Here is a 274512-nt window from a genome sequence, read left to right on the forward strand (position 1 = left end):
GGCTGCTTCTCCTATCTGCCCAGTGGCTCATTTTTCCTCACTATGTTTCTTGTATCTTGGTATCAGCATTTACTGCTGTGCTGCACAACATATCCACATCAACACTGCATCAAGAAATGTTTTCCTCAGCGTAATCCTCTTGTGTCTTTCTTGGCATGAATTTATTTTTTTTTTATTCCACCCTGTTTGGAGTTGACATCACACTCACTTGATTGCAAGCAGCAGATGAGGAAAGGTCTGATAATTCTGAGTGTTGTTACAGATCAGGCGCTCTTTATTTAGACTTTATTTAGGAGAATAAAGTCAGATTCAGGTCAGTCAACAGTTCAGACAGGCTTCTGGTTGTTAAACCCTTCAACATACAAACAGAACACACCCTGACTGTGTTCAAGTAATAAAACTGGGTTCCAGTCAGACTAAGACTTGTTTCTTTGAAAATGATTCACAGAGAATGACATGTTTGAAGAAAAGATTAAGATTTAAGGAAATACACTTTCTTGCCAAATTAGATGAGAAGATCAATACAACTTTTATTGATTGAACTTGTATTGATCCTCTCATCTAAGATGAACAAATGTATTTCCCAAAATATCCAACTATTTCTTAAAAGACAATCGTTGAACAGGTATCTGCTGGGTTCTCGCTCAATTAAGAAGAGTTAACTTCTCTACATGATGTTGAGTGTTGAGAGGTAATAATGGATTAGTGGTTGTATTCAAAGCTTTTCTGTTACTGCCTACTAGTGTGGTGCAACTTGTTCCTCTTTTCCTCCAAAAAATATGTGGACCTGAATACAATAAGGGGAAATCATTTAGTTCAGAGGTTTTACTGTATGTGAAATATGACACATGCGATGCACCTCAGGACTTATTCTTAACTATCAGTGTAAACCAGCGTTTCTGTTTCTGATCAATCAACCCAGAAATCCATTTCTATATCGTCCATCTGCTTTGAGGATTTTGAGAAGTTTGCCTCATTTTCTGTACTTGCTTGACCCCTTTTGCAAACTGTCTCCCATTATATCCCAATGTCTTGTCAGTATGGTTAACTACATGAAAATCTCCTCGCAGATGTTTTGTTATGTCACCCCTTTATTGTATCTGAGGGAGCTCAATGCACAGAAAACACAAGCTCTCCTATAATGCTCTTATCAGACTGGCTATATGAATGTTTTTATTATGTCAAGATGGTGGAGATTCATCCAGGAGGTGGTTTGAAGCAGGATCCACTGGCTGCCTCAGATCCCAGTGTTAGGTTGTTTACACAAGTTAGTGTGAGTGAAGGTAAGTTTGAGGGTGGAGATTCATTCTTGACCTCAGGAACACATACCTATGATTAAATATCCTTAACTCAAGGTTCACTTGCTTGAAGACAGCCATGGGATATGGTTGAAAGCTCCAGTAGGTGAACCTTGAGATTTTAGGTCCATCACAGGTTATGTTTTGGTGAAAATGTTTGCACAGTTTGCAGCAACCCAGTGTCATAAACACCCCGACTTTACATTGAATTAATGTTTGGCACCACAAAATATTGCTTTTCTTGTTGATGAACTTACATCAGTTTTATTTTCCAGCGCTGTGGTTTGTGATGGTTTGGTTTACTCTGACATTTTTTAGCACATGAAAAATTCAAGATACTACTGAAGAATTTGCCTCTTTTTTGCACATTATACTGAGCAGAGCAGAGATTTAATTAATATTTCTCCTCTTTTTGAGAAGTGATGAACTGAAAAAAAAGAGAAACGCTGTATTTACATCCCAACCCAACATCTATTGAATTTTTGAAAACCTGAGTGTACTGATTGGGTTGTACTATGTAAACATATTGATTGTTAAAGACTGACTGCCACAAAGCTGTAGCCGGATCCACCATCCCATGAGAACCACCAATGTGTGTTTCAAGGTGTGGCACTCTGAGTGAGCCCACATTTGATTCTGTAGTTTTATCTTTATAATATAAAATAAACGTCAAGAAAAATGTAGTGAACCCTGAAATCAAGTAAATGAAAGTAAAAACATTTAAAAAACAAGGCAGGCTGTGAGTTTATATGATATAATGTGACAAAATAATATCTCATCGGTAGTTGCTCCTCTTTGTCCTCTGAACTTTATACAGTAATCAGGTTCAGTTGTTTTGGTGGAAAATAACATAAGAAGCCAGGACTTTTCTGTAGCTTATACGGTTTAGTGAATGGACTCCCCTGCAGCAGGAAGAAACCAGCAATTCAAGATGAGGTGGCTTTGTTTACACTGTCACTACACACCTGTTTTTCCATCAACAAGTTGCGCTGCATCGGTTGCTTTACATTCCACATGCAAAACATACAAAAAAAAAATCAGCAGCAGCTGAACAGTTGCTTCAGATCTGCTGATGTGGTTTGTGTTGAGGAAGTGGGTTGTTTGGGTGGAGGGAGACAGTGTTGTTGCTGCCTTTGTTTTGTGAATGCAGCGACTCATTGTTTCCCCCACAGGTTTCCCCAAGTTTCATCTTACTCATTTAAAATGTCTGAGAAAAAAAAAAGAGCAGATGTCGATTATAAAAAGTTATTTATTTATTTATTTAGCATGAATTCAAAAAGTCAGATTAAATCACTCGCAGAAAGAAAGACAAAGGGAGGAAGTAGATGAAGAAGAATCCAAATCCACCCAAAACCACATTAATGACAGCTTCAGTCAAAATGTGAGAGAATCTTTTATCTCAATCAATCAGTGTTACAATCTGTGACATTGTGATAAAGATTCTACAGAATATTTTTTTTGTCGTTTTCCCCCCCAATTTTTCTTCACTACATGTTATTATTTCATGAAGGTTTTCCTGCTTAAAATTGAGATATTGGTATGTTTGCACTCATCAGTTACTGTTACCGAGGCAACATATTGAGTTTTCTGAATTTTTAAAATTTTAAACCAGTTGTTGAAGAGAGACTTTGCTCCTTCAGATTAGAAGAACATAGATTTTCTCCAACAGCACTTATTATTTAAAACAGCATTTTATCCTGGCTAGGTTAAGCTGTGTTATTCAAAGACTGCACTCCAAAGGAAAATCACAACATCAGTCGTTTCAGAAAAACCCCAAAAACGACGTTTTTTTGTTGAAATGACAAATCCCTCTAACGGCTGTAGTGACTATTATAGAACCACAAAGTCCACAGAGGGAGGCGGTCAGGGTGGATAGATGAGTCAACAAACCATCAGATTTTAAAATGTGAGACAGTTATTTATCCTGAATCATCTTCTGGGCTTGGAGATCATGGACGTATAAAGAAAAACTAGACAACTAGAAAACTAGATATTGAACTCCCTCCAAAGAGTTCTGCTTTTTGGGGCCCATATATCACGCTAGCTGGTTGAGAGGATGAACCGGCTGACTTCCTGTTGGCTTCCTGTTAGCACACTGCCTGTCTAGACTTTTCAAATTTCATTGGACCGAATGAATAAAATACAGAGAATAATTGTGAGATGCCAAAATCTCCTCAGTGCCCAATGCTGTTTCTGAGAAAACCTGTGATACAAACTGCAGGTGTGGAGATGTGAGTATTTACTAAGCAGGGAGGGTTTAATGAAAGTCACTTCAAAGCTGAATTATGGGAAATGTAGGGTTCAGGGTTTTTGGAGCTTAACCCAAGTCAGGATATATCAGACGCTGCTGCTTCAATTTTGATCATTCTTTTTCAAATATGCCTCTTGCAATTCCAACATTATGAAAGTGCTCTATACTAAATACTAAATACTAAATAGCTGGAATAATCCTTCAACACTGCACATGACTGAGTCACTCTGCAGGGAACACAAAGGTTTATGAGCGCAGTCACAGCTGGGAGCAGCACTGTACTAACAAATTAAGACAATACTTAATCTGCCTCTTACACCTAAAACGTGGGAGCAGGATTCATCCCATTACTTTACTTATGATGTCACGTGAATGACCTACATGATGGTTTCTGATACAAGAAATTTTTGCCGTTGAAGCATCACAACAAACAGCTAAGATGATAAACGCTCAGACACAAAGTCAGTCTAGTCTGTTGCTCATGTACACAAAAGCTGTAACTGTCCAGAAATGTGCTAGAAAACAGCCTGTACTCTGCTGACAGTCAGTGATACGTGTGATTGTGTGTTCATCTGAACCTTTCTACACTTGTACTGCTGCTCACAGTCAATTCTTTGTCACTGGTGGTTAATGATTAATGACGCTCAGGTTTAGGGTGCTTTGTCCAACCTCGTCATGTCCTAATCAGAGCGCTGTAGGAGAAATGACATGTACAGTAGATATGGATGATATAGGAGCTTGTGTGCATAGCGTTTGAAATGATGAGCCAGTTCAGAACATGGGGGTGAGATGTAAGCACCTTGTTTTTCTCCGTATCCCTGTTCTCTCCATCCTCCCAGGTTGGCCGCAGGCACCTGGTTGCTATGATGGGATTCCCACTGATGCAATATCAGCCAAGCTGAGATCAACTCTCTGGGTACGTGAACGTGGTCTAATTTTGGCCTGATGTGTTTTTGCTCACGATATACCAGCAAGTCTCTTTGTGTGTTTTCCAGCTACGGTATGATCGTTTTTATGTTGTTTTTTAATGCACATAACACATTTCTGTTCCGCTTAAACTGCTCCAATGTGAGAATAAACCGCCCTCTTTTAACTCCCTGCAGTGCGACCCCACCTTTAGTTCCTGCTTAACACTTCAATAGCCTGCCCATGCCACAACTTGCACCCCACCCAACTCCCCCCCCCCTCTCCATCCTGCCCTCATTGTAGTCAACCTGCTGTTGCCTCGGCCCAGAGTGCCTCTTTTACTGCGGATTTGTTAAGAAGGTAGTCATTACATTTCCTATAGGAGAATACAGCCATATGTAGAGGGACTCACTACAGCAGATGGGTAAACTAGATGGGAAGCAGGTTAATTAAAGCTTGATGATCCCGATGACATGTGTTGCCCTTTCTCCTGAGATTTCTAAACTTAAACTGAAATATACTGTGAGGATTAAATGTCCAGTGTGTTGAAATGGTTTGAGAACCATAAATAATACAGTCACATACATTTAAAGACATCCTGATGCTATAACATTTTAAAGATATTTCCCAAACCTTAAAAAAGTTTTTATTGGTCAGGTCAGGGTCACTGCTGGTTGTTGCTTTCCTTGTACAAACTGTAGTGGACAAAAGGTATTGTTAAGCTACGTCTGCTGCTAAAGCCAGTTTTGCATCTTGGTTTCATTTGAACAAAAGAGGTCAGGAAGAGGCCTGCGAATGACAGAGCAGCCTTGTCTCCTACAGCCGGTACTGCATCCGCTCTGTGAATGCAAAGTTATTTGCATAGGAAAATACAAGTGAAGTCTTTGGGAGAAGGGGAGTAGGAGGAGTGTGACCCATCGCTGGAGGATTCAGTTTCCAAAACTGAATTCCAGCAACAAATGATGCACATGATGTACTCTTCCTGTACTGAGCTGAATAGAAGAAAAGAGTGTGTACATATTGTACAACAATTGAAACACATTTCTATGATTTTAGCCACACTCATGGTTAAAAATTACACTTTTATCAGTTTGATCAATAGAAGCACTGCTATACAAGTGAATGACAAAAATAAGAGTTTCTGTTAGTGCTGAATTACTTTGCAAAACCTTAAAAAAAGGTTCAGAAACATCTGTATTGCTTCCACTGTTGAGCATATGGCTGCTACAGCTCAGCCGCTGAACACAATCTCTCCCACTCATAGAGGCAGACTGATTTGCCTCTGATGCAAATATCAACTGAAGACATGGAGAAAAAAAAAAAACCTGCTCCAGGCAACGGAGAGAGAGATTTGACTTTCAGTATCAGACTGGGATTTTCTCTGCACCTGATTAGACCTTCTACTGAATGTCTGGTCCATGTTCACTATTTATTATCTAAATCATCTCAAAATCATATCAGGGGTATGCTTATTGATTTGCTACCATTTAAATAGTGATGACTGAAATAATACTTTGTTCGTGACCAAATGGTACATTTTTAGTTCTTTCATTGTGTTTTTTCTGACATCACTGGTGCTACTGTATGCAGTCAATGCTTTTACTTCCTTGAGATCATGTGTCAGTCAGACAGTATGGACAGTTTTTGTTTGCTTATCTGCTGTCAAAGAGTGAATGTTATTTAATCTCTCATGACCTCATGCCACACACACACACACAAAAAGAAAGAAAGATATTAATTGTTGGTCCAAAAACACACTGGTCTTATATTGTGGATATTTTGCTATACTTGCTATACTATTAGTAATTTTCTACAACAGCTGGATACTGTAGCTTTTAGCAAATATAACTCAAATAGGAGTAAGTAATGTATTTGTTGGGGACTATTTTCCGCCACAGCTCAATAAACATTGTGCATTAGTGAATATTTACAGCAGACTCAAAATCAGCTACAATGTCCATGTTCATAGTAATGAAGGAACATGTCAACCAGTGCAACAGCATGAATCATCTATGTGCTTTGATAGTGTTGGACAACAGTGGAGGTTTACAGCACAGAGGAATAAGATAAACTTAGCACAAAAAGTAAGGAAATTTGTGTCTGGTAGATTATTTCTTTGTTGTAACAATGCTTCTTGGCAATAAATCGTATACCGTTGGAAAGCCTGTTTATTTCCCTTTTAAATGGTGCCACATTTGTACCAGGCTGTTGTGGCTGTGTGTAGTTCTTCCACACGCTACTGAGGCTCCTATTTGTTTAATGAATACATTGTTAAATCGCCAATATGTCTTGTTTCTTCAAACTGCAATCATCCAATCCACCAAACACCAAACAAGAGTCAACAGCAGAATGAGCTGTTTGGCATTGGCAGAGAAGATTTGGCATATTTTTCATGGGCGCAACCCACATACTCAGCTCTGCTGCTCATCCCACAAATGCATGTTCCTTACAAATGTGGCACCATTTAAAAGAGAAATAAACAGGCTTTCCAACAGTGTAAGATTTATTGCCAAGAAACGTTGTTACAACAAAGAAATAATCTACCAGACACAAATTTCCTTACTTTTTGTGCTGTGTTTATATCTGGTAATTCATGGTTACATGAGATAAAAGTCCTTGTTGATTTTTGGTCTTTTCATGGGACTTACACAGTAAATCACCTGCCTTATACTTTTATACACATAAAAAGCAGGGAAAAGCACTATCCTAAGAGAAATTATTCATCTTCTAACAACTCTTAAATGTACTTTCTTATAGGCTCTATGTCTTACACATGTAGAAATAAAAATGCAAAAATGAAAGTGTAGTTTTAGAAGCAAAAGAATCCCATCATCTGAGTGAGGTCACTGACAACAAAACCGTCGGCGAGCTAATGAAGTGGAAGTTCATCACAGACTTCAAGATTCAAGATTCAAGATTCAAGAAGTTTGTTATCATGTGCACAGTAAACACGGGCCGTTACACCATATCTTGAAATTCTTACTTTGCTAGTCCACCCTTCACAAACTCCCCCACCCCCCCCACCCAAAAAACCCACCTATCCACTTGATGATATTAATCTACTCAACCTGATCAATTCAAGGTTCAAAGTCAGGAGCTTCACCTGCAGTCACAGTCAGGACTCCCGACACCAGCTGTGGATTTAAGATCTGTCCACGGGTGCTGGACGGGTGACTAAATGGTTATTTGTCAAAAAATACCACAATTACAACTGCTACAGCCTCGACAACCTTAATCTCTATTTTTTGCACATTTGATGATAAATGAACAAGAGACTGCATGAAATTAAGACAGTCGTAGTGCTAAGCTAAGCTAACATGCTCTCTGTACTGGACACACAAAGATGAAAGTAATATCAATCTTCTTACAAAGAAAAAAGGGTATTTCCCTAAATGTCAAACTGTTCCTTTAAAGTGCGGGGCCTGTCTGACTGCCGGAAGTATCCTACGACAGCTCTCAGTCCAGAGACTGTCATGAACTGTGGATGTTACATACCTTCCCTGTGAGTAACACATGGAGGACAATACGGTCATGTGGATGTGAGATATGCATTTCTGATCACTTTGTGAATAAAATGATGCTCTATGATTATAATAATAGTGTTAATCTTTGGGGAGAAGCACTGAATTACATACACACACACACTCACACACACACCTTCCTTTGAAGTGTGTGTGTATGTTGGCGTGGTCTCTGTCTGCGGTCCCCCCACATGAATAGAACCGAGGCTTGTGCAGTCGACAGCTGTCTCCTTTGAGCGCCCAAAGACAAAAAGCCTTAAATCCAGCGACCTCCCTCTTTCATGTGTTCATTTGATACCGCTCTTCCTCACCTTACTGTCACTCCATTCAGCTCTGTGGCCCGAGGCTATGGCTTGTTAGCACGCTGAGTTCAACCTCTGGAGTCCATGGATCCTTTCCCTCCCTCAGAATGTTTCCAAGAGAGAAAAAAGCTCTCAGACAGAACAAAGTGCAGCTGCGTTTGAAATGAGCTCTGGTACTATCAGAGAGCTTCTTAGCTGCTGATGTCAGTGAGGGTTTGGTGCTCTGTAGACTAAAGTGGTTTTCAGGTGAAAAGAGACAAACTTTATCCAAACTTTATCTTCCAAATAGATTCACTCCAAATAAAATAAATATTTTTTACAGGCAACTAAGGAAAGAGATTGTGTGGGTTATGTTTGAAGCTTTTCCTGTGATAGTGAAGTTTGGAGACGACGTCCTCACATGTTAAAAATCCCCTAAAAATTCCCACCGGTATTTTCTAAGGAAACTGTTGTTTAAGATTTGGGTTTGTGATAAATACCTGGACCTCAATTTCCAGTATTTGATACTGGTCTGGTGGCCAGTGAGCAAGGCTGGATTACCAGCTGGGACCTCCAGAGGCTTATTTACTGTGTGTGAACAGGTTTTAGGTAAAGTGAGAATTTGCAGATTTGTTAAGATCCTTGCATCCTTGATTATATTCTTGTGGAGTTGTATTATAGACGGTTCTGCATCAAAACCTTAGACTGGCAATATTTTAGTTTTATTATGTTTTCTTTTTTTAAATTTCATGCTCATATGGTCCTTTTTTTAATTCTTTTTTTTAAGAAAGTTGTGTTTAATCAATTTACCAAAAACTAATTGACACATAAGAAACCAGGGGCCAGGTAGTATTATTCCAGCATAAGAACGGGGGCCCAGTAATACATTTTTACCCTGAGGCCCCTAACCTGTTTATCAGATCCAACATGCAGCAGGAAGAACTTAAAATATCTTAATAGTCAACATGTGTCCAGTTTAAAGGACCAAATGATTGCAGAAGTGTGTAGCCGCACATATAATACAAAATACAACCTGAAAAGTCTAAATGCAAAGTTTGCTGTTTTCTCAGCATTTAACCGACAAAAGAGACAAATGCTGGAGTGAAAAAGTATCAAATGTTTTCTGGGTAACCACATCATCATCATATTTTCCTCTAACTGGCTTTATCTAACAGATGTTTTTAAAAAAAGCTACATATTTTGATGTTTTTTCTTCCATTAGAGTGTGTTTACTCCAAAATGTCAAATGTCTGTTTATTTAGTTGAGGCTCCAGACTCTCTGAGACGTCAGAAAAGTTTTCCTGTGAAGGAGAGGCAACTGCCAGTAAATACTCTAAAGAAAAGCCTTGATTTTGGCAAAGTTGCACGTAAAAAGTCCTCTCCTCACCATGCCTCCCTTATACCTCATGCCCTCTAAGGAAAAAAAAGCCATAAATGAAAGCTAAAAATAGTAAATACGGAAGAAAAACGGGGAGTGTTGGTGGTGTGTGCGATAACCCAGGCAGTTGGCCCTCTTTGTGTCCAAGTGCCTCCCATTCACTGAGGGTAATTAGAAAATCTTCAGGGCAGGATCTGCTCGACTCTGCGTGTGCGTGTGTGTGTGTGTATGTGTCTGTACCGTCGTGCTGTTGAGTGTGTGTTTAGCCTGTGCATAAGGAGGCTCGAGGCCCAACACTGTACCAGGCAAAGGTTTCCACCAAACTGCTCTTGCATAACTCAGTGAGTGATAACACCGGTGCATTCCTCTCACTACACATCACAGCTGCCAACATCTTCGCCTTGGTTTTTCCCACGTTTAAACCCAGTCTGTATCACCGCCCTGGATGAGCTGGAGAGTATAAGTTTCCCATTCTGAGCCGTTAAACAGGAGATAGGTGTTAAGGCGACATGTTTGAAGATATGCCTTCCCTGTCTGCCTGCTTTGTCTTGAAGAGGTGGAGACATTGGGTGATCTTCCAGGGCAGGAGGTCACATTCGTCAAGAGGTAGGTCAGCTGGGGTTAAGGCTGGAGGTGTTCCCACATCTATTCACTGTCTGTACCCAACCTGATGGGGAAACACTGTGGAAATAGAGCAGGGAGGTTCGGCTCATGGGAAATGCACAGACAGGGGTTCTGTTTGGTAAAGTCATATTTTATCCTTTATATGCTGGTATGAAGTGTAGCTGGAGGTTTAGTGAAAAGTAGATCATGTGAGTGCATTTGCTGAATTCAAGCTGTTTTTATATGTCGTGGGATGTGTTTTGTGCTTTTTCATCTGCTGCACGGCTAACATGCAGGATGTTGATTCAGAGCCTCTTAAACGCCAGCCTCTTCCTGGACGATCAAAGATTAGACTAAATAAACACACCGCTGTGTGCAGTACAGTGGCCATAAAACACCAGCATCAGTCCAGGCCATTGTATACACTCTGCTTGCCAAAATGCCACCTTCACCTGCACGCTCAACACTTCCTTAACCATCGACCGAGTAACAGCTGGTCTCCATGGCTCCTGCTCTCCCATAGGTTCTCATGGGACTGTGTTGCATCTAGTTGCTTCTTTATGATTGGCTGAAAGGATGAGGTGGACCTACTAGATTTGCGTCTGGAGACTGCAGTGTTGACAGAGCACCCAAATCCAAAGGGTGTGTTTGGATGGTTGTAAAACCTTGGTTGAGCTTTGAGAAAGCGAGTGTGTTAATGTGTAGCTCTCGCACAGTGACAGAGAGGCTCAGATAATGTTTAGGCCTGTGGACTTTGATACCCATTTCTTCCTGATTCATACAAATGAATGAAATCTGCTGATCATTTACTTGCACAAATTCAGTCTTAGGGCAGGTTTCTGTGTCAGCACTGATGTGGGTTTTTTCCAGATTGGGGTGCCTGAGTATTCAGCTTCAACCACACTTTCATTACTACTACTAAGTACAATAATTTATCTGTAGGTCATAATAACCTTTACATTACATTGCACTGTTGATTATTATCTGAAGTTACTGCAGAGGAATAACTCATTTCTGTGTTCTATATATTTATGTTACACACTGAACCTGTCGCTCAGGCCTGCTGTTCACTATTAGTGACATGCAGTAATTGCACAATAGATTGTTATCAGTGTGGAGGGAAATTGGTTTCCTCTAAAATGTCTTCTCTACAGCACAGTTACAGTTGAGGAAGCTGTGCATTTCCTGCATGAAGAACAAAAACTACAGATGAAACCAAGTCATTAGCTTTAACTGCATAGTCAAGATCACATGCAGCATGTTCACTTAAATCATTCACCGAGTAAAACTGTCCTTTTAGGATAACTTTGTTCTTTTTTTTTAATTATTTAATTTTATTTCATCTTTAATCTTTATTTAATTAGGCAGTCTCATTGAGATTAAGATCTTGTTTCCAAGAGAGACCTGAAAACAGGAACAGAAACATTCATAAGACATGACAACAATCAGCAAACAGAAACACACAAAAACACAATCGACAAAGAATTCATAAAATAATTTGCAAGAGTCATGAAAACATCAGATAATAAAGCTTTAAATCTCCAAGAGGAATGAAAGACTCAAGTTTGAGGGCAGTTTGCAGTTCATTCCAAATTAAAAGATGCATAATACCTGAAACCAATTCTGCCAACATTAGTGTGAACATGAGGGGTATCTGAGGTTACGTAGTTACTGGATCATGTGCTGTAGTTATTTGATTTAAATGAGAGAGGACATGTGAGGTAGTTTGGAAGCTTTATAGATGAATATCATGAGCTGGTTATTGTGAACATGATACAAACCTTTACTCACAAGTATCATTTGTTGCTTTTTTCTTGATATTCTTCTCCCTTGAAATTATTTTGTCCTTTGAGTGGGCAGGTTGAATATCTTGGTACCTCCCTGACCACCTCACTGCTTAGGTCAGATGTATATTTTGGCCGTGGTCATCAGCATTACTAAGAACATTACATTTTTGTGAGCTATAAATCTTACTTAATTGCAACTTTTTTACATTGCTCAGCAGTAAATTACTGCCAACAGACAGTGATGGGAAACAAATGCTTTTATAATGGTTTTACATGCTGAAGTCCTGCAGAGACATTAACAGTAACAGTGAAAACTAAAAGCAGATTGTTAAAAGTATCTTTGGATGAAGCTGATTTATGTTCATTATGTAAAGAAACAAACACGGTCTAGTTTGCTGCTGTCAGAGTAGAGTTAGATTCATCTTTAATGATTAAGCTTAATGAATTATTACAGCTGCTAATAATCAAAGGATACAACAAAGAAAACTTGAACCAAATGATTCCAGCAAATCAAATATTATTAAAGTCTGTGCCGTAAATATAGAAACAACAAGCAAACACTGATGTGCAGGATGTGTGTTTGAATGAGAAGCGTTCAGCCTGCTGCTGCTGCTGCATCTCCACAGACTGACGATTTTTCAGAACAGAAACATTGAGTTACATCTGATGATTTTGTGGATATTTTGGTTGTTTTTTTAGGGTTCGATGCTGAACAGATTTTTTCTTAAAAAGTGAATTAATGAGAGATGCTCCTTGTGGCAAATTTATCAGAAAAGTAGACACCTCTCAAACTGGCTCTATTTGTGAAAGGACTATTTCAGGCATATAAAATGTCTCCCTTTTGTTATTTGAACATCAATAGTTTTTTAATGCATTAATTAGAAAATAGCACAGTAATTATCATAATCAAACAGACAAGTTTGACAGCTTCTACGTGCATCTTGCAACGTGTGCAGTCGGGCCGGAGGTGACTTTACAACAAAAACAGAAGCATAGTCACTGGAAAATCTGTTCTGACATGGTGGTTTTTTTTTCCAGTTAAGCTAATGATGCAGAGACTTCTGAGAAATGATGCTGTGTGGTAATTACACCAAGGTGTTGCTGTTTATTTAACAATTACATATTGATTTTTAAAAACCACTTCCACTTACATGGAACCAGATTAAATTCAATGATTGACTCCAACTTTTCTCTTCAAGGTGTCTGATTTAATCTACAGTACAGTTTTGTTTTTTTTTTTAATCATAGCCTTCTGTCACACACAGAGGAAGTGGAGAGGTACAGTGCAGGTAAGGATGCTAGGTGGAGGAGGGCTGTCTCTACCTTGGTAACTGGCCCCAGCGGGTCGTCTCCTGGCTGCATCTTCACCTGAACCCTGCCTCTCCAGAGAGCCTCCACATCACAAACACATCTTGCATCATTAGCAGGACCTGCTGTTACCCTGCAGCCAGACCCCATGATACACTCTGTGGGAGAGATCAGTCGTTACCCAACACACAGTAAATGTACTGTACATGTCAGGGCTTTATATCAAAAAGTAAGACAGAAAGATGAACCTAGAAAGTTGCTACATAGTAAAATAGCATTGGTAGTGAGACACTGCATGAGACTGAGGACAAACTTTCATTTATTGCCATTATTTAACTCACTGTGTAATAGCCCCTTCTGCCTAAAAATGACCTTTCTGACCGACAGTATAGTATCTGTAGATCAAACAACCATGAAATCAGTGTCCACATGGCCAAATAAATCATCAATAGTATGGAGATACTCAGGCTGAGGTGGTTAGATGACACCTGCTACAGTTTGTTCCAAAATCTGATTATTACATTATTACAGCAGATGTAAAGAGGCCTCATTTATGTGACCAGAGTGAAGCTGTGTTCTGATTAATCTTTGGTTCCCTCTTATATAGTGTCACATAGCGCTTTCCCACCACAGGAACTATTCCAGGAACTCAGGAACTTTTCCAGGAACTCAGTGACTTTTTTTAGGAACTCAGGGATTTTACCTGCATCTCAACTAGAGGAACCAGGATCTAGTTCCTCTGATAGTTCTTGCCCCCCCCACCCCCCAAAAGTCCCTTCTGCAAAGGTAGTACTTCCTGATGGCCGAGGAACTATTTGGGTAGAATTTGCCGCATGATCGGTCAAACACAGGCCTCAAAGCTGCTACAACAACAGAGCAGTATTCATTCAGACAGTGAGTGAGCGGACAGTGGATGACATTTAGTATCAATATTAGGACTAGGGGAGTATATTTCTTGCTTACTGACGTTAAAAAACAAACTGATGTTGGTGATTTCCCATCAGTCACGCAACGATAAACTACAAGAATGATATATCTGTGTTGATGTTTCATCATGAGGGAAAATTCTCTGTTATTTCATCCGTTATTGGTCTATTTGTCAAATCTTCACGGTTGTTCAGATGTGGTGGAACGGCAAACAGGATTGTGCAAAAAGGACATTTAGTTCCTGATTTAGCTCCATGGACGTCTTAGTTTGTGGCACCATTTTGTTGGAAAGGTCCAGTTGTTACCAAAACTAACTGAATATTCCCATTTCTTGTCAGTTGAAGAGTGGGTAACTTCTAATGCAGCGGAAAAAATATGCTAATACTAACAGGCATTTATTGATTCTGGCAAATGACTGCATGTATAAATAATACTATATGAGTTTGACAGAGAGAGAAAAGCAGTAACATGTTTCCAAGTCATTAGCAACTGCATAATTCCTTTCTGTGAATTTACACACAGCAACTGACTATTGACCCAAATGATTATCAGCTGCTGGATGATGTTTCCCTCTTAGAATAATTTCTGCCCTGAGGACGCTAAAAGCCTCATGTAATGGGCACTCACAACACACCTTTGGTTAAAACCATTCAACATTTTTCAAGCTTGGATGAATTCAACACACACATGAACTAAAGCATACTCCTCTAAAAATCATCGTCATTCCCCCTCATGCTAATGCCTTAGTAAACACATTACACAGCAAGCTAATTACATGAGACCAAATAGAAAGTCTTTTGGAAGAAACTGGCAGGTGTGTTTGGAGATGGTATGCTATCATAGTTCCTCATAATGCCCTCAACTGAACACACACAAATCCTTTAAAGCTTGACAATACCAAATTTGGCCGTGAGGCAGGCGAGGTTGACGTGCTATTATAAGTAGGGCACAATGAATGATGACCTTGAGGTCAGCATTTACGCTCATTTCCTAAACAAACTGCAACGTCTCGACCGTGAATGACTGAAACTTGACCCGGGCCAGCAGCTCTGCAGGTGTGTTTGACAGGTAGTCAAACTTAAGAGAGAGAGAGTATGTGTGTGTGTGACTGCACATGTAAGTTAAAGAAAGTGAGGAATCCATTCAGAGATATTGATCTTAACCAAATAAAACTTTTAAAGGATTTCCCTCTGACACATGCAGAACATACATCTATAATAATGCAACATAAGAAGTCATGAAGTGTCAGATGCTCTCATACATGATGGGAACAGTGACTCATTACATACTGTAGATTTAACTGTGAAGTAAACAGGAAACAAACAATTTCACACGCATGAGTCTTTATTCCTACAGTATAGGCATGTTCTTAGTTGTGGTACTTAGTAAGTGAGCCATGAAAATTTAAAAGTCTTTGGTGCATTTCTAAAATTCTTGCAAAATCAAAATGTGAATCAGTGCTACCTGCATGCAAATACATTAAAGAGGAGACAAGACAAGATTACTTAAATAACTGTGTATAAGTCTCTCTGATACACCATGACTTATCATTACTGCTTCCCACCTAAGATGGTATTTGTATTTTATATGTATACCCTGCAATTAGCCTATATAGTGATAGAGTGAGGATTGATATGCAACAAGCACCCTGTCTGCACTGTTCTTATTCTTTTGTCTATAGTAGATAAGACGGATTTGAAAAATCTCTTTCCATGAACCTTAATCACATATTCTCGTTTTTGATATGCCAACTGTCCCACCTCCTGCACATGTAAAACCTGTTTTGTGAAATTTTGGCTATTTGTTTTCAAATTTCCGGCATTTGCACTCAGGTTTCTCAATTTAACACAGGTGGATGGAAACTTCACTTTCAGAAAATGGTGGCATGAATGAAGGATAAATGTTTATAATGTCCACAATGAATGTCATTCAATAGCAATTGCCATGTGCCATGCAGAAAGCAGAATAACATTTATACAGTACAGTGCTGTGTAGAGACGGGTGTTTGCCTTCAACACCAACGTCTTCAATCAGGTTCTATTTAAGACAAGTTCTTATTTAACTGTGATCAACCTCTTTGCTTGACATTAACCAAATGCTTTTAGCTCCTAACATGCACATTACTTTAGGTATAATACATTAACACTGAAGGAATAGCTTCTAACTTTTTTGTACATCTGTACAATATGAACATTGTGTCAGATAAGATCCTAGCGGCAACATCTCTCCCTGAACATGTATTTTGTTTATGATAAATAGATGCACAGGTGGGGTTATAGATTATGTATGGGTATTACTCCATTTATCTCTTTGCTTGTCACTGATGTCAGACTGATCACAGCGGCAGTTTGGCCTTAAACCAGCAGATGAGCCAAACAGGTGTGTTGTGGAATAAGATGCAGCAATAATTGGTATGCCTCACTCCGCTTCTCTATGGCAACTGCCCCATTGGAGATTATGGGATACGACCGCGCCATCCACACACACCATCCCGCCCTAAATCCTCCGGGGCCAATTACCCGCTGCTGGTGGCAGGCGGCAAGTCAGAGCACGGCTGTGGCTGCTAGACCGCTTGTGTGCACTCTGCTCCCTTGGTGATTCTCTGGCTTTGTGAAAAGAAATGATGCCTGTATCTCCTCACAACCAGGCAAAGACAAAAGTTCAATAGTCAGTTTTAAATATTTTAATGCAGAAAACGCATAAAAAGTGATGTATCTCATATTTTCCTTATCTACTGTATGCTAACATAGTGAGTGGGCTTTGCTGCCCCGGTAGCGAGGCAGACAGGGAGCTAATTGGTGAGAGACTTGGTAGAAATCAGTGGTTGAGGGCTGATCAGTGTAATGAGGGGCCTTTAAACATCACACCTGGGCTAAGTCCTCCAATTTTCTCTAAGACAATGTAAATCTCTGTAATTATCCCATAGTCACCTGAGCAGAAGGGCAGGACAAGGAGACAGGTGGATAAAACAACAGAAAGGACTCAACAGACAGATGCTGCATATTGAGTGATAAGGCCTCTAATTCGGGAAAACCCACGAGAACAGCGGCTATTATTGGCTTTACATTGTGTCTATGACCTTTCAGAGACCATGGAAAGACTGTTATACATTATTCATCACTGATGAATATGTTATAACACACAGGATATTTTTCAAGATCAGTTTCATGGGCTGTCTGGTATACAAGGTGTCTATTTACTACACAACACGAAAAGTGTCAGCATACAGCCTCGTCAGAGTGCCTGTAATCACAGTGAAAAACATACTCAGTGGTGTTTTACTGGTTTATTAATTGTTGTCCGATAGTCCTTTCATAGTTTGTATTTCCAGTGATCAAAATACCAAGTGAGGAGTGTTGACATAAACTCTTATTGAGTCCGTCTGCATGCACACACTATTCTGACTAATGGCTGTCATGCTGGTTGAAGTTTTATAGAGGACAGTCTCTGAATATGCAATATGTAATGTCCTTATTGTGTGTGTGAAAGGGCAGGTTCACATTTTTTCAAGACTGCCCTAAAACAATAGTCAAGTGCCCAAATAAACAATGACACATGCTTTTCTTGCTGTAATCATTCCTCCTGTTCATACTGACCGTCAGAAGATCCCTTCATAATGCACTAACAATGTAAGTGATGGGGGATAAAATCCACAATCTATGAAAAAATAAATCTAATATGTATATATATATATATATATAGAGAGAGAGAGACAAAAAAAGGAATCATAAAAGTAAAACAAATACAGTACAGCCTGAACCATATCATATCATTCCTTTAACGCCACCCACACCAACCCTTCCCTCAGACTCCTCCAGGCAAAACAATACAAACTACTGCTAACAAATAGTAAGAATTCATGTCACATTAACAATTCACACTGATAGTTCACAACAGAAAGTGATCAAATAACAGAAACACAACATTAGAAAAAAACAAAAACAAAGGACAAGAAGACAATAAATGAACAAAAAGAAAAAGTTTTAAAATGTTTACTTGAAGCTAATTTGAGGTTTCAGTTGTCTAAACGAGTCAAATCAAGTCGATATCTTTCAAAGTTACAGTCCTTTCAGTGCTAAATTCTCTCTTTTTGTTATGAACCTTCCACTGCAGTTGAACAGGAAAACACTGTCCATGAAGACAGTTACTTTCTTTTTACTAAAAACACTGTAACTGTGAAAGATATTCACTTTATTTGACCACGTCAGACGGCTGAAGCCTCATATAAGCTTCAGATAAACTTTTAAATCCATTTTTGCATAAAATGAGGACTGTGGATTTTGTCTCACATCACTTACATACTTAAAGATTTGGAGGGAATATTCTAATATCCAGTATGAAAAGGAGGAATGATAACAGTGAACAAGACCTGTTTCAGTGTTCATGTGGGTACCTGACTGTTATCTACCCTTTACAACCCAAAATTTTCCTGATACTATATCAAAGAGGCAGAGGTTGAATGATACAAGTTAAACATGCCCAGTAGCTGGGCTGTAGGACTCCAGTCACTCTTGGTCTTGAGACTTTCTAATGTTTCTGACTTGTCCTGCTCTTGTCGGTGTTGTGACTTTGCTCTTTGCTCTTGACTGAGACCTTTTTTTTCCTGCCCAGTGTCTCTCACTGTTCTCATAGCAGCCGCTCTGTTGTCAGTCAACTGTCAGTTTCCCACAGAGACATAATATTTTTAATATCACCTGCACTGCTCTACACTGTCATTTACATAAAAGTCTTTGCCATGTAACAAACAAGCATCCTCATTTTATTCGTGTACTTTGATGCACAAAGGTGCAGAAAGATATCATAGTTTAATAGTTGGCTTGTAACGTTGTGCAAGTGTTTCCCTTTGAATATAATTGTATTTGTTTTTCTCAGAGTTTAAATGATAGTTTAAGCAAATCATGTAGGCAAAATTATATTTTTTCTTGTTTCCATCACACTTCAAAATGTTCTCAATCAAAGTATTACTGAGTGATTGAAGTTATATCACAGGTGACTGAATATGAACAACTGTAAGACAACATTATGAAGAATATTGAATGTGCCTTGTTTGGTCTTTTGGATTTGGACTCTAGTTAAGTGGTCTAGACTTACAGCCCATACATATCATTAAAATATGAGACATTTCAATAGTGCAATATTAAAATGCATGAGTATTGAACCTGTTTAAATATAATTTCAGTATTTTAGGTGTATAACTGAACAATTTGGTTGAATGTGAGATTATCTCAAGAACATATATTACAGTATCTTGACCCATTTAGCTCAATTAAAGTAATGAATACCTCACATTACTGCCAACCAATATTCCAACTGATACCACAGTGTTTTACATATTTAAGTCTGTTTCCTTCTCTCCCTGATTACCTAGTTTCAGTTTATTTCAGTACTGTATAATGTAATACACTATGATGTAATAAACTATACTGATAGATGCACAAGATAAAAACAAATAAACAAAACAAGGAAGCACAAGTTTGGTGTGGTTCCTTATAATTAGGTAATACTTTTGAGAGACTGATTGGAAAGTCTGACTACATTACAGCACAAGAACAATGTAACTTTGACAAAATCAGGTGAAAAAAGGTCATGGGTGATGATGTTACATAATGATCGAGTCATGCCTTCACTTCCTGATGGTCACATCGTGTAGTATGATACAGTGTGGTGCCAGAGATCAAGTATGTCCGAGTTTAATGATTAATTCATAGTTATGTTTAAGATTAAACTCACAATCGCTAATGTTTTTAGGAGACTAAGCGTGCCCTCAAGGTCACCTTGTGTGTGTATTGTGATTCTCACTTGGCTATGCACCATAAAAGCTCCATCATGACTACAGTTGAAGGCCTGAGGGGAGATACATGTCCAGTTTTACTAGTCACCTTGGATACTGATTGCAGATTAGTGAAGGGCTACATGGAAATGTTCTGCAACCGCAAACAAGGAAAGATGAAACAAACATGAGTCATTGTTTTCCTTTTCTCAGTTGACAAGCTGTGACATGGCTCCAGACTGTGAACCACACGTCTGCTGTCAGATCACTGTAAAGACAAATGCATGCAAACCGCTGCTGTTCAATAGCTTATTAACGCAGTTAAAGATAATAATTTTCATTCAGTTTTTTTATATAGGTCTCATCTCATCTTTCAATCTGCAGGACATCTGGTCCTGTAAGTACATCCAGTACACAGACCAAATCAGGGTTACAGTGTATCAGTGAAGACATAAAACAGTAACTAAAGGGAAATATCATAAATCACAAGCCATATTGCAAAGTAGAAAAAAAAAAATCCTTTATACAAGGAAAAATGCACGAAACACATCATTTTAGGGTGTTGTTTCTTGATATATCTGAGCATGTGTCTGAAAGTAGATGTGTTAGCTTCTGTGTGTTTGTGGCTGTTGGGTCAGTGCTGCTGATGGATGTCCTTACATCCTGCCTTGCGTGACCAACCAGCCAGATAGCCATCAGTACCCAAATAAGTTCAGGTCAGGCCCCTGTGCTTCACTCCAAACCTCATTTGGTATGCAAATGAAAAGCCTGAACAAAGCAAACCTTTCAGAGAAGAGCAATTTACTAACTGCTCCCTTTGAAGAGAATGAGCTTCACTCAGGGTTGACTTGGTGAAAGACAGAAAAAGCTAATATGTTACTTAAACATATTAACAAGTGTAAATGTGGTAGTCAGAAAAGATCAGCAAACTATGTTTAGTAACATTCAATCAGCTAAAGAATTGTGACTTTGGAAGAAGCATTTTATCTGAAGTTGCTGCTTTCTTTTCATTTTCAGATTTTTTTTGGGAGTCTGCAGTCTGGATACATGTTTTCTGGGGAGAAAAGATAACCAGTCAGCATGAATCAGCTCATTATCCTCAGTACAATTTGTCCTGGGGCTTAGCACGGAATGACGTATAACTTTACTGCCATAACTATCTTAGATATTTAAGGTAAAACTGATTGATTGGTGGATAATGTGTGATTTTACTGTACTTTGGGTCAATATTTCACAGACTACTGTTTGTTTAGGGTTTACAGATTCAAACAATCGCCTTCTTCCATCTTTGCCAACGTAGTTCTGCAGCAACCTGTGCCACGCCCCTGCTGAAACAGGATACGACTCTGGCATTGTGCTCATTGTTGAGAGACTAATCCCGACAATTACACCTCGAGACCGAAAGTGGCTGCCTTGCCCAGCATCCAGCCAAGCCCTGGCCAGCCTTTGGATTAGGCTCCTGTTTGCCCTTAGGGGCCAGGAGCCCCAGCAGCCTCTTGCCGATGCTCCCCCACCTCCCACAAACTGACCTCAAACTACTGGTGTGTCTTTCTCAAGTTTTACTCACCTGCACTTTGTTCACCTGTCATTCCCGCTGTAACTCAGCCAGGTTATTGTTGGGACAAAAAAGGTGTGTGGACACAAAGGGAGGTAGAGGGAAGGCCTGGGAGCAAAGGGCAGGTATTTCAGGTTATGGCAGATGTATACAGCTGAGAAGTAGGCAAAGGTTTAACTGATAAAACCTCACAGATGCATGTTTTTGAAAACTTGCCCCCACAGTATGTCGGGCCTCATGATTTATCTTTCTCTGCTCCGACAGGATGGGTGTGTTCGGCAGTTGGGGATGATGGTTTAGCTGTTGTCTGTGTTGTAATAGGAACACAGGAGGTCGTTCCCACAGAAGCTTGAGCTGACATCATAAAAAACACACAACAAGGTACCTGGGGGATGATGGGGAGGGTAGAGGTGAGCGAACCGGTGAGGTGGGAGTCGGAGGGTGGGAGAGTGGTGGGGTGGGGGGGGAGGTTTCGTCTCAACCACCATTGGCCAAAGACAGCATGGGGGACACACCTGTGAGCGCCAGAGGCTAAGGAGATTGGCTGCGACCTGAAAATTACACCTGTGGGGGAAAAGGGGAGGAGGGGGGTCAGGCTACATGTAAACCAAGCCCTTTACAAATTCTGTCTCTGTCTTCTTGAGGAGCTTAACCGCCTAACACCGCCGATGAGAGCTCCTGGAAAAAAACAAGTTCTGCTCGGGCAGCAGGAAGAGAGCTGACGCGCTTCAAACTGGTTGGTTTTGTTCCGGGGTTTGGCTCTTCCTCCGACTCTACGGCTGCATCTACCTGAAAGGGACAGCTTTTTTTTCTTTTCCTAACCGCCGCTCCAGAGGTCGACTGTCCTTCAGCAAGAGCAGGAAAGAGGAAGACTAGCCAACGAGGCGTCAAGAGCCCTCATACAATGATGCCTCTTGTCTTGGGTTTCTGGCTCGGTGACCACACCTGGGAAGGACTGGGTAAATTCACGAATGTGATCCCTTCTTTGTCTTCATTCTCCATCTTTTAAGACTTGAGCTGTCGTCATAACCTGTTGCTCAGAGACGGCATAGTTAAAACTTTGCGGACATTTGTTCATCGGCTAAGATCAGGAAATGTGCGGCAAACAAATTAGGTCATCGTACGAAGCCCTCGGCGATTGTGTGCTGATATAGGAGGGTCTAGGTAGTTTCGATGGGAAGCGAAAATAATGCGTATCAAATTCCAGCTCCATTTAACCAGAAAGAAAGAAGAGGAAACAATAGAAGCCAACGCTCATTCCTAAACTGGATAGACCAGTTGGGGCAGGTAAAGGCAAACTGCCAGACTTGTCAAAGGATATGAAGACAGAGGCTGACTCCGTCTTTTAGAGCGTAAAATGTTCTTTACAAGGAGACATCCACCAAACAACGGTATGAAACAGCTTTACAAATTGATAACCTAATAGCAATAGCTGATTAGTTTGAACATTTTATTGTTAAGAGATAATTCAGAACTCATTTGGCAACTTTTCTCTACAACCTGTTGAACTGTAAATCCCTGGTTAACTTTTGAGATTGAGAGTTTTCGCCGCCTCTTTGGTTTTTCTTTTTTAAGCTAGAGATTTGATTGAACAATGCCTGTTTCATGTGCTTTTGAAAAGAAAAGAAAAAAAAAAAAGGTTGTTATGAAGTGGATGGGTGTCGGACGTAAAATGTCTGCTCATCCGTTTTCCTTGCCTCAGAGGTTTGTCTGCAAGTTGGGACAGACAGCGGCGTTGGACTTATTAGAGCAGAGTATTTCCACTGGAGAGAGGGTTTACATTATTACGTTTTCTAGGCTGCTCCTAAGACATTTTTAAGCAGATGAGTACCGTGGAAGTCGGAGAAGGAGAAGAGAAAATGGAGGGAAAATGTCGACCGTATACTGTACAGCGGTGGCTGCAGAGCGAGGTGGAGGATTGTGATTGGGCGAAAGAGAAACATTTGTTCATTTCTTTCATATGCCTGAATAGCTGCAAGTCACATGAGTGCTAGTTGCTCTGCCAGTGTGTGGCAACAGGGCGGGAAGCGCAGGGTAGAATTTCAACAGAAAGTGAGATTTAATAACTGGGAGGTCAGATGAAATGGTGGACTGATTTTTACATTGTTTGTTCTAGTTTGAGTCACTGTATTGAACTGTAGGGGAACTATAGGTCTTATCACCTCATGGGGTGAGAGGTTAAGTTAAGGCTGCGGTTTGATTCAGCTGACAGGGTGAGTGACACTGCATTATGGGCCGGGGCCATTTTAAAAAGTTAATGCTATGCTAATGTTTGAAGAATGCGGATTACCTTTTTTCATCCAGAAGCCACGATGAAGGATTAGCTAATATGATTTAAGATATTTTCCCCTTTAACAGATGCAATTTTACATTTTGTACCTTCCTTAACATAGCAATAATAATTTTAACTTTTAAATTTTTTACAAATTTTACCGGTTTATATAATATACTAATATTCAGAACATAAAACAAAAGTAACCTGTCAGTAAGGAAGAGGGGTGGACAGATAGCTAAATTAAAATATGTAAAAAAGATTAAGTAGAAAAGGAAAAGTCCCTTTTGATAATCAAATTTGTTGAATATTTTAGTCCTTATTTGAAAGATTCAAAACAGAAAGGTGAAAGGATGCTGAGTGAGGGGGGAGGAGCAACCAGCTCTAAAATGACATATGTAAATCTAGTCCAACATTAACTTTGCATTTAAAAACACAACCAAGTAGCTTTAGTTGCATGGAGTATCACGGCCTAAATACTGCTGTTACCTGGCTGCTCCTCAGTAGTCTGAAGGCCCAGTTAGGTGACGCTGAGATAAGGTCCGGACTTAAATAAGGTTTTGGGTTTCCCTGCCATTGTTTTCTCACAAAGACAGCAACTATTGATTAAGGGCCAGGCCAGTTTACCTATCGGGCTGTTCGCTTCACAGCGGAGTCACATTCCAGCACAGAGGGCAGAGTTACCTGATCACGCCTCACTTCCAACAGGCAAAAAGCGTGGGCAGCCGTAAGCGGTTAAGACTCCCACTGCACAGAGCACCAGGTACAACAATGGGAAAAACTGCAGTATATAGCCATGGCTAGGAGCAGCAGAGGAAGTATTTGGACATATGGAGGACAAACTGAGAGGAGGTTTGTTGGACGTAGGAGTTGGCTAGATATTTCAAAAGGTAACATAGGACATGATCTACTTTGATCAGGTCCTGTTATTCTCTTGGTCTTGTTTCTACGAGCTTGAATTTTCCGGGCTAATCTTTTTTCACTCTTTCTCTCTCTCCCTCTTTTCTTCCTCAGAGGGCCTGCAGCACTGGTTTATAATGCTGATGATTAACTAAATAGAGTCTGGGAGAGCAGGTCTGCTTGGCTTTCTCATTTCATGGGGCCTGACTGACTGGGAGGAAGACGGCGCGTTCTCAGGCAGCGGGCTGGAAATTCAAGATCTTTTTTCTCTTTCTTTTTCAGCCCCCTCCCTCCAAACGTGCTCACTTACTTTGGTTTTGTTACATTCTTTCCTTGGGGTACCTTTCATGACGGTAAGGTTACAGGTGCATTCTCCATTTTCCTTCTCCACCTTCTTTCCCTGAACTTTTCCCTCCCTTATACTCGCTTTTCTTTCTCTCTCTCTCTCTCTCTCCCTCCCCCTCTCTCCCTTGTGCTCTACTTTTGCACTGCTTGCAGATGACTGGAAACCTTTTCTTTCTTAATGAACATGATAATGTCTCACCTTTTTGTTTGGGTTTCTGTGCTGAGAGAAATTTCTTGTTCTTTCTAAAGGATTAAAAAAATTGCTTAATATATTAGGACAAGAGCAAAAACCTATACTCAACAGTCAAATCTTTGTTGAGAGAAAAGGCGAACTCTCCTTTGCTAACCACTGATATACTGTATATCTATTGACTGTAGGTTCAAAGTATCATGACTAGATAATGGATAAAATACTTCTTTAGTGTTTAATGGTTAAGTGGGAGGATAATTACATATTCCTAAAATGGCAGCATGGGGTGTGAGGATTTCATGCGGTGTACCTGTGAATGATCCACCTTATTCAGTAAACGAGGGCTGTTTCAGTGACCTTCTGCATACACGGCGTCGGCTCAGGTCGAGCCGAGCAGCATTCCATCAGCCTTTCATCACTCAGCAAACACAAAGACAACAGCTTGAGAGGTCCACCAACGGAAAACAGAAAAAAAAGGGCCTTCTCCTTTCCTCTATTTCATAAAACATCTGTTGAAATGGACTTGACAACACTGCTCTATTAGAGCCAGATCAGTATGTTGCAACATAAAAACACTATTCCCGTCTGCCGGGTTGTGACGTGGAACAGAATCAACTCCCCGAGGCTGATGTGCTTTTCACTCGATGGTATTTTTGAGCGTATATGCAGCGTGCGGTATTTGAAATTAGTAACTGCCATGTATTGTGTGAAAAGCAGCCCTCCCATCCTTGCCGTGCCGTAGATTTAGACTAGTCGGAACAGGTTTGGGCAATCATTAACAACTACTGTGGCCCAGTCTTCTGTGACAGCGAGTTTGAGCTGAAAACCCTGACCACAACAAGGGCTCAGCAATAATACTATAGAGAGGTGGTCTCCAAATACGGACTTCCCCACTCCTATTTACAATGCTATTTCTGGGCCATACATGGTTCACTTTTTAAATATGATAAATATGTTGATGTTTGGGCTGTGTTTTGTGACACTTATTTAACGCTTATGTACACATTTCCCTCCATCATAAAGGTTGAGTTCCCCTTTTTTTCTCTCTGACAACCGTATGAAAGATTAGGTTGTGTATTGTTCGCACACACATCTGCTTTAACAGATGTCACATTCATTCACTCATTGGCTTTTAATAACCTTGCAAAGACATTGCATAATGTTCTATCCAAACCTTTATATCACTGAGTGCTGTACGCTATAGGAGTTTAGTTATGAGTTCTGTGTTTGGGTGATTATCTCCATCTTACGAGGCAGCATTGGATATCATCACTTTCTCTAATACTGCCTGGTAATGATGATGATAGTCATCTGCTGACTGCAATCAGACAAACCATTTTAGCAATGTTAGCAGCAACGTGCACCTGGCTTGGCTCAAAGACGTGAGCAGCAACAGAAATGGCTCTCAGGATCCATCTTACCTGACAGTGCTGGATTGTACAACTGTTGTTCTAACACTGTCTGGTAACGATGTTTTCTGGGTGACTGAAAACCTGCGGTGACTTAAAAACCAAAGATGTTAATGACTGCTGAAACCTTCTTTGATGCTGTCATTGATGGATAAACCTTAAAGGCACAGTTGGCTCAGTATTTTGAGGTAGTATAACTGGAACGTGTGTCACTTCCTCCCCAGAAGTTAATTTAAATAGTTGTGCGTCTTTTACTATATATTTGTCTGTATAGATGCCCCTGGCTATGTGGATAGTCAAAAATAAAAAGGAAGAGCGGCACAGATGACGTACAGTGCTGACAGATGGGGAATCCGTTTGTATAAAAGCACATAAACATTTATGTCTGAGCGTTTCATTTTCAAAACTGCTAGAGACGACTGGTGTTGAAGGATTCCTGTTGGGAACGACAAAGAGTAGATCTTTTATGCAGTAATGGTCCTAAAGGTCAGCTATTGTGTTTTTTACTTCTTAACTTACTTCCCTGTAAAAAGAAAAAGGAAAAAAAAAAAAAAAAAACTTTTATGGCAACCCCACCCCACCCAAGTTAAAGAATAGCAGTCAGTTGATGGTTCCACCGGTCCTGCAGGGCCTTATTTCCTTGTTCCCTCCCCTAAACAGCGTTGGTCTTTGTGTTGTATGGCAGTGATTGGTTGGACTTGCCTTACCTGCGTGGCACATCCTGAAACTGACACATGAGCTCACCTGAGAGGGCTTTACTGGTAAAAAACTGAGCTACACATGCTGTGGCCTCCTCCCAGCTCCTGAAGGCTTTTTATCCCTAAAAAGACAATCAAATGATACCTTAGAGCCGACGCAAATTAAACTGTATTGTGTTAGTTAGGCTAAAATGTAAAACGTGTGCTGTCGACTTTAAAGCAGAGCTGAGCTGTCTGAAGAAGTTTTCATCAATGTCTGGACAGAAATGTGAATTTAATGGGTGAAGCCTTCAAACAGACATCAGAAACAAAGGGAAATAATAGTCATAGAGCGAGCACAAACTAGTGTTTGTTTAAGGAGGGAGAATTACCCCGCAAATATTGAGCCGCACCTTTATTTGCCCACCCAGCTCCATTATCCAAACCACAGAAACATGAAATAGCCTTTTTTTCCCCCCCTTCAGTCACCCCTCTTCTTTGTGTTGCCGTCACATATTTGTGTATTGATGTAATAAGGTAGAAAGATTGGAGCAGAAAGAGTTTACCAAGCTTACTTTGCTTCTCTCCTTTGTCTGTTTACTCGTGGCTTTTATCCTCTCTCAGCATGCTTGGCCAATTTAAATATATTAACGAATGAAAACTACAGTGTAGGGTGTTACAGAATCTGTAATTGCAACCAAAAGAGGAACTGCTCATTTCAACCTGTTTCTGCTACACTGCTCTGTTTCCTCCGGCTCTCTTCTTCCTCTTTGCACAGGTGAAAGCTCAGAGGTCATCCTTCCAGCCTGTTGATAGGCGTCTTACCAGACATGGTTAGATGTAATTATTGGTGTCTAATACTGTCTGGTAATGCCGTCCATTAAATGGCATTACCTTCCGCTCTCTTACTTCTCCTCTCTCGCTCTCGTGCATCTGACATGCAGTGTATTGACAAAGGGCAGTCCAGGAAAGCATGTTAACATATTTATAGTTGTGGCAGATGGTGATGAATGATGATGACTATGGAACTATGATCCTCGCACTGGAAGATTGATTGATTTCTTGGGGTTTCTTCCATGTGACTTGAGTCAGAGTTTCTCCATTGAGCAGCTGTCCAGGATGCAAAGTGTTGTACTTATAGTAGGAGCTTCTTTTTTTTTGATGAATGCTGTGCTGTAAATCTGCTTTTAGCAGGAATGTTAATGTGAATGCCATGAAAAAAAAAAAAAAAAAAAAAACGTATTATAAAAAAATGCTTTTATCTGTTGAAAGATCTGTTTTCTTCCTCTTAATGTAATAACTGTAATAACTGCATTCCTTCTGGGAACTTGGCTTTTCTCCAGGTACAGTAGAACAATGTGCACAGTTTCTGAAACTTCATTATCTATGTACTAACTTTGTACATAACTATGTTTATCATGATGTGATGTTATGTAATGTAAAAGAAAAAAATAAATAAAATGGGATCAAATTTGAAATGTCTCTGAAGTTTTTCTAAATTCACAAGCACATTTTCAGAATCTTTTTTTTTTTTTTAATACAATTTATTCAGATGTCTTATGTGCTGGCCCTTTGTAGCAGTTTCTCTGGTCATTGTGAACTCGTCCCTCAGCCAGACCGGAATGCCAAGCCCCAGTCAGGTGTGGATCAGGTTACCACTGAACAGAGCTTCTTTTTAAATGCCTCAATTTACCCATGAAGTCCCCCCATCAGCTAAGGCCTCATTGTGTCCCGCTCTATGGCAGTACACAGTAGGCCAGCTTGATAAACTGAGAAGCACAAGGTGTGTTTTCACTGCCAGGACTCAGGCGACTAAACTTACAGTAGACTACTTTTGCCCACATTTGGTTACATTTGCAGACTTAAAGGGGAGAGTGTTTTTTTTTGTTTTTTTTGTTGTCGTCTCCACTGCTCTCCTTCTATCTATCTCTCACAGCAACACACACACACACACAAAGCCAACAGCATGGCTGCGGTGTTTAATTAGGCCTGTTAGCTCAGGGTTTCAGTTGGCTGGTTAAACTCAGCTCTGATTTTATCAGTTGGAACACAAACACAAAAACCATTTAGCCGTTTAGCATAACAGGCCTCAGGCTTCATTGATCTCCCAAGCTGGGGAGGCTCACACTCAAGCATTTTCACATTCAGTTTCAAGAAATGACCAGAGAGAACAAACTTTTCAGTCAGACAAACATTATATCTCTTACAGTAATATCCCTGACATAATGTTAATATTAATGTACAGTCAAATCAAGCAATCTGCCCTTTAGCCATATGAAAATGAGCTTATTAGCATTCTTAGTCTGTTTCATGTCAGCCAGCCATTAGCCAGCTGTCGTTTTTTCTCCTTTCTAATATAATATTGTTCTTAATTATTCACAAACTGTGTGATTCATGGGTGATTAAAATGGTGTCATATAACAGCTTACACAAATACAGAATCAAAGCCTGAGAAGAAGGTGACAAAAGCCAATTTAATCATTAATCTCTGTGCACCGTTCACAGCAGAGTCACCTTTCACAGGACTGTGATCAAAAGACACAAAATGGCATCTGCTTACCAGAAACTACAATGCTGAAAATTAATTTGGCCGAGTCTGTGTGTATAGGCCTCTATAAAACACTACAAAACACTATTATGAGACTGTGTTTACATAATAAATGTTCATAAAACTATGTTTGTAGTATGTTGTCTGTAGTTTAAGTCAGCAATATTGTTTTCTGATTGCTGATGTAGACAAGTATATCCATGCTAAACAGGAGCACATTTAGCTATATCACACTACTAATACAACACTTTAAATAATGAAATTAACTATTACTATTATCATTATTATTCCCTTTAAATATATATCTATGTATCTATCTATCTATATGGAAACATTTTTTTTCTGAGTTTGTTTAATGACCAGTTGGGGCAGGTCAGAGTGGAATTTGAGGTTCGTTTCAGTTTTATGACGAAGAACATGACCTGTCATCATGAGAATATTTACACTGTACAATGTCTACAAAAAGATTTTTGAAAATGGAATATACCAAAAAAGAAGTAAACTCGGTGCCATAAAAATCAAAAATAAGAAAAAGTGATCTTTTTTTGTGTAATGCAAAACAGATGAGAATATTGTTTTACATTTTTATGCGAGGTTCTAATACGTTAGTTAAAGTGATGACATGTATGTCTTTATATGATCTGTGATTAAAAAAAAAAAAAAAAAGTTTTACTCCACATTTTTCTCTAGTTTTCCTGTTATGTCTTGATTCTTTACAACAACTAGAAGGCAAACACAGACCAGTAGATGTAGCCCACTGGATGACTTATTTTACTTTTTACTGGAATTTTACAGGATTTTTAAAACTGTTGACCCAATGTGCAAACCCCTCAAATATTGACTATTACTAAAAAAAACAAACAGGATGGCATATATTGTTTGATAATAAAGACGTCTGATCAAAAATATGTTAAGAAATTGCTTCACTAGAAAACATATTAGTCTACTTCCATAAATTATCCTGTAAGTAATCTTTCAACCCCTGTGGGTCTCGGCTTGTTCTCAGGTTATTGTTTACTTTGTGATGACATAACTTACAATGCAGCGAAGAAAGACGATGAAGTTAAACAGTACAGTAACAGCAGTAATTGTAATTAGTTACTTCCCACCTTGGTGACCTCACTCCACTGAATCACATTCCTGACTGGCAGGAAGCCTGTAGAGGATTCCTGCGCTGGTCTGTGCATGCTTGGTGCTGTCAGACCAGATTCCTGCACCGCTGCTGGCTGTAGATGAAGAAGCAAGAATCACTTCGCTAAGTTTCAGCTAGGTTTGCCACTGAGGCAGAACAGCGGCACAACAGAGGCTAAACAGTTGTGACATACCTATAAGTGTGCTGATGATTTAACTGAGGAGCTGTCACGCACTCAGAGAGGAGTAAGGTCAAAGAGGTCGTCAAAGAGTAGTGGAATAGATTAATGCTTAGTAGCATTGTCAGACTTAAATATTTTATCATGTGGGAAAATTTGTCCTCCACATTTGTCCCATCCTAATTATTTAGGAGCAGCCACAACCCAGTGCCTAAGTACTAACTTCAAGACCAAGGCCAGTGCCTCGGTTAAGGACACAGGAAGAAGCATCTTCAAGCACCACTGCAGTCTGTGTCCTGTATTAAACTTAGATGATGTACGTCCAACACTTCACTTACACGTGTGTGTATATGCCAGATAAAGAAAAATGGCATATGATTATCAAATTCCCTGTATACACTTATGTGGAGCTGGCATGCCGGTCTATTGCAGATAACCAAAATACTATTTTACTTCTTTAAGTATGTAGGAAATGTCAGTTCAGTCCGCCCATTCATTCATCTCCTATCTCTAGTACATATTGTAAATGATGTTTTCAGATATTTGACCATCCATGATGCTTCCTTGCCAAAAGTTGCTCCCTTAACATTGAAACTGGACATGTTTACTGACATACATCTCAAATAAAAAAAGGTGGACTGCTAACATATTTAACACTGCTGGGGACTGTTACTACAGGACTGCCAGGTAGCATTTTAACATTTGGAAAGACAGTATTAGCAAAAACAATTTAACTTACTATTCTTGGGAAGGCTCAAAACATTGCAGAGACAGCACAGTAGTGTTCACATACAAACAAAGTTGGGTAAAGCAGCAACTACCAACTGTTAGCAGTAACAGCTTGTTTGAGCAACCGTGGCCACAACAAATAATGCAGTGTGTTACAGAAACTACTCACTCAGTAGTCACCTGCTGTCCTGTTAGCACTGGTTGTTTCTTTTTTCTTATTAAAACTCACACACCTGCACTGCCTCTGTCCTGGTTTTTGGAGAGGAGTAAAAAAAACAAGCACCCACACTGATGATAAAACATAAAATAAATAAGTAAAGTGGCCTACCTGAAATGAGGGACAACCAATATCATAAAAATGACAGCTGCAGCACTAGCATTTTCAGACTTCAGGCTCCACTTTGACACCATCCATCAGCAAGACAAGCCGCAGCAGTTTATATATATCAAGGAAAGTCAAATCTTTGGCAGTTTTGCCTCCTGCAGGTAATGCTACATGTGAATGGGTGAGTTTGTAAGTGAACTGCTCCACATCTTAAATCAATGTTCATGGTTAAACTCTTATTCTGTATGCTAGCTTAGATCTAGCTGTCTGTATGTTTCATTTCCTGTGCGATAGGCTGTGGCTCCCCCAAACATACTGATACTTATAAACCACACAAAGAGAAATGATTGTTAGGTTGTATGTTTCATGGTAGATTTTTACACGCTAAGTATTTTGGTTCAAAGTTACCACAGTCTCTCTGCTACATGTAGCTACTTTAGCTAATAACTGCTTTACTTAAGCCGTTAGCTAACAGCAAAGAAGGAAAACAAAACAACTATTTGATTAAAATGTAATTTTGAGAAAGAAGCAAGTCATTCTTCACATTTGAGAATAGTGTTTCATTTCCATTATCAAAGAATCTGCTGATTCTTTTCTCAATTTATTGTTTTAACCATAAAATGTCAAAAAATAGTGTAAAATGCCAGTTATAATCTCCACATTATTACAGTTGTTTCTTTTATTTGACCAACAGTCCAAAACTCAGATATGTGTTAAGAAAACAGCAAATTCTCACATTTGAGAAGCTGGTACCAGCAAAGGTTTGGCATTTTTGCTTGGAAAATGACTAAAAGGATTAATCGATAATCAGTTTTCAAATAATTTTTGACCCATTGATTATTTAGCTAATAGTTGCAGCTTTTGTGAGAAGCTGGAACCAGGAATTGTTTGTATTTTTCATTGTTAACTGACCTAAATGTTGAATAAAGTTAAAAGAAAAAAAAAAGAAGTAATTTTGACGTTAGCTTGCTGGCACACTTTTTGGCAGCTATTTGGTGTGAGTAGACATGTTAGCTTTGTGTTGTTTTAAGACATGAAGACTGGCAAGCTGAAATACTATAACGTTAGCTTAGCTAATGTACACAAACAATCCCACGATTAGCGCATTAGCACGCTTGACAGATATATTTCTAATATGCTCCTCCTGTCACTGTGGACAGGTCTTTCTGCAGAGTGCAACTGCGTCACTGATGCTCACTGTGCACAAAGTGTGAAGGAGAAAGAATCAATGTTGTCCATTTTTTATGGATACATGTATGGTCATTTGTAGAGCTAAGTATATGATTTACATTTTTACACATAAGATTAATTTCCCTCTTTTTCTATTTCTTTTAAAACATGCCTTTTTGAGGCATGTCACAGCAGGAAAAGGTGTTGATACTCAAATCAATGATGTTTTAGGGTCCTGGAGGTTTGCATGCAGCCTCACTGTGATACTTGTCAAATACAGTTTTCTGTTATCAGAGATAACGGCTTCTTTCCCAGAGACTTTACTGATATATTACAGATTTCACCTCAGCCACCTGTGAAGAGGCCTCAGCATTCACTGGATCAAACTCTTCCTCTTTAGTTACAGCATATTAATTCTCTGTGATGGAGCATCTCTTCCTTCGCTACAGTTGCACCAACTCTCCCTGTTCACTCATGTTCTTGCCAAATTATGTTGCAGTATTATCGGTGAGTCATTTTCCATCTCAAAATTCAGTGGTATTCCTCCTGCGTCTTTTCATAGCTTTAGAGGGTGTAGCCAACATACTGAATGACGCAAATCCAGGAGGTTGCCATCTGAACGCATCACGTCCAGAAAATGCACACATGATGCATGATTCTCTGCATTTAGAGTGACTGCAGAGACTGAGGCAGCTTTTCTCCACCATACATCATCTTATATAAAAGTATGAAATACTAAAGCTGCACAGAGTACATGAAGTCTGTATTTAAAAGCCATATCAGTCATTTTTACATGATGGATATCACTTAGACCACATTAAACCCAAGTTTTCCCATGCTACTAAGCAATTTTGTGATGACTCATCACAACCGTAAGGGTGGATCTGAAAAAGTCACTACCATAAACCAAATTCTCGACAACACAATTTGCTTCAGTAGAGTTAAAGGCCGAGGGAAGCCTGTGGAGGTATTGCTTCAGCAAGAATAGCAATCAGACACTTTATTAATGGAGTTTTTAGCATAATGGCCGGCTTAAAGAACTAGGTTGTATGACATGTCGTCCGAACAGAAGGCCAAAGTATTTATATCTGTTCCAAAAGTCATCCATCTCTCTTACACACACAGCAGAGAGCGTTCACCAGCAGTGTGTGAAAGCAGCAAGCAGCATCACAGTTTAGGTGCTCAGTCACCTGACGTTACTGTCTTAATAACAGCATTTTATTTGGTATGATAATGATTATTTAGTGTGAAAATACTCTACTACTCGTGTTGTATTTAATTAAAATAATCTCATAATATATATCGGCTCACACACTTTCACATCTTGGTGAAATTTGATATCTTTGTGTCTCCATCTTGCATTTGTCACCAGTGGGAATGAGAGGATACAGACCCTGGGAACACGATGTTGCCCCCCCACCACAGCAGCCCCCTTCTGCTTTACTGGTGTAATTCTGTAAGGAAATCATGAATAGCGGGAGTGAGAGAAACCCTATTGAGTCAGGCCTTTCTATACATCGTAACTTAACTCCATTCCTTCCGCTAACACCTTGACAAGGAGAATCCCTCCAAATAATGGGTTGTGTAGGGACACCATTGCTGCAGGCTGCATCCCTGTAATTGCTGAGCACTTCCTGGTGCAGGAGGCAGTTGAGATGACATGGGAATGGGCGAGTCTCCAAAGACACACACGCCTTATGTTGTCACCGCCCCGAGACAGACAGGCAAACACACACACATACTTTTTATATAATGATATATATTTATTGTCATGTGTTTCATTTTCATGTAGCTGAATATATATTTTGTTTCTCTGATAGAACACATTAACCCATTTATGTAAACTCTTAAACTTTTTCATCCACTTCTTTAGAGGATTTTTTCCCACCAAGTGATGTAGTGACGAAGTCTGTTTACCAGTGTCGTTTCACATTTCTTCATTAACATAAACAAGAGAAAAGAAAAGGTGAAGAGAAAGACAAAGAAAGTGTCTCAAATCGGCCCAAACTGATAGACAGATGAAATCAATATGTTTTAATTAACATTTTAATTGTGAAATACACCACTCAAAATACACAAGCATATATATTTACACGTTTATACATGTATTCTTTCTATGTAAATACACGTACACACATATGCACATAGCCTCTTGGCAGATGGTGAACCATGAGGTCGACAGGGCTGTAAAACAAGCCTGTTCTCTTTGTCCACCTACGCAGCACAGTGTGTCTATCAGATGGCGGCTCTTTATCAAGGTGTGGCTGAAACTGGCTCCACACAAATCTCTGTTTAACAGGAATATGGGAGGCCCTCTTTTAATAACTTGGGTGCAGCAGCTGGATTCATTGACATCATTGAAGCCTCTCTCTCTTGACGATACTCACACTCCTAAATGGATATTTATGGTCACGTGTGTGTAAATGACTTACAGTAACCGACTGACTATCTGACCTGTGACTATTGCTTCCTTCTTGTAAATTTACTCGTGTTAGATGCACATAGGGTGCGATGACTCAGTTTGTATTTCTTTGATCTGAACCATGGAGGACTTTGTTGCATTTTTATTTGAACGTGTCATCCCATGTGATCTCATCAGGTTAGAGTCTTTGGTGATGGCGAAAGTGAAACCGGACTCCAGAATACATTTTATTCAGCTGTCAACTTCCGTCGCTTCTTATCATAAACGCTTGTATTTTCCAGGGTTGATCCCTGTAGCTGGTTAAAGTCTCGCCCCTAAAAAAATATGCCGCAGTCTTCACAGTCCTTTCTTTCACTCTAAATATGCTATAAATGAAGAGCGCTTGAATTATATTCCTGTTACTTGTGTTCATGGTTACCCTACTGTATGTCTAATTATATGGTTGCATAGATGCTGGGCCTAAGAGGCACCCATCCCTGTCAATTATCAGGCTGTTGGGAGGAAGGGAGGAGATTATGCATAATTGCCATCCATGGTCGGGCCTGGGTGTTTCCTCTTGAGTCAAATCACTGAGACAGAAGGTTATTAGTGGATTTGCCATGAGAGCAGACAAATGCTATGTTGCTCAACTTCATACCTGCCACTGGATTTGGCACTAGACAATATGATTTATGATAATCTCTTCCATAAAAAATAATGAGTCGAAGAATAATTGAAGCAGAATGAATGCTGACATAAACTGATGTTCATAATAAAAAAATGTCCGGAGGCTTTAGGTGTAATCAAGTGCTCACTCGAACTTACAGCTCAATTGATTTGTATCTAAAAGTTCTGATGTTTTGCACTCATAATGAATTATTTTACTTTTTTAAATTAGAGAATCAAAAACGTCTGGAACCTCAGTTTATTTGCGTAGATAAATATTTGTTCAGGTTTTGGATGTTTATTGTGTAAAATGGAGCTATAGATGTGGGGCAGCATTAGAAACAGTTAAACAGTATAAAATTAATGGTGGATACTAAGATATCTGTATTTAAACATGTCACCTGGACAGATTTTTCACATTCTTATAATGACACTATTGTCATTGAGCTTGTAGAAAGTATTATTTTACTTTTTGTGTCAGGATATAATACCCTGGAAAACTGGCAAATCCACTTTGATTGACACTCTGCTCTCATGTTACCATAAGGTTCACACAACAGAGGCTTAGTGGAAATTAATATTGAATGAAGCTAAAGTTAGAAGTGAGGTGGGTGCAGGATACATAATCTTAAGTAGTTTGTTTGTCTTCAGCTGCTGTTGTTGTAAGATTCAATCTACAAGAGGCAACCGTTGCTAAGGGTCCCATTACCAGAGTAACCGGTGATTGTTTACATTGGTCTAGTGGGTTTGCTGAATTGCAGTGTGACAGACTATGGCTGATTTCAGTGGGCTAAACTGCAGACAGACCATGTGATTTCACCTCAAGTCTGTCCTTCAGTCTGTTGGTTTACTGATTTTCCGAGCCCTGCCGTTGGACTGCAAGGTTGAATGCACATGGAAGAAGAATAGGCTGAGTAGATTTTCATGGAGTCTGGCTGCACATGTGTGTGACGCTGGAGTTGCAGGTAAACCCTTTTTGCTTCTAAATGTAGCTACAATAAGCTCCACCATATTTATTTTGGGATAGCACATTTACTTCACTTGACTTCTCCAGTTTAAATGCATGTTTTAATGCTATTTTACTATTTGAAATATACAGACAAAAACTAAGGCTAAACATCTAAAACCTTTTACAGGTGCTAACAACCCCTAGAGGCTGAAATTGTCATTAAACTTCAACAAAACTTTTTCATGAGGTTGTTACAGTTACACTGGGATGAATGGCAATGCAAATTTCATTGCAATCTGCTTGTTAGATTGTGAAATATCTAGCATACAAGGTCGACAGTTTACTCTGATGGTGTTGCAAGAGGAAATGGAATACCATCCTTGAAACTCCAAATATATGCAGCAAAGTGTATAAGAATGTGGCCATTCGTTTTCGTTTTGTTGGTCAAATGGTGGTGCAAGACAAAAGGTCAAGAGGCTACCAGAGGCGTTGGCTGGACTGTTAACCATCAGGGACTGATCCCAGATTCTTGAAAAATTCATCAGATCCATCAAAAAACTTTTAAAAACGTACTTGTAAACACTGTTTCCATATGCCTCCATATGTCTCCATATTCCATGGAGAAGGAAAGGGTTTGGATTTGATTGACCATATAATCTGCACATGACTATTCCAGACACTCGAATGTCTCAAACCAAAATGAGCATCATATCAGATACCTACTACCATTATTACTAGGCCTAGATGATGGAAAATCCTCAAAACCCATAATACAATGGCAGTTTCATGAATGAGAGTCGAAAACTGCTAATTACTCAAAGTGCCTGTGTAAACTTTCATAATTTGGTTGCAAAATCATGCTGATGGACCTACTTGATATGAACCATATGAACCATGAACTATAGGATTGCACAATATACTGTATATTACACCTGACACTGACCCACAGTGATGTGTGTGACACATCTAAATCATTTAGATTCAGTGTTTATTTCCGAGTGTAATCTGACATCTCTGTGAGTGAGTCAATTTGTTAAACTGACTAACGTTAGCACCTCAGCTAATGTTAGTAGCCTGAATTTTTGTTCTATGGAAGCTATGTTTACTTAGCTGTCAATGTACGACATGATCAGAAAAAAGAGTTGGATTGGTCATAAATCTTGGTGTTATCTCAGGTGTTACCACTGTTTGACTACCAGACTGATAAAATATAGAACTTTTTGGCTATCTAAAATGAGACTAGGCTAGTTTGGTGTTGCTAGACAAGGGGAGGCACAACTATGCTATTATTGCTAACGGTTTAGCTGGCTACAGTGCAATGCAAAATATGTTAGCTGTATATAACTTATGCACTGCTCATATCATGTTCATGTAACTTGCAACTTATACAAACATTTACACACCTTGTTTTCCTGGCTCAGCATAAGAAGATGTTTGTGCCACTGCTTCAGTTTCAACCCCTTTACTGGTAAAAAAAATCTCCATATATACATTTTTTCCTCATACTGACTACGTGAGCTAGCATTCGGCATAGTAACCCCATCAATTTAAGAATTGACAGAGACTGTTCACTGAAGATGCAAAATTACAACACTGCCGTCTTCTTTAGTGATAAACCACGCAAAGTGGAAAATTATTCGGGGCTAAAGAAAAAATCTTTGGGGCTACAGCCCCGAATGCCCATCATCATTAGAAACACCATGACCATGGATATCCATGCCAATTTAACAACAGTCTGGCCAATAGTTAACATTAAAAATTACATTTTTTGCTTTGACTGACAGACAGATGTGCATTACTTGTCATTAGAGGGGCAGAAACAATGTGTCCAGATGCTTAGAACCTCAATAATCAATTACACATACTGAGCATGAACAGTACTATTAATGAAGGGTAAAATGGTGCTCTTCATCTTCTCCTCACAATAAAAAAGAGACCTTATTCCTGCCCTCCATTATTTGAGTGCAGGGTTACCGCACACCAAAAGAGGTCCACCTCTCTTCCCATTTAGGAACATTTCTAACCGTTCCCAGCAGTCAGCTCCAGCAGGAGGTCGTGTCATCTAAGTGCTGGGTGGAGCCCTGCAGTGAAGGCCAGGCAGAGGAGAAGCAACAAGGGGAGGAAGTGGTGAAGGAGGAAGTGGACGTTCCCTGCAGGGACAACCTGCCTGCAGGAAGCCCAAGGCAGGAGGAGCCAGGAGGAGAGCGACCTTTGTCACCTGACCATAGTGGCATGCAGGAAGTGACACCAGAAGGTGGACTGGAGCAGGTCCAAAGGGAGGAGATGCAGACTCAGGAAGAGAGGAAGAGGTTTACCAACATGACTGTCAACCAGCAGAACCGAGACAGAGGGGCAGGTGTGTGTGGAGGGGAAAGAGGCACATCAGATAAGATTGTTGCACAAAATACATAAATAGATCAAATCTGCTCGCTGTAAAATAAAAGACAATTCCTATTCAGAATCGTTGAGAGACTACGTTTCCTTCATGGTGACTGAGGATGATGAAGTACCTCCCACAAATGTTTTAATCTACTGATATTTTGAACCACAGACTGTACCTACATGTTTATGAATGTGTGAGTGACTTTGTGCATCCTTGACTGCTGTGTGTTTGTGTAAAAGTATCAGGTGCGTGCTTGGTGGAGCGATATCCCCAGAGGTCCGTCCCCAGGGGCTTGTTGAGGGAGCAGCAGGCAGAGGAGCCCCGGGGGCCCGGGCCTTTCTACTATTTTGGAGGAGCTAATGGGGCTGAAATGTAAGTAATGCGAATATGATATAAAACTGTTGCTCGCATCCTACGTGAAATTTTCCTTATTCAAAATAAAGATCTTTAGAAAGGTGATATCCTCTAAGTAGAGATTTGCTCATTGAACCCTAGTCTTACATGTGACCTCTGTTTTGTTGTGTGATTAAAGCAGAACTGTGATTGATTTACTCTGGGATTTTTCCTTTAGAGTGAGCCGTTACTGTGAGAGGAGAGGATGGAAGAGGATTTACAACAAGCACAGGGAGGATTTCAAACTTAAGTGGTGTGAGATCAAATCTCTGGCCAACTACTGCAACTTCAGAGAGGGTAGTGGGAGTGCACAACCTTCAAAAATTACTATATTAATCACAGCACATAATCTGAATGTTGTATCTTACCGTGTTTACTTCTCCACACAGTAAAAATTAACCACACTGTTACCTAACTTGAAGAAATGTCAAAGAACCTGACATCTGCATCTGAAAAAGACAAGCCATGTTTAATTTCTTGTTTCATTTTTGTTCTCATTTTGCTTTTAGAAAAGAAGTTTAGTGCCTTCCATTCACATAATGAAATCATGAAATCCTCGTGTTGCTCCCAGGTGAACAGCTGGTGTACCAGATTCCCAACAACAAGGTGCTCACCACGAAGATTGGCCTCCTCAGCAGTCTGCGGGAGTACGAGCGCGTCAGCGGCAAAGTCCACCACGGTCCAGGATTGAGGTGAAGTGTTTAGTGGACGACTGTTTTCTGCTGCATTTGTCTGCATTTCATCTCTTATCCAGACTATATGTGATGTAACAGTCTATTTCCTTTAGAGACTTTACATTTGTGCAACAGATCTCTTAGCAACCACTCTGGTACCATCAATAGAAATTCAATAGAGGCTCGGCTCTGCAAATACTGATTGGAAGACATATCAGACGGTGATATTATATATTAAACACGGCCAAATTGCATCATCGGAAATCAGGTTTATAATAACAAAGGCTTGGTGTTGAGCATTTTGTGTCAGTGATAGTTCTGTGGTTAATCATTAACAGTTAATGAGTGCAGTTTTAAAACTGGATTCATTTTACTGACACATTAAATGTCTGGTGGAGAAATACAGTCATTCGTTTTAGAGAACAAGATGATCAAAGCTGTGAACTTTAGTTTCAGTGATGTAACCCGTCTCTCGAACTGATATCCACTAATTTACTGCACACAGGTCACTCAGTACAGTACAATAAGAGTTGGCTTCAGTTAAATTCTGCAACTGATTGTGAAATAAAGGATTATATAAATTTGCACACCAGAAACAGTGAATTAAACCAGATAAGTCTGAATTTGAAAGTTACAGTTAAGTTTGAAAATGTCAAAAATATATTTTGACATTTTCCATTTACCATAAATCCTGTGTACTTGTACATACTCATTACTTTTTTTTTTTTTAATGAATTGTTCGTAACTTCTGGGAGACCACTGTCTTTCATCCTTTTGGAAATTTAATTTTCAGAGATGTAAAACTTGCTTGAGTCAATTCATCACATTGAACATTATTGGATTTAAATTCAATCTGCAGCACCAAAATACACATATTTTACCTTTGAATACAACTGTTCAAACAGTAAAAGCAAACGGGATGATCACTGTAAAGGAATATCAGACTCAAACAAGTTCTGATATTGTAGTTGAATACAATAATTGGAAACGATGTCTGTCTGAAAGGAAGGTACACAGTTGTACATTTACAACTCTACAGCATGCTTTAAAGAACTAAACGAAAAACTGCCATGGTCCTTTAAGCACTTCATTATTTTGTGGTTTAAACATTAATTGAAACTTTCATTAATCTAAAACAACTTTCTCCAGTAGTTTCGATTTTGAATAAATGAAGCACATTTCTAATCCCGCCCTAAAGGCGGTTTCAAACATTTGGACTTCCTCCTTGTGTTGTACTTTACAGGAGGCTGAAAATGGAAGAGTTCATTCCTACCACCTTCCGCATGGATGTGAAGGGAGAGCGGGAGGCTTTCTTTGCTCAGCAGGAGGGTAAAATACATCCAAACATTTCACCTCCATTAACCCCCAACATACAAGTATCCTGATGCAACAACAACACAAGACTGGTTCAACTGGATTTGTGTTTAATTAGCGGATCAAACTTCTAATGCTTCCGATAATGAAGAGAAACTGAATAGTTTGTGCTCGGCAGTGTTAAGACAACAGTTGCCTTAGTGATTGTTTAATCAAGAGGTTGAGGACGTTGGAAAATAATGCACTTCACCTCCCATAAGGCCCTGATAAAATCACCAGGGGAACATGCTGTTGCCATAGAGATGAGTCAGCAGAGGGCAGGGCTGAGACACAAACACAAGGAGAAACGGTCAACAGGGTTTGGATGTAGTGCTGCTGCAGCTCTGGACAGAACAAATGAAATACATTTAAGATTAAAACACTTTCCGTTAACATTAAGGAGATGAAATGATGATCCACCGGTTTCTGGATTGCGTGCAGACACACTGCATTATGATGGCGTTCAGGTTATGACAAACACGGTTATCACTAAGTAAACAGATGAAAGACACAGACAGCTGTTTTAGATCTCTGAATGACAAATGAATCTGTGGGAGAGAAGAGAAAAAAACAAGAGAACAGAACCAATATAATATAAGAGCATAAAAACAGTCAACAGTGTGTCATTCACTCATCTCTGTTCTTTACATAACAAACACTAGTTTATCTTCATTATTTGACACCATCGCTGACAGCTGTAGTGTCACATAATGTCAATGATGGAAGAAGTCTTGAAATATTCTACTTAAAGCCCCCAAAACTTGTCTTTAAATCTTAAGTATTTCTTTATAACATTAAATATCTATGACTAAATAAGCAACAATAAAAAAACAGAAATCTCTTACATGAAATAACCAAAACTGTCTCATCTTTGACAGAAAACTTTTCCCATTACTCAAAGTATGAAGCTGATTGAGGAAATAAGTTTTCAGGGCCTTCAAGTAAAAGTAGCAGTACCTCAATGTATAGGTTTAGTGCATTACAAGTAATAGTGCTGCATTAGTAATTTAATTTTAAAAGTACAAGTATTAGCAGCAAAAGTGCTCATTATATAGTAGAATAGCCCTCATCTGAGTGTTACATTATAGGATTACAGTTAATTTTAACTACTTTCCATACTGTTAGGTAGTTTAATTGATGACTTTGTTACACTCAACTTCAATTAACTAGTAACTACAGCTATCATGTAAATGGAGTAAAAAAGTACATTTCTCCATAATGTAGTTGACTACAAGTATAAAGCAACCAGGATGCAAAATTAACTTTTTTGTCCACCGGCCAAATGGCTTGGGAATAGTCAAATTTTACCAGCCACTCAATAGATTATCATTGTTGTTTTGGCTGGTGAATGAAGCAATTCTAACAGCCACTTGCATATCTTACCAGCATTTTGGCAGGTGGCTGGTGCTAATTTTGTGCCCTGAAAGCAGCAGAGGATGGATACGCTTGAGTGAAGGGCAAGTTCCTCAAAATGAAGTGCAGTAGTTGAGGAAATGTTACCTTCCACTACAGCATAATGTGTATTTACACATTTGGCACAAGGTGAAGAATTGTGTCGTGCCATTTTTAGGGAGCACAATGTTTACACTTTTTAAGTTTGAACAGAAGCAGAAAGTAAACACAGTGAACTAAGAAGCAAATAGGAAGTGATTTCACACGCAGCACTCATTCATAGATCAAAGAATGGACAATGAAATAGTAAACAGACAGACAGAGTAGAACTTATATACTATACCTGTACATGTCATATGTTTATATTAGCAGGACAGGAGTTTGTTAATGTAACCATACAACTGTTACCAGGTGTGAGCAACAACGAGAGTCACATGTGGATCTGTAAGCCCACGGGTCTGAACCAGGGTAGAGGGATCTTTCTGCTGAAGAGCCAGGAGGACGTAGCCGCCTTCAGACTGAAGCTGCAGGACAGGGAGGACAGCCAGGCCAACAGGAAGGCGCATCACCGCCAGCCTCAGGCTCGCATTGTCCAACAGTGTGTGAACATACATAACTATTGGGTCCTTAAATATTGTATCATGTCACATTTTTCAATCTCCAAAAAGGCAACTTTCAAGGAAGTGGGAAAATATCCTGCATGTATTTAAAATTTCAGTAGGTTGTGAGAAGCACCAAAAGATTTATAAAGACCTCAACATGATATATTAAATCAGGCCACATTAAATAATAAGAGTAACATACCTCATATGAGAAGGTGATAAAGTACTATAAAAACAATATCGGCACACTAAAAGTTAGTAAACTCTTGGTTATGCCACTTTTTGAGAAGAGACTGATTAACTGAAACTACTTTCAAAAAGTCTGTATGCAGATGTTCATAGACTTTTAGAAAGTAGTGTGTTGTGTTTGTATCTTGTTGACAAATGTCATTTTTGACAGAAATGTAGATATAACTGTTGAAGTTGTCGGTTTGTCTTAAAGGTAAACTGACATTTTTTCCTCAGTTACATCCAGAGTCCGCTGCTCCTGAAGGGGAAAAAGTTTGACGTGCGCTCTTACCTTCTGATTGCCTGCACTTCACCCTACATGATCTTCTTTCGCCACGGATATGTGCGACTGACCTGTGACCTCTACGACCCCGGCTCCAACAACCTCTCTGCCCACCTGACCAATCAGGTAGACCCTAATCCTGTACGGGTAAACATTCAAACCAAGAATCCCCACACGGGTTTAGATCATCTGCGATGATGTCAGATGAGTCACTGTTTGGAAATCAGGCAGTTAGTAGAAAAAATTATGATGCATCCTATTAAAATAGATTTAAGGAATGAATCGTGCCAATGGTGCTTCTAAACGACGTTCAACATGTGACCTTGATTTCTTGGCCCTGATACAACACAATCAATCCACTGACATACAGTATACAGTAATAAATCAGTCAATACTACTTTAACTGAATGGCCTTTTTATCACTGTCGTAATACCAAAGAGACATACAAACTTCTTTGAAGTTGCTAGATAGTAATTATCTGAACAGAAAAGATAAAAAAAAATGCCTGTACACTGCTCGAAAATGAAAAAGAAGAAAAAGGAACAAACCAGCTGTGTGCAGGTATTTTTTTTTTGTTTTTGGTTACTGTACATTTTTAGGGAAACACCGCTAAATGTCATGTTACTGAACAGTCACTACAAAGCCACATAACAAGATCAGATCATGTAGAGGTCTTTAGATGATGAACTGGTGAATTTTAGACCAGAGGATTTACAGACACTCTGTCATTCATTCACCAGTTTGATAATAAATAGCAGATTAGTTTTGATTCTCTGGGTTCTACTTTCATATGCATGTTAACTGTTTAAGGGCAAAAGTTTAAAAAAAGTGTCAACCCTTAATGTAAACTTAAAAATACTCAAACATTAATCATATAATATGATATATGGATAATAGTAGTTTGCTATTAAAAGTATTACTCATGAGATATCTGCATCCCACCCTTCTTTACAGCCCTGCCTAACATTAGTTGTGTAAATGAAGACATTAGCTGTGGCACCAACTGTCTCTCTGCTTCATGTCTCTCTGGTCCCCCTGCTGTCCATCTGCAGTACATGCAGAAGAAGAACCCTCTGTACAGCCAGCTGAAGGAGGATACTGTGTGGTCCATGGAGAGGTTCAACGCCTACGTCAACGACAGGTTTCAGGTTGCCAAGGGTCTGCCCAGGGACTGGGTGCTGGGCGCCTTTGCAGTGAGTGCTGCTGTGTGTTGTAGCTCTTGGGGACCAATTACTATTATAATGATGGTTGTTGGCACTTGCAGCTAAATGAGCTTGTGGTTAAGTTTGGATGATCTCACTCCTGTCTGAGGATGCATCATCTTTTTACTTCAATAAAATATCACATGTGCTGTGTGGGGGTTGTTTTTATCCATAGTACAACAAACAGAACAGTCAGTTAACATCAATTGAACTCGTAAGAACCCCTGAACCCTGATAGTGACACACATTGAAGCAAATACAACCAATCACAATGTGGCGTTAAGTTTATCAGAAACCTGCTTTTGTATCACAAATAAAAGTCTACATACAAGTTGCATTTTCATTTTTCCATCTTAAAGATGGAAACAACACTGATTGTTTTCTCTCTTTCTGTGAATCAGAAGCGCATGCAGCAGATCATGACGCAATGTTTCTTGGCAGTCAAATCCAAGTTAGACTGCCGACTGGGATTCTTCGACTTGATTGGCTGTGACTTCATGGTTGACGAGGACTTCAAGGTATGTGAGACGTTGCTGAATATATTGACGTTCAGTGGTATGTTCACGTGGGTGTGTTTGGACTAAATATCTTCATGCGCTCCTGAAAGGTGTGGCTGCTGGAGATGAACTGTAATCCAGCTCTTCACACAAACTGTGAGGTGCTGAAGGAGGTGATCCCCAGCGTTGTTGTGGAGACACTGGGTGAGCTCACCAGCTGATCACTTCATTAAAATAAAAACTTGGGTTCAGTAGATGTTTATAATGTAACTTTAAGGCCATACTCAAACAGAAAAGGTCTCACTTGATCTCACAGTTTGCATGGTAGACTCATTTCCTATCAAATGTGTAAATTAAGTTTAAGTGACAGGCTGATGTGTGACAACACCCAACATGCAACTTCTTTTATGTTCCTGTTTAGATTTAACCCTGGAAATCTTCAACAAGTGTCGTCTCAGGCAAAGAATCCTTCCTCTGGCCAATCAGAGGGAGTTTGTGCTGCTGTACAACGGAGTTTCTCCTCCTGATTCTGCGTTGGCCTACAGCAAAAGCAACACACACAGTGAATTGAACAAGAAACTCACCAAAAAGACTCAACCCAGGAGGTCTAAGTCAGTGATGGAGGGCACAACTGTGCCCTTAAGGTTCCCTGATAATTCTTTCAATGTCTCAGCGAGCGGTGAAGGAAGTGGTAGTTCAAAGTCTGGCCACTGTCTCACCGCCTCCGCCTCCACCTCCACCTCCACCTCCACCTTACCTCTCCATCAAAGCTCTCTGTCAGCTCCAGGACCTTCAGGTATACACAGCAACAACAGCATGCAGACTGTTCGGAATAAGAACCCTTGTCCTCGGGTTGTACTCAAGCTGAGCAAATGTTCTTTGCATCATCACTTGAAGGCCGCGGATGACTTGAAACACTCAAAGGCTCAGCTCAGAAGATCGTCATGTCGTTGTCATCACTGGCACTGACTGAAGGGACATCTCCTGTGTGTGTGGATGAAAACAAAAGAGGAGAGGAACCTGGTGAAGACACAAAGAGCTTAGCCTACGAGACAAAAGAGGAACAATGATCGAAAAAGCTTTGTCTAAAAAGAGATCAACACTTTTGACATCTGGTGCTGTTTTATAATGTTAAGAAATGCTTAATGTGACAATAAAGACTATTTATCACTTGAGTAGCTGGTTTAATTTTACCGTTGGTTGTTAGGGAATATGTAATAAAGAGCAGCTTTTTTTCCAGTAATGGTAAACTTACTGCAATGGAAGCACACATCCTCCATCCTCAAATCAAAAACAAGTGGAAAATGGAAAATACATCCATCAGTCATCTTAGACCAAGTTGTGTCACATCTCCTGCCCTGTGGAAACACCACAACATGCAGACATGATTGTGTACAAAGTCTCCCACCATCTCACTGTAATTGTAACCAGATCAACACAAGGCTCCATTCTACAGTTGTTGTGGCTTGTTGTTTTGACTGCAGCTCTTTACCTCTCAGTTTCCTAACTCATAATTATCTCACTTGACTTATTCCAGCCCTGTGCATGTAAACACAGGCACAGCATGGTCCGATCTTTCCCAACACAATGCTTAGAAACAGTTTTTATTTGTCATGCTCAAGCATCAGCAGGTTCCCAGCGTGTGTTCAGAGTGTAAAAAAAAAAAACAAACTGAGGAAGCTGCTCTGTAAAAAGCCAACTGACAGGAAGGAAGGAACCACTACACTGCGACGCGACACAAACTTTTTGTCTTCGATTCCTCTTCAAAAGCAACACCTTTCGTTCTCAGGGCTCTATGGAAATATTCACTACATGCTGGCAAAAAGGGGGAACTAGAGCTTAGCAGCACCCCCCTCCTCTTCTGCAGTGCACAATATCCTCTTTTGGACCCAACCAGCCCCTGTTTTTATGTCATCTCTTTGGCTTTAGTGTGGCACGCACACAGTGAGGATGATTGCCCCGGCAGATGGGGCTCAGTGTGAGGACTAGAGGCTGAAGCTAAGACAAGGCGGAGAGGGACAGACTCGTCCATCATGGGATGCTGCAGTGTGACCCAGAGGCATACTGGAGTGGACGAGGTGGGCCCTGATGAGATCGAGCTCCTTGAACTCTCTGGGGACAATTTAGGGTAAGACACAAATACCAGATCACAGTTAAAAGCGAGGAACTGTTCAAATATAGAAATGTACTGGTGGGAAATTCATACACGTATGACTGTGCTTGGATACTGGAACAAAATATAACAGTGGAAATAAGAACTTCAGGAATACCAACGTGAGCTCATCAAAAATGTGAATTTTAGTCCGCTTTGTAGTGCTTATCATCATAGCTTCAGACAGACTTGTTCTAGGTTTTTTTTATTGTGGTTTGGTTTAATGTGTGTTGTGGAGGAGGAAACAATGTTAATTCTGTGAAGTGAAAAGGTCTCACCATCCTGTTTCAGCTTCTCTTTCTGTGGTTTTCTTTGGCATTCAATGTGTCATGTTTTACAGCTGTCAATGCAAAACATAAGAAGATGCAGGACCTTTTTACAACTACAGTGTATTCAATGATACAATTTCTAGGCTGTATATGCATGTGTATGCTTGTTTTCACAGAGTAACAGCATGTGCTGTCAGACAGACAACTTCAGGCAGGTTAATGAAGAAAAGGTTCAGCTGTAAAACCTTTAACTATCATGAAAACAGCTGCAGAACAACATATTATATCCACAGGATTTCCACCCACCAGCACCCAGCAGAACAACAAGGCAGAACTAATTGGCTCTTTTTTGCTCAACATGAACTTGGGAACTCAGTGATGCTGCACTGATGTGATTAGGAGATTACTATAAAGACAATAGCTGAAGCATGGAGGGGGCTAATACAGAGTATGGGCGGGACAAATCCCCGCTCATTCTAAAAGTGGGAGATTAGCATAGGCTAATCACAACAGTAGCCGGCAGCCCTTATGTGTGGCTGTTCAGCGGTTGCTACAGAACTCATGGTCGCATGTCATCCTTGTGTTTTACAACATAGACAAAGACATGCAACATAAAGCTGCACTCACACACACACACACACACACACACACACACACACACACAAACATGATCAGGTTTGTGTGCTGAGACGCAACAGACAAATCCACAGCCGTGTCCAAATTTAACACATAGTAATTGTTTAATGTACTATTTACAAATTGCCTTGACATACAGATTTTGACTGTGTTAGTATACAGCAAAGAGAAAATAATGGAGTGGTACTCACAGGAAATGATACTATATGTGTGCTGATTCATAATGTGTCACTTCCAATTAAACTGAGTAAAGATAAAGCAAAAACCACCACAGTCCATAATTTTTTTTTGTTTTGTTTTGTTTTGCAACTATGAGTAGCTGCTCTACCTCTTTTGCGCATACCATTGTGTATATCAGCATCATATTGAAACTCACGAATAAGTGACTGTACTCAGTATGCTTAATTTAGTCACTTTCTTTAGTCACTAGAGGCTCAGGATTAGTATGTAGTACTGAATTGTAACATAGCTCATATTTGTAATGGAAAAGGCAAAAAAAAAAAAAAAATGGTGGTGACAGAACAGGTGGGTCTGTCTCTGCTCTGACTGCTGTAATCTGATTATGTCTGTCTGCTGCTGGGCTGCGAGGGGCTCAAGACAGGTCATTCAAACTGTGGTATCTCTGATTGCTCTTCATCCTTTATTTATTTTAGTACAGGCTCACTTAGGACTGTTAGCAGTGTAAATATGCGCTGGGTGGAAAGAGAGACATGGACACGGACTTACAATCTTTAGTTTTTGACAGGTTAGAGTATAATGTGTGGCTGGACAGAACCAATGAGAAAGTGTAGTTTAATGTGCAAACCACAAAGAAGAGACTGAACCCACAGTTGCTGCAGTGAAGCCGTAGCACTGTGAGGCCAACCACTGAACCACTTGCCCTCATTGGCTGCAGCTATGTGAAAGTGTTATTAGATGTGCTAAAAAAGTGTGCTTTTTCAGGGTGTGGACTCTGGGAGAAACCAGACTACAGCTGTCAGTGAGAAACAGCAGAGATGAGCAGGAGCCACAACCACCGCCGCCACCGCCACCACCACGCTACCCCTCAGTACGACACGTTGAACAAGAGGTCACTAACACAGTATGTGCTCTGGGTGTGTGCGTGTGTGTGTGTGTCTGTGTGTGCAGGAGTGAAAGACATAAGCAGAAACTTCAGTTGTGCACAGCGTGTGCTCACTTTGGGCAAACACTTTAACACATTTGAGTGTGACAAGACGTGACTGTCAACTGTTTCCACTCTGCGCTGTTATTTGTGTTGAGACCAGACACACTTTGTATACACGCTGTAGAAATTTCCATGACAAAAGTGAGCGATCCTACATTCCCTGTTTAGTGTGATTCAAACTTTACAGGAAATACAGGAGGGAGGAAACACTAGTTCAGCTGAGGTTTCACACTTTTTCCACTTGAATGAGAAATTGTTTTAAAGTATACAAACTCTGACTGAATAACATAACACAGTCCTCGTGCATTTATCCCTAAAAGGCTGGACAATGATCTTAATTTGGATATCAAATTCCCCTGGTTGTGCAACATTTTGCTTAAACAGCAACAACTGGGGGCTTGTAATAGTGAAACAAACTCCAGTCTGCTGTGTAATGCTTGACTCATCGCTGCGTGAAACATGCTGATACTGTACATATATCCTGATGAAGGCAGTGATATGAGGAGGCACATTTTTAAAAGTCAGAACAGCAACATACCAGGCATTACAACATAGGGAAAATAATAAATAACAGAGAGTTAACTCAGCAGCCTCAAGTGTCATTATCTTCTAAAGATGGTCAAATCAGCAGATGTGGTCTGATACAGTTTTTGTGTCTGTAGGTGGTGCTGTGGGGCAGGAACAGAGAGGAGCTGCAGCACAGGATTTACTCCCAGCAGCCAATCAGGGGCTGGCAGGGCAAACATGCCCACACGTATGGAGAGATCATCCACTCCTCCCTAGTGTCTCTGTACAACAGCTACACTAAGGTAACATGAAATCACACTCCTGGGAGTCAGCTGGGGGGTGTGAGGTGTGGCTCCACCATACATCATCATAAACGACAGCAGCAGAGCCATGAATTGACTTTAGGATTAATTTTTAACAGTTTGTCAGTTGCGATAGTGCTCTAGTTGCATCCTAATCAGAGCTTTGAGTTTTTATCTTTGTGCCTGTATGAACATACATATAGCTGACAGAGCCTCTGATCAAACTGTTTGAGAAATGAACTTAATGAGCTTACGAATCCATCAGGAGCCAGCAGTCAATACTGAATGATGTTTTGGCTTTGTTGCTTGTTTGGTATTAAACCTTTGTCACACATTCATTCGTCCCCACAGGAAACCAGTGAATACTTCCTGGTGTTATTCTCGTTCCACCTGCTGCTTCTCTCGCTGGACCACTCTCAACAAGACTTAAATTATGAGGTATTCTTTTTACTTTAAGAGGACTTTTGCTTAGAAATGTCAAATAGTGGTGATTAGAAGATACATTTCAGAAAAAATCCACAATACTACAGAGTTTGTACGTTGTTGTCACAGTGCAGCACAAAGCCTCAACTACATTTTACAGCTGCACCAATCAATATTTTAACAAATGGCTAATTGTAGTGTGAGAGGAGATGCTTGTGGTGGCAAAGCCACAGAGTAACCACTCAAGTTTCTGTTGCTCTGTGTCTGCTGGATGTGTAAAAAGGCCACTTTTGCTAACTTGTTAGCCATGACAACTTTATAAGGTGATGAAATATAAATATTGTGTTTACTGCTTGTCTTGCTGCCTTCAAGTGGCCAAAAAAGTCAAAAGTAAAAGGTGAAATATATGTTATGGGTAGCATTTTGAACCCGGTCCCTAATTCCTTTTAAAAACTTGAATAAAGATTCAACTGTCAGTATATGAATCCTTCTTTTAAAGGGGTAAATCCTGTGATTTAGTATTGCACTTCCATAAAGTTGGGGAGAACAGATTAATAAAAGTATGGTTAAAGTTTGTGCAGCAGAACCGCTGATCAAGTTCTGGATCAAGCACTGGATCCTACACTTCCCATAATGCAACTCAACAGCACCTTTCTTAAGACCCTTCCTGCCTGGTAAATGTCCACATCTTTATAACTTCAAACCATAGTGTACAGCGCAGGCTTTCTGTTATACATTTTTAGTCTTCAAGCCCACACTGAGATAAACTTTGTGATATCATCAGGGTTTTTTTCCCCCAACCATTAGTCCAGAAGACATGACACTTTTATGTATTTTCAAAGGCTGAGTAATGCTCTTCATGACAAGTAAACTAATCTTGATGTGAAAAATTGGCAGACTGCCCCTTTTCTTTATTTTTTTTTCCAAACTGAGGCAAACAGAGGCTGCAGAGTTATAACACCACCATTAAGCAGCTGCAATGAATCTGACTAAAATGTCTGCATTAGCAGGAACACAGGTGTGTAGACCTGAAGAAGGTCTATGTAAACATAACATGGCAACTGTAACTGGGCAGAGACTGATACTGCACAATGGTGAATACCAATATTGGTGTTGGTTTCTGTTTTCTTAACCTCTGTCTGCTATTATCTCGCAGGGCATCCTTCCCCTTTCTGGACTTTCCTTCCAACCCGTCTCTCTGGCCCCCGACATGTCACATTCACCACACATGTTTGAGATCAGCAGTGAGTCACTGGAAATTACCAAGTTCAACACAAGACCTGACCACACAGTGTAAAGTGCTGACAATAGTGTATGCTGTTCTTTCTTTTATCCAGGCCAGATGACGGACTCCAGGATCTTCATATGTCCCAGTGCTGCGGAGTTACAGAAATGGATGCAGTACCTAGACGACAGAACATACAAGTCAAAGACACAACCCATGAGTCCCACCCACTGCCCTCTCTCCTATCTAGTAATGACAAACTGCTGTATATCTGGGTACAACTACACATGAAAAAGCAGTCAGGTTAAGTTGTAGTTAATAAATTGTTCACATATTTGTTCTGTAGTTACCCTGTGATGAACACTGGAAAAGAGACGAACTGAAAAAGTACGTGATGCAAGCTCCATTGTGGCAGTGGCAGGGCTCACCCATACAGCACATGGGCCAGCCAGAATACATATCTGTCGTCTATATCATCGACACTCAGAGAAAGGTAATAAATAACTCTCTGACACTGTATTAATAATATGCAGGTTATCTACATTTTAATATGAACTTTTTCATAGTTTGACATGTTTTATTAAAACATGTCAGTCTTTACCAGGTGATCACCTACATGTACGGAAGACCAGAGATGACAAAAAAATTAGTCTGTGGCCATGAGAAAATATTTCTATGTCGACACAGCAATTATTTGGTGATGACAATTTTGAACAGCTTGTATCATGTAGATCAAGATCATGGAATTTAGATGAAAGAACAGGATAAAGGTGAAAATACAAAATGAACGACGGTGCCTGGTCACTTGTGTGGACAAATTAGTCATTCATGCTCTCAAATTACTGAATTTATGGACACAAAGATTTTAACATGCATATTGTTGTGTATTTCAAGACTAAGATAACAAAATGTTGTTTAAGAGCTATATCCATATATCTCCATCCAAAATCAAAACAAAAGCTGCATTAAATCCAACACGTTAATTACTGTATTTACCGACATGAGGATACACAAATTTAACTAAAGGCTTAGTTAGGTAGTTTTGGCCATCTTGATAACAACTTTGTCACACTGAAGTCTGATGGAGCAAGAAACACTTTAGACAGGTTGTAAACTAGCTATCAATTTATCCAGATTATTTAAACCACTTTATCAGGAGGTAAAATGAAAGTGAGCGCACCCAAAATATCGATAATAATCTCTCACTGCACAGAAAAACTGTTACTGATTGCCTGTGTTTTTACTTCTAAATAATTTTGGGAGTATCATGTTTCTTGCCCCGTCTGACACGTTAACAGATCTTAGCAATTAATTAGGAAAGTACAATGTTATCATTACCGATAGGAATGATGGACAAAATGAAAAATAAGACAATCGTTTAAAATATGACTTGTGGTACAAGTCATAACCTTGTCAGTGGTTTTAACTGTATTTGACAGCTAAAACAACAACAATTGTCGGCTTTTTCTTACAGGAACTCCAAGAAAGACTGATGGTTCTCTTCCCTCAAGACGTCCTGCTGCTGTCGGTTGACAACAAGCGACTGAGTATAAGTTATGAGGTAGTGTAAAATGACTCTATGGGAAAATCCCTAATAACGCCTTCTCAACCACTGTGGCATTACTACATGTCCCAGTAATCATTATACAGCGCTTGTTCTTTTGACACATGACATATAACAAGGGTGGAACGTTTGGTAACTCAAACCTGCAGCCTGCAACATCACTGAATGCATTTCAATCAGCAGCTAAAATCCTGTACAATCATGGTATGATTATATGGAAGTAATCATTCCTGCACCTGCTTCTTCTTCTTCTTCTGTTTCATCTCTTAACAGGGCAGACTGGCCCGACAAAGCATCAGAGCTGTGGAGAGGTCAACATTTCCTGGATGCCTTGAGTTTGAGCTGATAGGTATACAAATCAATACTTTTTTAACATTGAATTGGATGATAACAAAACAACGGGCAGTGAAAAATACAGTCATTTCACATAATAACTATTGTGTTTTAGGTGAGCTGGTGGAGCCCCTGCAGGTCTCTTGTACCAGCCTGGAGGATTATCAGACCTGGATCTTTCAATTACAACAGGTTAGACTGATATGTTGTCTGACATCTTTAGAGGAACATAAAATGGTTTCAATTGACTTAGAGTATCTCTGGTATGGTCCTTAAAACTGAACATACACACACAAGAGATACATGATTGAATTAATAATTGTTTAAAGCTGCATTAAGTTATTTTTGGCCACTTGGGGGCAGCAGAACAACCTGAAAACACATGTGACATATCATGTACTACACTTTATAAACATGTTAGCAAAAATGACCTATTCAGCAAACATGGAGCATCATGAGCATTCATTTGGAGTTGTGTTTCTGCTGCTGCTGGACAACAGGTGGATGAGAGCAGAGTTTTTGGGCCGTAAAACCAAAATAAGGAGCTAAAAGAGGCAAAAAATCTCCATTACAGATGAGAGGAACTGCCTCTGATCCATTGTAATTATAAAAATATTGATTTTTTTATTGAATATTCTTAATTTCAGTCAGTATGAAACCTATCTAAAGATCTGTTTACATTTTTAAAAATGAGAGTCACTTTAGTGGGCTGATGGACACCAATAGGTCAACCAAGGTTTTGATTTCTCAGATTTTGTGATTTTGCCTTCTCAGATTGAAATTTAAGATCATTTAGAAACAAAACAGGAATATGATCTTGTCCCCCTCTCCTTTCTAATTAAGCACGTTCATGACTCCACCAACTTATGTTTCAACCTCTTGGGAAGCTTATGACCGCCAGACTGAAAACCACTGTTTAAGCCCATTTACCGCAGATCTTACCGTGCTGTAGTCACTGCAGCGTGTGAACTGCACTGTGTAGTGTTTTACAGTCCTTCGTGTCATTTTGCTCTCTCCCAGGCAGCCACTGGTTTTAATTTGGTATGAAAATCAACTTGTACAAACTTGTTTGAGATCAAAAGCATTTTATTTCGAATATCTTCAGGATTTTCCCCACCACAGAAGTTGTGTTGGTGCAACATAGATCAATAGATTCATCTGTACAGCAGATACAGCATGTTATGGTCATTTGAACATGGGACCAACTATTGTAATTGAAAGTCAGTCATGATTTTCTTGATTCAGGAAAGGAGACTTTTTGAAGTTATAAAGTTTGTGTTTGCAAGAAATATTAAAACCTTTACTTACTTTAACCGTGAAGCAGCTGTGCATCAACGGGAATTTCTCTTTCATCTGCAGCCAGACAGAAGCGGCAACGTTGCTGTGAGTCACGCTGCACCTCCAATCATGCCGAAGCTGCAGAGGAACCGGAAGGAGTCCCGGGAACCGATGATAGCAGTTGACCAGTATCACATCAATGGACACAGCTGACTCATCAATGTGGAAAAGTTGGAAATTTCTCCACAATTACAAATCTAAAACAAAGTGTGTAGATAGTACAGCATGTACATACTTATATGTGTGCCACAAAATGGAGATACAGCAGTGAGGAGGTTCTGAGAACCTCTCACCCTAATTTTGATATATTTGGGTGATTTCGTCATGGAGGGATTGAAGAGATACTTATAGTTCTTGTTCATGTGGGGACAAACCGAAACAGGGCCATGACCCAGTATCAGACCACAGCTGAATAAATGTTAGACGCAATGACTGTAGAGCTGTAAACTAGAAATGAAGAATCTGTACATATTTAGCTTTGATGTCTTTACCATAAAATACATAATAGTTTACTTTTTGACAATAAACTATTTAAAAAGTTGAAAGACTCATTTATTCAACGCAACATAAAATGGAAGTATCTGTATTTATTCAGTGGTTAAACATTTACAGTAGTGTGCAGAGATCCAGTAAACATCCAGTCTATTACAGTATTTGTATTTATTCTGGTATTAGAAATTAATCTGACTGCAAAGTTCATAGTTATGGAATGTCATCATATATGTCAACTCTTATTAATATAAATTACAGTCATAAAAGTAAATGAACCATTTTCTACTCTTTATACATGTAGCCATCTACAGTAAAGTACATTTACATCAGAATCTCCTTAGAGAACAACCAGCTAGAGGAGTATAAATACACATGCTGCAACAGCAACCACTTAAATTACAACTAACAAAGTAGATATAGAAAAAAAAAGTAGAGTTATAAACATTTCATGTGCCACTGGAAGAGTTTACATTTGAATGTTGATTATAGTGGTTCATTAACAGCAGGTGTCAGCTCAGTCACACTGTGCTATTGGTCATTTGTGGATTTTTACTGACTGACTTACTGAGGGGAATGATGGCGATGATGGAGGCCTAAATGTAATTCAGTGCTTAGTGTATAACAGTATCATTTTATCCTGTGTTATTAGTGTAACACAATAATGTCTAGCTTTTATTCTACTGGTGCTAAACTGGGGCCAGTCAAAGTTTTTAAATTAGTAAAAGTAACTCTTAATGTATGTGTGAAGCTGCACATTTACCACACAGGTGGTCAAAAATCCACTTGTGTCCCAAAGTCTATTTTACCTTTTTTTTTTTGCCATTCCATGAAAAGACAAAAACCAAAAATGTGTTTGTCTGTCTCTTAACTTTCCATTCTCCCTACCTTGACTGACTGACAGCCACAAGCCCAACTTAAATTTTTAAAAACAGGTCACAAATGTATAGTTTCTTTTTTTTTTTTTTGAAGCTTGGTAATTTACTAAAGCAGCTGGGCACTGTAGTTTTTAGCTAAGGTTACTCAAACAGAAGTAAATAGTGCATTTGTTGGGGACTACTTTCAGCTGCGGATTTATACACATTTGGTGCTCTAATGAGTATTTACAGCAGTGGGATGGTGTATATGGGACTGTGTCGATATAAACTACATGTGTGTGCTTATGGTAAGGAAGGAACATGTCTCCCAGTACAACGGTGTGGCTCACTGATGTGTTTTTAATATGACACAGAGGAACACAGTAGCTAGAAAATACATGTTAGTGTGATAAGGTCATTGTTGGTTTGGGTCTTTTCATGGGATTTGCTGACAATAAAAAACATATAGAATATTGCCAGCTTAATCCTTTAATCAGATTAGTGGGTTGAAAGAAATGAAGTATTTGTGTAGTGAGGCCTTGCAGATATGATATTCTGCCTTTCATTTGAATCCTGAAAATCATCTTAAAAATATTTAATCCACCATTCTGCAGTTGCCTTGTCTGACCAATCATCCGAGTTCATATATTGTTACTACAGACCATGCTCATACAAAGAGGGTTGACAATTTACCAATCCACATCTTTTAAATCACAGCTGTAATCAACTGCTTGTTGTATTTCCAGCTATGGGATGGACTTAAACACAAAACACTTATCAGTCATTCATTTCTTGTAACAACTGTAACTCTGCAACAGAGCAACACTTCTTATCTGCCTTTCAAAAGTAAAGCAGAACTCAGTGTGAACAAAGAAAAAAAAGATAAAAGGCCTCTGATATGTCCTCATGCAGCTCAGCAGCAGGATATGCCTCGGGCGATTTTCTGATGTTGCAATGTTACATGAATGAATCTCTTGCACCTCACAAAGCTCAGTTTACTGCATAAGACAGTCCAAAGAGGGATTCTGGCCACATGAGACATGATAGAAGAGAAATGTAGTACAGAAGTTAGCTGGGTGCTACTGTTATCCCCTCACATGAACCGAGAAATGTAAACACTTATCTTTGGATGTGTTTACATTTACTACCTGTGCTGGTAAATGTGCATGCATGTATACCAGATTTATCACAGAAATGTTAGAAAGTCTCACATTTCATGAATTGCATTTACAGAAAGCATGCATAAAGTAATTGCTCCTACAAAGTTTAGCAACTGCAGAGTGGCATAACTGTTAAAAAAAATGTCATAATATGAACTTCTGACAACAGATTCTCATTGTATAAAAGCCTTTTAAACATAAAATGTAATGGAGCATGAAAAGCATTGCACTAGCATGTATTCACAGCTAGCATGCTAAAGGAAAATGTTGCTACCAAGTGCAGAAGCCATGCAAACAACGCTCAGAAATGTTATCCTGTTTTAGCATCTGCATACTATACGAAGGTCCCACATCCATCTAAAATTAAAATAATGATCCAGAAGCTTAAAAATGCAGCTTATAAATTGAAATGCACCTTTGACACACAAGACGTTGCATTAAAATTGGTCAGTCTTCCCCTTCCAGTTTCTGTGTGACACATTTGATGCGGATATTCTCTCGGAGGTTGCGGACGCGTGCACTGTGACTTGTGATTTCCTCCACGTAGGTTTTGGGGAACCAGCCCCGTTCCCCGTCAGACAGTCTGATGCCTTCCACCCAGCCTGGTCAAGTAAAACATTCTTTAGAAATCATCAAAGCACTACACCACTGCTTGTTTAAAACCCAGACAGCCAGTCAGACTTTTTCCAGATTCTTACCATCACTTGTAATGGTCTTATAATGAAGAATGTCTGCCTTTTCCAGGGTTAACTCGTCGTGCTCTTGGGCCTGATAGCTTTTGATGCACTGAACCTGGAATTTATCTGAGAGGAAAAGACAAGAAAATAAATACATGAGAGGATTAAAAGGTTTACGCTGATTTATAGTGAACCTCCTGCTCTGTACTGACCAGCATTCTCAGTGGCTTGCTCAATGTCTTTGAGTGGATCAGAAGGAAACATTGCTGTGATCCACCTCTGCTTCCCACTCCTTGATAGAAACAAAACCAGAGCAATTAGAGCACCATGTGCTAAAGCAGTGGTTCCCAACCTGGGGGTTGCAACCCCCACAAGGGGTTGCTGGATTAATCTAAGGGGTCGTGAGATGATTTGGCAGGATAGGACAACAGAGAAAAACATATTTCTGACAATTGAAATGTTTTTTTTTCAAGCTTTCCACAAATTTTTGCTTAATTTATTGTGGATTTTATCTCCTCAAGCCTCTAAAAGTTAAAAGTCCTCTTTCATTTAACTGGTGGACAATGCAACATGTGAGGAGGGATCCCTGATAGACGAAAAGTTGGGAACCACTGTACTAAAGCATCAAGTTTTGACTTAAGGCAGATTTATTGTTGACAGTGCTTTGACACAGTGTTGTTACTCACTCAGTGTGTGATTTGAGCAGAATCTGGTGTTTAAGCTGCTGGCCTTCACACAGTTGCAGGTGGAAGATGAAGCCTGAGATTCCCTGCAGCTTCTGACTGAGATCCTTCACTTTCAGCTCTCCTATCTTGGCATGGACGAATACCATAAACTTCCATGTGCTGCAAAAAAAGGTGTTAAGATTAACAGCAGACAGTGCATGTCTAAATATTTCACATGTAGATAGATAGTGAATCTTTAAAGGGGACCTATTAAGCTTTTCCTTATTTTCAGTCACATATATAATGTTACAATGTCAGATTTTCATATTAAACAATGAGGTAATGAGGTAAATGAGGTAAACATATGTAGAGGTAATTCCTGTGAGCAAAAAACACCAGCTTCAGACTGCTCTGAGCGCTCAGTTTCCAATGTTTTTTCACTACTTTCAGCCTGAGCCGATGTCAGCTTATCTCCATATCTTGTTGTGTTGACTGGTTGTTGGTGCTGCTAATGATGCTCTGCTAATTCAGTGAGGAACATGTTTAATTTCCTGTTAATTCTTTGCAATAAAAGTCTCCTGTTATTTAGTTATTTAAAAGTTTCTAATTTGATGCAGTAAAGCAGGAAATGTCAAGTTTGCATTGGCGATAACTTAACACAACTCTCATATGGCTGCCCCTCAGCAGCTTCCTGAGAGCTGGCCAATCAGAACAGAGTGGGCTCATCAGGAGGGGGGGCTTTAAGAGACAGGAGCTAAGACTGCCTATTAAGAGACAGAGGCTGAACTGAGGGGCTGCATAGGGGCCAGTTTAAGGTAAATAAGGAGTTTTTTGAACCGTGAATCATGCAAAGCTACTCTAGTAGAGTCCCAGAATAAAAATGTAGATCTAGAAATGAATATAATAGGTCCCCTTTAAAGAGCCCCTTTAGACATGTTTGAAGACATATAAAAATGCTCTGATATAGTCTGATATGGTTTTTCCAAAAAAAAAGCTGAGAGTTGGAGATGTTTCAGGTCCACACAGTGTTGATTTGAAAGATTGGGTTGATTTTTTTTCAAGTGTCTCTTCGAGGAATGGTTTAACATTTTGGAAAATATGTTTATTCATGTTCTTGCTGAAAGTTAGATGACAATAAATACAGTAAATATTAAGCTACAGCCAGCTGGTGGTTTGCTTAGCCTTGCTTACCGGGCTGGGCCAAGAAACAACACAGCTTGTTTATAGTCTTTATGCTAGGCTAAGCTAATGGTTCCTTCAAAAGAGAGCCTAGCTCTCAACTCTCTTGACTAAATAAAGGTAAAAAAAAAAAGTACAGGTAGTGAGAATTGTATTTCAAAAGACTTAGAAGTAGAACCAATTCTTTCCAAACATACTTTCTAAATTGTCCTTTTTTCACCTGATGAGTCATGACTTTAAAGATGTTTTGTCTTTTTGTATCTATTGCATATCACTCACTCTTTCCTCCTGGACAGCAGCAGACAGTCATTGAACAGGTGGAGGTACACAGGCTTGGTGGGTAACTTGAGCTTAGATCCAGAATAACTCATCGTCTGGGTGTCCACTTCCAGGAGTTCACCGTGTTTCACCAGCCAGCGCGACTGAGAAATCAGAGGAAAGATCTAGAAAGAAAGGAAATAACTTGCAGGATAAGAGCCACAGAAATATGAACAGTGATAGCAGAACAAAAGTATTCACATAGCAGTCCTCCTGTGCCAACATTTCTAAATACAATACGAACAATTCACATAGACTTAATTCACCTTGCCCTCAAAATGAATTTTCTTATTGAGGTGGATGAGTTCTTCCATCCTCTTCATTGACTGCACACTGGAGTTACATTCTTTGATGATCTAAGAAGACACATACCAACATGGTTATTACTGTTGAGCCTCACCAGTGATAATGCTGGTACTCATCCAACTGGCTATTAGGGATGATAATCACTACCTTTTTTAGCTCATTGAAAGCTTTCGTGGCAGTGTCCTCATCCCGAGATCCTGGTGTTGTCCTCTTTAAGATATTCTGAAAAATACAGAACTTTTGAAGACATGCCAGAGCATAAACAATAGTCTTGTTATGCACTGTTGAGGGAGAACTTGCTGCGGCAAATTGCTTGGCTGGTCCCAATATTACTCCATTTACACATCCACGTAATTGGGTTTCAAGTGTGAACATGAACTCTGCAGTGAATGTTTAACTGTGTACCTCCACCAGCATTTTAAGCCGTGTGATCCTCTGGAACGGGAGGATTAGAAAAGAGGTCAGGGGAAGTCTTTGGCAGATGGGGTCCTCCTCCAAACGGGCCAGGATGGCAGGGAAACGAGGGTTCTCGTGCCTGAGAGAACAAGACGTGGACATTTAGAGAAACATTTTAATGTCTCTCAGTGAAACTGAATGAAAATTCCAGGGTGCTTTTTACGCTGAGAAAAATGTTCAGCTTACTCAAGATGAACCATCTGCAAGTTAAGTCATGCAGGTGTAAAATAACACCTGAACACCCTTAGAGGAAATTATGTACAACAAGCACAAAACAATTGGATTTAAAGCATTACAGCTATGAATATGCACAGAGAGATAGCGTATACTGTACATATATGTTCAGATCTCCAACAGCTGATGTGTTACATACATACAGTGAAAGCAGTTACTCACAGCAGACGCTGGTATGTCTGCTCTTGGTACGCCTGGTTGGTTACATAAGGTAAATAAACCCTTCGCAGTGCTGGGCAGTGATCCAGGACAATGTCACACACATCAAACCGCAGAATGTCTTCCTCCAGCCGGTGCTCCAGGTCCTGAAGAAACCTAAAGGTAATGAATGAGCAGAAAACACACTCAGAGAAGGAGACAGAATGACTGAGGCGTTAAAACAAAAACTTGAGGGCAAAAGAGGAACATTAGTGGAGCATCACTTCACCTCTCACTGACATCTTTGACTTCAGGCAGTTTGGAGAAGAGCCACTGCTTATTCTGAGCTCCGAGACACTCAGAGAGCTCCTGTGACAACATGAAGTGGTCCACCGCGATTGTCAAACTACGAATGTATGATGCCTCAGAAGTCACCAGTTCAAACTTTGCCTGAATGGAGGAGGACACAGATTGTCAGCTCCAGACAGCAACAGTACATGAACTAACAGCAGTGGCAGTCCAGCAGAGAAACAAAGACACAAATGCAAAAGCAATTACAAGATCTGTTGTGTCTTATTCACCTCCTGTAATTTCCTTTCCTCATTGCTGAAGTTATCGAGCTGACCGCTGGTGCGAACATCAGGGATGTCCTGCCACAGTGCAAAAGCCGAGCCTCGTGAGGAACGAAAGGAGCTGGATGGAGACAGATTGGACGGAGATGGGGTCCCGTCTGACCCCTCGTCCCTGAGCCCATCCTCCTCTGTGCCTGGCTCCTTCCCCTGCTGCCTCTGGATCTCTCTGTTGATGGCGACGTCACTGTATTCCTGGTACAGTATCGCTGCAGGAAAAAGCATTCAGGTCTCAGTTTAAATACTGTAGATGCAATAAAAGAAAAATTTTGGAAAAAAATAATATTTCAGGGAAACTTACAACTAGGCAAAAATCGTGATAAGCGATTTGAAGAAGCAACAGTTGTAAGTGTGCACAAGTCCTCCTCTACAGATTTCTTTCGCATTCTGTGAAGAAAATGTTAAAAGACATTAAAACATGTAATTTAATCTTTACAGTTTTTGTGATGAAATATTTTCAGTCCCTTTTTACCCGAGTTTTGTGCTCCACCGATGCAAAGGCATTCCGTTGTCACTGCTGGGCAGTGGAGGTTCAGGTCCTACAGGACTGTGGGGGGCGCTATCACTAGAGCCTCCTGAGCTGCGGTGCCTGGGGTTGGACTTGTCTAAAGAGGATGAAAAGCAGGTAGTGCAGAAGTGAGATCCAGGGAAGACACAAGAGATCAAAGATTCATGAAATGATACCCTCAGTTTGAACCTCTCTGGATGTTTTGACATCTTCAGCTGTTTAAGAGCTGTTTGTTCCTTCTTAAGCAATCTACAAAACATGTCAAATATTTTCAGACATTTTAGCCTTTATTAGATATTACACAGTAGAGGTTGACATGCAACCAGGGTCCCCTGCCAGACGACATTGCAATTACATGGGCAGCGTCTTGAATCCCAGGGCCACCAGAGAGCCCAACAATTATTTTCACAATTGATTTATCTGTTTCAAAGAGCCTGAGGTAACATCTGCTAATTGCTTGTTTTGTTTTACCAAGAGTCCAAAACCTGAAGATATTCAATTTACAATGTTGTAAAACAGACAAAAGCAGCAAACGTTTGGTGCTTTTGATTGATAAATGACTTCAATGTTTGATCGATTCTCAAAAGTGTTGTTGAGTAACTTTGTCAGTGGACTCATTGATGAAATCATTATGGTAAGTTTGGTCCACCTGCTCCACCACAAGCTGATGGCGAGTTTTCTTTCATACAACAGAGCAAATGGGTCCAATATGACGTTAGGTGATGTTTCAGAGACAGATTTTAACAATGTTTGACAGCTTATCTAAAATATACACAAATAAAGGTGATTTTATGTTGTTTTTTTCCTTCAATTTAACATCCATCTGTGTTGTACATACAGTACCAAGATGTTGGTTCTGATGCCTACTCACAGTCAGGGTTGGGGCTGAGACTGTGGGAACTCTGTCTGTCCTTGGAGGCTACCCGAGCAGACAGCGACTTCCCCAGCTTCAAGGTGAAGGAGTTCTTCCTTTGGGACAGCTGAAGTCTGGATATCAGTTCTGAAGCTGAGAAGCGCCGCCGCTCTTGGTCCCCGTGACGGCTGCGTGACAAAAAGCTGCCCCCTGTGGCGTGTGACGTCTCTACACTCCCGCTGTCCTCCCCCACCCCTGGTATTGGGTCCTCTATTATCTGCAGTGGTTCTGCAGGTAGATGTAAAATGTCATTGTGACTGAGGTTTGGGAGATCTGTAGCACCGTCTGTGGATGAAGGACTTGTGATGGTCTCTAGTGAAGATAATCCACTGAGGTCCTCCTCCAGGAAAGATGCAAAAGGTCCTGGGAAGATGTAGTCTGCATCCAGGATTGGGCTGCTGAGAGATTCATCACTGGGGCTGTCTGGGGAATAAACCTGCATTTTACGCCCTGGAAATGAGAGAATGACTTTAATAGGATAACAGAAGAAGAAGTGCTCTAAAGCTTAATTTATTATGTCAACTTTTGTCAAGAGTCAAAACAGCACAACACTCACGGATAGACTTCTCTTTCACTGACCCCTGTGATGTTCTCCTCTGTGGCTGGTAGGAGTCGGGACTCTGAAACTCAAGACCTTCAGATGAGGATGAGGAGCAGGGTAAATGAGAATCCCAGGATTCTCTGTTTGTGTATATAGAGGACAGAGGGAATGACAGAGGGAGGCTAAGAGTTGCGTGGAGAGGACGACATACTGTTGTGACAGTTTGTGGTTTTTCAGTCTGCTCCTGCAAAGAAGTCCTGCTGCCATTTTGGCATTCAGGCACTCCGTCACCCGCAGGTGTACGAGAGTTCAAATCCATCCTTGTTTCATGCACATTGTCTGTCCTGGGGCAGCCGTGCTGCATATCATTCAGTTCGTTCAGTGTGTGCCTGAAACCGTTCAGGGGTGGGGAATGTGTTGTGCATTGTGCGTCTGGAATAACAGTCGGCCTTGGAGAGCCATGGCCGTTTAGTTTAGGAGTCACTGATGGTTGTAGCTCAATAAAAGCTAAGGTTTCCTGCTGGCATACAGCAACGTGCTTGTGGTGGCACGGGTGGAGGAGAGACCTGTCCTCCTGGGCCTCACTCAGAGCTGGGGACTCTCCTGAGCCAGGAATCCACATGCTGGGACTCTCTCCTCGGCAGCGAAAAGCGTGAAGGTGGGGTTGGAAATCAGGAAAAGGTGAGAATCCATAACCAGGGAGCATGGCTGAACGAACACATGGGAGCTGCAGATGGAGAGAGAGAATAGAAAACTTATATAAAGCTCTATTTAATAGCAGTTGTTCCTGCAGCTGGAACACCAACAGCCAAAAACTAAACAAGAAACTTACACATTGCTCAACACAGAGTGACAATGCTGGTTGTGTTGCCACAGAACATAATTTACTACATAATCACCTTACACAGTGATTTAATTTAGCATTTAGGAATGTAACAGAAACAGCAACCATGAACAAGTATCAATACATTTGTGAAGTGAAGAAATTTCATGGACGAACAGCTGGCCAGTGTAATTGGAATATAAGAAACTAAAATTTAAAAACCTTGTTAAAATATATTTGGTGATTTCATTTTGAAATTCAACATTTAAAGACAGAATAAGAAAATGTCATTTTTAATTGTATAATTTTATTATCTGCTCATTATTGTGTTTGACTTATCATTTAAAAGCAAATGTAATGATTAAATTTAGAACAGCTACAATTTACCAATGTATTATTAATTGTTTACAACATATTATAATTAAATGTTGTATAACACAGTTCCACAGTAAAGACATTATAATCTGCTGAAATAAAAAAGTGATCAAATCCAGGTGTATCTTCTGTATCTACCTGTGCAGGTAATCAGAGATGAATGATGAAGTATTTTGTACATGCATTTAAATGAACTAAACTCACATGCATCGACCCGACCGGAGAATCCATTAAACAGGTGGGTGCTGGGTGACATGTTTACTGTCACTTTTATTCCAATATTACTAGAAGAAGTATCTGTGACTAATGGATGATAGACAGAGATATTCATGCATTTTAATGCGTGTGTGAGTCCTGCTACTGTAAATAATATGTAGATACTGAAATAGAACATGTTTTTATTTAAAAATAATAAGGGGAGTTATGAATTATACAGATCCAATTTCTGGTCTGTGACTTTAACGATAGGGAAATTTGGATTATAGTCAGTAACACCACAAATAAATATTATAACCGGTTAAAATCTTGGTTTTCTTGTCATGTGTGATCACTTGTTGTATCGGTCACATGGACCAAATGTTGGTTCGGATGATTAAACTGTCTAAAATCATTTGTGGTTTTCTGCATAAACATTTGAATCCAACAGAAGAGCAAAGGGGAGAAAACAGGAAAGTTTCCTCAAGAAATAACTGGTATGATAAACAATACAGCAACAAACCACTTATCCAGCAATCAAATATGGCTGACTGGACACAACTTACTGTTACCAAGTTGGCTTAGTGTCGCCACCGGATTCCACAGACTCGATCAAGTGTTACACAGTATATTCACTTGTAATGAACAGTAAGCTGCGTTGTGTAGGTTTCATAAAATATTCAGGCAGTCTGCGGATGTTTAGTTGATGTCATTTCTTTGGGATTTATGCAAATTCATTTAGGATGTTCACCACACACACACACACACACACACACACACACACACACACACACACACACACACACACACACACACACACTGAGCAGACAGTCCTGGAGTTAGCGAGATGGGCCCTGAAACTATTGACACGTGCAGGATGTATCCCAGTCAAACCAGTCTTCACACAGACACACAACCGTTGACACACATGCACACACACTTAAGTCTGGTGTAGTGCGTCTCCTGAGCCGTGTCTTCCTGCTCTAATTAAAGACCTCTCTACACACAGTATTCATCCCCTGTACTTAACATCTCTAGACACACATACACACACACACACACCTCTCCAGACAGAATACCACAACAGACGGACAGACAGAGGAAGAGAGCACATCCTCAGCACTCTCACCTTTCACCTGAGATCTATACTCATCTATCACTCCGGTTGTTGGTCTACCTTCCTGTCAGCCCGACTGAACATTTACAGTGAGTGTCTGTCAGAGAGTTAGCTCTCCTGACAGCTTCTTTAAACACACACTAGTGGAGCTGGGTCTGCTTCCTGAACAGGTAATCCTCAACTTCTGACTTAAACACCAGGTAAAATGAATGGAAACATACAGCTCACACAGTCTCATATGCATGGAGGGGTGCAGAGGTAAACTAGTAATATATTTTGTATTTAGTCACATTCCTCCACAGTCACAGACCCACTGTATTTTGTTATTTTCTAATCAAACTAATGGAGATAGATGTGCCTTGTAACCAAAAGAAGTTATTTTTAAAAATATATATATTTCAGGTCAATTAATAAAAATATTAAGTATTTTTTTCTCCCAAGTCATATAATCGTAAACCTTTGAGTTTTTGTGAAGCAGATAGCTATGTAGCATTTAGCCTGGCTAGCATAGCCACAATAACCTTCTATTACATTTTTCACACATTTCCTGTGTGAATGTGGTTGTTTGTTGAGGTTGCAGAAACAACACACTCACACACAAAGTCATGTAATGGACTGTAAATCAACTGTCTCACATTTAGTCATCACACTGCTGCTTTAAGTATGCTCCACTTTGTTCCTTTTTCCTTTTGTACAAACTTTAAAGATCCCCTCCAGTCATGTTTAAAGATATATGTATAAAATGCTCTGCTTGAAATAATAAATTGTGTCTGATATGTTTTTTTCCTGTCATATAAATCCAATTACCTTGTTAAAAATCCTTAAAATAAAAATTGGGAAATCCAAAATCTAAGAAATAAATATCACTTTTATAAGTTGTATACTGGACCATGATTGGCTCTGAAAATAGTAGTGATGTCACAATTCATGATTGTAGGTACAGGTTGAGGAGAGCACAGAGAAACTTTCACTCTTCAGCAGCTGAATGTGAAAACAGTCTGGTGTCAAATTTGCACGTGTGCATCACTCTGCACAAGTGAAAGTCAAACATCCGTGTGAAGGAACAAGAAAAAAAACACATTTTTACCAGGAGGGACTTTAAACTATTTGTTCTCTAGGGTCATATGTCTTAGCATGAGGCTTTATTTTAGTGAACAAAGTAGGCAGAGTAGTAATTATCTAGCAACAAGGTGTGTTAGCATAGCCACATTAGCTGACAACTAACACTGTATTAATGTATTTGTTTTCTAAGCTGTTGCCAAAGGTCTTTTCTTCTTCTTCTGTGAGCAGCTCCTCCATTTTCTTTGTGTGATGCATTGTGGGATAGTATTATCTACCAAAACTTCACTTAAAAATCAAGCGATCTTGTCTGCAGGCTGGCATTTTTAAGCACACTTTAGCTTGTCATTTTCCATTGTAAACTGCTACAAACTCTCAAAACATAGAATTAGCATACTGTGTACTGTGTAATTTGGGGCACAGATAAGGTCGCACTGTTTGAGTGTTGATTGTTAACTTTTTTTTAACATATTTATTCACAATCATAAACACACACACAGCAGACCCTTTTTCATGGACAATTATGAAAAATTATACCCTTCAACCATGTATTTTTTTTATTTGTAATTCAGAGTTTAATTATCTACTCGCTGTAAATCTTTATTTGATATATATATTTTACATTATAGCAAGTAAATTAAACTGTACACCTGTAATTATCATGAACATATGAGTGTTCCGTAAGAGGATAAAAGCATAAATTAATCCTTTTCCTGGAAGTATAACTTTGTTTATGATGGTGTTTGTTTGCCTAGAGAATCACAGACTGGAAATCATAGTTTACTCTCCTCTTTATTGAGCACACATGTGCAGTATGCTGTGAATATGAGGCTGTTGAAAAGCCACACCTGTTCTTGTGGCAACAGTAAGCAGCCTAGCCAATCCTATCTCTCTCTGTTTCACACACACACACACACACACACACACACACACACACACACACACACACACACACACACACACGTGTTTGCATGCATGTCTGCACACAAACACAAGTGCACACAAGCACATACGCTAGTGCAGGCACAAATGGTTACCTGTTCCCTGCTGTAGACAAAGGCAGCCTTTATCTGTGTGCCTGGGCCAGGCTGCCCTGAGCACAGGACACCTGAGAGGGTGTGGGAACTGCTTATACTGATCCACTCATATAGTGCAGCCACTGAGCCATATAAACAAATCCAGACCACTGTTGCTTAATGACACAAGCTTATTGACGTCTAGCTGGTAAAACTGTAATCCTGCTGTAAACTTTATTTACTCTTATCTACAGTCTGACATGTGAGATTAAATTATTTCCTAGTTTATGATGTATTCTCTATAAAAACTGTGTTTTAGTTTCCATGATCAACTCATCTTTTAGTACTACCTAATGCATGAATGTTAACATAATCCTCCACCAACAGCCAAGTCGTCATAAATCAACATACAATAAATCAACTCTGTGTAGAAAATTAGTTATCAGCTCATTTGATCAAGAAACCTCAAAGATCCCCAAAACTGATTATAAACCTCCCCACCACATTCATCCCAACATGAAAGCATCCGATTACACGTACTGCGCATTCCTCGCGCTGATACAATTATATCACGCTATTAAAATTTCGATCCCAAAGACGTGTAATTTCCTTTGTCATAGCAGGGTGTTATTTGTGACTGTTATGGACTTTGCTGCCAGTGTTTCCCCCTGTAATTTCACTAGGCTGCTCTAAGACGGCGTGTCTGCATACAGCAGTTAATGAATAGCACTCTGGCATGCGTCTAATGCCAGCAGCCATACGAGGAGCATTTTTAATCTGAAACATTTTACATCTTGAAGATCTCAGAATAATCCTTTAATGGAGTGTATCATATAAATATAAGTATGAATCCATTGCGGATTCAGCTTCATGACAGAGCCAAACGTGGTGTAATGGCATAATTAAAGTTTGTTTGATGTTAGCCGGGGGGTGTGGGGGTGAGAGTGTTAAAACAAATGGGGTTTACAGTTGGAATTGTTTGTGGTTCATAAAGGTGAAGACATACATTTCTACACTGTTTACTTTTCTAATGTCAGGGAATGTGATGGTAACACTGATTTAAAGGAAGTTTTAACACTTGAGGTTTAATAGAGCAAAATCACAACATACTGTCTCTGCATGCTTGATAAGAGTTGGCAACTACTACTCTGCGTGAGGATGTGGGTTTTACTGTCAATAGATAGCTCAACAAATTCTTCTGATGAGATTTCTCAGCCAGGCAACAGAAGTCTACTTTGTTTTGTGTGGTCCTGCAAGGCTGGTTAGGTATTCGCTTGGGTCGGACATCATTTCAAGTTGGTCAGATATCATCTTCATCATCATCATGAACTCTTCCTAGATACGCTACAGATCCACTTCATGGTTTTGCTCCTCAGTACGTTTCTGACCAGCTGACTATAATCCAAGCACACTTTTCAGGTCATCAGACCTGTAACGCTGGTTGTGTCTGGAGTGAAAGGTCATACTGGGGAATAATTTGTAGTTGTTTGCAGTGTTGAGATGTGGGTGATGAAAAATCCAGATATAAAATGCTGACAGTGCTTTTTTTTGTTAACAAAAAGGACACTTCCTTTGGAAAATCGGCGTGTGTCCCTTCCCCCGCACAGGGCATAAGTCTGGTGTGTTTGGTCAGACAGACTGGAGTGTCCTAACAGTGTGGTGTGACCAGCTCATGTGTGTGTGTGAGATCACAGTTTAACTCGGTCACATCGGACCACTAATTGCCAAGCAGTAGACTAAAGAGCCCAGCATTGTCTGCCGAGACAAGACATGACATCATTTGCCGTCACTTCTGGGAAAACTCCCGTCCCGGGCTCTCTATGTTTTGTAAAACCAGTTTTTGTAATATTTTCTATCAACTCTGTGATGGTGAATAAACTGTTTAATTTTTTTTCAACTTTGGAAATAGAATTACAAAGTTAATATAGTTATGGTGAGTTGTTGCAGGGTTTTGTGGAACTAGAACGCCTTAAAATGCAAACCTCAAATTTTCAACAAATATTATGCAGGCTTGTGTGCTGGTTTTCCATCCAATTATTTTAATGCAAATTAGATGTGTTGACATAGAAACAATTAAAGGCAACTGGGAACTTGTTAATAAAATTATGCGATACGCCCTTATGCTTGTTTTTGTTGTCAATAAATGATAAACCAAGTGGTTTTGGATGTTCTGATGGTAAAATTTCTATCCCACGTGTCTTCCTTTACGGTTAGATGATTGTTAGTTGAACCGTTTGATAATAAAGTTACACATTTCACATATCAATTCTTAAAATGCTTTCCATTTCTTCTTGTGGATGTGTGATTGATTGATTAAACCAATCTGCTGGCAATGCTGCACATGACTTTTGCACAATACTTCAAATGTACACTCTGAATACCTGAATGCAAAGCCAGGCAGTTATCTTCTTGGTATTTTCATGAGTTTCATCTAAATTGCTCATTCAGAAGAAACTCGTCAGTGAAACTTGAATTCCAATCAGGGGAAGTACACCAGATGTCAAGGTGACACACTAATCTGCATTTTTTGTAAGATCAGACGTCTGAATGCTGCGATAATGGCTGAGTGAATTCAGGTCAGGGAGTTTCTTGGTATTCGTTCCTCACTGAGACAGGTGAGCACCCCAGAGGCTACGGAGGAGGCGGGCGAGGTGGGGGGTGGGGGTTACCCAAATGTTTACACATGGTGTGGGTCCTCCTAATCCTCTACTACAGCCTCAGGCAACATACCCACGACCTTCCAAGACACTATAAAGATGCATACTGACAGCCTGGCTTACAATCACACAAGGCACACACAGATACACACACAAGGCACAACTGAATGTGAATGTGTGTGTGTGTGAGAGACGCTATCTGCCTTTGATTGAAAGCGACAAGACGTAGCGAGGTCTTCCCTGACCTTGTCCCACCCAGTGGGATTCCCACTAGCAGAAACGGACAAACAGCAATCTCTCATTTAATAGCCTGAAAAAATGGCGACCATCTCACATGTAAACGCCAAGACTTTTGGACCTTTAACCTCCCCCTCCCCACTGCTTCACTCTTCCACCATAACAACTGCAGTCACATATGAAGCTGACACAGACACAGAGACACACAGCCAGACACAAAGGAGCTATTGACAAACTTATGGAAATAACCTGATCTAATTATGGTGCTTTGTCATAAGTCGCAAAAGCTAGCAAGTCGATGGAGGGCCAAGGATCCAACACGCAGTAAATCCAGAAAATCTCATAATCATTACCTTCTGACAGATGATGGTTATCTGTATGCAATGAGATTCTATGAAAAGGAGTGCTGATTTAGGATGTTTTGGCAGGTTACGTTTACATATGAAAAGTTAAATCCAACACATTAGGAAATCTTTTCAGAAAATGTAGCATTGTCAGCTTGTGCTCCTTAGTCAGTATCTTTAAAGAAACACACCTGACTCCATCATCAAAAACGTAATTTTACCAATAACTCAGCACGAGTCCATTTTATGTTTGCAAGCAGCCAGAAACAAGATTATTTTCCAGTAACAGATACGAGATGCTTTCATTGCTGCAACTAACAGTTGTTTTCATTATTGATTCTTCTGATGTTTTCTTTTTTTTTCTTTCTTCAAAGAAGTCAGAAAATAATTAAAAATGCTCATCACAGTTTCCCAGAGTCCAGGGTGAAGTCATCAAATTTTAGTCCAACCAATAGTCAAATAATTTATTTAATAATATGAAACTAATATAAAGCAGCAAATCCTCACATTTAAGAAGCTGGAATGAGAAAATGTTTTGGAAATTGTGCTTGATAAACAACATTTAAGTATTTAAAGGATTAGGCTGTCAATTTTCTATATTCTTCTTATTGTCAATCAATCCCATAAAAAGACCAAAACCTTCGATGAATTGATCCTACTAACAAGTATTGTCTGTGTATCCTGTGTATCGTATTCCTCTGCACCACAGAGCTCCATTGATGTCCAAAGACGATTAAAATCACATCAATGAGCCACATTGTTGTGCTGGGAGACATGTTCCTTCATGACATGAACATGGCCAATGTCATGTTGAATCAATCCAACATTCACCATCTTGCTGCTGTAAATACTCCCCAGAGCAGCAAGGATATTAATCCACAGCTGAAAATAGTCCCCAACAAGTATATAGCCCCCCCCCCTGTTTTTGTTAACTACAGTGACCAGCTGTTTTAGGAAATTCTTTTTCAAAATAAAATTTTATGTTTGTGACCTATTTTTTAAAGATTTACATCTTCAGCGGGAACAATGAGCTTGGGGCTGCAACAGACAGAGCAGGAAAGTCACAAAGTATTAAAACCAGCCTCATCAATTCTCAAAGTAACAGAACTGCTAAAAATTGTCTATTGATCAACTAATCATATCAGCACTAGAAAATTTGCAGTAACATTAAAAGAGCCATTGATGTATGTGCTTTAGTCTGATTTCTGGTTGTTTTTATATTTTGGCTTAAATTCACTGGAAAAGGAGGAGGCTGGGTTTTCTGGACTCAAACTGTCAATCAGAGCACTTTGATTCCAATCTGATCCTTTGCCACTGAGCTCTCAAAAGCCTGACCTACTTCACAACAAATTGCTGATGCATCTCTTGCATCCATCTGCTCCTGTGCTCACTTGCACTCTCTGCCTCGATGTTTTCTAGTTCTCTGCTCTACTTTTTCCCCCAACTGCGCACCAGCAGTTTCTCCTCACAACACCCTCCACCCACACACACACACACACACATAAACACACACACGTCTTGCTTTTATTATCTGGACAGGTATGGACAAGCCGTCCATCGGGCTGCTTGTTTTGAAACATGATCGTGTAAAAATGGAACACACCCAACGAGCTGACCATCAAGAAACGATTCCACTTCAGTCCAGAGCTGAAGCTATTAAGTATTCAAAACCAAAACTCCTGAATACCAGCAGCGTCATCAGGATTAAAGCGACGAATTGAAAGAAAGCCAACCGCCCTAAAGAGCTGCTGCTGCTGCTGAACGTGACAACAACACCTGGTTTGAGTTTTTTTTTTTTCCTGAAGTGCAAAGAGGCTAAAAAAACAAATATTTTTAGTGAGAAAGCAAAGCCTCCTGAGTCAGAAACATATTATCTCACATGAGTACGAACGTGAAACACACACCGCGTCGTATTGGCCGTGTCACTATGTGAAATAACCTGAGGGCTACAGTGTCAGACAGGTGTGCAGCAACGCAGTCAGGGCAGCGCTCGGCACACATTGCCTCGAGGCTGGAGCTTTTCACGTCTGCTTCACGTATTAGCCAAATATTATTAACTAATAAATGACAGAGCCTGTTCACCGCTGCCTGAAAAGTGAATGATTTGTGCTCTCAGGGTGCAGGAGCTCTCAGACTGTCTAAGAAAATATTTTTTTCTTCTTACAAATCAAAGCCAAACACATTACTATATCATTATTAACTGAGTGCACAGTAACTCAGTAGGTGGTCTGTTTTATAGTCAAGTTCATGTCCAACTTCGGAGGTGCCCAACCACCATATGGGACCTTCTGACACAGAAGAGACACTTTTCCACATTCCCTGGATGACTCGGCACGCTCATTCCTCTGAAATTGACCGTTAAGCCGAAGCAGGAGACAAACAAAGAAACTCAACTGTACACGTGCAGGAGCAAGGGCTGCTATTATGGGCTATTAAGGCCCGCTGCTATTTAGGCCACAAGCCAGAAAGCTAGGAAAGTGACCCAGCCTCCTAAAAAATGTCGGTGTCACTGATGTTTAAAGAGCAGGTTGCTTACAGTCAATGATTTTAGCCTAGTTTTAAGAAAACAGGTCAATGCAAAATACAAAACACGTGCATGTAAACACAACAGGGAGCACAGGTCGCATTTGCATGCATGGTTAGCTGGGGGGAGGTGAGGGAGGTGTGTGTGTGTGGTGGGAGAAGGGTGAGGTGTGGCATCCTGGATTGCTTCCCCACAGCACACATTCACCCACCCACCCACACACACACACACACACACACACACACACACACACACACACAGCCGCAATCTGACTGGCAGGTGATGGGGCAGGTGCTCTCCAGACATGGGGGGAGGGAGGAAGTGGGAGGAAGGACGGGCCCTGTGATGAGTTAAATAAATCTGTGTGTGATATGAGCAGGTATGCGGAGTGAAATCGAATCTAGTGCACTGACATGCTGAACAATCAGAAGTTCAGTCACAGCTAAAGGGAACCAGGCTTACTAGATCTGTTTTTCTCTCCGATTTGATGATAACAATAATAAGAAAATATTGTTATCAGATGTCCACCCTGTAATAAAGTGCAGTAAGACAGTTCAAGGTCCTGATTTATGCTTTGCGCTGGTACACGTCTACCCAACGTGCAGGTGGTTTCGTTCGAGTCAGACATACCGTAGTAAATCAGATAATCCAGAAAACACCCACAGCTATCTATTTGGGTTATAGTCAAAATATGTACCTCCAGACTACGCATACAAGCAGACACACAGCAGCAGCCGTGAGCTGACATGACAACACACTTAGTCATCTGTGAAGCAGACAGAAAGTCAGCAATCACCTCAGATCACCCTCTCGCTGAAGGAGTTTGAAACATATCGAGAATAAGCCTCAATTGCCACAATAAAAGGGAGGGATCAGCTTTCCTTGTATTAAAAATGATAGCCTGGCTGTTCAATGTCATAAATGTGTTGTTGTTTATCCCTATTGAAGCAGTGCCAACAAATCTGGCTCCACATGAGTGAACAAACAAGCTGTGAGGCAGGATGAAAGAAAAACCAAACCACTCTGCACTGCATCTGGGAAACACACATATGAATCTGAATGCATGAACCGATACAAGCATTCACATGTATTAAAGCGCACACTGTCTGTCACCGGCTCTGTCTTTGCCTGAAGCTAAAGGGAGAAAATGTGTTTGAGTCTTATTCTAAAATGTCCCACAGAGGAGAAGACAGCAGAGTGTGTGTGAGCTGCGGCGCCAAGTTTCAGCCATGTACAGTTTTTAACAACCCCTCATCCGACATACTCCAGACATGCACTTACCTGCCCCACTCTGCAACAACTCATTGCTGCACTGTAACCATCACATTCAAGGCTCAACTCACTCTGCACTAACCTAGAGAGCTGCAGGAAACATTACTGATGCATACAGCGACTTCTTCCAAGAGAATGTATTAATAGTGAAGCTGTTGAACCCCCTGCAAGAATCTATTTTATCTGCATATTTGGATATGTGCAGCTTTGAAGAGTGAAAACAATGGTAAAACTGTCAAATTTTAAATTGAAATAAGTGTCATTTTTATTTCCAATCATGTATTCCACTGCAATGCACATGCATTATATCCAAAGACTTTATCTAAACGGCTGGTTTTGTTAGTAGACAAAACAATATCCAGGCGAACAGTGAATGTTGTGTTTACCACCCGGTAGTGATAACCCATCTTACAGTTCCATATACAAACACTATCTACCTTTGCTTACACAGCGTATATGCTGTCAAATAAAAACAATACACCTGACAAGCTGCACAGCACTACTTTCTCCAAGTGCACCACACAAAGCAGAGTGTGCAATCTCAGGCAAATCACACAGCTCAACTTTCACTCCCAGCAGCAAATATTCTCCAACTTGAAACAAAAATTGTAGTAAGTATTGACATGAAGATGAAATGTTGTTGAGTGTAGATTTCTCTGCTTTGCCAATTTTTGTGTGTGAGTTACTGTTCCAGCTTTTCAGTACTGTACCTCATTGGCGTTAGCAGCCTAGTGTGTGTGCTGGATGTTGGCCAGCAGCAGTGTGTGAATCCAGGCCATCCCAGGGTCAGGCTGAGCCACTCTGCTATCCATTGCTGCCTTGTGTTCCTCCCGGCTTCTCTCCTCCCTTCTGCTCTTCTTCAGCTTTTTTTTTTTTTTTTTTTTTTTTTAAAACACAGCGCAGACTTTTTAAATGCTGTGCACCAGCTCTTTTTGCCTGGTTCTTTTACTTCTTTTTCTTGTTCGCCTCCTCGGAAAAACAAAAACAGGTTGAAAAAACAGCCACCACTTGCTGCTCTCAGAGCTACTTACAATGCAGATCCCCTCTCTAAGCTCCTCTGCTCTCCCTTCCCTCTCGCTCCTTTCCCCTCCCTCCCTCTCTCTCTCTCTCTCTCTCTCTCTCTCTCTCTGCTACTGTTGGGAAGTGCTCTCTCATTTTCTCTTATTCTCCTCCCCCTCTCACGCTCTTCCTCTAACTAATAGTTATTTAGTGTCTCATTTCAGCACCTGCTTTGAGACGGGGAGAAGAGGGAACAGAGATTTGGAGAGAAAAATGTTGCTCCTCTGTAGAAGTGTGCAGGAGTAAAAATGTGCGTGTGTGTGTCCATATTATGGCGATGGAGTCTACTTTACCAGCTAAAATGTATTATGTATGTATTGTGTGTCATCATATACTGTTTATTATTTGAATGTATGAGGTTTGCATTTACAACCACAAATTCGAAACAAAGACAGATCCGTGCACACAAAAATGTACATTTGCATGTTAGTCTTTGTGCATGCGTCACTGTGTACGCAGGTTGTTGTGTTTTGTATGTGAGCGCCTGCATGCAGCTTTCACTACATGTCAAACTGTGAGTTGGTGACAGAGAGAAGCTGGCAAGGCATGCTTGAACTCTCATCTCTTTCAGTGCTCCCCGCTTGCTGCTGTATCAACTATGTTCACTAATCAAACATGAAAAGAATGGGGGTGGGGGGATAGGTTACCTCGGGACAGCAGTTTACTCAGCAGTGGTGGAAGTCTAATTGTCCCCCTTTTTTTGTTGGAAGAAAACAGGTCGCTAGGTATGGAAGCCTATAGGAGACAATATTAAAATGATAATGTTAACTTGAATATGAAAATGTAATTCCACAATAGCCAAATACCGTTTTCATTTTAATTTTCAAATTCTTAGAAAACTGTACTTTAAAGAAAAGAAGAAATGGAAAATTAGTCTCCATTGTTTATATTGGATTTTAATTTTCAAATTTGATTTAACATTAAAATATTGTCCATTGTACAGCTGGTTAAGTCTTTGAAAATGAAGTCATTGTTGTCAAATGCCATTTTCATTTTTAGATTGTTGGAAAATTGCATTTTAATTTTAATTGTGACTTAAAGCTGCAGTGTGTAGAATTTAATGCCCTCTAGCAGAACGGACTTGGTGATAATGGAATATATTATTCATAAGTATGTTTTAATTGGTGTATAATCACCTGAAAAATAAGAAACGTTGTGTTTTTACCTTAGAATGAGTCTTTTATATCTACATAGGGAGCTTCCATGGAGCCCGGCGGTCACCGTAGATTCTCCCACACTATTATAGTTGGTTGCCACTAAATCTTACACACTGGTCCTTTAAATATTACTTGCATAAATGGAAAATCAGGTTATATTGTTTATATTGCATTTTAATTTTTGAATTTATATTAATGTTTGAACATTGTCCACTGTACAGCGGATATGACTTTGGGAATTAAATTAAATTAACAGTTTTCCATTTTCATTTTAATATGGTTAGAGAACGTCTATACGAGTATTTGAAAATACAAATTGGATTACTGCATTTTAATTTTAACTCCAATAACACATACATATGTGGAAAATTATAATGCTATTGTTGAATTACATTTTCATTTTCAGGTTTACAATATAAATTTAATATAGTCCCCTATAGACTTCCATAGTTAAAGGCTTGAGAGTAGTCTGTGATTTTCACTAAGAAAATATATTTTGAAGTGGCAATATTAGGGGTAAAACTTAACTATTGACAAATTAAAATAGTTTTTGTAGGACATGATTTCAAATAAGTCATAAAAATAACCTGTGTCAGGTTTGATTGACACAGCTGTTAAACCCATAACATATTGTTTCCCCTTAAACGGCTTTGAAGCTGCACTAATCATTATTGTTATAAACACAATGGCTCACATGACTACATGAGGAGTGAAAAGTGTCATTCTTAGTGACAAACTCACAGTAAATTATCATCCAACACTGCAGTTACTCTCAGCTCTGAGCTTTTAAGCATCATGATTTGGTTTTTCCAGGCTGCAGCTCTGCTACCACCCAGCATTAAATGGCAGCTAGCCAAAGTTATCAACTAGCAAGTGAACATTTAGCATTTAGCAGTGAAAGAGCTAGGTATTTCTCTCAGGAGTATTCAGACTATATAATGGCGTTCAATTAGTCTCAAAGCCCGTGCTCATAAAAACCAGGGTCAGGCATGTGATACGAGCACACAGAACAGTGTCCGTGAGAGGAAAAAAATCCTCGAGAAGGGGCATTTCTGCTCCACATGCATAAATGTAGTCCCATGAGCATGGGGCTGTGAGCTCGACCTATGTGCTTGCAACTGCTCAACACTCACTTGCTCATCAAGTTGACTTTTGAGACCATAACCTTTGATTGGCTGTTTGGTTTGATCACTGACACAGTCGAAGACAGGTATTTTCCTGAGAGAACAAAGACAAAAAACAGAGAATCAGTTTCCCTTTGTTCTCTCAGGCAACTGCCTGTCTTTGACTGTCAGTGATCAAACCAAACAGCCAATCAAAGGTCACTGTCAGTATTGAAAGTGACCAATCAAAGGAGCGGACTGTCTACTCTATCCCTGCCTCCAAAGTCTCAAAAGTCATTTTGATGAGCGAATGAGTGTTGAGCAATTGCAAGCACATAGGGCGAGGGTCGAGCTCACACTTGTCACAGCCCCATGCTCGCAGGTCTGCATTTATGGATGTAGAGCAGAAATGCTCCTTCTCGAGGATGCTTTTTCGCTCGTGGATACTGTTCTGTGTGCTCATATCATGTGCACGTGCCTGGTTTTTATGAACGCAGGTTTTGAGTCTAATGAAATGCCATACTATATGAGCTAAAAGGAGAGTGTATTGTAGTGAAATGCTTGTAGTGTGTAAAGGAGTGAATACTGGACTTATATATGTTGGAAACAAGCACGACTCCAAATGAATGAAAATGTTGCTCTGCTTCTGCTGGATGTGTAAATAAACAACCGTTTGCTTGAACCTTCTGCAACTTTATGAGATAATAACACGTCAGTGTCATGTTTTCATGTTTACTTGCTCCTGCCCTTAAGTGGCCAAAAAAAATAGATCAATGCAGCTTTAATGTTGGAAAAGAAATAAAAAAAACCAGACCAGCTAGTCAGTGAGGTTTTAAGAAGGTTACTAACTTGAGCTGAGCCTGTCCTGATATCATTTCTTATAATGTTGCTACTGTTTACGTAAACCTTTTAAAATATCTGCAAAGAGCTGCAAGATAATTCAAAATGATCATCAACATTCAGTGGCATCACATCTGGTTGTTCTTACTGATATCATGATATTGAGTTATAACATATCTCCCTTCCATACATATCTGCATCGTACTTTTTAAAAGTATTTTTTCTCCCTCACATGCCACGCTGCAGTGTCTTGTTTGCTGCATCGTTACCTTGTGGGTGTTTTGCAGCCCGTGCATGCAAGCATCTCCCTCCTCACTGCAGCAGTCAGTGAATGAACCAGCCGGTGTCCGCAGTGCATACCTGTGCTCGCTGACATGTACTAACTCACTCTTCCTGCAGGCCATGACAGAGGAACGCACAGCAATCATAACAATCAGAAGATGAATGTGGCCAAGAGAGAGGAAAGGGGGAGAGAAAGAGAGTATATATTAAAAAAATAAGGGTGAGGGGAGAATAAGGGTGAAAAAAGGGTGAAGAGGAAGAGGAGGAGACGAGATAAAGTAAAAGTCAGGAGTTGCCCAAGGCCACAGCCATTGGTGGACGTGTGAGGGGAGGAGGGAAAGGAAGAGAGAAATCATTAAGGAACACCTGTCTGTTTCTGACTCCTAATAAATCAGCCTCTTCTTTATCTGTCTGCAGGTTTCTCTGCTGTTTGGAGAAGGTTTCATCTTCTGAAGGGTGGGCAGGATGGTGACGAGAACAAGAAAGTGGAGAAGGTAGATGGAGAGTCATGATAACGTTTCAAGTTCATCCCTACAGCACACCGAGTACAGAATCACCCTGCTGACACATCAGCATTTCAAAATCCCACGCTGAGGAGCCGTTTGCATCCATCAAACTAGATTTATTCTGGTCTAAAAGGTCACACACAAAATATGTACTGTATCAATGTACTATTTCACTCCACTATTGTACATGAGCAGCTCACAGAAATCCTCCATATAAACACTGTGCTGAATATTCAAGTAGAAAAGACAAAACAATCAGCTCAGCATCAATGGACAGTAAAGTGCAGTATATATATACAGTAGTACAGTGTATGTGTGAGTACATATACATTCATCCCATAGTGAAGACGACACAATAATAACAAGTCTGTCAGCTCACAATGAAAGCATATTAAAAGTTAGCAGGAAATAAAAGATCTTACAGTATCAGCGAGTGGTAAAACGTAGGTAAACTTTTATCTCAAGTCAGTGGTCATGAAGAGGAAAAGAACCACGAATGTAAACTCAAATTAAAGCGGCACTCCACTGATCAGTGTGCTTGTCATTGGTAGTACTACTCATCCTGTGAAAACAGTTGTATGTCTTTTGTGTTTCTGGAGAATCAGAGAGAGTCAAGTCCGACAAAATAACCCTGAAGATGTCATCAGGGTTATCTCAGCTTGGGTTTGAAAGGTGTGAATCTTTGGCTAAAAGAGCCAGATCATTTTCAATGCAGCTGCTCATCTTTTGTACTGATGATTCAACCACAATGCAGAAAATGAATTTCCAGACTTTAATTTCCAGAACCTCAGATGAGTGAAATAACTCCTCCCACTGTGCAACTCTATGAAAGATGCTATTGAGTTTAATTTGACTACCCTGCTGTATTGTCCCTCAGCTTTATGAAGGTGCAATACTAAATCACTGGAGTGCCCCTTTAATGTCATCAAAACATATTTAACATCAATGTAATACTGTTTACTGTGATGCATAGTAGAGGACACTGGACAGACCTGAGCCCCAAAAGACCCACTCTTGGGTCTACTTGACCATTACCCTTGTAGCTCATCAGGGAACTATCCAATCACAGATTTGAGTTCCTTTTCCTTCAGATTTGGGCCCAGTTACTGTAGGATCGATTCCCAGTTTGGACATAGTGAGTCATTTTCAGAACATTTTTTTCCCCCCTAACATTTGAAGATGTCAAATGCATTGGTCTGGTATGAATATACAGTATGTCATAAACTTTTCGTGAGTCAGCCTTAAAATGTTGGTTTGGTTTGGGTAAGTTTAGCCTCCAATACACACCTGCCCATCATAATGTTGACAGTATGACTTATTCACTCAGGGGAAAAGTTCACTCATGTTATCCCAGACGCAAAGGAGTGTCTTTTATTCCTCACTCCCCCCCCCACCCCCCATTCTTCCCTCCCACCACTCCGTTCCACGCTGGAGTCCTAACTCATGTTTCCAAAGGACGTGTCGCTTGCTTCAGGGAAGGCAGTGCAGTTGGGTTTGGACATGGAAGGAATGGGGAAGGAACAGGGAGAAAGAGGAGAGAATTAGTCTGTCAGACAGACTACTGTAAGATGTATGGAAAGAGAAAAAAAGCTGACACAACATATACTGAATTACTGTTCACTGCTGCTATACTGTATTCTTGTGGCACATGCTGATTGCATGACACTGCAAAAAATAAAACATACTGCCTCAACTACTACTGTATGTTGTAAAGCATTTTGAGAAACACATTTTTATAAATTTGTGTTCTTCCTAAGAATGAGACGAGAAGATCAATCTGATCTGAATCTGATGTCTGTGTGTTAAGTACATATGAAGCTGGAGTCAGGATGTGTTTAGTTTAGCTTAGCATAAAGACTGGAAGCAGAAAGAAACAGCCATCCTAACTGTGTCCAAAGTAAAAAAAAAAAAAAAAAAGTACACCTACTAATATCTCTAAAGGTAACTAATTAACATGCAGTATGTGTATAGTATGATGTGTGTAGTATTATTGTACCTTTATAGAGACTAACACTAAAACTTGTACTTTCCAACTTTATCTAGCAACCAGATGCAGTGAAGGAAGTACAGGCTGATGGATAAACTGCTGCTCGTAAAGAACACGTACCTCCTTCTAAAATCACAAATTCAGTTTCTGTTCATGTATAAATTAACGAAACCAGACATAACGTAACCACAACATCGATACCCCCCCCCCCCCCCCCGTTTCCTGTTGACTCTCTGTTGCCATAATAAAGGCATAAAATGCCTTTATTGAATTAATTAAATGTTTCTTTTTAAACTTTGGACAGGTGCAGGATTTGAACTTTGACACAAGCTGTATTTGAACTGCTCTGCTGCATACTGTTTACTTCCTGCTTGAATGTAATATTATTTTATTTCATTCCAGAGAGATCATTCTGCTGTACTTCTAGGTTAAACATTAAAAGCAGTGCTGACAGAGGAAAGTATCAACTATGCTAACAGACAGAGTTAGGCTACCTGCCCCCAGTCCTTAAGCTAAGCTGACTCCATAATTAACACACAGACACATAAGATAACTTACACTGGTGAGATAATATTGTGTTATTGTCTTATAAAACTGTGCTGTCCAAATGAATGAAAAGGTTTTACCAAAGATTTTACTAAACATATTTGAAGAGTTGTGTGTGATGAAATACAGTGGAACACATGATTTGCCATGCAATACATATCTAGGTCAATACATATCTGAAAAATATTCTTCAACTGTATCACCCAGCCCTAGTTGAGCAGCAGTAACATTTTCTCCTCAGCTTGCATGCGGTCACTCTGCATCTCTCCCCTCCTTAGCAACTAAGACAATTAGCTCCAAAACAGAGAGACAGGCAGACCCACTAGAAATTTTAAGCCCCCTGACAATGGCACGAGCCAAGAACCCTGCACCTCTTTGGGCCTCCTATTCTTTACAGACTTATATACTAATTCATCACATTTATGAATTCTGTTCCCTCACATTTTGTGAATTTAAATTTGATTTAGAAGTTGTGGCAGGAAATGGTAACAGGTAGTGCTGTGTTGTGGTACTGTATGTACTGTACTATATGTACTTAAGGCCATTTAATGTGTTATAAACTAGAATTCATTTAAATGTGATCAATTCTGCTATGATTACTGAAATAATGACATCTTTCTTGAGAATGCCACTTACTTACCTGTTGTGTGGTACTCACCTGTCCTCCTCCGGCAACATTCACTACATGAGACACATGACAAACATGGGTCAGAGCACAGGGACACACACACACATGAGGAGGAAAATATACTCTATGGGACAGTAGTCTCCATGAGCGAGCTGTGGCTGTGACAGACTGTGGTCCTCAGGTACAGAACTTTGACACAGGCTGTATTTGAACTGTTCTGCTGCCCAATGTTTACTTCCTGCTTGAATATAATGTCAGTGAAATCATTCCGCCATACTTTTAAGTTAAACGTTAACAGCAGTGCTGACAGTGGAAAGTATTAATCATGCTAACAGATATCAGCCCACAAGCCGTACGGATATAATCAAATTCATCTGCAACTGATATATTTAGGTCAGATCCCACACAGATTACCTTTAATGATCATGTTGCCTGCAGTGTAGCGAGTTTATGACGGCTAGTTGGCTGCAGGTGCTGTGGAGGTGTGTATGTGGGTGGGTTAGCTTTTAAAAGCCTTTAAAATCTGGAATTTATTTATGGGAATCAACAGTCTCAGTGACAGTTTTAACACTGTATGTAACCTGTGAACACTACTGGTGCATTGTTTCATTGATCACCTGTGTGGAACCAAAGGGACAACAACATACTGCACAACGTCAAACATTTAATGTTATTCTGATATTTAGGGCAGATACCATGAAGCTAATAAGGAAGTAAATTAGTATTTTATCAGAAACTATAAATACTGTAGCTACAACAAAACAATGAGGTCTGTGGATTAACCAGAACAACCATGACATTGTTTATGTAAAGACACACTTCTAATGAGTTCAAGTGTAATTTTTCAGCACTTTGAGCATCAGCAGTTCTGTTCACCTCCATTATATCTGGACGGCAGCAGGTACAGAGTTATTTATTTTAACTGAAAAAATAAACTAAGATAAAACAAAATTAAAGACAAAGACAATACAGAAGGTTCATGACCAACAGATAAGTTAAGTGAGTCAGGGATCTGAGAACATTAGTGACAGGACTAAGTGAGAAAATATATTTTAGTGTGATATGAGTGAACTGATCCTTTGAATTCTCTAGACATGATCATAGATGACTTTGATCATTGATATCACTCTCACCTATGCTATCTCTGAATATATCAGTGTGATCATGCTCTCAAATGGTTGGTTCACTTAGATTAATTCTTTTTAAAAGGGTCTGTGTTAGCTTTATAGTTTTATCTCCCTGACAAGAAAACATTTAAAATCCCCTCATCTAGAAATATTCAAATCTCTTCTCTTAAATATTCAATTACAAAACTGGAGTGTTAGGTTTTATGAAAGTGTGTGTTGCGCTGCATTGTGTGTGTGTGTGTCCCATGTTCTACTGACCTGGGCTTGAGGTGCCTGGAGTGGCAGGGGCGGCCCCTCGGCCTCGACTCACCAACAGGGCCTCCTGGTTTTCAGCCAGAGCTTGCTTGGCCAGGTAGCGCTCCCTCTTCATCTTCAGCTCCAGGGATTCGGGGACATCGGGTACGATCCAGTCGATGGCTCGCAGTACGAAGAACACCACATGCTGGAGGAGAGACGACATACAGATGAGACATTTAACCTCCTCGTCAGACTGAAGAAAACTGCCTCTCCTGTCACAAAATCTGAACTTGATTTTGAGCTTACAGTTAATTGTACTTCCCATGTGAAAATGTGTGCATTTCCTGTCTTTCACTCAATATGTCCTACTACTGAATTATTTTGTCTTTATATCTCAGGATTCCTATTTTGGCAAAATTCCACTCAGATCCATTCATTACACTCTGATATTCTGTGATTTCCTGGAGTACTTATGGATTTCCCTTATTTTTCCTCTCTGGAAATGCACCTCTGAAATATTTATTATTTTCCCAAATTGCTGTGACAGCCAAAAACTTTGCTACTTGCTCTATAAATCCCCTCTACTGTACCCTTCTCCTTAGTGATTACTCTTGCTCTTTTCCTAGCACTGACATGTTTGTTCAGAAAACTGAATGCTGGTCCTGCTTAGCTGTAGTTGTGTGGGTTTACGTTTACTCTACTTGTGACCCCTTAATGAAAATGTCTGCCTGAAATGTCAGTGAAAACAAATAAGAACACAGAGGAACAGAGGGAAGTGTGAGTGAAAATGGATGCAACTGGAGATATACGTATAAAGTGAGGAGACATGGTAAAATCAAAGGGAACAGCTCCAAAATAACATACAGTATGAACTACTGATACAGGTAAGTATCACACAGGATTAAATGACCAGTGGTTGAAATATGCACCTGGGAACAGAAGCGCAGCCAAGGAAGAGAAGTAGGTGAAAGATAAAAATGAATGATGTGCATTAAAATCACTTGAACAAGCAGAAGGAAAACAAGTTAGCCCTTATAAGCCAATAAATAAATGGAGAGACAAAGCAGCTCCCTTCACACCTCAAAGGCAATGATGAAACCAAGTCTGACAGCAAGGAGTTCCCAGTAGAACAGTGTGTAGTCTCCATTGTTGTCTCTGAATGCTTTATATCTAAAAAATAAACAAAATAAACCACAGTTACTGCAGAACACACTATGTAATAGTTGGTGTATATGATATGTTAGGAAAATGAACAATGTGTTAAACATCAGTAATGCTACCCTCTGTTGGTCAAGTCTGTGATCTGATGTCTTGAAGATGGAAATTAAACATATTTGAGAGGCTAAATATAGAATTTCAGACAAAGAGTGTGTTGCCACTCTTATATAACAATCATTCAGACAATCAGCATATAGTGTACCTGCACATGGGGTACTCTGTGAAGTTAAGCGGTGCGTAAGCCAAGGTGAAGTTGACGTATCCACTGAGCTCATTATCAAACTTGTACTGGTAGAGCAGGCGAGGTAAGAACTCTGATGTGAAGGCTATTAGGAAAGCCTGCGGACGGATAAAACGTAATGTTGAAAATCTATCTAGTATTATCATGACATTCATCCGCTCGTGATGATGACGTCTTGTGATGTCATTTTCGTGATGTCGACTCACGTTGGCGATAACGGACAGGTGTGACAGGGCTTCCAGAATGTTGAACCAGACTCCGATGTTCTGGGCGCGCTCAGCCACCGGCCGGCGGTACTCGCAAACAAACTTGTGGGCGTCCAGACGGATCTCCACCCAGTTGTTGAGGAGGGCGAAGAGCGGAGCGAGGGGGAACGCAGCCACGAAGATGGTGATGAACCCGAACTGGAGCACTGCGGCATTTTTAATGCACGTTATACATTATTTTTTTTTACAAATGTTCATCATATTGTATTTTATTGAATAGTTAATACAGTTTGTCATAGACCCAGTGACATTATATCTTTAAGGTACAGCAGAGGATACTTGCCCATCTCCAGGTATTCCTCAAACAGGCCCTCACACTCCACCAGCTGGTAGTCTTCCTCCCAGCGCCGAGGTTCATGGGATGATTTACCCCCGAGCACCTTGGCCAAAGATCTCTTCTGGCGCCAGGCCTTCACTTTACTGTCGGAGCAGAGAGACAGAGAGAGGCTTTTATTTTAGAGCCCAGCTACAAAACAATAGCTCATCTAGTGAGGATGTTTTCTCTTCTGTGTCCCTACATGCAATTCTAAAGTTCTTCATGGTGCCTTTCATTACTGTTTACATTTTTTGTCTCTTTTGTTGTTATTTTGTACACATGTATTACATTACATGGACAACTGAGTTAGTTTAAAGTGTTGATGATTAGCTGTGAGCATGGGTTTTTAATTTCGTCATGATGGACTCAAAACTACAAAAGCAAAGGATGATGGTTCTCTTGTGGCTTTTCAACTGACATCTTGGTAACGCATTCTTCCTCTGCTGTAACACATATCTGCCTCAAAACTCACTGCACATGTAATACAAAACAGTACCAATCACACAAAAAACGAAAATGACACAGGCTTCTCTCTTCCTCCCCCAGGAGAAACAAACAAGAGAAACCACATCCAGTCCTCCCTGTGGCCTCTCGCACAGAGCTGTCACACTCACAGCAGGTCAAAGCAGCTACAATCATTTTATCAATCCAACAGCAGCGGTATATATGACCTCACTGTTGGGGGAATCAGCATGAAGATCTAATTTAAACATATATGGCTTATCGCTGATCATACATTCAATACAAACAATACAATACAAAATGTGCCTGGAAACACACACACACACACACACTGTGCCAGTGCTGCAGAGCTACATTGGTGGGCTTTACTGCACCAGACAAACTCCTCTGCAATCAGGATGCAGAACTATCTGATGTAGCACTTCAAAACATTACGTCATGCAGGTAAATTGTAATTTGATGGTTCTGCTGATACTGGTTTTCAGATATTTCTAAATCCACACTGATGATAGCTATTATCTTTACAACAATGCACAATTCATTTTCTTGAAAGTGATCATTTTAACTTGGAAAATTGTACTCTGTTAAGTAAAAGCAAGGAAACCTTGAGATAGAAGAGACAGACGACATATAGATCAAATAAAATAACAGATCAGGTTGACCTCTAAGGAAAGTCATACTGGTATCAGTTGAATGCGTGGACAGGAAACATACGGGATAATGAACTCCTGAATGTTGTTGATGAGTTGCTTTCCCACCATGATGATGAAGAGTTGTTCAGCCAGTTCAATGAGACAGCCGCCAGGACCACACTGAATATAAAGACACACAGAACACACAGACACATTTTTGTTTCCATGCTTGGATATGTGATATTTTTCCCTGTGACATTCATTGTGAAATTATAGATTAATAAAAATGTAGAAGAAGAGACTCACGTCTTCATTTCTCATCCCAAACAAGGTGCCATAGTTGGTAGGATAACCCACAAACCTACACACATAGAGAGGTAAATTAAATACTTTGTTTGTCACAATATATTTTTCATTACATGATTGTCTGTGTGATCGTTGTGACAGACTTATGTCTCACCTTCCTTTAAAGAAAGCCACATAGAAGGGAGACGAGTAGAAATTGACAAATTGGAAGATGAACACCTTGAAGATGAAGGCATTGTCATACTGGGTTTGTGTTCGGTGCATCTCTGCCACAGAGAAAACAAGAACACACAGTGTTAAACACATTACGCCATCTGTAATAATATTAATGTTTGCCATTGTTTTCTCTTCCTAATACGTTTGGCTAGCAGGGAATTTGTTTAAAACCTGTCTGATCATGTGACGACTCATGTTTCTTTCCCCTTCTGACTTTTCACAGCACTGTCACTGTGTTCAGAAATCTAAGCAATTAACATGGTGAGTACAAATGTTACCTTAATCAATAAAAGTGATGGTTAAACCTATGAAAAACAGACCAGTCCTGGTCAATCTGTCAAAATGGTCACTGGTGTGTCACATTCATATGCTCAGCGCTGTGTGTTGTGATGTCTCGTTCTGTAACGTCTGTTGCCCTCGCTGATGGAGTATTTTTACCCCTGATGCTTGGATCAAATTCAAGACTTTCATCTGCTTTGTGAGGAGTCTCAGCTTTTAGTTAGTGAAGATCTAATGAGAGCAGTATTGATCCTTACCCCATTTAGTGAGCTGCTCAGCTAATGCAGTATAGACCCGGCCCATCAACAGGATCAAGCCTAGATTCACAATACTGCTGGAGATGTTGGCTATGGTTCCTGCCTAGAGTGGAGATCACACAAATATTAAAAACAGAAAAAGTTAAATTCACACATCCCACTGTAGCTCTATGTAGCTCTGATATACCTCTGTGCGCAGGACGGGGCTCCCAGTATGGTACATCATCACGCTGATGATACCGCGGCACATGACAACCGTCACCAGGAAGATCATCACCACGCACAGCTGAGAGGGAAGACACGGGGACATTGGGTTAAAAGATTAGAATTGGTGATACTGAACTTTGGAACATCTCTTTGAAGTAGTTCTTCATGAGATTCAGGAGGTGCACTCCATTCATGCAGGTTTCCAAACTCTCACCACTACAGATTCACGGCCTGTACACTATCACTGCCAAATAAAGTGCAGCCATCATCATCCTCACCACTCTCCATAGCTTGCTCACTGGTCCAGACTGCTCGCTGCCAGGCTCAATCAACTCTTAGTAAATGATTTCCAGACTAACAACTCGCAGCACAGATTGAGTTTAGGGAACTAAGTTTGGTGTGTGAGGTTACATCTGAAAACCTTTTACTGATTTAGTTTAGTTTAGTTTAATCAGAGCTCTTGTAGGAAAACAATTGTTCTGCATGGAGATCAGCCACGGTAATTTTCCTAAAATTCACATTATCCTTTTCATGATGTCCACAGTTCCTTATTGTTTGTCTTCTGGGTTTAACTGTTCGGTACAACACAGGAACACCAGACCAGTGGATCTCTGATTTTCAATTTCACAAACTGTTTCTTTGAAGTGGAAGCCCTAATTATCATAATACACAGTACATATCCAAGGCTATCCCACAGTGAATCACACAGCCAAGAACAGATGGTGCTTTGTATGTATATTAGTACCAATTTAAAGCCACTATCTATTTATTTCGACAGGAAACATTTCCTTGGTTCGTTTTCAACAGTAAAAAAGAAAGCTACCCTTCAATTTCAGTCACTCCTCTTGGTTTGTTTTCCAGATAAGTGATCAAGGATACTGTTCTATTCAGTTTTCCTTTATAGGCCGTGCGTGTTGATGCCATGGCACCATTTTTTCCACCTCTGTCAGTATTGTGAGAGGAAGGGTGGGGGAAAGCTGATCCTCAGATCCCTTTTCAAGAACAAGTTAATCCTGGATTGAGCATGCAGTGTATGACTGAGATTATCAGATCATATCTAGCCCTGTGGGCAAATGACCTGGATCCATTATTAGAAAAGGGTTCAGTTACCACTGCAGGATTCACTTGAACAGCACACAGGTGTAAACTCCACGCCTCTTTCTCACCAGGATCACAAGAGTAAAATCTCAAAAGACAGTGAGACTCTCCAATGAAACAAAGTACAATGAGAATGACTGTAAGAATAAGAAAAATCAGCACATGTTTTGTACATACTTGTATGGGATCTGATTAAGATTTTGCATCAAAATCAATGCATGGCATGTGATCATCTCCAATAAAAATAATAAAACAAATTACATTGCATTAAACAGAGAACAAAGTTGGTGGCTCTGACTGGCCAATGCCAGACTCATAGATAATGGTTGATATCACCAAACCAATATATTGATGGATTCCTACAAATGTTCTTACAAGAATGTTCTGCTATTCAAATACTTCATTTACAGTAATACTCAAATCATAAACCTGAAATCTAAAAAAATCAATTTTAAACAGTGTCTCACCATCATAATGATGACCATGGAGCCAGTGAACATACGGGACAGTCTGGTCTTCTCTGGAAAGTAGGGCTCTTTGACTCCAGTCACTGGGTTTTGTTCCATACTGGGGGCCATGGCTGCAAACTCTGGCCGAGGTCTCTCCTGAAGGAACACAGTGATGACATCAGTATTAATGGATAGACTCTTTGCTGGTTTTCTACAACTGCAGACTACATCTGGGGACCCAAAAGAAAGTGATGCACTTCACACCAGTGCCTGGGGAACCCCCACCCTATTCCCATTGTTTTGCAGACCTGGGGTATCTAGATGTGAGGTCTATAACTACCATAAATCTATAAACAAAGAAAAGATTGTGACACCTCTTCTTCGTGGAAGTCCATGCAGTCCCAGTGATGGGCCAGGGTGGCCATCTTTCGCTTCCAGTACTCCAGGAACGTCACGGCCCAGAAGGACATGAACACACTGAAGAAGACTGTACCTGGGTGGTCGAATAGGTAGCCCAACTGCAAGGCAGAAAGTCAGAGTACATAGTTTTTGGTTTATAGCTTTAAGTTTAACCAGCGCCAGACTTCTTGGTTTCAGTGAGATGTTTTGAAAAGTAATCACCTTGGCCATGGTGCAGATTTCAGACATGTTCCAGGCTTTACATGTATTACAGAGAGGACACATCAGATAACTAGCGCTGCTGTTACAGATTTCCTTACTGTTGACAGACACATAGACACAGATTAGTTACAACAGAGAAATCACATTTTAAAGCTTTCAAACCAGGATTGCTTTTCAGATTTGGATGAATCAAGTGGCAAAGCAGATTTGACAGATATTTTGCCCTTTAACCACATGTTAAATAATTACTAGTGTGAGCACTAAGGGATTAATTGTAATGGATTTTGCATGCACACAAGCCTGGTGTATATTGATTCCTGGATAAGTGAGAAAAAAGATCAGATAAAAGGTGTTGAAATTGTTGCAAGCTGCCAGGGAACAGAGATACTGCACTTTCCCTTATTAGAGTTAATGAGTGAGTTACTGAAACCATGAATACACGTTGGCTCTGCTGCACAAATAAATCCTGACATCTTTCTTCCTCATTTCTATAAATGGAGATTATTCTGCACTAATTGTCCATTATCACATGAGATAACTGCTGTTTATTTTTGCTGCAGACTGGCCTCCATATATTCTCCACTAATCTGGCTTTAATCTATAGTGTGAACTAATGAACTTCATGAAGCTGAGCTGTTTTCTTCCCTAAGATATTAATTCATCTTCCATTCTCTCTAAGCTTCCTTGTTATTTTATAACAGGATTAATTTTCTGTCACTGACACCAACAGGATGCCATAGCAACAGATCTGTGATACACACTAGAATTGATAACACAACATTTGGGGACACACACTGAAGGTACATGTGCTCTGAAGTCTGAATGAGAGGTGATTTCAGTGCTGTGTCAGTATAACTACTGTGGTGGTAAATAATGTATGATAAATTGGGTACAGACATTTCCCATGTGGATTGTATAATTATGAGGTTTGTTTTTTATTCAGAACAGGCTGTGCTTTGATATATTTGCATCTCAAACCGTGTTTGTTTAAGCATAATTTGGGAGAAAGTGTGTCAGAAAGTGAGTTTTCATTTCTGGGCAATTATGGTATCCCTTAAAGGTATAGTTTAACATTTTGGGTAATGTGCTTATCCTCTTTTTTTCTGAGAATAAGATAAATAGATTGATACTAATCTCATGTCTGTGTGTTAATTAGAGAGCTGGACTATAGCTATGGTGTCAGTTGCCAGATGGGTTCAGTAAGAACAGGATTTGGTTTTGGTCTCTGTACAGGTACGATGAAACCAAATCTGGCAACCTCACTGCAACGTCAAGACTCCAGGAGGTAACTGCACCCAGTTGCTGTTGCTTGCCAATAAATTGTTTCACCATGTAACTCACACTAAAATCACAAACTGTCTTTTTTTTACATCTGTTGAGAGCTAATGCCACATTGAATTTCCCTTCATTTCCCAGGATTTTCTTGAGCATGTTGCTTGAGACTGACATCCTCATGAGGCGTCCTGACTGAGAATGAGTGGAATGCAACCACAAACACACCTAGTGAAGTGTAGCCTGTTTAATTATTTTACTTTTCATTTTACTTTAGCGATACAACCACTGAAATGTTTATCAGTGACATAATGACAGTGAGTGTAACGGTAGCACAAGTATCAGAGTCACAAAGACAAACTGACACAGTAATGTTAGTTACACAGCAATATCTGTCTAAAGTTTGCTAACATTAGCCACCATAAACTACTAGTCATACCAGACCAAATAAGGTTGTAGCAACAAAATCCTTGAGTGCATTAAGCAAGGGTCTACTTTATTGCTACTGATAGTAGAGCAATGACAGGAAATGAGGGGAGGAAGCACAGAGAAAACTGACCAAGGGTCCCCAGCTGGACTCGAACCAGGTACATTGCAGCTCAAGATCAATGCTTTAATCCCTATGCCACCAGGGTACCCCATAAATAACCTTTATATGAAAAATTGGTGGAGTTCCCCTTTAAAATTTGATGAATAAAGCTTGATACATCAACTAAATGCTAGAGTCACATTGTCATCACTTCATTATGTTTTAAAACGTTGATTTCCTGGCTCTTGTATACATTTTGTTGATGCTATATTCCACATTGCTCCTTGTCATTTTTTTGTGTTATGCAGTAAAACATGTATTTTCTATGTAATATGTGGACTCACGCTGGTGTGTTGGTACCCATGGACATGACTCCAGACACAAAGACCAGGGTCCCAACCACTGCTGCCGGCAGCAGCCAGGCTGTGTAGTAACCTGTAGAGACATAAAGCTCCTTTAGGCTGCAGATCTCAGCTTATGTGCAATTACACTGAAGCACTGCTGTTTAATGCTGGAATGTCCTTGATGAAGAGGTTGGGTTGACGTTGCAGAAGACGTATGTCTCATGCTGCAGATTATAGTTTTATTGTCTCAAAATTAACTGTAGTTTGATGTTCTGTCTACTCTTTACTCAGACATAATGGATTTCACTTATCATGTCGAAAACTGAATGGAAATCATGCAACTTTCTGTGAGCCAGATGGATTTTTTCCTGGAAAAATTATAAATAAATAAAATGGAAAATGATGAATCACATAAATAGCAGAGGTCTGTTTAGCAGCAATTAGAGCCTTTAATCTTTGAAGACAGATGTTCACAGAAGTCTCAGCTGTCTGTCAGAGTACTGCAGATCTTCCTCCCAGATTTCTTTGTATTTTGATGCATTCATTGACCTCTCTACCTTCACAAACTCCCAGGGGTGCTGCAGAGAAACATCAACAGCACTGAATCTTTCTTACTGTCAGAGTGTCCTTCATTCCTTCCACCAAACACAAAATTCACAAACCAACTGGAGCCTTCCAGATGCAAGTGTATTTAATCTAAATCATTTGTCTCACATTCACGAAAATTGGACTGAATTACTGTTTTTTTCTTCTTCACATTTGATAATTTATTTGAATTGCTGAACAAATGAATGAGAATGAGATGTGGGCAGCGATTCAGAAGTCTGGCTACAGGCTAAAGGTGATCTCTATTCAACTTAATGTTTAACTTCTACAAACAACTTATGACTTATGATTAATGTGTGTCCCGCTAAAGAATTAATTCAAATCATTTGAGGAGATCTGATTTTTCTTTCTTCTGATGATCAGTGCCAAAAAAAATCCTAATTACATGCACATGAGAAAGCTATTGAACACTTTTTTTTCTTTCTGAATAAGGATTCATATTTACCCAGCCAGGCAAAGTAGAGGGCAATCTTCTCTCCAAAGTACTCCCTGATGTGGTCCAGTGGTTGGTACTTGTACCATTTGCACCAGCGGGACCAGTAGTAGTGAAGAACCTGCCTCTGGTTCAACTCATCAGGACGGATTTCATACCTTGGAAGCTGAAAAGGGCCCTGTGGAATAAAAACATGTTGAATAAAAAGTGAAAGCAGCACAATTTTTTAATTAGATTACAGAGCAGATATAAATATCACACCTCATGCAGGGGGAAAGCTGCAGTGTACGCCCCTTCATTTACCAGTCTGTCCACGCCAACCTCTGCTCTCTTCCTTTTGCCGTACACCGTCCTGGCAAGAATCTCATACACCTGAAATAATATGCAAACTCTCACTCCATGACAGAATAATTTCACTGAGTCCATACACTGTGGAGGAAGTCCTGTTACTCACAACACGATGTCTTTGTGTATTAGTGAAGTAGGTTTCATGGTTGTCACAGCCAAGGAATCTGGAGAAGAGAGACGTTCACTTAACCAATTACACTATACTGCAAAACAACGTTAACTGATCCTATTATTACCAACTTTAACTGGAACTCACCTGTTCATCTTTGACTTGCGAAAGGCACATGTGTAATAGTCCAGCGGCCTGTTTGGTACTGACTCTGTCATTGCGTTAGGGATGCATAGTCTACTCAGTACCCGCGCAGATGTGTTTAAGTCATGATGCGGCTGTGCCTGTAAGCCAAGAACACAGTCATTCAGTATCATGACGGTTTTATCATCCACGTCTTTATAAAGGTATGATCCTTAAAATTTCAGTTGATTTGGTGACATCGTGGTTACTGGTGTTAACTGGTGTAAATGCCCCAGAAATTACACTGTGTATCTACCAGTGGAGGCAGCAAACACGCCTTGAGTGGCTGGACTGTCAGTAATGCAACAGAAGAAGAGCGACTCACATCTGTTAACAGTGCAGCCACACAAACTCTGGGCTCAAAGGTTTCATAAAGAATACAAGGAAGACAGTCAACAATGTCCTCTGACAAGCTAATACTGAAATTATTGGCTTTTATCTTCTTCATCACTTCCAATAAGTGCATGTACAGTTTTGTGTCCTGTCAACCCTTTGTGCTGGGGAACGCATTTGAATCTCACTCAGGAAAGGTGGAATCTGTCAGTAACAATAAAATCTGGTGTTTGATGTAATAACAACACACAAGAGTCTACAGCCACGCTAGCAGCTCTGTGAGGCTGTGTTTAAGGACTGTGGTGCCAAATGTTAGTGTGGTGGAAAATTCATAGTTTAAGGCAATTGTTTTTGATTATGTGTTGAAGATTTATGATATAATTCATATATACTCTCTAAGCATACATATATTCTTTAAATGCATATATCCTCCTGACTACCAGTAGTTCAATTTTGTCCTCTGTGGAGGACATTCGCAAACCTGAATATCTCCCATCCACAACATACTACTGCTTTAACTCCTTTTGCTGTCTATAGAGGACAGATAGGGCTTTTCAATGATACCAAATGTGAAGGGGTGGGGCTTTGGGACCTTTCACTTCCACATCCAGGAAAATGGCGTCCGTCAGTGCAAGCACATTTTATGGGAAGAGGAAAGGTAAGTGAATAAAGCTTTTTATTGAGCAAATTTTGGCTTGAAATGTTGATGGCATTTTTTATATAAGTCTCTTAAGAACAGATTAAAACAGTTTCTGAATTAATTTAGTTGTATTTTAGCATATTATTGAAGAGTTTAAAAAATGTCCTCCGTAGTGGACGTTTATAGTTAATTACTTAATTTTGTCCTATTTTTTTATTTTTATCCTGATGGCAAAAGGGATGACAGGGACTGGAACCCTCATGACAAACAGGGTGCCAAAGGAGTGCAAGATCATAGGGGATAAACCCTTCAAAAAGAAAGGAAGAGGGGCATCAGAGATGGTAGTCAGAAGAAGCACTCCTGAACTTGCTGTCATAAAGTGGTTGGACAACAAGCCAGTTGCCATGGCATCCTCCGCCTATGGTATTGAACCTCAGGACACACGCAGAAGATGGTCCAAGAAGGACAAAAGGTTTGTCCAGGTGTCAAGGCCACTGGCAATTGCTGAGTACAACACCAACATGGGTGGTGTGGACTTGGTTGACCGAATGTTGAGTTTCTACAGGATGGCCTTTCGCACTCGGAAATGGACAGTGCGTGCAGTTTTTCACTTTTTTGACCTGGCAATCACCAACTCCTGGCTTCAGTATAAGAGTGACAGCCAGTTTCTGGGGAAGAAACCACTGAAGTTCCTTGACTTCAAACTGCTCCTTGGTGAAGACTTGATTACTCGGGCCCAAGCAGGCATCGCAAGTGATAGCGAAGATGACTACACTCCACCACGTCAAAAGTGGAAACCGCAGCCAAATGCAGCTTTCAGACACTATGGCGCCATCCATCTTCCAGAGATGGTGGACGAAACGCATGCATCAAGGTGTCGCAGATCCAGCTGCAAGAGCAAAACATACGTGATGTGCACAAAGTGCAAGGTATTCCTTTGTGTTTCCAAGAAGGGGAATTGCTTTTTGAAGTATCATACCAAATAAGGACTAACTGGTTGCCATCAAGGTTCAGTTTCACATATGGCGTTCCGATGTTCACTGTGGAAACATTATATCTTAAAAGCATAACAAAGCAAAACAAAAAAACAAAAGTGATGATGGACAGTTATGTGGATGTCAAACTCGTTCTTATGATGACTTTTTGAAATTTTCATTGGGACTAACTAGTTGCCATCAAGGTTCCGTTTCACATGTATGGCGTTCTGATGTCCACTGTAGTGGACACATGATATCTTAAAAATAAAAACTTTTTTTTCAAAAAAAATGTTTTCAGCATTCTAATTACTTAACAAGGATTGGGGAATTTAAAAAAAAATGTAATCGGACAATATTTTTTTTCCTGGTAGTCAGGAGGATATACTTACATATTCTTAATGTACTAGATATATGTTCTTCACTTGATTGTTCTATACGTGTATGTTAAAGCTCATACTCTCTTGTTTTTGAAATTGTTTAGCGGACATGATACAGAAGTGGAGTTGGTGAGGGGCAGGGTGCCCCCGCCATTAGACAAAATCAATAGTCTGCCAAGCATATACAGACAAAGTAAATAAACCTGTTACTCTTTATATTATAACCAGTGATATTTTAGGGGAGTTATTGGGATAAATAAGAAAAGACCAATGAGAGATGTAAGTAGGATGAGGAGATGTGTTAGCATATCATCCTAAAAGTATAAATCAGACAGTATTGCCTGACAATGTCAGTTACTCTGTGCAGAACTAACTCAGGTCTTTAAACCTTGTGATTTGAATAAAAAATACTCTACCCTTAAATACTCTTCTGAAAACTTGCCTCTCAGTTTTGTGTTTTGTCTCCAAGATTAATTCTACCACACTAGCATCAGCATGCTCAACATGCTAATATGCTCAAAAATGCTAACATGGTGATGTTTGGCAGGTATTTTATGTACCATGTTTAGCATCTTAGTTTAGCATGTTAGCATGCTAAAGTACTCTAATTGGCACTAAACACAAAGCACAGCTGAGGCTGATGGGATGTCATTAGTTTCGCAGTTATTTAGACATAAAAGTATTGGACAAATTAAAATGTTGACCTACTGATGAAAAGTTCAGGGATCTTGAGGGGGACATGTGTAGCAAATTTTCACGACAATCCATCCAATAGTTTTTGAGCTATTTCAGTTTGGACCAAAATGGTGGATTGACCACCTAACTGAGAGACTGACATTGTCATCCATAGAGACAATCGAAAAATGCTAAGAATTATAACTTTAAATTAGAAAGATGTAATTATAAACAACTGCACTAACTTGCAATGGAGCTCTCAGGCAGAGTTCCTCAGCGTGATACACCATCACATCCCAAGGAGCGCTAAGTTTCAGAAAATGTATTGTTTTCTTTTCATTCGCAGTTTCCTCCTAAAGGAGAGAAAAGTAAGAAGTTGTTCATTTATAAGGAAAAATAAATTATGAGTAGACTGAGAGCTTTTTAATAAGATAAACGATCTTCAGTCTGATCTTCAGTACCTTCTCCATCAGCAGTCCGGCACACTCTAGATTCTGAACAAACTTCTCCCTCCACTGTGCCAGCTTTGCCTTCCTTCGTTCAGACCTGCTGTTCTCCTCGGTGGGCACAGCTTCCCCGTCCTCACCGGTCACCTCACCCCTGTCCTTCCCCTTGCCTCGCCGTTTCCTCCGCGAGCGAACCTCCCACACCAGCACAAAGTCTAAACCCAGATCAAGCACACGGATCCGAAAGGTTAAATGAGGGACTCACTCAGTCATCCATCATTCAGCTTGTGACAGCTAATACAATGTGAGCTGCTGATGCTGCTTACCTATTTTGGTTCTTCCATCTGTGAAGTAATTCCCCAGCTGTGGAAGTGGCTGGGTACTTCTTGTATTAAAGTGAATATCGATGGGGTCATTATCATCCCCATCTGCATCTTCATCACAAGCTATGGCTGAAAGCTGAAAGTATCAATGCAGTTTAGTTATTATCTATATTTGCAAAAAACAAGTGAGAACTGTAGGCAAAAAAGGCTATTTTGTACTCACTTCCCTGCATGTAAACACACTGTACTGTATATGGACGGTTAATTTCCTTCTGATGAGGTTTCACTGTAAATCCTGTGTAATTACACAGCAGCATAAAAGCCTCTACTTTGCAATAATGAGCCCAGAAAGATGAGATGATCACTGAGTTTTTTACAGCATGATTGAAAACAATCTCTCAGCACAGCAAAGTCATGTTTCACCACAAGATAGTTTTGATTTGCCAGTGATATATAGCACCTCATAATATATTGTACTCCTGCAGATATCACATAGAGGATATAAACCCCTTCTAGATTCACTGCAACATCTCAGAGAAGTCAGTGAGGTATGATGGGATGAGGCAGGGGAATTAATGGCTGCTGTGTGAATGTGCAGTTATTTTCAATATTTATGTGATTCATCTACGAAAGGATAACACACTGCAGCATATTTAAGGTTTATAGAGGGGGAAAAAAAATACAGCTTACATATCTTGGCGGGATGAAGCACCCGTTCTGCAGACTTCCATAGCTGTCTGTGGTTTGGGCTTCACCCCCATAGTCCAGATCCAGGAGGACCTCTCGGTCTCCTTTCAGCGGCTCTAAGCCCTTCCTCAGCATAATGTGAGGATGACAAAAAGTCCTGTGGATTGACACATATACTGAGCATTCGCATCACATTAAACAGTGAAAAAAAATGCTTATCACTCAAGTATTTCACACAACTACACACATGATTTGAAGGAAGAGGCTGAAAAGGGTAAAAAAAAAAAAAAGGTTGATACTGTACCTTTGTTGTGGTTAAGACGAGGCTGCTGATAAAGTCTGAATTTGCAGCAATCTGTGCTCTCCTTGTCCTCTCCCTCCTCTCTATCTCTGCATCCGTCATGCTCCTCTGCTCCACAGCTAGATAGCTGTAAAATACCGTAACTGACCTAACATGCAGGCAGCAGCTTGTACTTTTCTGCATTTCAGCAGAGGAAATGTACATCAGGATATACAGCACAGCTCACATCCCCACATCATAAATAATGTAATAGTCAGTCAGAGGCAGAGGGTAGGAGAGTAAAGCCAGGGCTCTCACAAACATGTTCATTATGAAGAATAAAACATGTGAGGGGGGGAACCTCTGTGATCTATCGGGCATTCCCTCATCCATACAAGCTGCTTCCTACATTTCGTTTAATCGGTGTGGAAACGTTCACACAGTTGGCATAAATTATTAACAGAACAAGAAAATAAACTCCACCTCTCTTTCCTGATACATCATCACGGGCATGACACTGAGATTGCTCCTTCAAATGCTGATGGCAAATATTCGTGATTCCTCCACATGCATCAGCACTAAATGTGTCATTATTTTTTCTCCAACACTCCTCCTCCTTTTCAGTCGACCGCATTGCTGCAGTCAAAACAGAGCAGAATGTAAAAAGAGTGTGAAAGGATAAGTAGGGAGGAGGAGGAGGAGGAAAAGGGAGGCAGTGGTAAGAAGCAGGGAAGTGTACAGCTAACGGAGAGTGAGGTATTAAAATTGCATTAGAAAGTGAGAGACTGGAGAGTAAATGAGGGAAAGCACAATATGCTTTAAACACTAGTTTCATTTAATGGGTAAAAATATGGCATGCTGTCTGGATAATTAATAGACCAGAGTTCACTGCAGAACAGCACTGCATTCACCAACTAAAACAATTTTGTTTGAGTGATTTTGTCAATCTGTATGCATACAATACAACCTCACATGAATGCACCAATCTAGAGGTCTCAGTAAATCTGCAGTTTCAACTGAGATTCCACATAGACTTTTGAAAGGAATATAAAAAATAAGCGTTGGGTGGAGCAAGCCAAATAAATACTATATCATTATAAACACTAACATTGTTATCTAAGTAATAACTGTAATATTGCACATAAAATACCTGAAATATCAAAACGTAGCGATGCAATTTCTTTGTGAAAATAAACATTTTCTGAAGAGAAAACAAGGTCGGTCGGTCTGTTCCTGTGAATATGTGTGATAAAATATTTAATAAGCACAATATGATCTTGCAGTGATCAGACATGGGTCTCATAAATATCAGTCAGAAAGGAGCACTCATACCCAGCGTTCATCCTTCTTTACTGGTCAAAAAATTTCCAGTTGCACAAAAGATATTTACTGAGCATAATCATGCTCCCCAGAAGATGAACCCTCTCTACTTCCAACACTCTATGAGCTTTCTTATAGCTCCAACCTCGGGGCAAGGTGTCAGTTCTGCACACAAGACATCTAACAGGCAGATTTCCATGACATTTACTGAGCACATTCATGGACCCAAGGGGATAAATCCTTTTCATTTCACCCCTAGGACATTTTATCATTACTACTGGTAAGGCTTTAATTATCAGTATGCTTTTAATTGTATCCAAACACTTAGTAGGGCAGGGTGGTCTGAATGGTGGTAATACTGGGTTTTGAATTGTTTTAGAAAAGTTCCACCTGTTTTAGGGCCACAACTGGTATTGTCTTCACCTTTGTTTCTTAATTTTTCCATTTTTATTTAACAAACATTATTCCCATCTTTCCTTACTCTTATGTTTACTTTGTACATCCCAAAGAAACACAACCCACGCTGTTTTATTTATCATCCATCTCAACAATCTGACAGTGTTTCTCTTCCTCGGCTCGATACTTGCTGAATCATTCTGATTGTGATCATGCTGCCTTGCACCCTCAGCATCCTTCTCTATCAGTGCTGCTTCATTGCAAACATCTGAAACAAGCATTCCTGTCCTTAGGTTGTTCCCAGTTCCCTGGATGCTGGCTGATATCTGTGCTTCTTTTACTTTCTCTTTTAGTCTCATGTTGTGGTCCCTGCTGTGTTGTCCTGTTGTTCAAAAAAAAAAAAAAAAAATCATTGAGCCCTTTTACTATGTCACTCCTTGAAATAAGGATTAAAAAACACTTTCCTTTCATAAGTGTTGATCCAGCTTTGTCTTGTCGAAATAATGCCTTGAAACCATGGTAACAGCACAAGTACATCCAAGATGATATTATTATTATTAAAATGATAAAAATGTGTCTGAACAGGACAAGTGGTAATTTTTGTTGCCCTAGCAACTACAAAATGATGATAAATACTACCAGAGGCTGTGAACATTAACTGCTCTATGCTGTGTTGAATGTTCTCTTCTCTTATTTTCACTACAGTTCCTAACATCTTTAGTTACAATCAACATAAATTTATCTCAATCTAATTATCTTTAAGTGGATCTGTGCTCTCAACATTTTCAAAATGTCCTAATTGTGGTTTCCGTATGTAAAATGTCAACCTCTGCTGTCTTAGTAAAGTGCTGCAAACTACATGATCAATCCAAAAGATGACAGATGGTGAGACATACAGTATTTGCTTTTGCTTTGACAAAATTAATTCATTTCAGTATTTTCCACATTTCAAAATAAATGGGAATCAATGGATTTAAAGGAAAGGCTTTTTCTTACACAAAATAACCTGTCAACAGCCCCTTGAGCGAGTCATTTACCACCCTAAATGCTGCTGTGAAGCTTCTCAGTGGTGAAAAGCTGTAAGAGGTAGAGGTTGTGCTGGGTAACTGCAACTGGAAATGTGAGTAACATGAAAATAGGGCAATTCTGTAAAAGGACAGGGTGCTCAGCAACTGTACCTTTAATAAACACACTACATAACCATAAGTATGTGGACACCTGAACATTAAACCCATATGAGACTGCTGAATGTTTCAAAACCATGACCATTAATCTGTTGCTACAACAGCTGCTGCTCTTCCTTTCTGGGAAAGCTTTTCACAAGACTGTATAAGCTGGTTGCAGGTTTGCTCCCATTCAGACGCAATAACATTCATGATGTCAGCTACTGCTGTTTAATGATAAGGCCTCGCTGGCTGTTGGCATTAGATCACACACCTGATAATAGTTTTAAAACAGGTTTTAAGAGAAACTACATGACCTCTGTTGGTGACTGGGAGGAACTGCAACATCGTAAAAACTTAGTATATCTCAGACACAGTCTCTTAAAAAGTACAGTAAACTACAATTGACGACACTTATTTGACAATATATCATTGTGTCACTGGTGTTTTTGGTTGATTTTAGCAAAAAGATGCAGAATGCAGTGAAGACTACATTTTATTTAACTGTGTGAAGGCACTGACCTAACAGAGCTGGTCTCTTACCTGTCAATCTTCTGTCCCTGCTCTAACATGACTGTCATTATGTTTTCCGATTTCTTTTCTTCATCATGCACCTTGGCAGTAGATGAAGTTGTGCCAGAGATCCCTACTCTGTCCTTATGTTTTTAACACACTGTATTTCACTGGTTTGACCTATAACAGAAACATAGATGTTAAAAGCACAGATATTGGTGTATACTATGGAATATCACCACAGGAGACAAGGTTTCATTTCAATTTATTCGGTTACACCATCCATTTCACAAAGGTTTATTTGTACATTTATTACCATTATGAACTGTATAAAACCTTCTGGACATGCATTTCTTTATGTGTGAGTGTGAGTTAAATTTGATTAGTGCTCTATTTACATTTCAATAAAATTGCTAAACATAATACGAATACTATATGCAGTATACATTTATGAACAAAATCAAAAAGCGTTTTTTCCAAATGCATCACTTAAAAGATGTCATCCATCATTGGCCAGCAATGTCCCACATTCAAAACACTGCTCACAAAGACTAACTTGGACTTTTTCCTTTATATACACTTCATGGGCCATAACTTCTCCGAGCAGTAAATTTCTTCTTTTTGATAATCCAAAAAACATTTCAAGTAAGTCCAACTATTGCAACTATGCTCTCTCTGGTCAAAAAGTCCTTCAATAATCAGTAGGGGAAACGATTCCAACTCCACAGCCAACTTATCCTGTTTTGGAATCTACTGAATTATTAAAGGACTTTTAAGTAAAACCATTACCACCATTGTTATCACTTTACAGCCTCCTCTCTGTGCGCAAAATAACTTGATAATGCTCCATGGTGCATGCGAGGAACCAAAATAGAAACAGGGATTTAAAAAAGACGCATTAGACAAAACAGCAGCAATAAAAAAATGCATGGTGATTCTTAAGGTTTTGGATGTGAAGTACCTTTTTCACCTGAGATTAGATTTCTTTGTAAAGGAGCGGAAGATGAGGGAGACCAAATGGCACTTAGAAAGTCTTAAAGCACTGATTAATGCTGACATTTGAGTATTACAGTGTAGCCGAGAAAGACGTACATTTGTACAAACATACATTAGTGACATATGTTTGGTTCTGGGTATCGTTTGAAAGTTTTTGAGACAGGTATCAATTCAAAACCCGAATTTTTGTACTTTACTGAATATGCAATGTCTGGCATGACTACCATTAGCTCAGTGTTCAGACAGTATTGAGGTTTGATACCCAGCCATACATACATTATGTATTTTGACTTGTCTCACAAAAGAAACCAGAACCACAACATGAACATTGACGATTGTTTAAATATTCGAATAAAGTCAGCCACATTGTACACTGTAAGGCAACTACAAAAAGGAAAATTGTGATTCATTTAATTTAAACGAATTGGGCATTTCATCCAGTTCAGTCAAGGGTTGTCAGAAAGGCAACATTGTCATTGCAAAAAAAACCTCACACTTATCTGAGCCTTGCAATGAGAGCAGTTATACACTGTCACTGTAAGAGCTACAGTAGTCTAATCAGCGTTAATGTCAAGGACACATGCATTGCTATTTACTGACTAGAATAGTGGGGAAACTAAAAAGTGTTTGCTTTCTAATTCTTATTCTCTCTCCGAGTAAAGCTTTAATATTTGATGATATTACAGGCTATTTAAAATCACTCATCTGCTATGAACAGATGCTACACTTGCTCTAAGTTGAAAGGCTATTTAAGGATATTATAAACCTCAAACATGGTCCTATACCGCTCTATGACAACTAATGGGATGTTCTAATCTAGTGGAGTGGATCTTACTGTGCAGTACAGTATGATGCCACCAATCACTGGTGCAAAATATAATGGAGAAGCCAAAACAACTGCTAGCTCTCCTTTGTTAAATCAGTTTACGTTTTTTTCACGCAGACCATAATTCTTCTATACTTACCCACACTAAAGGTACACTTCTGCTAATGCAGACACAAATTCAATACCAAGAAAATGTCACCACTCAATTGAATAATTTAGTAACAGTTGTTCCCACTTTCTTTAAAATGGAAATGAAAAAAACACAATATGATATTAACACAAACCCACAACTGATACCATTCAAAAAAGACTAACAGCGAAAACAATGTGCAAGTCTGCATGGAAGCCTCCACTTGTCTCTACAGAGTGGAGAAAAAGGCAAATCTGTTGCATTTCCTGATAGAATTTACGACAACATTTAAATTGGTAAAGCAAGATCCCAGATAGACGAAACAGGCATGAGCATGTCATGTAACAGTGCAAGAGGGACATATACATAGAGTTGAAGTCGGAAGTTTACATACACTTAGGTTGAAGTCCTTAAAACTCATTTTTAACCACTCCACAGATTTCATGTTAACAAACTATATTTCTGGCGAGTCAGTTAGGACATCTACTTAGTGTATAACACATGTTATTTTTCCAACAACTGTTAACAGACAGATTATTTCACTTATAATTCACTATATCACAGTTCCAGTGGGTCAGAATTTTACATACACTAAGTTGACCGTGCTTTTAAACAGCTTAGAAAATCCCAGAAAATGATGTCATAGCTATAGAAGCTTCTGATAGGCTAACTGACATCATGTGAGTCAATGGAGGTGCACCTGTGGATGTACTTTAAGGCCTACCTTCAAACTCAGTGCCTCCTTGCTTGACATCATGAGAAAATCAAAATAAATCAGCCAAGACCTCAGACAAACAAATTGTGGACCTGCACAAGTCTGGTTCATCCTTGGGAGCAATTTCCAAACACCAAAAGGTACCACGTTCATCTGTACAAACAATAGTTTGCAAGTATAAACACCATGGGACCAAACAGCCGTCATCCTAGAACAGCAAAGGACCTCAAGAAGATGCTGGAGGAATCAGGAACAAAAGTATCTCTATCCACAGTAAAACAAGTCCTATGTCGACATAACCTGAAAGGCTGCTCAGCAAGGAAGAAGCCACCACTACAAAACCGCCATAAAAAAAGCCAGACTACAGTTTGCAACTGCACATGAGGACAAAGATCTTTTTGGAGAAATATCCTCAGGTCTGATGAAACAAAAATTGAACTGCCTGGCCATAATGACCATTTTTATGTTTGTAGGAAAAAGGGAGAGGCTTGCAAGCCGCTGAACACCATCCCAACCGTGAAGATGGCATCATGAGGAAGGACAATTATGTGGATATACTGAAGCAACATCAAGCTTTAACCAAGTTAAAGCTTGGTTGCAAATGGGTCTTCTAAATGGACAATGACCCCAAGCATACTTCCAAAGTTGCGGCAAAATGGCTTAAGGACAACAAAGTCAAGGCATTGGAGTGGCCATCACAAGGCCATGACCTCAATCCAATAGAAAATTTGTGGGCAGAACTGAAAAAGCCTGTGCAAGCAAGGAGGCTACAAACCTGACTCAGTTACACCAGTTCTGTCGGGAGGAATGGGCCAAAATTCCAGGAACTTATTGTGAGAAGCTTGTGGAAGGCCCCGAAATGTTAAAGTTAAAAAATTTAAAGCAATGCTACCAAATTCTGAGCTTATGTAAACTTTTGACCTACTGTGAATGTGATGAAAGAAAAAGCTAAATCATTCTCTCTACTATTATTCTGACATTTCACATTCTTAAAATAAAGTAGTGATCCTAACTGACCTAAGACAGGGAATGTTTACTGGGACTAAATGTCAGGAAGGAATCATGAAAAACTGAGTTTAAAGTTGCATGTAAACTTCTGACTTCAACTGTATATATATAAATTCAGATCCACATTCTCTTAGGAAAAAAAAAACAAAACTGTTGTACATAATTCAGTGTAGAGGTACAGTGTGACCTTAGACGAACCAAAACCGAATATCAGACACATCCACAACCATCAGTGATGATGCACTGTAATACTGTACAGCGCTGTGCATTTGCACTATAATTTTACCACAGTTAAAGTTCAGCAGAACATCTTGTAACTGTTGAAAGCAAGAAGTGGCTTTTATCTTCACATAGTTGTACGAGCCGCAGTAAGCATTACTGATTTTTTAGTTTTTGTTTTGTGCAAGGCGAGGAGTGAACTTTTCCACATCGCAAACAAGCAGCTGCCGCCCCCCCCCCTTCATATATGGCTTTCTCTATATATACACACCACAAGAAGAATACAGATTGACTTTTCTTAAGAAATCAATGATAATTCTTTTATCTCACTGTGCAGGGAAGCTGCTTTGCATCCTTCTCGTCACTCAGCGTTTTCAATCCCATCTACATCTCAATGGAGTCAACGGTTAAAAGAGGAAATCTCCATTTCAGTGTTCATTTTAAAACAATGATTCAATTTAGCAGGAAGTATACATCACATCATGTGACACTAAAACTTCCTTGATCACCCAATGTTTGTTACTGAAGGTCAACCAGTGATTCAGCATATCTGTTCTACATTGCTGCTATTTCTGCTAATATAAAATCCATTGTAACTCTCTGGAGGTTCATTCATTTCATTTCATGTGAGAAGGTCTTACTGATGCATCACTGCGTTGTGATTTGCCATATGCATTGTTACTTCTGTAGTGAATTAGAGGTGGATCACAGGTTTATGCTGTAGTACTACGACCAGTAACCATGTCTGATTAGTGTATCTCAGACTTTCAGCGCAGAACTCTCAACAGTTTGCAGTAACACAGACTGTTATTTGTTAAATCCATCTATCCTGGAGCTATATCAGACTGTTTCATTATCAGTCTGTCTCAGTGGCTACCCACAGGTATGTGTGTGTGTCTGTCAGCACCAGGGCTCACGTTGGGCTCTGCCTCGAGCCAGACTGTCTGCCCGCTGCCAGGCGCTCTTCATCAGGGCGAGGGCCTCACCACAACGCTTCTGCACCGATGGATCGGATACCTCATTGTGGGGAAGGTCAACCTATGAACAGTAAGGACGTGTATGAGCAGTTGTTGGCTTTAAGCTCTTATATGCTGATATTTTGGGAGAGCAAATGTTAGAATTATTGTAATATTACTGCATTTTTCCCCTTAAACCTCTGAGAACGTCAGTATCTTCCCACCTGGAAAATAGCTTTCCATGTGTTGTCCAACACCTCCAGCAGGCGATCTCTCTCTTCACATCCACTGAAGTATAAGACCCATGGAGGGAGGTACTGAGAGCGATCAGCTGCAAACTCCTACCCACAAAACAGCGGGAGAGAATGGGAAAAATCTCAGTGTAAAGCTTTATAAAAGTCCTAAATGAAAGCTACTTCACACAAGAACTGTACACTTGTACTGGGTCATTAATTAATGTTTACACCATGAGATAGCCACTCACAATGACACAGTACTCCTTGTCGGCCTCTAGGCTGACAGCAATGACATCACAGATATCAGCGCTGCCCAGCGAACGGAAGAAGCTTGTCTGACAGTCCTGATGGCAAGTTAGCAGCTTCCTGTCTGTCACAACCAGGCAACATGGGATACATGGTGTGGGCGCCACACCCTGAGGGATGACCTGGAGGTGAGGTGGTTGTAGGTTAACATATCAAGTGGACAATTAATCAATCAAACAATTAATCCACTGACACTATGTATAAAAGAATTTATACGAGCAAAATCCTAATGTCTCTTGAATATAATGAACATCTGTTGTAATTGATTCCTAATGAGCTTTTTCAGGGAGGAAACAGTCTGTACAGGCAGCACAGTGTATGCTGACAGGGATTATTTGTCATGGAGCATTTATGCATTTCTAGCTGAAAGCTGTGTGGAAAGCCAGTTCAACTTGAGTTTGATGAGCTTCCCACTTGCTTGCATTAAGCTTGAATTAAGCATAACAATGTGTGAGATACCACAAAGAGGTCTTTATGTGTCATTATCACTAGAACAAGTGCACTGTTTGTTCCATTTCAATATGACTGAATTATTTTTACTTAAAGTAAATGCACATGGAGTCCATGTAGTTGCATTATTGCCGGAAAAATGGTCATAGTTCAAAGACAGACTAATTCCTCCTCTGTAACGGCTGAATGGACAGATCATGTGACTGATTGTTGCAAAGTATCTAGGCTTACATCATGTACATGCAAAGTTAAATATAAGTTTGAAGAAGTTTGTTTATGGACTGTTTAGACCTGTGTGCACTAATGAACAGAGTGTATGACACCCATCATTGTGTCCCTCCATCTATTAAGATGTTGTACCTCCAATATTAGAAACAGAAAACAAAAGATTTTTTTTAAATACTGGGTGTATGCACTATGCGAGTCTCCCTCCTTACCCCTTTGGAGACAGACTGGCAGAGCAGCAGCATCCAGTCAGCCATGTCCTGTTCATCGTTGGCACTGAGCTCCAGTGGGGGGCGCTCTGTCAGGATGACTTGGAAGGCATGTGGACGCTCTGTGCTGTTTGAGCGACGGCAGCCACCACAGTGCTCTCCACTAATAAGGAATGAAGGGGCACAAAGAGTGTGAAATTATATAAGTGAACATATTTTTTTTCTTCCCCCTAATGTTTATTGCTTTTGAACACTAAATGCATCGCAGGTTAACCATCTCCAGTCTGATCTATCAGCCAGTTGAAGCTTACCGCATGGTGACTGACAGCAGAGGTGTCACATCAGTTCTTTCTGCATACAGGTAGAGAATCCCATTGCTGCAAGGAAACAGGACAAATATTTATCAGAAGCTCTTATATCATGTAATATATAATATTAAGAGGGTCTGGACAAAATAACAGGAACACCTTACAAAATGATACAATTTAACACAACAGCCCAGACTGTAATATTTGATTTTTGTCTAGCTGGTGTCAGACAGGTGTTAATTCTACTTTATACTAACTTTTGAGGGCACACTTTTTCATTGGTGTAACTGAAATGGTGTGGATGTCAATCACACAATTGTTTCAAACTATTTTGATCTGGCTGGGCCTCTAGGGGCCACTAGTGTAGCTTTTAGGTTTCTTACAAAGATGCACCATAAATAAATTATGACCACATGAATTTTAAAATATTATTATGATTCCTGTAAGAGGTAAGGCCATTGCCAAGAAAGTGTCAGCCCCTTCCATGCATTTTATATTATATTGTGTACCACTGGACAGATTGGCATGAAATCTGCTAGGCTCTATAAAGGGAGCACAAACAGAGCTCAGGCTTTCAGCATGTCTGGCAATAGCAGATGTTGAAAGGGGTAAAAAAGCCAAAAGGAAACCTCGCTTGCAATATGTCTGGCATTTTTTCTTAAAGTCAAAAGAGTGAAGTGGAGCAATTAAGTACTGGGGATTGTTTGAAGTCAAAACTCAAAATTGTTTTTTCAGAATACAATATTTTAGGTGTCAGTCTCACAGTCCATAAATATTACGATGGAAGTGACATTAATGCTTTTGTGAGGGAAAGTGTAACTGGAAACACGCTTTTAATGTCAGATGAACAGTATGTAGCATGGAACTCAGCCAATATAACGTATTAATACCAGTTGAGAAGGAGACTGATGGGTAAAACCTGCCCGTACCTGAGGACGAGGTAGCAGCTTTTCCACAGCTCTTTGCCCAGGTAGGTGGTTCCAGCTCTGTAATGCACAATCCCCTCCTTGGCACTGGAAGGTAATCTAGAGCTTGGTGGGACACCCTGGGGTGACAAAGTCATGTCCATAGGATCCTCCCAGTGGACCAGTGAATACAGTTGGATAGACACTTCATAAACCTAAAGAAACAAGCAAATATTGGTTTACCACTGCTTTATAAGTCAGCATAAGAATAGAGTGAAAAAGGGAACCTTTTAGGAATGAGTGAAAAGCTGGGACTCTCAACCTTTTTAGAATTACAAAGACTAAGATATTATGACTACATGCAACTTCCCGCAGTCATGGGACTCAAACACAGGTGTCATTTACAGGAGAGGATTAAAGGATTATACTTCATGCGTAAGCTATAAGCTTTGCCAGCCTTCTTTCTGTAAAGAACAAACCTGTGATGAACTGTGTGTGACGTTTAACATGTCTTTACCTCACAGTGAGATTCCTGGGAGATAAACTTAGTGAGTGCAAGTTTTTCCATGGTGGCGTCAGTCAGCACGGAGGGATACGGAGGCTCACGACAACCCTTGACCATGGCTGACTTGAGAATAGACAGGAACCAGCTGAAAGCAAAGGAGAAGGAAGGATTGGATGAAAAAAGCATGCAGTTTGAGATGTGTCCTGTCTAGTTTTGTAACGTAAATATTCCTGTGTAGAAATGGCATTTAAATAGTGATTTAACAACCTCATGAAGTTTCATAGTCAAAGGTTGATATTTTGATTGGTTGCCAAGCTTCAAGAGGGTGGGTCTTCCTCTACCATGCCAGATGACAGGGCAGAGGAAGAAGAGAGGAGAGTGGTGGCTGCTGATAGCATAAATCTTGTTGAGACTGTGATGGACCCTGAATGATAACCCTCATCCCCAAAGCATTTTGGTTTAGTTTCTGTCTGTGTCTATTTGTCAACTTAAATGAACCGAAACCAACTGAGCTCAGTGTGGGTGTAGTGACAACAAGTGGACCAGAGCAGACTGGCACAGACACAGAGATACAGGCACACTCACACAGTCAGCGAGGCATCAGCTGTGTCCAAAAGGAATTTTCTTCGTCTGTTGGTGCAAACAACTGTCACTGTCTGTTGGTCGAGGCCCACCTAAAGGAAAACAGCATTACAATTCATTATTAGACATAAAACTAACTTCACACTCCATCGTCTCACATGACACCTTATGCTTGAGTCTACAGTGTTTGTGAGGAGGATTATACAGACACTGTGTTTGTAACATCAACAAACTTTGAAAGATTCCTTCAGATAACCGTAAGAAGACAACATGAAACTGAGAGTAAAAACACATGCATGTAAAATAATAGCAGCCTAACCCATGGACAAATGAGAGAAAATAGCAAATCCTTGCTGTACTTACTGAAAGATAGTCCAGCTCATTATAGGAAACAGCGTCTTCTACTGTGTAAGGCTTCTCTGCTGCACCTGTGGAGAAAAACAAAAATACAACCAAGACATGCAATGAGTACATGTCGAAATTAGGTATTTTCTGCCTGCAAAATAACCTTATTAAGAATTGTTCCCACTTGCTAGACCATTGTGTAGATCATATGGGACTAATGTAGCACAATTGCAGTGGTAGAAACTTTCATCTAACTGATTTGACACAGTGGTCACACATCTCACAATTCATCTCAGATTTGAAAGGATCTTTAAGAAATAGAAACTCTTGGAGTTGCTAGTACAGAAGGACACAATCAGTTTCCAAAGTCATGGTCAATTTAAGATATCAAGGCTTGTTTCCTCTGTGTAAAAATGTATTGTGACTACTGATACTCAAATCAGTATGTCCAAACATATGACTTGCACTGTTTCACCCTTTTAACACTCTTGACTTGGTTATTTCTAAAGGCCTTGATGTAACTCCAAAGTGCACTCTGGATGTTGGGATTTCAGATCACTTTTTAAAGTTTTTTTTCAATGTTGCTTATAAGCTAAAACATGTTGATGGATTAGAATTTGTCAAAAGATACTCCATTTGTGCAGACACATCTGGTCACATTCTGATTTTAATTTGCTTTCCTTGTCATTGTGTGAAAATATGGTCAATAATTTAAACTTGTCAGTAACACAAATTATGGATGACACTACGCCTATAAAAACTAAGTTTATTTCTGGTAAAAGAAAAGCACCTTGGAGGAATGTGGAGAGAGCGAGGGCACTAAAAAAAAACCTGCCACAGATCTGAGTGCGTAAGTGGCGTAAGACCAAATTGCAGGTTGATTATAATATCTATAAAAACCTCAGTAAATATAACAAATAAATGAAAAAATCTAGACTCTCAAACAAATACCTGCTGAGCTCCACTCTTCAGAGAAATGCAATGAATTTGCCTCATGCTTAAAATATAAAATTTCCAATATTAGGAGTAATAATGTGGCTTCCTCTGCTGATGAGTGTGACCTCTCTTCTTCCACAGTCTTAACTCAGTTCCATGTTGACCACACTCTGTCCAACTTCCCTCCCATTCAACGTAGTGAAATACAAGAAGTGGTGCAGCAGTTAAGTTCTGCAATATATGCTCTTGACCCAATGCTTACTAAGTTGTTCAACAATGTTTTCAGCTGTTTGGTAGATGATGTTCTTGATATTGCTCATGCCTGCCTACTCTCTGGACTCTTTCCGACAGGTCTCAAACATGCTATTATAACACCATTGTTGAAAAAGAGTAATCTCGATCTACGTGTTTTTGAGAACTACAGACCAGTCTCTCACCTTCCAATCCTGGTAAAAATTCTTGAAAGGTTGTATACAAACAATTACATATGTATCTGTCATCTAACAATTTGTTTGATGTTTACCAGTCTGGTTTCAGTACAGAAACTGCCCTGGTCCATGTTGTTAATGATCCTAAAATTAGCTCTGACAACCATAAAGTTTCTATTCTTGTACTTGTTGACGTCAGTGCAGCCTTCGACACAGCTGACTATATAATTCTTCTTCAGTGCCTTGGACACTGACCAGCCAACCAGCTATTCAAAGTCTCTCTCCTTAGAGGCACAGTTCCTAATTGGCTTTCATTACATGTGTATTCTATATGGAGTCCCTCAAGGGTCAATTCTTGGCCCACTACAGTTTATTTGTATATGCTCCCACTTGGGTCCATCATTCAGGAATACAATAATTCATATCTCTCCTATGCTGATGTAACACAGTTATACATATCTAATTCTGCCAACAACCCAAGCTCTTTTACAGCTAAATGAGGACAAAAAACAGATTCTTTTAGCAGGTTTCAAGGCTTTGAGGCACTGGATTCACTCTTTGTTAACTCTCGTCACTAAAACCCTGTAAGCACGCAAAGAGTGTGGGGGAGATTTTAGACGCTGATCTTAACTTCCAGAGGCACATATCTACTATCATCAAGACTGCATTTTATCAGCTCAGAAATATATCTTCCTGTATATATGCTTCCTGTCACAGTCAGACTCTGAAAAGCTGAATCATGATTTTTTTTTTCTAATAGACTATATTACTGTAATGCACTTTTTGCCAGACTAACAGAGCAGGTGTTATTAACTAAAACTAAAACGTTTGAACACATCGCTCCTATTTTATCTTCTCTTCACTGTCTTGACCCAGTAAAACAAAGAATAGATTTTAAAATACTTCTTATTGTTTTTAAATCTATGAATGGCTTAGCTGCTACCTACGTTGTTGACATACTCACTGAGTACAAACCAGACAGATCCCTTAGATCATCAAGCAAAGGTCTCCTCACTATACCGAGAATACATTCTACATCAGTTTATGGTTCCTTCAGTCATTATGGTCCTACTCTCTGGGATTCTCTACTACATGAACTAAGGTCTGCTACAACAGTGTCTTCTTTTAAAAGCAGACTAAAAGCATATCTTTTTTTCACAAGCTTTTAGTTAGGTTTAATGTATGTAGTTAACAGGTACAAGTTTTATTTTAGAATCAGTTTTAATATTATTATTCCCTTTTTTAAATAATAATAATCTATTTTTATCTTATTCCCTTTTTATTGTAATACCTTCTTATCTTATATGTTCTTATCTAACATGTTTTTGTCATGTATGATCTTTGCTCACTATCCAAGATCAGCATGCCCTTATGTGTCCAATCTTCGAAAAACAACATTGATTTCTATGAAAACACTTGGTCCCCGTTTCTAAAATACCTTCAACGCCGATTCCTCTTTCTACAAATGGCCCCTAATATAAGTGTATGTGTAACTATTCTTTTCAACTTGTATTTTTTATTTTATTTTTCTTTATGCTCTAACAAATCTACAAGAAGACGCAATGTGCAGTTTGTCCCATCGACCCTGTTTGTCTGGTTTTGTCTGTCTTGTCTCATCATGTCTTGTCTGTTTTGTTATGTCTTGTTTCTCATCCTTTATACATAAACACATATATACAAAGAATGATGTGTATTTTTTTGGTTTGTTTCAGTGTTGCTTTGTTGTTCTGTACTTTGTATTGTATAATTCTGTATTCAAAATTAAAAAAAAAAAAAGCCTATTTTTTGTCTTCTTTTTTATCTTGAAGCACACTGAGTCTACATCTGTCATATGAAATGTGCTGTATGAATAAACTTGACTGGACTTGACTATAATGAAATGAAGTCAAAGCATGGTGTGTTGAGTTTGTAGCTACTGACCCTTCCTAAGCAGGTAGATGTAACAGTCAGTCAGCAGCAGGTAAAGGGGCTGCAGGTCGCCCTCCATATGGCCTGTACTCATCCTCGCCATCTGAAAACACAAAGATAAATTGTGTCAAGTACTTGCAACCGACACACTCATAGTGCACTGTTCACTAGTGAGGCAACTGACAAAGCCTTGCAACACTTCCAACAAGCAATTGTTCCCAAACCACTTCTTCAGTGTCAAAACAAGTATGAGTCAATCAATACCTAAACTACCATTTTTCCTGGCTGAAAACTGAGTGAAAGAAGATTAGGCCAAGGAAAACACTATTAAACAAATACTTAGCACATACATTGAAGTTTTCTCCAAAGATCTAACTTTAGTAGTGTCACAATGAATAAAGAATAGCGCCTCAGTCGTTACCTTGAAGAGCTGCTCCTCATTCTCTCTGAATACATGGATCATGAGAAGAAGCAAGTGATTGTTATCCACCCTGAAATATGAAGAGTCAAGAAAATTAACCACACATTACAATTAGACAATATTACATCAACAAAAGACAAATTCTGTAGGAACTCCTTACTTAAACTCTGCAGGATGAGAACTTTCTGAGGGACTAAGCTTCTCTTCTTGTAGTTGTTCTTCTGCCTCCTCAGCAGTAAACTCATTCTTGTCTGTTTCCTCTCCTTCTTGTACTTCTTGCTCTCCGTTCTTCATGTTGGGCTCCTGTCCTGCTTGTGCTTTTGCCTTTCCTTCATCTTCATGGCCACCTGAAAGAGTCTGCGACTTGCTATGCTCTGTAGAGTCATGGTGGCCACCACCCGTGGGAGCAGAGTCTGGACTGTTGGGGGCAGAGCAGCATAAGTCTGTAGGCACAGGAGAGGCCTGCAGGAGGTTGGGGCTTGTGGCCAGAGGGGCGTGAGACGTTTCTCCTGGGGCTGGGTCAGGTGGCTTGCCGCCTGAATCTTCTCGAAAGGGCTGCTGTGCAGGGGGCTCGGGGCCCTGGTTACAGCCTTTGCTATTTTTCTCCTCGTCCTCTGGGTTATCCCAGGCCTCCTCCCTATCCAGAACCCCGTTGAGCCGGTCCATGACATCACTGAGGGGTTGGCCCACACTATCCATCGAGGTGTCTGTCATCTCAGGGAGCCGTAGGAGGCCTTCTGCCCCATCTTCATCCCCTTCCTCCACAACCTCTGTTCCCGCCCTGCTTCTCCTCAACTCTCCTTCAGCATCAAGATGAATTACAGTGCAATTTAATGAGTCTACATCGTCTGAGCCTTGGAGGCTGTTGTCAATTTCCATGTGCTCAGAGGAGACTGAGTTATGGATGCTGCTGCTGGAATCTGTGGAGCCTTTCCCACGTCGCTTCTTGGCTGGTTTCCGTCGTCTGGCCATCCTGGAAGACCAGAGAGGTTAGCTGTTCTAAATACAATTTGATTAACTATACAAATAAAATGTGAACCAGCAACAGACGCTGTAGCTACCGTACCTTATGACCTCCAGCTCGTTGTTGGTGCTCTCTGTGTCATCTCCAGCGGTGGTGGCATTGTAGCAGCTGGCCACATGAACCGGCGTAACGTCGGCTGAGGTGTTGGTGGTATTAGTGTCCGAGTCCTCATTGAAGGGGTTGTATCTAAACGTGGGACTGTGTGGAGAAAGATGAGCTACCTTCACCTTGACAGTGCCGGTGGAAAGGACCACTGTGTCGCTGATGACTGTCTGGGGGTCAGAGCCACTGGATCGCGGGCAGCTGGCCTGGTCGGTCAGGTCACCCTCTACCATCAAAACCGACACTGAGTTACCACAAAGGCAGCAATCACTCACATTTTCTTTTATAGTCATAGAAATACACAAAATTTTTGGTACTGTCTCACTGATGCGTTGAGTGACAAACGTAGACAGAAAGTTTAACAATAGAAAGTAATTTCGGAGTTCGAATTTTTAGAGTTGTTTCTATTTATACACATGATGGATGATTTATTTTGTCTATGTTTTCATCACTAATGAAAAGTTGACCACTGAGACAATTTCACAAAAACTTTGTGTATTTCTTCATCAGCATAGCACATACAAAAATGTTAGGGGCTGCAGTGTTCTTTGTAGTTTATCAGCAGGGTCAGAGAGGCACAAAACGCGATGCGTATGACATCAAGTAGGTACACAGGTAGCAGCTTTCTTTGCAGTGGCACAGGCCTAGGTCAAGCATTACTTCTGTAGCTAGAGGCGGGTCATACTAAAAAAATATTTGAATATCATAATTTGCAAGAATCCATACAGGCTTTTGTCATTTAGTTACTTTGTGTTTACTGAGATTCAGTTTCTCTGATGCTGTTTCCACTAACTGTTTTCATTTACAATTATGTCTTCATCAGAACTACAAAAATTGGACAAACTTGGATGATTGTAGTACTTATTCATCTAATAGCATCCGGCCATTTCTATAAGCGAGGGGAATGGACTTTGCTTTTAACAATTATTTTTATGCTCATTTAAATTTAAACCATGACATTAATAGTCATTCATAATAAAACAGACATGCATATTACATGTGTATATTCAAGCTCACTGCAAACACATGCTTGAGCAAAACACAGCAAAAAGATCATTTGCACCCTATGACCTTGAGCAACTATTCTCGATTGTTACCTCGCCTCACACTACAGTTCAGCTGAATCTAGGCCAGTGCCGCGTGTCACACAGAAAGAAGAAGACAAGACAAAAAAAACGATACACCAGACACAAAGATACACAGATACACAATTGACTGGAGACAGACTGGAGACAGACTGGAGACAGACTGGATGAGGTGAGTACCAGCTACATCAGGCATTCATCTTGCTGTGGTAAACAATAAGGCAGAGTGAGCATTATGATCATTCCCCTGATGAGAAACACATGCACAACATGACAGATAACAGTTCCATGTACCCACCCAACACCGAATTCCCAAATGACCCAAAGTTACCAGTCAGCTTACTGTGTATGATGATGCCGTATATTTCTGTTCAATGACTAGTTAACTTTGATGATCCTAAATTCTTTGTTGAGCACCTTGAGCAGGATATGGTGAGATAAACTGTAATACAAGTCCATGAAACTCACATAGATATATTATTTTTTTCAGTTAGAATTTAAAGTGGGTAGGGTTACGATAAGATAAGATAAAGTTACATTCTCTTATCATGTTAAACATAAAGATTTGTTTGTACAATTATAAACTAAGCCTCTGGCTACCTATTTTTGTTTATCAAATCCAGTTGCGTAACAATCATAACTACATATCACCTAATTCAAAGTCCACCAAATATAGTCACTAAAAAATTGTAGTCATGTGCCACAGAGCTTTAGATTGAAACCCACATGCCTTCCAACTGAATCCGGTCTCTTCAAAATGAGGGCATTTTTATCCATGTCCCTTTGACCATGCTTGGTTTCATGTCCTCAGATCAGCAGTGTTTTGTTTTTTTTACCAGTTAGCTGTATTTTGCATATTAACATGTGTATTTACTGGCTAGAGCACCCAGCATGCATTAAGCCCAAAGTGTGGGATAGCCATGCCAAATAGAAGGGAGGGAGAGAGGATGGAAGAGCAGGAAGGGGAGGGGTTGACCAATGTCCCACCTTCCCAGTCTGCACTTGGCATTGACTGCAACACGGGGAAGATGTCACCGAAATCATAATCTAAAAAAAGGAGGGATAACATTCAACATTAGAGAGAGATGGAGTGGAGACAATAGAGAGGAGGTTGAGACATGGTACAGAAACAGAAATGGCATCACATGTGGTGTATGAAAAAAAAAAAAACAGAATCGATAGGAAAAAATAGACTGTGGGAACTAAAACAGGGGAACTGCCTCAAAACTTGTTGAACAGCGATGGGGCAAGCATTCACTCAGCGCTGCAATCACCAATGAGAACATTCTGTAACCATCAGCCTCTGCAAACATAATGCATTTGATAAAATGCACTTTGGTGTCTTTGAGTCACAAGTGCCTGGCAAAGATCAATCTAACCTCTGGTTCAACATGCCATTAGCTTGACATCACCATATGAATTTGCGCCAAAGCATATGAGTGTGTACTTGCACTTCTGCTGGGCCTGATCGCATCATAAACCCAAAAATAAAGGCTGACATTCTCAGCATATTGAATCAGCAGGAGAGTCACATCACAATTACTCCATATAATAAGTGTCCAGATTAGAGCCATTTCAAGACAAAGCAGCCCATAGAATCCATAATGTAGATGGGGGGCGACGCTGGCTGGCCAATAATACTGGTAAGGTAAAACAAGGATCAGATAAAACAGGGGTTAGAGTAAACCAGTACACCTTACCTTCACTTGAGGGAGCTATGGCACTGTCATCCCACTCCAGGTTGGTGGAGGTGAGGGAGGTGAAGGAGTGCAGGGACAAGCTGTCTGAGCTTGGCAGCCTTTCCTCAAAGTCCAGCAGGTTCTGGGGTTTGTAGTATTCTGGCATGTAAGGGGCCACGTCCAGATAGGGCACATCCTGAGCCAGCAGGACACAACAGGAATGTTAGAGACATGTTACTAACTGAGCATTTGTGTTGATATTGGGATGAAAATTATGCTAACCAGTTCCAGATCAAAGCGAATGAACTCCAGGCCTGACACCAGTGTGAGGAAGAGCGTGAGGTGGTCATGGCTGCAGACCAGTGCATTCCTAAAAGAGAAAGAAATCAGTTGACTTCATGTGAGTGACCACAAAATCACTTGAACAATGTTTAAAAAACTGCTAGGGAAGATGAGGCATTATATCAATTTATTCTCCAGCCTAACAAAAACAGAAAGTAATTCCTGGGATGCACTTAAATTTAAACATGTTAGCATCAATTTAGGAGAGTGTCTGAGGATGGATCTCTATTTTTTTTTTAAGGTAATCAAGGTCAGACTACTGAACGACTTACTTGAAATAATACTTCTGTAGTAATCCTTGGTTCTCCTGGAAGAGCCGCAGATAGCTCTCTAAAGAGCTCTCACTCAATGCCAGGTACAACCATGCCCGACCTACACAGAGAAGTAAAAAAATGTATAAGTATATAACCCATTGAAGGAGGAATGGTGCTTTACTCCCCAAGTACTCTACATGTGAGTGTGTTTGACTGTGAAAGAGAGAGATGTCTCACTTCGACCAAGATTGGTTGCTATGTGCTGAAGCTCATCTATCTGGCGGACAGCTTCTCTCCTGGTGAAATGAAGCACCAGCACCCAGTAGCCTGAAGAGATGTCCTGCAGCCTGCAATGCAGAAAACAGTCAAAAATATCATGTGCATGAGGTACAAAGGAGACAGGGGAGGGTAGTGACAGAAGAGAACTCAATTTACACAGAAATTTGACAGCAATATCCTTTGAAGTATTCACACCTAGAACAATTCTTTGTAGCTTGAGTTTAAAAACTGTTAAAATTGCCTAAAAAGCACGTATTGTGAGAGTTAACATGGAGAGCTGTGAGGCTTGTTCATATGTGCCAAAAAACACAAGAATAATAGGATTTATAAAAAGGAATGCATGCATGACTGATATAAATAAATCAGATTACTGTTCGCAGTATGCACATTTCCTGTTTTGTACATTTCCGTGTGCATTGACACACTTTTATAAATATGCTGTGACTTCCAGTTAAGCCTCTTACCCATACAGCAGAGCGTGGTCAAGGTGTTCACAGAGACGCTGCAGGACGCGGTCGTGATTTCGGATGGCTGGAGTCTCATCTTCACAGGCTGCAAAGTAACTCTGCAACTATAGAGAGACATGATTTTCTGCTGTTTGTTTTGCAGGGGAGAGGGAAATTGTTAACTCAGTTTCAAGTAATAAAGTTGCTACTGTTTTTTTAAAAGAACTTATTGTACTTGAAAGGTTATCATAAAATCTTTAAATTATACTTATTAAAGTGTCTATTTTCTAAACAGGTTGTACTCATCAGGACTGGCTGGCTTGGGTGCATAGATATGGAGAGGAATGTTTTTTATTATTTATGCTGCATATACCTAAAACCGGCTTTAATTCATTACTTAGGTTGTACTTTACTATTTGTGTGGGACACAGTGTGTGTCGTGCATGGAGCAATGACTATGAGCAGAGTTTGACAATAAGACTGTTAGGAATCACAGCCCTTTAATGCATAGTCCCTAAAGTTTAGGACAGTGCAGCAGGAAAATTCTCCTACTGTACAACGTATAGTCAAAGTGACCAAGGAATTTCAGGCCAAGCAGTGGAATGTTCTTGACTGGCAAAGTCAATGACCTGACCTCAATCCACTGCTGAGGACCAAGTTGAAGCCAAAGAATCCATGAAACAAGCTGCAAGGGAAGCTGGTTGGACTACATGCCTGACAGAGCATCAACAGGAAAGATACTAAGTGTCTACTGATGTCTGTGGGTTGGAGACCGCAAAAGATCTAACACCAAATTCTCAGAAATATGACAATCAATTTGTCCTAAACATTTTGGTCTCCTAAAATTGGGAGACAATGTATTAAAAGGGCTAGAATTACTAGGTCTTGTGGATGTAATTAAAGGTGAAAGGTGATTTCACACTAATAGTTATTATTTCATTTCAAATCCGAAGTGCTGGCATACAGAGCCAAAACAACAAGAAATGTCTCACTTTCCTAATATTTACTTATTGATTGCACTGCACTGCACTGCAGGTATCTTACTGGATGGGAATCATTTACATTAATTCTGCATTTCTATCAACACATACAGAGCACAATGTTAGATGCAGCTCTACTGAAAGGTACTGTGTGTTCATACAGATGAGGCTATGAGTGTTTCTTTGAGGATCCTCCGTCCTGCAGAGACCTGCAGAACCCTGAGGCATGACCAACCCAAGTGTAGGATAGAGAAGCTTTGAGAGTCCTCACCCAGAGAAAGATCACCATATCCACATGACTAAGCAATGTTTGTCTGAGGTAAACACTGTACACTTTCTTGGAAGCTTGAGGCATACCATTTCATAAGCACTTTCACAATCCTTATGCTGTTATAATGATAAAAGCAATAAATGGGGTAAATGGGTTAAAGACTTATTAGACAAATGTGGGTTAAGGAAGTAAGACACACTACTGGGCTCCTTGCATTAAAACACACTAAGATGGAGCTTCCTAATGCAATCATCTGATTATGTGTCTGGTGGACTTGTAATGGGAAATAATGGAGACAGGCAAAAATGAGAAAGCCCATGAGAAATAAAACTCAAATGTACATGGATTTGGAAACATTCAAATATGCAGGGAGAAGAGGAAGAAGATAGCTAACAGTGCTTTTTGTCAAATTACTAGAGGGGTAGTCCTCCAAGATTGGGTATAGCTTAACAAAAATGTAAAATACTTCATAAATTTAATGGAAATCAGGAGCAAGTATCTTTTGGCTAGCCCTTATATTGTAAATATGTGCCCGCTGCATAACGATACTGGCTGCAGGTGTGTTTACAACACATGCCGCAGTGAGCAAACACTGGGTTGGTGCCTTTTATTGTGCTCCATAATCAAAAAGAAATTACCACATGGCAGCTATAAACATGAAGGCAAACTGGGAATTTATAGTGATTGGTTTATACATTCATTAATTTTATCAGTCAGGGTAAGGCCCTTTCAAGACTGCGAGCTGGTAATGTACCCCCGACTTGAAAGTTGCCAATAGATGACCTAACGTTAGCTAACTTACAGTAATTCAAGCATGTGAAAACACGTAAATTAACCTATGTGACATTATTCAGCTAGTTAAATGAGCTGATAACCGATAGGCACTCACCTTCTTGACGGACAGGGAGATGTTTTCCAATATGCGGTCCTTTACTTTGAGTTGATCCATCACTGGTCTGTCAGCTGACTCCCAAAGCAGAGCTCTTGTTTTGCTAAAGCTAACGCCGCCTTAGCTAGCTAACATCTTGCGCTCAAAAGACAGTTGGCTTCCAAACTAGCGACACAGCTTTGGCTGCTTTGTACACACTGAATATATGACAGCCGCGTTAATAAATAACTGTCAGGTTATGGCTAGCGAGCGGTGTGAAAGGCCAACCTCTGACGACAGATACGTTTAGCAGTTAGCCAAATGATGTTGCTCTGCTTCGAGTAGTTAGCCACTTGACTTTTTAACTGCGGACAGGCTGAGGGTGGCTAGCAAGTTTCAAGAATCCAACCATTCATTACTATCAGCCTAAATTTGTTTATCATACTTTCCGTTTCATTCCGCTTCATTACCTATTATTAACTACTTTAAGTTACCTTTCCGCGCATTCACCTAGCAGCGAGATATAGCTAATTTGATTAAAGTCTCAGATGTCTCGGGTTACTTTTTGTGCAACGGCTCTACACCCCCGTCAGAAGGTGACGTCACCACTATCCCCAGCGCGTTTTGTTGTGGCGTGAGAAGAAAATGAGGAGGACACAACTACACATCTGTTATATGGATCACACATCAGGATACTGGAGAAAAAAAAAATAATGAGGATGTTTTGACACTCAAACCAACCATTCAATTAAGCTGTAAGCCAAGGATGTAATATTGTACTATGAAAACAAAAATTAAGCCATTAAGTTCAACAGATTGTCAGTTTATTAATTTTACTGGGAAAATTTCACATCCATAAATCCGAGTTCTCGTTTGAACTTTTCATGTTTGATTGAATTTAGAAAGTATTGAGTCTATCCAACTTATAAACAATAGGAAATGTCAATTAGTGTGCTCCAAGATTTTATTTTAAAGAATTTCTGATTTTATTGCCTACCTTTTGTTATATTTCTATTTATTACTTTAAGCCTTTGTTCTGTTACCATATTGACTGTATCAACAAAGTGAAGTCAAATCCTGTATATCATTGTGATGCCTAATTATTTCCTGTTATTGTATTATTGTCACATGTGACACTTTCCATAAACAAAGTGATGAAAAAACGCAGCACAGGAGGAGCAGGGATTCAGGTTTGACAATGTGATGTTTTCTTGCTCAGATTTGTACAAAAACTGAACTCATCATAAAATACAACGGTTTTTAATCTATAAAAATAGGTACACCTGCATGCACCTGGGCACAATAGCACAATTATGTCACAGAGGACAAGAACTACTATTGAGTGGAATGTCAGTATTTTATTGTTTTAGATGACTTCGACTTTTTGGAAACACACTTAAAACTTATCAAAACAAATCAACAGTTGGCATATTCAGTGCATGTAGTTACCACAATAACCTTTCCCAATTATGAAAGTAGGGGTCAAAATTTAATGGAGGCATGATTTCACATTCCAAGGCAAATACTCTACTTATTTGATAATTTTATCAAATGTAAAGCAATTTTATACAAACGCTGACTGAATTCAGAACATATACAGGCCTTTGAGTGATTGATGAAGTACAAAAAAAAAAAAAAAAAAAAAAAAAAAACCCGACCACTGCATTACAACCAGTCCCCTTTGGCCTCAAAACCCAATTACCTGAGTGCCCTTGCACCCGAACAGAAACTGAACTGTATTTTTTTTTTTAATCGAGGACTGCAGTCCAAGTCCCTGTGTGAAGACTCATGAAGACATTCAATTTCAACTCTTCACACCTCAAGTTCAATTGTGTAATCTTGTTTCTCCTTCCCTGTTGTTTCTCTGCATTAGTCTGACTTCTCCTTCTCTTTCATGTGCAGGAAGACTATGCTGAAGACAAAGAGTCCGGTCATCATGGAGAAGACGCTGGCATAGTATGGGAAGGCTGATGGGATGAAGCGCTCGTACTGAGTGTGTTGGAGGGGACGCACCGACACCTGTGGTAAAAGAACACGATTGTAGAAGTTAGCTCGTCATGCATCAGAGCGTGATGGTTAAATGCATTATAAACAAGGAGAAGCTCTTACAATCCACAGTAATCATTAAGTAAACTGATAATACACTAAGGTTTTGGGAGATTGTCCTATTGGTCAAGCTAAACTGCAAGTGATGACAGAAAAAACATGGAATATTGAAAAAATTAAATAAATAGAGAACCTGTACTGGCTCTAAGGATAAAGATATGTAACCAAAACACATCCCATCTATCATTTCCATTTAATAAAAAAGGGTAAATAAACTAAATGAGTATTATCCCTATATTTTCACTTGTCACTTGTCTGTGCATAGAGATCTCCCAACAGCAACCATACCACAGTTTTTATTTGGGTTTGCACAAGTGAAGGATTCTGATGAACTGACCTGAGTGGAGGAGTAGAGGTGTGTGTATCCCAGACGGTTGTAGTCCACCTTGAACTGGAAGACTCCGTACACATCAGGCAGCTTGAACTGGACGCTGTATTTACCTCCTAGAAATACAACACAGCATTTATAGTTTGTGACTACAGAGATGTGTACAGCTCGTTCTCCCCCAAATCATACCGATGTTACACATTTAAATTGTAAGCTCTAACTGAAGTGAATTAAAAAGTAAGCATGTTTTGTTGTATAACCACAGCAACATACCATTTTTCTTGAGGTAAGTCCTGACGAAGGGATCGATCCTCACAAACTCGAGCTGAATATCGTCTCCGTCGAAAGGAACCCAGCGGCCCTCAGAAAGCATCTCAATGACAATGCTGTACTCCTGCATGAAGGTTTTACACCAATTGAGAAATACAAGTTAAATACAAAGCATGTCATTCAGGCTAAAAGCAAACATCTTCAGGGTGAAGATTGTTCTTCTAAGTGAAGACACTTTAAACTCACCACAAGATCGGTGATGGTGTATGCTGCAGGGGGAGTGCTCTCTCCCACGGGATGATGGGTAACGGCTCCCACCCTGAGGACTCCGGCCTCCTTAAACACCCAGCGAGACAGAGCCTCAGCCAGCTCCCTGTTCCCTGTCTGCTCGTGCCTACCAGAGACCACAAGACAAGAGGAGGGTTCAACCACAGCAGACTGATAACTTGACAATACTGAATCTTAGAATAGTCCAGTGAGTCTTCTGATGGGACGCAGTTTGTTTGATACAGTACAGTAGAATTAATCAATATTTTATTGTTTGTCAGTAGGAGGATAAGAATAAATTTACACTCACACTAAACATGTGGAGCAGCTTTAAAGGTGCAGTGTGTAGGATTTAGTGGCATCTAGCGGTGAAGTTGCAGATTGCAACCAACTGAATATCCCTCCCTTTCAAAGTGTGTGAGAGAACCTATGGTGGCCGCGAAACTTGTGAAAAACGCACAAGGTCCTCTCTAGAGCCAGTGTTTGGTTTGTCCGTTCTGGGCTACTGTACGAACATGGCGGTACAACATGGCGGGCTCCGTGCAAGAGGACCTGCTACCTATGTAGATATAAATGGCTCATTCTAAGGTAACAGTTAGTTTTAGGTGATTATACACTAGTTACATACTTATGAATATTATATTCCATTTCTGCAAATAGATCCTGCTAAATCCTACTGGTCCTTTAAATTATTCTGAAAACTTCTCTCATTTAGTTTTGTTTGTGCAGGTTCAGTTTGGAAACATGAAAATGTCTACATTTTAAAATACTGCCAATTACAAAAAATAACAGCAGACAGACAGAGTCGGCCTTTAAAATCCCATTGGCAAAATCCTTGATGTTGTTCAACAGTCCTTACAGTCTTACACATTACAGGTTAACTACACAGATTTTTAAATGTAATAAACAATTGATTTAAAAAACAATCCAACACTACCTTCCTTCTACAAATTAACTTGAAGAGTTCAAATGTATGCACAACTGGGGACATTTCTCACCAGAGAGAAGTGTTTTAAAATGCACAAAGCTGCAGGTTTAAGGCAACATTTAAAACACTGAACTATGAGAACTTCCAAACACCTGCCATAAACCGGTAACAGAACACCTGTTAACGTGGGAAAAAGAAACCTGACAGTAACCAGGATGTCACTGATGACAGTTCTGATTTTGTAACTGGAAGCTGTAATAGGATCCATGAGATAGAAAGAGGAGGCATATGATGTAACAGTGAGGCCTAGTGTTACCTCTGGGAGCCAGGCGTGGCCTTCTGCACAGCTGAGTTGAAGAAGGCGTCGCTGAAAAACTCCAGGGAGCCACTGAAAACCACTCTGGCGTTGTTTCTGGCCTGCAGGCCGGCGATCAGCAAGGTGTTCTTTCCAACAGCATGGGGATACTGGAAAGATCAAAAAAATAGTAATTAGTCAGAGACAAAACAAACAAAGTTTAATCTTCTGTAGTTCATTTCTAGTACAGATAATATAATGCCATCTACGGTTTGTGTTCCACCCAGACACTGCATTTCCAAAGCTTTGCTACAGATGAAGAACATAAATAGAATATCCATCCAAGCCTCCAGTGGTTAAATTCACACTTGCATATTTTGTGGAGGCCTGACAGAATTTCAGCATATAAGATACTCTTTATCAAGCTTAGGACACACAGTAGGAGGGTCATTATATTATGCGGATACAGTTCTTTGTTACCTGAGAGATGGGTCTGTCAGGGAAAAAGGAGTAGGAGGTTGAAGAGCCAGTGAGGATGTCCAGGACAAGGGGGTTCTCTGGGTCTGCCACCATGCTGGAAAAAGGGTGATATGGCAGGTTAGTCAAATTTTATATAGTTTGTAGTGAGTAATGCAATGAATCTTCAAACATTACTCAACAGGTGCAAAATCAAATGTTGGATCTTCCTACACAAGTCTCTGCTACAGCCAAGTTTAGTAAATGTTCTGTGAAGTGGGTAGCTGGTAGCTGCTTAAAGTAATACAACAGTATGTCCTTTATTTAATGTAGTCAATATTTAACTTTTGTAAACAAGGATGAGTAAAACAGTGAATCACTGTTTTTACTGGTGCTACTTTGGGAAACAGTAACAACATACTGAATATTTGGGTGGAGAAGTGCAGTAATACACTTAAAAACCAATAAAAATCAATAATTGTGATCAAATCTAAGCTCAGATTCAGTTGATTATTGTCATTTTGAGTTACATGTGGTACAGTGAAAATCTTGTTGCCATTTAATCATGTCAAGTTGTGCTTACCCAACACCCTTGAATAAAACAGGTTTATTGGTGGGTTTGCCGACAATAGTGGGAGCTTTCAGCAGGTTCTCTGGGTCAGCAACGATCAGGGTGTGCTGGAGACAAGAAGGATCACTTGTGTCAGTGCTAAAGATTGGATTTGTGAAATAAACTGAATGTGCTTGCTGTCTGAACACCATTTAGTTTACCTCTCCAGGATCAGACACATCATAGTTGTGATGGTCAATGACACCGGTCTTCTCCTCGTCAAACTCAATGCCACACTCACTACCCAGCTCCCTCAGAGGGTCACCTGTGTAACAGTAGAAGAGCATTAATATAGGACATTACTATAGAATTTTATATAATATTACAGCAAGAGCTGTTGGAAATCAACTGACCAATATCTGAATTGGCAGCAACCAGGACGTTGCCTCCACCATCGATGAAGGACGTGATAGTCTCCACATTTATATTTCCTCCAAAGTCTGCAAATGACCAAAAATAATTATTTTGTATTGATTGTTCCAACAAGGCAAACACAAGCCATAATAATAATACTAGTTTTAAAAAAAATAGTTGACTTGATTTTGAATTGAGAGTGTGAAATTTACCCTCAACCGATGGTGAAAAGATGATTAAATGGTCGTACAGGAACTGGCCATATTTGATCAGAGACAGGGAGGGGTCATCAGCTGTCTTGAATGTGAGGTCAAAGCCACGATCTGGAAAAGGAAAGATAAGTTATCAGCAGCACTGAAACAATGACACGCTTGTCGTGCATGTTTGCAGTAACTTGAACACACACCATTAACAGTCTGCATGCATTGAAATTATTACTCATCAAATATGTGGTATCACAGTTTTACAATCTCTGTCAAGTGACACCACCAGTATTTTATAAAGATTTATTTTCAAAATCATTGATGTGTTCTTCATCACTGGTCCCACAACTTATTATGCACAGTATAAATCCCCCTTATCAAGACTAATGTCAGCCAGCCTACTCATGTTAAATTCTACTGCTCAAATGGGAAAGTTGGATTTCACTCACGACATAATGTACCTGATGACAAGTCTAATAAACATAATGACAAGAAATTACGGTATGATAACAAGTGAATTAATGATTCAGGACACCAATATGAAACCTTGTTAACAGCCTTGTGTATGTTAAAATATACATATAAATATAAAAGGTTATTCTAATGTTCCCGCCATCAAATGCATCAGGCATAATTTCATCTTTGATTGGAGATGACTGTTGAAATTATTATATAGGCTCACGTTGCCTAAAATGAACACAAGTATAAAACAGTTGTGTACAGAGCCATGGTCAGGTGGAATTCATTGCCAGTGCATATTGTTCAGGAAAATACTAAAGAGCGGTTAAAATATTTGTTAAAACAGTCTCTCCAAATATATCAGGAACCAGAATTGACTTGTGTGTGTGTAAACTAGGGGAAAATGGTGTAAGAAATAAAATGTAAACCTGGGTGAAAGTAGAAATCACTTATATGCAGAGAATGTGTTATGTATTCTCATACCCGTCTTCTTGTAATTAAATGTGTGAAAGCGTAGGATGGATAAACATATAATTTATAAATGTCATCAGATGAGAATTTATGATTATTAAGAATAACTACTTATTTGTATGAAGAAAGAAAAAAATCAAGTTTCCCATGGATTCTTACAGAATTTTGATTGATTTATAATTTTGTGTTTGGCTTTAATATTCTGTTGAAAGAATGACAATTTAGTTTCTCTTCTGTATGTACTTGATTTTTAATTCAATTAGATGAGCTGGTTTGTTTGTGTTCATGTGACTATAGTGTGTATGGATGTATGTGTGGTGGAGCACAGGAAGACTAGCCAATGCTTATGCTAGTGCTAATGGAGATGCTAATAAAGGAAGAAGGAAAGAATAATATATAAACAACTATTTGGTGTACTGGAAGTAAGCGAAATAAAGAGTAGCCCCGTATCGATTCAATACATTGTAAGTTTACGTTAAGAAGCACGTGTGACTGCCATATTTTAGTTATATATTAACTATCAAAGACATGAATGAAGTCTGGCACAGCGAACAGATCGAAGCTAAGCTAATGTTAGCAGCCTTTCTGTGCAACATAAAGCTCATTGCAAAAAGCCCAGAGGCTCTCTGTTTCCTGCCAGAAAGCAGTTCATTGTCAATACAGCAAATGTTCTGAAAGAATATTTCTGAATGAAAACATCACAAATCTCGCACAGACCTGCCAGACTGCGGAAGAAGATTGAATGGCTGTCTCTGATGTTGAGGTTGTCCAGCAAAACCAACGTCTTCCCGTCAGCCAAAGCACAGTTCACCCTGGAGACTGACAATAAACATACAAAGACAATGATGCCGAAAAATATTTGAGACATCACTCCGGTCCGTTTTGTGGACGAGGATGTAGATCCGGACCGGTTCGTCTGCACGGCTGCTGTCAACGAGGCCATTTTGCTGCAGAAGTCGACGTCAGCGTTAGCAGTCAACTTAACTTTGACCCCGAGATCCAGCCAATCACAGACAAGAACGCGTCGCCCTGACTGCCGCTCCACCAATAGGATCAAAGTTTTATTATAATACTGACTCATAGAATACTATCCTTTGGAATTGCAATAAAAATCTTTACCATATTTAGTTGAGATTTAATTGAGTTGAAATCATGGATGCATAATAATAAGCTCTTACTATACATCCATGGTTGAAGTGTTTATCTACACTGATGCAGCCTGACTGCCACTAGTTTGGCTCAAAAACAATCATTTAATTACAATGAATGTGTAAAACCTCTGAAATGTTCCTGCACTTACACATTTCCTTACTTTCTGAGCTAGAAACGCACCTTTCAAAACTCCATGTTATTCTAGGAATTTCATGAGCAATGTAAACATTAAAGAAACAAGTGACATACAATTGTTACTGTTTTTATAAAAGTAATAGCACAACACAAGATCGGTCAGACTGTGTGATGATTCTTTATTGATCTGATGATGGCTGCCAGCAGGTCCGAGCAATGTTAGTGATATCTAAGCATATCTAAGCATCTTGCAGGTGTTAATTTAAGGAGACAAAACAATGACATAAAATATTGGTGACATGGAACTGTCATCACATTGCATCATAATTTCCGAGGTGACAAGTTCACTGCAATACAAGAGAAAAAGCTGTCATGGTATCAATGTGAAACTTAGAATTGTTAACCAGTTTGTCATCACCATCTATATTTACTTTTAGCTTTTAACAGAGGTGTTAAGACTTTTTTTTAGAGGATACATAACAAATATACAAATATACATACACAGCATTTACAATATTTGCCAGAGCAAGAACACATGACATCCCACATCTGGAAAAATGAGGAGGTGATAATCTACCCCCACTCTTAAATCTTTAGTACCCATATACATGTTCATGTAAATAATCTCTGTATGTGCTTTCCATGAAAATACTTCAACTAAGCACAGTAAAATATTTGGACTGTTCAAGGAAAATGTATACATCTTATCAGAGTGAAATGGAAAAATAACAGACAAGTCTTTAAGTTATTTTAGGTGAGACAGAATTGGGATCTACATGTTTTATACAAAGGACAATGCACAGTCCTGCATTTCAGTCTAAAAATAAAGAAACTATGCAAAGTAGTATAACCATCTTTGAAAGGATTTGCAACAATATAAATCATTGGATCTCACTTTGTTTGCTGGATTAGGACTGTGAAAAACGTTATTAATGACCAGAAATCCTAAGATTAAGATAACATTGTTTAAAAAGTGCTGCATGTTATGAATCCAGAAAGATTTATTTTTAACATCATGGGATGCTGAGGCTCATTACCTCAGTTTATTTCTTGCACTTCCTCCTCCTGTTTAAATTAGATTTCTATTACAAACAATATTTCATTTGCCCTCCAAAAGTGTGCCCCACTACGCCTGACTCTCACACTCCATCTCCTCTTCTTTTTCTTCCTCTACCTCTGCTGCAGCTTCATCTTTTTCCTCTGTCTGGAGCTCACTGTTGCTTTCCACATCTCCATCCACTCTCTCCTTCTCATGAATCACCCCTCCTCCTTCCCCTTCCCCTTGTTCTTGTGTCTCCCCCATCATCCCTCCTTCTGCTTCTCCCTCTCCATCCTGGGTACGGAAAATGAGCTCCCCTTCCTGGATGACTTGTTCAGCTGTGGGTTGCCACGTTGTGGCAGTATCCCCCTCGGCAGTAGTAGCTGTGGTGTACTGATAGAAGTCTGAATCTGCCTGAAACATGACCAACGCCTGAGCTGTGTGGATGCGTACATGCTGAGCTAGGGAACTGGCGTCCAAGAATTTATCGCCACATGAATCACAAGCGTAGAGGATCTGGGTGTTGGGGTCTGGAAATAGAAGAAGAGTTGACAAACAAAGTAAGCCATTCACATTTCTTGTTCCATTTAATGTTAGAATTTTCCACCTGAAAGGACTGAAAACCTGTGTGTGTTTCAGTGCTCTGGCTTACAATAAAACTAAACACAGCAATATGTGATATCATATTCACATTTGGAAATATCTAACAAATTATCACAGCAACTACGCCGTTCATAATTCTAATCCCATCAAGTTATCTTCTGTTATACTTGTATTTTGGCATATTTTAGCCCATTTACAATAATTTATATTCAACAATATTTCTGCCTAACATTTCTAAATCATACCATAGTGGCTTAAAACATGACAAAGATAAAAATATTAACAAGATTGTTTTCAGGAAACCGATGAGATATATAAAATATAGTTGTTTCTATTAAATGTGTTGATAGATGATAATAATACTGCGGCACCATTTTAGCAAACAGGCTCTGTGATGAGTTCCATTCCAGTATTCAAACACAGATGATTGAGTTCATATAGTGAGTTTCTTGCAGTTTTACCTGCTTCCTGCACTTTCTCTACTGCCTTGGTGATTTCAGCTTTCAAAGCCTCAGTCTCGTCTGCAGACACTGAAGCAGCCACCGGCACTACTGTAAACAGACACATGACACAAGATAAACAATCACTGCCTGATCCATCTTGGCTTCTTTTATCATCTACAGAGGTGCAGGATGTTATCTGCAGCATTTGACAGGTTCTTAGCCAAGATATTATATATCCCCCCACCCCCAAAAATCACTGAACACCGCCCTGAAGATGCTGTCTGACCTGTCAGCTGAGCTACAGCACTGGCTGCCAGGGCCTCTGTTGCCAGGGTGACGATGTCCTCTGTGGTGACGGTAACTATGTTGATCTCGCTGTCAGAGGTGGATGCCCCGGCACACCCATCAGCCCCCTCGTCTGCGCTGCCTCCGGCTACCACCAGCCGCTTCATGCCGGCCTTGCCGTGGTGGACGGTCTTGACATGGGAGCGCAGATTGTCCACCCGGTTGAACCCTCGGCCACATTTATCACACAGGAAAGGTTTCTCCCCTAAGACAGCAAGATGGGAAAGAACAAGAAGTGCTCATCAGGTGAAAGGTGGTCTCCTTATTTCTCCCATCACCTCGGAGCCCCACATTTAACTGACTCTAGTTTTACCTGTGTGAATGATGATGTGCTTTGACAGATCTCCCACGTTGACAAATGCCTTGTTGCACATCTGACACTTGTGTGGGCGGACGTTGTCGTGATGTCGAATGTGATTAGCCAGCTGACTGGACTGCACAAACCTGTCCAGAGAGAAAGATAAGATACATTACATTCCTCTTCAGGTTTAGTTCACAAATATTAGTCGCCCACTGAGAATTGTAATTTGGATAAATAGACCTTGGAACTGGAAGGTACTTTGAATTTCCTATCAGTACATTAATTATTGAGTGTGTTGAAACCTCCTTGTTGGATAATATCAAGTCATATTCCCCAGGAACAAATGAGTTTGAATAAAGAGCAGATAACAGATTTATCTGCTCTGCTGTGCCAATCTGACCTTTTACCGCAGCGATCACACACATAGGGTTTCTCTCCGGTATGCTGGCGGACGTGAGCGATGAGGGAGCTGGCCTGGGTGAAGGCCTTGCCACAGGTTAGACAGACACAAGGCTTTTCTCCTGTAAAACATGAATTATTGTCTCACTAAGGGTGGGATGTAGATAATACGTGTGGGGTTTCAGATTGAAAAATGAGAATATGTTATATGCCTTCACATTGTATAGTCTGTCTGAATGTCATGGGAGTACCTGTGTGGATGCGTTCATGCCGTTGCAGAGCTCCAGGGTCACTGAAAGCTCTCTGACAGTGCACGCAGATGTACGGTTTCTCCCCACTGTGAACCCGCAGGTGTCTCTTCAGATTTCCTGAAAAGCAGCCACCAGCACACAAAGGTTAGGACAAATTCCTTTAAACAAATAAATAACTAAAGAAGTCCATTGTCCTAAAACAACATGCAGACTAACTGAAAGCAGCTGGAATTGTGGTTGCTCCGCATAAAATGGTCAAAAAGTACAATCTGACCAATGAATGCCAATGTTTACTTTATGTCTCTCTTCTGAACCGTAAAAATAATATTTAAATATCTGAAAAGGTCGGTGTCATGAGGTTATTATATGGTACCTTGTATTTCATATAAGATCTGTGTTCCAGATGACTCTGTGCTACATGTCAGTCAATGAGAACAAAGAGTCGCCTTGTAAACTCCTTCCTGCCTCAAAGTCTCACATGTCAGGTAATTGGCTCACATGCAACGGGGGTTTGTATGAAAAGTAAACTGTAGCTGTGTTAACAGCGCTGGTAGCTGCTTACTAACTTTAACTGCAATCATGTGACAACAGCAGGGTGGTAACTAAAGATTATTTTCATCACCAATTAATCTGTTGAATCAAAATCCAAAACACAAAGCATAAAAAGACATTTTAAAAAAACCAGCAAGCTGGCACCAGAGAAAGTTTTGCTCTTTTTATTCATATATAGCGATTACTTTTCTCTAATCCTTTCTGTACTAGACAAGAGGGAGTGTAAACTATATAAATATACAGTAAACAAGAGATTGAATCTCCTTTTTAAGAATGTCTGATTTGTTCTGTGCCTCCTGCTTTAACAAGTGTGAGCTAATTTCTACTGTCACACTGCATTGATCTTTATTAGTCTGACAGACAAACATGCTGCCAGGATGTTTCTTTGATTTGTTAAGAAGCTGAGAGCCCTTCATTGTTTTAGTAACAACGTCAACCTCAGCTAATTTCTTACAAGTTAAGATCATTGTATAAAAGAAGAAAACAAGAAATGTGGCACATACTGTCCTCTTACCTGAAGTGGTAAACTGTTTGCCACATTCCCTGCACTTAAGAGGCCCGTCTGTGATGTGGATTTTTAAGTGAGCCTTCAGATTTCCTATCTAAACAGAACACACAACAATCAGTTGAGGAGTTAACACACTTGACATAAACCTAACCTCCAATATACCAATATGACCATACAGATATTATAACAGATGTCTAAAAAATCTGGGATCATAGCATGATGTTCATAGCATTGTGGTAAACAGTTGTTTATGCACATATGTTTTTATAAAGGAGTGATGCTGTTATGGCTGCTGTCTATCCACAGAAAAGCTAAACGTTGTGAACACGTCTCTACCTGGTTGAAGCGTTTGTCGCAGTGTGGACACTTGTTGCCCTTCTCCGTGTCGTGTGTCTCTAAATGTCGCATTTTGGCAGTGGGGTCAGAGAAGGCCTTCTCACAGTAGTCGCAGTGGTACGGCTTCTCGCCGCTATGCACCAGCTGGTGCCGTTTCAGGTTGCCTGATGTGGTGAAGAGCTTGCCGCACACCTCACAGCTGTACCGTGCTTCGCCTGTGTGGCGCTTGCGGTGCAGGTTGAGCAGGCTGATCTGGCGATAGCTCTTCCCACAAGTAGAGCAGCAGTACGGCTTCAGGGGGCTGGGAGGCAACGAGAGCTCAGTTTAAGACAGAAACCCGGCAGCTGTGAGTAAAAAGGAGCAGATGTGAACTACATGTCTCTGAATAAAATAAGTGATTCACCTGTGTGTTTTCTCGTGGGCTTTACAGGCTGCGGGGTCAGAAAAAGCCTTGTTGCAGTCCCGACATGTGAACGGCTTCTCTCCTGTGTGAATACGCATGTGTCTCTTGAAATTACCAGTGTGGGTGAATTTCTTCCCGCAGTCCTGGAGAGAAGAAAATACGTCATAAAGAGTGAGCTGACAAACATCATTATGCAAAGGTTCATATGCAAATGTAATATAATGCAAATTCGCATGAAGAAGCCTTTGAAGGATGCAACAAGCGAAACAGCTGAGTGTGCCTGGAGCTGTTTTATATTAGTGTGACGATGATGACCGGTGCTATTCCACATCTTTCAGCAAAACATTTATCCACTTTCATGCAGCAGCTAAAAACAGTCTGACAAAACATAAACACTAAAGTTTAAAATTCTAACTGCTCTTAGTTATTATGTTCCTTCACTTCCTGCACACAGTTTGATATTTCTCACCTCACATTTGTGTGTCACAGAGCTGTAAGGCTTCGACTCGGATCGGCTGCTCATACAAGCCGACTGAGTTTGTCTCCCGTCTCTCTCACTGCTCGAATCGACACTTTCCCCCTGCTGGCTGCCCTCGCCGTCTTCTTCCGCAGCCGCCTCTTCATCATCAGCCTCCCCGTCGCCGAGCTCCCCGGGGTCGTCCTCTTCTCCTCTGGCCACCTCTGCCGCCTCCGCCGCCTTCTTCTTAGATTTTATCTTCGATGTGCCCTCGTCCTCGGAGTCATTGTCTATGAGAGCAACAACAGAGAACGTATAGAGGGACATGATACTAAAATGTTTTTTTTAAATGTATCAAATTCCTTGACTTATCTGTCTGGAGTACACTTCTGTAGAAAGATATTCTACACGTTTCATAACCAGCAGAAAGCTCAGCAGAGAGGGGTGTTTAGGTTGAGCAAACTAGGGCAGCCTGCTCACCAGGTGGGAAGTTTCGTCGAGGAGGTTTTCTGATTCTTCTCCCCCGAGAGCTCATGTAGGATGAGCTGCCAGCAGATTTGAGAGGCGATTCTGTAAATAAATAGAAAGTGTCTCCCAGTTTAATGGTCAAATAAACTGTTAAAGCCAGTGTAATGCATCCTGATGGGACAGATTAGAAGACTTTCTATGAATATGTACTTACTGGGCATGTAGTCAGCGTCAGAGGGGTCGTCCTGATATTCAGGTGCATCTTGTGTAGCGCTCCCCTCCTCCTTCTTTACAGATATCTTCTTTTGAGCAGAGACGGGTGCGGTTTTGGGGGGTCGTCCTCGGCCTGAGTAGTTTCTGGAGGGGTTAGGCTGAGAAGCCGTCTGTTGTGTTTCAGTAGACACGTCTTCCCTGTCTTCCTTCAAACTGTTCTTATTTTCTGTGGGCTCGTTATCCTCTGCGGGGATGCTAGTAGGACTCTCCTCCGCTTGTAACGCCACCTCTGCCAGGTCACTCTCCAGTTCCTCCCTCTGCTCTCCTTCACCTGTTTTTTCTTCTGGTTTGTTAAAGATAAAATGGAGAGGTGGTTCCTTTTTTAGTACAATTACTGCATATAAGTCTCGCAATGTAGAATCACGTTAAAATGTTGAATCTAGATCAGATTGTGTTAATGGCTTAGCAAAAACAGCAATAAATAACCAGAGTAGCACTGAACAATTCTACACAAAACGTGGAGGTTGAGGTTAAACATATGAGTTTGTTAAATTTATTTAATTACAAGTAACTAATGTCGTTAACCTCATCTTCCCCCTTTCTACATTAGCATCAAACAAATCACCTCGTTCACAGCATTTGTAAAATTGAGGGCACAGACTATGAAATTGAGGACAATGACTATTAATTTAAGGGTAAAGACATGAAAGTGTAAAGATTGTTGCATTAATTATGAAAAATGACTGCAGATCTACATTGAGATAGCCCACAAAGCTCTGTGAAGACTGGACTCACCAACAGCGAAATCCAGTGTTATGAGGGACGGAGCTGGATTTGCCATCGACTGGTACGCAGAGCAAGCATTTACAATCTCTTGCATTTGCAGAAAGTTAGCAACAGTCAGCACGTCTTCTACGTTCTGAGGACTTAAACTCAGCTTGGCTGTGTACATAAACTCCAGGACCTGACCCAAACCTGCAATGATAATCAGCAATAGTTAGACAGCAACGATACTAGGCTACACGAGGTAAAGCGTTGTGATGCGAGATGAAAAAGACAGAATCAATTAAACACATGATATGAAAGTACGCAGCAATACAAGTCCACAGCCTGACTGGAACCCACCTGCTGCATTGCTGATGTCCAGATGCACCACATCTTTCTGGTCCAGGAAGAGGGTGCGGAAGTAGACACTGCAGGCCGCCAGCACAGCTTTGTGGGCCTTGAAGTCAACCCCGTCTACAACGAATGTGCAATCACACAGCAGGCCCTGCTTGCGCTGGCGGTTAAGCTGCTCCAGAACCTTCCCGCTGTGCCACGGGAACTCCATCGTGCTGAAGGGTTTCTGACGGTTATGGAGGCCGGCGGGCTGGCGCTGGCTCTGAGCACCGCTGACGAGCAAAAAGTCATACGTGGCACATTTGGAAAGGGTCAGCAGGTTGATAAATAAAGGCTATCAGTGAAAAAACTGCATTATCAGCCTTCAAAAATCATATCAAACAAAATCCAACATTATTAAAGTTACAACAGTAGCCAAATTTCTGACTATTCATAGTGACTAGTAGAAACCTATCTGACCCCTTTAAAAAAAAAAAAAAGGAAACAGAGTAACTCCATCCTTCTGTCACACCTACCTGCATTTAAATGACAACACTAGGTCTGATCCTGTTATGGGTTATGTCCATGAGTTATATGAATACATTCCATAATTCCATAATTTAAATCATCTTTAAACGTAAACTGATATTTATCTTGCTTTGTGGCAGTTTGAAACTCCCAATTACATGATTTATCTTAAGAGGATGGCTTTGTGCTGTGTGACTGGTTACAGTGGTGTCTGCACTGATGGGTGGATGCTGTAAGGCTTTTATTCCTACATGTCACCATCAGAAAACACCCGAAATGTCAACATAAAGCGGTGTTTAACGACGGCAAAACAAAAAAAATCACAATATAGCAACAGTAACGTTACGTAATAATAATGAAACTAAAACTACGTCAGTGACAAAATGAAATAAAGCTCCAGCTAACGTCCTGATGGCCACACCACTACAAAAACAAAATACTGAATTTTTAAACAGCAGACAATATGTTTTATAGAGCTGTAACTTTTTTTCTCTAAAACTTTTGACAGCTTGGTTTGACAGTGCAATACATCGATTTCAATGCCTCCATCCTTGTAGCTTTGTTATCAGGGATTAATTTAGCGTGCCTTAACATGCATGTTGCACAGGGAGAAGATGGCGGGCCGAGGACTCGGGCCTTCCTCCATCTGTTGTTGTTTTCACAGAAAGATGTCTCTGTTCGCTCGGTACAAGCGCCATTTTTACAGAAACCAGCTGCTGAATTACCTCCTTGTTATCGCCTCCTCACTGCGAGTTCAAACTGCCGGACCAGGCGGTGTTACGGACTGTTTGGCTCAGTTAGGAAAAACAAACCCAATCGAGTTTTTCGGTGATCGATCCGATCCTGCCCCGCTCACTCTCGCCCGCCATCTTCCTCTCTCTGATCGATTGATACGGACCGGCCGGATGTGTCACAGGAGCACGCGCAGTGTGAACACGTGCGATGCTGATGATAACCGCGTGGCGGTGCTCGAGCTCTTTTACGTGATACTGGCAATAATAAATATATATAGGCCTATGTATATTTATTTTCACCTTATAGAAAGCGTCACTTACAACATGTGTGACAATAATGCAGTAACATAAACAATTAGGCATCATAATAAAATAAAGAAAACAAAGGACATGACTTCAGTTTCAGTTTGTTGATACAGTCAACGGGCCAAAGGCTTCTTACTGTTTATAAGTTGGAGAGACTCAAAATACTTTCTAAATCCAATCATGAAAACTTCAAACGAGAGTTTGGATTTATGGATGTGAACTCTTCCAAGTAAAATTAATAATATGAGTCTGTTGAACTTTTTGGGTTTTTGTTTTCATAGTACAGTGTTATATTCTTGGCTTTCAGCTGAATTGAATGGTTGGTTTGAGTGTCAAAATATCCTCTTTTTTTCCCAGAATCCTGATGTCATATAATAGATGTGTGGTTGTGTCATTTTTATTTTTACAAAAATCACATTTGTTATTGATATCCACAAATCCTTAAACAAATTTGTCGGTGGGATATATTATGCACAATTTTGTACTTTTGTACTTCTTTCAATTTGTTGGTTGTAACAAATTTATATGGGAGAAGCAGCAATAATAAAGTTTTTGTACATTCATGTAGGTTTAGGTGAAGCCACAACCACCAGCAGCAACACATAAGATGTTACATAGAGATTCTTATTAAACTGGTTTATGTAACATATAATTGTTTTCAATTAATGTGTTGAATCAAGCTAAAAAAATGTTAATTCATTTACTTAAACTAACTTAATCCTACATTTTTATTGAACAAAATCATGGTGCACTACACAACACTGAGTAGCAACAAACTAAGAGAGAAGCAAACATACACACAAAGGCCACAGCATGGCTCAAACACAGTGGAGAAAATTATCTGGCCACCTTACAAAGGCTTCTAAATTATTGTGTCTGAATAGCGCCTCTGAAATTCTTTTCTCATGAAAGCAGGACAGAAGCCTCACAAATGCCTCAATGCACCGAAGACTGAATAGAAGAATCTACTCTCTTTTGTGCAGTAAATGAATGCTGCTCTGCTTCGTATTGATTTTGAGAGTAGTTTTCCTTGTTGTGTTCACTGCTTATTCACCTTTTGGCCCCCATTTGTCTTAATTTTATCTTTGTCAGGATATGTGGGGCTTCGTGTGTCAGGGCCAGTAATACTTTTCAAATGTATTCTGTTGAATTCATCAACATGTTAAACGTGAGTCCCCGCCATCAGCCTCAGAAAATATAAATGCATTATTATTATTTGTTATTTTCCTAAATAGAAGGGTAGAATAGGCTACATACTCCACACAGATTGATAACAAGTGTCTTGTCGTCAATGGTAGCAAGGTTGGACATAAAAATGCAAGTCCATGTGCTGCTTCATTTCAATATTCTGCTTCTAGATCTAAAATAGAGCATTGCACAGTGTCCTAAAATATCAATTAGTTGTACTCAGCCTGAATGACAGATGAAGAATTTAGGTTTTACAGCCAATTTTTTTCTATCTATTTTTTTCTTTCTAGTTCTATCTATCTATCTATCTATCTATCTATCTATCTATCTATCTATCTATCTATCTATCTATCTATCTATCTATCTATCTATTTAATTTTTCCACTTTCACATTTTTTGATGCAGCTCTCAAACCCCAAACTCCAGGCCCATACCTTTAATAAATACAGTTTGTCATGCCAAACATCAATCAAAAGAGCAGGATGTTTATTGTCAAAGCTGGAGAATTTTATTCACACAAATAATAATATACAATAAATTATTATTAATGAGAAACCATCAATTTCAGGTGTGTATTATGTTTTAAAATTGTTTAGAAAAGAGGACAGGAGTGAAGTAGTGAACTGATCCGTTAATTACTATTGTATGTGTGTGTGTGTGTGTGTGTGTGTGTGTGTGTGTGTGTCTTTGTGCAAATTCTATACATGTACCAGCCCCTGTGTCTCAGTCTGTGTTATGTGCAGGTGTGACATATTACTGCTGTGTGTGGTGAACCAACTCAGAATATAAATGAGCAGCAGCAGGCATTCAGCCATGAAGTGAGGATGTGGCATCTTTAATAGAGCACAGTGCCGACTGTCTGAGTGTTTCATGTAGAATGGTGTCGGTGAGGACAGGAAATAGAGGAAGTGGCATAAAAAAAAAACACAAGAACTGAGTGGTTTGTGATGAGAGAGTCAGTCCCTCTCTAGATCTTGATTTCGGTGCGGAAGGTCTGTGTGTGCTCATGTTTGGCCGGGTGTCGCCGCGCCCGGACTGTTAGGGTCCCCTCTGCGCCCAGTGATGATGTCACAGAGGTGGGGTCCACATCCTCAGGTAGTTGGCACTTGTGGGTGAATGTGTTCATCACTGAACCATCCTGGGCCAACTAGTCAAGAAAAAAATGTTAGAAATGACTTGATGTATTGAATTAAAATCTATAAATCTATTAAGGCCACAGACTTCTGTTTAATAAGATTGTTGTACCAGAGTCCCATCATGGGAAGATTTATATAGTTATGATACCTTCAAGACTGATGTTACCATATTCAAATCAAAAGGAAAGCTGCCCACCTTTTCTGCACGAACTTCAATCTGGTTGTTGGATGTGGTGACGATGACATCTTCAGGCGAGAAGTCTTGGACATCAACTGTGAACTGGTAAGAATCCCCAAGAGTCTTGATATTTCCAGCTCCACCTGAAACCACCACAAGATAAGAGAGGACGTTAGATCAGAGGAGGAAACAGGAGTGTAGAAATGATGGTGTTTCATTAGGGAGCAGATCAGAAGCACAGATTGATGTAAAATAATACAACATGTGAATGAAAGACTTGCAGTTATTTTCATTTCTGTATTCCACGCCAACACTTAACCATCCTGTTGAATGATGTAGGTTCTAAGCTGAAATCAAACATTATTCAGCCTCATTATTTTCTCTTTTGCTGGGTGTTTCCACAAAATGGTCATAAACATACCAGCAGGCCAAGCTGGCCCGGCTCTGTGTGTTTGCTTGGAACCCAATTTTAATTTTAACGTGCTTTTAGTTACCCACAGTTTTTTGTTATCCACATCTTGTTTATTCATATTCCAAGTTTATCCACTGCTATTTTTCCCAATGACATTTGAACATTTCATATCCAAATCCACAAGTCTGACGTCTGTGTTTCTGTCTGCGCTGGTCTGTTGAGCATAAAGTATCTTTTTAAGCATCAACAGATTTGTGCAAAATAATTTCCATTAAAACCCACTAAAGAAATAACTAAAGGATGTCTGCCGTCAGCTTCTACATTGACCAGCTTTGTTTAAACAACAGAAATAAAATTCATGACATACTGTTGACCACGGTTATGTTAAGTATTTTTTTAAATTTCTGTCATTAAATCACTGAATGTCAGTTTCTTAGCTGTGGAACAAAATTCAAAATATAATGATTAGGCTGGTTATCACAGCCATGGCTGTCTGTATATTGTATACAGTACTATAGAAAGTCATGTTAAGTTATAGCTTTTATATTAAAGCTATGATGGGAGTTCAGTTTCATTGTCAGCAAGACAAACTTCCAAGAATTTGTCTTTCTGCTTTTTTGTAACTTTCTGTTTATGCAAATTTCTTGCCTGCTTTATTTCAGCAAATGATTTGTACTTAGAGCTGCATTCACCAATTTTTTGGGGGCCACTTTGGGGTAGCAGAACAAGCTTAAAACATCTTCTAAGTTTAACATATTATCACCTGTTAAAGTTGTTATGGGGAATGACTCATGGCAAATAATTTCCTATTTACACGTCTTGCCAACATGGAGCAACATTAGGAATTCATTAGGAATCAGGTGTATCCACCATGATGAATGTAGGGCCAATGTTGTATGCTCAATGTAAGATTTCTGTTTATGGCCTCCACCAACTCCACATTATATTTGTTTGTTTGAGCAATGAGCTAAAAGAGGCTAAAAGCTCCATAGAGCTGAGGAGAACTGCACAGTTGGGTGATAATTCTCTGTGGATTTGTCACTAAAAATGACACCTCTTGCATTACACATAATCATTTGATCCAATGTTCATATAAAAAGATAAGGGCAAGTGCAGCTTTAATGATCTGTGTGGGGAATCAGGGTCATGGCAGCAGCAAACAGTAACAGGATACAGCAGACAAACATGAATAATATTCTAATGTGGTCTGATGCGTTGTCTGGTCGGTGACGCTGATTCTGAGCTCAGCGAAGAACTACGTGGCAACATGACCTCATATGCATGCCACTGAGCTGGAAATGAGTGTGTGAGTGAGATTAGCTCTGATTTAACATATGCGGGGTGGTTTGATTATGTGACATCATTCTGACTGCGTGTGTTTATGTATGTATGTGTGTGTGTGTGTACGCTAGTCACTGAGCAACCATCTGGTCATTCCTTATGCAGGCGTCATCCTAGATACTCAGTGTGTGAAGTCACAGTGCTGGCAGTCAGTCCAGCATTCCCCGGCTCGTGTTTGTGTGTGTGTGTGTGTGTGTGTGTGTGTGTGTGTGTGTGTGTGTGACTTGCTTTGCCTTTAGCTGCATACACCCTGGGGCTCCTGTGCTGCATCTAAGGGATACCGACCATGGCTCCAAAACAATTCTGTTCTGCCCCTGACACATGCAGCACATGAACTCTGAGTCCATTTAAAGTTCAAATGTCACACGTTCACACGTCTTTGTGCACCAACAGTGAGCCGATACAGAACAATTCACACTAGCTCCACACATTACTGAGCTGGAAGATGAACCAGCCACTGTAAAATGAAACATCTGCTGATTTAAATGTGTATTTTAAAAACATAAATGCTTGAAAAAACTGGGAGAGAAAACTCAAAAGTGACTTAGTTAAAAAAAAGTACATTCTCTCTCAAGTAAATCTGTTTTCTTATTTTACACTTTGTACACTCCATCAAACAGCACCATGACTACACTCATGCTTACTATGGAAACATTTGTCCACACACATCAACCTCACCAGAGTCCTTTTGCATTTTAAACTCAGTCCTGCCTGTTGTCTCCCTCCTCTGAACTGTCACCTTGGACATGTTTAACCACCACTTCATGGAGAAAAACACCACACTATAAACAAATACCTTGCAAGCAGATAAATAAATCTGGTGCACAGTCAAAGCTGTCACTTCAACCTGCTATTACTATAATTTTTACCACTACTCTATATACAAAATGAGTTACAGAATTGCTTCCAACTTACTGGAAAACCCCAAGGCGTTGCTCCCAGGCCTCATGAAGGAGCCAAAGTCCTCAGTGAACAGTCCCCGGCTCTTCTCCATGTATGGATTACCAGAGGAAGAGGAAGAGGATGAGGATGAAGTCTGGTGGAAACTACGCTCCGATCGATAGGCAGAAGAGTTGGTCACACTCATGGATGGCTGAGAGTGCTGGGTAAGGCAGAGGAGGAGAGTAATGGGAGAGAAGAGGGAGGCGGAGAGAGTTGTTTCTTCTTGTGGCTGCTCTGGGAGGCTCCCAGATGTAAAATATACACACAGCTCTTCTTTCCTACGTCTTCTATCCTTTCTATTTAGTTATTCCTTGTTTGAGTTAGATGAGATCACTTATCCTCCACTTTTGTCCTCTTATTTTCCCACTCTCCTGCAGCCACTGACCCACGGCCCTTATATATACTGTGTGGTCCCATGCATGGTTGGGAGGTGTGCACATGTGTCACAGCTCATTGGGAAAGGGTAATAGTGGTCTATATTTATCATGAGACTCACAGAGCGATGGAGAGAAGGGTCTGTGGTTGGAAAAGTTCTGGGCATTGAAGGGCCTGAGCTTAAGAGTCGGGGGGTGGGGGGGTAGTGATTTGATAGAGAGAGAGGTAGAGAAAGAGCAGGGTGAGAGGGGGGCAACAGTTGTCATTCCAGACACACCACCCCTGAAATAGCTTCCCTCTCCTCTCTTTAATTCTCCCTGCGCTCCATCACTCCTTTCCTTTCTTAATATTCAGTGCCATGCGTTTGTCCCGAAACCGAATCCTCGCATGGTTGTGCCATTAAATGACATAGTGTCCGATGTTTTCACAGCTGGGTGATCAAGTTTTGTCTCATCAGAGACTACTAAGATCCCATTTCAAGTCATTTGTTTATTAATTCAATCTCGCTTTATGTTAAACCCCTGAACATGCGACATTAAGACGAAATGATCTGCTGGAAAATGTTGTTTTCTCCTGTGCACTGAGCTGGATGAAGAGAGGAAAATGAATTGAAAAGTGAAAAAGGAGCCTTGACTCTTATCTCAGAGGGTAAGTTGGGAGCAAAACAAAGATGGAAAGAATGTGCTTGAAAACAAAGCCATCAGTGGGAGCAGGGGACTTACTAGCGACATTGCTTTGTAGCTATTAATATCTGCTTGAACTCATCATGCTTAGAAAACATTCACTGCACTTCTGTCTAGTTTGGTAGTTGGTGTTACTGACAGCTAATCCATGTATGGACTGTTATATTACTGTTATTATGACAGTAGGTATTTGGCTTCTGCTTTGTCTTTACTTTCAGTCAAGAGAAGGTTGCCTTTCATTTATGCATGGCCTGTAAAAGACACATAAAACATCAGTGATCTATTGATTGACACCACAACCCCAATTCCAGACACATGATGTGAACATCAAATATCAGCCATTACTGTCATCCTGAAATTGTGTCTTTTATTTTGAAGCCATGTTTGAAAGGTTACCCAGCATTACAAATGACACCACACGGTGATATGTGCTTCCAGTCTTATCAGTATAGAGCTCAAAGGGCCCTGCTGAAGGTCTAAATCCAGACCAGTAACTCACCACCTCCCTGCCAGGAAGCACACAGGGCCTCCTCCCCTCCCTGGTAACAGCATGTAATGTTGTTGGTTCACAGTGGCCTTTTATTCAAAATTAGATATCAACCAGACAGTGTTTAGTATAAAGGACCACAAGTGTCACACAAATAATGCATTTAATTAATTAATAACTAACTGTACCATAAAAACATGAATTAATAAATTGGTTTAATAAATTGGTTTAAAACAATTAATGAATCCACAATTAAATAGACTGAAAGTAACTCATTTGATATTTTAATGAGTAATAAAAAGAGGAATTATAAAAAGAATTTATAAATGAAAATAATCCATCAACAAATCATTCAAATTAAAAAGGGATTTACAAAAACAACATAAAATAGTCAGTAAGTACATCATTCAAAAATACATTAATGAACTCCTTAATAAATAATGGAATTTCAAAATCAATTTGAAAATGCAGTTTTAAAAGATAAATAACTGAATTCACAAACTGAATTAAGAATACAGCTTTTAATTGGGCATTTTTAAAGGGCAACTCCCTTTCCCATTTTCATTTCCTTTTCCCATTAGCTAACATGTTAGCTACTGGATTTGCTGAGTCATTTAGCTTCTCCTTTTAGCCTCTACATTTAGCTCAAATAATGAATTACTTTGTAATGTAGTCTGTTTTATTTATGGATTCATTCGTTGATTTGTTCACCAATTTATTAATTCTTGTCTTTATCATACAATTAGTTATTAATTAATGAAATGCTTTATTACTATTTTCATGACACTTGTGGTCCTTCAGTAAAGGTGACTCTGATTCTGATAATGGACAGTAGAGTGGCAACACTGTCATTCAAGACACTTGTAAACCTGGATGTTTCTGTGTCTGGATAATCAACAAAGACAGAACAGCAATATTACAGTCTGAAGTAAAGATATTCAAAAGTCATAGTTGTCCTTCCAAATATATTTTAGAGCAAATAAGAAATTACTTCAGTTATTAGTAAAATGATTGTGGTTGAAAAGGGAAAACATGAGCTCCAACTATGGAAACATTACACTGATTGACAGGTGACCAGTGCAAAATGCAATGAAGAAGAATGACAAGAATGACAACAGAGTGAGAGGAAGAAACGTCAGAGAGTGAGTCTGATCCACTAATCCACGTTGTCTCACCAGTGACATTGAATCCCCTTTATATCTGTGTGTTTGTGTGTGCATTCCTATCTGCCCACACATTCAACACTGAGACACACACACACACACACACACACACTGGCTGTGCTTGGGTTGACTTCAGCTGCTGTGTGTTACATAATGTTGCAAACATCCCACCGTAGATAGACGATGATGGGATTTGTGGCTGAGCTGGAAGGTCATCTCACAGTAGATAGACAGACAGCTTTTTATGCAAATGTGCTTTACAGGCGTTCATGAATAACAAGCCACTGAGACTGTGAGCTTCATTCAGCAGCCTCACTCACCCTCATATGGAAATCCTGCACTTCTGAAAAACATATTTTTGAAACATTGACACATCTTATTTTATTTAAAGCTGCATTATTTCATTTTTTGGTCACTGGTGGTGATGTCACAAGTGGAAAACACCAAACCATTTATCTACCACATTATCACAGTTTTCCACTGAAAACTGCTGCTGCTGCTGCTGCTGCTACTAAACATGGGGTCAGGTTTGTGGTCAGAAAACCAAAACAATAAGCTAAAAGAGACTGAAAGACTAGAGCTGAGGGGAGCTTCATATTTCTCTGCAGGTTCGTCCCTGTGAGGTTCCCCTTCACACTACACATAGTCATTTGATCCATTGTCAGTATAAAAAAATATATAGATTAGTGCAGCCTTGAGATTTGCATGCAGTTCAAGGCATTTGTTATCTTATTTTGTTTGTTCAGACAATAGAGTCAGTCACATTATTATCTAGCTTTCCTAATATATGGATGACAATGATTCTTCTTAAAATAAAAATGTATCTCATGCCTCTGTGAAACTGCTACTACTGCCAACCATCTATATACAGTCTATGCCAACATACTGTATGGTAAATACGTTTTGTACAAAAAACATGACAACATGTTCTGTCTACATGCTGTGTTACAACATATTTAACCCACTGGGTTTCAACATCAATCATATGAGGCCTACAGTTGTCTGCCTCCCTCTGGGTTCATTAAAATATTATTATGAATACATTTCTTTTAAATCTCAGCAAATCACAGATATTAATATACATTTCATATAGATTTGACACTGTGTTACCTCAGTGATTCCATAAAATAAAACCAGAGGATATTTAACGTGTGACTTTTCACTCTCCAATAAATCTTTAAGTTTATACAAATGTTCAGTTTTGGGATTTGGAACCTGTTACATAATTTAATTTGTCTATTTTATTTGCCTAAGGAGAAACATTTCAGGTCGTCTGCACACAGCAGTAATTGTTAATGAGAGTAAAGTAATCTCCTGACTGGGTCTCACCTCGGTGTTCTGTTCCCATGGAAACAAGTTTTAATACTGAGAAAAGCCGTCTGTATGTGTGTACATTTGCATGGTGTATATGCATATGTGTGTGTGTGTGTGTGTGTGTGTGTGTGTGTGTGTGTGAGTGTGTGCGGCTGATGCTGACAGCATGCAGATTTCAAATCTCTAAAATAACATAAGTGCTAATTGAAAGCCTAAAGGAGAGGTGGAAGTGAACAAAATAAACATTAACTAAGGTCTCATTTAAAGTGTGTGTGTGTGGTCTGTCATAGGCTACTTTTGGGGACAATTTTCAGACTTAGGACCAATTAACTGGGGACGGATTGTCAAATTGTTCAAAAGCTGTGTCCCCAATTGGAAAAAAGAGGTTAAGGTTAAGGTAAGTCTCCAGGAAATGAATGTAAGTCTATGTAATGTCCCCAAAAGTGACTATGGTCTGATGTGTGTGTGTGTGTGTGTTTGTGTGTGTGGTCCAGGTATTCCTAACGTTGTGGGGACGTAAATCTGTTTACAGAGTCATGTTGTGGGGACTCGCCTCCCTTATGGGGACAAAAAGGAAGTCCCCTTAATGTAAAATCATTAATATTAGGGTGAAGACGTGGTTTAAAGTTAAGGTTAGTTTAGGGTTATGTTAAGGTTAGGGTTAGGCATATGGTGGTTATGGTTAGGGTTAGGATAAGACTCCAGGAAATGAATGTAAGTCAATGTAATGTCCTCTGTAGTGATGGAAACACGTGTTTGTGTGTGTGTGTGTGTGTTCCAGTAACTGAACAATGATTACCTTGACCTTGAGCAGGCTGCTTGAATCAAGAAACTTTACCTTGATTTCCTACAAAGTGCTGATTTTTTCTGGTCCTCAGGGCTTTTCAAATGAACGTCTTTGAAGCCGTCACTGGCACAAGGAAGGTCATAACAATGACATCTGTTCATATCCATCTGAGCTGTAAAATGTTAATCACATGAAACACTGCTTCATGGTAATAATGGAGAGAAGATAATCATGATAAAATTTTTAATTCACACCTGTGTAATTACACATTAACAGCATAGAATATTTCACGACAGGGCCGTGTGAGCCCTCTTTGGGCCGCTGAGCAGAATTTGACCACCTACTGGATTTTACCAGCACTCATACACCATGTGGTCACACAACAATGAAAAACACTGACATGAATACATTTTAAAAATCTGCTTTGCAAATGTTTTATGAAGTAGCAAATACATCGCACACTTTTGTGAGGCCTCAAAGATACACACAATGGATTTTGGATTGAAACACTGAGTATAAACATAACTGTGTTTGTTGACAATAAAACTCCACAGGGCACCTTTAAGTTATCTATAATTGTCTATTGTGCTGCTTTCCCCCCATAGTATTGCCATATTGTGTAGAAAATGTCCCCTGATAGGTTGTTTCCATGGGAACCACAAGGCAGCAGCTATTATGGAACCATTTTGATTGCAAAGGCCCCATCATCACCGTATTTAATTTTTCTGTCCTGTTGTATGTATTATCATACATTTTGCATAATACATTTACACACTACCATTACACAGACACTTTGCATATTATTTGCATGAAGTATGAAGAATTCAGACATGTTATCATGGGGTAAATGATAATGCATTCCTTATTAGTTATGAAGTGTTATATTATATATTGAATCGTGACTTTGGCAGGTTGAACTCTGGGTTCCTCTGCTAAAGTTGATGGATAGATTCACAGTTTTTCAAGTCTGTCCTAAAACAACAGTCAGGTGCCAAAATAAACATGACATGTTTTTCTTGCTGTAATCATTCCTCCTGTTCATACTGACCATTAAGAGATCCCCTCATAATGCACTTACAATGTAAGTAATGAGCCATGCAAACATATATTTAAAAGTTTACTCAGTATCTTTCAAAGTTAATGTCTATTTAGTGCTAGATTCCCTCTTTTTTAGATCACTGTCTATCAAGACATCAAGAGAGAAACGCAAATGGCTGAAGCCTCATATTAGCTTCAGATAAACTTTTAAATGCATTCTTGCTCAAAACAAGGACTGTGGATTTTGGCCCCCATCACTTACATTGTACGTGCATTTGAAGGGGATCTTTTAATAGCCAGTATGAACAGGAGGAATGATTGCAGTAATGAAAACCCTTTTCAATGTTTATATGGGCACCTGACTGTTGTTTCAAGACACGCTTGAAAAATTGCAAACCTATACTTCAACAATACTAAAAAAGGTCATTTTAGAGTATTGACCATTCATACTATTCACATCTAATGCCAGATTGGGCCAGTTCTTTATATACACTGGCAAAGAGGACATGCTGAAAGTGTTAATGATGAGGGAGCAGCTCTCAGGAGGGTGATCAAGTTCCAGTGAGGATGAGAAGTAAAGAAAAATGAAAAATTGATTTTAAAAAAAGTGTTTTCTACATGAGGACCTTCATGTTCACTGCAACCACACTAAAAAAGGTTATGAAAATCCACTTTGACCATTTCAGATGGAGGCTATCACTACTAAAATATCAAACTTCATGCTCAGACCACTATGGGAGGAAATATTTTTATAATAACTGGAATACAGTTAACTTCCAAGAGGTTGTAGAGTGAATGCATTTGAACAAAAACAAACCATAATACACACTTTGTAGTCAGAGGAAGATGTCATCAGTAAGCTGCCAAAGACCACTTTTTCCCTTGAAGGAATTATTCAGTATTTAAGGAAATGTGCTTATTTGCTTTTTTGCAGAGAGTAAGACGAGAAGATAAATACCACTCTCATGTCTTTCCATCAAAATATGTAGCTACTTGACAGCTTGCTTGTCTCTGTCCAACAGTAACAAAATCCACCTACTTGTACTTCTAAAGCTCACTAATTAACACTTTATACCTCATTTGTTTAATTTATATGAAATTCCAAATGTAAAAATGCCTACAACAAAAATGTTTACAGGAACATTTTGTGCTGGACAGTTTCTTGGCTGCAGCAGTGACTTCCTGGAGTCTCTGCTGGTTATTTGGGAACTGCTTAATAAATAGTAATACATATATTATATTATTAAGATATATTATTAAGCATGAAGGTTCATTCTTTAGTAGCAGTAATTTCATGAAACAATCCCTGCTCAAGGTCCAATTACTAGCTTTTTCTGGAGTTCAGACTGAGCAAACCCCCTCTGCTGATGAAGACCGTATGATATTGTTGAAAGCTCTAAAAAAAGTATGTGGACCTCATCACCAATAGTACCAGTTGTTGTCTACATTTATGAGATGATACTAGACTGGAACAGTTATTATGAAATTCATCCTCGTCTGCAGTACAGTTGATAATATCACCAAAAATCTATTAAAAAGCTGAGAAGCATGAAAATGTCTCTCTGCATATCTGTGATAAACACAGATGAAGGGCATTTACTTATGTTCCTCCTGTGGGTTAATATTAGCTACTCATCCAACCATGACTGCCATCACCTCTATGCTAATACCTTTATAGAGGTCAGTTATGCTGCCAACACACCTTCACTACAAACACACACACATAATCATACGAACTCTTGCAGTGCAACTAGTAGGTAAGTCTATCTGTCCTCTATTTTTATCTTACAGTGGTTACAGCAATAACAGCTTGGATTGGTGTATTATCTTTCTTTTATCCTCACTGAGGCAGTGATTGTTTGATTGTGTATTAATCAGACAATGATGCAAACATTTCAAGACAAAATGAAGAGCCTGGATGAGGCTCCCGGGAGAGAAACCAGCAGAGAGAACAACAACTGGCAGCGAGAAAATCAATCAGACACATCCCATAATAAGAGTCCGCTCCTTGCTGATCCATGGAAACCATGCAGACGGTCCCGAGGAATTGTCAAAGGTCAGACTAAAGTGGAAAATCATTAGAATCTGATCAATACTGACCCGACCGATAGATCAGAGAGTAGCTATTTTGGGGTGATATCATACAAGAATTTAAGTTTTGTTTGACCTTAATTTGAGAGCTAACAGAGGTCAAGGACAAACCAATCAATGTCATCAAAAACTGAAACAAGATCAAACAAGAGTTAGAATATGATATTCAATGCTATCAAAAGAGTTATGGGGAGACACATTGGGACTATTTTCCTCAATACTGATTGATTGTTAGAGATTTTATATTTTATTAACAGCCATTTTCCATTTATTCCTACATAAGTATGATCTGTTGCTGTTATTTTGCGTGCTCTGCACTGTAATCTGTTTCATGTTATTACACAGTTGTTGTTTTTTTTTTTTTTTTTTACAGTCGTTATTTTGTTTTAGTACTGTTTGTAGTGTTTGCTTTGTAACTCCGAAAGCAGGTGATGAACGATGGAAACAAAAGCAGAACTCGTGAGAATGGCTGCATGTATTTTCTTAAGTTCTTGCAGCAGGAAAAATCTATTAGAGGGTTTGGGCTGGTTTAGCAGCCAGTGTGCTACAATAATAAACTTGACTACACTTGAGTTAGCATGTAATTCAACATCAGGTCTAACCCCCAAAATGCCCATGTGTTAAAAATGACAAAATAAATATCTTTGTTCTTACAGACATTCTCTAAAAATGTTATTTCACTTTAATTTTGTTTCAATGAGTGTGAGACACAAATTAAACAAGACTAACCTACATTTCTGTGTCCATAGAGTGGCTGTTGAAGCTGAGTTGTTGTTTGGGAACAGTGTGCAGGATAGAGTGGTATAGTTATGCTGCTCTGGGCATTTTGACAGCCATCCTCAGCTTTCTCATGGACCTCAGTGTAGCAAAGCTGCTGAGAGGTAGACACACACACACACACACACACACACACACACACACACACACACACACACACACACACACACACACACACATGTACATATACACACGTATACATGATTCAGTCTGAGTAAGCAAAAGAGACAGATGATTAATGTTTTTCTCTCATTTCACTTGTAGCCCATCAGTGGCTTTATATGAAGCTGGAGGGCAACAGTCTGCTGCAGTTCTTCTGCTGGACTCTTTACCCAGCATGCCTCTGTGCTGTCTCATCATCGTTCTCCCACAACATCTGTCCCTTCTCCACAGGTCTGTCCAGCAACACTTTTATACAGTTACAGTATGCCAGAAAAACAAAAATACAAGGCAGATATATTCCATATTAGTGAGCCATACTGACCCTGTCAGGATTTATATGTTACCAAATAATAAGCCTGTTTCTGTTCAACAGAGAAACATTAAAATAGTTAAAAGAGAGAGAAGATCCTGTCGATGAAAAAGGGCACTGTTAAATTCTGGAGTGTCATCAAAAACCTCTAAAACCCAGCCAGCGTAATGGTGAAATCACGGTTAATATAGGAGAAATGTTTAAGGCAGTTATACTCAACTCACTGCATTCAGAGTGTCAATTTTGTTCCCATCAGGCAGCTGTTTTCAGTGAAAAACTGACTGTTTGCTACCTGCCTGGCACCAAATGGCAGACAAACTAGCTAGCAGCTAAAGAGACACATTTTTCCCTTATGGGAGTAAAACAGAGCTAAAGGGATAGTGAATATTGGACTTATATGTGTCAGGTGGACACAAACATGACTTCAAATGGAAGCTAATGTTGCTTCACATCTGATGAATGTATAAAGTAGCAACTATTTGCTAGTTTGCTAAATTAATAAGGTGTTAGTATGTCACTGTTGTGTTTACAGCTTGTTTTCACTGCCCCCAAGTGGCTACACAATGAGTTATTGAAGGTGTAAGTATTAAATTATTAAATTAAATTATTGATTATTAAAAGGTAGGCTACTGGTAGCAATGAATGTTAGCTGGCAACCTTAAATGAAAATGAAGACTCTCTCCATGGTTTTCATTGGCTAGAGCATGAACAAGGCCAGGCAACACGCATGATGTTGAAAGGCTACATTGTAATTTGAAAGCACACAGTATCATCAAGCGGGTCTCCATCTTCAAGTATTCTTGAAAAAGATGAGATGAAGAATTGAGAAGAATATATCTTTATTTTTTTTACCCCGGTTTCTTTTAGAGCAGCTTTCTTTCCTATCTGAAGTAAATGGCATTAAGAAAAAGTCAAATGTGATATTATCTTTGAAAGTCAGTGATTTGTAAAGGAAGATAGTGTGTATGAAAAAGTCAACCATGATTTTATCTGTCTCACAGAAAACCTTAAATATATTTCCAGGAAACTGATCTCTATTCGTGGTGTATGCTAATGTTGCGGGCAGTGGTGTGATATGATATGAATGACGAAAGCATAGATCTACTTTTCAGAAAGTATCTCACCCTTTCTTCACCCTTATTGCCCCAATTACCCTGTCTGTCACTGTCAGCTTCCTGTTCCTGTTTATAGTCGCTCTCTGCCCATAAAAGTCTCTGTACACATCACTGCATTATAGTCTACTGATGGAACATTGCTCTATTACTGCCAAGGAGAAAAGCTTTCAAAACCCTGAAAGGGAAAGTGGGTTTGATTTATATCACTAGGTTCCCAAAAGAAGTATCCTAAAAGCTGAAAACAGGCTGTGTAGGTATAACAAAACAACTTCACCACTAAAAAACTGAATAATGCTTTATTTTTTACCTCCAATCTGTTTTGTGCTGATTGTACTGTGAGTCCCATAAATGTCCTTGCCATCCCCTTACCCTCTTTTTAATAAATGTATTCTAAAATAATTTCCTGTGTATTCAGATGGAATAGCTTTTGTTAAAGTTGATTGCTTTAATACCTCTGGGCCTTTCAAAAATCCTGCTTCATTTTTCCTCAGGTTCGGGGATACCAGAGGTGAGAACCATGTTGGCCGGCATTGAAATGCCTCATTACTTGTCTCTCACTAATATGTTTACCAAGTTCCTGGGTCTTATCTGTACACTGGCAGGCGGTAGCACTCTTTTCCTGGGCAAAGTGGTGAGAGACGTCTTAGTATACCTGCTTTACATACAAAATATGCAGGCATCCTTTCATATTGTGTGACGCCTGCCTTGTTGTTTGTATGAACAGTTTTCTATATTTGCCTCTTAACATCAGGGTCCATTTGTGCATCTTTCCACCATGGCGGGATGCTACCTGAGCAACCTCTGCACTCTAATACAAGCCAAGAAGGAGGTAAACACACAGCAGTCCAAGTAGTGAGGGGTTTACCCACTTTACCCAAAGTTTGAGTGGTACAACTATTTAAACTACTAAAACTACTGAAGCAGTAATCAATATTTTGATATTAGCAAATAATCAAATTACTCTGTGTAATGTGTAATAATCGCTCTTACTGATGAACCACATGGAATTATCACCTTTTTCTGCAGTTCCCCTCAGCTCAATAAGGCGTTTAGTGTTTTTTAGTTCATGGTTTTGGTTCCTGGCCCGCAAACTCTGCCCTCCTTGTATTCACCTGCAGCAGACTGCTGTTTTCAGTTTACGCTACCTACATGACAGTGCATGACATGCAAAGTCAGTAACTAGCTGGATGAACATGTTGGAGCATTTAGCAGCTAAAAAGAGAGATACTTGACTTACATTAGACAGCTGACACATCCCCAAATTAATGCTAATGTTGTTTCTTAAAATAGTAGTTTGACAAAATAATCTTGACTCAAGGTGTACTTTATGACTTAATCCATCTGCTGATGAAGGTTGTGACGTATGGTTGAAAGGTCCAGAAAAAGCTAGTAAGTAGGCCTTGAGTGGAGAGGAAAGGTATGCACATCCCAATTTTTTTTTGTCAAGATTATTCTATTATCAAGATATTTGCTAATGTTGCACCATGTCTGCTGGATGTGTAAATAGTTATTGTTTGCTAACACATTTGACATAATAACTTTATAAGGTGGTGATGTGTTGATGTTGGGTTCATAGCTGGTTTCAATGTCCCCAAGTGGACAAAAATACAATAATGCAGCTTTTAAGAAAAGTCAGACTTTCACAAATGCACTTACGATGGCCTCATCCCATTTTACAAATACTTAACAAATATCACCAGGAAGGATTATAACTGGATGTGAAATCATTTCAAGGCAAATATTGTTTTATATTTTCATAAAAAAGGCACAGTTTTCTATTTTCTAACAGTAGCTCAGAAGTTGGAGAACAGAAGTTGGAAATAGTATATTTTCTCCCCATATGTCAAACAATTTGAATAAAGATCAAAAGACATGCTACTGTAACTTTCCTTATGATATAAAAAAGTAATTCAAGAAACAACACATTACAGCATATTTCTCTTCTAGGAGAAAACAGCTGGGGAGATGCTGGTCGTAGCTGCAGCAGTCGGAGTAGCCAGTTGCTTCGGAGCTCCCATTAGTGGTGAGAGAGGCAGTAAAGGTTCAGAATTAGGAATCAATGATTTTCATGTATCTCTCCCTCTCATACTCATGAGTTTAATGTACTTCTACCTTTGATTTCACTCTTGTAAGCTTCACATATTTTCTCTTCCCTTTTATCCTCTCTCACACCTCTACTCCTCCATCATATTTATATGTTCATCCTTGTCTCTCAAGTCTTACACCTTTGATCACCTCTCTGCATAATAATTTGATCCTCTCATCTCACTGTTTATTTCATTTTTGAAACCAGTGTTCAGCTTTCAGCAACTCAGGTTCAAACTCCATCACTGCTCATATTGTACATTAAACTCAAAATGTCATTACTCAATTTACATAAAACATTAGACTGTTTATTAATGCCTGAAATTTATGCATATTTCTATATTTCCTTTTCACAGTCAGCAGAAATATTATTTTTACAGTTCTAATCATTATAGCTGAAAATATTCAATGCTTGAGTGACTTCCTCACTCTCATCTGCATCTATTTGTCATTCCTCTGCCCCTGTAGGTGTGTTGTTCAGTGTAGAAGTGATGTCCTCTCACTTTGCCCTGAAGAATTACTACCCGTGTTTCTTCTCAGTCGCCTGCGGGGCTTTGACCTTCCGCATGCTCTCAGTGTGGAGTGGAGATGGAGGTAAAGGAGGCCTGACCAGGTCTCACTCCCTCATGGTCAACAAGAAGGAGGTTACAGTAAATACAGACACTTTAACCTAAAAAAAAAGGGTGCCTACACAGCCTAACATGCCTTAAGATGTAAAGGATAGGTTTATTTCAAGTGTGTCTGAAAGCAACAGTCAGGTGTCCATATGAACAGTGAAAGAGGTTTTCCTCGCTGTAATCATTCCTCCTGTTCATACTGGTTATTAAAAGATCCCCTTCAAATGTGCTTTCAATGTAAGTGATGGAGGCCAAAATCCAGTGTGTCCACACAGACATTTTGTGCTAAAATGCATCTAAAAGTTGATCTGAAGCTTATATGAGGCTTCATCAGTCTGAGTTAGTCATATCAAGTGGATATCTGCCACTTTTACAGTCTTTTTAGCATCAAATTCCCTCTTTGTGTTTCCTCGGACAGTGTTTCCCTGTTGAGCTGCAGTGGAAGTATAGAAACAAAAAGAGGGACTTTGGCACTAAAAAGACTGTAACGTTGAAAGATATCTACTTGATTTGACTCACAGGACATGGAAGCTTCACATTAGCTTCAGATAAACTTTTAAATACATTTTTGCACAGAAGGAGGACTGTGGAATTTGTCCCTCATCACTTACATTATAAGTGCATTATGAAGGGACCTTCTAAGTGAGATAGGTCTTATTGCCTGGAGCAAATCCCTGCAGTCAGGTTCCAAAATCTTGTGTAAATATTCCCAGAAGAGCTGTTACAGCAGCATATTAATTTTGAAATGAAATGCTCAATAATCACATACAGCAGAAATGTTCCGCTGTCCACATACTTTTGGCCAAATAGGGTATATGCTGAAAATAACAAATAACTATTTGTAAAAGATCTGATGTTATGTTTTACTATTAAGCATGGTTATATTAAACAGCAACATTTTACACTGAGTTTGATTTAACCATTTTCTTCACAGCAAGGTTCACTGACACAATGCTTTTTTTAAAAAAATTGAAAGTAAATGCAACACTTTGATCATTTCAGCTTGTCAGTGATTTTCACAGTTTACAGCTATCTAATTACCTGTCATGACAGTGACTGGGAACATCAGCTTTGGCAGACTCTTGTAGAAACATTTATTGTGACAGACTGTAAATTTCAATAAAATCTCAATGCAATAAAATGAGGGACAATTAGATTTCAAAATGCTGCAGGAGAAATTGGAGGGATGACTCCAATTTGTTTCGTGTCCACAGAAACTCTTCAGGCATTGTTCAAAACTAATTTCCCCGCTGCTTTACCTTTCTTCCCACTGGAGATTCTGCTGTTTGCTTTCCTGGGGTAAGTTGATTCTTGACATCTGCATAGTTAAACAAATCATCTATTTGTCTGTGTCTTATTAATAAAAACTGACATTTGATATTCATATTCAGGATGCATAAATATATAATTTAAGAAGGTCATTCAGACAATGACTTCAATTTATTAAGAATTACTATTTATTTGTATGAAGACGAAAAAAGTTTGCTATGAATTCTCGAGAAATTGTGATTGATTTATAATTTTGTGTTTGTCTTATTGTCTGTTGAAAGGATTCTCTTCCGTATGTAATTGATTGTTAATTCAAAGAGATGAGCCGTTTTGTTTGTTGTGTTTATGTGGCTATAGTGTGTATGAGTGTGTATGACTGTATGTGTGGTGGACCCCAAGAAGAACAGCCATTGCATATTCTGATGCTAATGGGGATCCTAATAAAGAAAGAAAAGAAAGATATTTTGGTCACAATGGAAACTCTGTGACCAGTTTTGCTGTGTTTTATTTCTGTTACTGTTCTAATTAGCATTCAGATTTTTATTTCCTCATACCACTAATTTCCAGGCTTCCTCTTCCTCATCATGATTTCCCCAAGTCTGATGACTTCCGTCTATTGCTCGCCTGGGTTAAAATAAGCCTCTTGTCTCTGACTGACACAGGCTGCTGTGTGGAGTTGTGAGTCGCTGCTACCTCTTCTGCCATCGGTGGATCCTACAATTCACCAAAACAAACCCAGTCCTCATCAAGATATTGACGACAGAGTGAGAGCTCAGTCTTTTCAATTTAAAAGCCAGACTGTGATGCAGAGATGAGTCACTAGCTGTGTAAGACATAAGATTTGGGGTGAGCAGACTGACGTCCCAAAAACATGGTGTGTTCTTTTCAGGATAATCCACATTACACAAGAACACATCAGACATAAACAACTTTAAAAATAAATGATGTATAGCACAAAATATGATAAGTGAGTGTGCCTTTCAAGATTCATTGAAGTGGTCTAAAAATCCCCACTGATTTTATTTACAATCCTATATATAATCTTAATTTGACAATTTTATTTTGCTCTTCTAGCAGACACAGATCTAAGTAGTGTACAACGCTACAGGGAACCTTTGAAAGATTGGAAAAAAGATTAGAGCAGGTCTGGCGAAAATGGCAAATGGCTGCATTTATACAGCGCTTTTATCCAAAGTGCTTTAAAACGTTTCTGCTGCTTATTCTCACACACACTCACACACCAATGGGCTAATGTACCTTGCAAGGTGCTTGCACAGTATCTTGCCATATATATACATATATTGCTACATAGCATAGTATCTTGCCAGCACCTTCAGTATCTTGCCTAAGGACACTTCAACATGTATACAAGAGTTGAGGGGGATCGAATCAACGACCTTATTAGTCTCATTAGTGGACAACTTGTCCTACCTCGTGAGCCACTGCTGCCCCTAGTGTTAATGTTTATTCTGAAGTCACAGGGAGCAGTCAACTGATTTCAGCTTATTTAAATTTCAGTCGGAATGGCCTAAATGAAAAGGACATTATAACAATGGTGCTTATATGTGTGATTGTCTCTCTGCAGGAAGGGTCTGTATTCAGGAATGGTGGCTTTCCTTCTGGCATCTGTGACGTTTCCCCATTCAGCTGGTCAATATATGGCTTCTAAGGTGGGAATGAGCAGAATTTAAAGGCTGTTTTAGGAAGTTACTGAACTTTTTTTTTTAAATTATGAAACTGTATATTTGTTATCTGCAGATTTACATCTTCAGTAGGAACGAATTGTCTTGGGGCTGAATGCCCAGACAGTGTATGAAAGTCAGAAAGTACTGACAGACTGTTTTCACACACTTTTTTTCATGGGATTTGTTGTCAGTAAGACAAATATAGAATAATGCAGCATTATCCTAGAATATTTCCATTTCTTACATACTATATCTTCTTGCAGTCAGACAGTGATCTAAATGACATTCATCTCTTTCACAGTACACCATGAAGCAGCTCCTCACCTCCTTACTGGACAGCAGGCAGTGGCTCTCTCAATCCAACAATGCCTCTGTTCGACTGGAGCCTGAGCCTTTGTTGGAGTGGAGCTCATCAGGGAATCCTATCTACCTTTCTTTGGCTGTCTTTTTGCTTATGAAGGTACAATGCAAAGGCCAATTAAGGAATCTCTTATCTCTGTCCACCTGCACTGATAACCAACAGGAATCCTAACAAAGGCACGAGGCTTGGCCACCCACTCCTGCTGTTCTCCTGAGTCACAGTGACCCATAATTAGCATACAGTAATTGACATTTTCACAATAGAGTAAGCAAGTTAAAGACTGTTTAACCTTTGAGGCTGAAATGTCTTCTAAAACCTGATGCTGACTCATAGCAACACTGCTAGTAAAAAGGATGGATTTAGTGATTTAGAACAGCTAGAAATCTCAGCAGCCGGCTAAGTGATGGCTGAGTCACTGGTATTGATCAAGACCAACCACCTGCATATCTATTCTTTCCTATTTGTCCTCTGAGGGAGGAAAACCTTACTCACTATTGCATAAGCAGGCAGAGAAAAACAACACTTAGTAAATACAAGGACACATCTGCATTGAGTTTCTAACACCTGTTCAAGTAAACCATCTCTAATGCATTAAACTCTGTGAGAAATTCCCTCCCAATCAGTTGGCATTCTAGAGGATTCACTTACCTCAACCCTAATTTCTCTGCATGCAAATGTGAAATGTAAATGCGCATGATTCAATATTTATTTGTGTGAAATTGATTTGAGAACGCTGCAAACATTTCCCTGTACACAGATTGATAGTGACCCATCTGCTGTGCAACATGTGCAAGTGGAGCTGTTGTGGTTGTTCAGATGCCAAGGAGAGATTTGACAGTCTGTGTCTCTGTTGTTGGTTCTCAGCTGTGGATGTTGGTCCTCGCCTGCACGCTGCCTCTGCCAGCCGGATACGTCATGCCAGTCTTTATCTATGGTGAGTGAAGGGAAAGGACTTTGAAGAGTTTGTTGTGCAGAACACCTGAATGGAACAAGTTTAAATTTAACTGGAACTTGCTTTGATTTATGTTTTCCAGGGGCAGCTTTTGGCCGTTTGCTTGGAGAAGGAGTGGCTTATGTGTCTTCCACTGGAATGATTTCAGACCAACAGTGGGCTTCTATAAATCCTGGGGGCTACGCACTGGCTGGTAGAAAAACCTGATTAACAGCTGTTGGTTTAATAATGATAGTCTCACCTGTATATCAGCAGTGTCTAAACTCCATTTTACATGTATGTTGCTGACATATTCCGGCAAATATTTCAGTGTATCTCCCAGATTTCAGGACGTAAAAACCTCATGAAATAGAATTATGTTTTTGGACTTAGTACTCTGAAATCCAGGATAAATCTACCATTTAATGACAGCAGCAATAGCTGTAATAATAAAAAATTAGATGTACCTTGGTGCACAATTGGATTTTTCAGATGTGGACAAAACAAGATAGTTTGTATATAATGTTTAACATGGTTTACTAGAAAACTGATATATCATTAGCCCTCAAGTAGGACCTCTAATATGTTTTCTGCCTTGTAGGTGCCGCAGCACTCTCCGGGGCTGTGACTCACACTTTGTCCCCAGCTCTCTTGGCTTTAGAGTTAACTGGCCAGTTCAGTCATGCTGTTCCAATCCTCCTCGCCACCCTGCTGGCCAATGCCCTGACTCGCTCTGGGCACCGCCCATCTTTCTATGATGCCCTCTCTATCAGCAAGAGGCTCCCACACCTGCCTTCTCTGATGAAGGCCTGTCCCCGGTGAGTAAAAACAAAGTCTGATTAAAAGATTAAAAGAAGATGAGAGCATAGACATAAAAATGCTAATTATAGGCTATTAGTATTTTCTGTGTGCAAGTAAGAACAAGCACCAACTCTAAAACTAAATAATCCTAAATAATGTGCATCCAAGTCTGGCACCGTTTTGCAGGAGACTGAAAAAAATAATAACAAATATGTCATTAAAATGAAACTGTTTTGAATTCCCAGGGAACACATTCCTCATTTCCATAGGATGTAAACACAGCAGAGTAAAAAGTATTGGAAATAGTTCCATAACTAAATCTGGTTAATGTGGCTAGACCCCTGGAGGTCTGGCCACATTAACCAGGTGTCGGTCTGTTGGTTCAGCACTTACAAAGTTACTAAGATCATTTATAAGCATGCAGAACAAATAATAAAATGATTAAAAAAGAATATATTAAACATCATTCAGGGCATCCTTTAAATATGCAACACAGAGGCTCATAATACAAGATATGCAAGACAATATGCATGTCTTGCATGTTCTCTCATTGGTCAGAAATCTTACTGGAAGGATTCGTCTCAGGAGATAATATTTCCTCTTCTTTGTTTCCCTGGAAAAAAGCACAACACAGCAGCGTGTGTGGCTAATTTATTTCATTGTGTTTCTGTCGTTAATATAACAATGTTTGTTAAATGAACAAAGTATCCAGTTCCACCGAGAATCCAGACTGCGATTAGAAAACAATGTCCTGACGCATCTAATTTGAAGACGTGCCACCTTAATGCAATCGCCGATAAAGATGGGCTCTGATGGCTGCATGTCACCACATACTTGCATGACAGCTGTTCTTCAGACAGTGCATCAGGTAAGCTTGGTTAGATTATGTGTAGGCCTATGCCTAGGTGTGTTTATAATCACACGTTTTTTCATTAGGCTTCTGATAATTCCATCTGAAATTATCTAGCTAGCCACACATTGCATGTCTGTGTCTTGTCATCATGTTAGGTTGTTAGTTGACATCATACAGAAACCACCACTCATGTTTTTGGAGCAATTTGCACTCTGAAAGTAATTTTATTGTAAAGCATCCTGAATTGCTTTAGCCTGTATGAAATGTTCTATATAAACAAACGTATTCACTTGTAGCCTAAGCTACACCTAATCTTCTGTTAAATTGCTTGTAGGCTATTTGAAAACTCTAAGCCTGTAAGTTATGCTTACCTGCCACGTTGACCTGCTGGTTGTAAACCATAGATATACTGGATATGATTTATAATGACATACTGGAATAACATTTTTTATCTCTTTGCCTTCACTACAGGGTCATTCAGGTGTATCCACGAACCAAATCTTTGTGGCCACACATCTCCACCACTGACCACAAATGGCTGCTTGCCTTCAGGCTGTGAAGAGACACCGTCTTACATTTGTGTGATGCCTGCTGGCACACGTTGGCCCGGCACACCATCAGATACAGAAAGCCAGTGTCTGTTGAGGTTCATGTGGCAATCTGTATCTGGAAACTGGCAACAAATCTTGAATACTGCTCTCTTTCGCACTTGTTCGATGTTGGCTTGTCCCCATGCTGTATTATAACTCAACAAGTTGTCACTGCCATAAATGTAATATGAAGCCACATTATAACAAAACAGCCTCTGCTGCCGAGTTCAGATTAATAATACAAGGCTTTCATGATAAGTGGAGATTTCCCCAAGTAGCTAGTGCTCACACATTAATATCAGAGTTGCACCTGACACACCAGCGGATTATTGTAGTAGAAAAGGGCATTATTCAATTATTTTGCAAGGTGTGGTTGACCACAAAGCAAAGTTCTGGGACATAAATGTTGGGCAACCAGGTAGGAACCATGATGCCTGTGTTTTCACTCTTTTGGGACTATATGATTGAAGTGACAGAGGCACACTTTAACCAGGAGTGACTGAAACATTTGAAGGGATTGATGTGCTGCTTATTATTTTTACCCTCTGCTGTCATGGGTCATGAAACCTTATCAAGAGGTTAGAGGAGTAACACAAGAGCAGATAGCTTTCAACCATCACCTTAGTCAAACACACATGACTGTAGAGCGCGCCTTTGGGCGCCTCAAAGGCCAATGGAGATGTCTCCTAAAGGTATGTAATGCCAACATTACCCTGGTCAGCCAAATGTTATCGCCATGTTGTGTCATGCACAATTTTTGTGAAGTTCACAATGAACAATTCCTTGATGGAGACAATGCGATGAGAGAGGAAGATGAGGTGGACAACAATGAAGTGGATGTGAGACAATGTAGGACGATGGAAGGGCAAATGCACTTTGCAGAAATATTTCTAGAATCTAATGTCAAGATTCCTGTATTTAGTTTCTGGCTTTGTGTTGTTGTCAACATTATTTTCTCATATGAATGTGTGATGTAAATGTTGTTCTCAGGGTTATAAAAATGTTCATGGAGGCAGGCTGTTTCCTGTATTGTTATGTCATTTTGGATTGTAATGGTCAACATAGAACAAATCCAATGTTTCTCAAAAAACAAATCAAAAAACAAACAAACAAATAAACAAACAAACAAAAACAAAGCTTATACAGTTTGTTAACCTTTTCTTGCATAACAACAGGCTTGAACAATCCTATTTCTAATCAAGGATTCACTAGGCTAGGTTTTCAACACAGTCAGTTGGTCTAACTCAATCTGCTTCAAGTGAGTAAATATAGTATAATAGGTCTGACACTGAACAATAGCATTGTTATTAAAAAAATGTATTGTAAGTAAAAAAAAAAAAAAAAAAAAATACAATGTTGTGTTTAACAGTTTCTACATTTTCTTCTGAGAATACTTAATCTACGCTTCATCTATCCAATGATTTTGTTTATTGGTGTGGTCTTTTTACTTTAAAATATAGGAATCTATAGGTGACCTCTAATTTAAAAAAAAATCCCTCGCTATTTCTCAACATAGTAAAACTATCCAAACTGGAGACAGTAATGGAGTATCAAAGGAAGACTTTGACATTTTCAATTAAGATCAGTTAGTTTACCTCACCAAGCATCCATGCTATGAGTAAATAATATTCATAAATAAAAAGTTAACTCCTATTGTGCCCTAAGGTTACATGGCTTGTATTGAATAGGTATTCGCCTAGGACTGTATAGGTGTTGGTTGCCTAATATTGAAGTTCCCCTTGCGGTGTCAGTCAGAACACACAGGACGCTCAGACACAGTTAACTCTTCTTTACTGATTCTCTTGTAACACAGCAGTACAGTATTGCAACCATTTAGGCTTACAGGTGTAGAGTAGGCTTGGGCAGTGTCTATTTTTTCATACCTTCATACCCTCCTGACATTTCACCTGGGTATACGGTGTATGACGGTATTTGTGTAAAAAAAAAAAGTAAAAATTGAGCTGCTGGTGATAGAAGTCATTGTAGCATGTATGACACTGTCTAGCCTACAATGCTGGGTGTCTAATATGCAATTAGCCTACCTAGAATAATGAATAGATAGGATATAAGCGCCCTTCTTCCATAGATTCTTGCTGGGGGACTCGATGACACTTGTTGCCGCGGCGGATACCAACACATCATTGGGCTGAACGGAGATGACGTGCGGATGGTGTTACTCTCTTTAGCTGCAACTTTCTTGAGGCAAATAGTGCACACAGCTTCGTCTATGTTGGCTGGCTCACCTTTATCATCGCTACTAGCAGTCGCCTAGCTCAGCTCCCTGTCCCACCAATAGAGACTGACCTCTGGTGGCACGCACTGTGTACTACAATACATCACCTCAATATAGCATCTCCATATCAGATTAACAGAAAGAGGAGCGTCAGTATTTTTGACAGTACTGAAAATCATACCTTATCTAAATACCCTTCTATACGGTAATACCTTGATACCACCCAAGCCTACTGTAGAGTTGAAGGAAGTGTGTGTGTGTGTGTGTGTGTGGTCTATAACACTGCTACTGCTATGGCACATATGCTTCATAAGCCTAATCAACACATGAACAGTAAAAGCATTTAACTAGTTACAAATTCACACAATGATGAAATTATTCGGGCTGTTCCTTTAAGTGACAGTGCAGACAGACTCCATCCCATTTACTTAATTACTAGAGTGACAACAATGCTGAACTCTAACAGTCTAGCAACAGGTAGCAGCAGCTAGCATTAGCATTACTGAGCCACCTGGGGAGTAGCTTAGCCTACTAGATATGCAGAAAGCTAACAGCATTAGTAAATTAACAAAATATGCCGTGAGAGGTTCACTAAATGTCCTGTTCAGTCCTTAATAACTATTTCTACTCACAGTTTGTCAGAGAAGCACACACTGGGATGCAGTTAAGTCCACTTTCTGCTCTGACGGTGTTCATCTTGCTTTGCCTATTTACAACTAAATGCACCGCTTCATATACTCAACAGCACAGCTGCATACTTGCACCACAAGGGGGCACTGGCCTGATAGTCAACAGCCTGTCCAACAGCTTGTGAGGCTAAATGTTATTGTCTTACAAACTGTGACAAGAAACTGTAATCAAGATATAAAATGTCAAGGCAAATGAAATGAACATGTGCTTTGAACAGATAGATTTCTCCACTGGTGACAGCAGCAAGCAGCCACATTGCAGTTTTTTTCTTTCTAATCTGTTCATCGTCCTTGTCAACAGTATTCAGGCTGAGACGGCTTCAAGTATACATCTGACAAACTCAGACTTCTCATTGATCATCTTATTACGTGATAGACACCTTAAATTACTTGAAAATGTTTTGGCAGAGTTTCTTTGGAAAAAACAAGAAGTTTCAATGTCAGTCAAAGCTCTACTCTGTGACTTTGTTAACAACTACAACTGCTCTGTCTGAGTTTCTGACCTGTATTGTACAATACGCTGTAGCAAAATATCACTGATATTTGCTTTGTGTCTGAACATAAAAATGGCAGATCTCCTTCTGTTACCTACATCAGTTTCTATCAAACCCTTAATTCTGTAGATCCTTACAAGCAGTGAATAGTTCTGAAAATGCATTAACCTCAGTAAAAATCAGATGTGCCAGATGGTTTGTAACACAGAACCATCTGAGAAGTCGTCCTTGGAAACTGTTTGGAAAAGGGCAGGCACTTTAAAAAAAAATACTTGGCACGTGATTGGATGAACCATCTGTCTATCACTGTCTTACCTTGTGAAGCAGCTTCACAAGATCATGCAAAAATCCTCATAGGACACAAGCGCTTAACTTGAAGCCTGACAAGATGGATTCTTGCGTGATCTTGTGATGTCGTGATCTTGCGAATCCAGCTGCCTTGCAAGTTAAGATATTTCTACATTCATTTAACCACAACTGCTTGTGTTCCAGGTGTAACACGAGTCATCTCTTTTGCAGGCTTCCCTCTACACCAGTTGGACAGGTTTTGGGAGCTAAATCAGTGCAACTTCAGAAAGCAGCTGGGCCAGTGGAGGTTCAGAAGGCTGTCAACACCAGCACTGAAATACAAATCCCTGTGGTGGACTCACATGGTGCGCAGACAAAGATATTTGATAGTATTTTACTCCAAACTGCTGGCTAAGGAGTCATATTCTGTCTAAATCTTCACACAAAATAAAATATGTTTGAGAGTATGGAACATTGGCACGAAAGTATTTGGCTGTCAGCAGGATCCTTGAGAAAACATCAGATACATATCGGTCACTTATGACACCACACGGAGCCTCTTATAAGGAAAAAGGAAAGTGATGAGAGAAATGATGAAAAATTGTGACCGTTTTAAAAGCTATTCAGCAGTGTGAAAGTGCCTCAATAAGGAGCTGACAAGTGTGAGAAAACAGTCGGTCAGCCAGCTGAGCCTTTCAGCAGCAATCACATGGATGGATTTTTGTGTTTGCATCAGACGACACACAGCCCACTAGAGAGCTGCACACACTGTAACACAACTGTAGCACCGACTGTGGCAAAGAAAATTGATTTCCTCTCCTCTCCTCTCTTGAAGAGTCGCAGATTTTACTGGGCTTTGTTCTCCGATCAGAGCTGCTGATGTTCCTGCGCTACTGTAAGACTGAGGTAAAAGGCTGGATGGGATCAGACAAGTAGCTGCAGGGTTAAGTAGAGAAGTGAAGTGTCTGATGCTGCTTAAAAGCCAGGTCATGTCTTTACAATCCATTTGACTTTGACTGAATGCAAAAAGGACAGGAGCAAAATGTGCATACAGGATGAGCTGGCTGATGTAAAATCTCATTTTATGATAGCTGAAATCCATTTTAAAGCATAATCTAGTGATAGCAAAAGACATGATGAGCTGCTTATCAAAATTGATTTTAAATAGCAGATTTATGGATTGATGGATTGTCCATGTGCTGTGTACACTAGAGAATCATTTTTTTCAGGGAATAGAAACCGTGAATCATCATTTCTCAATTAATACTGAATGCTACTGCATGACAAGAATGCATCTAAAGGAAAATGCATGCAAATGTGAATGTGCTTGTGCCCTTTTTCAGACTATGGAGAAACATCTGGATGAGGTCTGCTGCATTCACCCAACCTCTGTCCTGTTATCACCTAACAGCACCGTTCAGGAGGTAGGAAGCCAGATTAAACAAGAAAGATACAATGTGTTAATTACTGAGCTGTGTTAATTACTGTTAGGAATATTTTTTGGCAAACTGTTTCCAGTCTTTATGCTAAGCTACGCTAACCACGTCCTGACTCCAGCTCTGTACTTCATCAATTTTACATATTGAGGTCTGTTCTTACATTAGCCACTACTAGCATAACTCACCTAAATCTCTGACCAAATTGTCAGCAGTTGAGTTGCATTGTGGGTAATGTAGGCATCAGGTTTTGACAAGAAGGAAGAATTCATAGAATAAAAAGGATGATATCTCTGGTTCTGCTGCATCGATTTTTATCCTTTTTTAAAAAACCTTACATCATGACAGTGTTATAGGAGTGCAATGCTAAATCAGTGAAGTGCTCTTTTAATGCACATGCACAGACAAAATGGTGAACTGTTTCTTTAAAATCAGTTACTTCAAATCATGTTTCCTCTGCATCCTTGCAGGCCCACAGTATCCTGAGTCTGGTTGGAGCTCAGACCTTGTTTGTCACTGACAGAGGAAGGCTGGTCGGGCTCATCACATGGCCAGAGGTAATGAGTGTTTGCATGCTATGTGTGTATTCACACTCACAAATATAATCGTCAATATTTTCTTACTGACACATGTCATCTTTCCGTTATATTCCTCTGTGGGAACTGTGAGTGTCGTCATGTGGCATGGAGAAGGCAAAATGGCTACTTATGGATTCAGAGCAATCTCCTTCTCTCCCTCCCTCCCTCTCTTTCTCTATTTTCTCCTCCAGATGAAGAGGATATTAGAAGACTTGGCCAAAGAAATCTAAGCAGGGACACACAAGAAATAAACACACCTCTTGACCCTTTTTAACATGAATCCATCTCATTCTGATTAGCCTGGACCTAATAATGATATCACTTCTTCATTCCCCAAGCGTAGCAGTATTTCCACACAAACAAAACTGTCATTAGCTGCAGGCTCCTTTATCAGGGCTTATTGTCTTGCCTTTTATGGTCATTAAAAGGATCTTATCCCCTGGGAAGATAGCACTCTATCTCATTCACTGATCCGTACTTTGTGACACAGCAATATTAAAAGTATGTCTACCCAGAATAATATCCAAGGAGGATGAAAAACAAAAGCCTGCAAAACAGCTTGTACACCAATTAACACAATGTAACCCCTCTGGTGTGTTTTTCTGCTAAACCACACTTCTCAGTGAGTATCTATTGGCCCCTACAGGGGCATGTTTAACTACAAATTGTGTTTACTTGATATTGCTGCAGACTGTGCTCCAAAGTAAGCCATACAATTAAGATTGACTTTTTACCTTGCATGCAGCCAATGGTTTCTATTCATTCCAGTACACTAAAAATCACATTGCAGACCATTGAAACTAGAGGTAAACCATCACATCATAGGTTTGCAACAAATATTCCTAATACAGTCATACTATGTGTAGAATATGGAAATTTCCGGGTTTGGTGCCCTCGCAGTGGTGGCATCAAAAAAGGCATCAGAACATACATGCATGACTCTACACCCCCTGAAAGAAACACATACACTGCACTAATATTCACTGTGATTGTATCATTTTCCTACAAACAAAAACATGTCACCATATAAATTCTGCACATAATGACTATAAGGGGGAACTCCACCATTTTTATGTTAGATATCTGTTTACAGTACCACTGCATATTATGTGAAAAAAGTTGCATAGGGCCTTTTGTGGCTCCAGAGGGAGCTGTGCAAAATCTGATAAATTGCTTCCTCACAGTCTATCAGGAATATGGCAGAGTTGCCTTGGTAACAAGGCTCCTGCTCAGCTTGATTGCAATACAAATTATTGTCAGTGCTTTTTTCATGTGATTATTAAAACTCAGGAGGAGAGCAGGTAAACATGGGTCAAAAATAGTGCCTGAAACATGGCAAGAAATGACAAATGAATTTGAGTATCCATATGATTTCCATTGTCTCAAAACACTGTTTTTAACATATTTTCCTTCTGTCCATTAATCAAAATTGTTGGCCATCTTTTGTTTGTTTGTCCCTCATGAGTGTTGCTGAGCATGTTTATGCATTGGAGACAGATTTTAAACAATCTTGTATTTGTAGTTTTGGCCATCATTTCTATTGGCTATGACAACATTGTACTCAGTGCACGGCAGCATCACCAGGGCAGACTGACATAAATAACTGGAATTAATTAACTGGAATTATCCTTTAATCATTCCCAAACTTGAGAATGCTGTGGTTCAATTTGAAATCTGAAAATCTCTCAAGTATTTCCTTATTTATTTTTTATTTCATAAACAGAACAATTCTTTGTGAATGTAAGCCTACGGCACTGCACTGCAAATTAATAATCCTTCAGAAAATATCAGTGGAACGTTGAATCAGGCCAACATCTGCATATCTTTCAACACATACCTTTTGATACAGTTATTACAATCCATCACAGCTGGGCTCGTTGCTGTGTAATATTTGGAGGTGTTCAAGTCCATAAATTGACATCAAAAATTTCTGGACTTGTGAGAGTGAGAGAGGCCATGTTGCCATGATGACAAAGGTTGCATAACTTTAAGGAAGTATAAACAACGTTTCAAGTGATTATTTTCACTCAAACCATGATCTTTCCCTGACCCTAATCAAATGGTTTTGTGCCTAAACCTAACCAGACCTTAACCACAGCATTGTCACACCATAAAACATCATTATTTTTTAAAAGTGATTTGTAACGGTTTTGGAAAGCCAGAGTGCATTACTACAGCTGCTAGATGGTGTAAATGTAACTATAGTTTGTTTTTGATGTCCTGAATTTTAGACCTATACTGTTGTTGGTTTTTTATGAGAATGTGTTTCTCTCTGAGACATCCCACAAGCAGTTTATCTCGATACACTGGATATGAATTACATGTTGGGTAGCGTTACATTGTGTCACCTGCAACTCACCTAATGAGAAGGGTTATGTTGCTGCATAGCCGCTGTCAAAGTCTTGATGTCTGGCTGAATGGACATCAGGGATCAGGGATCAGGCCCCACAGTTTATGGAACTGAGACCTGTGATGATCCTTATTATGGGGGGCAAATGGACTCTGTATCCAGCTGTGTTGCTCGCTGAGCACGGGGAAGTGTTCCTGGAACTGCCTCCTCAGGGTTTGCAGGTGCTTTCTGCTATAGGTTGTGATCTGCCTCTCCTCTTTGTTGAGAAATTCATACAGATTGTCAAAGAACTTGTAGTTGTTCTTAATCACTCTTGTGTCGCACAGCTCAAGCTTGCTATTCAGGCTTGCTTGCTATAGTGCTATTCACTAATCAACACTTGTGGCTAAATCTGCAAATGTCAGAGAAAGAGAAAAACAGGCCACTCAACGTGTTGGTCCTGTTGTGGATTCGATAACCCACAAGTAGCAGCAGAATGACAACGCTCCCATGGGTCACGACGCTCTAGCTCACCGCTGGCCAAATAGCTAGCTATATGCATTCCCTCCTTTTCCTCTGTTACAGCAGGTCCTGGACAAGGTGAGGGAGGAAAAGGCACAGGTAATCCTAATGGCCCCGCACTGGCCAACACAAGTCTCCTTTGTCAGGGGTGCCATGGCCTCTGCCATTGCGCACCGACCCGCTGACACAGGCGAGGGGAGAAATCTTCATCCAGCTCCTCAAAAATGGGAGCTAGTTTCTTGGCCCCCGAGTATGAACATTTGTTAGGCAAAGGTTTACCTCTAGAGGTTGTAGAGGTAATCCAAAATTCCAGAGACCCCTCCACTAGCACTCTTTACTCATACAAGTGGAAAATATTTGAGCGCTGGTGTGTTGAACAGAATGACGACCCATTTCACTGCAATATCAGTGTTATTCTGTACTTCCTTCACAGCCTACAACAAAAGGGTCTTTTACCATCTACACTCGAGGTGTACTTGGCTGCCATCTTGGTTTGCCATGTTGGGATAGATAGCAAGCCACCAGGCAGCCATGTTCTGGCCTCACAGTTTATGCGGGATGTCGGTTTCACAATCCTAACCACTCTCTAAGTCTTTCTTAGGACTTGGTTACAGTCCTGGATGTTATGACAAGGGCCCTATTTGACCCTCTCCAAGACGTTGGACTAAAATTTTTATTTAAAAATGGCCCTATTATTGGTGATAGTTTCATCTCTCCATCTATGTGGAGCACAATATGGCATTATGGCGCTCTAATCAATTGTTTGTTTGTTATGGATCCCAGACAAAGCCCTGTCTAAAGATCCTTTGTCAAACTGGATAGTGGAGGCTATCACCTTGGCTTACTCCCTAACAGGACAAGTGCCCCCAGAGGGTCAGAGGACACACTCTACTAGGAGTGGGGCTGGTTCCTGGGCATTGTTACAAGGCATCACAGTGCAGCATGTGTTTGCTGCTGCCTCTTGGGCCACCCCACACACCTTTGTGAGGTCTTATAGCCTTGATATGACTGAGTCTTCAGTAGCTCATTCAGTTTTGAATGCTGCCACACGTTAGTAGCTATGATTTGCCCTATTTCACTTGTTAGTAGCATAGTACTGAGTAAGCCATATAGCTTAGCCATATAATGTTTTTCATTATTTACTGAAGTCTGTCCATGTCAAGTCTATCCAATCAGTGGTAGGTGTTAATGAGCAGCTGCACCGGGCCTGCAGACATCTCCAGTGGTCCTAACCTTTTGTGTCAGCAAGGGTTGGGAGTATACATATGGCATTAATACCAACTCAAATTCGAAATGAAGTAGAACGTTTGGGTTGTGCTAAAACCCTGGTTTTACGAATGAGAATTGGAGTTTCAGTTGCGTGTACAGTCAGGCCTCACTGACACCCGTTCAGGAACTGAATTCTGGGTACTAGGGGAAGTTGTACAGTCTGTGATAGTATATATATTGCTAGGCAGGCTCAGTGACATAGGCCCGCAGGGCCCAATCAAAGCCTGTCATGGCCAAGGGCAGACTTGGTTGAGTGGAAAGGGCTATTGCTTTATTCAGTGGATGCTGCCTGGAGACAGCAAAAGGCATTAGTACAAACTTCGTAAAACCAGGTTGTAGCACAACCCAAATGTTTTTGCAATCAGCTTTGCTACTCAGTAGGACACCTCCACTGCCCTGGCATTGTCACTCCCAGTGATACACGTGGATTCAATTGCTTTCCTATGGCTCAGATACTCTCTCAGCTTGTTTTAAAAAAAATCTCTAGGCTCTGATGAATATTGTCCATGTTTAGTTCCTAGATGGCGGCCTTGCTTGCATGGTTTCAGGACCTCGTTTTCTAGCACCTCCGAGCATACAGACAGGCAGGGGATTGTCCTCTGGTAAATCCCAGCAATGGGTACTCACTTGAGTACTTTCTATGAATCCTTCTTTTTGTTTTCATGGATTTATTTTGATCTTGTGATGATTCACAGATGATGAACAGCTTTCCTTTTGTCACCTGATAGCCACTGCTCCATTTTAACTCTTTCCCTGCCAATGATTAATTAATTAATCAATCAATTACAATTCCCTGCCAATAACAAGCTTTAAAATACCTTCTGGATCAAAAATAGGTCAGATAAATGAAGAATAAGTCATAATTGCTTTGTTTTATTAGTTCTGATTACTTTTTAAAATGTTAATATTTAATCATAAATATTTTATGGTAATTTCAAACTTAATTACAAAATTGAATATTAAAAACTTTGGGACCACACTTCGGAAATCACTGCTTTAGGGAATTCTTCAAGTTGATAAATGGCACTTAGGGCTTCATTCATTTAAGAATATTATGTCAGGAGATGACTGATGTTAAATTTGAGTAACTCATGCAACACGACTTTGTAATCATGTTGCATGAGTTAAATGGAATTGAATCCCACTTCGGAAAAGCTGTCGTGGCCCCTGTTTAGTTGCTGGCTTCCTGTTGTTTCCAGACTCTTCAGGTACTATACTGTTTTTGATTACACAATCGTTCTTCCTTTATGTATCTACAGTATCTCAAGACTAAACAATGCAATAACTTTAAGCTTGTCAGCAACAATGTGTATCTGTGTTATTTAACAATATCTTGTAGCAACTACACTGTAGCACTAATTAAAAGTAAAATCAGTAGACTGTTCTGCTGAAGAGTTTTGATTCATGATGGATATGATCATACCAGCCATGCACAGTCTTTTGTTCTGTTGTTGCCGCCTCAACTCAACACCCTTCAGAGTTGCGTGAGATAACAAAAGGGGGGAAGATCAGTGATGCACCACATAGCACAGCCTCACTCTATGTAAACCTGTGCTAAAAGATGGCCATGACAGGTAACACTAACACCTCCATTCTCCGACCATCTCTTGCTCTCAAACACACAGCCATGCTGACATACATGCAGGAGCACACACTACATGCACACTTACAGGTTCTGTGTCCTTCTCCCTTTCTGTTTTCCTACTCTCATCTTTTCTCTGCACCGCTCCCTTGCACACATCGCTCTCAGATAGAAAAGTGCGAATAATAGCTAATCATAGTTGGGATAATTGGGTGAACACTCTCTCTCCGCTAGAGTTCTTCTCTTTGCTTTTAGATGAAAAATCTCAAAGGAGACACATTTTCAATTTCTTTGGTGATATTTACTCTGCTCAGACAGCTTTTGGTTGGACTGCACATTATCACCCCTTAACCAAATTCATCTTCACTGACAGATTTCATTCTTTTAATCCATAAATATAAAATAAAAAAGGATCAAAAACAGAATTGGACAACCTTGTACAGCATATAAGAAAATCAATATTTTATACCAAGATATTTGCACCAGAATTGTTTGACCCTTCACAGTTAAGTTCTACACATAATATGAAAGTGTTTGATGTACATTGAATAAAAAATTAAAATGCAACAGTGGAACTATGTACATTCATAAAAGTGTATGCCTTAACCAAGGAGAAAATGCAACTTGGAGTCTGCCAGTCTTTGTATCTGAAGACCAGGCTGTTCAAACTTTCCAGACAAGCCATTTGAGGAATTGCCTCTTGAGATATCTCGCAGATTGTCTGTGTCAGTCTTTGTTGGTCGTTGAGACCCGAGTCTTCTCACTCAGGCTCTTCTTAGAGATTGCCATCAAGATTGTTGGCTTGTTTTTTCCATTAAGCCTAGTTATAAAAAACATCATCTTCGGATAGCGAGCTGCTGTCTACATGTCGGACAGCAGCCTCTGTAGTCACAGTGTTTCTGTCCTCAAAGGGACGATCTCTTTGCAGCTGAGCATTGGATGTCTGGGAAATGGAGTCCGCAGGTGGTGGGAGGACCAGGCTGGTCACCCTGCTGTCACCATATGTCTGGGCGTGGATACTGTACAGGTGCTGGGGAACTCCGACGCTTCCACCATCCAGCAGGAACTGAGACAGGAAGTGGCTTTGTGCTACGGAGTGATGATAAAATAATCAATCAAATGGTTGCTTTTTGAAAACACACATGGTTTGAACAGTGACAGCTGGGTCACTTTTCTTTTTACACAGACACAAACACACACACACATACACACACACATATATATATATATATATATATATATTATAGAAATACTACAGATGCACTTTAGACACTTTTTTCTACCTTGCCGACGAGCTGACACTGGCTTGTCGCGCATGCCCACAAACGATCGTCTGTTCAAAGCCTTTGTTGCTAAGGCTGTTGCTAAGGTTTTTCCATGTGTTGTTTGTGCTGTCCACTCCCATATTTCAGATTGGATTTTGGCTTGAGCATGCGCAGATGTATTTGAGTAAAGCACAAGAAAACTAAATTAAATCCTACTACTATAGCTTTTTTCATAGTTTGTTGACATAGCCTTCAGCAGCTCCAAAGAGCTGGCCAATCAGAACAGAGTGAGCTCCTCGGGAGGGGGGTCTTAAAGAGACAGGAGCTAAAATGTTCTGTTTCAGACAGAGGCTGAACTGAGGGGCTGTTTTTTTTAACTGTAAATCATGCAAAGATATTCCAGCAGAGCCCCAGAATATAAATATAGACTTGGAAATACGCATAATATGTCCCCTTTAAACTGGAACACTAAAGGTACCAGTTTTCTGAACCAGCTGCTGCATGGTATGCTCTATAGCATATGACTGTACATCCCATGTGAACCTATTTCTATTTAAAAATACATATACATTTATACTGGGTGTATGTGCAAGTCATTATATGTGAAATAATAAAATACATTTGAACTTAAATGTACAATATATGGATAAAGGATTCAAACTTTAATCTAGTAGTTCTATTTGCACAATTATAATACTGAAAGTAGACATACTTGCAGCAAAACTAATATAAAAATGTGATCAAATAGAAAATTAAATTTAAAAAAAGACTGTTACTGAAGGCAACCATAATGTCAGGGCTTGTTTCTAACAGTGACACAAATGAATCATCTTGAAATATGTTGTGTGATCATGAAAGGGTCACCAGCAGTAGTATGACTTGTAGCATTGGTTATTGATTTATGTCGCAGCAAACAAGTTTATAATAAGGGCAGTTGCAGCTAATTTCAATGGAGATATTTTAACAGTCTTCTTCTGTCAGATTCTTCTGTAGTTCATATTGTATGTGTGTCTTTTGGTATATTTGGACATTTCTACCGCAGTTTACATTTTGGATTGATTATATATTTAGTTTTAAGCCAAAGACTTGTGCGTACTGGCGTTCACGAAGAGATAGTGGTACACAATAATGAGTATGGGTAATCATGTGGGCAAAACAGACGTGCCAGTAAGTGTTTTGTGCACTGGACAGCAATTTGAAAACAAAACTAAAACTCTATAGTCAGGCTAGATGCCCGGTAATGCTGTAATTATCATCGCACCAGAAAACAAAATTGTTGGCTGTATGAGAAATGGTCAGTTTTGCTATGCTCAGATCCTTACCACTATTGGAGAAAAGGCTGTAAAGACCTGAGGGTGGCATCAAAGAAAATCACATGTTGCTAAATCAAGAGTATTTCTTTTGTACGGTGGCCTTTTGAGGACATCAGACTCCGTTTGTTAGGCTCAGCTTTAAGTTGAGGCTCAACTTTCACCAGTCTACGCTGTGCTCTATCAGCTTCAGCTGCATTTATGCTGTGAAGTTGATAGGATTCATCATCTGGGGACTGTAAATGTCTACAAAATTTCATTGCAAAGACTTTTGGGTAAAATAGGGCATTATAATCAGTTAAACCGTGATTATTATTATATTGTAGTGGAAATGTTTTTGGTATTACCTTGTTTTTTTGTTGGTTTTTTTTGGTTCACTTGGATTCAGACACAGGGAGATTTACAAGGTTTGCACTAGACCCCTTAGAGAAATTTAAAATTGAAATAAAAGAGAAATTTTAGATAAAAAAAAAAAAACAAGCTCCAGTGACACACAGATGATCCTTTTTTTGTGACAAACCTTGCAAGCTGGTGGAAGGCTGCTCTAAGTTGTCATTCATGGACCACACATTCATGGCTGCCTCAGCCAGGGCAAACTGCTCTGCTACGCCTGAGGAACAAAAGCCACACCAACACATTTTATATTGCTTTTCTTGAAACCCCCTGTTGTTGTTTTTTTAGCATCACAAAGGGAAATTGAATAAGTGCAGTAGATTTGAGTCACTGTCATAGGACATCTTAAGGTCTATTGATTTCTGTAGATGGTCCCTCCTGCACAAGCCAATCGAACAAAAACAAAATGCCCAGAGGGATCTCAGCGTCACTTCATCTCCACTGACCACATCTTGTTTTTCATGAATTAAATTCATCCGTCTGTCTCACCTGCAGCGAAGCGAGCTTCCTTAATCTCATCCGTCATTTGGGAGTAAAATTGTTCATCCTCCTGCAGCTCGGCCCCCATCCCCCCCCAGCCTCCACCTCCTTTACTCCAACTGCCCCCACCTCCTCTGGCCTCGCCACCTCCTCCCCAACCCTTCCATTCAATCAGGTGAGCAACTCGCCCCTGGGCCATTGCTGTTGGCTTGGTGATGTGCTCCTTTATCGTGGCCACCAGACCTAAATAAGGTGAGGAGAAGGAAGGATACATCTTGATTAAGTGGATTAGATAAAAGGTAACCTGGCTGACAAGATGGGATATACAGTGTTGTAATGTTGTAGCAGAGGAAAGGAGGAGATAATGTGAAAAAAAGATAAAGTTATGGGCTATATGTAAGGTTGTACAGTAAAGTGAAGCACTGATCGAAAGGAAGAGAAGTGTGAATAAATGCAACAGTTAGGAACAGGGATGTGGAAATGGAAAAAGGAGACCAAGAGAAGGAGAAGAATCGTGAGGTGATTATATCCAAGAAGATTTCCCATATTTTTTTGCATAATTCATACTTGAAAGGCGAGCATGTACCCCTGATTTGCATAACCTGAACCATGACCTGCTGCTGCCTTCTGATGTAGAGCTCCATAAAAAACAAATTGGAGAGGATTGAGAACCAGATTGTAACAGCACCCAAGACGATTTTGAAGAATCTTGTACGTTTCATAACACTGCTACAGTACTGTATGCTTTCCCCAAATGGACTTATAGCAGTATCTAATAGAGGTGCTGGGTCCCTGTATCTCAACAGAAAAATGTTATTAATAACCCAGAGAAATGATGGCCAAAACTACAAAGAAGTCATCATTTCTTTTAATCAAAAGAGACAAGAGTAGACAGGTCTTTAAAAATGAAGAGTTGAAGTGACAGCGGCTCGAGGAAACAATTTTCAGAAGAGGAAAATTAAACAGATGTGAAGGGACAAAAAAGGAAAGGTTGAAAAGGCAGAGGTGGAAAAAGACAAAGAGGAAGAAAGGTTAAGGTAAGAAACTATAGGGGGAAAAAGGCAGAAAAATGTCAAGATCAGTAAGAAAGGTGAATAGGGTAACAAGCTTGGAAATGAGAAAAGTAAGAAGCAGAAGAGGAGGGAAGCAGGTTTCAAAGTGAGAAATAGATATACAGTTGAATAAGAGAAGTGTGCCAAGAGAGTTGGCAGCCTGGGCTAATTGAAACTGAGAAAAACATCACGATGTGTTATTTTCATCTGAGCCCAACACCTAGAGACTCTTCTTTGTCTTTTGCTGTGCACTGTGACACCCACCGCTGCCTCACCCTGCGTTCACACTGTGACGACTCTGTTATGAGGCTCTGCTCCGGCTAACTACCGTCACTGGTGAGGAGGCTATGTGTGCATCTATTTAAGTAATATGCACACAGCAGGAAAATCCCATTTGTTTTTCAAATGGGATATTTTGGGCTTACTGTTCACACAGCTGTGTGCAAGTCACGCACCAGCACACTGAGGAACAGCTTTTTCCCTCAGGACATAAGACTCCTTGATAAATAACACACACACACACACACACACACATACACACACACACACACACACACACACAGTGCAATCGAACCATCTGTGCAATATCTGAGTAATGATTGTATGCACCTTTTATTGCTTTTTATATCTTTTATTGCTATTTATATTCAGTTTTTATATTTATTGCTTTTTATACCTTTTATTCTTCTTGAATCTTGAAAGTGACCAAATCATATAAAGCTAGAAATGATTTGTAGTATAGTGCAGCTAATAAACAGTATTTAAGACACTTTTGGGTGTTTGGGGCTACAGACTAATCTACTGTGCTACTATGTGTCTATGCAGGCCTGATACTCTTCCAACATAAACCATATATAAATGGGTTTTTTATATCTGACTATAAATGGTTGGATTCATTGTGGGGTTTTTTCCATCTGAGAATAGTTTGGCATACAAGTTTGTGGGAAAACTAAAACATTTTCATTAGATAGTAGCATAATGCTTAACCCTGAGTTAAATGATTTTCACTTAGACACAGTGGAAACAAGCTGTAACCACAACACTGACATATTATCACCTTATAAAGATGATAGGGTGAAATTGTACAAATTAAATGACAAAATACGTTCTTGGTGCACACACTGCCAAACCACAAATATGAAGTGTTTTCTGATCTGACGCCTCTATGATTTGGGCAGGTAGTGTGCAGATGTTTATCAGAGCTTGCTGGAAACAGCTGCCTGCTGTGCCTGAAAACATTGCTGATAAGAGCAGTGAGACCGAACCAAAAGTAATGTTGCAGGCAGTGAAACCAAAACATTGAGTTGAAAGACACTAAAACTCTCCATTGAGCTGAGAACTGCTGAGTTGGGTGAAATCACTACAAGTGACCCCTTTCAAATTACACACAGTCCTCTGATCTATTGATAATATAAAATATTAAGATTATGGATTATATTAGCTTTATCAATCAGTGAAGGGAATCATGAATAATAATGCAGCTTTGTTAATGAATCCCAAGCATCCTGTTTTGATAGAGGTGTGTGTGAAACTCTGGAAACCAAATCGTTTTTGGTAAAAAAAAAAAAAAAAACACAATTTCCATTATAGACATGCTGTAGCTATATGACACAAAAGTAGAAGCTGCAGAAAAATTGTAAGAAATGAATGGCTATTATTAATTGAAGATAATTATTGTGGATATATGTTGGTACTATTCATCACAAGAATTCTGATTGAAAGAGTAAATGGCAGTTAAATAATCATATATGGCAGGTGATGAATGGGTTCAAAAGTTCAAGCAAAAAGCTTGAAAAAAGAATGTTGTTCACAGTAAACAAAGGGTCAGCCAGGAATAAGTAATTCTATTAAAACCAGACATATATTGCATTATGTGAAGCGTGACTCTGCTCCCTCTTTGCTATTTACGAGCCAACGTGGGAATAATTCAAGAAAATCACATTTAATCACATCCTGAAAGGGGTGAAATTGATAGGCTAAGTGTTTTAATTCGCCTGTTGGCAAGAAACTTGTGTTGATTTCAAGTAGTGGTTGACCAAAACAATAAAAATAACCACAGCTGCATGGTGACTATGGTGAAAAAAGCAATTAGGATTTAAACAATGTGGGACTTTAAGAGATAATAATCTCAGAAAGAGTCATTTGTTTTCTCTGATAATTCCAAAAAGTGTGGTTAGTTTGATTTCCAAGTGTTTATTTATGTGAATATGGCAAGACATCTGTAAGACACCGCCGTTAAACATGAAACAGTGCTGTTACATGGAGGAGTTTCAACCATGTTTTTCAGTTGTCCATCTTGCACGTCTGACGGAACAGATACACTTCTGTTTTCATCAATACAGCATGCAGGCCACATACCTGCTCATGCTTGACATGCATAACCACAACCCAAAGCATATTTTTATGCTTGTATGTTCCTCTGCTTTGTGCATGTAAGTACAGTGATTGTATGTTGGACTCTGGGTGCTGTATAAACACAGGTGACCTACACTCATTGCTGGGCCTGGATGCATCCTGTGTAGACAATGACTCTTTACTGAAGCTGCTGCTGCTGCTAACATGGTGCCTTTTCTTTGCAGCCTGTGTAGACGTTACTATAGCTAAATGTTAGCATCAGCAGGCTACAGTAACATGCTCACAAAGACAATGCTGCTGATGACAGGTAAATTGTCTACCAAGTTCATGTATTTAGCCTTAAAAAAAACAATTTGACCAGATGATGGCTCCCGGTGAAAAGTCAGGGGATGACCAGAGTCAATAAGCTTCATCCTTGGGGACCATGAATGTCTGTAGAAAATTTCATGGCAATCAATCTATTGGTTGTTGAGACATTTCAGTCATTTCAATCTGGACCAAAGTGATGGATTGAACTAATGACCAACTGACAGACTGACATTGGCATGCTGAGCCTGCTAGCATCGAAAAAACCCGACATGAACGCATTTTTGTGGAATTTGATTGGTCAATCAGTCTGTCCGTCCATGCAACACTTTAAAAAAATAGATCCATAACTAGATATCTCAACAACTACTGGATAGGTGACTATCTTGATATTTATGGTCCCCAGAACCTAAATTTTCCTCTAGTGCCACCATCAGGCCAGAGTTTCTACTTACACACAGAAAATATCCTCTTCTGTGGACAATCACGATCCCCAGAGGATTAATGTTTTTACTTTTCATTGTATGAATAAATACATTTATGATAAACCTCTTAGATTTTAATGACCCTGTTATTACCCTGTAGCGCCACCCTCAAGACTAATTTATATGTCATTACATGTTTAGTCCCACTACTGTGCTGTAAGAACAGCAAAGCTGTCATTATTTCATTTGTTTGGTCCAACACTAATGCATTTGTGGGATGTGATGATCATTTCAGTTTCTAGGAGCCGCTAGTTAATAGAATCACATCAGCCTGAAAATCTATCAAACATAATTATACAGGAAGAAAAAAAGCAGCAATAATATCTGCATGCTATTTTTCTACATATAATTATATTTGTACAATAATATTTGAGTTTCCACAGTGTGATCTGATTTGAGCAGTTAGGTTGTCAGCAGCATTTTGTGACTGTCCAAGTCTCCAGAACTCACTTTGCCAATTTAAGTGATGACTGACAAGTGATTAAGACTGAGTAAATATTAAAAAAGCTTTTTTCCCCTCCTTTTTTTCCTGGGTTGGTTCTGTCACTCCCAGAGCAGGTGTCAGCCTCTTTGCCATCTGCCTGAATGTCTGTATTTATCTAACATATTCATGAGATTTTCATGGCCTTCATAATTATACTGTCAGGGTAATAAAAGAGCTTCACTGGGGAAAGTTCAGCAAGGCATAACACATTAACTCAGATGATTAACCTCCTGAGGCAGGGAAGCAGTCTAGATGAGGCAGACAGACACAGGATGGAGAAAGGAAAGGGGTGAAAAGAGTAGGCATGAAGACAGGAGGAAGCCCGAGTCACAGGTGGAGACTAAATTTAAATGGAGAAAAGAAAATATTTGTGTACTTGTGCCTTGATTATTTGTGTCGGTGTGGGTGTATTGGTGTTACTGCATGTGTGTGTGTGAGAGAGAAAGGGAAATGACATTACTGACCTCCCATGGTTACTAATGCAATTTCCCAGCTTGCTCTTTTCTCAGTCTCATATGTTTGATTCACAATGAAACACAACATGAACTAAACCTGTGTGTGTGTGTGTGTGTGTGGGTGTGTGTGTGTGTGTGTGTGTGTGTGAGAGAGAGAGAGAGTGTGTTTGTGTGTCCAGTCAATCTCACCAATCAGAGAGGAGGTGGCCAGCTCGCCAATGTCGTAGCGGTTGGTTTTGTCTGCCACATTGCCGTTGGAAGGAGTCTGGCCATCCTGCACAATATGATGCACATGAAGTAGGAGAGTATCTTTAAGGTGAAAAGTTTATATTACCTGTGGAAACTAAGAAAAATGCTCAATTTTAGCTTGTCTATTTGCATTTCTGACATATCCTCTGGGTTTTGAATGGGTTTATATGTCTAAAACACTTTTTTTCTCATTTTAATCCTGTAAATGAAGTTTTAAACCGTACAAATCACCAGGAGCAGATTTATGAGGTTATGACAAAACAACATTCACTCATATACTGTGCATATAAAGAAAACACATAAGAACATTTGCATACATCCTCCTCTGGTAATCACAGCCTAAGTGTGATTACTCAACCCACACATTTCCCACTTTTTTCTTTCTAGGGAAAAATGGTAATAATGACAATAACCGCCAACACGTATGGAAACCCTGCAGCCTTCATGCCCAGCCTGAATGAACTGCAATCAAAGGAGATTATTTTAAATTCAAACCCTTATAGTGTTTACATTAAAGTAGCTGCACTCAACATGGAAAGAGAAACTGCACTCTCTTGATTGATTTAGTGTTCTTGATCTGAGAGCTTTTTAGAAGATGGTGCAGGCAAAATGGGAATACAAATGAGTATAAGATTATATATTAGTGTATGAGGCATGACTCCAATTCCAAAAACTGTTGGAGTGCAGTCCAAATTAAGTTTTACAGACAAAGTTTTGCATAAAAGTCACTTGAATGTAAAATTAGCAAAATCACTGCAAAACCAAGGAGATCTTTGACATTACTCTGTTCTTCCATCTGTAAAACTGCTTCTTTACTAAACAAAATCAATTTCAAAAACTTCCATGAATGTTTTACAGTTGTTGTTTAATATAATTATATCTGACATGTATCATTAAATAGTCCTTGTAAAACATTGTTTGGCTCATTTATTTGATTTAATGCTTTAAACGTTGATAGCTAATAGGCATATAAAAAAGTTATAAAAAGGCTGGGTGTAAATGTAATTCACCCAGTGGTCATACACTAGGTGTGAAAAAGAGTACAACTAGAGGCCAATTTTAGTAAAACTCTTTGATAACACAGTTTTTCAGTGTGTAATATGTTCCATGTTTCTTTTGCTAGAAGCTGTCCAGCTAGCTGGCAACACTAGCTAAAAGTAGCTAGATATCAACCTGCTTAATACAAAACAAAAACTGTAGTTGTTTTGTATGTAAAGCTAGTTAATCTTTTTTCTACTTATCTTTGATACAAGTGTTGTCGGCTTGTACATTTGACTCGTTTCTAATGATTCACTAGAAATGTGAAGGCTACTATTTAGCTGGATAACATTAGCTGTAGCAAAGCAGAGTAAAAACGACTGATATCAAACACAAGTCAAAAGAGTAAAAAAATACACAAATTCTACCTGAAATAGGCTATGCGAGGTTAAATGTCTAATTCCAGCCTTTCTTACAATATTTTCATATTTGAGAATTTGTGCTGGTGAAATTAATTTTAATAGCAGATGTTGATATTCACAACACACAAATATAGAAAAAGCTTCCAGTTTATTATCATCTTGTTAAAAAACAGCATGTAATGTGACTCCAGAAGCCTTCGTGGAGAGCGTGATGGAGCCTGACTGAGAAGCAGACTGAACAGCTTATGTGTGAAAGAGATTAACTGTAAAATGGAGTCGATGTTCCTGCTTACAGCAACATTTATCTCACTCTGTAATGAACAAATCACAGAGCGATAATTAAATTACAAGCTAAATCCAAGCCATGCTGTTTTGTGTTAAAAGAAATCCAGAACATTTTCAAACAATCAGGTAATGACAACCATTATGAACCATTTTGCTTGTTTCACTCTTATTCACACAAATGTTAAAAGGCTTTATTCATCCACATCACAAAAAAGCTTGTTTCTAATTAGACATGCACATAGTTTTGGTTTTATTTACAAAGATTTTGAGATGTCTATCTCTAAGATTGCTACCCCTACTTCAATACAATTTACAGCTTACAGCTTTGAAATTGTAAATCTAAGAAATTCTACGTCTTTCCAGAAACAGTCTCCCCATTACTCTGGATAATCCACAGAACACACTGTCAACAGTTTTTAGGGACTACTTCTGTGGAAGAAAGTAGTTCCATTATTGTAATCCTGGTGAACCAACACCTTAAAAGTCAAATACATGTTGCTTACAGGAGGAAGATGAGGGATTTTATTCACCTTGACAGAGGATGGCTGACCCTCCTCAGTCTGTTCCTGCAGTACTGTCATGGGATGGTGGAGCTCTGTTGGGAATCAAACACAAACGCTGATGTTAGATTGAATGTGCAGGTGTGTTGGTTTATTTTGTGCGTGTCGGTGTGTATGTGTGTTTCTAGGCAGGGGCCGTGGTCTTTAAAGCGAAAACTCAGTCGTCTCTAAAGGTCAGGGGTCGAGCGAGGCTCATATATAATGGATGAGAGACAGGGAGAGAGAGCGTGTTGAATCCATATACAGTCATTTAAATGGGGGCCTCTCTGGCACTGGCCCACACACTGCCTATTTGCTTTCTAATTGATGGTGATGAGGCTCATATGAATGACAAGAGGAAATGAAGTGCAGGTCAAAGCAATGGAGAATTAACATTATTAGAAAGGTCACACACACACACACACACACACACACACACACACACACACACACAGGAATACAAGCACATGCTTGGGGTTTCCCCTGCGAGGTTTCATCAAGACAGTTGGCTGTTGCTATGGAAATTCTACATCAACAGGAATGATACCCTTCCATTTACTTAAGTCACACATGCACACACTCACTCACACACACACACACACACACATATATATGCAAATACACAGACTGGTGCATGGGGCTGTATCTGGTCTCTGGCCTCATCAGATGCTATTAGCAGGTCAAGAAACCCTATGATGATTCCTGAGTCAATTTCTGTCTTTTGTGGGGTTAAATCCCTCACCCACTCACACACATACATACACACACACACACACACACACACACATAGCTACACACTCCCGCTGCTCTCTTATCTGTTTGTCTGTAGCTTCACAGCTGCCTTCCCTCTTTTTTCCCAGCTTGAAAGTGCTGCGCTCAATACCTTCCACCTTGTTTAAAGGGACCTTTCCTGAACAAAAGCAGACTCCGTCCCACAAAAATATTTTCAGACTGCATCACAGATTTCAAGCTGAAAATAACTGAAACGTACGATGTGATATGATGTTAAATGTCATGTCACTGACAAAATATCAACAAGAGCTTGCTCGAATGTATCACAGAAAGCTTTTATTCTTCAAATCAACTTTTATTTTGATTATTAATATTACTTATTATGATATTTGGATTGTTCTTCCTAAAACAGGCCAGAGAGCTTTTGAGATGCAACAAACACTACCCATTTTCTACCCACAGCACATGAAAACAGTGATAGAGGGCAAATATGAGAGAGAAAAATTGCAATCCAAGTCACATCTTCAAGTCACGACAAGTTGGAGATGAGCTTCGGATAGAGCTGTCATATCCTAAAGCCACTGTTGTCCTCCGCTGATCCTTACAGTCCCCCTCATCAACCTCCTGTCCCCCGGTCTTGTTTCTAAAGCAACAGATTCACTCAGATCAAGAATAGCTGCAAGAGGGTAGACGAAAATAAATACGTTTTTGGATGAATGCATTCATTGCAGAGTTTGTGTTGTACATGCTAATCATTCCTGTGATGGATTCACATCTGTTAATGTATTTCAGGTGGTTTTACCCTCCGTCTCTGCTGTCGAGATGTCAGTCGGTCCTGCCTGTATCCGGCCACAAGATAAAAATTTCAAACTTTTGCTGTGATTTACTTGATTTTCACAAACACAACTATCCCTGGAAAACATGATGTAACTTTCTGAATCAGTTCTGCTCCTCAAATGTTTGCTGGCTGTCGTCAACACTTCCTGCAGGTTGATCTGACCCTCAATCAGACACACGGACGTGGACGCACAAACAGGTGGCACTGACCTTTGTGACCTTTGCAAAGGCAGGTACCCATGGTCTCAGGACGGCCGGGCGGTTATCTGTTGACCATGGTGACTTGAAGATGAGGACTTGGGTGAAAGAGAGGAAGGAAGGAAAAAGAGAGAGAGAGGCGGCAGCTGTAGCACAAGTGTCAGTCAGCAGAGGAGCAGAGAGAAGTGAGGAACTGATGCAGGGGGAAAGTAAGAGCGGGTGCCGGATGAGCTGTTGGCTGATGCATTGGATGACTTCCCTGTATAGGAGGAGAGAGGTGAGAGAGCGACACAAACAAAGTGTAGGGAGGGAGGACAGCGAGAGGGAGAGAGACAGAGAGAGAGAGAGAGAGAGAGAGACAGAGAGAGAGAGAGAGAGAGAGAGGGGAAAATGGGGAGAAAGTATGAATGCCTGTTTGCTGACGTTATTGAATCCCTCCCCTCTACTTCTCTATTCTCCTCCCACTCTATCCTTCCTCTCACTGGGGATGGAGGGTTTGATGATGTGCAATATTCAAATTCTATTTTAATCTCTGCAAGAACATTGCTTGTTGGACAGTAAACAATACTATTACTAATGCTGCTGCTACGAATGTGCATTGTATCATTGGCACTGTCATTGTATATCCTTTCTTCTACTATTACATATTAAAGTTACAGTATATAATCATCTATCTATCTAATATAACACTCATTCACCCTTATAATTATGGGTATTTGTAAAATAAATGAAAAGTTTTTGATATTTTTAAGGTCTTCTAGAAAGGTTTTACACCATTAATGAGATAAATAAGCAACATTATATCTGTGTTGTTGACTTGTTTACAGTATGATGTGTCTGTTCCATAAACTCACTGCTCTGAGCCGAATCTTTTCAATTTCTAGTCCTCACAGATTTGCGTTTAGAAGAATTCAAACATATGGACCTGATAACACACACATTCACACCTCTACACATAGCCTGCCGTCTCCCCTGTGACCTCATTAGCTGTGTCACACATACAGTACACACACCTGAAAGGAAACAATCAGACATAATACTCCTTCCGTGGCCCTTGTTGTGCCTGTTTTGTCTCAGACTCCTCGTGGTGCAGATGCTGGGATAATGTAACCAGGGTTTCGCTGACATCACCCGCAGCAACAGTGCTCTTGTCTCCATCGTAGGGAGAATCCTGTTCCCATAGCAACCGAGCCACTCCGTACTTTTGAAGCTTTTCTCCCCGATTAATTGGTCTGAGGAAGGAGGCACAGAAACATGATGTGATGGACAAGGAGAGGATGGTGCTGATAAAGTTAACAAAACACCAGGCACTGATCTTAACATTCAAAGAAATCTCTGTTTTTTAGGAGCAGCTGTGAGACGTGTTTTGTTTGTTTATCCTCTCTTTGAAGAGGTTTGAAAAAAGCTGTCTTTCAAGATTTACAGTAACCTAGCTGGACACAGAGAATATGAAAATAATGCATCACTGTAAGAAGTGTACTCTTACTTGAAGTACTCTATTATGGAAAATATGACAAATGTCAAATTTCTGCAACATATGTTTCTTTTTCAAGTGCAAATGCTGAATAGACTGCACTTATATAGCATTTTTCAACCTTAGTAGTACAATCACACACACACACACACACACACACACACACACACACGCACTGGCCTGGCCATCAAGATGAATTTGGGGTTCAGTATGTTACTCAAGGACACCTCATGTGGATCTGACCACCAACCCTGCAATTCATGCACATATTTGATAGAAGATGTGGAGACTTAATGTCTTGCAAGTGTAAAATGTAAAGTCTATCTACAAAATTACAAAAGGGCCTCATGAGGGAGAGTGTTTTTTTACACAAAGGTTTATCTGCAAATAAGCAGACTTGCCTCACGTAACAATGTTAACGTTGCATGAGAAACACAGATTGCTGTATGGACCGTTCTGAATTTATCTTGTATCTTTAACAAGTAAAAGTTTGGATTTAGGGTTAGAAACTGTACTCTACCAGTAAAAGGGAGGGTGAACTAAAGGTCCATTTATCGATCACTACATCCACAAAGATCTTTGGGGGGGGTGGTTCAAGAACAAGTAGATCTCCCTTTAACAATATGGACCCTTTCCCTCCATATCTTAAAATCCTGTCACAATGAAACCTGCTTGAGGGTCGTTTTGTTGAGTGACATGACTGCGCATAAAATTTTATTAGTATGGGACCTCAGCAAGGACCCCTAAAATGCCATTAGAGTTTTCCAGGGGTCAGTGACAATGTGCCCGGCTGCTTTCAGGGGGCTCCATGGGTCAGTGGGTTTGTGGAGGTGTTTCCATGATTTCCATGAGCGACTTCTAATGAGGTTTTCAGGCTCCCTGAGGATTTTTCTTGAGTCCCTTGAGGCAATTTGTGTTTCAGAACTCCTGAAAAAGCTTCAACGAACCCTAAAACCTTGTTGAGGAACCCCCCTTGAAATACACAGAGAAACGCTACAAAACCCACCAAGGACTACTGAAACTCCCTCACAGAACCCTAAAAAATATTGTAGAAACCCTGGAGGACCTTTAACCAAAAGAAGCCACTCATAGATCCCCTGATTCCCCTGGAGAAAACTTGGAAAACAAACAAACAACAAAAAAAACAAAAAAAAACAGGCACCACACCAAGAACCACTGGACATCCAAAATAAAATCTGGAACATCCTAACCCTGGAAAACCCTCTACTGAACATGAAACACATGAACACACTTCAGGAGCCCTGAACACTCTGAAGTAACATGTGGGAAAGCTCAAGTAACCCTTGTACCTCCTCTAGGAATTCTTACACGTCTTAAACAAACAAATGAACATCTTTTATGACCCCTGACAAGATTATTGCTGTTGCTATATTGCAACACTTTATATGGCAGAGAGTGAAAGCTGGTTAGGAGCAGTCTGACCTCTTGTGGTAAAAACGTAAAAGTGCAGCCACTGTATGCTGCACCTTATATTGTACATCTCAGACAGCAATGTTATCACCTTCTACATGTGTTCTGTTTCAGAGTACTTTCTGTTAACTCCTTGTTGTTTTGTTAAACCAAGCAATGAACATGATGCTGCTTTGACCACCACGGAGGTCTGTAAGATTACAGAGAAAGTGCTTTGGAAAGTGTTGTATCAATAATTCAGCCCAACATGAGAAAGTCTTCCCTAATCCCCCAAGGGCCAGTTCCTGCCTCTCACCTTGCATGTAGCAGAGAAGTCAAATCTTCAGCTGTTCAATTTTCACATCTGTTCTTACAGTCCTTCAACATGTCTCAACCCCAGCTGAGGTATAAACCTATTTGTGTCCCTGCGTTCAGTTCTTACATCTAGTGCCACAAAAAGTGTCCTCCTTATGTTCCTTTTCTGTGGCTGAATCTCCACTCTGTTTAAAACAAAAATAAAACTTGAATTTAATTAGATGTGAATATGGGTTATTGCCCAGTAGTTGAAGAGAGCAGAGGGAGGAGGAGGAATGTTTTAACATCCACATACACACAAACACAGTGATGCTCCTCACTGGGAAGCCACAGACATTCAGCAACAATCATTTCTGCGGTCCCTTGAGGCAAAGTTGGAATTGGATGCCTTTCAACACTGGATGATTATGAAATATTGACATTTTTTTGCATGAAACAGTGTTTTTATTTTATACTCTTAAGTCATGATGGAATCCAAGTGTGATTACAATGATTAATTGCAAAAAGAGTAATAATTCTACTTTAGCTGAGCTTTCACTTCCCTTCGTTGCAGTTTGTGTCAGTGTGGGAAAGATGGGGGAAAAAAAAAACTTGGAGTTATATCTTTAAACAACCTTAAATAAGGTCAAGCCAACAGACCACCATGCTTTTTATAGACCCACCCTGCTTCACATTCACACAGATCCACATTTCACACTTGGATCTGCCTCATACAGTCCTCCGCTAAGAGAAAAATCAGGTTTTAAATAAAAACTCAACATGGTTTGGCTGCAGTCGCTCTACTTGAGGTTTTAGGATCACATGCAGAGTCAATAACAAAATCAGGCCTGATGAGGCTCTGATGAAGGCTTGTTTTGGTGAATATTAAGCCTTATAAATAAAATGGGAAACTGAAGCCAGAGAGTTTTGTGCTTATAGTGCTTTTGGAGTGCTATCCCAGTTTATATAAAGTGGCCACCTCAGTGAGAGAGCAAATTGTGGTCATAATGCCTCTATTCATTTAAATGTTGTAACTGAAAAGCTAATTGTGAAATTTAACCACTAACCACTCAACTATGTTCAAGTTGCTCAACTTTAATCAGTCAAATTCAGGTCTAAACATCAAGCTGCTCATATTGGTTCAGGCACCAAAATTCATGATGAAATATCGAAACTTAAACATCTGAACTACTGAAGCTAGTTTTTCTTCTCATATTTTAGGCAGATTAGACAGATCATATTACTGACAAATTTTACATGAGGACAGAGATCTGATTGATTCCTTTCTGAGTGCTTTTTTTTTTTTTTTTGGTAGCCCAGATGATCAAGTTAGAATTTTAAATCTTCAATTTTAGTGTCTGAGTTTAATAAATCCAATCTGAGCAAATTGAATATGGGTATGGAATTTTTTCAAGATTATTATTGTTATTATTTTTGCATTTTTTTGCATTTTTTCCTTTATTTGATCGTTGAAAGTGCAGAGAGAGACAGGAAATATGGGTAGAGAGAGGGGTATGATGGTATGACAAAGGTTTTGAAGGAATTGAACTGCGGACACTGCAGGTGTGTTGTATACGTCTTTACCAATGGGCTACAGGGAGGCCCGGGAGACTCGAACTATACTTGAATTTCTAAACCCTAAAAAGAGAACAAATAAATAAAAGCATATTTTGGGAAATACACTTAGGTAAGTAGTTGGAAGCAAATGTAACAAAATCCCAGATGTTTCCCCTTACTTCCAGTAAGCTAAGCCAAGTATTTCCTGATTCAAGCTTAATATTTACTGTAACTGACAGTCACATCAATCTTGTCATTAGTCAACATATTTCCCAAAATGTCAAACTATTTCTTTTAACAAACTGAAAAATCTGTTTGACATTGTCTAAGAAAACTTAAATCTGCTAAAATAGTATAATAAAAGGACACACATACAAATGTTGGCTTCTTTAAATTACCTTGTTCGAGGGTACCTAAACAGTAGAAGCAGGGAAAAGTTCCTCAGTTCCTGATTTTCTCATTTCACATTCCTTGTTCTCTCTCCTTGATCCACATTTTCTAACTTCTGAGACTCCACTTACATGAATAAAGCTCACACTATTAATATATGACTAAAAGTGAATGGCTTGAGACCTGTTTGGTCTGTAATGTGCTTGTAATGATCTTTGCTTCAACCTGCAGGATTTGATGTGTTTTTCTTTGTTTATGTACTTTGGAGTCATTACAAGATCTGTATTTCACTTTTACGTGTCATTCATAAGTCAGCAGAGAAAACCTGTATGGAGCTCCTTGTTCCTCGCTGGCTTTAAGTTTTGCTATGTTTGCAGAGCTCAGAAACACACGTGTGCCAAGCACAACATGAAGAATGCTGGGAAATACCTCATTGAAACAAGGGAGGACAGTTTGTCGTCCAACATGCCTAACCATATGAGACTGTCTGAGGAAGTGTGAGGCACTTTCTGTGGCTTGCCTGCACATGTGGACAGTGACTGTAAGGCTCTGTTGCATTTGTCTCAATAAGTAAGTAATCACAGTTGTATCCATGGTGTTACGGTCTCATTCTGCCAGAACTCCCACTGTGGTAAGCACAATGAAACCATAATATTAGCTCTAGAATCACATGATAGACTAAGCATGTTGAAAACCACTGTCTGCAGATTGACCACTCTTCCCTCCCTTTCCTGCCACTTTTGATCTCCTTCTCTCATTTTCTGTTCTGCACCAAAATAGTCCTCTAAGCTTTGAGCAAAATATATTTTGATGACACCAACCTAAATGGCTGCTTCACCCCGCACAAAGGATGTGAAAATGGGAAGGACTTTTGCTGGCTAATGGCTCTGGTTACTTGGCCTGCGGCAAAATTGGCAAGGTCTCTCAAGGCTACACCAACAGGAAATTGCATTAATCCAGAGCCGGGCTGAAGTAATTCACTCCCTTTTTTTTTTTTTTTTTAGGCTTTGCCAGAGTTTTCAGTGGACCACCTCAGCCGTCCTGCTAGTGAAGAACAGGAGTGGGAGGCCTCGGGGCCTGACAGAAACCTCCCCTCCATGTGCTCCCTAATTGGTTTAATGACCGTAATTATCTGCTGGGGTGCATGTTGTGCAGGGGACGATTAATGGCCTCTAAAACATATGCAGACAGGCGGAAATTAAGAGGGGGGCGCTGAGACAAAGAATAGCTTTGCAGAAAAAAGAGGAGCTATAAAGTCGCCAAGAGAGACACATTCTTCTGAGTGAAATAGAATAATGGCACGGCGTCTCTAGTGTTTTCTTTTTTCTTTATGGAAGTTTTGAAATGTTATATTAACATTTGGGGCTTGGTTCTTCTTTTGATAATAATAATCTAATGTGGTCTAAGGCAAATAAGTACAGGATATACCACCCATGCAGTTAAAAGGTAAAAGTGAACTTCACAACTTTAATGATGCTCCAGAAAACATCCTCATGCAAGCTGCCACCACAATGGCTGAAATGTTCAAGTAACTTTAGTTGCAGTACCACTAATGTCCCATGACTGTATTGACTCCCCCACCCCCGGATGTTAGGGTGTCATTAGTCAACTCCACTTTCTCTAATGTGTGTGCTGGTGGTGATTTTGAGAATCATTGTTCCATTAAGGAACTATTGAGGTTTAAACTGAGGTACATTTTTAGTATCTGATTACATTATAAATACATTCTATCCAACAATAAATGTCCATAAAACCATCCATGTATTATACTATTCATACAATATTCATTCTAACATTCTTTACACTGCCGTTCTTCTTGTAGTATTTGTAGCACAGTGGCACCCCAATGCTGTTTATACAGTACTGTAGTAATTTGACCTATATGCTTGTTGTCCAGTTGTTGTCCTGTATATAATAGTTATATGTTTATGTTGGCTTATCTTTGTTTAGCATGTTTGTCTGTGTTTAGTTGTATGTCTATATTTGAATCTTCCTGTATGTGTGTGTGTGTAAATAGTACTCTGGGTTATGTTCCCTATAAGTGTTGACATACTTGGCCAGTAAAGTTAGTTGATTCCGTTGTTTTGGGGATATTTTTTTCTCGACTCTCAGGTGTCTCAGCCAATCAGTTGTGAAATCAAATGTGTGTTTCCAGGCTTCAGTAACCTACAATGGTAGTGAGCAGTAAACTCAAATCCAGACATGAAAACATCCCTTCAGAAACGGGTGGTTGACATCACAGTTGTGAAACGGATGTCCTTGCAAAATTGAATAAATAAACTAAATTGTAAGATCATGCAACATAAACCCAGATAGACTTCATTCTCTGTAATAGAAACAATAAAATCATAGCTTCCGTGATTGTTGATCGGTCTTTGTTTGGTCTTTGTTTCTCATCCTTTTTGCGGACAATCCTTTACCAAACTGTGAAATTCTATCAAATTAGCTGTTTAGAAATTACATTTCTCCTGTAATACACTGAAAGGTGATTTTATTAAAATTCATTAGTACTTAATGCAAATAAAATTAAAATCTTGCTGTGGAGATCCAGAGAAATACAATAGCAATAACTTGCATATCTCCACTCAGAGCAGGTTTGATACTGAGGGGATCACAGAGTATCTTCACTTCTGGTTTGATTAGAAATTATATTGAAAATCTTGTTAGACAGTGACATGTCTTTATGTAAAGCAACAGAAGCAGCTTCCCTCTGACTTGCAGAAAGAGGACTGTTGGGGCAGTTGCTGCCTCCACTTTAGATCCCGTTTATTATTAAGCTTATAGGTTAATTAACGGGTCTAATTGAAGCACAGTGCATTTTATATATTAAATTTGCCTTTTCCTTCCTGGCTGAAAGATGAATGAACCACTGGTAGCACTGGTATTTACCTCCAAGGTCCTTGTCGGAAAATTGCCGTCTTATTGCCATCCTCACTCTCTCAAGCTGTAGTTCGTACTGAACTGATGTGAAATGTTACTGAAATGTCAAGCCAGTAATTACATGGCGTAATCTGCAATGTCACCTAAAAATCGAACATTTATCTCTGTTAGCACAAGAACATTTTTAGTGATCATCATGTATCTCCCTCCCTGTAACTGCTTTCCTGTTTATCTGTTTTTGTGTCTTGTTTAAAACAATGGCTGTTGTCTTATTTTATTTCTCAGTGTAAATGTTAAGAGGGTATTGTTGCAAAAGAGCAAACCATGTCTAAATAAAGATTAGCCAAAATAAAAAACATTTTTAATTCAATATGATGTGAAAACTAACTTTTCACATATGCGGACCACAAAGGAAAAAGGAAAAAGAGCAAAAATCTCAATACACAATAACTATATGACCTTTTTTATACTGTGGCTCCTTCAGCCCTGCCACCTCAATTTTGAACCAGACCTTTTAGAAAAACAGTTTTAGGATGATTTTAGGGTTAGACAGTGATGTTTTGTCTAAAACAAACTGGTCTCTGCTTGTGCAGCTTGATAATTGTCTCCTCTACAAAACTGTCTTGAAAACTGCACCAGCAAGAAAAGAACCTTTGGAAATAGCAGCACCGAGATGTTTATGGGCCCTTGTATAGGACGGATCAGTGAGAATTTTTATGTGTTGAGTGACATCAGCGGTGTCATTAGCGAGAATATGGAGTGAATTAGTCCGGCATTTCAAAATATACAAAGAGTCTGCAGAAAGACAAGTCTTATGTCAACAGCAGCTTGTGTTTCTGCTTTCCACTCACCCTCATGTCGCCTCACGCTGACATCAAACAGATCTCAGCAGCACAGTTTGGGAAATTGCTATAGGTCCCAGTAATAATTATTTGCTCCTCACCATCTTATTAAATAAGTTCATTAAACAGTTTTGTTCCAGCAGCTTAGTTTGTTTTGACGTGGATTAAACCTGGAGAGGAGCTTTGGCAGCATGCGTAATCTTGGATCAGAACATATAAAATCTTTTAGCTAAGAATGCACTGAAAATAGGAAAATTGAAGGGCTTGGAGGAGATTTAGGAGTAGAATAATCTGCAAAAGCCCTGGAGTGCTGGTGAGAGAAACAGCAGCGGAAAGACGCAGGAAGACCAATATAGACAGAAATTGGAGGATGTGTTTTCTGGTCAGGAACCCATAGCTAAAATTAGCGAGGATGTAAATTCCTCAGCGTTGCCGGTTTTCGAATCCGCGCATGACAGAGAGCTGCCAGGAGAACATAAAACAAAAAAATAAAAGAAAAATGGAAGGGCGGCGGTATAGGGAGAGGTCATACATGAACAGTGCCATGGTAATGTTTTCCTTCTTCCTTATTTCTTTTTAAATTGACCTTTGCCTTGAGAACAAAGACATCTAACAAGCCACAAGAAGGAGGGGAAAAGTTCTGAAAGCGAAAGCCGCGGCCCCCACGTACAACAGTCCACAGGGGGAGGCTGGGGCCCTGGACGCCAAGCCTTCAACACAATCACCACACATGCTATTGTGGCCTGCAGTAAAGCCCTGGTATGGCTCAAATCTCCAGCTAACCCCCTCCACCCCAACCCTCACCACCAGGCCTCACCCCCCCCCTGTCTCTCCATGCATCCCTGTCATTTACAGTCCTAATGACAAGACACAAACTTCCACACATTCAACCCCCGCAGAGCGAGGATAATCACATTACAGCTGACGACAGGGACGTAAACCAAACTCCTCCAGCAGTCATTTTGGATGCACTCAGACGTGGATTTGCATAAATCCAAACAGTACAATCAGCAACTAAACGGTGTGGTTCCTCTCCTCTTTTTCCATCGTGGATGGAAGAGAGAGAGAAAAACTCCACCACGCTGTGAGACACTGAGGGAATGGATGGGTAGAGATGGAAAATGGTGCAGGACTTTCTCAGTTTACAGTTGTCACACAAAGCCAGGACTATTTCTAGGCACCCTATTGGTTTAACAGGGGCAAGAACACTCAGCCAGCTGGAAGTCAAGGACAAAGACTCATGAGGGACTAAGTGGCAGATCCAAGTTCCCATGCTTCGTCTATGTTGGGCTTTTTCTTGCAGTTTCTCTGTTGACTTGCAGATTAATTTGATACCTAAATATTGACATTCCTCTTTCTAGTGTGTGGCTCTTATCTGTGGAATGCATTTAAGGCTTTGTCACTTGAATCAATCAGCCAAAGCTGATAATTTTCAAAATTCGAGGCGCCAGGGACTTCCCTGCCACTGCAAGGTCAGAGTGAGCGAGATAAGGCAAAGCTGATCAGTCAAGGTGAAGCATGAAGTGTGTATGGGGTATGTTTAGACTTGTTGGATTCTCTGGCTTATACAGTTACATTTTACTGCAGCATTTTTGTCCTCGACAGGTGTGAGCCTCATAACCTGGAAATCTCGCTAATGCAACGTGCAGCAAAAGCAACATTTGACACTGACATTAACACGCTTGCTCCTGTTCGCTGCTGCGCTGCATTCCTTTCAAGTTCAGATGCTGGAAATTCCCAAATAAAACTTCTGAACTTTGATCTTTATGTGTTCCTGTGGTTTAGTGTTGGGGGAAAGAAAAGAGCGCAAATGTAGGTAATGAGAGAAGTGGGCGTTACATTATTTACAGGTTTGTTGTGGTTGAGTTTGGGGATCTGGGTCAGACTGACTGCTAACACACCCCACTCACAAATGGAAATCCATTAGATTTAAAGGGTAATTCCGGTTTATTGTAACTGGGGTCTTATTTGCGTAGTTTTGGCCACACTTTCTATTGGTTATGATAACACTGTACTCGCTCAAGTATTTGATAAGATCTGGGAACACTGAGCCGTTGCTACAACAAAGTTAGATGGGGCAAGAAACAGATTAGTTAAACCCCTTTATTTGGAGGTACGAATTAGAGTGGGCACAATGAAAATGTTGCCAAGGAAAACTGTCTTCTAAATGAAGCTTTTAGCGCAGGAGGATAATTAATTTTCTGTTTCGTTATCCCTGCGGGCGTCCACATTCCACGGATCTATTTGCGGGATTTATCATCCAATGATTATTTTAGCTGAGGGATATTTAAATGACCCGTTCTGTCTTTCTGCTGCCATTGCAGTCTCAGTGTCACGGCCCCGTCTATGGCTCTCTAGGGGATCTCTGTTTGGATGCTAGGGCCCTATAATTTACTCTAAATGACGGGGTCAACACCAAAGTCTTTTATCAAATAAAGCCATGTCGTTCTTGATGACGTGTGATGTCTTTCCTGATTGAAATGAGTTGACTAATCTGGAGGGATTGACCATGAAGTATTCATAATTGCAAGTACATCTGAGAGTCACGGGTTTAACCATAATATCACACAGGAGTTTTGATAGAGATATGGTCATGCACAGCTGAAACTGCTTGGTGGCATTGAGGATTATGAGTAGAAATGCAGTGCAGTGAGGTGTGTGAGACCATAATGATGTAACGTCAAATAACTGCATCTTACAAAATGTCCTTGTCCTTCATTTTCTACTCAGTACTGCAGTGTAAAGGGAAGTTCCTCTGTCTCTCTCCAAGTGGGAAGAGAGAATTTCTGACCTCCACCTTCGACTGTATCGCAATAGAAGAGTTCATGGGAGAAGAAAATCTGGTGTCATGCAGTGCGTCATTTCCTAAGGCAAGAGTAATCAAATGGTAGATCACAGTGTGATCTCTGTACATCAGGGCAAAATTTGAGGTTTTCAAGTTTACTTTTATGTCATCGTTTGATTAGATTAGTTGATTTGATTAGAGAATGTAAATCTAATAAAATGCTCTCAGGAGTTGCTGACAAAAATGCTGCTGTGTGTTGTGTTGTGTGTGTATTTATGCCTGAACATTAGTTTCCCCCTGCAGATAATGAAGCACTCAAATGTTTATTAGAGGTTCCAGAAACCCAAGCAGCCGCATTATAAGGATATCCAGGTGGAAGTATAAACATCCCGGCACAGTTAAAGAAAAATAAAGCATTCCTCTGCTCTGTTTGTGTCAGTCATACATCAGTCTTTGCCAAATTCAATTTAAGACTTTTATTGCTTCACAAGGCAATTTCAGGTTTGAATAATTCAGGAATCAAAAGGGCACAATAGAGCTTTTTTTTTTTTTATTTAGAATGAGAGAACAACCTTCAATTATAATCCCAGCTCAGTGTTTATCAGGATAATAAATACAAGTAAAAAATAAATAGACTATTAAATACAGTATAAAACAACAGGCAAAGAGGAAGGAGTTTGCTCTTTGATGAAGGAACTCTCAAAGTTTTTAGAAAGGCAGCAAAAATGGGAGACATCGCTTTGGAGGAAAGTGATGGGAGCTTAAAAAAATAATCAGTTTGCTAATATGGTAAATAGTGAAATCATACAAAATGTATAAAATGCAACCAGTAAACCAGAGTGATAACAAAAAAAATCCCTTTTCCACAGATGGATCTATCAGCTACAATAGAATCATAGATACATTTGAAAATGCAGTAAAAATTCAAGTAAAAGAAGGTGTACATCAGTAACACAATGATTTGCAGTCATCAATTAAGAGCACTGGGGAAACTGTCCACTACATACTTCCCACTACACCAGAGAGCTGCTTCATAAAAACAGGCAGAAGCAAACTCCCATTACGGTTCCACAAACAGGCACTTTAAAATGTCTTTGAATGTCTGGAACAAGTCGAGCACTTAATTGTAAAAGCGTATAATTTCATCCCATCACAATGTTACTCAAACCAACAGGTACATGAATGAGTATTTGTCTAGCTACTACAAAACTAAATGAGACATTGAAATTGCAAACCAAACTATTATGAAATCATCTCAACCACAACAAGACTCATCATCATTAAATCTTTTTTTTTTTTTGGCGGTGGGGCATTTGCATATTGGCAAACTTCAGCCTCTCTCTCTTCATTACCGGCACACTACAAACAAATTCTGTCAGTCTGATTGAAACTCATTTCACTTACACAATTTCTCACTCGATACCATTTCTTTTAGTTAAGGATTTTGAGTGTGAACGCCTTTTTCTTGCAATTCTCAGACAAACCAAGATCATATGATTCTTGATCCAAGTGCTACATTATAAATTCTTAAACCCAATAGTTGTGGTAATCGCCCAACGCACACACACACACACACACACAAAAGTAAATCTGTACACAAAGAGTACCTCATATATATCCTCTGCTTTTTTTTTCATATAACATCACTTATATGATTATAGCTTAATTTCTGAGCTGAGCCAGTAGAAAGCCAGTAACAACACCATCTCTTTAGGATTTGGCCAGCTCACGCTCATTTCAGCCGTCTCGATTCTCCATCCTCATTGGTCTGACAGGAAATGGATCAAAGTGCCAATTAAAGGGGAGACGCTGTGACATCAGCACCAACCGCAAACTGAACCAGGGCTGGACTCCACTGCTCCCATGCTATCACACTTACTGCACTTTCCTTGTTTGTTTGATACAGGATGCTACGAGAGGTGGCTTGATTGTTGATTTTTATGAAGCAGGAATGAGAAGATTAAATGAAAAAAAAATGCTGAGCAATGAATTGCATTTGTACAGAAGACATGGATAATAAAAATAGATATCTAAATATACAGTCTACTTGATACATCTATTGCTGTATATTTGCTCCATTCCCATGTGGATAAAGATGAAGAAATCAAAAAATGTACAGTAAGTCTGATTCAGTCGGCTCCAAAGGATGGCACAATTCTCTTGGTCCTGCCGATCCAAAGCCGTCCCTGCAGTTTCGCTCCAGCTCAGCTTAGAGTTCAAAGGGCTGCCTGCTTCAGTGCCCAATTTTAATTCCCTTCGTTGTGAGGATCACACTGCAAACACGCTCAGGGTGCTGGTCTGGTCTTTTAAACCTAAGATGCTGTAGGCGATTCTTTTCAAATGGCCAGGAAGCCTCACCCCGATGTTCTTAATATCCCTGTAAGAGAGAGACATGACAGTATGTAAGAGGAGCTGCACATGGATTTACACTTTGGCCTCGTTCCAACAGTTTTCACGCACATCCTTCCTGCCTCTCAAGCCTTGAAGTAATCACTAATTCATCCAACGTGATGAAATGCCAGCCTCGAGCTGACTTGCTTGATCACTGAACCAGTGCAGCTAGGTGCAGTGTGTTCAGAGTTAGTAATCTGCAGAGGTTTCAATTTATCCTCGGCATTAAAGGATAGTACTGGGGGTTTCGCTCTTCACAAGCACATGATGCAAACCTACAAAAGCCCTGCAACACAGCAGCCCCAAGTCAAAGCCTTAATTACAGCTTTAATTACTTAACGAGGATTCTCCCTGTTGACCATGAATCAGTTGTCTGGCAAGCAGAGGGTGGGTTGTAAATAACTGCTGGTTTTCCAAGAGTGCTACCAGATGCCCTGAGATGGAAACATGGGGCCATGAAATCACACCATTCTGTATGACAAATACTTCAAAAGGGTTTGTCGTCTGCTTTACAGTCTGCCCATCTTCCCAAATCACTACCAAGACCAACTGAGATACATATGCCATGGCAGAGAAGGGAAATGGGGGGGGTCCCAATTGGCTGGTAGTGCGGTCGGGAAAAGCTCTGGCCCTCGTTATTGCCCCCAAAACAACCTTATATTATGTGCTTCACTAAGCCTTTTTTTCCAAAAGGTTGAGTCCATTTCATTAAATTGCCCCCTTAATGCTCCTACACATGTTAGAAGATCCAATTGCCGTAAACTACGCTGTGATAAGTTCAAGGGGTACATTCTGAGCACACCTCTTCAATCTTTCTAGAAGTACAAACATGCCGACTATGGGGCTTCAAATCTCATCCATCTATTTCAGTTCCTTAATCTCCCCGAGTTGCCCCTGCTTCACGGGCTATTCTTTCCTTCCTTTCCTTCTTTAATGTTGAAAAAGCCACAAAAGGCCTTTGCCCTAAACAGCCAAAACTGGTGGTTTTCGGGGCTCAAGCAAAAGTGCTGCCCAGGGCAGCTAGTGTGTGTGGGTGAAGGGAGGGATGAGAGAAAGAATGGAGAGAGGAAAGAAGAATAAGGACTGCAGCGACCACAAGCCACCATCGCCAGTCTACCACAAATGAGCCCACTCCTTCTTCTTCCCTCCATTACTTTTTCCATCTCAAACATTTCTCAAGTTGTAACTGAGGTTGGAGATTATATTGTGCGCAAACTATTCTGCTGGCTGTTAAAAAGCAACATTTTAGGAAAACATACATAAACTACAAGAGGGGAGTCCATAACAGACTTACTGTCAGGAGGAAAAACATTCTTGTGCAATTAATGGTTTTAATTCCGAACATAATTTGATGACAAAATGTTCCTCCTTCTTTGCCAACAGCATACTTAACAAGTACATCAAGTAAAAACATCCAAACTTGTTATGTCATGTCACCAAATCTGGAATCATGTCCCACTTACTCATTCTTCATCTGCAGGACCTGCTCCATAGTGACAATCCCAGCGCAGGTGAAGTTTTCGCTGTACTGGCTCATCTTAATGGACTCCAGCCACTCAGACACTGACCTGAAAGGGGAACCGTCTGAGCCGCTGGTGCTTGGCAAGCGGATGGATACGCTGCAAGAAAAAAAAAGTAGATCCAAATGCAAATAATCAACAGACGTTCCCACAACAGAGGCGGATGACTGAGGACTATAATTACTGTGCAGTTAGTGATTAAAAACCAGTTGGAGCAGTCAGGGGCAAGAGCCGATGGAGATATGAGAGCGACAGCCTTTTGTCTTTTCTCACCATTTCTGGCTTTAATGCTCCCTCACAAAGGAGAAAATATGCATTCAAGCACACAATCACAAACAAAAGAGCTTTAGACTTCCTCTGTCAGGAGGTCACACACATTTCTTTCATTAGCCTAGCAGGCAAGGTGTCAGTATATCCTTTTAATGGTTTCAGTACACCATTTTAAAGCTAATCTCCCTTTCCCCCCCAAACTGCCCCTTTTTTAAAGGTAAAGTAAATGGGAAGCTGCTGCCAGAGTCTTTTGAAGCAGGTCCAAGTCAAGTCTCAATAAAGACAAGTCCAAGTCAAGTTATAAGTCAATCAAGACTAATATTAAGATATAAAGTACTGAGACAGGTCCAACCTTCCTGGTGGTCTAGTGGATGAGACACATACTAAATTAATGCAACATCCCAGTTTGATTCTCACCGGGGTTTTTTAGCATTTGAACATTTTGCTTTCAAAGCATTTAATGGTGTTTAACAAGACCAAGTCCATTCAATGTGCAGGCTTAATAATTTAACATTCAATGTATTTAAGGCCTGCTGACATCTCACAAGAGTCAAGTCTCAAATCTTCATTTTTGCAACCTAAATTTGCAATTATTTACTGAGACAAAAGTTCTATTTATACTAGTTGTATTGCAGAAGTTTTGTTTAGAACGTTGTTTCAGAGAACTGGCTGCTGATAGTGGCAGCTACAGTAGGGTCAACACTGGAACCCTTAGTCTGGTATGTACATAAATAAACCTTACCGTGGGTCAAAATCTGCAATGGTCTTCAGGGAATCTGGGCTCCGCAGCAGCTTGTCCAGCAGGCTGACGATGTCTCCAAAGCGTGGCCTCTTGGAACGATCCTGGAGCCAACACTGAAGCATCAGCTGGTAAACAGCTGAGGGACAGTCCATTGGTGCCGGCAGCCGGAAAGCCTCGTTGATAGCCTTCATCACCTGCAAGTTCATTAGGTGACTAATTAGATATTTTTTTCTCACTGTTAGGATCCTAAAAATATATTATACATAAGACACACTAAAAGAACACTCTAGCTCTAACACCAAAACCAAGAAAAGCGCTTCCTGAAAACTTTCCATAAACACTGAAACTCACCTCGTGGTTACTCATATCCCAGTAAGGCCTTTCACCAAAGGCCATGACCTCCCACATGACAATGCCAAAACTCCACACATCGCTAGCTGAGGTGAACTTCCTGTATGCAATTGCCTCTGGAGCTGTCCAGCGAATGGGGATCTTACCTCCCTGTGCATGAAAAATGTTTCATGTTAGAGACAGAGAAACAAAAAAAAGGACTCCTGAATCTAAAAACCAATACAGACACCAGGCTGCACCTTGCTTTGATGTGATTGAGGTCAATCTTTTTTTACTTAAAAGCTAACATGAAGTCATGTACTCACACTTGTAGTGTACGTCCCCTCAGGATCATCCTCCAGCACTCGGGACAGGCCAAAGTCTGATACTTTACACTCCAGGTTGTTGTTGACCAGGATGTTGCGGGCAGCCAGGTCGCGGTGAACGTAGCTCATGTCAGAGAGGTACTTCATGCCTGCAGCAATGCCGCGCAGCATGCCCACCAGCTGGAAGGAGGAAAACTCACCATCGTGGTCCTGAGGGTAAAACAGATTCATTATAGTTTTTGACCAAGCTTGTAGCAAACTGATAAAAAGCAGAATAATAAAAGAAACATTGACATCACAAGACTGTACAAAATGATAAAATAGTTATCAACATCAAATCTATGAATTACTGTCATAGACATTTAAAGACATTATTTTATTGGCACAAACAATATTTAGACAAAAAAACACAGCTTGTCTATCGCCATGGTGGCAATAGTCGTAGTAAAGAGATTCCTCCAAATTACACAACCACATAGGTCGTTTGTACCTGCACTCCAGAGTGAGCCATTGGAGCAAAATATGCTGCTTTCCAAAACCATTACAAATCACTGTTAAAAAATAATGATGTTTTATGATGTGACAACACTGTTGTTAAAGTCTTGTTAGGTTTAGGTACAAAAACCACTTTGTTAGGTTAGGGAAAGATCATGGTTTGGGTTAAAATGTTCACTTGAAACGTTACTACTTCCATAAAGTTAGGCAACCTTCGTTATTATGGCAACAGTAAACACCACGTTACAGTTCTTTAAAAATTGCCCCGACTTGTGGTTAGAAATGGGAAGCAAACAGTGCGAACAGTGGTCTCCTGCAGCTAAGTCCACTTTTTGCCATCTAACTAATTATCTAGCCATCCACCCAACCATAATAAGGAAGTTACTTTATATAGACGTCATCTGAATTGTGTCACTTCTCCAGGATATAATTACTACGGCCGCTAGATGTGTCTGTCACTCAAACGTAACTATAGGTCGTTTTTGGCGACTGAATCTACAACCTGTTTTTCTTGGAAAGACCCAGAAATTTCCATCAGCGCAACAGTAAGTGGTAGACTTACCCTAAGGTACCGGTCCAGTGCTCCGTTCTCCATGTATTCAGTCACAATCATGGCATGTTTGACTGCACACACACACACATAAGAACGAATTATATAGTGAAACTGACCTAAAACAGGCAAGAAAATTAAGAGAAAAGTTTGTTTTAAAAAAAGGACGAAAACTCACAGAAGTCCTTACATTTGGTCACCACCCCCTCCAGACGGATGATGTTCTGGTGGCAGAATTGACCCATGATGGAGGCCTCGCTCAGAAAGTCCTGCCTCTGTTTCTCTGTGTAGCCTGGCTTCAGCGTCTTGATAGCCACTGCCACCTCTTTCCTCCCTGGCACCTTCAGAATACCACGGTACACCTCACCGAACTCTCCTGCAAGACACATCAATGAGACAGTTGATTTAGAAAGGAGATATCTGATAAATGTGTGTTTGATACATCTTCTTGGGTTTCTGGCTGCCAGGGTTTTTGCTTTGCAACATTGTGAAAATAAGGAAGTCTCTGTGACTGTTTTGCCTGAGGCTCTCTCAGAGAGGTGTGTTCTGGCTGGGTGTTGAAAGAGAGCGCCTATGTTGTTTAATTGGTGGATGGCCTGTGGTTTGGGAGCATGGGAATCAGCTGTCACATGAGGCGAAAAGGGGGGGGGGGAAGGGTGTATTGGCTCAAAGGGTAAAGGTGAATAACATACTTGAATAACATATGGAAAGATTTGGGCACGGCCTGCGGAAGTCCTCTGATATCCTTCCAAAATACTGTTACTGCAACATTTTCTTTCTTTTATGTAATAGTTCATGTCATCTTGAGCCAAAACACATAGGTCCCACAGCCAAGAGTTGCCACACTACAAAATGTCTCAACTTGTTGTGTGAGAACTCCAGCTAGATAGATGTTAATCTCACTAAAGTAACCACTGTCAGTCAACCTGTTAAGCTGTGGAAAATGCACAATATAAACAGCGAATTTGGGGATTGGAAAAATCTTTCAACATCCAACATCTCTGAGTTAAGCCCCACAGCAGATTGTCTCAGCAGGGATGTCACTCACCAGCACCAATGACTTTCTGTTTGGTTATGTGGCTTGGGTGGATTTCAGTGGCAAACTTTAGGATGGCTGTGTTAGGGTCCTCGTATGTATGTGGATCAACATAGGTCTTGAGAGGCTTCAATTGCTCTGTGAGAAAAAGAAAGAAAATTATTATATGTTAACAAATTAGTAAGATAAAGTGAATAAGGTCAGACAAAGAGATGAGAGAGATTCATTTGATCTACCTGCGCTGGAGAAGTAGGTGTCCTCTGGTCCTTGCCTGGTATGAGAGTTTCTCTTCCTGAATAAGATAAAAAACATTTGTAAATTAATATCCCACTTTCAAACAATAAATGAACATTTCTCTATATATCATTTGCCTGCTTTAATATCAATAGCACATAGCAACCTTTGTTATCATTTTTCGAGACACTCTAAAGCTTTCAAAAGGATCCCGACGCTGCAATGCGTCCATTCAGAGAGAAGCGGCCCTTTGATAAAGATTGAAGATAGACTGTGTTTGCCAAGCCGATTTAAAGACTGAAAGACAGACAAGCAGGAGGGAGGGGGAGGTGGACAGACGGGCTACAGTCTGCTACAGTACAGGCACAGGTCACCTTTACAAAGTGCCTGCGGTGTGGTACAGAAAGAACCAAGCGCCTCTTATCACCAACAATGTACCACTCTGGACCAATTTCCTTTCAAAGGCCCCAACACTCACTAGAATATAACCATTGAGCAATGACAAGGCACATTGAACACAAATTCTTCCCTAGTGAGTGCTGGGACACAGATCCAGATAAAGAGAAAGAGAAAGTTGGCTAAAGGAAAAGAGAAAGAGAGAGGTGAGGAGAGAGTGAATGCAAAGGCCATTTGGGGGCCCCACAAAGGAAGGGCAGAAGAATTGGAGAGGAAACCAGTGAAGGAGGGTATATTCTGACTGATTAACAGAACAGAAAGACAAGGAGGGCAGCAGAGAGGGGCGTTTACTGACCGTCTGCGAAGGAAAAGGACCACGACCACTATGAACAACATGGCCGCTCCTCCAACTGCCGCACCGAAAATGACTGCTGTATTGTTTGGAGCAAGGGGTCCTGTAAAACACACATAAAGGAAACATAGACACGCATCAGAAAAATCCCATTCTTGAACAAAACTAGCAAAAATTTTGCCACAGTGGTTCTCCTCTGTACCTTCAGATGAGGTCTCAAACTGTTCCTCCATGCTGGACCCTCCAGGGCTGCCATCGTAGCTCAGGGCCTGCACCCTGAACAGGTAGGCAGTGCCCGGGGCTAGATCGCTGATCTGCACAGAGTTCTTCTCCAGTATGAGTACGGTATAGGTAGTCACATCCAGGTTATCATCCTGGGAGACAGAAGAAGAGAGGTCAGGGAGAAATTCAGTCAAAAAAAACAAAACAGTTTTAATGCTGAAGATGGAGGCCACAGATTTAATTTCAGTATTTAAGTTAATGGACAGTTTATGTTTAACTGGTCAGATCAGGAGCACTGAGCTTAAACTGAAGGCCCTCTGTGTTATTTAAACTAAATATCTTAGAGGGAGCTTTAACCTTATACAGTGATAAATGCAGAATAATACATAAAACTGACTTTTCATTTCAACACATAACAGAAAAGCAAATGAGAGTGACGCACCTTCTTGCGGTAGTTAAGTTCATAGCGGAAGGGCCGGGCTTGGATCCGTGGTCGGGGGGATATGTCCCAGGAAAGGGACAAGCTGGTGGCAGACCTCTCAACCAGTCGCATTGAGGTAATCTTGGGGGGATCTAAGGACAGAGAGCCAAGAAGCCTTCAGTATCTTTGGGATGTGAAATAATCCAAAAATATGAACAGTATGGCTGCGCTTCCGGTTGATGAAATCTGAGAACCTCATGTCACTCCTGCAGCACAATTCGACTTACAGATCTGCCACCGCCTTACAGATAGCATCTCTCATTACTGCAGCACAGATAGCATCACTCCACTGGCTCATAACAGCCTCACTCACCTGTGTAGTGCAGAGATGTAGTCAGAGTGATGGTGGGTGGTGGCCTATCAGCCTGTGGCGTTCCCTGACTAGCGAACAGTGACACACCATTATGTGCCTCCACAGTGAAGGTGTAGTTGAGGTGCGCGTCCAGCTCGCTCACTGAAACCTTGGTGTCGGTCAGGCCCGTGCTGGCCGGTTCATAGCGAATTTTGTCTCCGCAGGGTTGGCACACATTGTCCTCACAGCGCTCACATTCAACGCTGTAGGTGATGTCTGTTCGACCTCCCGTGTTTTCCGGTGGGCTCCAAGAGAGGAGGAGTTTTCCTGCAGAGAGTTGGGTGGTGGTAGCCTGGAGGTCTCGTGGAGCAGATGGGAGGCCTAATGAACACAGTTCAGGAAAGATAAGAGATATTAGAAACAGGGAGAAAGAAAACCAAGGAAAGGAAAATGTGGGAGATTGCTTTCCGACAACATGACAGTATCATTAAAAAGAAAGAGTGCTGTTTTGAATTTTACAAGATGTCCAAAAAGTCTGGATTCTGGGAAATGGCTCTCTCTTGAAACTACATCTTAGAAGTGAGATTCAAACAGAAACCACACTAATGTTTGCAGCGAAAACGAATGCAACAACAAAAAATATTAAATTCCTGCACATCTTGTAGGATTCAAACAAAAGTCAAAACCTTCAAAATGTATCTGAATTAGAGTTCACACTAGGACAGTCACATGGAAATGACAATACTTGGTGGTTCATTGACAGCAAATATTCTAAATGTACTTAATTCAAGGTTCTCATCAGAGATGAGGGGGACTTGTCACCTGAGCAGGGTCCAGTAGAGGGGTCAGTTGGGGCCCGGTAAAAGCCATCCATACAGGGACAAAACAAAGCGCCGGAGCCCTGCCTCTGGGTGTTTTCAGGACACGGCTCACACTTGTCACTGGATGCTGCAGCTTTGAAGAAGCCAGGCTTACATTCTGCAAACACAAAAATACATTTGCATGAGAAGGTGAACAAGGACAATAATGACTTCAGGCAACATCCCATATGACATAGCGCACAGCCAGTTCCTCCAGATCACTCAAGGCTCTTTAAAACATCAGTAACGCCGTGAACTTTTCACCTTTTGTGCAAGACACCAAGGTTGAGTGGACATGTTATTATATCAAGGCTAAAGGTCACATTTGGACAAGTGACAGAGATATGAGAGAGAAAACAGAAGCGAGGCTCTGCACATTGTTGACTCTACTCATTAAAACACTGTCCATTCCAGCAAAGACACTGCTCACATGAGCCCAGCCCTGAAACAAAAACGCAGACTCCCTGACTAGCCGGCACTCCTTCTCTTTACTTTTTCAACCACAACCCCCCTCCACTGCTGCTTTCTTACTGTCTCTCTCTCTCTCAACAAACACAACCAGTCATCCCACATTCCACGACAGTAAGTCAGTCTTCAATGCTGCATTACAATAAGAGAAATAAAGGCAAATCAGGAAAGCGTCAAGAATTAAAAGGGAGATGGCTGAAAGCAGAGCATCCGTTTGCACTCAACACTATTATATTTTTTCCTTTCAATGACCCACATGCAGACTTTTGAAACTGTATCGCCTAGATAAGATGACACTTAATTTCACACGTCCAACTCGGAATAAAGAAATGCAGGTAGAGAATCCAGCTGTGCGTAGCGGTGGTGAAATATGAACTTAATACGGTGTGAAATTTCTGAGAGAGCGCGCCATAAAGGAGAGTGAAAATGAGAAGGCCCCCCTTAAACTTTGCAAGAGCATTCCAACGGCTGCTGCTCACATCCTCACACCATCACACATTGAAACACACACACACACACATACACACACACACGTTCATGTATGCACCGCACACATGCACCCACATCCATATGTATGCACAAAATACACATACATGTATGCATAGCACACCCATAGACACATGGGTAAATCTGACATCAGAAGAGGGATTATGTCCGCTGCCTGTCACCTGTTCATGTCCCTCTGTCAAGTTAATTCAGCCAAACACACATATATACACACACCCACACACACACACACACACATTTCTTTCCTTTCTTCAGAGTCATTTGCCTGGAGCGTTTATATAGCTCTTGACAGATGTCATAAGATGTTGACAATGCAAATGAGAACCAACATGCGGGCCACAGGAAAAGAAAGAGGGAATGGAAATGAGGAAGTTTATGGCAAGAGGGAGATCAGATAAGGTAGAAAGAGGACATGATAGCCAATTGAAATGAGGCATGCGTAGCAAAAGATTGAAGTTCATGCCAGTGAAGAGAGACAAGCAATGAAACCGGCAAAGGCAAACACGCAGTCTCAAGTTGAAAAGGAGAGCCAAGGACAAAGACAATATCAGATTCACTCAAAGATACTGTCTCGCTGTATGGCTGCTTTTCTCTGTGGTTCAGTTGAATGAAGTTCATTTGGAAGCCACAAGTGACCACACAGAAGACGGGGAGCACACGGCTCCCGCTCCATTTAAGTCATATCAAGGGGATTTACTTGATTGACCATGAGTTTCTCTTAGACTCCATTGGGTTTGCCTATCATTGCGGTTCACCGAGCTGCTATGAAGAGGTGTGTATTAACTGTGGAGCATGACAACAATGGCGGAAAGAAAAATACTCAGAATGAGAAGAATTTGTGAGCCTTGCCCAATTGGCTTACATGTTACTCAATCCGCCCCTCAAGACGGTATATCCTCTCTGTCTTGGCCAGCTGTTTCACTCAGTGCCATTGCTACTCATTAACGAGAATGAGGCGGTAGACGGGCTCAGCAGAAGAGAGGTGGTATGAAGGAACAGAAGGTTCCAGAAAGAAAGAGAGGAATACTGTATCCTGCTGAGGACTGAAGAAAAGAGGGGAGACAGAAAAGAGACAGGCCAGGCTCAACTCCTCCATTGAGAAGGGGAAACAGCTGCTGCCTCAAACCCCGATTCATTCCCCTACCTCTCCTCCTCGTAATCCCCAAATTCCTTCCTCCCCTCCTTTCTCTCCTCCCAGTCCTCACTAAAAAGGCTCCCAGCTAACCCATTAACATTGCTATTCACCGCTGACCAGCAGGCAAGGAGAATGCCATGCCATTCAAGTGCTGAGAGAAAAAAACATACACACACAAGCATTGCAGATGGGAATAGCCGAAATGCCACATGGCAACTGAATAGAGGAGGACTAGCCTCTTTTTGGCGCTACAGTGCCGGCTGCAATGCATCGTGGTCAGGCCTGTGGAGATGATGGCCTTACACTCTGAGCCGCCTCTATAATCAAGATGCATTCCAATGCACACCACCCAACAGGAGGCCTGTAGTGGAGCGCCTTTACTGTAGCTTCAGTTTGAGCCCAGTTCTCTACTAAAAAAGGTGAAAGAGTTTGTGTATTTTCAACAAATGAGTCACATTGACAGTAAGTGAAACTAGATGACTCTCTGTTGAGGTATTTAACAAGAAGATTCCTCGACAAAAGAGCAAAGTCCAGTGAAAGGAAACTTCCTGGTTCCATGGATAAGGTGGAGGGGGGCTTTGGATTGTTGCTGGACACAACAGGAAGCAGGAAGTGTGAGGCTGACGCAGCGCTTCCTTCCTAAAGCAGCCAATCAAAGCATGGAAACACAGGGGAGCGTGACCAAGAGAAGAACCGGTGCTGAGACTACCAGGGTCCTGAGACAGAATAATAAGCGAAAAGGAAGCCAGAATGTGTGTTGACCCAACATGAACATGGGCGCAAAACTCAAGAGGGGGGGCTCTTTATATGAACACTTTCCCCCTCATAAACAAAAGTCTCCCAGCTTCTTCTGAGTCGAAACATCTGACAAACTTAGACTACCATTCTTTCCGTACCTATTGCTACAAAGCGAGGCACTGTTTGTCATTTGAGAGGCCCCGTATGCCTTGAGTGGCTCTGTGTTTGTTTATTGAGAGTGAGTGCATGAGGCCTTTTACATTCTGGGAGCCCGAGTGGCTCTGGAGTAGGAGCCCCCAAGGGTCCCCCGGTTTGTCGGCAGAAGTTAAGATGGATGAGATGGCGACAGTGATGAATGCATGGTCGGATAGATGGATGAATGGGTAACATGGTGGCTTGACAACAGAAATCGCCTTCAGGACTGGAGGAGTGAGTGGGGGTGTGGGAGGGTGGGAGCTCCACAATCGAGTCCGGAGCTGGGCTTTTAAAAGCAGAAAGGTCATGTCTGCCTCAGGGTAGTTGTGAGTTAAACTGTGCATGGCTTACAGGGAGTCAGTGGCCAAGTAAAACAAACACATGCTCGCAGAAAGAAGGAGGAGGAGGAGGAGGAGGAGGAGGAGGAGGCAGAAAGACTTGCAGCAGCAGCCGGTGACTTGTCTCATGGGGAAGGAGGTTAAATTCAGAAGTATGGCCAGTGAACAAAAAAACATGTTGGAAAAATAAATGCATAAGAAATAAATACAATGTTCAGATCCTTATCAGAGCAGCTATATCTGGAGGCAAGTGAATCCTTGCTTTGTCTGTACCCTCATCTACTTCACTTCTCCTCCCCACCCCCCTATTTTCATTCCCGAGTTGGTCAGACCCGTAATTGCAATATGTCATGTCATTCTGTTTGTATGCAGGGTGACAACATATCATTAGCATTTTGGGGGAGTCGGGTTGTGGTGGAACAATGGGGTTCTCTGATGGGGGAGGTGAGCCGGTAACATGAGCCAGAGGTCACCGAGGTAGAGGAGAGGAGGGGTGAGTGGGGGGCAGTAAAGGTGTAGGGGCTGATGGAAGTGTGTGCGTGTGGGGTGGGGGAAGGTGGGGGAAGGTGGTGTGGGGGGGGTGGGGGGTGGTCATTAGTCAAAAGGATTAGCTGACCAATGGAGCAGCTGTAAGGGCATTACATCTGTTTTACAATTGCACTTAGGCTTTCATCTGGGGTTGTTAACAAACACAATAAATTCCATGATCCCCTTTCTCCTCTCACTCCCTCTGTCCACTCAGGCTCACTGACAGAAGGAGGGATAGAGTGGAGTCAAGGAGGCACAAAACATGCTCAACATGTTCTAAAGTAAAGCTGATACTTTGAAGAAACCATTCCTGGCTGACATGAAAGTCACAGATAGCTTCCAGAGGCTTCAGCTGGACCACAGTCATAGTCATTTGGCCACGTTTCCTCATGTTGCTGGTCAAATCCAGACAGCCAGGTGGCAAACACAACAGCACGCCAAGCCCACAAGTCACACATTAGACGCTGACAACCGTCTGCTTCCTGGTTAGGGGAAGGGGCTAAAATGGGACCAAATGCACCAATAAACAAAATGACTTATCAGGAAAGTGCCTGAGCGAGAACGCAGAGCACCGAGCGACAATGGAAAGCCCTGAGCAAACGGGTCGGGGAGTCACCGAGGGATTAGGTGACCTCCGGTTTCCGCTGTGGGCTCGTCCTGTTAGCAGTGAAGGGTGGGTGGGTGGTGTGTTGTGCTGGGGGGGGGCAATGGCTGAATGACATGGGGGAAGGAAAGTGCTGACCTCACACACCAGCAGTACAATACAATGCGCTTCACATTGCTAGCCCCAAACCAACACACACACACACACACATACATACACACAGCCTTCAGGCTCAGGAATGTCACCAAGAGGAAATATGTCCCAACTTCCCCACCACCACCAGCACACACAAAAAAGCCAAGAATTGCTGAGCCTCAGTTATTTGACTAAGGGCAGACATTTAGAAACTGCATTTCAACATTTTAACAGAGTGAATATTGGACATACATTCAACAGTGCAGTTGAAACAAAACTCTAAATTGTGAAACTCTTAAATGCATATGTTGCTAATGTTAAATAAGCTAACATTACTGTTTGCTAACAAGTCAAATTATCAAATTTAATCAAGGTATTAATATGTCCAGTGTTGTGTTGTCAGCTTTTAATGCAGTTTTGAACAAATTTTGTGTTAAAACCAAAAATGTCTGGCTGTACACAGGTCTGCCATCACATTTTTGTCCACCATTCACGCTACAGGCCAACAGGAACTCCATCTGTGGGTTCAAGTTAACATGTAGGTCTCCACTGTAAATGATCTGGCGAAAACAGAATTTCATTACCATTGGTGAATAATGCATCCAAAAGGTATAAATATATCTGATATAATAGTTGATAGAGTGGTTTCTACATCTTCTGACACCTCAAAGGCTCAACCATCACACTTATTAAACCGCAACAGTAAGATTTGCTCTAATTCACATTAAAGAGTCATGGGGCCACCAGAGCTCAACTTTGCTACATTTCCTGTCATCTTCTTCATAGTAATTGCCAGTGTTCTGTTCAATCTAAACATGGCCCAACAAGACGGTGCATGACACCACTTGAAAGTGCTTTCATAGTCTCCCCCATTATCTAACCAACTCCCTCAAGTTCAGCCCTCCAGGCAGACGTTACCTTGGCACAAGATCTGAAGAACCCACAAACTCAAAGTAATCACGGTGGCTTTTAAGAGCCGAGGAAGAAAAAGAGTTTACATCCAGCCTGTGCATCTAAATGAGCAGAGTTGTCCGATAAGTCAGTGGTTTTACGATTTCTTTTATTCCTGAGACCGGCTACAGGGATCAAGAGCCAAGGGAATTTGGTACAGCAGGAAATTTCAATGTGGGGATTATCTTGCAGGAGTGAGATGATTCCATGTGAAATCCAACATAAGTCAACTAAATTAATCCCCTGAGATCCCGAGGTGTGGTGCTATGTTCATGTCTCTTTGTGTACTGCCCATCAGATAAGCTGAAATTGCACAAGACCTTGATCTTAAAAGGTTATGCTCGATTATGATGAACCAGTTGGCACCAGGTACGAGCAGATTGAGATGACCATGAAACATTTGATAACTGACTTTTTGCAGGATTCACTTCCACGTGAACAATCAGCAATCCAAATCCACCATCGAATACAGGAGCTACAAGCCCCATTTTGTGCAACAAAAACAAAAACTGACGGCTGAAGTTTACATTTCACCTTCACTAAATGTTTGTGCCTTAACCACAGCCAGTTTTTCTTTCCCTCTACACTAAAAACTCTCTGATTGGCAGCATTGTTCAAATTTAGCCTCTATTTATCTTTACGAGTCAGTGGTGGAGAAATGTATTTACCAGGGAGCAAGAGGAGAGCTGTGCACAGTCTAAATAGTCACATCAGGGTCGTGTGAAACGGAATGTTTAAACTCTATTGGTGTCGTATTCATGACCTGCAATCCAGCCAAAAATAACAGTCGCTCTGTGATTTCACGGACAACAGGAACACAACACACGAAAGAAAAACTTTTGTTTGTCTGTCAGTTTGTTATACTTGGGACAGCTTGCGCAACAGTGTACGTCTCTTGAGTAAATTGCTTTAAGGACTGTAAAATGGCGATGGGAATGTGTTGAGATAAGAAACTTTCAAATAAATAAAAGATGAGGGAAATTTGAAGCTAAAATAGAAAGACCCTTCAGGGACAGGGAGGATGTGGAGAGAGAGGTAGAAGACAGCAAAAGCACGCAAAAAGCATGCAGAACCAGTAGTTACTTCACTTAAAAAGCACAAACACACCCAAGTCAATTACTACCCATACAAATCACTCACCACAGCGTGCAGTCACACAACTACAACTTAGTCACCAACTGTTTGTTACATCAGCTGAGGATGAGTTTAGAGACGCGGACAGACAGGGAAGGAGGGGGAGAGAGAAAATAGTTTACTGGAACCTCTTTGGCGAGAGGAGTAATAACTTTACTGGAACTCAGTGGACAGTTGTTCCACCAAGACGCCATTTTCTCCAAGACACCAAACCAGTCTTCAGCAGTCCAAAATATTCCACATTGTGTTTTAAATAAGGCCTTGTGGAAACCATGATGTGGGATTAAGCCCCGTTTGTCAGCTGTAAAGAGTGTGCATGAGGCTTTAGAGCCGCTGATGAGGTGTGGATCTGGACGGTTAAACACAATCCCGAAGACCAGCCAGGGCAGCCCATGGTCTTTTGTGGGGTGACACACGGTATGCTGTTCTATTGTACCAGGGAGGATTATGGGTAAGGAAGGGCGTGATAGGCAATGGAGAAAAACCGTGTCAGTGTCAACAGTGAGTCACAAATGGAAACCCACAGCGCTGCTGTCAGGCTTAAAGCCAACCACTTAATTGCAAAAAGTTAAGATTTTTCCAGAATTGAAAAAAGAATGTTTATTTTCTCACTGAGCAAAAATAAAAATGACTTCCTGATTCAAAGCAGGTGCAAAGCAAAATATAAAACTGGAGTCGCATATTGAAAACTGTTTCCATCAGCGGAACATAAATCATTACATTGACTCAAGTCTTGCATTTAAGTTTAATAGGGAATTTCTATTTTCACTGCTTTGTAATTCTACTCTACTACATTTCAGTATATTGTACTTCTTACACTTTTAAATTTAATATAGTTACTGTTCAGATCAAGATTTTTTTATACAGATTTTTCATACAAAGAAATCAGTTTCTAAAATATGTTCATTGTTATTAAATTAATTTTCATTTTTAATTAAAATTAAATTAATTATACTTTCACTAAAGTAATCAGTTTTTTATTTATATACTTCTTTAACCAAACACAAATGTACATTAATGCATTTCCTAAGGATTTTACAAAATAATAATAAAGCTTCAGTGCTGCATAAACTGGTGTAACAAATAGACTAAACAAAACAGCGATTATTTGGACAAAAAATTGAATTAACACAAACATCTTTATCAGGACTTTATCACTCTTGTGAGTCTTATGTTAATAAACATATAAATCTTTAGAGCAGCTTTCACTGTGCTTACTTTAAGTCTAATCCATTTTACAATTGACACGTCATATATTCTCAGAGCCAAAATAAGCTGCTTTTAAAGTAATCTGTATTGCTTTCATAAAAAAAACAAACGCCGGCTTTGTGTCTCACTACCGCTGACAGATATGATTTACACCCAGTTCATAAAAGCTTTCACATTTGCTGTTCTAAACACTTTGGTAGGTCTCTATAGCACAGGAGGTGATGTGTTTATCTTTAGAGTTTGTTTGTGCAAAAAAAAAAAGACTCTGTGGTTAAAATGAGCAATGAGAAGAGGAGAGCGCCACATGCCACCTACAGAAACCTCAACAGAAGGTCTACGGAAAAAAAAAGATCCCAGAAACACACTTTGATGGAGAAGTTCTGTCTCAGCCAGAAACACTACAACAGCGGGCGCTGATGAAGAGACGGAGACAAAAACCAGATAATGTCACAGATTTCTACTTTAACAGGTCCCGAGGGGCCGAGGAGTCATAAAACTGACTGAACACATCGCTGAACATGGAAAATTTCAACCAAAGTAAGAAAAAACACCACAATTGAAGTTTTGTGGTTTCTCCCTGAACGGCACGCAGCTCAGGAAAGAAGTGGGCAGAATGATTAACTGTGTGTCCGAAGGAGATCCCGCTTAAAGCCCTTCGAACCATTCATCTTGGCCCTGCTCTGCAGCCCTGTGATTCATTTCCACCTTCATCTACTTCCCTCGCGCGTCTCCGACCTCTCATTTGACTTCAACTCGGTAGTTTTTAGTGGGGGGGGTTTCTGTGTTTAGTCATTTTTATTTGAGGGCTTGACCTGGAGCTGCTCTTCTCCCCCCCCCCCCCACCTCCCCCCCTGGGAATTCCACAGGTCTGGAGTAATGTTGGGAGGCTCCTCCTCGGCAAACTGATCAGGAATGTACCAGCCAAGGGGGAGAGGAGGTGGAGATGTAGGTGGAGGTAGAGGTGGGCTCCTCCGGCCTCACGGGGGAAACACAGCGCTTCATTGTTCTCTTACCTTTACATTCCATTCCTCACCTCTCTCTGTTTTAAAATCACACCCCTCCACTAAACACAACCTCTCCGTCGCTTTTGTATGACTTTTCTCTCATTCCTTCCTGCGTTTCCTCCTCCTCCACCTCCTCCCTAATCATCTTACCTGGCACTTTCCCACAGCTAAAAATGATGTACTGACAGAAAACTTCACCACTTTTATCGGTCTGTTGCCAATGGGAGAAAAACTAAGTGGGAAAGCAAATCTATTATAGGCAGACTACATGAGGATTTACAACTATAGTCCAATGCGTGTGTTTGAGAGTGAGATTAAGGGGTGTTCATACCTGCATAAGTGTTTCAGTTCATGCATGTGTGTGTGTGTGTATAAACAAGAGTGCCAGAAAAAGCAGCGGAGGAGGAGGAGTACTTTGGGCTGATGGGAGTCTTAAGGTGTTCAGTCATGGAACAAATTTCAACATGCTCTGGCACGCCAGCCTATGTCGTATGTTCATATACACCGATGGAGTCATAAAATACACCCAGAAGCTGAGGCTCAGTAAATTTGTGAAAACAGAGAGGGGGAGAAGATGGATGCTGAGACAGACAGGGGAACGTGTAGTCGGCATGCCCGTTCACAAGAGGAGGGCCTCTGCGTTCTGTGATGCTTGAGATGAACAAAGTCAGTGAGGCTCAGAAGCTTCCTCTTGCCTCCTCCCCTTTCCCCCCACTAGCCTTGAAGATGCTAATCCATCACAGTACAGTAGCCTCCCGGCGTCTTTGATCACTTTCAGTCACCCTGACAGCCCTTCCCACAACAATAAAAGCCTTCTTTTCAGGATTTAAAACACAACCATGCCACAACTACAAAGTCAAAGGACCGAAGTATGGTTGGACTACGTAGCAAACTCATATAAAGATAAGAGAACAGATGATAATGAAAGAGCAGGAAATCACCTGATGCAACAGCCTGAAAGATAGTGTTGTGAAGGGTGCAATGTCTGAGTGTCATATTTTAAAATAAGTGGCTTTAATGTCATGACTGTGACCAAAGAAGATTTGTGCATCCTTTTTGTGCTACAAAATGAGTTTAAAGAAGTTATGAGAAATGCCTTTCAGACCTAAATGGTAAATTAAAGTGTTCATTTAGGTTTTAAAACCCGTAGGTACAACATGAATGAGAGATCTGAGAACCTTCAGAGTGAAAACTTTCCCCAAGGGGTATAACATTTTATATCCCAAGCAAGTTGGCTTGAACAAACTTTTCCATAGAACTGGAGTTATAGTTGAAACTTAAAAGCACATTTCCTAATTTTATAGGTATCGGTTCAAGGTCAGGGATGATGCCCCGACACGTACAAGTAGACCTTAGCATTCCTTCCATTGCAGAGAAGCCATGTTAGCCAAGGGGAGAATTCCAGTGAACAATGATAATAACACCTATGATAAATATCCGCAGTCTGTCATACTGACTTGTTTTACAACCTATGGCAATTGAAATGAAGCTAAATGGTGACTAATGCAAAATGGTCACATTAAAAATACACTCTCGTGGGAACTGCATCCTGGGTTTACACCCAGACAGGATGGAGTACCTGGGGGCAAAAGACCTTCACAAATACCAAAGATTCAAGAGCACACCCTTACCTTGACACGCATCTTTGACTTCTTCATGGCCTGGTTTGCACTGGCACTGTCCAACTGGTACCACCCACTCTCCATCCACAGTGCAGTAGATGCGGGGCACCTCCTCACTGATGGCGTTTTCCACGCACACCCCGTTCACTTCCCTCAGTGCCTGGTTCTCACCTCCAGCCACAGTCTCAGGGAATGATGCAAGACTCTTCACTGTGGCAGGGCAAGTTTTGTAGTAAACTCTAACAGAGAGAAGAGCAACGCAGGCTCCAATGTCTTGAAAAGCCAAGTAGAAGCCTTTACGAGACAGGTTCTCCACCACTCGTGTCTCAGTGTTGATGCGCAGATCGTTCTTGCCGGTGATCTCGTCAGGAGCTATGGTGGCCACTTTCTTAAACTGGCCCTTGCGGAAGGTAGTGCCCACATCTGCATCCGACTCAGACGTGAAGAGGTTGAAGGTTTCCTTGCAAGTCATCGAGACACCACCAAAAGAGTTGCAGTCGCGTACGATAAATTGGAGTTCCACAAAGACTCGCGAGGCTGATGGACGCCGCTGGATGAAGGTGGTGCGGAGCCAGTTGTCCTGTTCACGTTCTCCAACATTGCAGACAGAGTAGGTATAGAACTGAGAGCCGTTCAGGGTCCTCTGGACGACCTCCCACTGAAACAAAACCACACAAACCAACAAGGTTAGAGCCACAATCCCTGACTCTTGGGGAACCCCCAAGCATACAGGGCAGGACCAAGGCTATAAGGGAGGTGAAAATAAAAGGGGCACCATAGAACTTCATATGAGGGTTCAACCACTGTAATCTGAACCTGAGAACAAAAACAGTCTGTGTGTAGGGGAACTCATGGCCCTACCTACATATTGCTAATTACTCCTGCAGAATATTTCAACTATCCTTCATAGCAATAACACATTTATGCAACATGGATAACTTTATGAGCCTTTGCAACAACAATAGAGCAAACCTCAGGGATTTTTTTGTGACAAAGCATTTCTGTGTTCATTTTCCTGCAAAGACCCTAAATTATTTCCAATTCAGTCTTTCACGTGCCATTGCCACTTTTGGCAAATAGCATTGCAGCTCACATACTTAATGCTGCCACAAATATTTCTGAAAAAAGTGACAGCATGTTTTAACATAACCTTGGCTCTTGAGGAACATCTGGGCCCACAGGGGCAGGGGCTGTGGTTTGCTCTCTGCATGTAGCCACTGTGCTATTAATTAAAGGAATGTGCTTTGTTGGCTGAGTGTGTGGCTCTGCATATAAATTTGATGTACAACAGAAGAACCAACACCTCTATTAAACAGTTGGTGAACATTTTTTTTAGGTGAGTGTTTAAAACTTTAAAAAATAATAATCATAATAACAATGATAGTAATAACAAACCTCACAAAATACATCAACACCTGATGCTTATTAGAGCAAAAAGTGAAACAAAACTGACAAAGTGATTTATAGCAGGGAAACTTCTCTTAAAAGAAGTTGGGTGAGCCACTGTCAACAGCATGCCCACACATCTGAGTCATCAGCACATGAAATGAGCCCATTTACAGTGAATTTGCATGAGCCTGACTGGTCAATTACTTTGAAACCACAAAATGGAAGAAGGCACACATGCCTCCTGTATACTGGCAGAGAGATAACCACAGCATTTGGGTGTAATAATGTAGCTATTCTCTGGAAGCATCTCTAAACATAGGGCTAGACATTTTCCCCTGGTTAAAGGAAAAGGTAGCGCTGACTGATTGGCTCCATCTAAAACCCATCCCCTCTAAAAAGAGGTACCACATGCTGCAAACTTTAAAAGTTAATTGCTCTCTAACATACAATTCTGGAGCTGAAGCCTTGAAACCGCAAGAAGCCACAAGTATTCCCAGTTCAGAGCTAGCAGCTATTCTGTCTGCCGAAGCTTTGGTGCAGCCCAGACATGCTCTGCAGGCAACTCCTACAACTCATAAGAATAACCAGGCAACCATTAGGCTAAGATTATACCAGATTTTATAGAAAGCCTGACATGTATACACAGGAGGCTCACTCAACAGCAAACCACAAGTCAAATGGTCAAATATTTCGCATGGTAAGAGCACCGGAGGCTCTCAGCTCAGCCGGGCCCTTCCAGTGCATTTTCTCCTCGCAGATTTATCCTGAAGGCAAATTCCAAACGGGAACGTGGGAGCTAGAAAAGAACCTGGAGCGATACTCACCCCAGACTTGTCTCCCTGATCTAAGGGCCATGTCAACCAGCCCAGTTCACCTCCTGTTGCCTTCATGTCCAAAAGCACTTCTGTGGAGACACAAGAACACTGTTAGTACAAGAGAATAAACCTTTAAACTCATCAGAAACTTTGACTCAGAATTCATGCATCTCTTCTATTTTACACAAAAAACATAGATATTTATAAATGACAATGATTTAAATTTTATTGCAGAATCACCCTAAATCTGGCAGTATTTACTTTAAAGGCTGTTGAAAAACTAACGTCCATTTTAGTTGAAAAAAAAAAAAAGCAGTTCAAGACTCTGACTATAGTCTGACTGCTTATAGTCGTGATTGCAACGTGTAGGCCTAGACTTGTAATTTAGCTATGATTAAAAAATAAACTTGGTCCAGATTATGTAATAATTAACAAGTGATACACAGTTCAAAGGGTTAATACAAAAAACGCGACAAAAATATTTCCAGAATTCACCTGCTGGTGTTATAAAGTTTAGAGGAGCGCACATGCAGGCTACGATCTCAACTTCATGGATTATGACTAATTGAAAACACAACTTCAACCAGAAACATTTTATACAGTTAAAGCGTTTTCATAAAATAAGTCTTAGCCGTGTTACATGACTGTCACACGATAAAGAAAGTGTGTTTCCTGGTTTTAAAGTTTCTTAAAGGAGGTTCCCCGCATGGCACGCGTGCTTCACTTCAATAAAGCTTAGAAAGATTTAAGGTGATCAACTTTTCTGAAATTATCATTAAAAAAATACACTCACCTTCTTTAGTTTGTAAAGTAATTAATATGCCGTTAATGAGAACATATGAGAATAATAAAAGTCTGACTCCTCCAAAGAAATCCATTTGGCAAACTTTTCCTTCCTCTCTCTCTTCTCTCTGCGCTCCTGGGCTTGGCTGGGACTCTGCTCTGAGAGGTGAGCGCTGCTCGCTGCGGCTCATTCACAAACGGCCCAGCACGTCACGGACTCCGCCTGCTGGAATGTGTGTGTGTGTGTGTGTGTGTGTGTGTGTGTGTGTGTGTGTGTGTGTGTGAGAGTGAGTGTGTGTGCGCGCGCGTGCGTACGTGCGTGCGTGTGTGTGTGTGTGTGTGTGTGTGTGTGTGTGTGTGTATTCAGGGGCGGAGGTGGAGGGGGGCACATGAGAAACTTTTGCAACCTTCAGGAACTGTCGGAAATTTCGCAATCTAATCCGGAACGCACCTGAGCAAGCCTATTAAGTTGGAAATCCTACTATTAGCCTAAGCGATTTTTAAAAAGAAAAACAACCTCTATATCTATATCTACAGCTTATCTAATACAAGTCCATATGAAAATGTTAAGACTTGCTGTTTTCTTCTGATTTTCTGTGGACAAAGTGAAACAGCTATAAGCAGCTTGCAAATCCATGCTGTGTATTGTCTTGACCTTTGCTCCTCAGAGTATTAATACAAACAAAAACCTACCATTTGGGCTTACAAAAGCTTAGTATGGAAAGCACAGCACAGTCACTGCACGCATTGCCACTTAACTGGTACATACAGTAGCCTTTATCTACAGAGGGCTTAGATACTGAAATACTGCATTAAGATGGCATACACTATGGTAAGTAAGTAAATCTGTGAATGTATAAGTAATACATTTGCACTGGTGATGCAAAGATTAGTCAGTTAAAGTTACTTATCAGTGCAAAATTAACAAACATTTGTTGGGTCCATTTTCTGAATTTGAGGGTTCGCTGATTTTCTCTGTTCATTGTTAATTACATAAAATTGTTGGTGAGACAATACAAGCAATTTGAAGACGTCACCTCGGGCAATGAGAAACTGCAATGGTCATTTTAAAATTAATTAATTACAAATAATCAACAGATTAATCAACAATGAAAATAACCTATTGTTGCTGTCCTAATTACACAACACTGTATTGTCTTCCTAAGAAGGTTTCAAGCACCAACTTGTCAGCCATCCTCCTGAAAGCGAAAGCGTAGACTTTACAAGGAGCACTTGAACGCACCATAATGTTAGTTACAGTTTTGCCTACCTGGCATCTAACAGCTTGCAGAGCAACAGAATCATTTGCATGGAGATATTGATTCAGAATTGTTTGCCGTGTTGAATGGGCCCGAGGAGGGAAAAAGAGCGGGAGCCGCTTTACTTGACGTCCCTTTGTTCTGTGCATCGCCACATACAGAGGTAGAATCAGTGTGACAAGCGAAGAGAAATGTATTCATATAAGCATAATAGCAACTCTGAATACCAGAATTCAAGAGTACAGCTGGCCTACTGATAGCCCGTCATAATTTATGGGAAATATCCCAAAAATGTTGCACCCTGCCAACGCTGTAGATAGACAGTGGTCAAGTTATGAACAAAAAAAAGTTTAATCTAGTTTTTCAGTCCCAGGAGGGTATGCGGGAGTGGGAGTGGGGGAGTCCAGTATGAATATGGGGTATTAGGAAAAAGTCCATTACCTAGCAACTGGCGCAGAGTGGAATTCAGTGTAAAGCTTTATCTGACTTACTTTCATTGTTTGTTGCCCAGTGTTACTATGGAAAAATGTTATGCAATTTCTATGGAAACGATAAAGGGGTGCTGTGCTTTACATCTTGCTTTCTAATCCCCCCCCCCAACTCTCGTCCTGTATATCACTGAATGCACCACTCTAAGCAGAGGGTTGTACCTGGTTTCTAAGAGTTTATTCCCAATTGTGTTTACCTTTGAGCACCAGCCTTGTCCCCACAATAGATGATTACAATACAGTGTGTCATTGATTGGACATGGGTCCCTCTCTCTCAAACACACACATGCATTGTCGTTGACACACCTGTGACGCTGACACTGCGGGAAAAGAGGTGAGCTTCTGCTGGCTGGGGCTGTGTCCCAGACCCCGTGACCTCCCCTCCTTCCCTTACCCTCTCCCTCACTCCCTCCCCCATGCCTTCTGGGGGCTCCAGTTTCACAAAGGCCCCCCAAACCACAGAAGGGCGCCACGGCTCTCTGTGAGCTTTTGAACCCCTTAAATCCAACCACTCACTCAGGCCTCCACAGCCGTCCTCACGCTCCCTTCGTCCTCTCTCTTCTCACACCTCGTTCTCGGTTATGAGTAGGAGTGGAGGGGGAGGAGGGTCTACTAAGTTATGGGTTCAGGTAATGATAGGATGAGTGGATGAATACAGAAAGCTTTGATATCGTCCCTTTTCCATGTTGACATGAAACGATAAGAAGTGCCTGAGGGGCCACGTGTGTATTATCCCACCTGGTAAGCCTGTTGAATATGCATTGTTCTTTGTAGTGCAGCACTAAAAACTAATGCAGGATGTAAACTGAGAACTAAAGTGGATTGGGGTGTGTGGTTTAGGGGTAGGGAGGTGGGGTAGTGGGTATATTGGTGTTATGTGTGTGTGTGTGTGTGTGTGTGTGTGAGTGTGTGTGAGTGTGTGTGTGTGTGTTGGGGGGGGTGGGGGGGTTGCTGGGAGGGCTGCCAAGCACAGGTGTAAGGCATCTACAGCAGCAGTGGTGGATGGGCAAACAGCATGGCCATTGTTTCCCCACTCACACACACACACATACACACATACACACACACACACATATAAAGTGCAACAAGTGTGGCCCAGGCCAGCATATGTGAGAACAGGATATAGACTCATCTGTTAGTCTGATTAGCTATATAGCCTTGCGCTTCCATCTCTTGCAAATTACCCCCCCACCCCCCCTCCAAAACAACACCTGATCCTGTTGATCCAGCTATGTTCGAGACCTGGCATGGGAAAGTAGTTCCATGTGCCTTGTCAGATTTACTGCTACCTGATAAGGGGGATGGTGAGGGGGAATTAAGTAGCAGGTTCGAGGTACATTAGGCTGTTTGTGTGGGTGTATTGCAAAGGATCTGTGAGGTAGCGACAAAATGGGCAATTTACAAGTTTGAGGAAAGATAATGATCGCAGTGAATTTTCATTAATGTTACCTTGAACAACCCATATCCCTAACTGCCTCAAACCACACAGTCCTAATAGTTTTCATCAGTCACCGCAGAAACCACTCAATAGGCAGCTGGATTTTCACGAATCAACATACAATGGAGACATCTGTAAATTGTATATATTATGTATACGAATGTGTGTATGTGGTAATGAGCAAATGTTGGTGGTAATGTGGCCCTGGTATATGTATTGAGGTGAGAGGCTGGGAGGCTCGAGGGCATGTGTGACCTATGTGTTGAGTTGTAATGTAAACCAACCATGTGTGGTTGACTTCAGTGTGGTCATTTGTATTTCAAACAGCTAAAGAGGCCAGCACGGAAGGGAAACATTCAGTGACAGCTGATGCTAAGATTAATCTTTTAAACTTTCAAAGTTTAGCCTGTGATTCCTTTCATGGTAAATCTTTCACATTTTGTTAGTCTTTTCATTGCTGTGTATGTTTTATCAATCACTGTGGTCTCCCTTCATATTTAAAAGCAATTACGTTTTATTGTTAGTGTATCCTTTCTTTTACAAGCACTTGCCACATTGTGGGGAGCAGACTTCCATTAAGCTGCCCAGAAATTAATGTATTGTAACATTATTACCATTGTTAAACCGTCAACTTTTACCTAAATCAGAATAAATGGGCACCGCAGTGATTTAGTATTGCATTCCCATAAAGAACGAGGACTAACTAGAGAGAGATTTTTTTTTAAAAAGAATGATTAAAATCAAAGCTGAGAAAATATCCTGACTTTTGGTCCCTTGTATGGCTCAAGTGCCACAAAACACTGGATCCTACATTTCCCATAATGCATCCAATATCATCTTCTAGTTACACCAAGTTCACATAACACATTATCGACTATAATTACGAGAGGCTGAGTGGGAAAAACAGTTCATGTAGCCTCCTAGTTGTAATTCCAAGAATGAGATATCAGGAAATTCCGACAGCTACAGAATTGCCTGAAAAACTGCATCATTACATCTACATAAAATACACAATTAACACTAATTATTCAAATTAAAAGGGACTACATTTGGTTCACTTACTCTACAAATAGGTGACACTATAAAGAAATAGCTTATTTATGCTTAATTTCTATTTATCTGGTGTGACTATAAGGCTAGCAACAAGACTGACCTTGGAATAATGCACGAATGCATATGTCTCAACACCTCCAGTATGTAAGTAAAACAGGTTGTTACAAAAAAGGAGATAACCCTGGTGATGTACTAGCTAAAGTTATTTTTTTACACTTGACATAGCTCCTCCAGAGCCACAGAAGTAATTATACAACTGTTATCACAGGACATAGTAGGGCTAAGACGACTTGACATTTCAATCCCTGTGGTAAGTCAGCACTCTTGATGTTGGCAGTGGGATTGAAGTGGTGAAAGGGAGGATAGGTACGTCATCTGGGTCATCAAGTGGGCGCCCTCCTTCTTTGATGTTTCATTGATAAGCCCATGACATCTCTAGAGGGATCAATGGTCAATGATATCTGGTGTCCCAAGTACATCCCCCTCAGTTCCATGCCCCCCTATCTTCATCTTGCAGCCCAGTTGTTGTCTTTCCTTTTAATCCAAAGCCAATTGCTACTTTTTTTCTGCTGCATTTGACAAGGATTTGACTGCTTGTTTGAGGGAACGACCCTTCACCCTCATTTTCTTCAATAGACTGATCATAGATGTAGCAATGAATCTCCTGTATCCCGCTTCGACAGGGAAAATCTTGTTCTTCCAACCATTCTGGGCAGCTTCAATGGCCAGTTTAGAGTACTTGGTCTTTTTCCTTTTATAAGCTTCTGCAACACCATCTTCCCATGGTACTGTCAATTTCCCAAAGTGTGTCAGCTTGATTGTTGTGGGCCACAGGACCATGTCTGGCTGGAGTGTTGTAGCCACAATGTCTGAAACACAAGTTCACGTCCATTTTCAAATCCCGAACAGCCTGCAGAATGCTTGCATCCTTTGATGTTATATGGTGCTCTGAGGTTGGCCTGCTGGTACAAATGGTGTGAATTGGACATTTCCTGCCGATGTTTGTAGGAAAGCATTTGTGGTGGTTCGCCTCTGTTCCAAGATTGATGCCAGCTGTCTGAGAACTTGGTTATGCAGCCAAGTGTAATGCCCTTGGGTGAGTCTCGTAGCGCAACCTGTTAAAATATGCCTTAGTGATGCGGGTGATTGACAAAGGGAGCAAGCGGGGTCTTCTCCCAACCACTGATTCAGGTTCTGGGGTTTGGGTAGGAAGTCATAAGTGGCTCTGATGACACTATCAGTGGTGACCACCAAGCTGTGGTGAAGTCTAATGTTGTGAGACAAAATTGCAGATCCTGGCAGTAGTGTTTTACCAGATTTGTTATTGTTGCAGGCACCTGAAAGAATTCAAAAGCAGTTCACAGTAGGGAATGAGGAACTGATCCATAGGCGTTGGCCAGGTTGAGGAACAAGACATGCAGATTCTTTCCTTCTTTCTTAGCAGTCTGGATTTGATGCCATATGACGCTGGTATGTTCAAGACAAGCCTGCTATGTCAGCTATTTGGATTGTCGTTTCAGATACTTTGCAAGTCTGCGACAACACACTGAAAAAGATCTTGCCTTCTATGTTAAGAAGGTTTATTTGATGAAGTTGTTCAATGGTGGACAAATTCTTTTCTTTTGGGATCAACACCCCCCCTGCTCTTCGCCAGGCTTTGGGGATAACTTGCTTTTCCCATGCAACCCTCACGTTTCTCCAGAGGAGTTTCAGAACATTCTTGTAGACACAACACAGAGCACCGTTAGGGCCTGGCACAGATGCCGATCCTGCCTTCTTCACTGTCTCTTTCACCTCACTCAGCTTGGGAGGGCAAATTGATGTTGTGGGGGTGAGATTGATGGGATGTCGACAGGGACAAGTATCGGTTCATCTCTTAGCTTATCAGTGTGGATGGTTCTGAGATGTCCTTCAACCTCCTCTTTTGACGCTATAAGGGATCCACTTTTTTCTTTTGTGAAAATGCCATTCATCGATTTAAAGGGACCTTTGTAGAAGTCTGTTCTTGATTTCTCCTTTTTTTGCGTCGTTTCCTTAAATTCTCTACTCTGCGCAGCTTTAGGAGTCTCTGTTTTGGGTCCTCAGTGGGTTTTTATGTGGTAATGCATTTTACTAAAATGTTATGGTAACCTTTTAAAAAACATAGAAAATTAGAGGTAAGTTTTCTATGTGTCACCAGCCCAAAGCTTCTTCAGCTTCAGGCAAATGCTAAAGATGTACAACTAAAATCTGCAACTGGAAATAACTGTTAAGTATATACCTGTATCTACAATGTAATATCACAGACTCGAAAAGAGAATAAGTGAAAGTAATGATTAATGATTTATTTCAACTGACAGATGGAAACACAAGTCTCCATCAGTCTCCAATCTTGAGCATCTTACCTTGAGGTATTATTCCAGGCAATATTATCAAATTCTCACGTAACTTTTAGCAGAGGAAAATCATGGCTCAAAAAAGCTAACCCTCTCTGGATTTTTAGGGCACTAGACCTGTTGGCTATTTCAGACTGTAACAACAGTTTGTGTTGAAGTTTTATTTAAGAGGCAGTGTTCAAAAAATGTGACCTCATCCACAAGTTTCCATACTCGTCTGTGCGATGTTTTGATAATCTATTATCTCTTTAAGGAAATCAGCAGACTGAGCTGTAGTCAGTTTATCAGTAGATATGTAATTCATAATTCACATGTGCCCTCCTTGTGTCCATATTTATTAAAATTAAAAACTTCCTCACTCACAGCAGCAACTCCCTGATTTAGAAGCTTAAATAACCTTGAAATCGAAACATGACTCAACCTTGCAGCTATTTTATTAAACCTCCTCACCCTCATCTTCCTTCCCTCTCAAATCTCCTCCCCATTAGAGCAGACTGTCCTTGAAAAGTACTGATCTACCCTGCAGGGGAAAAGGCAGAATAGATGCACCGTACCATTCATTTAACCCCTTATCACAACATTATCTCAGCATTCCGATGCCCTGAGCTGGAACATGCTCATATTCTCAGACGACGCCTCCTGTGTTTTTTTATTGGAGACACGGGTCAAACTGGAGTGGCAGATGTTCCCATTTGCTCACTCAAGTAGAATGACCTGCTCCTTGAGGCGCCTCCTTCCTCTTCTCCTTCCATATCGAGTGACTGCCAGCCTAAAGGCCATTGTGGACGTTTAAGGAAGCGCAGAGTAAAGAGCAAAAGGAGACAGAGCTTAGAATAAAGTCGAGATGGATTCCTTGGGGGGCTGAGGAGGAGGGAGGTGCTCTGGACTCTGACTGGGGGCCCCTGGGCTGCTGAGAGCCTCCATTGAAAGCCACCTGTTGATTCAGTTCCAGATGACCTTACTAGGCTCACTGATATTGGGGATGGAGGGAGAGAGGAAATGGAGAGGTGTGTTTGGATAAAGAGCGTGTGAAATAGAGCTTTTATATTTTTAAGTGTTTATGTCTTCATGTGTTTGAATCTGCATCTTTTATTCTACTCTATTGGTAATAATTAGACCAAAAAGTAAAATCAAACAAATGAAAGAATTGACTGTAATAATGGAAAATAACAATTGAAAAATGCAGCTCTATAAGTAAAATTTACTAGACTCCTTCAAAGTTATTCAGAGCTAAGCTGAGGGAGAGTCCAGAGTGCTATCATGTAACAATGATGATGGTACACCTTCTGTGGTCCTGCACAAAAGCACAAGATTATTGGACAGCCATTCATCAAAATATTAAATCAATCATTGGTGAGGATGTTCCATTTTATCCTAGTTTGTACGTTCTGGATGATTCCCTACCACTGTACGATCTCCCCACATCAGCTCCAAATTGGATTCATACAGCTCTTATGCTGGGTAAGAAAATAGTGAGTGGAAGTCCACTGATTTGCCCCCAGGGAACATATGGTTCAGTCAACCGGGGACAGTAGCAGCATATGAGAAATTGTCTCTCCGTCTCATTAAGCAGGTGGAGAAATGTGCTCAGAAGTGGGGTAGATATCTGGACTTTGTGAATGGTCAATAATTGAGGCCATAAGTTCAACCCCTCCCAGATGTTGAACCATCTGTGATTGTCTGATTGTGTGATGTACTATGTGTGTCTCCTTTTATTTTATTGTTGATGAGGATATGGATTTATTATTATGAATTTAATTATTATTTATTTGTCTATTTTTTTATATAAATTTGTGATAATACAATTTATTCTCGTTTCTTGTTTACTTCTTGTACTGTTTGTATTGTATAATTGTACATTTGGTCATAAAAAAAGAACAATGAAGCTCTTACTCTAGCTCTAGAATATACTTAATTAAATAGTGATACAGCATTAAGAACTACAAAATATGTAAATTGCAGCCTGCACTTCATTTATGATTATGGTGTATTTATGGTGTGCAAAAGAAAAAATGCAGAATATGCGGATTAAGAAGAAATAAGCAATATGCAGGAAAAGATTGAAAAAACAACCACTATAATGTGAAATTAGACAAAAAATAAATTTAAATTATATAATTATTTTATATTAGGTACATACTATGTATTCCCTGTGAGTATAATGATAAATATCACACTTAGTATGTAAAAATTATTAGTCTTGTTTACCTGGTGAGACAGCTACATTTAAAGGTCACAAATGCCTCTCCACCTTAATATTTTATGGGTGTCATTTTAGCATTTAATACAGTAGATGCAAGTTTTATTTATTTCCCTCAAACAATAACATTTCATTTCACATCTTCCTCTTTTGTGACATTCTGCAGAGTTCTGCTTTAGGTCCTGTTTCATTTCCCTCAAACATGCCGACCCATATATCATTTTATTTTCTGTCACCTATCTGGGTCGGATAACAAACTAAGCAAGGTAGCTCAGATGTCCTTCCCAGCTATGTGCTCCAGCTCCTCCTGGAGGATCCTAAGGTGTTCCCAGGTCAGATAGGGTATCCCTCCTACATATACTGGTTTCCTCCAAGTTGGACTTTCCTGAAATGAGAGAGTCATCCAAGAGGCATGCTGATCCCTGTCAAATGGCTATTTTATGGGGAGCAGCGGTTCTACTCAAAACTCCCTGCGGATGTCTGAGGTTCTCACCCTACCTCGCCCAGACACTCAGCAAAGAAAACTAATTTTGGCCTCTTATAACTGCAATCTCATCCTGGTCACGTCATCTACAAAATAACATCTCCACATTTAGCAGCAAACACTTATGCAGACTTGAAATCCCAGCAAATCTCACTCTCAGCTGGATGTTGAAGACCTTCCAACAGCTCAATAACAAAATCTAAAATTTTTCCTCTCAGTCCAGCTGCCTGAGTATAATCTGCAGTCAACTTGAGGAACTTGCCTAAAACAGGTACCTCAGATGTTGTTAGAAGCTGTGGGGGGTAAGTTTAAAGATCAACAGTAAGATAAACACTTGTAGTTTCCGTTTCCCCTCCCTCCCTCTGCTCACCCTGCCAGTTGCAATTAGCAACAGTTGATTGACAACACAGAACATAGCTGTCATTCCTCACTGTTGATCCTTCTTGGTCAGATGCCCAAGCTACACAATTTACTATGAAAGCAATCAGAGGCCTGTCAACACTGCCAAGTTTCTGACATATTAAACTACTTATGCTCAAACAACATGGGAATTACGTTTGCTGAGCTCACAAAAAATATCAACTTATGAAACCTAGATGAACATCCTCATCCTGATGAGGATATTCTTGGAGCCAAGCAAAGATGGGTTGATGAGGAAGTTGGACACAGCGGGCATTTTGCTTAAGTCTCATTTCCTTTCAATGTGGTCTCAGGACTGCATGACGCTGCAGCTTATCTATTCAGCTGCTGGAAGCTTTCAGTCCGATGTATCACAAAGAAACCATTTTCAACTAAATTAGCAGTACTGGATCCAGGAGCTTGTAGTTCCAACTACAATGCAGGTCCCGCTCTCGTTATTATTATATCTCCATTATCTCACATGTGTAGCTGTCACCACTGCTTGTTTCTGGATATGTGAGAGCTTTTTTAGAAGCACCCACCCATGATAGGCAGTGATGTCACCACAGCAGCACCTGTCCTGGTGGTTGGAGCCCACCTCCCCACAGTGGTTTGTGGTTTGCTGAGGTAGGCACGTCAGGCATGTCAAACTGACTGCAAGTAACGAAGGGCTGTTATGCCAGTGAAAGTGCTGGGACAGCTGTGTGTGTGTGTGTGTGTGTGTGTGTGTGTGTCTGTGTGTGTGTGTGTGTGTCTGTGTGTGCACCCTCGCATGCAGAACTTGGTATTTTAGAGGCTTAATCTCCTTCATGTTGAGATCATTTAAATATCTAGTAAATTATGATGAAGATAGTGATACTGATTCACTACTTTGTACAGTTCAAAGCTACTTGTGCACTTCAGTATTTCAATTTGATGCTACTTTACATCTATTCTGCTACATTTCAGAGGGACTTTTTATTCTACTGTAGTATTTACTACTGTTGTTAAGAATTGCTTTACAGACAAAAAATCTCATCCAAAACTTATTATCAGCTCATAAAATGTAAACCATTATTATAAGATTTTAAGTGATACCGATCCATATTTTGATATTAAAGTGCCCCGCCACTCAAAAATGTGTTTTTCTTCTTGTTCGTACGGTTGAATGTTTGAGCTTCACTGTGCAGAATGATCTATGTTCAGAGTTTGACACTAGAAGGTGGTTTTCACATCCGTCTGCCGACAGTGGAAAGTTTCTCTGTGCTCACTGGAAGCCAATCTTGGTCCAATATTCAACTTACACAAGTGTGATATGGAAACATGAAGCCTCCAGAAAGGACTTTACAGTGTAAAAGTAGAAGACATCTTGTGTATTTAAACTTCTGAAATAAATTATATTTGCATATTCTTAGATTCTGGATTTTTTAATGAGGGAGAAGGAGGAGATGTATTTTACGGATTTTAATGTAGTACTTACACTGTTTGTGGAAAAAAAATAATATCAGATTCACATCATTGTTCCAAGCAGAGTATTTTTTTAATGTCTTAATACATGTGTGGAGGGGATCTTTAAAAATGAATCAAATAACTGTGCCACATTATTATCACCAACTTAGCTAACTAAGCATCTTTTAGCTTATTGTTTTGGTTACATCGCAACCTCACTGTGTAGCTCTCACTGATCTGTCGACTCTGCTTCTAGCTGCAGTGGAAATGTTGTGATAAAACCACTGTACACTATCTGCTCAGCATCAAGCACCAGACAAACAAGTAGCTGGTGAACATAGAAGATAATCAAAGAATACACAGAATGTCAAAGTACCCTCAACTGAATTCTTACAAGCTGCCACACCTAGGTGTGCAGAAAAAAAAGTTGAGGTTGCAAATCAGGTGCTATTGCAAGGCGAGGCATGTATGCGTGTGGGCAATTCGAAATGCCAGCATAAGAGATGGTATCACTGTACTTCCTTGTTTACAGATTAACTCAGGTGGTATCATGCAACTGCTGTCTCTTCGCCAAAGAGGTATGAAACTTCTAGAGTCTTTTAACCTTTTGCCATCATAAACACACCTAAAATGACCCTCCAGATGGCAAATTACTATAAAACACACACGTTCCCTTTCACTTGCAGTGCTGTCAGAAGAGGCTGTTGCATTGCAGTGTTTAGACAGCCTGTTCGCAGCTGTTACATCCATGGATTCAAGTGCGGGATTGCAGGGTGTGTGTGCATGCTCTCATATGTGCGTGTGTGAGCACGTACAGGACAATACAGGCAGATTCATGTACCTGCTTGCCTCTATGCCATATTTGAGAGTCGCTGGACATGAGCACTGACGGAGCTGCTGGTGCTGGTGATTGTGGTAAAGGTGGTTCAGTGGAGCAATGCGTATGACAGCTGTTTGTGGAATGGCAACTCATTTCAATGCCTGTCTGTCAGGACTGCTTTGCTGAGAGCCTGTTCTTGCTTGTTGATCTCTTTCAACAAACACCAAATACCACAGCAAGTCTTTCTCTGCACCTGTGAGGCTGATGAGGTCTGCACGTGGGCGTGAAACGGGAATAGAAGAGAAAATAAGCTTTGTAATGACTGTGCATTTTTGAGGCACATATTTTTGTTCTCTGTAACTCCAGCCCACACATGTTCCTGAGGGGATTCGCCCAGTCTTACCAACTGTTTTCCTACCAGCCCAAATTACTAAGTGGGCATAGAGTAAAGCAGTATTTGCAGTTACCTGTATGGCATGTTGTCAATCTGCCAATGGCACTGGAAAAGTCAGGGGATTACCAGTGTCAACATCATCTGTGAACTATGAATATCTTTACCAAATTGTGAGCCATCAAGCAGATCTGGATTTTCTAGATAAATAAAATGTTGGTAGCACTACAGCAACAGTTGAGAGATCACCAAAGAAAGCAGGATTTATCCTCTGGGAACCATTTATGTCTGTACAAAATTTTATGACAATCATTCCAATAATTGTTGGGATATTTCAATCAAAATGAAAGAAGTCAACCTCATGGTGGCATGAGGGGAAATGTCGGGGGATCACTAAATCACCAAAAATCATTCAGCTTCCTCTGGGGACTTAATATGTCTGTATAATATCCATCCAAAAATTTCCGTCCAACATTTGTTGAGATGTTTAAGGACCAAAGTGGAAGATTGACCGCTTGACTGACAGTGATGTCACCCATGGCTTTCCTGTGGGAGTTCACTCAAATCACAAAAAACATACATTTTATCACTTACCCCTATGGGATGTGGCCATGCAAATAGTTTCGCTTTTATCTGGTGAAGTTTTGAGATATCCATCTTTGAGCTTTCTGCCATCACCAAAATACAATGGGGCTAAATGGAACTGCATTTGAGGTGATCAAAGCATCAAAAAGTGACACAATAAGTACCCTCATGTCTTTCCTGAAACTTCCCTGTGATAATCCACAGCTCATGAACTGCTTTGTATTGAACAAATACTCTGAAGCCGGTTAAGGAAGCAGTAACCATGAGGGCTAATGATTACTGACTTTAAATTTCTAAGGAAACATCGGGACTTAACTTACTGTATTTCAATAGTGAGAAATGTTCTGGAGGCAGCATCTGCTAACCATTAGTGGCACTACACCTTGGAGCAGCCCTGCACTGACTTCAGCTTTTGGCTTTTGTGGCTGCTTGATTGGCCCAGATGTCAGGTATGATCAGCTCTCCTCTCTCCAAAGAAAGCTATATGCACAAGAAATTAGATCTTTAACCTCTCTTGTCCCTTTGATTTATTTTGGTATAACACATCAGAGAGTCGTTGGGGTTTGTAAATGTAAGTGTGCTGTGTGCAGTTTACTGACGTCACCTTACAGGATTTCTAAGTATTGGCGGTCAATCTTTTCAAAACAAGTCAACCTCCTAATGCCACTACAGCTTTTGTGGCCACAAAGATTCCTAGCAACTGATAAAATGGTCTGCTTTTTTTTTTTTTTTTTAGAAATAAATGCACCGTATGATGTTTCCCTGTTTGCATGTGAAGTCACACCATACAAGACTATTTTCTGCCTGGTCAAGCAAGAGTGCTTATGCACTTGAAAAATGTGGATTAAATAGCAAAAGATTTTAAGAAACAAAGAGAAACAGTTTAGTCTCTGCTCAGATATATTTTTAAGGTTAAAAGGCAAAAGCAATCACAGCAATTTCATAAGGGGGAAATAAATCCAATCTGGGTAATAAAACTAACTTTATTCAACCTCCTCTAAGAATGCAGATGGATAAATATTACGATTGTCAGAGGCAGAGTGTTCCAGTTTGCATAACTTGACAGGCTCTTGAGAGTCTTTCACCAAAATACAAATCTATGTGAAACTAGACTTTGGTAATTGCCTAAATCCCTGGTGAGACCACAGCTTTCCATAAATCATAACATGACTGAGGTTTTGAGGGCAGCAGTGATATTCTTGTAAACAGCTTATAGCTTGTCATTGCACTCGATGCTCAGCAGAGATCTAAAAAGCAGCAATGCAGAGACTGAATAATTAACTGTCGTACAAACACAAACAGACAGTGTGGAAAAGAGCGCTGACTGCCGAGGAATCTTGATTCTCCTTGTTAAATGCCTTCCTTTGTTTTTTATCACTTCCTTAATTCCACTTTCGTGTTTTCCAGTCCTAAAAAATTCCAACCCATCATTTTCCCTGCGAGTGCGCTCGGTGCTGAGCAGGCAGGGCACGTTGAACAATCAACACATCCTGACTAGCATAATAGCTCTTTGTACTCCCCCACCCCACCTCTGGAAACCGATTTCAGAATGAGTCAGGCACATACACACACTGTTTTCAAACCTACACCCACCCCATGTGACCTGAGGCCAGTTTTGCCACCCGAGGCATAATCCCAAATCTCTCAAACTTATTCACAGATTGTGTTCTGGAGGTGGAGAGTGGTTAAAATCAGAATAGATGGAGGGTGACAAAAAAGACAACAGCACACAAGCCTATCTTTTATTTTCCCTGAAAAGTGAAAGAACCACAAATCAACTCTCTGGAGCCAGATGAGAACCCAAACCCCGCTGCTCCCAGGGAGGAAAGAATGGAAAAAGACACATACAGTCCCACTGTGGACTATGTGGACCAGAGCTCTATATTTAATGATCTGCTTATTTAAATCCGATAGTAGCAAATGTTTAGAAACATATTTTATACTTAGTATTGCCTACTGTACATATGTATATGAAATTTTGAAAAGAGTAGAGCGCATTGATGCATCTGGTTGAAAGTCATGTAAGAATTACGACTTAGCCTTAGCCATAATTATAATCAGTAATAAATAACATTTTACCGACCAGCTGATCAGACAGGTTTTAAGCAAACCCATAGTTAAGCCAAACGTTTTGGAAACAGAAAACCAAGATGAACGGTCAAAGTATTACCCAAACTGTCTGTTGGTGCGATGTAAATATATATTAAACTGCTTTTTAGTTCTCCATACAAAGACGTATCATTACTGATGACAAATCTGAGCTCAAACTGGCAGGTTTGCAGTTAAAGCTACATTTCATTGATACACTTCATTGATTAAAAACTAGCTACTAAATTTTCTAAAGTTTTCCAAATGGAGTTTGGTAGTGTCCAGCTGAAGAGAAATCACCAATGTGGTAATTGATTTGACTTGCAGACTAGTGAGTGCTCTGGTAAAATAACAACAAAGAAAAAAAACTGTGGCTTAACTGTATTACTATTATCATTTCCAGGTAACACAGTATTTAAACCAAGATGTTATTTACATGCATCAAAATGCAGAAAACAAACCTTTATATTCATATCATATTATTTGGGGGTGTTAAACAACAAGTACAAGTGAGAAATAGAATATGAGAGCTCATGCATCATATTACATCACATATTGTATATCAGATTGCAACTAGGACACCAAGCAATGATGTCACAGGAAGTTATTGTGTTTATGAGGTTTCAGTCGCCAGAATGGGGCCATATAGTCGCAGCATTGCTGTCCACACCTAATGTGTACTATGACCCCTTAATCTATTTTAGTCTGTTATCCATTGTAAAGTGGAGCAATCACATTATTGCATTTCATTCAGTGGTGTTTGCCCGATACTGACCTTTCATATTCAGCCTGGAGAAACCTTCTCAAATTACATGGACAGACATTCTTCATCATGTTGTTGGTATGACAACTTATTTACAGAGTTACAAGATGAAGTGCATTGTGGAGTGTTTAAGAATTCATAAATCAATGAGAGAGAGAGACTTCCTTGTAAACATTTTACTTGATAGAACCTGTGTGTATTTATCTGCATGACCTTTGTTCCTCCTCTGGCTGGCCTACTAAAACACTAAAACAGCATCTTATCTGTCTCATTCATGCTTTCTCTGCAGCTTACGCTCACATTAAAACTCTCTGAGTGAAGTATTTACACTCCAGTCTCCGTGCAATTTTTATCTTTTATCTGTTAAACATTCCTGTAATACTTTTTTACCATTTGCAGTCAGTAATGTTAGCACAATAAACAAATAAAATATTCTGTATTACAATACCTTTATTGTGCTAACATAGATCAGAATCAGCCATGTCTACTTGAGTATAAGTGGTTGTTTCATTAGGAAATGCTACATGATATTTCCTGTTCCCACATTAGTGCCTGTTCCCTGTTCAGTCTTTTGGTCGGCAGACACAACATCTCCCTTGTTCTGTCTTTGGGAAAAGAAAATTTGTTGAGTTTGGTTTGTTGGCCTCCTTGCCCAATACGTGACAAGAGATCATAACTAAAATCACAACAGCAGTCAAAGCACAGCATGTAGTTCACTCCATATGTCCAGAAGAAAAAGCACATTTAGAAACAATGTAATATCATTGTTTACTCAATACCAGCCTTTGACAAACACCATTTCCCACAAGCCCAAAAAGGTTATCTGTTAAATGTCACCAGCTCGACTAACCGAGGCTACTTCAGTGGCCTTGACTTACTGCATCAAGCTACAAGAAAGAGCTGAGAGGTGTAGATGTTTATAGACAGCTGAGATTAAGGCTAAAAGCTGGAGAGATGACATTAGAAGAGAGTGTGAATAAATATGGGGGAAACAGTCACCGTGATGTAGCCTACGGTACGTGCACTGTTGTGCTTAAACATTTTCATAGGAGCTGCAGTTTTTTTGAATGCTAACAAATGAATCATTGTTTAACTTTGTTAAAAGCACAAATGGTTCATATTCTAAAATCAGGTGTTGTAGTATTTATATGTGTTAGAATATGGACACTTAAAACCCAGGAACATGTTTTATTTTTCCAGAAAGACAGATGAAAGAAAAACTCTTTCAGAGATTGCACTGAATTGAAAAAACAAGTGGAGCAGCTGTTAGCACGGAAGTGACATCTGGGCTTAAAGAGTTATTGTGATAAACCATTTAGTTATTCATTAATGCTTTTCATTGTGTTGTTTGTATATCAGAACCTTATGAAACAAGTTGTATCTTTAGACAGCTCCAGTTTCAATCTATGTTACAATTACTTCATCCTTTTTGTTTGATGTTGTTTATTTTACCTAACTCCCTCAACGAGTCTGACAGGTTTAGAGTTGTCCTTTGAAGAAATCCCTACATGCCGTGCTGTTAGCATTAAGCAAGTCAACAAAAGCCTGCAGAACAAACATTATGCTCAATATTTTAACAGCAAAAGAAGCAGAAAAAGTGGATGTCAATCCTCTGGATAATGTATTAGTTGTAAGATTACGCAATATGAGTAATAAGATATGCAGTATTAGTACTATATTGTGGGTTTAAAGACATGACACACTTGTACACACAAAACAAAGAAAATTTGAATATCAACACTGATCTTTAAAGATGTTATTTAAAAAAAAAATCTCACATTTGCATTTTATGATGTTTGTGGGTTTAACATTAAACAGGAAGATAAAAATTAACTCCAAATTATTTTTGAAGTGGGAAGTAATCATTTATCTTGCATTTATCTTTATCTTGCAGGCATTACAGTAGTTTTTTTCTGATAAGTTGAATTAAAAATCTCTATGAACTTCTTGACCATAAAATGCACAAATACAAATTTATTTTGTACACGTAAGTAAAGTGTCTGGATTTAATTAATTCTTCTTCTCTGAAATGATGTATTTTCTCTTTATTCTCGTCATTCATAGTACAAATAAGGCAAAATAAGTAAATGAATTGTAATGTAAAAATCTATTCATAAAGTTACTATTGTAAGAGGGGTCTGGCAGTGAAACGGCTGCTTTAAGGCTCTATGAAAGGTGAAAAAGGCAGAAAACATATTTTGAAGAGGATTTTTTTTTGGCTGTTTTTTCAAATATTGCGTGAAACAAGAATTCACAAAAAAACACTCAGATCCACCAACAACTATGTGGAAAGTCTGATTTACATTCCCAACAGCTAACAACTGCAATTAACAGCCCAAAACCCCAGCATCACATGAGGGAGCCATTGTCCACAAAAGAGTCCACACAAATACAGTAAAATGTCCGTGACCTGGAACAAATCACAACACTGTATCAAATTTCTCTCTTGCTAAAATGCAATGGTTCACCGGATCATTTTGAAGTCTTCGGCTATGACTAAAAATCAGGCTTCAGCCTCACAGCTCAGGGGATAAAAAAGCGAGTGAAGCACCTCAAGACTTCTTAAAAGGAGAAACGACGGCTGCTGCTGGTTACAAAGGTTTAGGCCTTCATAGGTTTCTGGCAAAAAAAGAAGCCTGGCAACATCTGTTGAGCAGAAGTTCACCATAAAACCTGTTGAGCTACCGTTGTATTAGTCTGAGCAGCTCTTTTTGTCTGTGATTTTGAGTGTTTAATGGACATATTTTGTAAAGGCCTAAACAAGAGTGTGCATGTGTGTGTGTGTGTGCTTGTTAAAAGATTTTTTCTAGAGCTGGTGCCATCACTAAGTGCCATCTCACATTTAAATTCACTGAGCAGCAATGTAACCACAAGTCAGGTGTTTTTTTATCTCCCTCAACAGTGATTTGTGGTTTAGGTCACCTGTTGGAAGGAGTTCTTGGTGACTGCTGATCAAAACAAAGCCCCCGGTTGAGTACAGGTTGAATCAACTTCATTCCAACTCTTTGAAATGTGCAGCAAAGTAATTTAAGTAAGAAATCTTTTTTTTAATCAACGTATCCTTTCAGTTGTTTTATTCTGTGCTCTCCTGTCAGGACAAATTGTCCAAACACCAGCATGGAATGTCAGGAGCTCAGTGCCAAAAGGACACAAACAAGAAAACAAGCACTTATCAGCGTCTGGAAAACCAACCTCTGAATTTTCAACATTCTTTTCATTTTCTGGCTAAAATTGGGCATTCAAAATGTAATCTTGTGGCAAAAGAATTCAAGAGGAGAACAGCTCAGAAATATGAATAAGTTCTACTTTAAGGACAAGGGACTCCTCCTCGACTTCACTTCATCGCTCAAAGGCAGAGTCTGTAATCTTAGAAGAACTATGGATCTGGAGGAAGGGGGGGGGGGACAGTGTGGAGGGAAGTATCTTGAATTTCTTCCTTGTCCATGTCTTGCTTGCCTTGTCCCAGTCTGATCTGCTTCTTCTCACGCTGCGAAAAGGGCGTCAATTAACATTCCAAGTCTTGGCCTGTGAAGGTACTATAAATCACTTATGCCTCACCTCTTCTGCATGGTCACACTCATTTCTCTCTACTGTAGGCATAATGACAGGAGAAAATGAGTAAAGCGAGGGTATGACCCTCTTTTGGGTGCTCATGTTTATTCCACCACAGCTGGTGTTCCTCAGCGTCATCCTTATTTTTACGGGAAGCCTTGACCTACTGCATCAGACCTCAGACAACAGCTCATTGTGCATTACAGGCAGTTGTTTTGTTATATAAACATCTTTTGAAGACTAAGATTAGAGGTTTACTACAAACTAAGCTATGCATACAGTAATTTGGTGTCTCTTCAAGTCATCTGCATTTGATTGTAATTAACTGTAGTCTGGGTACGTCCAAAAATAATAAAAGATACTGCAGCTGACCACCAAATGTCCCTAAATAGAATTTGAATCCTCCCTTTGGAGAATCTGTAGGTTTGTGTACTCTTGAATTTGACGGGTGCAGCCGGAAACCCTAATGTACAAGCCACAGTCTTAAAATTCCCTAAACCATGGAGCTGTTAGCCTCAGGGATGAGCCTGTAACTGCAACTTTGAAAGCCTGGGTGATCACAGCCATTTTATGGCTACTCTACAAACTGAGCCACAAAAACATTTTTATAACTTTTCACTGTCACTGAGGTGTTGTCATCTCATAAATATTTGACACAGTGAGACTAAACAATCCTGCATTTTCTAGATATCTCTTTTCTGCACACTTGTTACAACAAGACAGACATGTTTAGACATACAAGATCCCCCACAATTCCCACTGTGGCAGACCAGAATTAAACCCAAGTCTTGCTGGCTGCAAACAACAACACAAGTCAGCCAAAGACAAGTTTCCTACTTGCTTGTGTGTTTTTAAGGTCTTAGCAAAGGTTTTCTGCCTCTTAGGTTGCACGGTTTCTTTTGACACATTCAAATAAGATGTGGAGAAAAATGACAACTCTGCTCCAGGGAATACACTGTCATATCAAGACAAATGAAAGGCAAAACTTTCAGAGAACAAATTATTTTCACGGTGAATTGAAATGATTGACTCTTTGATAGCCTGATTTGCCACACAAAAAGGCAAGAACCAGAGCAGTGTAGTTTAAGGAGATACTGACATCTTCTGACTGCTGAATGGACTGCAGCACTGAATGTGATGAGCAATGATATAAAATGCATTTTCACTATTTGAACTGCTGCAACTCTTGATAAGTGTTGCAACATATTGCAGAGGCATGAAACCTTAAGTAGCTTGCAGATTGTGGGTTGCAGTGAAGAAAGTCTTTTTTTCATAAGCCACAGTTAACATTCAGTATCATTTTTTCTGCACCAAGTCTGTACATCAACAGTTTCTTAAGGCAAGTCACAAAAACACAAACCCAGAGTGACGGACCATTTAATGATCTTCAGAAGTAAGTTAAACAACCATTTATTTTACAGTTTAAAATGTCCTCATGGAGGAACAGCAAAATACACTCAAAATGAAGATTGATCAAAAGACAGTTTTCATATTAATCACCGTTTTAAGTTGTTGGGGGGGTTTTTTTTTGGTGTATTTTCTTCTCATTTGTTTATCAAAAATTATAAGTGCCTTCAACATAACCATGAGAGTATTCAGCTTGCAGTCATAGAATTATTTACACCACAAAACTGACAAGCATGGTTTACTTTCAGCATCGGTTTCACACACCTCATCTCCTGTCTCTTTCAGACTGCTTTGTTTTGTTGCACAAAACAAAAATAAGGACCCTGAAGAAAGACAATTATAATGGGGAAAAATACACAAGAGCACAGATTAAGGACATTAGTATTTACAGCTTGGCTCAAGGAGACGTTTAAGGGGAGAGATGGAGACAGATGATCAGCACATCCATTAGCGGCATGATGTCAAGTTCAAGTCACATTCATTGCCTTTATGATTACCCTTTAAGATTTCAAAATAAAGCATGCTATAGCACATTTGTTATGAAGTCACGACTTAAATGACATCAGGATGTAGTCCTTAATATGCGAGAATGATTTTCAGACAGCAGGGGGCAGTAGAGGACCACATCAGGGGCAAGGAAAACAGGACTACAAACAGAAATGCAACCCCTACAATACAATGGTTCCTTCAAAATGAGGATACAATTTCATAATGTAAAAGCACTGTAGTAACAGAGTCAGATTGATGAACAATACAAAAAAAAAAAAAAAAAGGAATCAAGTCTGCCCTCCAAGTGGCAAAATACAAAATCACATATGAAAATAGGTTCTGATCAACTTTTGTTTTAGATACATTGCGTGTGTTGAGCATTTGCAAAAGACATTTTGGCACAGAATCAATTTAAAAAATATTTTTTTGAGAATATCACTCCTGGATCCTGCACAGATCCTTCCCATCATTCCCCTTTTTGCCCCTTCCCAAAGAAAGAAAGAAAGAAAACATTGAGATTTGATGATCTGTCTTGTAAAATAATTCACTTGGTCTCTCCACATTGCTTCAGTCTTTAAATATTTATAATATTTACAGTTTCACAATTGTCCACAATACCCTTAAGCTTAAAGAAGATGCAAACAAAAATAAACAAATTAAATATTCTTTATAGTCCCCTGTTGAGGCATTGAGTGTAAACTGTACAACTCTAAACGTCCCCTCTCGAGTTCCTGGGGCAGGGAACACTTCGGGATGGAGAGTTGAGTCCGGAAATGAAGTAGAAGTTGGCTGACAGCAAAGGAGCAAAAGCAGTATGACAGGCTGAAATGATCATTTGATCATTTTCCAGGCAATGATTTTCTTTTATCTTGCACAAGCATGGCTGATCACGAGAGTAATCCATAACATGTATCATTTTATACTCAAATCTGTACAGAGTTCACAATTTTTTCCTTAACATAGTGCAATGACTTATCACATCATTTCTCTTTTTTTAAAAAAAAACATCACAATCACTTTTATGAAGGTAAAAAATATCCCATAGGAAGGTCTCAGTCCATAGCTTTATGAATGATATGAATTAGAAAAGGCTATGCACAACACCTCCAAAAATGGCAAAAATGAAATGAGCAAGAAATGGTCATCAAAAATCCCATTCGACCCTTCATATCCACTCCGTAAAAAGGTATCGTTTTTGGAATTTATCGTCATTGGGTGACTTAAGGACTTGGTGAAGTGAAGGAAAAAAGTTGAGTGCATGCTAATTAAGATTTTTTTAAAAGTCCAACTCATAAAAATATGAGGCAATTCCTGTTTACAAAACTGGACGAGTCCAAAAGGGCTGGTGTTGGCTTTGTTCAGGAAAAAATGGAGGTAATTAAACAGAGGCAATGACAATCATGAGGTGAGGGGAAATGCTGGAGATGCTGTTGAGAAGGTCCGGGGCCAGGCGTGAAAGGTGGCTCTCCGAGAATTCACACGGTGGGAAAATCTGCACCACATAAGCTGGCTGTGAATCCAAAAATGAAAATAACATGAGAGAGGGGACAAAATCTTCTTGATAATTATTAAACACGGGTGAAATTAAAAACAAAAAGGTAGAACAGAAAGGTTTAAATGACCACAGACCTGATTGGAGCCAGGGTTGGGCACGTTGATGATGCCAGCTGCCTGTTTGGCTTGCAAGTAGGTGATGAAGCCACTTTTCAAGGCTTGGGTTTGACCAAGGACATCTTCTTGGTCTCGACCACAGGGTAGTGCCAGAAGCAAACAGTAGTCATTCTCCACCTGCCATGAATGATAAGTCTTTACCATAAATGTAAACATAAAACACACCACAAAAATTAAGACAAATGCATTATTTTTATTGTTATTAGATTTTAGTTATTGAGTAAAATCTATGAATTTGTGATTAAGTCCCTCTTAATTAGTCAATAAAGACAATCACCGAAATTTTAGAACCTGTTTTTCAGAGGTAATAAAATCCAAAATACTCACAGTCATTCTGCGTGCCACACTGTCCAACTGGGAAGCCTCAAGCCTCATCCTCTGAACAATACGGAGAAGAGGACCTCCTTCTGGGGGTGGCAGGGAGCGCTGGGCCAGTATGGTGTTGCCAGAAACAAAGTGCAATTGGACAGCAGCCTGGTCGTTCTTCAGTGCCAACAGACCTTGCCATACAATAGGATATTTCTGTACAAAGAAAATAGAGGTGGGTATTTAAACATATTTTCCTCTTTGGTATTGTCATTTCCATGTATGACGGATTCATCATGATATTTCTGGTCACTCTGTCTTCCTACCGTCAAAAGCTGCACCATGTCAATGGAACGATGTCCTGAATGTTCCAGCTTAGCATCAGGCCGTGGCTGCAATGAACTTGATGGGGGTACTGCTGGCAGAGGTGTTGGCAAGAAAGCCGGAGGGCCTTTCTGTAGAGATAGATCTGGCTTGTGAGTAACGCCCATTGGGGATGTCATGGGAGACTGGTATGAGGGTGAGGCTCTATCCCCTGGTATTCGAGACATGTGCGAGAGCTCTGAAGAGGTAGCATGGCGAAGATGGGAACTCTCAGGCTTGGGATCACTTCCTCCCCCATGTGACTGAGACATTTTACCCCTGTGACCAATATCAGGCTCCGGAGGCACCTGATTAAGAAAATACATAGCAAATTAAGAGGTTTCACTTGAAAATACAATTACACATGATATGCAATATAAAATGTTGAAATATTTGTGCAAAGTCATAGATAATAAAAGCATTTCAAATGACCTGTGAAGATGTAATGCCTTGGTTAGCCAGGTTGTGTCCTGATGAAGGATGTCCAGGAAATTGGGATGGGAAGCCCCGCATATCACGATAAACTGGAAAGGAGCCTGCACCTCCTGAATGTATCAGCTGAACCCCATGAGCATGAGGAGACACCATGACAGGACTAGATGCATGGACTCCCCTGATTCTACTTTCGTTGGAGGGTGGATGTATCAGCTTTCCTTCTAGTGGTTTGAGAGATTCTTTAGCTGAAAGGTCCACGTTCTTCCCCACTATAGGACTCTTTGAAGGCCCAGAGATGTTGCTTGAAGAGGTTGTTCCAGTTTCTGAGGTGCGTGACTGTCTTGCTTCTGCAGCAGCCTGCTCTCCCAGTTGCTGGTGCATGAGGATGCGCTGGTGCATGTCTCTGTACTGGTCCATACGTATGCTTGGGTGGAGTCCTCTGTGATCACTGTGAATCATCATTACATCTGATTGGAGCTGTGGCACTGAAGGTCTACTAAGGGCTTGGTTGAAGTGTCTGGGGTCGTCTTCATTTACACTGCTGCCACCACTACCACCTGATACTGACCCCTGGGGACTTGAATGAGACTGCAGTACCATATCTCGGATGACATTTGGCTGCGGCGTGTTTGAGCGCTGTGCAGGCCCCGGGTGGGGAGAAGACAAGGAGTCACCTCGCCTTCCATAGTTTATCCCAGACATCGGTGGGGTGTTCATCCTGGCTTCGTGAGCCATTGACTGAGTGACACTGTGAGGTTGAATTATGACGGAGGACTGTTCTGATTGCGGGTGATGCATACTAGAATGATATGTAGATAATGGAGGCATGCCATGACCCAGAACAACAGAGGTTCCTATAGGAGAATTGCTTGGAGGACAGGCTTTGACATAAGGTGAAGGAGAGTGAACAGCTGTTCGTGGGGACTGGGGTTCTTGTTTTAGGTGTAAAGCTGACCGATCAGTTGGGATGCCAGGGCTGGGGCTCATGCGGGTTCCAGATAGTGATGGATGGTGTGGACTCAAGACCGGGCTGAGGTTAGACTGCTGAACAGCTTTGCCAATGTCCATCTTTTTTGGTAGAGGTTCCAGTCCTCTCTTGACATGCTGCTGCTGCTGTATCACAGCTTGGTTGTACATTAAGACTTGAGGAGAACTAACTGGCTGTTGGAACATCTTAACCACACCACCCTGGGACGATGTATGATATGGAGCTTCAGATTTGTCACACCCAAGACTTTCCTGCTTGGTACTGGAAATGACAGGTTGAGAGTTATAGGACTGGCCAGTCAATAGAACCCCTGCATGCCCATAAGCTGGACTTGGGGCTACTTTTGGCCCAGGCGACTGGGATGACGTTATGAGTGAGTCTTGCTTTATCTGAGATTTGGATACAGATTGCTGAAACTCTATATCCCCAGCACTGGCTTGGGGAATCTGACTAATTTTGGCTCTCATCCTGTGAGGTCCTTCTGTTTTCTGACCCGAATAACTCAGAACAACAACACCCTCTGATGTATTGACCCTTAGGCCACGACTGGAGCCCGTACTGTAGGGAGTGGTCTCAACAACGGAGCGCCCTCTAGTCCCATCTTCAACTACATCCATGCCATGGTAGCGATTATTCTCATTAGAGTTTGATCTAAATTTTTGCTTGGGAATAGACAGGCCAATGCTTCGGTTGCTTAGGGAAATTCGTGGAGTTTCCTCTGTATCATAAGGTATTGGAATTCGACTTATTACTGAGGTAGCAGGAGAAATAATTGTATGCTGGGTCTTCTCTCCACAGTTCTGTTGGGACTCTGTCAGTGGAGAAGGTTTGTGGTATATGGGCTGGGGGGGTAAAGGTGTTCTTTCTTCATGATGTAACTGTCTTGGAACCACTGTATCAGAGGAATTTTCATTCTCTGACATCCGTGAAGTATCTGACAGGACAGATGTCACCATAGTGGTAGGTATAGAATTGCTGTTTGATGCGGACACGTATTTAGGTTCCATTAGGATTTTTCTTAAGGTACTGGAACTAGGGTCAATATCTGAGGCCTTGGTGTCAGGAGGCATTGGGGGATTTGTTGAAGGGTTTCCAAGTGCAGTTGATGCTGGCACAGAGGGAGTTACCACTGTGACGTGGCATGAAGGAGCAACATAGATTCGACTCTCCTCAGATCTAGGAGGCCAGTCTGGCGAAAGTGGCATTTTGGCAGGTCGCAAAAGGGGTACACTGAACTGGGATACAGGCTGTGGGCGGGCATGAGCAGGGGCAAGACTAGGGGTAGATGGCTCCGCTGCTTGCGTATGCTTTTTACAACTGGAGATATTGCTTGTGCCTGAATGAAAGGCAGATTCTTTGGGTACAGGCTGTTCAACTTCAGGCTGTTCTGCTTCTTTGGGCGTGTCTACGGTTATAGCACTTGTAACATCACGCCTACATGTTGCAACAGCAGTGACCACAGAGGCTGCTGCAGTTGCCCCAGCAGTAACAGTAACTGCTTTTGAATTAATGGTTTCTGGATCCTCTGGGATTGACTCGGGTAACTTAACTGGGGAAGGCTCTGGATGTGAAACCTCTTCAGCCATATCTCCTTTCTTGTTAGCTGCACCTTTACGACTTCTCGACTTCTTCGGGGTTTTGGCTCTAACTTTGCCTGTTTTCTTGGGTGTTTCAAGTAGAGGGAGGTCCTCAGCTGCCTTAGAGTCTGCCATTAGCCCCTTTGGACTAAGTGTCAGAGGACCATCATCTGAGTCTGTGGCAAGAATATTGTTGATCACCATGTGTGTTTCAGGTTCCATGATTTCATTGGAGGAGGGGGATATCACGGATTCAGGGGTAGGAATAAGAGCAGTGTAAGTAGGAGCAGCTGTGAATGCATCTGAATCTGCACATGTTTCTTCAGCTGTGATGGAATCAATAGCAGCTGCAAGTTCTGTTTCACTTGCAGGATTAGCTCTCTTTTCCTCCTCAACCTCACCCTCTGGCTCCACCACAACAGGAGGCAATACAGTAGGTGGCCCTGTAGGTGGTTCCTTATAGGGCCGAGGAGGCTGCTCAACTGTAAGTTTGGCAATATTTTCAACTGCCTGCTCTAGCTCCATCTGCCGTGCTAAGAGGGCAGCAGCTGGATCAGCAGGAAGTTCAGGTTCAGATAGGGTGTCTTCCTTTTCCTGCACATCAAGCTCTTTTGATTCTTTTGGAAAACCTATTATCTTTGCTTCCTCATTCTCTTGTACTACTGTCTTGGTTTTTGTAATACTGGAAACTTCAAATGACTCTGGGTCATTGTCCTCTGAACGAAGTAAACCTTTTACATCATCAACGCTTACACGGATCTCAAGATTTCTTAAGCTGTGTGACTTATCTTCAGTGATCTGCTTGGTATTTCTTTTCAACCTTGGTGATTTCATTTTAGCACTCTTTTCAGGCTGTTTTCTCTCAGAGGAGTTAGTGTCAATCTTTTCAATATCCCCATCAGCAGATTTCGTTCCACCACAATCTTTTAAGTCTTTTTCCTTTCTGTGTACTGGGGAGCTTGCGTTTTCCGCCTTTTCCGGTGACTTCCCAAAAAGTTCAGAATCACCTTTAGGCTTAAGCTCTGAGTCATCTTGACATGCCAGATCAGCTTGTTCAGCTAGCACGGTAGTGCTCCCAGACTGTTTGTCTATTCTGTTTGTTTTCTTGTTAACTGGAGCAGTTGAAGTCAGTTGTGTTTGTTGCACTTTCTGGGTGCGTGGGGAACGCCATCCCTCAGAGGCTTTCACAACCTCCACAGAGGTTGAATTTTCTCTGACCTCTGTGTCTTCTTCCGTCATTTTCTGCTGATCCCCCTTTACTGGTGATACATCCTCACCTCGTTTGACGCCTCTCTTAGGTGGGCGTCCTCGCCTAGTGTTGGTAGATGGAACTTGGATGTCTTGCTGTATTGGGTCTTTATCAGCACCACGTTTGCGCATGGAGCGTGATGACTCAACTACCTCTTTGCCAGCTTGGTCTCCTTCATGAAGCGTGGCATAGACTGATCTTACATTCCTGCGACGTGTTCTCCCATGGATCAAACTTGATTCAAGGTTTTGTTCAGAATCTGATGCATGAATTGGTGACTTGGATGTGGTTTTAGTCTCAAATGATGCTTTTGGTCCTTCTGCTCGAGGAGATGAGGCCCTTTTAAGTTTCTCTTTGTCAATCCGTTCACTCTTTCGTGTTGCAGGTTTCTCTGTGGCGACAACTGGAGAAGATTGTGAGGTACGTAATACTGACAGTGGTTTTGCCCTTTTACTCTTAGGCTGTCTGCGGTTTGGTAATGGTTTTATTTCAACCTCTTGCTCTGGCATACATGCTTCACTATCGGTCTCAGTTTTCTGAGATTCCTCGAAGAGTTTTGCTTCCTGATCTTCTGTTTTAGGTTCTGTCTTAATCATTTCAGATTTTTCTTCAATCTTTGTAAAGTCAGAGTAGGTGAATTCTGCAGTCTCTCTCTCATAGCTACTAAGGGAAGCACCAGGTGTGGGAGGCTTATCTTCCACAAGAGGATTATGTTCCACTGCCAAACTATCTACAATTTTTGCTTTGGGTTCAATTAACTCTACTTTTGTTTCCATTTCATTTTCTGGCTCTGAAATGATGAGTTGAGGAGTTACGGTTAGCTTGGGAGCAACTGGTTTGAAGTCTTCCATAGGAAGAGAATGTGATGGGGATACCTCAAAAACTGGTTCCACTTTTTCTTCTTTGACAAATGACACAGTTTGATCTGAGGATGGAGTTAAAACTTCTTTCTTTTCAGGTGGAGACATTTCTTTAGGGCAAGTAACAAATGGGGAAACTGACAAGGTTAATGGGTGGCTGGGTGATTTGTCATCAACCTTCAGTACTGTGTCAGATACCTTATCAGACAGCACATCACCACAATTCTCCACTTCATCTCGTTTAATCTCTACCACTATCGCGTCATTCTCAGTATCAGGTGGGGGGTGGTCCTTGTCCTTTTGTTGTTGAAGCTCCAAAAAACGACTATGGAAAAGTACTATGGGCTCTTGTGGGACGTCACCTCCTCCAGATTCAGGCTGTATCTCAGCAGCACCTGGCTTAGTGAAAGGCCTAGCAACTCCAGTTTCTAAATCTTGGTCTTTACGTTCAAGATGCTGCAAACGCCGGGAATCCTGTTCAAAGATTGAGCTGTGCAGGAAGCGAGAGGCAAACAGTTCCTGACGTTCTTGGTCCTGAGGCTTAAGTTCCTCCTTTTTATCATGCAGCTTTTCATCAGAGTCAGTGCGAATCTTTTTCTTTTTCATATACCAAGAGGGGATAGGTCGAGGTGCTAGTTCTACCTTGTCCTTATCTGAACAGCTGTGGGAGGTTGGAAAACATGAGGGAAGAAAGGACCAATTATCTTCCCTGGAGGAATACAATGTCTTGGCTCTTTCAAGGAGTGCTTTTGTATCAGGGGTTATAGTTTTATCTAATGCAAAAGAATAGAACTTGTTCTTTTCCAAGGAACCAGAAAGTTTCAGGTCTGTCATCCTCTCGTCACGCTCCCTGAGGATATAAGACAAGGAACTATTGGATTTGGGAGAGACGTGTTTGTTCTCTCCATCATCATCTGAATCAGACTGCACTTCTCCAGGCTCCAAATCCTGTCCAAGGCGTTTGTGAAGGCTTTCACGTTTTGCAATATCACTTGGAAAAGTCATTTCCATTCTAAGTGAATCAGACTTGATCCTTCTTTCCCAACGTTGCATTAACTCCTCATTACAACCAAGCAAGGTTGTCTTAAGTTTTGGGAGATCAGTATCAGGAGACTGAAAGTGTCTAGCTGTCAGGCCCAAACTGTTTTTCAATGACTCTGTGTGTGAAAATTTATTGTCTGTTGTTGGAGAAGATTTTCTTTCTTTATTTATAACTGACAGAGAAATCTGGGCAGTTTCATCTTCCTCATTTGCAGAAAAGTGACCAGCTGCTATTGAGGATGTTATACTCTGATAAATGTCCTCATGTAACTTTTGGGAACTTGCAAAGTTGCGGTCTCTTTTTGCCCCAACTATTTCAAAGTCAAAATTCTCTAATTTCTTTCGTTTACAGGAAGAGAAGTCATCATTGGCCATATCCTGAATTGGTTTTCCAACATCAAGCATGATATAGTCCTTTTCAAAGTCATGAGTCTCATTACTAGGTGGGTTTTCAAACTTGACTAACTTATCAGGATCGCCAAGCTTGGGTCGCAGCCATCGACTCTGTTCAATTTGTTTTGTGCAAATATTAGTCTGGTCAATGTGCACAAACTGTTCGTCTCCGTCATCCGAGTCTCTGCACTTCCCTCTCCCTTGTTCATTTTCAGACAAAACCTGTTTCTGTTGTTCTTTTAATTCATCCAAATCAAGGCTGCCATCATCTGACATCTTGGTGAGACTGGAGCTGTTCTCACTTTTTGAGCCCTCTAAATCCATTTTAAGGTAGGGTGAGTCTAAATGATCAGTAGAATCTTCAGGCAGCTCCCCTAGCCGTGCCGGCCTCTCCAGAGAAAGGCCTACTGAGTTGCTTTCACAGTCTCGTCCATCTTTAGGACTATTAACTGAAACCATCCGGACACATTTATCCTTGTGGTGCTCCTTTTTATGCATCCCTTTCAACAAAAGATTCTTATCCAAATCTGTCTCCTTCGAACTGTTCCATAGTTTATGAAGTCCAGGTCTACCAAGGTCCTCCTCACTAGTTCTCTTCTGTCGATCGGTTTTCCCAGAGTCCTCAAAACGCCTTTTCCTCGCAGCTAGACGGTCAATATCCACAGAAATACCACTGTCAAATCCTATTTCAGATTTTCCATGCTTTTTGGATTTGATTTTAGCGTCCTTGTCAATAACCTCCACTAAACTGTGCACATTTTTCTCTCTGGGCACCTTTCCGTGCTTAGAGACATCACCTTTTGATGGTTCTGCGCGGATCGGAGGACTCCTCTGGTCAGCTGAAGGTGACGCCAGTCTAGGACTGTCACTCCCGCCCCTCGGTATTTGTTTTTCTTGGACAGAGTGACCAATCAATTTTCCTTCTTTTTCTTTAACACGTGTTAACTGCACCACACAAGGCAGAAGATCTAGCCTTCCTTTGCTCAAGCTTTCCTTTGGCATTTTACTGTTTTTAGTCCGAAGGACAGACTCAGGGCTAACATCCCTTTCAAGCTCAGGTTCTGTCTCACATGCTTGGATAATAGGTGATGCAACTTTGAGCTTTTTAAGCCTCTGTTTCTCACTTTTGTCCTTGTCCCCTCGATCTTTACGTCCAGCCCGCTTCTCCTTTTCAATCAAGTTCCCTCTTTCAACGTCAAAAACTCGATCCTTTTCAAGTTTGTCAGTTTTATTATACCTTTCAGTGCGTGCCTTTTCAAGTTTTTCAAATCTGGGTGGGGATATTGAACTGCAGCTACCACTTCTTTCAGAAGATCGACAACAAACTCTGCGGTCTGAGTCACTTGGTATCCTCTCAGAGAGCGAAGGAGATGCAGTGGGGCTGGCAGGACGACGAGAGGCAATGTGAGATGGGCTTTGGCTACGCTCAATGGTCCTCCTCCCATGATCACGTCCACGATCTGTTTCAAAGCGTTCCCTCTCTCTTTCACGTTCCCGTTGTAAATAGCTGTATTTGCGAATGTCCTGCTCATAAGGGTCAGCTCTGTATTCCCGATATTCCCGGGGGTCTTCAAAGTATTGTGGATCATAGTAATCTCCCTGATATGGGTCCCATTCAGTGTAGAACTCCCGACTTCTTGCAGGGTATTTACGACGTGGATCTTCTGTATATGTTCCTGGTGTTCGCACATTTTCATAATATTGTCTTTCTGCTTGAAACTCATATTGAGTTCGTCGATCATCCCTGCCAAGAAAAAAACCCAAAAAAGCAAGCTATAATTTCATGATACTTTGGTATCAATAACATTATGTTTGATATTAGACAGTGTTCTGGAAAAAGTATTATCTCTTGAGCAAACCACACAAACCTTCTTTCAGAGAGAATGTCATAAAAATCTCGAATATCTTGTCCAGATGCCTGCATTGAACGATAGAAAGCCATCTGACTTTCCTGATTGGCAAAGTCCACCTGAGAAAAAAACAGAAAGGTAAGTTATAAATTCTTACAACCTGTCAGGCATTGAAAACACATAACATTAGAGCAAAACTTCACTTACCTTGATTTTACTGCCCCCTATCTTCCATCCCTTTGTGTCCTTAACAGCAGCTTGTGCATATTCAATGTTGTTATACAGGATAAGGGCCATTCCTTTCATTCTGTCAAATACAACCTGCGGAAGACAGAGAAAATAGAGTCCCAAGGTGCCAGGGAGTAAACAATGGGAAACTATGAGAGGGAAAACACACGGCCTTACCTTGACAACATGTCCATAGCGGCAGAAATGACGGGTAAGAAACTGCTCCGTTGTGTTTGACGCTAATCCATCCAACCAAACACAAGTTGTAGGCATACTCTTTCCAAAGCCCAGCTGAAAAAGGCAGGATAAAATGTAATACTGCAATTATTTTATCTAACAATGAATAACTTAAAAGAACTCATAAATAATGAAGTGCTCATAAATAATATTGAGTGCGTTGTGGAGGATTATTGTGGAGGTGTAAAGACAAGATTTAGAATTAAATTTCAATGATTCGATGAATTCTCACCTTTAGTCTGTTGTTGCCAAGGTATTCGCCATCCATCTTCTTTATGGCTTTACATACACTAGCAATGTCGCAGTACTGTAGAAAGGCATACTGCGGGGCCCCATTCACCTTCTTAATGTCAATATCCTTTGTGAATGTAATGATACAGAGATATACTGTTAGTAAGCATGATCATCTCAAACTATGAAGCATTTTAATAGGCATATAGCCTGATTTTCAAATACCTCACAACATTCACCTACCACAATTTCTCCAAAGCGTTGAAAGATGTTGAGCAGGTCATGGTAAGTGGTTGTCTTCTCCAGGTTTCCAATGAATAATGTCCGCGTGGCCTTCGGATGAAACTCGTCTATCCTCTCATCCAAGGGTCGAAACTCGTTTTCACTTTCTGTCTCTGAAAAATGAGTGCTCATTATAATCTTGTGCATGTTGCCAATAATCATGTTCCCGCTGCAATATAGTTAAAGATCACAACTTACCGGGGCCATTCCACGCTGTGACATCAATTTGCATCCCAAAAAAAAGCTTCCCCTTTGATGCCCCCAGTGCTTTCTCTTGGTCTTCTTGCTGCCGAAAAAAGACAAGTCCATAGCGCTCCTCTGAAGCTCCGTGGATTTGTACAGATGTGACCTTTCCATGTTTTTTAAATTCATGGAACAAACCATCCTTCAGACTTGTATCTGTAGTAAGCAGATCAAATGTTTTATTAAGTATGCATACTAGCAATTATTGTTGTTAATAAAATGTGTCAGTATTTGAAAGATGTACAGAAATACAGACCACTATTTCTGCATGACACTCTTTGTTCACACATACTGCACCTCACAACTAACCTGTAGAGCGCACAGGAAGGTTTTGGACCTTGATGCCAAAGCTTTTACGTGGTTCATCTTTGTCAAGGGAGGATAAAGGAAGTGCTGAGGGTGCAGGAACAGCAGCAGACTGCACTGAACGTGCTGGGGAGTCATCACTTGAACTACTGCTAGAATCACTGTAGCAAAAGAGGAACATGGACTTAGATGTTGCTGCAAGCCTCACAGTTTTATCTCTACCACCATAGATGTACAATAAAATGTAGTAACTTGTGATACTGTGACTGGCTGTTGCCAGTGTTTTTATCTCAGTAAGATCAGAAATTGAAGTAATATATTATGTATGCTGTGAATAAAATTTTAAAAAACCGTAAGGGGAGATTTATCATTATGCAGTGCCTCTCTATAGGAGGCAGAGCTAAATGCCCTTCCTTTGAGAAATCATTAATAGATTGGATAATACACGCTGAAGGCTATTCTGTAATGTCTCAGCGGAAGAAGAGAAAAACATCCCCTTTCTCCCAAAGTCTTATTTATACGGTGCATAAGTATAAAAAGATGGATTTACACGTCAGTTGCAAATCCATGGCTGCTTTATACACCTTTTTTCTCAAACCATTCCCATGGCTGTCTCAGCTTTCTAGGCCCTCTGCTGTTTGTTTCCTTCTCACTTTCTCCTCCTGTGCTCAGACACTCCCGGAAGTGCTGCTGACGGAGCCTGGCCTGTGGGAGTGGGCAGGCAGCCAGCACTGGCCAGAAATTTCCAGTTCCAACTGGATCTCACGGAGGGGGGGGAGCCATTACCCATACACAGAGGTAGGCAGTGAGAAAAATATACCAGCCGTCTCCTGAAATTCCCCTCAAAGCACTACCTCGTCAAACCACATGTGTCGCTACATGTCGTTCAGAGCTGTGGACTCTGCTGTGTCCAAAGGTGATGCAGTTAAACAAAAAATAAGCAGCTGGAGAGGGGTGAGGCCAATTTATGTGGTGGAGTAGATAACATGGACAGACAATGTTTTTTTTTTTTTTTTGTTTTGTTTTAAATCTTACAGACCTCACTTGCATTTGATAATTCTAGCCGTTTTGTCATTTATGCATTGTTTATACAATTATTTTCAACAACCTCCCAAATCAACTAATAATACATTTACAAGAAATTAGACACAATTATCATTAAAACAAATACAGCAACACTCAACAAGCAGAAAAATGGCCAACTTAGCGTGTCAAATGAAAAACAGCAGAGACCATTACAAAACTGAAGACACATCTAGAGCAATTATATCACTTATGATCTTTGTATGCAAGTGAGTCCAAAGGTTACGATGTACAAGACCTTATTAGCTACCTATATTTTTTCCTAAAACTCTTTACCGCTTACCCTATTTCTAAACTTCAGAGATGACAAGTGGACCTTCACCACCTTAATCGAAAGTTTGACAAGTGGTAATAAATCAAATCTTAGTAACACAAAATGTTTGTCATCACAGCAATCACCTGCACCTTTTTCCAGGCTCAAATTATTCCTATCAACAATGAACTACTCAGCCAACAACCTTGTAAAAATGAATTGATAATAAAAATGGACATAGAACTCTGCACAGTTCACACTGCTTCACAGGTTTATACATTTATTATCATTGTGCAACTCATGCTGTGCCTGTGAATTATTGAGTTCAATATTATCAGCTGGCCGAAAACAAATATAATGTAAAAACATAAATTTTCTAAAATGCAGATACTTGCATTCAATTTGTGTCACATGCTGGGTGGAGCATGGAGGTATGTTCAAATGCTAAAAAACAGAAAAAGCAAGTCTATCATTGCAGCAGTCATCTCTGACACGGTTCTTACGGTGGGGGTGACATTGGTCCGTAATGTTGGGTATGTTGGTTCTTTTGTAATACTGTTTTTACAACCATGACATATGAGAAGTTCTGTATCCATGTCTGCAACAGTTTTAACCTAAAATCCCCACAGAGTTTAGTCTTTTAAATGTTTTGTCATTGAATAAAAAAAAAATATACACTGTATCTGCTGAAGAGACATAATTATAGTATTAGAAGATATGATATCTTGAAACAGTTAATGTTATAAACCACAGCTTCTGCATTAAAGGGATGTTGAGCAACACAGTGTTCTAGATAGGAGTCCAACTAACCAGTGACGGAAATTAAATGCACACGGAAGTCTTGGCAAAACTGGTGCTTTGAAAACGAAAAACTGTTGCAGGATTCAATAAAGCCAGTACAGCTGATAAAAAAAAATATATGTAGGAGAAACTGTATTCTCATTTCTACATATGGAAACCATTTGCAATGTCTTCCACATGAACACATTTTTTTGTTAAATCTGAGGGAAACTGTGAAAACTGAATTACAATCATCTCAGATATTGTGTTTAAAAAATATACTATGGAGTTATGGTTAAACTGAATTCATTAAACTAAAAAATTCTCAACTTAACAGTTATGTGTATAATAGTGTGTAATATTACACATCTACTGTATATAGAAAACCAGAAAATGAGTTTTGCTCACCTGCCACTAGTGCTGCTGCTGGTACTGCTGACTGAGTCTGAACTGGAGGAGCGGCTGCGAGAGCCTGACCCGCTGTGGGAACGTGGAGGACGGGTAGCCTGACTTGCCAGTCTCTGAGGAGAGGGATTTCGCGAATGTGTTGAGTGTGGAGACCGGCTGCGGCTGTGGCGATACGACCGCTCCCCGCGGCGACCCCTGTCCTCCCGGTAAAGGTCCCTGTGAACCACACTGGCCAAAGTAAAGGGTTCCCTGGCTCGAGACTCATAACGAGGCTCTGGTGTCTCAAAGCGACAAGGACTCCTGCTGTGGGAGCGGTAGAAGCCAACCCCGCTGGATGTAGATCCTCCACTTCCTCCTGTCGTGGCCCCTGCTGATCCACTTGTTCCTGTGTTGCCAGCAACAGCGCTAACGATAGTTCCACCAACTCCTGACGACACCGTTGTACCGCTTCCACTGGAGGTACCAGACCCACTCCCAGCTGTGCTTAGAGTCCTTTCTCTTGCATCACGATAATAGTCCGTTTCATAGTGCCGCTGGCGTTCGAAACTGCTACCAGGACGCTCATGATGTCCGTAGGCACTGTGATCGTATGCCCGCTCCCGACTTTCAGCCGTCCTAACAAACAGGAAAAGAGAAAAACATCACATTACAGTTAAGTTTAAAACGTTTAAGAAAGCTGCTAGCATAAGACAGTGGAAACACAAAATTTTCAGGTGCCTCTGGTGGGTTTTTTTTTTTTAATTAGACACATGGGAAGACGGGGCACTAAAGTGTTTTGAGAAGGGCAGGTTTAAAGCATCTAAAAGTGAATTCTTTACCAGACTACAGACTGAACTAGAAGGAAATTTAAACGATTGCTTCGTTGAGACATCTGAGGATCAGGTTTTACAAGTTTTCTCAGACTGTTTACGATTTGTAGATCCTTCTCCCCCAATACCAACCATTTATTTCTACAATGAAATGCTGTTTCTATAAACTTGTTGCAGGTGTTAACACAAGCTTTAAGAAAAGTGGCAGCTTATTTTGTTTTGAACTGATTTTCCTCTGAATACAGATGTGCTTTCTTTTATCAGTTTCCCAGCTCAAGCACCAGAGAAATACTCAATTAGTACATCCTACTGTAAAATGCAACACGCTATATTGAAAATATATCAGCATAGGACACACAGAAGAGATTTTTAGCAAAAGGCATGCATTCAGTGTTGTGATAGAACAGAAATCTGCAGCTTATTTCGTGTTATGATTGCAGGATATAGTGTAAACCTGCTGCACAAAGATGACATAATAAAAAGGTATTACATGAAAGATTAATGTCTTTATAATGTAGGTTGCAGAGTCATTTTAGTCTCGTACCGCCTAGCAGCTATAACAAAAGCAACTATTTGAGGTGTATCATTTATCTGAAGGGCTTTGTTCAAGGTTTTTGGAGGTGACTTACGACAAGCCTTTTGTTTATAATGTTACACAATTTGACACCACTTGTTCCTCTGAAAAAAAGGTCTTCAAAGTATCTTTTATGGAGACGCAGATTAGAAACAATGCTAATAAGGACATTATGTTCAGACCTGAACATCGTCTTTCTGAATAAAGCAATCAGAATTTAATTTGGTAATACGACTGCTGTGTCATTACAGCAGTCATATTACCAAACTCTCTGTAATGAGCGGGACAGGGCAGCAATTACCACTGTTTGAATTCAGATCAAATTATAATCAGCAAATTAGTCATGATGTTCCAACACAGGGTGGAATATGGTTTAATATAACAACTGTTACAAACCCTCACGCTACTGGTTCTTTAAATAAGAGACAATTGTTTTCATTCTTTGTCCAGTTCAAAAAAAAGAGGATGGAAAAATGTTGAGATTCAACACAGTGTTGGATTTCAGTGGGGGGGAAAATACTCTAACTGTTCAAATCAGAGCTGCAACAATTGGTCAATTGAAAGTATTTTAATAATTGATTAATCGTTTGGGGTAATTTTTTAAGAAGAAAAATTCCCAAAAACCCAAATTCTCTGATTCCAGCCTCTCAAATGTGAATTTTTCTGGTTTCTTTCATCCTCTATCAGAGGAAACTGAATATCTTTGGGTTGTAGACTGTTGGTTGAGACAGAACAAGACATTTGAGGACGTCATCTTGAGTTTTGGGAAACAGTGATCAACATCTTTCACCATTTTCTGATATTTTAAAGACCAAACAACTAATCGATTAATCGAGGAAATAATTAACAGATTAATCGATAATGAAAATAATCGTCAGTTGCAGCCCTAGTTAAAATAATAAAAACCTTTGAAGTCTTTATAACTGTGACACTATAATACATTTGAGACTATATTTGTATATGCTGATATGTATTTACTGTCTTGGATGTATGTCTGATTGCAAGAATGAACTGTACTGAGTATAGATTTGTATAAACAAAAAATACACAATTACAGAAATCATGCTTTTGCTATGTGACACGTTTCTACGAATAAAAAGAATAAATTACTAATCATAGAAATCAAAGTTTCCTTGATGGAAATCCTAAAAGGTAATGAAGTGTTTAAACCAGAAATGCTAACATAGTTGAGAAAACCAATCAATGTGCAGGGCGTCCTGAGTGTTATAATGCTGATATCATGTAACTGCAACATGCTTGGTTTAATTCTGGCAGAGACAAAAGGCTTTTATTCCTGCTGGACCCTTTTCAGACCTTCACTACCTCCGTACCTCGTCCCTCATATTTCCTGCCAATCACTACTTTCAACTATCCAATAAAGATACAAATGGCTGAAACAACTGTCTTAAAGATGATATATCATAACTGTAACCTAACGTTCAACAAAATCATGTGCTCCGTCTCCTGTCAATGTTAAATTCATCATTTAATTTGAAGTGTGAGAAAAGCGGTCTGAAGATTCATTAAAAATAATCCGATTGATTCCCTGGATGGTATTTAAAAAATCTTCCTTCCTGATAATTAATAGAGGCATCCAAATCTTTTGTGGTTGATTTGGACCATCAGAGATGTTTTAATGTGTCTATCCAAATGTTGCTCGCTGGCTCGCATTCTGCTAAACTGTCTCCATCAACAGAGAACTGTAAGTACAAATCAAAGACTTTTTAACAAGGAGAAACTTCTGAAACTGTTTATCTCAATAAAGAGAAACTGGCAGCAGCCTTTAGTTAGTATTTTCTTCATAGTCATGCAAATGACAGCATAAAGCTTTGTGTTTTGAATCTCAAGTAAATGTTTGTACGGTCGTTCTTTTGTCAACACATTGCAGATTTAAAAGCCTCTTTTTGTAATGTTTTTACTTCTATGATTAACTATCTCATCCTTCAAAACTTTGAAAGATGCTCGATTCAGTGTTTCCACCAGACATTCTCTATTAGTTGGTTTTAGATGTAGGAATTCGTCAGCCGCTTGATAAGAAAACTGCTCCCTGCACTAAAGCTACACAGCTAAAGCATTGCAATGTTTTTCGGTGCACGTCCAAAACCCAATCTAGAGGTGATTCAAGGTGAACATCTACGGACACAAACGTGTGAATTTCTATATCCAGAACAGTTACTAAAACAAACTGCCTTCATCTACGCCATAGAAACCAACTGACATGTGTTACATGTGCTGCTGCTGCCATGTCTCTGAACCGACACCCTGTGATGTCCTGAATGGCATTTTGGTAAATGATCCATAAGATGAGTTTCTTAAAATGCCCGACCTGACCTTTACAACTGACAATAAATGTGTTGGCATATTCACTCTCACATTTTACTGACACACTTGAGAGGACTTTGACAGACTACATTCATGGCCTGAGCTTAAACTTCTATACTAAATAATAAAACCTGTAAACCCTTTCCAATTAATTGTTTTTTTATTTAGTCACTTGTAAAGATTTTTTTTTTTTAAACTGAGCAAAAATTGAAATCTATACCAAATGATAATTATTGACTGGATCTGAGGTTTGCAGGGTAGCTATTTTATATCAGGTTATATGGATCCTCTGTGATGTGGCTAAACTAGAAATATTCATCTGTGTGAAACATTTGACATAGATGTAATCTATAAATCCTAACAATAACAACAATAAATGCTAACAAATGGAAGTCTTTCATTATGTCTTTCCATCTAGAGGTTTAGTCATTGGACACACGAACAAGAGAACACATGGGATGCGGATATTCTGCTTGATGTTGAGAATAAATTGGTTTAGGAGACTAGAACTATGTCTCTATTTCACTGCACTATACGCAAGTACAGCGGGTCAGGGGCAAATTCTGTTTCAGCTTATTTGATTTAATCATCTGTGTGCAGGATTCATGAATAACATCTATGGCATAACGATGTCTGCTGTGAAATTGATGGATTACCTTGACCCCTAGATGCTCTCGAAAATGCTAATTTGGTGGCGCAGGCTCACTGCTCAATAGCCTTCAATTTCACTTCAATTTCACTTTACACAAAACAGGTCCTACATTATTCATGGAGCTTAAAAATAATTCAGTTAGACTTTTTTTTGGCAGAATTTCCATCAGTGTTTGATTATTAGTCTGCTCTGGTGCATGCTAAGCACATCAACTGTTTTGGGATTACGTGAACAGAATAATTACAAAGGATGCATTCCAGCAGCATGTTAAAAAGGCGACTTAAATGGAGTTTCACTCATGTGGGAACAATACATGCGTATTTGTTTTGTTCAAAATTTCCAAAAGTATTGTAAGTGGTGAATCGTTAAATATCCTTTTGCCATGTAAACCAACTGTTTAACTGTTTAACTGTGTAGCGTCCTGTTGTCATCGCAGGCTAAAGCACATATATAATGGAGCTAAGGTTGGTGATATAAATAAAATCTTCTATTATATTATATATAATTTTATATCATGATAATGATGTATTGTGATATAGTAAATTTACTGGAAACCTGTTTGCTTTTAAAGTACTATATAAATAAAATAAACTTGAAACTGGTAAACTCTGTTTATTTAATACAACCAGAAATTAAAGGGATAGCCACCACAGTATAAATGGTCCACAAAAATCTCTGGTAGTTGACAAATTTCTACTGTCTCACTGTGATTGTCGTCATTATCGTCCAGTCCAACATGGAGCTGTGATGTCCCGAGTTTGAATCCAGTCAGGGACTTTCTGACGAGAGTGAAATGCTGCAAAAATCTTAAAAAACTCATTTTTACCCAGTTGATGCTTGCTCTGCACTATGTGACATGTTTTATAGTATTTGGGTTCTACTCTCCTCCAATAAACATTTTAAATCTGCAATTACAAGGCTGGAACAAAAAATATTGGAACTATAACTAATTATCATTTTATCAATGATTACGCAGGTTATTTTTGATCAATTGATAAATCATTTAGTCAATAAAATGTTATTGTAACAGATACAAAGGTGAAATTTTAAACAGCCTGTTTTGTCCCGGCAATAGTCCAAACCTCACAGTTATTTGATTTAAAATGATATAAAACAGAGAAAAGCAGCAGATCCTAACATTTTAGAAGCTGGAGCCAGCAAATGATTGGCATTTTTCTTCATATAAAGACTTGAATGATTAATCTGTTATGAAAAACTTTGATTCATTTTCTGTTGATTGACTGATTATTCAACTATTTTTTTTGCAGTAAAACATTCTAACATAAACCTAAATTGACCTCATCAAAGCTTCAATCAGAAGCCATCTAAGATGTTTATCTGATAAATATTTCATTCTGCTGTCTCGCCGGTTTGAAAGCGATATTACCAAAAATATGCACTGCATTAATACATAAAAGTTTCCACAGCCCAATTGTCATGTTATATTTAAACAGTGTTGTATATCAAAATGGGCATTTTTACTTTGATCTCTTGTCATGAATAACAGCTGCAATATTGATCTATTCATTGTAAGGAGAGCAGGAGACAAGAGCTGAAGGTGGGGTCAGGTGAGAGGAAGAGAAAGGAAAACAATACAAAGGTAAGGTACATATTTCTGCATATAGACATACAGGCAGTAATAACAGTCTATGTACCAACTACTTCGGTTAGTGGGGAAAATGGAGAGAGACAGGGGTTCAAACTAGGGGGTTAGAGAGGACAGCTAAAATACACAGGGCAGGACATACCAACCTTTTGAGAGAGTGGTAACTTGACCTATAATTCCAAATACAATCTAGGGAGATAGAACTTTGTGAGCAGACAAAAATGGGCAAAAATGTTGAGTGGAGGGGGGAAAAAAATTGAAGCAACATTGTTCACGTTAGAAAATGTAATCCTCATCTTCAGGGCAGCGGATCTCATGTGCATCGTTGAGTTGGAGTGTCCGGTTTAAATGAAAATAGTGAAAACAAACTCGCCGTCGTACGGATCCAGGTTAAGATGTTTTGTATGCTGGAAAATGTCAATTCAAGTCCATATATCCATCCAAACCAAAAAATAAATCAGCATTGCACTAAAATTAATACAGGATATCCAGGAGTCCATCTTCAGTAATTGTGCACCATTGACTTCCCAACATCAAAGGAGTATCTAAAGGACAAACTGATGGAAAAAAGACTAGTATCTTCATTTGTGAAGTTCATCCACATTCCACTTTACAGCAGTAAAGTAGTCAAACTCCTTTGGCAGAAGGAGGGAAATCTGGCCGTGACAGATTAGGAATAAACATTATGTCTATTAATGGTAATCCAGATTCTTGTTTACAGTAGCACTGTATTCATTCCCAGGGTGGAGAATGTACACAATAGTTGTGAAGCTCATGGATGTTCATGTCAGTTGTCTATCCGTGATTCTCCTTTACAAGCACAAGAGCCTGCATGTAGTCCAAACCTGAGCAGAGTCAATGAGAAACGCAGTTCATGGGCACAACATAGTTCTGTTTGTGATTGTATCCGATGGTTTAGTTATAGTTCCACATTCAGGAAAGGAGGAGGTAATCCACAGGCGTGAGGTAGCTTATCTCCAATGGTAAGGATGGCACAACTTTCCAGTCACAATTTCCAGCATTCTTCATTGAATTGTACGATCCAAACATAGTCCATGTTGGTCCTCGGCAGATCTACGAGTCTCGGTTGTTGAAAAGTAAAAATAATCTCCACAAAAATAAGGCAGGTAAAAAAAAAAAAAAAGTCATTTGCTCACTTGTTTTTGTTGTCTCTACTGAGTTGGATCACCAGTAGAGGTCTCCCAGCACTCAAATTGTAATGCCCTGATCTCAGACATAATCCCAAATAAAACAACACAAAAAAAAAAAAAAAATACAAAGAACCAAGAAAGCAACCCATACCTTTAGCATGATAGAATATCCTTTAGGTGTCTGGCCAGTGTTAATCCAACAGTGGGGAATAAATATCCTGTGAAGGTTATCCACATGACTCCAGCCCACGAGAGAAGTGAACACCTCCGTGAGGTGTGCACAATAATTGAAAACCAAATTAGACTAATCCAAACAATGGTGTCTTATACATATAATGTGTGATCTTGGTTGTTTTGTTACATGAGGAAAAAAGGGTGACATTAATCCACCAGGCAGGGCACGTAACTCCAGATTAGGGGAATCCCAGGGATGGCCGCTGGACCACTCTCTCTTTTTCTCTCTCTCTCCCTCTCTCTCTCCAATAATCCTGGGAAATTTTACGATATCCAATCTTTGCCCCGTATTTTCCGCAAATGATATATCCACCTCACAGAGATGTTTAAGCTCACAAAGATAATCCCCAACAGCCATTTACACTATTGACTATTCGTTTAAGTAATGGATACACTTGTGTAAAAGCATGCTTTCATTTACGGAATATCTCGGTGTCTACCTGCAAGTGTGAATCCAAGAGCGCTGGCCACGCTCGGAGGACTTTAGAGGGGATCCCTACAAGATTTAATTCTTGAGCATGAACTCTTTTTCTCCTCTTTAACCCCCAAACAAGTAAATGAATAGATGGTGGAAAGATGCTTGGAGGTAAGGTGTTTACCAGAAACCACGGTTCCCCCTGCCTTCAGAGAAACTTTGTCCACTTACCCGTCTAGTCTGCGTTCATAGCGTCCATCTCTGCTGTGGAGCGACGTGGGGGGCCCATACACGGCCCCCCCTGCCGCCCTTGTGAACCCTGATACATCCCGGCCACGAGAGCCTAAGGACAGACTATCGTCCAGCCCCCTCGCGGCACTAGGAATTGTGCCTGGTTCATTGTAATCAGTGCGCAGGTCTCTGTCCCCCATCTTGTTGATAGCATTATGAGCCTTTTGAGCACTTTTAATGTCCACAAAATCCACAAAGGCGGCGACTCCACCTTCTGAACCGCGCTTGGGCAAGACCTTGACACTCTCCACACGTCCATATCTAAAGAGAAAACAAAGGAAAAACAAGCTGATCAATGGGTTGGAAACTGAAAACATGTTGCATCAGTATTTATGAATTTAAAAACAGGGTTTTCAGTTTAAATTCTTGATGTGAAAAAAAAAAGAAAAAGCAAATTCCCAAATGATGACATCTTTTTCAAATTGCATAGTGCAGAATTCATTTATGTCAGTGTGTGTGTGTGTGCGTATCTGAGGAGGGGTGGGAGGTGACTTTGCTACCCTTATTTTCTGCTCTGTGTTACTTTCTTTCAAGGCAACAGTAACCCAGCAACTGGACTTGAAACCTCAGCACATTGCATGTTAATAAATGCATACATTTCCTAACATTAGCATGTTTCCTAGGAGTTGCTCTCATAAGCTTATAGCTACTGGAAAGCACACAGATGAGGTTTGGGCAGCATTTCCTGATTCACTGTGTGTGGGTTTAGAAAATCAAGAAGCATTATGCATACTTATATAGCTCTGTTTTATATAAGCAAAGCATGTTTTTGCTGCAATTCAACATGATTAAAAGCTACAATGGAGTTTTTTAAAAGATGTACATGAGGGCAAGCTTTCCATTGTTTCCTTAACAAGCCTGTAAATGACTAAATACCCCGTTAAGTGATGGTTGAATTGACTGATGGGAAGCCTATTACTCTAAATTTACAAGCACAGTAGGATTACAAAGCCCGCTATCATCTGCGTGTGTTGTGTTTCCCCCCCCAAGAATCTTTCGGGAGTGTATTTTCGCTGTCCGACAGAGACAGTAGGGTGCCCATAAATTTATTGGCATGCCAGTTCCCAACATTGAGCCTCCGACGCCATTTTAGAAAAGCTGCTCACACTGCTTACTCATTCTCCCGTCCCCCATCTTCAATGACTTCTATCACACATTGGGCTGTCATGCACCTGCATGCTCTGACCACCTCTGGGTTAACGCTGGAGCTGAGGCAGCATGCTAGAAAGGACTCGCCGACACAGTTTCCCCTCAGCTATTGCAATAACATGCTGCCAGTCACCATCCGCCCCCCCCCCCACCCCCAAACATAACGTTACGCACATCATAGCACAGGCTAATGTAAATAAAACACCATATAGGCTGCACATTAATGTGCGTTGTGCACAGCTGCATGATTCAGTCAAGAAACCATATTTGCAGGTCCACTCACTGCATCCGTCTACCGTAAATTAAAAATGAGTGCAAAGAACAATATTAATATAATCAGTTTATATATTTTACACAGTCCTATGTTGGGGGTAGGCTGTGCGACAAACGTGCCATTCGTTTACAATTTCTTTTAGACAGACATGTATGATTTATGCTGGTAATTTAGCAGCTTTGGGTCCGATATGGCGACGCCTACACACTGAAAAAAAAAACGCAACGTTGCTCATATAGATAGACTGATGTTTTTCAGCAGTCTGGTCTTCAGCACATATGGACGGAGAGGCGGGCTGCTATTTCCTTGACAGCCGATGAGCGAGAGGCGAGAGCGCGCACACAACCGTGATAGCCACACAAAAATTCATATTTACATTTTTCTCCGTCCAAGGAAGACAACAAAGAGCCATAAGCCCATACATGGTGCGTGCGTTTGGTCTCCTCCAAAAGCCCAAACGTGAAGCGCAAATGGAGTTAAATTGCAGTCGTAATTCAAATATCGATATGTTGTCTGATTTTCCTTCAGTCGGGTCGCGCTGCGGGCTGTGCTGCTCAGCGGCTTGTGGAGAAGCAACGCTGTAATAATGTAGCAGAAGATAATTCACTTTCTGCGCTCATGAGCGCACAGCAGACACAAGTAGTTCAACGTTACAATATTGCACATCAGTGACCACAGCGCCCTGTTCAATCACAGCCAGGCTGCAATAATGTTGCAGCGTGGACGGCGGCGTGATGTCGCGTCACCTTTGAGGTTTCACTGACTTGTGTTGGATTTAGATTTTGTGTTAGACTGAATTAGCCTCCTGCAACAGCTACAATGCACTCTGATAGACAGGCACATGCTATGCTAATCGATCATACTTTGTGCACAAGTCTGGTTGGGAGCAGTGACCTGACACTCACAGAGAGTCAAGTGAAACACCACAACACACACGGCGATAGACAGACTACATACTGTCTAGAAACATGCAGACTGTTAAATGCAATAATATACAATGCTAGCAGCTCCCCAGGTGTGCTGAAGTTTGTTTACACTGACTGTTACACTAAAGAAAAAATGTGTTTTTATGGTCACCAGGTGGAGAGGTAGGCTGCCTTGAAGTCAAATGGTTACCTGGTGGGAATGTAGCCTACAGCCACACAGCATGAAAGGACAAAGTAAAGTTATCACCTAGCCTACAAGTTAGTATCCGCGTCAAAATGGCAAAACCACGTCTGCCAGCTGTGTGGTTGAAGCGTGCTGGTCGTTTTCTTTTTTTAAAATCTAAGCTAAAACGCAGCACAATGTTGTTGCTTATGGAGAGCTGACAGCACAGTTGCCAAATGGGACTTTGCTACAGGGGAACCTCCTGCTTCATCCCGACTTCACTAAAATGTGACACAACAGAGAGAGATGCTGGCCGCGCACTCGTCCTTACATTACAAAATACACACACACACACACACACACACACACACACACGTCGCTCATCAGTGTTTCTACTCACCGCTTGAAGTGCTCAATGATTTTCTCCTCTCGTACATTTTCGGGTAAATTTCCCACCCATAAATGTCTGGTTTCCCGGACCATACTGTGTGCTCCTGCTCCCCGATCATACAGATGAGTTTGCTATGTCAGTTTCTTCCCGTGCAAAATAGATTAGCTTTGCAAAATAAACGCCGGACTAGAAAAGAAAACACTCGGCGCAAATCATTGACTGCTCGTTGTGACCCAATGTAAACCATTAGGTTGGATCCCCGCACGCTGTTTGATACTCTTCACTGTTAAAGCGCGATCTTGCACCCTCGTGAACGCGCGCCGGACTGTTCCCGTGACTAGGCGCGTCCCTGACACCATGCGACCCTTGGGTGTCGAAAGAAAGCATGTAGCTTCCTAAAAAGATGCAGCAACTTCGCTTGTAATGAAAAGGCACACCGCGCAGGCGTGGCTTTGTGTGTGAACTTCTTTTTTTTTTTTTCACCCGATGAGATAGTCTCCGCCCATGCGCATGCGTGAGAAAACCCCTGGTTGAATGTTGGTGCTTTGACATCTGAGAGGCTTTGACACACTGGAGGATCCCATCAGTGTCAGTTGGGTATAGCAAAGTGAGGCACTCATACAGTAAAGCTAAATTAGCCAAAGTCTGATATTTTTAGAATGCTTTGTTATTATAATAGGATCCATTTGATTTTTATCAATGATAAGCTATTAAACACCACCCCTAAATGATTCAGTCAGCCTCAGGCCCACATTTTTAAAAAGTAACAGAGTGAGCATTAAGAATTTACGCCTTTAGACTGTTTGTTGAGATACTGTATGTCAATCATTTATCACTCCCACTAAATGCAAATAATTACAAGGTGTATTTGGGATGCGCTCCAGCCACC

The 274512-nt window shown here is 40.2% G+C and overlaps 12 protein-coding genes and 1 long non-coding RNA gene across 37 annotated transcripts; 3 read left to right on the forward strand and 10 right to left on the reverse strand.

Moving 5' to 3' along the window:
* The first annotated feature begins 10048 nt into the window (after positions 1-10048).
* Positions 10049-47659, forward strand: ttll10 (tubulin tyrosine ligase-like family, member 10). Of its 8 annotated transcripts, none has more exons than XM_044351385.1 (13): positions 32138-32451; positions 38898-38944; positions 39488-39832; positions 40099-40231; positions 40431-40507; positions 40824-40944; positions 42170-42255; positions 44083-44269; positions 44739-44910; positions 45838-45978; positions 46389-46505; positions 46595-46688; positions 46906-47659. In XM_044351385.1, exons 1-13 carry the CDS (start codon positions 32324-32326, stop codon positions 47451-47453), a joined length of 2196 nt encoding a protein of 731 aa, XP_044207320.1. In that variant the 5' UTR covers positions 32138-32323; the 3' UTR covers positions 47454-47659. The 8 variants fall into 8 exon arrangements, with proteins under 8 accessions (XP_044207321.1, XP_044207320.1, XP_044207319.1 ...); XM_044351384.1 differs by having other exon boundaries at positions 32139-32451; positions 40431-40549; XM_044351386.1 differs by lacking the exons at positions 32138-32451; positions 38898-38944 and adding an exon at positions 10049-10241 and having other exon boundaries at positions 40431-40549.
* Positions 12051-33539, reverse strand: LOC122982230. 5 transcript variants are annotated; one of them, XR_006403423.1, is made up of 8 exons: positions 32294-32385; positions 32135-32214; positions 31036-31152; positions 25302-27521; positions 21971-22149; positions 21778-21892; positions 21598-21693; positions 12051-13491 (listed from the first exon to the last, which is right to left on the reverse strand). It is a non-coding gene; the product is annotated as an uncharacterized LOC122982230 (long non-coding RNA). The 5 variants fall into 5 exon arrangements; XR_006403422.1 differs by lacking the exons at positions 21778-21892; positions 32294-32385 and adding an exon at positions 33203-33539; XR_006403424.1 differs by lacking the exon at positions 21778-21892 and having other exon boundaries at positions 27446-27521.
* An 88-nt stretch (positions 47660-47747) lies between the features above and the next one.
* On the forward strand, positions 47748-56938 carry LOC122982229 (probable pleckstrin homology domain-containing family N member 1). Of its 3 annotated transcripts, none has more exons than XM_044351392.1 (11): positions 47748-48612; positions 50484-50622; positions 51369-51515; positions 51867-51953; positions 53095-53182; positions 53276-53412; positions 53510-53656; positions 54638-54724; positions 55001-55076; positions 55176-55252; positions 56420-56938. In XM_044351392.1, exons 1-11 carry the CDS (start codon positions 48518-48520, stop codon positions 56549-56551), a joined length of 1212 nt encoding a protein of 403 aa, XP_044207327.1. In that variant the 5' UTR covers positions 47748-48517; the 3' UTR covers positions 56552-56938. The 3 variants fall into 3 exon arrangements, with proteins under 3 accessions (XP_044207327.1, XP_044207328.1, XP_044207329.1); XM_044351393.1 differs by having other exon boundaries at positions 50484-50610; XM_044351394.1 differs by having other exon boundaries at positions 56385-56538.
* Positions 56939-57924: 986 nt separating this feature from the next.
* Positions 57925-78158, reverse strand: arhgef19 (Rho guanine nucleotide exchange factor (GEF) 19). 2 transcript variants are annotated; one of them, XM_044352158.1, is made up of 17 exons: positions 77798-78158; positions 65484-66195; positions 64886-65377; positions 63979-64111; positions 63808-63893; positions 63459-63715; positions 63167-63327; positions 62902-63054; positions 62455-62584; positions 62197-62271; positions 62010-62099; positions 61705-61868; positions 60268-60426; positions 59794-59873; positions 59603-59707; positions 59320-59506; positions 57925-58769 (listed from the first exon to the last, which is right to left on the reverse strand). In XM_044352158.1, the coding sequence occupies exons 2-16, from the start codon at positions 66172-66174 to the stop codon at positions 59352-59354; spliced, it is 2931 nt and encodes a 976-aa protein (XP_044208093.1). In that variant the 5' UTR covers positions 66175-66195; positions 77798-78158; the 3' UTR covers positions 57925-58769; positions 59320-59351. The 2 variants fall into 2 exon arrangements, with proteins under 2 accessions (XP_044208093.1, XP_044208091.1); XM_044352156.1 differs by having other exon boundaries at positions 57925-59506.
* A 3971-nt stretch (positions 78159-82129) lies between these two features.
* Positions 82130-105209, reverse strand: ano11 (anoctamin 11). Of its 4 annotated transcripts, XM_044352160.1 has the most exons (26): positions 105112-105209; positions 101714-102325; positions 101413-101566; positions 100726-100858; positions 100415-100614; positions 100199-100306; positions 96916-97052; positions 96766-96823; positions 96573-96683; positions 96324-96489; positions 95273-95363; positions 93128-93224; positions 92881-93024; positions 92525-92662; positions 90940-91038; positions 90753-90855; positions 90155-90266; positions 90001-90055; positions 89777-89874; positions 88568-88704; positions 88225-88430; positions 87980-88116; positions 87639-87729; positions 86581-86764; positions 85208-85248; positions 82130-83502 (listed from the first exon to the last, which is right to left on the reverse strand). In XM_044352160.1, the coding sequence occupies exons 3-26, from the start codon at positions 101542-101544 to the stop codon at positions 83476-83478; spliced, it is 2805 nt and encodes a 934-aa protein (XP_044208095.1). In that variant the 5' UTR covers positions 101545-101566; positions 101714-102325; positions 105112-105209; the 3' UTR covers positions 82130-83475. The 4 variants fall into 4 exon arrangements, with proteins under 4 accessions (XP_044208095.1, XP_044208097.1, XP_044208096.1 ...); XM_044352162.1 differs by lacking the exon at positions 85208-85248 and having other exon boundaries at positions 86633-86764; XM_044352161.1 differs by lacking the exon at positions 85208-85248.
* A 4135-nt stretch (positions 105210-109344) lies between these two features.
* On the reverse strand, positions 109345-125800 carry plekhm2 (pleckstrin homology domain containing, family M (with RUN domain) member 2). Its single transcript, XM_044352155.1, has 20 exons — positions 125047-125800; positions 122925-123031; positions 122419-122528; positions 122200-122299; positions 121868-121955; positions 121607-121781; positions 120894-120953; positions 118762-119047; positions 117856-118668; positions 117696-117765; positions 117287-117377; positions 114021-114085; positions 113661-113749; positions 113088-113220; positions 112595-112785; positions 111669-111734; positions 111361-111520; positions 110416-110595; positions 110156-110272; positions 109345-110013 (listed from the first exon to the last, which is right to left on the reverse strand). Exons 1-20 carry the CDS (start codon positions 125104-125106, stop codon positions 109876-109878), a joined length of 3099 nt encoding a protein of 1032 aa, XP_044208090.1. The 5' UTR covers positions 125107-125800; the 3' UTR covers positions 109345-109875.
* Positions 125801-126363: 563 nt separating this feature from the next.
* ddost (dolichyl-diphosphooligosaccharide--protein glycosyltransferase subunit (non-catalytic)) lies at positions 126364-132749 on the reverse strand. Its single transcript, XM_044352163.1, has 11 exons — positions 132490-132749; positions 130852-130962; positions 130639-130725; positions 130447-130550; positions 130259-130353; positions 129700-129793; positions 129241-129389; positions 127976-128123; positions 127733-127853; positions 127469-127575; positions 126364-127044 (listed from the first exon to the last, which is right to left on the reverse strand). The coding sequence occupies exons 1-11, from the start codon at positions 132713-132715 to the stop codon at positions 126895-126897; spliced, it is 1392 nt and encodes a 463-aa protein (XP_044208098.1). The 5' UTR covers positions 132716-132749; the 3' UTR covers positions 126364-126894.
* A 469-nt stretch (positions 132750-133218) lies between these two features.
* Positions 133219-141914, reverse strand: zbtb17 (zinc finger and BTB domain containing 17). 3 transcript variants are annotated; one of them, XM_044350945.1, is made up of 15 exons: positions 141729-141914; positions 140503-140768; positions 140173-140352; positions 139379-139717; positions 139177-139266; positions 138709-138986; positions 138240-138382; positions 137837-138137; positions 137507-137594; positions 136441-136557; positions 136191-136311; positions 135803-135933; positions 135431-135694; positions 135163-135252; positions 133219-134628 (listed from the first exon to the last, which is right to left on the reverse strand). In XM_044350945.1, exons 2-15 carry the CDS (start codon positions 140705-140707, stop codon positions 134186-134188), a joined length of 2790 nt encoding a protein of 929 aa, XP_044206880.1. In that variant the 5' UTR covers positions 140708-140768; positions 141729-141914; the 3' UTR covers positions 133219-134185. The 3 variants fall into 3 exon arrangements, with proteins under 3 accessions (XP_044206880.1, XP_044206878.1, XP_044206879.1); XM_044350943.1 differs by having other exon boundaries at positions 139379-139720; positions 141729-141913; XM_044350944.1 differs by lacking the exon at positions 141729-141914 and adding an exon at positions 141012-141356 and having other exon boundaries at positions 139379-139720.
* A 1802-nt stretch (positions 141915-143716) lies between these two features.
* Positions 143717-147634, reverse strand: hspb7 (heat shock protein family, member 7 (cardiovascular)). The gene is made up of 3 exons (XM_044350949.1): positions 147214-147634; positions 144564-144688; positions 143717-144378 (listed from the first exon to the last, which is right to left on the reverse strand). The coding sequence occupies exons 1-3, from the start codon at positions 147383-147385 to the stop codon at positions 144199-144201; spliced, it is 477 nt and encodes a 158-aa protein (XP_044206884.1). The 5' UTR covers positions 147386-147634; the 3' UTR covers positions 143717-144198.
* Positions 147635-147953: 319 nt separating this feature from the next.
* Positions 147954-173754, forward strand: clcnk (chloride channel K). 3 transcript variants are annotated; one of them, XM_044350947.1, is made up of 20 exons: positions 147954-148263; positions 154966-155143; positions 155928-156059; positions 156220-156348; positions 158034-158173; positions 158294-158371; positions 159490-159565; positions 160096-160221; positions 161459-161543; positions 162176-162277; positions 163099-163183; positions 163500-163658; positions 164424-164493; positions 164594-164704; positions 165092-165308; positions 170670-170803; positions 171274-171344; positions 171782-171862; positions 172345-172431; positions 172644-173754. In XM_044350947.1, exons 2-20 carry the CDS (start codon positions 154969-154971, stop codon positions 172680-172682), a joined length of 2097 nt encoding a protein of 698 aa, XP_044206882.1. In that variant the 5' UTR covers positions 147954-148263; positions 154966-154968; the 3' UTR covers positions 172683-173754. The 3 variants fall into 3 exon arrangements, with proteins under 3 accessions (XP_044206882.1, XP_044206881.1, XP_044206883.1); XM_044350946.1 differs by lacking the exon at positions 147954-148263 and adding an exon at positions 154785-154844; XM_044350948.1 differs by lacking the exon at positions 147954-148263 and adding an exon at positions 154791-154844 and having other exon boundaries at positions 154988-155143.
* A 4155-nt stretch (positions 173755-177909) lies between these two features.
* fam131c (family with sequence similarity 131 member C) lies at positions 177910-191297 on the reverse strand. The gene is made up of 6 exons (XM_044350616.1): positions 190992-191297; positions 189204-189268; positions 186929-187013; positions 181612-181845; positions 181250-181339; positions 177910-179243 (listed from the first exon to the last, which is right to left on the reverse strand). Exons 1-6 carry the CDS (start codon positions 191020-191022, stop codon positions 178975-178977), a joined length of 774 nt encoding a protein of 257 aa, XP_044206551.1. The 5' UTR covers positions 191023-191297; the 3' UTR covers positions 177910-178974.
* An 11775-nt stretch (positions 191298-203072) lies between these two features.
* Positions 203073-226869, reverse strand: epha2b (eph receptor A2 b). Of its 2 annotated transcripts, none has more exons than XM_044352004.1 (17): positions 226674-226869; positions 225890-225969; positions 223686-224334; positions 213071-213226; positions 212270-212629; positions 211918-212048; positions 211456-211627; positions 211257-211356; positions 210508-210563; positions 210284-210409; positions 209426-209611; positions 209248-209309; positions 208191-208400; positions 207886-208035; positions 207535-207728; positions 206466-206621; positions 203073-204988 (listed from the first exon to the last, which is right to left on the reverse strand). In XM_044352004.1, the coding sequence occupies exons 1-17, from the start codon at positions 226852-226854 to the stop codon at positions 204880-204882; spliced, it is 3078 nt and encodes a 1025-aa protein (XP_044207939.1). In that variant the 5' UTR covers positions 226855-226869; the 3' UTR covers positions 203073-204879. The 2 variants fall into 2 exon arrangements, with proteins under 2 accessions (XP_044207939.1, XP_044207938.1); XM_044352003.1 differs by having other exon boundaries at positions 209414-209611.
* A 20478-nt stretch (positions 226870-247347) lies between these two features.
* spen (spen family transcriptional repressor) lies at positions 247348-274066 on the reverse strand. 3 transcript variants are annotated; one of them, XM_044351062.1, is made up of 15 exons: positions 273633-274066; positions 270661-270981; positions 262667-263281; positions 260146-260303; positions 259792-259992; positions 259555-259706; positions 259313-259438; positions 259021-259134; positions 258823-258936; positions 258634-258734; positions 250655-258509; positions 250186-250530; positions 249881-250075; positions 249512-249670; positions 247348-249392 (listed from the first exon to the last, which is right to left on the reverse strand). In XM_044351062.1, exons 1-15 carry the CDS (start codon positions 273713-273715, stop codon positions 249261-249263), a joined length of 10671 nt encoding a protein of 3556 aa, XP_044206997.1. In that variant the 5' UTR covers positions 273716-274066; the 3' UTR covers positions 247348-249260. The 3 variants fall into 3 exon arrangements, with proteins under 3 accessions (XP_044206997.1, XP_044206998.1, XP_044206999.1); XM_044351063.1 differs by lacking the exon at positions 273633-274066 and adding an exon at positions 272520-272610; XM_044351064.1 differs by lacking the exons at positions 270661-270981; positions 273633-274066 and adding an exon at positions 268776-270625.
* Positions 274067-274512: the final 446 nt, after the last annotated feature.

This window comes from Thunnus albacares, chromosome 5 (assembly GCF_914725855.1).
Source record: "Thunnus albacares chromosome 5, fThuAlb1.1, whole genome shotgun sequence".
Lineage (NCBI taxonomy): Eukaryota > Metazoa > Chordata > Actinopteri > Scombriformes > Scombridae > Thunnus > Thunnus albacares.

Excerpts from the sequence above, each read along its gene's own strand:
- ttll10 (XM_044351384.1), top strand. The coding sequence starts at position 32,324 with ATGACAGCTGCAGCACTAGCATTTTCAGACTTCAGGCTCCACTTTGAC. Across the intron at positions 40,550-40,823 it reads CTACTGCAACTTCAGAGAGG|GTGAACAGCTGGTGTACCAG; the intron begins GTAGTGGGAGTG and ends TGTTGCTCCCAG. Across the intron at positions 42,256-44,082 it reads TTTCTTTGCTCAGCAGGAGG|GTGTGAGCAACAACGAGAGT; the intron begins GTAAAATACATC and ends AACTGTTACCAG.
- LOC122982229 (XM_044351392.1), top strand. The coding sequence starts at position 48,518 with ATGGGATGCTGCAGTGTGACCCAGAGGCATACTGGAGTGGACGAGGTG. Across the intron at positions 53,183-53,275 it reads ACACATGTTTGAGATCAGCA|GCCAGATGACGGACTCCAGG; the intron begins GTGAGTCACTGG and ends TCTTTTATCCAG. Across the intron at positions 55,253-56,419 it reads GGATCTTTCAATTACAACAG|CCAGACAGAAGCGGCAACGT; the intron begins GTTAGACTGATA and ends TTTCATCTGCAG.
- arhgef19 (XM_044352158.1), bottom strand. The coding sequence starts at position 66,174 with ATGCTCCCTGGTTATGGATTCTCACCTTTTCCTGATTTCCAACCCCAC. Across the intron at positions 63,716-63,807 it reads ATCACGATTTTTGCCTAGTT|CGATACTGTACCAGGAATAC; the intron begins GTAAGTTTCCCT and ends TTTTTCCTGCAG. Across the intron at positions 59,874-60,267 it reads CTGCTCAAATCACACACTGA|GAGTGGGAAGCAGAGGTGGA; the intron begins GTGAGTAACAAC and ends GTTTCTATCAAG.
- ano11 (XM_044352159.1), bottom strand. The coding sequence starts at position 101,544 with ATGCTGAGGAAGGGCTTAGAGCCGCTGAAAGGAGACCGAGAGGTCCTC. Across the intron at positions 93,025-93,127 it reads AAATCTGCACCATGGCCAAG|TTGGGCTACCTATTCGACCA; the intron begins GTGATTACTTTT and ends TCTGCCTTGCAG. Across the intron at positions 88,431-88,567 it reads TGAGGAATACCTGGAGATGG|TGCTCCAGTTCGGGTTCATC; the intron begins GCAAGTATCCTC and ends AAAATGCCGCAG.
- plekhm2 (XM_044352155.1), bottom strand. The coding sequence starts at position 125,106 with ATGGATCAACTCAAAGTAAAGGACCGCATATTGGAAAACATCTCCCTG. Across the intron at positions 111,735-112,594 it reads AGCTGCTACCTCGTCCTCAG|CAATGGGATTCTCTACCTGT; the intron begins GTACGGGCAGGT and ends GTTTCCTTGCAG. Across the intron at positions 110,596-111,360 it reads GCCAGTCTGTCTCCAAAGGG|GTCATCCCTCAGGGTGTGGC; the intron begins GTAAGGAGGGAG and ends CCTCACCTCCAG.
- ddost (XM_044352163.1), bottom strand. The coding sequence starts at position 132,715 with ATGGCCTCGTTGACAGCAGCCGTGCAGACGAACCGGTCCGGATCTACA. Across the intron at positions 129,794-130,258 it reads GTTTTATTCAAGGGTGTTGG|CATGGTGGCAGACCCAGAGA; the intron begins GTAAGCACAACT and ends CCCTTTTTCCAG. Across the intron at positions 127,045-127,468 it reads ACCTCTACTCCTCCACTCAG|GTGTCGGTGCGTCCCCTCCA; the intron begins GTCAGTTCATCA and ends CTTTTACCACAG.
- zbtb17 (XM_044350943.1), bottom strand. The coding sequence starts at position 140,707 with ATGGAGTTCCCGTGGCACAGCGGGAAGGTTCTGGAGCAGCTTAACCGC. Across the intron at positions 140,353-140,502 it reads GGACATCAGCAATGCAGCAG|GTTTGGGTCAGGTCCTGGAG; the intron begins GTGGGTTCCAGT and ends TTATCATTGCAG. Across the intron at positions 135,695-135,802 it reads GCACATCATCATTCACACAG|GGGAGAAACCTTTCCTGTGT; the intron begins GTAAAACTAGAG and ends TTGCTGTCTTAG.
- hspb7 (XM_044350949.1), bottom strand. The coding sequence starts at position 147,385 with ATGAGTGTGACCAACTCTTCTGCCTATCGATCGGAGCGTAGTTTCCAC. Across the intron at positions 144,689-147,213 it reads CAACGCCTTGGGGTTTTCCA|GTGGAGCTGGAAATATCAAG; the intron begins GTAAGTTGGAAG and ends TGGTGGTTTCAG. Across the intron at positions 144,379-144,563 it reads TTGAAGTTCGTGCAGAAAAG|TTGGCCCAGGATGGTTCAGT; the intron begins GTGGGCAGCTTT and ends TTTCTTGACTAG.
- clcnk (XM_044350947.1), top strand. The coding sequence starts at position 154,969 with ATGATGCAAACATTTCAAGACAAAATGAAGAGCCTGGATGAGGCTCCC. Across the intron at positions 163,184-163,499 it reads GTCAATATATGGCTTCTAAG|TACACCATGAAGCAGCTCCT; the intron begins GTGGGAATGAGC and ends TCTCTTTCACAG. Across the intron at positions 172,432-172,643 it reads GGCTCATCACATGGCCAGAG|ATGAAGAGGATATTAGAAGA; the intron begins GTAATGAGTGTT and ends TTTCTCCTCCAG.
- fam131c (XM_044350616.1), bottom strand. The coding sequence starts at position 191,022 with ATGGGTACCTGCCTTTGCAAAGGTCACAAAG. Across the intron at positions 189,269-190,991 it reads CCTTTGCAAAGGTCACAAAG|AGCTCCACCATCCCATGACA; the intron begins GTCAGTGCCACC and ends GATTCCCAACAG. Across the intron at positions 181,846-186,928 it reads GGCCACCTCCTCTCTGATTG|GTCTGGTGGCCACGATAAAG; the intron begins GTGAGATTGACT and ends CACCTTATTTAG.
- epha2b (XM_044352003.1), bottom strand. The coding sequence starts at position 226,854 with ATGAGCCGCAGCGAGCAGCGCTCACCTCTCAGAGCAGAGTCCCAGCCA. Across the intron at positions 225,970-226,673 it reads TACTTTACAAACTAAAGAAG|AAGTGCTTTTGGACATGAAG; the intron begins GTGAGTGTATTT and ends GTGTCTCCACAG. Across the intron at positions 209,310-209,413 it reads GACCAAATGTAAGGACTTCT|TCAAACATGCCATGATTGTG; the intron begins GTGAGTTTTCGT and ends GTGTGTGTGCAG.
- spen (XM_044351062.1), bottom strand. The coding sequence starts at position 273,715 with ATGGTCCGGGAAACCAGACATTTATGGGTGGGAAATTTACCCGAAAAT. Across the intron at positions 259,135-259,312 it reads TTGGCAACAACAGACTAAAG|CTGGGCTTTGGAAAGAGTAT; the intron begins GTGAGAATTCAT and ends TGCCTTTTTCAG. Across the intron at positions 249,393-249,511 it reads CCAACCCTGGCTCCAATCAG|CCAGCTTATGTGGTGCAGAT; the intron begins GTCTGTGGTCAT and ends TTGGATTCACAG.